This window comes from Sciurus carolinensis, chromosome 6, assembly GCF_902686445.1.
Source record: "Sciurus carolinensis chromosome 6, mSciCar1.2, whole genome shotgun sequence".
Classification (NCBI taxonomy): domain Eukaryota; kingdom Metazoa; phylum Chordata; class Mammalia; order Rodentia; family Sciuridae; genus Sciurus; species Sciurus carolinensis.
Window position 1 is genome coordinate 98,668,060 of NC_062218.1, and position 284,883 is coordinate 98,952,942.

The following is a 284,883-nucleotide window of genomic DNA, read 5'->3' on the forward strand; positions in this document are numbered from 1 at the left end:
AATTGGAAACAGATAGTGTCTGCTGTTTTCCTTTAAGTGCCAGACTCCAGAAAAATGTCTGCCAAATATCCACATTTGAATGACCAAAATTTGGCTGTCAAACATACTCTCCGAAACGGTGTTCCATGAAAAAGTGACTAGTTCAGCTTGCAACCAAATTAGTTGTACAAGTGCTTTTCCCTGAGACATCCAATGTACTTTGATGTACAGGAGGAGTTCTGTGCATATTTCTCATTTCCTTAAAAATATTTAAACGACATATATTCAAGGGTTAAGTTTTAGTAAAATAAATTTTACTGCTTCACCAATAATTTTTTTTTTTTTTTTGTGGTGCTGGGAATTCAACCCAGGGCCTTGTACATGCAGAAAGCACTCTACCAACTGAGCTATATCCCCAGCCCGGATTTTATTTTTTTGGTGCTGATTGAACTCTGGACTCATATGCTAAGAATCTGCTTTACCACTGAGTACATCCTCAGTCCCAGGACTTCTTAGTAAAATTTGCTTCTCTTTCCCTTTTAAATACTTAATGAGAAAGAATACATTAATTGCTTGTAAAGTTTGATACCAATGCCTTAAATTAAGCTAAGGTACCCGCAATTTTTATTCCCCATTGTTTGTGTATCATTAGTGCAAAAGTCAACATGGTAAAAAGCAGTATTATAGATTGATAGTGAAAATTCATGGACTTCCTGAAAAGATCTTGAGGCTTCCAGGGGTGTATAGATAGATCATACTTTGAGAACTCTGGTGATATACCTATGTCGTATGTGTGTGTATGCTGAAGTATATATAAAATATTTCTCCTTAAGTTCACATTTCTCTGAGTTAAATGTAATTCCCTGGATTTGACCTTTAAAAAAGTACATTTTACATTTTATTTAATTAGCTTTTTCCTTCCTATTTTAATTTGTTGGAAGTGAAATAAAGTTTTTTTTGTTGTTGTTGTTGTTTTTGGGGTGCTGGGGATCGAACCCAGGGCCTTGTGCTTATAAGGCAAGCACTCTACCAACTGAGCTATCTCCCCAGCCCCGAAATAAAGTTTTTTTTTTTTTTTTTTTTTTTTTTTTGTATTGAGAATTGAAGCCAGGGATACTTAACCACTGAGCCACAGTCTCAGTCCTTTTTATATTTTATTTTGAAACAGGATCTCGATAACTTGCTTAGGGCCTTGCTGAATTGCTAAGGTTAGCTTTGAACTTGAAGCCCTCCTCTCTCAGTGTATCAAGCCAATGGGATTACAGGTTTGTGCCACCACACCCAGTGACAGCTCAATCTTGATTAAAAACATCACCAAATAATGGGCAGAAGCATTGGGGCAGTCTAGGACTTTTAATCAAACTCCAGAGGCCACAAATAGACCCATTTCTCAAATGTGTGTCCTATATAACAAATAGTGAAGCAATTTTCTTCAACTGACAAATCTTTACATCTACTAAATCTCTGCTGAAGTCCGGCCCTGGTAGGTTTTCCCCTCTTGCCACCAATGGCGCTAATGCCGGGAATAAAGTGACAAGTTCCAGGGTAGTCATGACCACATTTTTTTTATAGCTTCTGTGAATGTGTACTAGATTTAAATCTCAATTAGGTCTTCTATGGATGTTCTTTTGTGGCACTAGTAGACATAATACCACTTTTTTGGGGAAGAACACCTGGTAGGTGGTACTGTTACCTTGCTCTGTAGATAAATGCTGTGCTGCATCTTCTGATTTACGGTCCTGCATGGGGCGTGGCAAACTGAATTGAGTTCAGACATTCCAAAAGAGCCTCAGAGATCAGCCTATGGATGACTCAGTCTTTACTTATAAGTCAAAATGTAAGAAACTTCCAAACTATCCTCCAAAGTGGCTATACCATTTCATATACTCAAGAGCAAAGAACGAATGAGTTCTTGTTTTGCATTCTTGCCAGCTATTGATATTGTCAATTATTTGGATTTTAGCTATTCTAATAGATGGAATACATTTTAAAGAAGGGATCTTTAAGTGAGGTGTAGTGGAGCAAGCCTGTAATTCCAGCTACTTGGGAGGCTGAGGCAGGATGATAGTAAGTTCAAGGCCAGCCTCAGCAACTCAGCGAGAACCTCAGCAACTCTCTGTTTCAAAATTAAAAAGTAAAAAAGGCTGGGAATGCAGCTCAGTGGTAAAACACAAAGCACCTGTAGGGTCAATCTCCAGTACCCAACCTGCAAAAAAAAAAAAAAAAAAAAGAAGGAAAAGGAGAAGGAGGAGGGGAAGGCGGGGATGGGGAGAAGAAAAAAGAGAATCTTGATACATAATGCCACATTTCTCTTCAAAAAGTTTGTATTGATTTCTCTGGACTATGCATGCGTATGAATGTAGAGATAGTTTCCCTAGGTTTCCCAGGCTGGGGACTAAAAGCATGTGCCACTGTGCCCAGCTTTATCTTGTCAAACTTTTGTTCCCCTATTCCTTTGCTTCCCACATTTAATCAGGCACCAACTCAGCTGACTCTTTGTTTACTGACAGTTCCTTTTTCCCCATTCCGATTTCACTCCCTTAATCTAGGCCTTCATTACCCTACACCTGGACTAACAGCAACAGCAAGACTGCTTATTTCATGGACTCTAGTACCTCCTTGTTCTAATTCAATTTAATAGTGCAGCTAAAATAAACAAACATGTTATAGTCTTCCTTAACAATTTTTATCTTGATAGTTCATCCCCAAGGCCAAAACAAAAAACAAAAAAAAAATTTTTCTTGCTTTTCAAGAATCATAGTGAGTAGCCTAAATCTCTCATTCCAGTATTCAGTATCCTGAATATTGTATTTTAATATTTTTCTTACAGTATTTCTAGAATTAAATTTCTCTTTAATCGCCTTTCTGATATCTTTGTATTGACCAAGTCAGTCTTTTTACCTTCCTGACAAATAACTTGAGAATAGTCACTTCTTCATCATTATTTCCATCATTCCTTTCCATTTAGAATAATTTACATCTTGTTTCCCTCAGTCAGTGTATTAGTAAAAATGCTCATAATCCAAGCTTTTTCCTGAATAAACTCACTCCACTTTGATTGTCTTATACTCTATTTAATACTTCTTTATGAGCTTATTATCAAGACTGTTTTGAGATTGTCCTTCAGTTGTTTCAGACTCTATTTCTTTCTTTCCTTTCTGTCTTGCTAGATAAGTGCTCTCTACCAGTAAGCTACACAGCCCAGGCCCTGCTCTTCATTATTCCATGTGCATTTTGTCTACCTAATCATCAGTCAATAAGTACATGCATCAGAATAACAGGAAGGAAGTGCATTAAGTTCTACCTCTTTTATATTTTCTCTAAAGTACCTGGTACATTGTCATACATATAGCAAGAATTGAATAAATGTTGACTGAATGAACAATGAAAAATTACAAAATGTATATCTGAAATATTTTAAAATTTTATTATGCAAAAAATATGTTCACTGTAGAAACTAAAATGAAAAACCCAGAAGATACAAATATTCAAAAAGAGAAAAATCATTTATTATTATTATTATTATTATTATTTTGGTACCAGGGATTGACCCCAGGGCACTTAACCACTGAGCCACATCCCCAGCCCGTTTTATTTTTTATTTTGAGACAGGGTCTCACTAAGTCCTTTGAGCCTCACTAAATTGCGGAAGTTGATCTCAAACTTGTGATCCTCTGCCTCAGCCTCCTGAGTTGCTGGTATCGTAGGCATGCACCACCATGCCTGGAGAGAAAAAGAATTTTAAATCTCTGTAGAATTCTACTAATCAGAGATAATTGCTATTAGTAGCTTGGTTTTATGTGTGATCAACTATAATTTTTCTATACATGTATGGCATTTGATTTGAAGTGATAATTATGTTTTGTGATATGAACCACCCCTGAAGTTATATAAAGTGTACCTCTAAAGGCCAAATGGACACACAAATTTTGTCACTATGCAGAGTTGGTATTTCTGATTCCCAGTTCAGAAATCCTACCATCAAATCCTGCTTCTTCTGTAATCCTAATGCATATTCTCCTTGATAATGCTATCCTTTATCAAAACTCAAGTAGTAAGAAATCCTGACAGAAGCCCAAGAAAGAAGATGGATTTTAATTGTTCCCTCTTGGCTTCTTTGTTAAGAACCTCAATAATTCCACAAGAGATATTTATGTACACATTTTTAGAAATTAAAACAAAACCCTACCTGGGGCTGGGGATATAGCTCAGTTGGTAGAGTGCTTGCCTCGCAAGCACAAGGCCATGAGTTCAAATCCCCAGCACCACACAAAAACAAAACAAAACAAAAAAAAACCCTACCTATTCCTTGCTTCACTTTTTTTTTTTGGCAGTGGTGGGGATCAAACCCCAGTGTCTTGCACATGCTAGGCAAGTGTTCAACCACTGAGCTGCAACACAGCTCCCTTGCTTCATTTTCATTATGCAGGTAGCAAGGATAGAATGTGGGGTGGGCAAGTGGGCATTTTGTGTGTACACATATTTTGCCCCTTTTCAGGAAGGATGGGTTCTGTAGTAGACTTAATTCTAGGGAACTTTATAATTTAGTAGAATTTTCCTAGGCTGTGTGGTGGGGGTAGTTCAGTTGCAGGCATAATTCTTCTGTTTTCATATGCCTGCCTCACAGAGGTTGCTAGACATCTTTTACGTGTATTTAACTGTAACCCAAACAAATGGTAGTCTGGCTTTTCAAATAAACTAATATGTGCCTAGCACTTCTTGCATGATAGAGAGTGGGTTAGAAAGTTATGATATTGTAGCACTATTAATGCATATATGTGTGTGTGTGTGTGTATTCAATCGATAGAATACTAAGAAGTAGTGAACAAGAATGACAAAGCTCTTTATATACTAAAATGGAATATCTCCAGAATAAATGAAGTGAAAAAAAAGCAAGGAGCAGAAGCATGTTTGTAAGCTGCCATTTGTGTTAAAATGGGAAAAATAAATTGACATATGAAATTGCTCACCTATGTCTAAAAATCTCTAGAAAGATATTTCAAAAGTCTAATAAAATGAGAGAGGATCTGGGTAGTTAGTGGGCAAAGTAAAAGGATTCTTTACTTCATTATATTTTTTAATTCTTTTTGAAATTTGAACCATGTGACTGTATTAATCCAATGTATTGGATTTTTTTATTATGAAATTACATGGTCTAAGAAGCAAACAATATGATTGGAGAAACCCAGAAACAAGTTTTAAACTTAATGTTTCCAACTATTATAAGAGTAAGATATATTTGGTGGTAGTGAGGGATAACTCCACCTAAAAAGTTATGTCCTTTATAAGGACATAATTGAGAATATTTTCCTGATTAATGAAGTTTCTCTGCTTTTGCAAATACTATGGAATCAGCGTGATATAGTGGGAAGAGCATGGGTTTTGGGATCAGGTGAAAATAAACCCAAATTCTAGTCTTTCCATACACTGGCTTTATAGTGTTGGACAAATTATTTAACCTTTTTGAAGTTCCAACTTTATCATCTTCAAAATGATTGACATATGAATAGGATTATTACAAAGTTTTAATGACATAACATACAATAAGTGCAACGAATTTGTTGAGTTCTCCTTTCTTTATATAAACAGACTGAACTGAGTTGAAAGAACACAAAAATTAAATGTCTTGAGAAAATGCAGTTTGTATGTGAAAGAACTACATGTAGTTTAAGTCCCTGTATCTATGATTTAGTTCGTCAATCTCATATGAGGAATGAAGCCTCTTGTTACCTAAGAAGTTTTAAAAATCCTTGGGATATAGTTACCCTTTCCCTTCCCTGATTAAATAGAAGTGTGTGCTTTGAAACACATTACAAAATACCATAATACATCTTCCCATGAGCCAGGCAAAGTGGCAAGCACACCTGAAATTACAGAGACTCAGGAGATTAAGGTGGGAGGATTGCAAGTTCCAAGCCAGCCTGGGCAAATTGGTGAGACCCTGTCTCAAAATAAAATAATAGTAGTTTAAAGAGCTGGGGATATTGCTCAGGGGTAGAACACTTCCTGGGTTCTGAACAAAATTCCCACCTGTTTTCTGTGGGAAAACATTTTACTCTATTATTCATTTTTTGTGGTGCTAGGGACTGAACCCAGAGCATTGTTCATGCTAGGCAAGTGCTCTAACAGTAAGTAAGCTACACCCCCAGTCCCAAACCATTTGATTCTAATGCTCACTTTTAACATATATTTTTTTTAACTTTTTTTTTTGGTGGTACTGGATGTGGATTGAACCCAGGACCTCACATATGCTAGGTTAGCACTGCGCCTCTGAGCTATATCCCCAGTCTTTTTAATTTTTTATTTTGAGACATAGTATCCTTAAATTGCCCAGGCTGGCCTCTAACTTTTTCTTCTCTTGCCTCAGCCTCCCAAGTAGCTGGGATTACAGGCATGTACCACCAAACCTGGTTCTAACAAATTTATTTTAAAGGAGGATTTTGCAGTTGCCAGTGGCTCAGTCTTTGAAGAAAAAAAAAATCAATGTATTAATTTTTTTAATAGTAAAGATTATCTTTTTAATTTAATTGTTAAATTTTAATTGGTTATAAGTAAAGACTTTCTTAAGATAGAATATATCAAAACCAAGATTACCCAGTAAATCACATTAATACTTACCAATAATTTATATTGAATACATGGAGTGTGATTTTACACATTCACCAAAAACATGACTTGATACGGTAATTTCTTCAGTTTCACATTTTAAAAAATAAAACTATAGGAATACAATATATATGAAGCATTAAATCACAAAATATAGACTCTATATAGCAATCAACAAAATTGAGGAGATTGAGAGTTCCTACTTCTCATATTGTCAAACTGCTGATAAGTGTTTTGGGTAAAGGTCCAGGTTTATTACACTTACTTATTTATTCAAGGTACTGGGGATTGAACCCCTGGCGAGTGCTCTTCCACTTAGTTATACCCACAGTTGTTTTTAATTCGAGACAGGATCTCACTAAATTGCTGAGGTTGGCCTTGAACTTTCGATCCTCTGCTTCAGCCTCCTGAGTTCCTTGGGTCACAGGTGTGTGCCAGTGATCCTGGCAAGGTCCTAGTGAAATAAGGATTATTGCTCAATCATCTCTCTCTGACTGTACTCAGGGGTTGGTTGCTAGTCACTGAGAAGATAGTATATTTTTCTCTCTCAAATATAATGGATAAAATGCATATACTCAGTTTTCCTTTCCTTCTGTCCTTGAGATTCATTACATTTGTTTAAAGTATTTAATGAGTTTGCCCAGGGAGTTGCATCAGAAATTATTTTTGTATTAGTGGTAGGAATGACAAATAGTTCCTTTGTAATGTTGCTCCAGTCAATACCTGTTTTTGCCTAAGGATGTATCCATAACTATTCTGGATAATCCAGCTTTGAAGTGGGTTGGGCAGTGCTAGGTTTCTTTTGTTGTTGCTTAGTTTGGGCTGTGACCTAGTCACACATGCCTTGAAAACTTAAACAGCACTGAGGGTATGGGCTAATTAAGTTCACAAATACTAAAGACGGTGTACATGGCACTTACATAAAAATAGTCCTCTACTTATTTTCTAAAACTTATTTTTAACTAGAAAGTATATTTACTCAATATGTATATGGAAAACACTCCCCCCCTTTTTTTTTTTGCAAGTGAAATGTCGAAATGGGCGACTACCAAGTCAAAGAAATGTTAAGGTAGCATCAATTTTTAAAGTCATTTAAGAAATCATCATATTCTTTATAGAATTTTCAGATTTAAGTTTAAAGAAGGTGAAATATTAAAAACTGCACAACCAAGATAGGCAAATCTCTTAACGTTGTAAGGAGAAAATGACAAATCTTGTTTTTAGCCAAACTTTGCTATCATACGATCATTCTCTGGGTCAAAGGGCATTTGCCATATAAACTTCACCAAACTCATTTGTTGTGACACAGGAGTAGTTGGAATGTGAACATTTTTAAACTTTCTGTTTATTGATGAAGGAGATAGAGATAGGGAGAGTAGGGAGGCAAATAGACATCCTTAGTGGAGGAGGACCCTCTTAGTTAGCTTTGTTTTGCATCACAGAATCCGGTTAGAATTGGTTGGGCTGGCGGAAACCAGGACTGGCGGAGAACTCCTGAAGGAAGAAGGGGCAGTGAGTAACAAAATTAGTCTTTCCTTTAAAGTTTGGCACTTTAGGTCATCACTGAGTTTATTCACAACCATCACCAACAAGGCAAGTGCTGATAACACTTCCATTGTACATGGAGTAACATCAAACGCACTAAAGTCACCCAGCAAATAAGCGGCGGCACCAGAACTCGAAACTTCCCTGCAGTTCAGCCCTGAGGTTGGATTCCACGCGCTGCTCGCGGCATTGGCGGGACAGTTCCCGGTACTGAGGGATGGCGCTGTCCAGCCCCGCGGGCCCGCCGCCTTCCACAAGCAAGAGAACGCGGTCCCGCGGGGCGATCCCTCCTAAAGTCTGTAGAATCGCCGCGCCCAGCCACGTCCCAGCATGCAGGAGGGCCGGGTCCGCTTCTGGGCGGCCATCTGGAGCTGCTCCCCCGGTTCCCTCAGCTCCGCGCGCCGGGCTCAACTTGGAAAGGCGGGAGGTTCCATGCAGGATCCGCCCTGCCCTCTCCGCTCTCTGCCCCTGCTCCGGGTCCAAAGAGGCAGAGGCAGAAGCAGAAACAGAAGGGTTAGGCAGCCTCACCTGTCCCAGAGGTGGCGACTGCTCCAGTGACTGACGCTGCGGTCCTCCAACCAGGCAATGGCAGGAAGGTGGGGTCTCATGAGAACGATTGCTTCTTTCCTCCAATCCCGGTGCAGCTACTTTCCGGCCATAGTCTCAGCACCCGGCGGAGAGCGACAGGTGGGAGCTGCATTACCTCTGCGCTTCTTGCATGATTGACAGACGAGTTTCACCAAGCACAGGGTTAGGCCTACTCCAAATTTTATTAATTCTTGTAAGTCGTCACCTCAAGCCCTTATTTTAATCAGAAGTGGAAATTCCCCAGCCCTTTCCCGTCACCTCAGATGGAGGCGGGATGAATAGTACCCTCACCGGCCAATTGTACCGCGCGACGTCCTGTGACAAAGTGACCGACACTTTATGGCGCCAATGGAGTTTTCCATTGTTAGGGGTCACTATGACTGACCACAAGGCTAACTAATCCACTTTAAGGTCGTGACGCTACAGTCAGAGAGACTGGCCAATAGACACAGAAAAAGACCGGAAGTCGGCTCGTGGGGAGTAAGAGGCGGGTGTTCGCAACCGCCTAGGCCTGCGCGGGTCAACGCAGCTTGAGGGCCGCGAGCCAGCGAGCGGCGCGTGACGAAGAGCCTGAGCGACAGGTCACTTTGGCCAATGATCTGCAGCCGCCGGAGAGCTGCAGCCAGTGGCGGGTTGAGGGGGCGGGAGGCAGCAGGTTAGGCAGTGAGAAGTTAGTGGCGCTGCTGGGACGGGGGGAAGGAGACGCTTCTTCCTCCTGCTGCTCCTCTCCTTCCCGGGATCAGCGGCGGCGGTGGCCGCGAGTGACTCGGCAGCGTCTCCGGCTCCGCGTGCGAACCATGCTGACCGACGGCGGAGGCGGCGGCACCTCCTTTGAGGAGGACCTGGACTCTGTGGCTCCGCGATCCGCCCCAGCCGGGGCCTCGGAGCCGCCTCCGCCGGGAGGGGTCGGACTGGGGATCCGCACCGTGAGGCTCTTCGGGGAGGCCGGACCCGCGCCGGGAGTCGGTGGCGGCGGCAGCGGTGCGGGCGGAGGGGACGCGGCGCTGGATTTCAAGTTGGCGGCCGCCGTGCTGAGGACCGGAGGCGGAGGTGGTGCCTCTGGCAGCGATGAGGACGAAGTGTCTGAGGTACGGCTCCAGGACCCCCGCCTCCCACACAGCGTGAGGCATGAATTCTCTTTGGGTCCACCCTCCAGTTTCCCGGGTGCAGTCGTTCTCTGACAGCGGTCGGTTCTATGGCGGCGGTGGCAGCCATGCGGGCCTCGGGAGCTCTCGGCTTACTCTTCAGCTCGCGGCTGGAGCGGGACGGGTTCCCGTCAGCGTCCGTAGACCCACAATAGGGAGTCCTTTGGTCTCTGAGCTTCGCGCGGGAACAAGGACTCCTCAGGCTACCTCCCGCCCACCCCGCTTGGGAGACGGGGGAGGGCGGGGTCTTGCCGGAGTCCCTGCCCTTGGTACTGAGGGAGGCAGCTAACTCGCTCAAAGAGCTTTTCTACTATTCGCTGCTCCTCAAAGTTGAACTGTCCATTTATTTGCCTTCTACCTTACATATGCCCTACCTGCGTATTTTAAGTAGCGCTCTTATTTTCCTTGTTTAGTTTGAGACAGGTATTAAGTAATTCTCAGCTTTTAACCCCGAAAAATCACGTGACTCTTGCTCCTGGGACGTTTAGTGAAGTTAAACAGGAAAAGGAAGTTCCAGTGCATCTCTGAGCTTCGGAATAGCTGGATAGATGAATTCTGAGATTTTTAGACTGGGAGAAGGTGAGGTACCCCACGGACACGTTTTCTTTTGCAGTAAGGGAAATTTGTTACCAATTCCTTCATTTCTTTTAACTCTTATGTACACATTTTTAGATCTGAGCAGTCTAGGATGGTAGGTATCATCTTTTGGGATCTAGAGAAATACACACATGCACACTCTAGGGCAAACACATCACTCCTTACACAGAGTTTTCTGTTGACAGTGGCTTTGATATACTGTCCTGTGATGACCATTGTTTTAAGTACTCAGAGTGTTTCTTCCATAAATGTTCTAAGGTGCCTGGTTTATCCCTTTGTGACCAATTATTTTAACCTCTGATCTTGGTGTTAAAGTACAGGAATTTCTCTGTGTGTACTAATGATCCTTGCTCTTGCATTTGAGAGGAATAAGGAGAAATTGTGGGTTACAGAGTACAATTAGTGCACTGTCTTATTATCCTAAATTTGAGTAGGGCTTTCTTTAGATTAAAAACCTTAGTACATTCTGACCACAACATTTGCTTTGGGAAAACAAATATGCAGATTATAAAGGAAATAGTCCCTAGAATCTCTGTATCCCAATATAAGGGGAATAACTTCTAAGCCAATGTGAGAAAGGATTTTATTTGAACAGGCAGTTACAGGGGAGAGTCTCTGGAGCACCTCCATTTTTGGTCTTGTGGAAGGCTTTTATCCTTTTAGTGAAACTTGAGAGATGAACCTAGAGCTAGGAAATGAGGTGGGGGCCATCTTTAGACTCTAAAGAGTAGAGTTTATTTTTCTTTGAAACTTGTAACGAAGAATCTGAAAGGTTCACTTTGATCTAAATGATGGAAAGAGAGTCTCCTTGATTTTTCAGGACCATTTTTACATGATTGTCATGGGTAGGATGAAAGGTCACTCATTTGCTTTTATATAAGTAGTATTTAAATTTCTTCAGAGGTAGGTGCTAGTGAGCCTCCAAAGTCATAAATCTCTCTCTCTTCCTCTCTATATAATTTCATATGGAGTCACCATACCATGTGGTTAAAGCTATGGGCATAATCCACACCTTTTGTGTTTTTTTGAAGTTCTTTGTAGAAGTCACATATCTGTGGTTCCTACCCATTTAAGAAATGGCTAGTGGTAGAGGAACAACTTATTCTCCTTTTTACTTATATTTTCTGTGCCACAAAAGGACTTAGGTAGTAAGTGTGTATGTAGAACTCATTAGGATACTCACAGACTTTAGCCCAATCTGAGCTGATACTCATGTATGTGTAGATTCTTAATCTGTGAATAAAGAAAATTTTGTTTCTGTGCCCTGTTTCCCTCATGTCATGTAGAGAAGACATTCTTGGAATGTCTTGTCTCTGTTATCTAGTATAGTGTATGCTTTTGTGAATGTAATGACCTTTTTTTGCCTGAGCAAATTCCTTGCCTTTTCTGTGTTCTCTAATAAGAGGAGCTGTTTTCTTTGATATTATTGCTTTTGAATTTCCAGTGTGAAGAGATTGTAAATAATGTTCTTCAAAAAATACTCCCTTACTGGCATTTGATGAATAATACTAAAATCCTCATTTTCATCTTCCTAAATATTTTAGAACCATGTTCCTAGACATCCTAAAAGATGATGAATTGGAGTGTGGTTCAATAGTGAAGATTATTTTCTTTTTCAATAGGGCAGGACAAGGTGAGAAGAATTTGTTGAGGTACTGTGCCTTTTGTGTACAGAAGACTAGATACTCTGAGGACCTCTTTGTTTCTTTTATCAAGCCAAGAGCTGGGTACAAACAAACAAGCTGCTTTCCCTTGTTGGGCAGGTCAAAAGATCTTTTAGTTTGAGGAATGGACTCAGCTTTATTAGTAATTTTTTTATAGATATTGGAATTGTGCTATCTTAGGGAATGCCATCATCTGACCCTTTTTTTTTTTTTTTTTTTTGGTACTGGGAATTGAACCCAGGGGTGCTGAGCGGAATCCCCTGCCCTGTTTTAAAAAAAAAAAAAAAAAAAAAAAAAAAAAAAAATATATATATATATATATATATATGTATATATATATATATTTTATTAGTTCTTGATGAACCTTTATTTATTTATTTATTTATGGTGTTGAGAATTGAATCCAGTGCCTCACACATGCTAGGCAAGTTCTCTACCACTGAACTACAAACCCAGCCTGTTCTCACCCTTTTTTGTATTTTATTTTGAGACAGAGTCTTGCTAAGTTGCTTAGGGCTTTGCTAAGTTGCTGAGGCTGGCTTTGAATTTGCAGTCCTCCCATCTCAGCCTCCTAAGCTGCTGAGATTAGAGGTATGCACCACTGTGCCTGACTGGCCCTTATTTTTTTTTAAACATTGGGGTAAATATCTCTTCTATTTCTTTAGGCATACTGAGCATGTTCTTTAGCTAAGACCTTGAATAGAAGAGTCTATTGAAATGTACCAATGATTAATAATTGATGTCAGTTTAAAATTTTTTTAAAAACCAACTTTTTAATTGGAATGATACAGAGAAGGTTCACATGGCCCCTGTGTAAGGATGACACACAGATTTGGGAAATATTCCATATTTTTCTGGCACTAAAAAAAACAACAACAACAACAACAGTTTTTTAATGTTACTTTCAGAATCATAGTCTTTTTTTTTTTTAAGCAAGTTGAAAGAAAAAATTCCTAAAGAACAAATTGAGATTTATGATTTTTAATTTTCTGTCATAGAATATGTGAATATGACGTATTTATATATGTGTAAACTCTCCTTTTAAAATTATTATAAAACTAATGTAGTCTCTTGGCGAAAAGTTTAGTATATACATAGATATAACATGGAAAGTAAAAGTACTTCCTTCCCCATCAACCCTTTAAATCACTCTTGAGGTAACCAATATTAAAATTTTTCTTTCAGTAAATTTTCTAGGCTCATTTGTGTGTGTGTGTGTGTGTGTGTGTGTTTATATACATTCACTTTTGGGGTGGTACTGGGCGTATGCCTATGGGTGTTTTACCATTGAGCTATATCTCTAGCCCTTAAAATTTTTTTAAATTTTGAGACAAGATCTTGCTAAATTGCTGAGACTGGCTTTGAACTTGCAGTTCTTCTGCTTCAGCCTCCTGAATTGCCTTGATTATAGACATGTGCCACTGCTCCCAACTTCTACCGTAACTTTAAAGAGAGATATTACATTAGTAAGGATAGCTTTATATCTCATAGAGGTTTCTTTTTTCTTTCATTCTTTCTTGAGGAGAAAAAGTTTAGCTGACGCTCAAGGTTTCAGCAGTCTCAATCCATAGATGGCCAACTCCACTATGGTGGAAGGGTGTGGCAGAAGAATTTTTTTTTTTTCTTGAGACATGTACCAGAGATTGAATACATCCCTAAAATTAGAGGACAAACCTTGTAGAGATTTTTTTTTCTCTATTTACTTTTGAGTTAAAAGCATAGACTAATATAGAAATCCCATCCTGATTTTTCTCCAGTAGTAAGTCATCTGGGTCATCTCCTTTAGGGTTACTTAAGATCTCTAATGTAGAGTAGAATTTCTCAACAGCAGTATTGACATTTTGGCCAGATAATTCTTTGTTGTGAGGGGCTTTCCTGTGCTTTTGCAGCATCCCTGGCCTCTATCCACTAGATGCCAGTAGAACCCACCTAACTGTGATAGCCCAAAATTCTTCAGACATTGCCTTGTCTCCTAAAAGCAAAATCACCCTTAGTTGAGAACCCATTAGTTTAGAGGCCACTGTTGGCAGGGAGGGCAATTTTGTTTTGTATGTTCTATATTCAAACTTCAGGTAAACAAGGTGAATCACTGTTTTTAATAGCATCTTAGAGCTTATTAACTGAACAAGGGAGAAATAGAAAGAAGGTACTGAAAAGTTTCCAGTGAAACCAGCATGTACTGCTGTAAATTTCTATGGCAAATTTATTTTATTCATTTTGGGGACTGGGGTTATGGTTCAGTGGTGGAGCACTTGCCTAGCATGTGTGAGACACTGTATATGATCCTCAACACCACATAAAAATAAATAAATGAAATAATATCTAAACTAAATATTAAAAAATTTAAAAAATTTATCATTTTGGGGAATTTCACTTAAGATATATTATTTTCAAGTTCAGTTATTTTCCATGAAAATGAACTAAAAAAAAAAAAAAACCTGTTATGAGGACTTTAAGTTTGTTAAGGTAGAAAGGGTTTATTCCATAAGTTATCAATAGTAGTACATTATCATGAAATAGAATTTTGAATTTTAGTGGGCAAATTTTGGAGATATTGGCAATATTTATTAAAGAAAAAGTTACATATTGTTACTGTAACAATTTGTTATATAATACAAGAGTATCAGCCTTGTACCAGTTTCATTCTGTAAAACCTTAAGACTTTAGGTATAAACTGATAAGTTAATGATTATGGTTATATGAATTATGAATAATGGGTCAATGCAGAGTTGAGTAGTATGGGTGGAGGAAAACCTTATTGTGAAATTTGAAGTGTCAGGGGTTTTTTATTTTTGTTTTTTGTTATTGAATATATTTTGAATAGGTGGTTAATTGTTTAGCTCATAAATCAAAGTAATATAAGAGCAGATAAATGAAGTATTGATTCCATCCTTACTCTCACATGTCCTACACTGCCCTATACTGTCCTATACTTCCATTGTCTTATATATTCTTTCAGAATTTTTTAATGAAAAATACAGTTTTGTTTTGCGATTCTGGAGACTGAGCCCAAGGCCTCATACATGCTAGGCAAAGTCTCTTCTGCTGTGCTACACTTCCAGCCCCATGAGTATGTACTTTTATTTTTTCTGTTGTCACATAAAAGGTAAATATTCATGTGAGATTGTTTAAATGGCAAATTTGAGATAGATTTAAACTAACGGAAGGTTGGGGGTGTGATTCAGTAAAAAGCTGTTGCCTAGTATGTGAGAGGCCCTGGGTTCTATCGTTAGCACTGAAAAAAGAAAAAAATAGAAGTTTAAAGTGATAATCATATTATGCATGCAGCACTGAGATGAGTTTAAGCACATTCTCTTTATTTATTTTATTTATTTATTTTTATTTTTAAAAAAAATTTTTTAGTTATCAGTGGACCTTTATTTTATTTATTTTTATGTGGTGCCAAGAATCGAAACCAATGCCTCACACATACCAGGCAAGTACTCTACCACTGAGCAACAACTCCAGCCTTCTCTTTTTTTTTTTAATATATATTATTTTTAATATATATTATTTTATCTATTTATATGTGGTGCTGAGAATTGAACCCAGTGCCTCACACATGCTAGGCAAGCTCTCTGCCACTGAGCTACAACCCCAGCCCCAAGCACATTCTCTTGAGCCTGTCTGGTGGTAGTGGTAGTAGAGTGATGATGGACTAGATGAATTCTGCAAATCAATCTGGCTTTTTGATTCATTGATAGATAGTATTACTTTAAAGAAAAGGCAGTTTTTAAAAATATTGAAATATTGACCTGGAGTTGGCAAATGAAGAAAAAATAAAAGCCCTGCCTGTCTACCTTTTTTTTTTTTTTTTTTTGGCACCATGGATTGAACCTAGGGGCTCTTAACCACTGAGCCACATCCCCAGCCCTTTTTGTTTTATTTTGAGACAGGGTCTTGCTAAGTTGTTCACAATCTCACTAAGTTGCTGAAGTTGGCTTTGAATTCCTGATTCTCCTGCTTCATCCTCCAAGCTTCTGGGATTACAGTTGTGTGCCACCACACCCAGCTATTTATTTACCATCTCTTAGAACCAGAGTTGTAAGAAATATAATTGAACTGATTCAGTATGTCTTTCTTTTTGAATCTTGTTGATCATATCTCCCTCTCCTATTGCTTATCTATAGTGTCATGGAATCTTGGTGATAATCCTCTCAACTCATTTTAGGTAACTCCTACCATTTACTGAATGCTTACTATTGCCAGTGTTGTACTAAATACTTTTCTTATTTCACTTGTTTTAACACTCCTTTGAGGTATCATCTACATTTTTATAGCTGAATAAATGTAGGCTCAGAGAGATGAAATAATAAATCCAAAAAACAAAACAACGTTACCCAGCTAGTGAGTGGTAAAACTAGGATTAGAATCCAGTACTGAATTCAGAGCCCATGCTACTATTTTTGCTTCTTTAGAAAGAAATACGTAATGTTTTGGTTACCAAATGCTGTTTCTCCAATAAATTGTTGCTAAATACCTGTAGAAATTTTATTTGTTTTAGATCTAAAGTGAAATGAGGGAAATAAAGCCAATGTAGTAAATTTCTTATAAAGTGTTTTTTTTTTTTTCCTATTTCGAGATAATGTCCTTCCTACTTTTACAAAATGCATTTTGAAGATAGTAAATTCTATATGGTGTGTATTTGTTTTTGGCAGTGCTTGGGGGAACAACCCAGGGCTTCAGAGAATGCTAAGGGAAAGCTTACCATTGAATTATACTCCCAGTTCTACAAAATGAATTTTAAAAGTATCCATACTTGGACTGGGAGTTTAGCTCAGTGGTAGAGTACTTGTCTGGCATACAAAGAGACCCTGGGTTCCAAGTTGGAAACATTACGTCAGGACCTGGGTAAAGCCTCAAAAATGTAGAAGTCATTGAGCTAAGTGACTGGTCTAGGATCATTACACAACTTAAGGTATAGCAGGACTAGAAAAAAGAGATCATCTGACTCCCATTCTCTTGTCTTGCCATCTTTCTTCTGATGCATTGTACCAATGAATTTAATTTTAAGCAATGCCTATCTTGAAATAGCATTATAATCCATAGTTGACTTTGTTGGAGAAGTTTTTTAGGTTTTTTTTTGTTGTTGTTGTTCATACTGAGGTTTGAACCCCCAGGGTCACTCTGACACTGTGCTACACATTTCCAAATCTTTTTATTTTTTATTTTGAGGCAGGGTCTCACTAAGTTGCTTAGGCTGTCCTCACTTGGAATCCTACTGCCTCAGCCTTCAGTATAGCCAGGATTACAGATGTGTGCCTCCATATCCAGCTTGACAAGTTTTATATAGATCAGATTATTAAGGAGGTGTGTGTTTGAGTACCATTGAGTATAGGAGGAGGTAATTTTGCAATGAATTTACTTGAAAAGTTCAGGCCTTTCATATTAATTTTAAAAGGTTTAAGAAATAATTGAAATCACTGATAATAGAAAGACCTATCTCCAGCTTTGCATCTTAGAAACATTGGCTTTGCAATATTGTTATATTTTAGTAATTTTATAAAAATTAAAATATGTGTGTTATTCTGTTACTAATTGACAACAGTGCATGATTCCTGTAAGTGAAGATCAGTTGCCTTAAAAGGTGATTGGATTTTATCACTGCCAAGTTTACCTAAACCTGGAAGAAAGTAAACATTGTATATAAGTTTCTTTTTATTTGCTGGACTGAAATTTGGCAACTATTTATCAAAGAGTACATTTTACTCTTTTCCCTGCTATGCACCTGGTCTGTGCTCACAAAGTTACCACCTCACTGAATAGATGCTGTTTTCAGTAGTAGAAAGGGTGCTTTTAAAAATGTAGACATCCCATTATATCCTAATGATTTGATTCACTTTCATTAGTACACAATTTTGAAAAGAGAAAGACAAGGATACCCTTAGGGATGAACCCTTAGGACCAAAGATTTGAACAAGAGAGTAGTTTTATGAAGTTGCCAAGGTAAGTTTTTATTTTAAAATTGTGATAAAATAGCTATAATATAAAAAATTTACCATTTTATCTTTTAAAAAAATATTTTTAGTTGTAGATGAACACAATGCCTTTATCTTTATGTGGTGCTGAGGATTGAACTCAGTGCCCCCCATGGGCGAGGCAAGCACTCTAACACTGAGCTACAACCCCAGACCTACCATTTTATCTTTTTGTTTGTTTTTAATTTGTGGTTAAAAAATACATATTTAGGACTGGGCATGTGACTCAATGGTAGAGCACTAGCCTAGCATGTGTGAGGTACTGGGTTTGATTTTCAGCACTGCATATAAATAAATAAAATAAGATCCATTGACAACTAAAAAATATTTTTTCAGATGTTTATAGACTTTTATTTTTATTCATTTATTTATGTGCGGTACTGAGAATCGAACCCAGTGCCTCATACATGCTAGACTAGTGCACTACCACTGAGCCTCAATCCCAGCCCCTAAAAAAATTAAAAAAAATACATATGTATTTGTATATATAGCTATCTCTATATTTAGATAGATATCTATATATGGCATACATGCATATTATGCATATATGTGCACATATATATATACATATCCCATATATGTATAATGGTGTGTGTATTATACCTATACGTGTAGATATGTATGTATGTGGTATATATATATATCATTATACCTATATAGTGTATATTATGCTATTATACATGTTTATGTGTATAAACACACACCTTTTTAACCCTTTTAAGTGTATAGTTCATTGGCATTAAATATGTTGACATTATTGTGTGACCATCAACAACAGCCAACTCCAGAACTTACTTGTCTCCCCAAACTGAAACTCAGTACCCATTAGACAGTAATTTCTCATTCTTCCCACCCCCTACCTCCTGGCAATCTTTGTTTCTATATCGCTGAATTTGACTATCTTATCTACCTCATATGATTGGAATCATGCAGTATTTGTCTTGTGACTGGCTTTATTGACTTCATCCAAAGGTAACATCAGAATTTTATTCCTTTTAAGTAAATAATAAAATAATTTTCTATTGTGTGTGTATATAAATATTTTGTTTATTTGTTGATGAATGCTTGGATGGTTTCTATCTTTTGGCTATTGTAAATAGATATAAAAATATTTTTATGAATAGATATAAAAATATTTTTTTGAGACTCTGCACTTCATTCTTTTGCATATATAACCAGAAGTGTAGTTGCTGGATCAAATGGTAATTCTATTTTTAATTTTAATTAATGCCTTATTGTTTTCCATAGCAGCTATAGTATTTACATTGCTACTAGTAGTGTCCAGGGATTCCAATTTCTTCACATTCTAGCCAACACTTAACTTTCTGTTTTGTTGTTGTTGTTGTTGTTGTTGTTGTTGTTTTTGGTAATAACCATTCTAATGGGTAGGAAGTGGTATCTCTTTATGGTTTCAATTTGCGTTTCTCTCATGATTAGTGGTGTTAAATCTTTTCATTGCTTTTACTGACCATTATCTATCTTTGGAGAAATGTCCACTCAAATCTTCTGCACAGTTTAAAAAATTAATTTTTAAAAATTCTTTTTAGATGTACATGACAGTAGAGTATCTTTTGACATATTATACATATATGGTGTATAACTTCCCATTTTTGTGGTTGTACATGATGTGTAGTTACACTGGTTGTATATTCGTATATGAACATAGGAAAGTTATGTCCAATTCATTCTACTGTCTTTTCTATTCCTATCTCCTCTCCCTTCCCTTCCTTTCATTCCCCTTTGTCTAATCCAGTGAACTTCTATTATTCCTTCCCACTCTCTTTTGCACATTTTAAAATCAGGTTGTTCCATTGTTTAGTTGAAAGAATTCTTTAAATATTCTGCATCTTAACTATATCCTGCATATAAACTTCTTGCCAGATACATGATTTGCAAATATTTGCTCTCATTCTGTGAGTTGCCTTTTAATTCTGAGGATGTACCCTTTTCTGAACAAAAGTTTTAATTTTAGTGAAGTCTAATTTGTGTATTTTTTGTTGTTGTCTTTGCTTTTGGTATCACATCAATGAAGTCATTGCCAAATCCATCATGAAGATTTTTTCCAATGTTTTCTTCTAAGAGTTTTATAGTTCTAACTCTTAAATTTATACCTTTGATTCTTTTGAGTTAATTTTTTATATGTATAAGGTAGGGATCCAATTTCATGCTTTTGTGTGTGGATATCCAATTTTTCAAGCGCCATTTGTTGAAGTCTCATTTTCCCTACTGAATGGTGGTGGCATTTTTTCAAGAATCAGTTAACTAAAGCTGGACATGGAGACATAAACCTGTAATCCTGACTACCCTGGAGGCTGAAGCAGGAAGATGGCCAGTGTGAGGCCAGCCTGGGCAACTTAGCGAGATCCTGTCTCAAAAAAAAAAAAAAAAAAAAAAAAAAGTGGGAGGGCAGCTGGCAGTGCTGCTCAGTGGTAGAGCACCCCTGGATTTAATCACTAGTAAATCAGTTGACCAGGTATAGGAGGGTTTATTTCTGGGCTCTCTGATCTATTCCATTGGTCTGTACATTAGTCTTTCAGCTGATATCACACTAGTTTGATTACTTTTTTTTTTCTGACACAAACATAGAAAGCACTTTTTAGCATTAGAAACTTTAGTTTTATAATAAAATTTGAAACCAGGAAGTTTTTTTCAGTTTTGTTCTTTTTCTAGATTGTTTTGGCTATTCAGGGTCTCTTAAATTCCATGTGAATTTTAGGATAGTTCTTTCTATTTCTGAAAAATAAATGCCATTGGTATTTTTTTTTTTTTTTTTTTTGGGTGCTGGGGATCGAACTCAGGGCCTTGTGCTTACAAGGCAAGCACTCTACCAACTGAGCTATCTCCCCAGCCCTGCCATTGGTATTTAATGAGGATTGCATTGAACACATAGATTGATTTAAAGGAGAGCTTCTTAAAATACAAATCCTGTGTAATTGTTCATCACAATAGATATTAACAAATCAAAGGACTTGAGCTTGACAAGGATTAAAAAGCATTTATAGCAGAAACACAGTTGGAGCACTATCAGTGTTCTCTTTGTAGATGTTGAACCCAAATAACATAAGATGATTACTTTGAGTAGATGTTTTTGGAGTATAGTCCTTTTTTTCATGATTTCTCCTTATATTGACTAATTTGTGGTTGATTAGGATGCTTCACATATTGATTAAATGCTAGGAAGAATATTTTTTATCCTATATATGATTAGAAATGAGTTTACTTTTAGAAAAACTATCTTAGTGTGGCATTAAACCTATATAGATATGTAGTGTTTTCTTTTATTTTTTTTTTTGCCGTGCTGGGGATTGAACCCAGGGCTTTGTGCTTGCAAGGCAAGCACTCTACCGACTGAGCTATCTCCCTAGCCCCGTAGTGTTTTCTTTAATGATGTAGATTAAGAAGGTTTAGGCATTTTACAAAATCCTGTGTCAGTTGATTATACTTGAGTCTTAGACTTTTTTTTTTGGTACCAGGGATTGAACCCAATGGGCGCTTAACCACTGAGCCACATCCCCAGCCCTTTTTCAATATTTTATTTAGAGGAAGGGTCTTGCTGAGTTACTTAAGCGCCTTGCTAAGTTGCTGAGGCAGGCTTTGAATTTACAATCCTCCTGCCTTAGCCTCCGGAGCTGCAAGTATTATACGTTGAAAGGGCTTTACAGCTCTAATTAGCTTCTAATTGTGTTTTTTCTTTAAATGTTTTCTTCTGATACATCTCTATCTTTTTCTTCTTTTAAAAATTGTACAGTTGCTAACTTTAGTAACATTAAAAAAACTTTCTTTATCAAAGAACAAATCCAGAGAGGGACAGTAGTCCAAATTATGTTGGGTATATTCATATTTTCTCTGTTATTTATATTTTGATATAATTTCAAACTTACCGGAAAGTTTGCAAGAATAGTATAAGGAACTTTTCTTTTTTTTAAATTAAAAAAAATTTTTTTTGTAGTTGTAGACGGACAGCATGCTTTTATTTTATTTGTTCATTTTTATGTGTGCTGAGTATCAAACCCAGTGCCTCACACATGCTTGCCAAGCACTCTGCCACTGAGCTACAGCCCCAGCCCAGTTTAAGGAACTTTTGTCATACATCCTTTACCTAGATTCATCAATTATGTTCACTTTGTCTTATTTTCTCTTTTCATATATTATTTTCTAAACTGTTTGAAAGTAGGTTGCAGATACTAAATACTTCAGCATACATTCCCTAAGACCAAAGATGTTCTTTCACATAATCACAGTGCATTTATCAAAATATGAAACAACAAGTTTCTGAGGTAGTTTTCAACTTCTCAGTTTTTAAAATTGAAGTGTTTTACATATCATAGAATTTATAGTGTACAATGCATTGATTTTAAATATATTGATACAGTTTTGTGACCATCCCAACTATCTATTTAAAATGTTTTCATCATTCCAAAATTAGCAGTCATTTCTCACTCTCCTCTTTCTTTAGCTCCTGGTAATCATTAATCTACTCTTTATGGAATTGCCTTGTCTGGGCAGATAAACAAAATAATGCAATATGTGGTCTTTCTGTCATTATGGATTTGCCTATTCTTACATAAAAACAGTTGCGAGGCACAGTGTCGCACGCCTGTAATCCCAGCATTTTGGGAGGCTGAGGCAGGAGAATTCAAAGCCTGCCTCAGCAACTTAGCAAGGCCCTAAGCAACTCAGTGAGACCCTGTCTCAAAATAAAATATGAAAAAGGGCTGGGGATGTGGCTCAGTGCTTAAGTGCCCCTGAGTTCAATCCTTGGTACCAAAAAAATAAACAAATAAAATAAAATAGAAACAGAATAGTATAATATGTGGTATGTTGTATCTTTTCTTTCACTTAGCATAATGTTTGTACTTTTATCAGTACTTCATTGGAATAATTATTCATTTTGTGGATATACCATATTGTTTTCATTAGTTGATGATATTTGGGTTAATTCCATGTTCGGCTGTTATAATTAATGTTATGAATCTTTAAGTACTAGTTTTAGCATTTGCATATCTTCTCAGTTCCATTGGGTATGTGGAACTGGATTTACTCTGTCTTAGGGCAACTCCACATTTAACTTTCTGAGGAACTGCTGAGTTGGTTTTGTACAGCATCTGTACCATTTTACATTCCTACCTGCAATGTTTTCCTTTAAGTTTTGTGCCTTTAGCTCCTACATTAGTTTTTGATCTGTTTTGAGTTAATTTTTATGTAAGTTGTGAGGTAGAGGTCCAACTTCTTTTGAATCCGTGGATATGCAGTTATTACAGCACCATTTGCTGAAAAGACTTATATAAATTTTTCTTCATTGAATTGTCTTGGTATCCTGGTTAAAAATGAATTGACGGGCTGGGGAGATAGCTCAGCTGGTAGAATGCTTGCCTTACAAGCACAAGGCCCTGAGTTTGATCCCCAGTACCGCAAAAAAAAAAAAAAAAAAAAAAAAAAAAGAATGGACTGTGAGTTAATTTTTGGACTGTCTGCTGCATTCCATTGAACTATGTCGTATACCAGTTCTACACTATAGCTGTATGAAGTTTTAAAATTAGGAAATCTAAGTCCTCTGACTTTGTTCATTTGGAAGATTGTTTTGGTTATTTTGGTTATTGAATATGTTCATGTTTTCTTGATCTGTTCTTCAGAAGAGATGTAATAGAGAGTATTTAAATTGCTGGAGAGCTGGGCACAGGGGCAAGCCTATAATCCCACTGGCTTGGGAGGCTGAGGCAGGAGGATCATGAGTTCAAAACCAGCCTCAGCAAAAGCGAGGTGCTAAGCAATTCAGTGAGACCATGTCTCTAAATAAAATACATAATAGGGTTGGGGATGTGGTTTAGTGGTTGAGTGCCCTGGTACCCCAAAACAAAAACAAATTCAAATAAAATGCTGGAGAACCTGTGGTCACATTCAAAAGATTCCTTCCTCTCTACCAGTAACATTCTGGCTCATGAAATTTCTGCTTATGTGTGTATGCTAAAAGTAAATGGGGAAAATTTAAACTTGTGGTTTGCCAAGCTGCCAGAAGAGTAAGTTAATTCAGTATCAGTGATTAGTTTTTTTGTGCATCTCCTGTCCTCCTTACCCCCTGCCCCTGCAAAGCCTGAGTATGGCTATTTGAGAGAAGATAAAATCAAAAGAGCAGGAGATGGTTGCTTTGGATAGTTGTAGTCTGAGTGCATCTAATATGGAGTGATAAGTCTCCAAAAAGAATATGGACAGAATTTCTTTTTCTGGAATAATAAGGGGATGCATGGAATAAAATATAAAACATAGTAATTAGAGTTTTTGTATCTGGTATCTCATAACAACTGTTTACAAGGTATAAATTCAATATTTAGGTAACATACAATTTTCTTGGCACCCAAGTCACAAGTCACTCATCACTTGTGGGATTATATGACAAAAATAAATCTTGGATGTCACTGTTCAGATGATCCTAATTATGTTATATTACTAGTTATTTTGACTCTGTATTGAACAGCAGAAGTCTGTACTATAGTTTAGTATCTGTTTTACTTGGGACTTGACTGATAGGTTAACAAAGAAAAGTTTATCTATCTATCTATCTATCTATATATATATATACACACACACATATATATGTGTGTTTTAAAAAAATCTTTTTTTTAGTTGTTGATGGACCTTTATTTTTATTTATATATGGTTCTGAGAATCTAACACAGTGCCTCACACAAGCTAGGCAAGTGCTCTACTACTGAGCCATGACCCCAGCCCCAAGTTTATGTATTTTTTAATTTGAAGCTCTCATTTTTTAAGGCTGGGGCTCAACTGATGAACTTGACCTATTACTATCCCCACTAATAGAATTTGAAATAATAAGAATACAGTGTTATAGGTACTTACTGTTGTATGTTATCTCCTTGTTAATGATCTGTTGAAATTATTCACTCATTCTGTACAGAAGAAAATCTGTTTTTGGGGTGTGGGACCTATTTACAAACTTACATAATAGAATTGTGTCTTTGAGAGTTTAGAATCCATGGTAGTCTGTTTAAGGATTCTTATTGGCATTTTAGAGTGGATTTATTCATTCATAGTTATTTATTTGGACCTACTCTTTCTTCCTCCTCCTCCTCCTCCTCCTCCTCCTCCTCCTCCTCCTCCTCCTCCTTCTCCTCCTCTCTTCCTCTCTTCCTCTCTTCCTCTCTTCCTTTCTTCTTCTTCTTTTTTTTTTCTTGACCTGGGGATTGAACCCAGGGATGCTTTACCACTGAGCTACATCCCCAGTCCTTTTTATTTTTTATTTATAGACAGGGTCTAACTGAGTTGCTTAGGTCCTTGCTGAGTTGCTGACACTGGCCTCAAACTTAGCGATTCTTGCCTCAGCCTCCAGAGTTGTTGGAATTATAGGATGTGTACCACTGTGCCCTGCTAGAGCCTGCTGTTTATTTAAGCTGTATACTAGTTTTGGAATTATAAGGATGAAAAAAAAATGTGTGTCTTAACATGGTCTTTTCAGCAATGTGTGCAAAAACAGGGTTAATTATTTAAATTATGTTTGTCCTTCTGAGCTCTTTTTAGATATGAAATTATAGTTGAGTGTTCCAGGCATTGTATACTAATTGAATTATCTCTTTTAATTATTTTATGGTGGCATACTCCTGTAATCCCAGTGACACAAGAGACTGAGGCAGTAGGATTGGCAAGTTTGAGGCCAGCCTCAGAAATTTGGCAAAGCCCTAAGCAACTTAGTGAGGCCCTGTCTCAAAATAAAAAAGACTGGAGATGTAGTTCAGTGGGAAAGTGCCCTGGGTTCAATCCCAAGTACCCCAAAACAAATCTTTTTTTTCATTGTTCTGTGATACTCCAAGATAACAAATTCAGTGTATGGATCATTGTCCCACATTAGTGGGATGATTCTGTTAACCTGATTTAAAAATTTTTTTTATTTTTGGTAATGGGGCAGGGGGTTCTCTCCAAGTTGCCCAGGCTGACCTAGAACTCAGGATCATCCTGCCTTGGCTGAGATTACAGGCCTATGCCACCACACTCAGCTTTACCTCTTTGTAAAGGCCCTTGTTAAGAGTGTCTTACTTCAGGCAATGGATGGACTTTAAGTGGCAGGCTTAAAAGGGCAGTGATTTAAAATAAAAGCATAGTCTATCCGCATAAGATTGTCTTGTGCTCATATTTCAACAAAACCACAACTGCTACTTTATTATGTTCTATAACTCTCCAAGCATGTCCTGCTGTAGGGCCTTTGACATTTGCAGTTCCCTTTGTCAGGAGCATTCTCTTCTTAGTTATCCATGTGACTTTCCTCTGCCTTCTTTTAGCTGTCTTTTAAGAGGCTTTCCAACTACCTATTGAATGTATTTTCCATAAATGTCTCAGGCTTGTCAATTTAAAAACTGAATTCATCATTTCCTCCTCTCCCCCACCACCTTTGTAAGTAGCATGGTCCTAAAGGTAGTCATTCAAGTCAAAGTCTTCAGAGTTCACATCTGCTGCTTCTTATCACATCACACATATCTAAGTAGTCCCTTTCTTTATATCTGCACTGCTCCTGCTGTAAATCACTCACACTATTGGCAGTAATGCCTGGCTATCTCTACCTCCAAGCTTATACCTCTCCAGTTCTTTTTTCCTCTCCCTCACCCCCCCTTCCTTTCTTTTTTTCTTTTCTTTCTTTCTCTCCCTCCCTCCCTTCCTTCCTTCCTTCCTTCCTTTTTTCTTCCTTTCTCTCTCTACCTTTCTCTTTTTCTCTCTCTCGCCCTCTTTCTCTTTTTCTTTCTTTTCTCACTCTTTCTTTCCTCCCTCCCTCTCTCTCTCTCTCTCTTTCCTGAGAGTTGAACCCAGGGATGCTTAAGCACTGAGCCACATCCCCAGCATGGTTTTTTTTTTTTTTTTTTTGAGACAGTCTTACTAAGTTGCTTAGGTTCTACCTGAATTTCTTTTTTTTTTTTTAATTTTTATTTTTTTTATTGTAAACAAATGGGATACATGTTGTTTCTCTGTTTGTACATGGCGTAAAGGCATACCATTTGTGTAATCATAAATTTACATAGGGTAATGTTGTTTGATTCATTCTGTTATTTTTTTCCCTTCCCCCCCACCCCTCCCACCCCTCCTCTACCTGAATTTCTGAGACTGGCTTTGACCTTGTGATCCTCCTGCCTCAGACTCCTGAGTTACTGGGATTATAGGTGTGTGCCACCAGGCCTAGCTTCCAGCCACATCCCTAGCTCTTTTTTGTATTTATTTATAGGCAGGGTCTCACTGAGTTGCTGAGGACCTCACTAAGTTGCTGAAGCTGGCTTTGATCCTCCTGCCTCAGCCTTGTGAGCTGCTGGGATTACAGTCGTGTGCCACTGCACCCAGCTTTGCCTATTTATTTAAAAACTATTCGACTTTATGGATAAGGAAACCCGAAGCTTAAAGATACTATGTAATATACACAGTTGCACATTTAGTAATGATGGAACCAGGATTTGAATTCAGGTTTCTTTTTTATAACTTTTTTTTTTTTTTTTTTTTTTTTTTGAGGGGAGGGTCTCACTATGTTTCTCAGGCTGGTCTCAAACTTGTGGGTTCAACTGATCTTGCTGCCTCAGCCTCCCAAGTAACTAGGATTACTGGTGTGTGCTGTCATGCCTGGCTACAACCACTATCCTAACACTGCTGCTATCACTATTCGTACTTCTCTGTCCTTTTGGATATCTTTTTGTTCTGAGTTGTCATCTCTGATTACCTTCATCACTGATCCAGTTGGAATTAACCATTCCCTCCTCTGGGTACCTGTAGTTTGTATACAACTATCCTTTGTTGCATTTGTAATACTTCATTGCATTTATTTGATTATCTGTCTTCTCTTAATGAGCAGAAATCAGCTTTTATTTATTTTTGTGTTCTCAGCATATAGTAAAAAATCCGGCACATGGTTTGGCTTAGTAAGTGTTGAATAAATGTATGTGTAGTACTTAAACATGCTCAAGTTACTGGTTAGCCTGAGGCAATTATAATGTAGTCTACAGTATTTTTTTTTTATTGTAAACAAATCGAATACATGTTGTTTCTCTGTTTGTACATGGAGTAAAGGCATACCATTTGTGTAATCATAAATTTACATAGGGTAATGTTGTTTGATTCATTCTGTTATTTTTTTCCCTTCCCCCCACCCCTCCCACCCCTCTTTTCCCTCTATACAGTCCTTCCTTCCTCCATTCTTGCCACCCTCCTTAACCCTAACCCTAAACCTAACCCTAACCCTAACACTAACCCCTCCCACCCCGCATTATGTGTCATCATCCGCTTATCAGCGAGATCATTCGTCCTTTGGTTTTTTGAGATTGGCTTATCTCACTTAGCATGATATTCTCCAATTTCATCCATTTGCCTGCAAATGCCATAATTTTATCATTCTTTATGGCGGAGTAATATTCCGTATGCCACAGTTTCTTTATCCATTCATCAATCGAAGGACATCTAGGTTGGTTCCAAGTCTACAGTATTTTTATGGAGTGCAAAGTAAAAGATGATGCGATCTTAGGCAGAAGACCTTAATAATAATAGTAGTAGTAGTAGTAATATTAATGGTTATAATAACTAATATTTGCTGAGCAATTACCATGTGTTAGTCACTGTAGTGCAGTTTTGGAGGTGTAATTGTGTTTAATCATTACCACTGGTTCAATTTTAAATGTATTATCTTACTTAATCATCAATAACCCTGTGATGTAACTACTGCTATCATTACAACTAAGGAAAATGAAGCTACAAATCAGCCAATATCACACTGTGAGTAGTGGGCTCATATTATAATAGTCTTTGTTCTTAATCATTATGCTCTCTTCCCCATATTGGTATTAATTGGAGGCATAGGGTGTTTGAGACTTTTTTTAACTTACTAAAATTGCGTGTTTCTTTGGACCATTCAATGCTTATTTTCGATTTAGGTAAATAAGCAGAAGTCAGGACTTCTAACCCCAACCTTACCATTTATTATGATATAGAAAATATAGAGTAAAATTTCTTCTTTCAACATTAAAATTTCCTTCATGAGGGGCCAGGGTTATAGCTCAGTGGTACTGCACTTGCCTAGCATGTGTGAGGTACTGGGTTCAATCCTCAGTACCACATTTAAAAAAATAAGTAAATAAAATAAAGGTATTAAAAAAAAAGATTTCCTTCATAGCATGAAATTGACCTAGATGCCCAAACAGATTAAAGGATAAAGAAGATATGGTATATATACACAAGGGAGTATTACTTAGCCATAAAGAAGAATGAACTGCCGTTTGTAGGAAAATAGATAGAATTAGATTGGAATTTAATATTCCATATTAAGTGAAATAAGCAGACCCAGAAAGACAAATATTGCGTGTTTTCTCTAACGTGGAGATTTAAAACAATTTAAAAAAAAAAGATCTGGAAGTAGTAGGACTATTAGGGAAGGGGAATGAGACCAGGAAGAGAGGGTAGAAGGGAGTAGACATGATCAAAGCATGATATATGCATGTATGGAAACACCACAGTGAAACAATATGTTTTAGAAGTTAATCTAAAAAATGTAAAAATGAATGAATCTTAATGTAATCTGTGACCATTGATTAGTAATAATGTTTCAACATTGGCTCATCAGTTATTAAATGTGCCATACCAAGGCAAGATGTTAATAATAGGGGAAACTGTAGGGGAGGAAAAGGAGGTATATAAGAACTTACTGTATTTTCCACTAAATTTTTCTGTAAACCTAAAACTGCTCTAAAAAAATAAAGCCTATTTAATTTTTAAAAATTAAAAAAAATTTTCCTTGGCCTTGATTGCCAGGTACTTTGTTCCTTGTGACTGATTTTTTTTTGTGGGGGGTGGTATTGGGAATTGAACCCATGGGTGCTCTACCACTAAGCTATACATCCATTTATTTTTATTTTTTATTTTGAGATGATTTCTTGTTAAATTGTTCAGACTGTCCTCAAACTTGTGATCCTCCTGCTTTTTAGCCTCCTGAGGAGCTGGGATTATAGGTGAATGCCTGGTTCTTTGTGACTTTTCTAATAAGTATTTGAGTAGTATTCTTTTTTTTTTTTTTAAAAACCTATTGTAGCCCAAGTGATTTGTTGTATGTGAACTGGTTAGAAGCAATATAGCTGTAGCTGTGAGGAATTACTAGATAAAAACATTATATGACCCTTTAAGAATCCCCTGATAGATGAGTTAGTGGGCCTAATAATCTATTACATTTAATTTAAAGTTTTTTTATCCTGACATTACTATTGTTGTTAATCCATGACCATAGGACAGCTGTAGATTCTTTGCTTACTTTGTTGGTTAGTATTTTTGGTTTAGTTGTTTAGAACATTTACTTAATGTGGTGTGGTGAAAAGGTTGTGCTTTGCAGTCTGAAACACATGACTTTTTTTTTTTTTTTTAAAGTGAATATAGTATAGAATGTATTTAACATTCAAACTTCATTAAGCCATGTGCAATATGGCAGTTTTACTGGGGGTTTCACCCTGCCTAAGATATGATTGCTTGCTGGGGATTAGCACAGGATTCAGTTCACACTTAGCACTAATTAAATATTTTATTGAATAAATATAATACCAAACAAAATACATTCAAATGCTTTCTAAAAAAAGTTAATTTTAAAGGCCTTTCTATTCAGGCTAATTACAAACACAATAAAGGCGGATATGCTAGTTTAACATAATTGACCGATTTTATACAGCATTTATATCTTTTATTCCACTAGTATATTATTAAATGATAGAGAACATCTAATAAAACCATTTCTACAGAACTAGGAAATACATTTTTAAGAAATATTTTACAGACCCCATCTTTTATACCCACCCCAACAGTCTAACTCTAAAGAGGATAAGCCAATGACTTTCCTTACAAGAGCTTATGACTAATGTTGCTTTGCTATTGAAATCTGTATTTCTGATCAGTCATTAGCATCGAGACAAGATTCAGATATTCCCACAGAAGCACAATGAACACTGTGATTCAGCAATAGCAAGCACTGCATTCAAGTCTGTCTCATCCTAGGAATTAAATAAGGTCAGCCACATTCATGGACTTTTCCTATACTGAAGTATTGTAGAAAGTTTCAGTGTCACTAATAATCCTCTTGTCTTCTTCAGTAACAAAGTTTATAACCACACCTTACCTCACCAATTGACCCCGTCTGCCAATTCTGTGAACATAGTTTTAATGATTGGTATGTAGGTCATAGTTTATAACCAAAGACACTGTTGTACATCAATCCCATGAGCCATCAAGTCAGTAGTGACCAGAACTTGGCTTGACCCTGATCGGAATTCTCTCATAATAACATCTTTCTCTTTCTGGTCCATGTCACCATGCAGAGCAGAAACTCTGAAGTCCCTGGCATGTATTTTCTCTGTGAATCAGTCCACTTTGTGCCTTGTATTGAGAAAAAATAACAGCCTATGTAATGGTCAGTGTCTCATGCAAGTCGCAAAGTATGTCTAGCTTCCAGTTCTCTCTCTCAACTTTAATGTAAAATTGTTTGATTCCTCCAAGGGTCAATTTTTCCTTCTTTACCAGAGTTCGAATTGGATCTCATAAATTTCTTGGTCACTTCAAACACATCAGTTGGCATTGTGGCAGAAAGCCACACAACCTGAATACTTGTATTTAATTTTTGGAAAATCTTGTAGATTTGATAAGCCTCAGCTCAACATTTCATGTTTTTTCCAAAACAAACATTTTGATCCATTTTGGAGAAAGATATCTTCCGTTTAACATATCAAACAGTCTCCCTTGTGTACCAACAACAATATGTGGTGCTTTAGCCTTCAGTTTTTACATTTCATTTTGAACATTCGTTCCTCCAGTGCAGGCATAACAAGGTGCTCCCACAGTCTCCAAGTGCCAGAATCACCTTTTGGATCTGTTGAGCCATTTCTCTGTTGGGGACCAAATACTAGTGCTTGGGTCTCCTTGAATTCAATCTCCAACTGTTGCAGGATGAAAATAGCAAATGTGATGACTGACTTGCCAGTACCTGATTGAGCTTGAGCAATCACATCATTCCCTTTCATACAGGGAATAATAGCTCTCTGCTGAATAGCTGAAGGCTTCTCAAAACCATAAGCATAGATGCCCTGAAGAAGACTCCTTTAAATTCATATCATCAGAGTTATCAACAATCTCATTCCAGTTGCTCTCGATGACACATTGGGGTCCATTCCCTCTGGGCCTCCATGTTCTCTGCTGTTACAATCTGCGGAGTCACCAGACATGATCCAAAGAACCACTTAGTGCCCAACTGAAAAGCTGAAACACATGACTTTAAATCCCTGCATGGTTTTGAGATCTTAGGCAAGTTACTTAATTTTTCTGAGTTTTAGCTAGTTAAAATGAAGATCATTTAATTTACTCTACGGAATAGTTAAGACAATTGAATAGATGGAAAACAGATGCACATGAAGTATTTTATTAATGGTAGCATATTTTAAAAAAAATTTTTTTTTAGTTGACAATGTACTTTTTTGTTGTTGTTTATTTATATGCAGTGCTGAGAATCAAACCCAGTGCCTCACACACGCTAGGCAAGTACTCTGCCACTGAGGCACAACCTCATCCTCATATTTTTTTTAATTTTAATTTTAATTTTTTAGTTATAGATGGCTACAATACCTTTATTTTATTTAATTATTTTTATGTGGTGTTGAGGATCAAACCCAGTGCCTTGCACATGCTAGGCAAGTGTTTCACCACTGAGCTACAACCCTAGCCCTTATAGCCTACTTTTTTAAAAGAAGACAGTGGTAGTTATTTTTAAAAGAAGACCTTTATCCCATCTTTAATTAGAGACTTCAGAAGACATTAGATTCTGTATTTAAACTCTACTTTAGAAATTAACATTTTGTGGTAGAACAAAGTGGAGTTAGTTTTCTTCAACTTTAACTTACAGTTAGAAAAAGCATGATAGCTCTTTCTTATCATGCATAAAGATAAAAAATTTCAGAAATCCCTCAATACCATTTGTGTGTAGGTATTTGTTGTTTGTAATTCAGAATGGCATTACTCAGGAAAAAAAGGCCATGATAGAGGGGCTAAGAGTGCCCTCTAGGCAGGTTCTTATGGTCTCTGGATAGCTCTTAGAGGAGACCCTCTTATGAAAAGGCCTCATCCTTGAAGTGTTAACAGCATGCTCCACGCTGATGGTGCAGGGTTCAGGGACCAGCTTCTGAGTCTTGCAGTCTCTGGGTCATCTTTACCTTTCTTAGCTTCTTTTGTAATTCTGACTGCTACCACCACCTCCTTTGACTTCTGTTAAGAGATTATTATGGTGCTGTTGTATGAGCAAAACTGAGTGAGGAATCATCCAGAGGTATGTGTTATCTGTTAAGGTTGAAAATTAATTTCTTTTCGTTGGTCCTAACAATGATACAGCACTCCTGGTTCACAGAGACACTGTAGATATTCTTAGGAGAGGTTTTGAATCTGCCACTGGAAACTTACCTTGTCCTTGCCCATGGTAATAGAATTGGCATTGTTTTCCTTGCTTAGTTTGGGCCCCAGGCTCCTTGCTTCTGGGGCTACTAGCACTTCCATTTCAAGCTGCCACTGGCCCAAGGCTCCCAGGACACTTTTCACACAGCTATTTCAAAAGTAGTTCACTCATTCTTTGGCCATTTCCTTCCTATCTGGGAACAAATAGTACACCTGTCTTCTCTAGTCCTGCAGAAGTGCAGTCTTCTTGGCTGTCCTCAGATGCTCCAACTAGCTGATTACTGCCATCTCCCCTCTAACCCAGCAGTGCGTCAAGTTCCTGTTTTTTGAGAAGAGTGGATTGTGGATCTGAAATTTAGAATACAGTTTTCCATGTAGAATGAAACTTGAAAAGCTTTTATGTTAATGAATACATCCTTTTCTTTGTAATATTTCATGATGATGTTGCTGCTGACTTTTTTGATCTTTTCTATAGATATATATTTTTAAATACGGAACATCTCATGGATTTGCGGGTCATCCTTGCACAAGGGACATGCTAATCTTCTCTGTATCGTTCCAATTTTAGTATATGTGCTGCTGAAGTACATGTTTGGTTTTGAATTACAAATGTATTGCTTTCTGCAAGTGGATCTTGGGGCATGTTTGTGAAGGATGTTTCTGTTGAAACTTTGGACTAATGTTTTTTGCAAAAAGGAATTGCATGGGACTGGGGTTGGGGTTCAGTGGTAGAGTGCTTGCCTAGCATGTGTGAAGCACTGAGTTCTATTCTCAGCACTACATATAAATAAATGAGTAAAATATAAGGACTGTCAACTTCTAAAAAAAAGGAATTGCTATGTCCTTCACTATTTAATTACCTCTTGGAACACTGGCCTATCCTTTTTACTGTTTTGAACAGAAATTAATAGTAAATCACCAGTACTCTAAAATTGGTGTAAACACTGATTCTGACTTAAAGAGCTTCTTTTGGATGGGCAATGGTAAGACATATTGGCCTATTCAAATATAAACTAGATAGAAAGAAAATTAACAGGGATATATTTTTAGATGTTTAAAATATTTTATTTACCTTCCCATTTTAAATTTATTAGGAGAAGTTCTTTTTTATTTTTTGGGGGGAGTACTGGGGATTGAACTCAGGAGCCCTTGACCCCTGAGCCACATCCCCAGCCCTATTTTGCATTTTATTTAGAGACAGAGTTGCTTTGTGCCTGGCTTTTTTGCTGAGGCTAGCTTTGAACTTGCAATCCTCCTGCCTCAGCCTCCCAAGCTGCTAGGATTAGAGGTGTGCACTGTTGTCCCTGGTGGGAAGTTCATTTTTGAAGGTTCGTGAGAAGAGAGGTAGTGTGTAACAAAGATTTAGTCGTTCCTTGGACTTTTTAATAGCTCCAGTTGGAATCTGTGGCAGTGAAGGTCATGCTGCTTTTTGTGTGTGTGCGTGTCCTGGGCATTAAAACCAAGGCTTTGCACATGCTAGGCAAGTGTTCCACCATTAAGCTATACACCCAGCTAATTGTGATAGTTATTCTTTAAAAAAATTGTTTTGGTAGTTCTATTGTATTTGTTTATTTTTATGTGACATCTCACATGTGCTAGGCAAACACTCTGTCACTGAGCTACAGCCCCAGTCCTGTGATAGTTATTATTAAAGATTTCCAGAAATGAAGTTTGTGGCTACTAATATTCAAGTTCCTAACTCAAAATGGAAATTTATTGAACATGTAAAAAGTTTCAGAATCCATTTGTCTATTAAAAGAGAATCTGTGGAAACCAATGTATTTTTGACATGTTTGAGAACTGAGGTGATATCTTTATTTGTTCTTTGTATGGTATGACCTCATGATTTGAGAATCATGTTTTGTATAGAATGCTCTTTTTTACTAACTTATTTTCTCTGTTAGCTAGCAATTACTACTTCTAGAAATAATAATCTAAGAGAAGGTAACAATTGGTTAGTGATTCAAGTAATACAAGATTTTATTATTTTACTGTTATAAGACTTAAACCATAGTGGTATTATTGAAAGTTTTAATTATACTACTGCTTACTTAATAGAAATGGTTATCAAGTGGAAGTGCAGTTTGGTCAAATCATAGCTAGATTAATAAATGATTTTCTAACTGAATTTTGCTCAGGGTAACAGATTTAGTTTTTCTTAGGTGATAGTAACTGAGACTGTTTAATCTCCCTTGGTAACTGTTGCCATCCAGTGGTCATTTCTGAAATATCAAATGGAATAAAAATGGGGCAAAATAGTTTTCTCTCTCTACCCATCTTTCCCTGTGCTTATTTAGTTGAAGCTAAAACAAAACTCCTTTTTGTGAAAAAGAGAGGAAGAAAAAGACTTTTGAGGAGGAAGACAACGTTTTTGGCAGGTGGCATTTCAGGAGAGATAATCTACAAGGGAAAAATAAGTAATTTTGGGTGGACCATAATTTCTTTCTACTCTTTTTCCTTTACCTTTTATTCTTACACCTAATCAAAGGTAAGAGGAACAATTCTGTGATGTTTAGAACTTGAAATAAACTCTCTTGCTATTGGCAAAAACAGTATTATTATAGGTGGATATATTTACTAACTACTGAATATAGCTACTGGAGAGACAGGAGCTATGTAATGGTGTCATTAGGCAGTAAGCATGTTGCTGTGCTCCTTTAGCTGTATATAAAAAACTGACACTTTTATATTCATTTGTAGATGAAGACTAATTTAATTAGGCATACCGTTTTTTGACATAGACTTTATTATTAGAGACTTTTTTGTACTGTATTACCAGGATTTTTAAAAATGTTTTTATTAGTGCATTTTTAGTTATACATAATAGTGGGGTTCATTTTGACATAATCACACATGCATGGAATATAGTTTGTTCTATTTTAGTCCCCACTGCTTTTCCTTTTCTTCCCCCCCAATTCCCTTTCCTCTACTCGTTGATCTTCCATTTATTTATTTATTTTCATTTTAAAAAAATTGATGCTTTAGATACATAAAGGTGGAATTCAGTGTGGTATATTCATGTATGTACATAGCATAATTTAGTCAATTTCATTCTGCATTTCCTACCTCTTCTGTCCCTCCTGCCTTCCCCTCAATTGCCTTCTTCTATTCCACTGATACTCCCTCTATTTTTGTGGGATCCACTCCTACCCCTTTATTACTTAATTTGCTCTAGCTTCTGCATACAAGAGAAAACACTGGACCCTTGACTTTCTGAATCTGGCTTATTTCACTTAGCATGATGTTTTCCAGTTCTATTCATTTACTAGCAAACTTCATAATTTCATTCTTTATGGCTGAGTAAAACTCCTCATGTATATATATCACATTTTATTAATTTTTTTCCCTTTTTTGCAGTATTATGAATTGAACCCAGGGCCTCATGCATGCTAGGCAAGCACTCTACCATTGAGCCACATCCCTAGTTCTTAATTCATTGTTGACAGGTACCTGGGCTGGTTTCATAACTTGGTTATTGTGAATTGTGCTGCTATAAACATTGATTGTGCCTATATCACTATAGTACACTGATTTCAGTTCTGGAAAAATACGGAAGCTTGTGATAGCTGGGTCATGTGCTCGGTTTTTTTTGAGGAATCTCTATATTGCTTTCTGAAATGATTGTACTAATTTGCAGCACCCCCTCCCCAACAATGTATGCGTGTACCTTTTCCCCCATATACTAACCAGTATTTATTATTATTTGTATTCTTGATGATCGCCATTCTAATTGGAGTGAGGTAAAATTTCAATGTAGTTTTGATTTGCATTTTCTTGATTGCCAGGAATGTTAAACATTTTCTCATATATTTGTTGGCCATTTGTATTTCTTCTTTTGAGAAGTGTTTAATTATTTTGCCCATTTATCAATTGTTTTGGGTACCAGGGATTGAAATCAGGAGCGCTAGACCACTGAGCTACACCCCCAGTCCCATTTTGTATTTTATTTAGAGACAGGGTCTCACTCAGTTGCTTAGTGCCTCTCTTTTGCTGAGGGTGGCTTTGAACTTGAGATCTCCTGTCTCAGCCTCCTGAACCACTGGGATTACAGGTGTGTACTGCCGCGCCCAGCTGGTTATTTGTTTTTATGGTGTTAACTTTTTTGAGTTCTTAATATATTCTGGATATTAATCCTGTTAGAGGAGCAGCTGGCAAAGATATTCTCCCATTCTGTAGGTTCTCTCTTCATACTCTTAATCTTTTCCTTTGTTGTGCAGTAGCTTTTTAATTTGCTGTTGTCCCACTTACTGATTTTTTTCTTTTATTTCTTGATCTTCTGGGTTCTCGATAAGGAATAGGTACCTGTGCCAATTATGTTAGAGTGTTGACCCTATGTTTTCTTCTGGCAGTTGCAAAATTTCTGGTCTCATTCCTAGGCCTTTGATACACTTTGGTTTTTTGTTTTTGGTTTTGGTTTTTTTTTTTCTTTCAATTTTAAATTTTTTTTTTAGTTGTAGATGGACACACCCTCTATTTATTTATTTATTTTTATGTGGTGCTGAGGCTCAAACCCAGTGTCTCACACATGCAAGGCAAATACTCTACCACTGAACTACCCAGCCCCTTTGATACACTTTGATTTGACTTATGCAGGGTGAGAGAAAGGGATCGAGTTTCATTCTTCTAGATATGGATGCTCAGTTTTCTTAGCATCATTTGTTAAAAAGGCCATCTTTTATCTTACATATTTTTGGCACTTTTGTCAAGTATCAGATGACTGTAACTATGTGAGTTTATATTTGTGTCTTCTATTTCATTGGTCTTCATGTCTATTTTGATGCCAATATCATTCTGTTTTTGTTATTCTAGCTCATTAGTGTATAATCTGAGATCCTGTATTGTGAAACCTCCAGCATCACTGTTCTTGCTCAGGATTTCTTTGGGTGTTCTGGGTCTTTTATTCTTCCAAATGAATTTTAGGACTTTTTTTGTAGTTCTGTGAAGAAGTAATTGGTATTTTGATGAGGATTTCATTGAATGTGTGTAACATTAGGTGACATGGCCATCTTGACAATATTAATTCTGCCTATCTAGGAATGTTGGAGGTCTTTGCATCTTCTAAGTTCTTCAATTTCTTTCTTTAGTGTTCTGTAGTTTTCATTGTACAGATGTTTTACCTCCTTGGTTAGATTTATTCTCAAGTATTTTATTTTTTGAGGTTGTTGTAAATGGCATAGTTTTCCTGATTTCTTTCCCAGTAGATTCATTATTGGAGTATAGGAAAGCTGTTGATTAGGAGTGTTGACCTTGTATCCTGCTACTTTGCTGAATTTATCAGCGCTAGAAATCTTCTGGTGGAGATTTTAGGTCTTCTAGCCTATAAGATGTCATCAGCTCATCAGCAAATAGATAACTTCTTTTCCTATTTTTATCCCTTTAATTTCCTTCTCTTGCTTTGGCTATATTTTCAAGAACTATATTCAATAGGAGTGGTATCATCAAACTTTTATGATATATACACAGAATTGTAGCTGTAAATGGATTCCACATTGATTGACCGGACATTTCGAAGTAATACTTTGGCAAACTGAATTACAAGAGTATATTTCAGCAAGTTCAGTAGGTAAGATACTTATGAACATTGAAAAACAATCCCCCAAATATTTCTAAAGTAATAAAGATAACTGGATATTTTGTCCTTTTATTGATTCCATAATGAAACAGGTTTACTTTTAAAACCCGAGAGAGGTAGGGAAAGTAAATAGAATTGAATGCTGTGCTTGGAATACTGAATTGCCATTTATGTATATTGTTATGCATAACTTTAACTCATTCTGGGATTCTTCCCACAAGTGTTGTGTATATTTATTTATTTTTATTTAAAATTGTTTTGGAACTGGGAATTGAACCCAGGGGTGTTCTACCACTGAGCTGCACTCCCAACCCTTTTTAATTTTTTAAATTTTGAAGCAGGGTCTTAACTAATAAGTTGCTTAGGGCCTTGTTATGTTGCTGAGACTGGCCTCAAACTTGGAATCCTCCTGTCTCAGCTTCCTGAATTGCTGGGATTACAGGCATGTGCCACTGTGCCCCGCTTGTCATGGTTTTTGAGGAAGAAATCGAATGTCATAAAGGTTGAATGATATGTCTGAAGTTAAAAATGGTGCCTGATGGAACTGGTATTTGAACCTAATTCTACTGCTCTCTAATGTAATATTCTTTCCATTATGCCTTATTGTCTGATTAAAATGTGAATTTACCTGTATTTTAAGACATAGAAGAATTAAACTTAGTGAATTATTTTATGTATTGTGTTTTTCAAAGAGAAGTTATAAGCCTTCTAAAGACAAGGACTGTATCTGTGTTTTGTTTTTCTTTTGAACTTGGTTCTTCCCAAATACTTAGAAATGTGCTTAGAAACCAAATTCTTATAGTCCTGACAGCCAGAAGGACATTGCTGCTGGTTGTTTGTCTTTTTAGCTTTAGGAGTCAGATGGGTAATGAACAATATGTTACCCTTCACATTTTTTATTCAAATCTATCTGAATTTGTTCATTTGTGAATTTGAATTTGTGAATAGTTATATCCTAGATGCACTATGTCTTTTTTTAAAAAAGAAATTGTGATATAAGTCACATTCCTAAAATTTAGCATTTTAAAGTTATATTGCAGTGGTTTTTAGTATAATCATAGGTCTGTATGGATTTGCCTTTGCTGGTCATTTCATATAAATTGATTCATATTATGTGTGAAATCTATGTCTGACTTCTTTCACTAAATATAGTATTTTCAAGATTTCATTCACCTTATGACATGTATTAGTATTTAGTCTTTTTTATATCTGGATAATATTCCACTGTATGGATATACCATATTTTCTTTATCCATTTATCTGATGATGGAAATTTGTCCCCCCCCTCACTTATTTGCTATTATGAATAATGTAGCTGTGAACATTTGTGTATAAGTGTTGAATATTGTGTTTTCATTTCTATTAGGTATATATGTAAAAGTGGAATAACTAGTGATATGTTAATTCTGTGTTTAACTTTTGAGCTGTCACACTTCTACAGTGGCTGCACCATTTACGTTTCTATAGCAATGCATTAAGAATCTTACATTGTTTGAGAATAGATGGTTCATCACTTCTCAAATTCATCTCCTATCCCGCTTTTTATTTCATTCCCTTCCTCTATCCAAAACACTTTTACTCTCCTGCCTTCCTCCACCCTTTTGCCTAATCATCTATTGAAATTCTATGCATCCTTCAAACCCTAGTTCAAATACTGCAAAGTCCTCACAGATTACTACAACTGGAAGTGATTTCTTGCTCCTTAATGCATATGGTTGTACCATGTATTTTTCTTTGAGACCTTTCATAGTGATTGGAGCCTTTATTTCTTCTACCACATTTTTGTATTCTCATGGTGCTTTGTTTATAGCAGGTCCCTGGTAAATGTTGGGAAAATGAATGAGAGAGAACTAGAAATCTGTAACTTAGAATTTTAAAATATTACATAAACATATAAAATTTATAAAATAGAAATGTTAACATATAACTTTTTTAAGAAACATTCTAGAATGTTCCCATTGGAATGGTGGTTTTATTTATGCTCGCAACTGGTAGTTATGTATATCTGCAAATACAATTTCTCAGATTTGCAACAAGCTCTTAGTATAAGCAGCTTTCAAGTCTGTTATTTAATATATCTATTGGCATGAACTATGATGTTATTTTTATATGTAATTAAATGTTAAAGAAAGTATGTTGCAGTATTTTACATGGCTTAGTGTATCACTACTAATGAAATGAAATATATCTAAATCATTTTAACTTTACTGTGTTTATTAGGGTATCTTTATTTGATGCCTAATGCAAAATTTGATTATCAACTAGCTAAATATGCCAAATAATGAATTCCAAATATTGTGGTCCTTTGTAAAATGTATGAAATAGAATATTTCAGTGGTAAGAGCTTGGGAGACTCCACCCATGGGCCTGGGTTTTGAAACCTGATTTTGTTATTTATTAGCTGTGTGTCCTGGAAGAAGTACTCAATCTTTCTGTTTCTTTTTAAAAAATATGTTACAAATATTTTAACCTACTTGGCTATGCATATTCATCTATTATAGACATGTAAGTATACAGATCTGTACCCAAGAGTATAAACATAACATTTTCTTAATATTTTCCTGTGCCATTTAATATGCTTCAAAATCTGTGTGTGTGTGTGTGTGTTTTAGTGGTGGTACTAAAGATTGAACCCAAAGGTACTCTACTATTGAACTAAATTCCCTGTCCCTGTTTTTTTGTTTTGTTTTGTTTTGTTTTTTTGAGACAGGGTATTGCTAAATTGCTGAAACTGGCCTTAAATTTGTAATCCTCCTGCCTCAGCTTGCTGAGTAGCTGGGATTATAGACGTGCACAACTGTGCTCTGCTCAAAAATATTGTTTTTAATGGGTACAAAATCATGCATCATGTGAATGTGTGAAATGTATCTAGCAAATTCTTTATTGTAGTTATTTTTCTCATTTTTGGAATTTTAATTTTTGTTACAGTAAACGTCCTTGCTCATTAACTTTTTTTTTTTTTTTTTTTTTTTTTTTTTGCGGTGCTGGGGATGCTCATTAACTTTTGTCTGACTTTTTTTTTTTTTTAAGTTACTTAAAAAAACAACTTTATTGTATTTATTTTTATGTGGTGCTGAGGATTGAACCCAGTGCCTCACATGTGCTGGACAACAACCCCAGTCTGTCAGATAATTTTTAAAAAATGGATTCCTTAAAATGAAATTACTGAGCCAAATGGCATGAGTTTGTTCTTTTTTTGTTTTTGTTTTTTGGTACTGGAGATTGAATGCAGGGATGCTTTACTATTAAGTTATACCCCAATCCTTTTTAGTTTATTTATCTATTTATTTATTTTTTACTTTTTTTTATTGTAAACAAATGGGATACATGTTGTTTCTCTGTTTGTACATGGAGTAAAGGCATACCATTTGTGTAATTATAAATTTACATAGGGTAATGTTAGTTGATTCATTTTTAGTTTATTTTGAGAGAGGGTCTTACTAAGTTGCTCAGGGTCTGGCGAAGTTGCTAAAGTTGGCCTTGAATTTGCTGTCCTCTTGCCGTCCTGAGTTGCTGGAATTACAGTGCCCAGCAAGGGCATGAGTTTTAAAACACTTTGTTAACAAATTTTCAAACTGCTTACCAGGGAGGTTGTGCATATTTTATGAAAATTCATTTGGAATTAACTTATTTTGTACGTTGATTTTTGCTTATACCTTTCATTCATTTCAGCAAGTATATTTTGAATCCTACTATGTACCAGGTATTCTTAGTCCCAGAGGATAGAACAGTGAACAAATAGGTATTATTTCTAACCTCATGGAGTTTTCCTATCTTTAGGTCTCCAGATGTTTGGTAGTGTGTTTAAGTCTTTTATTTCAGAGTTAGAATTGAGTAAATTATTTAGTAGAGAGGAAAACTATATCTTAATGACCTATCTGTGCTATCAGTTTTTAAAATAAATCTATCTGGTGCTGTATACATCTTCCTAGGGGTTATGTTCATGTATTTATTTCAGTAAAAATAATGCTTAGGTATAGAAGATACACTGCTCTCCAGAAAACTTTAATCTACTATGTCTGGGTTTACCTGTTATCATGTTTGAAAATTATTTGATAGTCAGAATGCTTCCTTAAAGTTCATTACCATAACCCCATGTTTCTAAAATTACTGGTTATATTTAAATTCCAAATAAGAAGTCATATTACCTTATAGTTATTCTAATCATGTTGTTAATCATCTCTTGGATTTTGCATCTTCAATAGGTCGAATCATTTATTTTGGACCAAGAAGACTTGGATAACCCAGTGCTTAAAACAACATCAGAAATCTTCTTGTCAAGTACTACAGAAGGAGCAGACTTACGCACTGTGGATCCAGAGACACAGGCACGACTAGAAGCATTGCTAGAAGCAGCAGGTACTTTTTTTTGCTTGCTTGCTTTATTTTCATCTCTTTAAAATCTAGATCTCTCTATAAAGTTGTATAAGATTATCCTCAAATTATGTAACATTATACAAAATTTGCAGTCTTTGTAAAATTTATTTTATTTTTTATTTCCTAAAGAAAATGTTCATATTTCATATTTTAAAAAATTTTTGGTTGAAGACAATGAGTGATTTCCAGACTCAACTGTAGATTTTTTTTTTTTTTTTTTTTTTTAATTTGGTACTAGGGATTGAACCAAGGGGCGCTTAACCACTGAGCCACATTCCTCAGCCCTTTTTTTAATTTTTAATTTTTAGACAGGATCTCATTAAGTTGTTTGGGGCCTTGCTAAGTTGCTGAGGCTGGCCTTGAACTTTTGATCCTCCTGACTCAGCCACTCGAGTACCTGAGATTATAGTTGTGTACCACCGTGCCTGACTCAACTATAGTATTGTTAAGGTAGTAAAAATAATTAATTATCAGGGGAGTCTTACCTATTATATTATAGAATAAAAATATGTGAGATAAATTTATTTCATCAAATTCTGACTTTTTTATCTTAACTGATTAGGGAACTCTGCATATTGATTACTTATTCATTTAATCTATGTATAACTTAATTAAAAATATCTCTTTTTATTTAATAGATTTTTAAAAAATGTTTTGTTTTAGTTGTAGGTAGACACAACATCTTTATTTTTATGTGGTGCTGAGGATCAAACCTAGGACCTCAGGCTTGCTAGGCAAGAGCTCTACCACTGAGCCACAACCCTACCCCTTTAATAGACATTTTTAAAAAATATTTTTTAGTTGTCAATGGAAATTTATTTATTTATTTATGTGTGGTGCTGAGAATCAAATCCAGCACCTCATACATGCTAGGCAAGGGATCTACCACTGAGCCACAATCCCAGTCCTTAATAGAGATTTAAAAAAATTTTTAGTTGTAGATGGGCACCATACCTTTATTTTATTTATTTATTTTTATGTGATGCTGAGGATGGAACCCAGTGCCTCACATGTACTAGTCAGGTGCTCTACTAGTGAGCTACAACCCCAGTGCCTACTTAATAGGCATTTAAATAAAACATTGAACACAAACTTGGACTAAAGCATATCAGAGTATGTTAATTATTTGTTCTGAAGTATCATAAAAAAAAATTCGTGATAAAAGCATACATTCTCAAAATAGTACATATTATTTTACATTGTATAATCTGCTCATTATTCATTATACAAAGTTTTTGTTGCATTGTAACAAAAGCCATTTATTTCTTCTAAAAGCAAAGGTGAAAGTTAAAATTTTATAATCTCTGAATATGACCTTTTTGCAATATGTTCACTTCGTATAGCACTCCCTTAATTTGTTTAATACTATTGTGCAGTTTTATTTAGAATAAGAATTTCATTTTGATGAAGAATTTATAACATTAAAAAAAGTGCCTAGAAACTTATTAGGGTGTCATATTTTTGCCTTATCCTATAGTAAAGCTATTTATGTGGAATATTCAAGGTTTAAGAATGTATAGAACATTTAATTCAGCTTCTAAATACTTTAATAAATTTGAAAGACATTCAGAAAGAACGTAGCAGCCTTTAACATAATAAGAAGAAAAACTTGCATTTCATCAGTTAATGACTAGGGGAAAAGTAAAACATAAAGGAAATTCAGCATTTTTATATTGTTCTTGGAAACAAGTAGATATTGCATTAGGAATATATTTACTTAGTATCTTGAAACTCTTTAAACTGTTCTGTTGTGGAAAAGAAGAGTGGCATAAAAGCATATAGTATAGTTTGTAGCAGGTTGACTTTTGAACTGATAGAAACTTAAAATTAGATGGAATAAAATATTTTAGAAGAAAAAAATATTTAAGTATTCAGCAAACACTGGTAATTAAAAAGAAAAAAAAGTTTAAAGATGAATTACATTGCATGTCCCTCCTAGTCTGGATCTCTTGTGAATCTCCTAGTTAAGATTTATGAATATATTGTATTAGATCTGAAATGACATTGTCATGCTACATTTAATTAATTAATTTATTTTTCTGTGTTTTAGAACCTCACATTTGTTTTGTTTAGATAAGAGAGAAATATGGAAAGGTGTTTCTCTTCTGCAGGTCTTGTCTGGACCAATTTTCTGTTCCTTGCCAAGCCCGCATTTATGATTGATAGTACATATTACCTTCTGGTTTAGGCTGAAATTCACTCATGTTGTGAGAATTATTCTGTAACCCCCCAATTAAGGATTTCAAACTCATATCTTTTTCTTATGTATACTTCATGATTCTCATTCAGAGTTTTTTAGGTTCATTAGCATTCTTCCTCCCTTTTTCTTTGGTTCATAATGAGTCTGGCATAAATAGCAAGATACCTTAGGGTGACTTGTTTTTTATATCTATATTATGAAAGAGAAAGTAAACCTTGAAAATAATGTTTATTTTTCAGGAAGCATCAAAAATGATTGAATGTAAAAATTTTTTTAAACACAATTTAAACTATTGACATTGATGAATATGATGTTGTATCCAGAGAAACTCAAATATATTTTAAAATAGTATGCCTCTAAGACCTATGCAAGACAGTATTTAAATTTTCTTTTTTATTTTGTGTGTGTGTGTGTGTGTATGTGTGTGTGTGTGTGTGTGTGCGTGTGGTGAGGGGTGTTAGGAATAAATCCAGGGCCTCCACTCATGCTAGGCAAGTGCTATATCACTGAACTACATAACCGAAGCCTTTAAGACAGTTTTTTTTTTTTTAGGGAAACATTTTATAATTTATATATAAAATCTCAGTAAGAAACCTTGTAAAATTACAGAAATATCCACCTTACATTGAGCCAAAAAACAAAACAAAAAAACACAAACCCACATACACTGAATGTGAATTTTAATTATAAAACAAGAATATGAACAAAACCTTTTAAAGTAATCTCAATTATTTGGCAACTTATCACATCATTGCAAGAGACAAATTTGACCTTAAGAAAAGTTTATGAAAAACTTAAATTGGAAAGTTTGTTTATATGGAAGTTAAAACATGTTTAAAAAAGAACCTGGCAATAAAACCAGTTTCTATCCTGAAATAATTTTATATAAAACAACATAAAATTCTGAAGCTGAATAGACAGGAGTGACCTAATATTCAATGCGTTTCTCTTCACTGAAAAAGATATGGAAAGAATTTGGGTAGAAGCTTCGCAACAGCGGGAAGAGAGGAATGGACACCTGCAGAGGAGCCCCACTGTGGGAGGTGGCATGTCACTTTACCTGATCCAGGCTCTCTACCATCAGCGGGGCTTGTGGTAAAGTCACAGATGCAAATATAATCTAAAAACGAGTTACGTTCTTAAAAACAGTCACGACTGTGAACAGAATAGCAATGGAGACCCTTCTTCAGCTCAACTACTTTACTTGGATACATGCAAGAGTGTCTGTGTTTCCAGCCAGGTCATGTTCAGATAGTAAGACAGTTGTTTAGTGAACACTTTTTTGTGTGCATCAGTATTTTAATTTGCTTTTTGGAAATTGTGTGGAGCCTATAGCATTTAAGAGGAACTTAAAATTATGAGATCATGCTAAACCTTACCAACCCTTCTTAATGAAGATAGCTGGGTTTTTGTTTGTTTTTGTGGTGTTGAGGAATTGAACACAGGTCCTTGCACATGCTAGTCAGGTGCTCTACCTTTGAGATCCATAGCCCATGAAAAAAATTCTGGTCACTATTTTAACCTAAAACAGAACTGAGAATACTCTTTTCTTCAACATTGAGATTCTTAGAAAAAATTAAGAATTAACACCATGTCGAGAAGAACTTTAATTACATTCATATTTCGATCTGTCTTTGCTCCAGATACTGTTAAATATTTTGATATGTAAGCATTTATAAAGTGCTAAACAAATCTGTTATTTTTTTTTAAAAAGAACTTTAAAAACTTAAATTTTACATGCGTGTTATAATATTGCTAAAGCAGTATGAAATTATAATTATAATTTCACAACATCATATCCATCAATGTCAATAGTTTAAATTATAATATTATAATTATAATATTGCTAAAGCAGTATGAAACTTACTAAGTAGATAATAAAGCCTTTTCATTGTCTGTCAAGGGTGTATATATACTTCCTCACTTTTCCCCTTGTGGTAATATAACTACATGTAGATGTTTAAACATACAAAATTTTAAAAAATCAAAATAAGAGGTCAGGTGTGGTATACACACCTGTAATCCCAACTACTCAGGTGGCTGAGGCAGAGTATCATGGGTTGGAGGCCAGCTTCAGCATCTTAGGGAGATCCTATTTCAAAATAAAAAAAAAAAAGTGGGAATATAGCTCAGTGGTAAAGTGCCTCTGGGTTCAATTCTCTGTAGGAAAAAAAAAAAAAAGGCAGGATCATACTATATATAACATAACTTTTTTTTTTTAAATTGTGACTATTCTTCCATGATAGTTCATGTTAATCTTTCTCCTCCTTTTAGTGGATGAGACAATATTCAGTTGCTTGGATGCACCATAATTAATTTTACAATTCCTTATTGAGGGGTATTTGGCTTATATCCAATTTTTTAGTACCAGAAATACTACTGTGGTTTATGTTCTTATATATTAGTAGCTTTTTTTAGAGTTTCTCTACTCTGTGGGACAGATTTTTGGGAAGTGCTATTTGCATTTAAATTTTTCATAACTGGCATCAAATGTGTCCCTCTCATTTATACCAGTATACATTTCTATCAATAGTTTTGAGAGGACCTCATATGTCAGACCTTTTTTTTTTTTGTCAATTTCATACATGAAACATGATCTTACCACTTTAGTTTGCATTAATTTTATATTAGTAAATTTTATGATATTATTTATAAATATATAAATTCATTGGCTATTGCATACATGGGTTTTACATTTTTTTTTTTTGTCTTAGATTTATTTATGGTGTCTATAAGGGTACACTTAATTTAAATTGTTACTCTAGAAGGTGGTTCTAAGTGGATATTTGACCAGAGGAAGAAAATGTTAGGTTGTTTGTTACAATGAATTATAGAGTATCTCCTTCATTAATACCAAAAATACCATAGACTGTGTACTTTGAAATTTTATTTATTTGATACAATAAGCATCCTGTTAAGTTTCATTTGGAGTTAGGTAGAAGACAAATTAGTAAGTGCATTGTGAAGATGGAAATGCTAAAATTTGGGTGGTTATATCATAGTTTTGACATTAATGGCAGATTGACTAGTAGCCCTATCTATAGGGCTGTGTCATTTCCTTGCTCTAGAATATGGTGTTTTGAAATGTAATTATAATTTGCACTTTCATGCCTTTTCTTCCCTTGTACTACCTGATTGATGCACGTGAAGGAATTGGCAAATTGTCAACTGCTGATGGTAAAGCTTTTGCAGATCCTGAGGTACTCCGGAGACTGACATCCTCAGTTAGTTGTGCTTTGGATGAAGCTGCTGCTGCACTGACACGGATGAGAGCAGAAAACAGCCACAATGCAGGACAAGTGGACACGTATGTGTTTAATGTCGTATATTAGATATTCTTGAGTGGATTTAGCCAATTTTGGTTAAATGTATCTTTTGGAAGAGCTTATAAATATTAGCCAAATAGATATCAGAATGGATATTACATTTTAATTGAATATATAAATGTATGTATATTATGTAGATATAAATAAATTTGACCTTTTATTCTTGCATCCAACTCTTATTCATTGAACATTTATGTGGAATTTATGCTATACTAGAGTATATAAGAAATCCAAACTAAATTTAGTAAGACCCTATCTCAAAAAAAAAAAAAAAAAAAAAAAAGGCTGGGGATGTGGATCAGTTCAATCCCTGGTACCGGAAAAAGAAAAAGAAATCCAAACTAAATAAGGCCTGGTTTCTACTCAAGAAGTTACTTCTAGAGGTTATAGTAATGAACTCTAAACTGGCTGCTAGACTAGTAATAAATGAAGTGGGTTACTATTGCTGTAGTCTAGTTGTTTGCTACTCAGATATGGTCCATGGATTATCTGTATCAGCATCACATCAGAGCTTGTTAAAAAATGCAGAATCTTGGGCCCTACCCAGATGTACTGAATCAGAACCGGCATTTTTTTTTTTTTTTTTTTTTTTTTTTTCTTTTTGTGGTACTAGGGATTGAACTCACCAGGTGCACTGTACCATAGAGCTAAATGCCCCCCTTTCTTATCTTTCGTTTTTGAGACAGGGTTCTACTAAGTTGCTAAGGATGGCCTCAAACTTGTGATCCTCTTACCTTAGCTTCCCGAGTGTCAGGATTACAGGAATTTACCACCATGCCCACCAGAATCTATGGTTTTTTTTCTCCCTAGTCATTCTCTAGTAGTTCTCCCCTCCTCTCTTCTCCTGCAGAATCTACATTTTAACAAGAAATGTGGGTGATTTTATGTACATTAAAATTTAAGATTCACAGATGTGGTTAGTCATTTTACAGTAAAATTATTTTCTTAGATTTTCACCTTCACTGTTACCAAATAAGATTTTAAGCAATAGGAGTGTATACCAAAATGGAAATCATTTGAAGCATCTAATGCTTCAAAAGACTTTATTTAAATATCTTGCAATATGTTAGAAGACTTTTAATGATAAACATTGTTATTTTCAAATTCACTTTTTGACTTTGTTGACATGAATAATTAGAGTTGCAGACAGGATGTTCAGCAAATAAGATGTTCCTACAATTTATTTTTTCTCTTTCTATAGTAACATTTTTGTATGTGTGTCTCTATACTTAATGTAATTTATTATCATAGGATCCTGAGTCTTCTTTATCAGGTAATTGTTGAATGGTTTTGTTTTCAGTCGCAGTCTAGCAGAAGCTTGTTCAGATGGAGATGTGAATGCTGTTCGTAAATTGCTAGATGAAGGCAGAAGTGTAAATGAACATACAGAAGAAGGAGAAAGCCTGCTGTGTTTGGCTTGTTCAGCAGGGTATTATGAATTAGCACAAGTAAGCCAAAATAATCTTTAGTAATTAAAATTGTAGAAAGGTTGACGTTTTATATATTTTTATTACTTATAATTCAAGACCAGAGTCCCTCTTTTCCTCTTCCCTTTTGGCAATAGGCAAAATACAAATTTACACAATTCGTTTTGTTACCTGTACATGCAACTGGGCGTGGTTCATTTTTCTGCCACTTTCTCAAAACTAGTTCTAATGAATAAGAAACTGATAGGAATCATAATCATATTTTAAACTTTTCTTTAGAAACAATATGCAGATAAAATAGGAAGTAGTGCTTTATTTCCTTTGCATTCAGATTATCCCAATTCTTTTAGTGTTTTTCTTTCAGTGTTAGAGCAATATTGGGAAATAGTTGTATTTTTATCAGTTAGTTTATATCTTGTGAGTATAGTTTTACTGCTCTCTTCCTAGAAAATCTGAAACATAACACAACTTTTTTTTTGTAGTGGAGTACCGGGGATTGAACCCAGGAGCGCCTAACCATTGGACCATATCCCCAGCCCTTTTTAGTATTTTATTTAGAGACAGGTCTTGCTGAGTTGCTTAGGGCCTTGCTAAGTTGCTGAGGCTTGCTTTGAACTGGTGATCTTTCTGCCTCAGCCTCGAGAACCGCTGGGATTACAGGCATGTGCCACTGTGCCCAGCTGTATAACACAACTATTTTGACCGTTACACTCACATTTTATAATAGGACGGCTAATGAGATCTTACTTTATTTAAAGGCTACTATATACTGTTATTATAAGATCTGACCTGGCATTATGAACAGTAAAAATTTGTATGTTTTCCCAAAAAGTGATTACTTTTGATTTTTCCTCATCCCTCCTCTAAAAGTATTCTTGTATTCTCTAGATTCAGTGTTTTCTAGAAATACTATTAATAGTAAGAATTGATAATTTCTTTCTGTGTATGTGTTTTAAAGGTATTGCTGGCTATGCATGCTAATGTTGAAGATCGAGGGAATAAAGGAGATATAACTCCCTTGATGGCAGCTTCCAGTGGAGGTTATTTAGATATTGTGAAATTATTACTCCTCCATGATGCAGATGTCAACTCCCAGTCTGCAACAGGTATGCAGAGAATGATAATGTTTGTTGATAAAATTGATGCAATTAATATATAAATATAAATTGATGCAATTAATTATAACCTGAGATACAAATATGATTCCTGGGGAAAACCAATGTAAATCCTATAGAAAAAAAATCTTAGCTTTTCTGTAGAATCTCTGAGGAAAATATAGATTAATTTGATATTGTCCAGTCTTTAAAACAAACGTATTTTATTTGGTCAAGATTAATGGTTTTTCTGCTGTAGTTTCTTTTTTTGCCACAATGAATGTATAAGGAGGCACAATTATGAAGTATATCTCTTGTAATTCCTCATCTCATTTAATACAACATCCTTGATTTTAGATTATAGATTAACCTAAGAATGTTTACCCTATAAGGTTTTTCATGTGAACTGTGCTGAAAACATTTTCTAATAAGATATTCTTGTGTATCATAAAAGCTACCCTAGTATGGACTACTCTTTTAGTTATCTACATGTCACAGACTCATAGCTATCACCAATCTTTGTCATACATCTTGAGTTATAGATGTAGATTTGATAATGAGTTTCCTTGGATTTAATTTATGTGCTAGTGAGGTAACCATGTATTACTTCAGTTTTGAAAAAAATTTCAGAAAAATTTAAGTAATAAATGCATATGTTTTCCATCATTAAGTAAAAGTTAAATGTATCTTAAATTATTCTTAAAATGAGTAAGACCCCCCATAAGGAATTATTGACCTTTCTCTTGACCACTTTGTCTTTATTGTAGTAATATTAACATGCATAATTTCTGAGAAGGCTGAGCAATTGAATTCTGAACAGATGGAAAAGTGTTTCTTTTGAAGGAGTTATGCCGAGGGGGATATATATACCTACCTGTCTTGCTAGGTTGTGTTGCAAAAGTAGGTTAAAGATAATTGTTAGAAGGAAAGTATGCTGGGGCTGGGGATATATAGCACAGTGGGTAGAGTGCTTGCCTTGCAAGCATAAGGCCCTGGGTTCAATCCCCAGAACCGCAAAAAAAAAAAAGAGGAAAGTATGCCTAAAACAATGAATTGTCTTATGTTGCACGTTAGAGTACTGCAACAGCAATACATAAGGGGCTTCTCAAGAAAACCTGGAGGTTGAGCGCTCAGATGTTGTGGGAAGAGTGGAAATTAGGAAAACAGAATATACCCAGAGTTTAATGGAAATCCAATCATATAATTGCTCAGAAAAAGCAATTCAGTTGCTACCTAACACTGCCTGCATAGGGATAGCTCAATTCATGGAAATTGAAACAGTTTGTTATAACAGAATCTCCGTGCATGGTGGAAGCACCATATCTGCAGAGCAAGGTGGGAATGAGGAGGGGAGATGATAGGCAAAGTTAAATTGAAATGAAAGTTTGTCTGTAAAGACAAAGGAGAAGTTAAAGAACATTAAGAAATACATATGCATAGAAAGACGATGTTGAGTTTTTCTAAGTTATAATATTGAAAGAAAAATAATAATTGTGAGTGATACATTAGAATATTTTATGAGACCGATGAGTTACCTATTGTGCTGAGGAAACTTGTAGAATATTTTAGGTAAAGAAATGTTGAAAGCAGCTTTTTAAGATGACATTTGAAGTATTTGAAAAGTTGAGGAAGTATTTGAAAAGAAGCAAAATGGACTGTTCATAATAAGCCCTTTCCAGAATATATTTTTGTTGTTCTGCAACTATTTAACATATAAAGAAAGTTTAAAAAAATTCCGTTTTTAAAAGGCATATATTTGTTATTTAAGAATAACACAGACTTATTTAAAGCTTGCCAAATATTTTTCAGTATTTTATTTAATTTGATGAAAATGCATTTGTTTATTTGCTATTCTGCACTTGGCCAATTGAAGATTCATTAATATAATCTCTGTTTTCATTAAGGTTACCAAATAGAGACAATACTAAGAAATAAATATACAATAACACAGTTTTTCAACAGAATATTAAGTATTTCAGTGCTATGACAATAATGTAAATGGCTAAAAAAAAATATTGCTATTGATACTGCTGTTCCTACTACTACCCACCACCATTACTACTACCTACCAAGTTAGCCCCGATGTTTCCCTATATTTTTTTCATTTTTATATGAAATTTTAAGAATGGGATTAGAATGCTAGTCTGACAAAGTCAAACTATTTTGCCTTCCATTTACTTCAGCTGATTAACTTGGTGAATACTGTGGTTGAACCCTTGAAAATGACCCCTTGTATTAACTAAATTTAGAAATCTCTCTCACATTTACCTTAAGAAAATGCATTTTAGACAGTGTTGGTAAACAGATTCATTTACTTAATTTTTTATCTGATTATAAAAGTAACATATGCTCATTATGGAAACACCAAAGCTAGGTGTGGTGGCACATGCCTGTAAACCCAGTTACTTAGGAGGCTAAGGCAGGAGGATTACACGTTCAAGGCCAATCTGGGCAACTTAGCAAGATCCTGCCCCAAAATAAAATAGAAAGAGCTGGGATGTAGCTCAGTGGTAGAGCACTTGCCTAGCATGTGTGAGATCCTGGGTTCAATCTCCAGTAACTGCCAAAAAAAATTTGAGAAATGTTGAAAAGTAGAAAACATCAAGGAGTATTCTCACATAATCTTTGTGACACAGAAATCACCACTATTACCATGTTCCTTTCAATATTTTTAATGTAAAAAAGTACATAGTTGAAATCATAACCCTATGTGCAGTTTGTTTGACTTATTTTTTAAATTTTTCTTTACAAACATATTTAAGGTTTGTGTAATACTCCATTGTGTTGCTGTGACAACGCCCTCCCCCTTTTTTTTCCTTTTTTGCAGTGGGGCATTCATTGGTTGCTGAACCATAGCAAAAGATTTAAAATTAAGATAAAATAAAATAAAAATATTTGATTCTGGTTATCAACATCATGCTATGCACATACTCCTTTGAAGAAATATACAGAGAGGTTGTTGCCATCAAGGAAATTTTAAATTTCTTCTTGAGGATTCTCAAAGGTCATTTAATTCATTGGGTTTTAAGTTGTTTTCAGCCCCAAACCCTAACTTTAAACAAAATAGTATATTGAAACACAGATATAATAGTACACAGATAAAAAGGGGGTTCTAAAATAGGTATAGATTGGCAGGGTCCTGGGGTTGTAGCTCAGTGGTAGAGTGCTTGCCTAGCACTTGTGAGGCACTGGGTTCAATCCTCAGCACCACATTAAAAATAACAAATAAAATAAGGGTATTGTTTTCATTTATAACTGAAAATATTTAAAAAAATAAAGTAGGTATAGATGGGGACTTAAATTCCTGATCTCTGACCCTCCCTATCTCCTTCCATGGTCTTTGAGGAACCTGGAGGGAATAGGGATTCTTAAGTTATTTGGAACACATTTGGAAAATCACTGAATTGTTCCAGCATCTTTATTTTTTAAAAAGGAGGTGCAACATTTTGAGAGAAGAAGGGCTTTCTCGAGGTTGAGTTCACTTTTTTTTTTTTTTTTTTTTAAGCTCAAAGGGGTATACTGTAGAAGGAAAGGGTATGGTGAAGCAGACAGTAAGCATACACCTCCCCCCTGCCACTTTTGGTATGGGGATTGAACCCAGGGATGCTTAACCACTGAGCCACATTCCCAGCCCTTTTTTTAATATTTTATTTAAGACAGGGTCTCACTAAGTTGCTTAGGGTCTCGCTCGCTAAGTTGCTGAAGCTGGCTTTCAACTCTTGATCCTCTTGCCTCAACCTCCTGAGCCGCTGGGATTATGGGTGTGTGGCACTGTGCCTGGCAAGCATACACTTATGATAGGCTCCTCTCTACACCTCCAGTTGGTCAATGGAATACTGTCCTTGACCACGTACCCCTCCTTATTTCCATTGATAACTTTAACTCATACTTCTTTGGAAAAATAGATTTCAGAAGGAAATTACTTCATCTTCACATCAGGAAATTTATAATCAGGCTCAGTTTTTAATTAATTAATTCATTTTGTCCAACAAACTATACCTACTGCCTGCATGTTGGAATCACTTAGGGAAATTGTTAAAAACACAGGTTCCCAAGAGTGTTCTTTCCAGACTCCAGAGGAGTCACACTGTAGGGAGAGATCAGGGCTTAAAACCTTACCTCTACACTTTAGCTCTATTAGGGGATATGATAACCATTCTAGTCAACCTGCTTTTACTTAAACTTTGTTTGATACTAGATATCCTTTCTCTTATATAGGAATCCTACCCATCTTTTCAGGTCTAATACAAATGTAGCTGTTTCTTCTTTGGATAAATAAAAACCTAACAAAAAAACTCCATAGTTTTATTGAGATAAAATTCACTTGTATAAGGGTACAATAATTTTTAGATTTCTAGAGTTGCTCCATCATCAATACAATCTAATTCTAGAATATTTTTCTATCACCACAAAAAGATTCCTATGCCCATTTTCAGTAGTTTCAGACTTAGCTACCACTTGTCTGTTTTCTGACTATAGATGTTTTATATCTTTCCTAGGCATTTTTCTATTGTCCAGACATTTTATAATATATGGTCTTTTGCTTTTTTTGTGGTGGTGGTGGTGGTAATGAGGATTGAACCCAGGGATGTTCTATTAGAACTGTATTGCCAGACCTTATTATTTTAATTTGAGGTAGAGTCTTTTTTTTTTTTTTTTCCCTTTTTTCTTTGTACCAAGAATTGAACCCAGGGGCATTTATCCACCAAGTCACATCCCCAGCCCTTTTTTATGTTTTTTTTTTTTTTTTTTTTTTTTTTTTGAGACGGGGTCTTGCTAAGTTGCTGATATCGGCTTTAAACTTACGATCCTCTTGCCTCAGCCTCCTGAGTCACCAGGATTACAGGCATGCACCACCACTCCCAACTGTATTGGACCTTTAGGAGCATCTTTTAACTAGGAGAAAATTAATATAATTATCTAATCAGTGACAACAACAATAACAAAAGAACTTGAGATGGTAGTTGTAGTGTTTTATGCAAGGGAATTAAAGAGGCATGACTGATTATAATTATCTTTTGTGTCACAGTTTCATATTTCTTTTTGTTCTTTGTTAGGAAATACTGCACTAACTTATGCCTGTGCTGGAGGATTTGTTGACATTGTGAAAGTGCTACTTAATGAAGGTGCGAATATAGAAGATCATAATGAAAATGGACATACCCCTTTAATGGAAGCAGCCAGTGCAGGTCATGTGGAAGTTGCAAGAGTCCTTCTAGATCATGGTGCAGGCATCAACACTCATTCTAATGAATTCAAAGAAAGTGCTCTTACACTTGCATGCTACAAAGGTACTCTCTCTATATATATGAATAGTTATAATTTTTATGACAGCTTTGAATAGCAAGTATTGAGTATTTGAGTTAACTTTTGTTTTTCCTGTGTTATAAATTATATAGTTTATAAGAGATTATATAGAAAGCCCACTTTTAGCCTGTATTTTCTGTAGTATAGTTTCCCAGTGTATGTTTCTTTTATTTTAATTTAAATTTATTCAGGTAGCTATGAAGTCAATCAAATCACTTAGGACAGAGTTAGAGGGTTTCCATTATTTAATAACTTTTGTTTAACATGATTTTTCCCCACCTTCATTTAAAAAATAATATGCACACAAAAATACTAATACATACTTGATACAGAAAACCTGAAAAATATGATAAAGCCCAAAGAAATTTTTAAATGACATACAAGGCCATCATCTAAAGGTTAAAAAACTTGTAAACAATATTTTAATGGTGTACTTCCAGTGTATTTTTAAGTATGTTTATAAAGAAACACACTTATGTATTAATTATACACTGACACTATAGGGTGCTTATTTTATTTAGCAGGATATCATAAACATTTCCCCATCTCAGTAAATGTTCTTACATTACAACTCTTGATGATCACATAGAATTTTATGAGTAGATGTAATTGCATATATCACAAACCCAAATTAAATGATTTGAACAAAAGAAAAGTCCAAGTCCAAGAGTATGTTGTCTACAGCTAATATGGCAGTTCATTTGTCATCATGATAGAATTCTATTTTTATATCATTCTAATACATGAATTCTGTCCTCAAAGTTACTTATAAGCCAAGATGGGAGTTAGGGCCCCAACAATCCATAGTCTAGGAAGGATAAAGAGGTTGTAAGCTTCCTTTAAGGAATCTTTTAAGAAATTTTGCCTTATAACTCCCACTTATATATCCTTGGCTAAACATTGCTGCAAGTGAGGCTGGAAAATGTAGTCTTTTCAGTATTTAGGCATGTTGTCACCCAGATAAAATCAGAGTTCTGTTATTAAGAAAGAATAAGAGAATGGATATTGGATAGGGAACTAGCAGTCTCTGCCAAAGACATCAAATGGATACACCATAATTGCCTATTGTTGGACACTTGAATTGTTCCCAGTTTTTCACTATTATTAAAAACACTGTGATAACATCCTTGTACAGACATTTTTGCCTAATCTCTGGTTATTTCCTTAGGATAAATTCCTGGAAGTGGAATTGCTGGGTCAAAGGGTATGGACATTTTTAAGGCTTTTGATACATATTGCCAAATTGCCTTCTAGAAAGGTTGAACCAATTTACACTCCCACCAGTGTTTGAGAGTGCCCTTTATCCCACCCTACACCCTCACCAACACTGGGTATTATTCTTTTTAATATTTGCCATTTTGATAGTTAAAAAGTGGTGTCTCATTTTAGTGTGTATTTCTTTAATAGGAAGGTTTAATATCTTTTTCATCAGTTGAATATTCATTTGTATTTGTTTTTTGAATTACCATTTCATAAACTTCACCCATTTTTCTATTGGAGTGTTTGTCTTTTTCTTATTAACTACTAAGGTTTTTTATATATTAAATGTATCAAGAAGATTGGAATTATTTTAAATGAAGTTTTCTATGCCTGCTTATTACCATAGTGAGTTAATGGTTATTGTGAAGCTGTGTTTTTAGAAAATGTGATCCAAAGATACTTTACCTGGCTTTCTATTTGATTGTGTTGTTTGATTTGATAACTAGTTCTACAGAGATTAAATTAAGGAATAAGCATTATTGCTTTACTTAACTAGAATTGTGTGCTTTGGACCAATTGTGTCTTTAAAATCAAGATGATAGGACCTTGATGAGAGCCTGCTTATTTTTTTGAGTTTGCTTTGTAGAATTGTCATTGATTTATTTATTGAATTCAAAATAAGTTGTCATGAATTGTGTGTAGACATATGAAAGAAAAAGATTCTTCATTTTAATACTTACATATTCAATTGACAGCCAATTCTTAAAATTTTTTTAAGGCCATTTGGATATGGTTCGTTTTCTACTTGAAGCTGGTGCAGATCAAGAGCATAAAACGGATGAGATGCACACTGCCTTAATGGAGGCTTGCATGGTAATTTTAATTGCACTCACTTAAAATTTAATGAGAAGAAAAGACTCACATGTTTTTAAGTCTGAAAATTATTAATTAATGTTTGGTTTGTATAATTTCTTAATCTAATTCTCAGTTAAACACAGTTAATGCTTGAATATCTTTGTTTTTGGAAGAAGACAGTAATATGTAATCCTAAAGTAAAGTATTTGACTTTAGAGATATTGATAAAACTAATTTTGGAGAGAGTAGACATATTTCTAATGTTTTTATAGCTTCATATTAAAACCTTATAAAGCAGACTGGCCTCAAAATATTCTTCTAATATTTTAAGTGTACTCTGGTTAGTCCATATAACCTAAAACCCTTAATTGTTTCTTTTGAGGATAAAAATATGGAATTATATTTTTAATCCAAACATTTTGTCAAAGAGAATAATCACTTTAATTCTGCCAATCCAGAAACCATTTTTCTTCTTCTCTAAGTACATAGATATTATATACATATATGTCTATAAAGAGTACATCAGAGACATTCAGAGCATTCTAAGAAGTTTGAAGGCAGCCTTAATGGTGAGAAAATGACTTTGGAAAGTTTTAGATATGTTTAAGTAAACTTTTCATTAACTTTGTTAATTCTTAATTTGTTGACTGTTGCTGTGACAAAGCACTCAAAATATAATGTGTTAATATAGCAGGCACTTATTAATCTCCCATATTTCTGGGTTGATTGAGTAGTTCTGTTGATCTCTCAATAGGGAGAGTTTCTTATGTAGCTGCCATCAGATAGTAACTGAGTGGAATTTCTTTCTTTCTTTCTTTTTTTTTTTTTTTGTGGTGCTGGGGATTAAACCCAGGGCCTTGTGCTTGCAAGGCAAGCACTCTACCAACTGAGCTATATCCCCAGCCCCTGAATGGAATTTCTAAGATGACATAACTCATTTGTCTGGCACCTTGATGGGGTTAGCTGAAAGGCTGAGATCTCTCTCGCCATGGGTAGTCTTTCCATGTGACTTTCTTGGACTTCCTTACCAAAAGCTGAATTCTGAGGATTTGCATTTCAAGAGGCAGAAAACTGGCCCAGAATCATTTCCACCAGCGTATTCATGGGGCAGCACAGATGCAAGCAAGGGAGATGGGCATAAAGTTCATTGCTTGATAAGGTGGTGTAACAAAAGAATTTGCAGGCATCTTTGCACAACTCCTAAGAAATTTTGTTATTTTTCTTAATCGAAAAAGTTCCCAAGCCACATCTGTATTGCTGTATTTCCAAATAGAGCCCTGTGTCCTATTCTACCAAAGATAGAGATTTCAAGGTAATCAGTAGAGAACAGTGTGGAAGAAAAAAATCTGAATTAATAATCTGTACAATAGATTATTAGCAATTGGAAGATTTAATATATTTGCTTTAATGATTCTGATTGCAGAATAAACCAGGAATTTAGTTTTAGAAAGTACTTTCTTAAACTCTTAGAAATGATGAATATACTATAATATGTTTAAGTTAGGTATAACTTATATACAGTATACTGCCAAATCTTGTATATGACTTGATATATTTATATACCCTTGTAACAACTGATTAAGATGTAGCACTCCAGAAGGCTCACTTATGCCCCTCTTTAAGAGTTACCACTTTTGTATCTTCTGTCATCATAAACTAGTTTTCCTGTTTTTGAAGCTCATATAAATGATATAATACAATAAGTATTCTTTTGTGTCTGACTAATTTTGCTCCATTTCACTATAGTTTGCTTTTTCATTTTTGTTTAGTATTCCATTGCATGAGTATACCATTATTTTTTTCTGTCTGCTATGATGGACATTTGACTATTAAGATTAAAGCTGCTGTGAATTTTCTTGTATGTCTTTTGATTGACAATAGTGATAGTTTCTATTGGGTATATGTCTAGAAGTAAAATCTCTAGAAGGGAAGATTTTGATTATTAATCTCTTTTTCATTGGTGTATTCAGGTTTTGTATTTTTTCTTAAGTCAGTTTTACTAGTTTATATTTCTAGGAATTTGTCCATTTCATCCAGGTTATGAAATATTTTGGCATATAGTTCATAGTATTTTTTTATAATACCTTTTATTTCTGTATTAATGTTCTTTTTTTTTCATTTCTGGTTTTAGTACTTTTGAATCTTCTCTTTTTTTTTGTCAGTCTAACTCTAAGGTTTATCAACTTTGGGTTTTACAATTGTTTCTTTATTTTTCTATACTCTTGTTTCATTTAATTCTACTCTATATTACTTCTTCTTCTTTCTTTGAGTTTATTTTGCTATTCCTTTTCTATCTTTTGAGACGGGACCTTAGATTATTGATTTATTTCCTTTTCTAATCTGATGCTTAAATGTTGTAAATTTACTTCTCAGCAGTATTTAAACTGAGCCCTACAAAATTTGATATGTTGTATTTTCACTTTCATTCAATCTTTTTTAATTTCACTTGAGACTTCCTCTTTGACTCATGGATTATTTTGATTAATTTCCAAATGTTTGAAGATTTTCCTGTAAGCTTTCTGTTAATGATTTCTAGTTTGATTCCATAGTTATCACTTTGTGCACAGAAAGATAATACACTTTATATGATTTCAGTTCTTCAAAGTATTAAGGCTTATTTCATGACTGGGAGATGGTTATCTACTTGGTGGCATTTGAAAAGAATGAGTATTCTTCTATTGTTGGGCAGAGTATATTTTGTCAATTAGATCTGTTGATTGATGGTAAACTACTAATTTATCCTTTCTGATTTTCCTTCTAGTTGTTCTAATAATTGTTGAGAGAGAGATTGAAATCTTCGGCTATACTTGTGGTTTTGTCTGTTTCTTCTTCAGTGTCTTGACATTTTTATCACATTTCACATTTTAGAATTTTGTCATTTAGTTCATACACAAACTTTTAGAAGTACTATGTCTGTTGTGGAGGTGGTATTGACTTTTTTTTTTGGAGGGGGGGGCAGAGGCCAGAGATTGAACTCAGAGGCACTCAACCCCTGAGCCCCACATCCCTAGCCCTATGTTGTATTTTTTTTTTTTTTTTTTTTTTTTTTTAGAGGCAGGGTCTCACTTGAGTTGCTTAGCCCCTTGCTTTTGCTGAGGCTGCCTTTGAACTCTCAATCCTCCTGCCTCAGCCTCCCAAGCCACTGGATTATAGGTGTGTGCTGTTGTGTCTTGCTACTGACCTTTTTTTTTTTTTTTGCGGTGCTGGGGATCGAACCCAGGGCCCTGTGCTTATGAGACAAGCACTTTACCAACTGAGCTATCTCCCCAGCTCTGACCTTTTTGTTATTGTAGAAAGTCTCTGTTTCTGGTTATTTTCATTGCTCTAAGGTGTCTTGTTTAATATTAATATAACTATTACTGTTCTACTTTGATAATGCTTGCCTATAAATGTTTTATTCTTTCAACCTGCCTATGTCATAATTTTGAAGTGTAAATGTCTTATGGGTTGCATGTATTTGGATCATGTTTTATAATCCACTTTGTCAAACTGTTTTTAATTGGATTATTTAACCCATTTACATTTAATATAATTATTGATATGGTGTTTTCTGTGTCAAAATTTATTTTTTCATCCTTTTTCTCCATTTATTTCTTTTATTTTAACATATCATTAATAGTGGTTTTAGGATCTCTTTCTGCTGACTCCTATATTTGGTTGATTCCTGGGATTTGCTTTTATTGGTTATTTTATATCTTGATTATAAGTCACTTTTTTCTGGTCTCTTAATTTATCTGATAATTTTTTTATTGTAAGCCATACATTGTGGGTGATACCTTTTAGAGGCTCTGGATTATACTATCCTCCTTTTAATACTGATAAAATTTGTTCTAGCAGCCAGTTAAGTTGTCAGTGGATCACTTTGATCCTGAAGAGGCTTGATTTTGCCTTACTTCTACAGTATAATGCCTAGTTCTTGGGAATGACCTACCATCTCAACTGAAAGTCGGGATATTTACCACAGTGGCTCCATTTTGATTGAGCCGGAACTCCCAAAGTCTCCAGGCTCTCAGCAGCTGTTTTCTGCTAGGCATCCTGAAGTCTCATCTTTGGCCAGCTCAACCCAGGAGTTGCCCAAGTATATAAAGAACTTGTGTATGTGTGTTGTGTATAAGTACATGGTGCTGTGTATTGAACCAGGGACCTTGCATATGCTGGGCAAGTGCTCTACTATTGAGTTATACCCTCAGCCTGTGAAGAGAGTTTTATATAAATTTTTGGGAGTCCTCTGTTTTCTTTTTCTCTAGTAACCTGCCCCATTTTCCAAGTCCTAACTATCGTAGTTACCTTTTATTCTGATCTTTATTCCTTTTACCCAAATTTTCATTCTGTTTAGGCCAGTTTGGAATATACACTGGGAAAAAGCTGGAATGAATGTAGGCTTCATCTCATGTGCTCCTTTCTTTCATAGCCCTAGCTTGATTGCTGTCCAGTTTCTCTGAACAGTTGCTGTTAAACACCTGTGCACATGCTTGCACACACATGCTTATATGCACCTAGCTACTGTATCTCTTCCCCGTTTTTTTGGTACTGGGATTGAACCCAGGCATGCTTTACCACTGAGCCACAATCCCAATCCTTTAAAAAATTTTTTTTATTTCGAGACAGGGTCTCACTAAGTTGCTGAGGCTGAACTTGAACTTGCGATCCTTGTGCCTTAGCTTCCCAGGTCTCTGGGGTTGTAGGTATGGGCAATAGTATCTGGCTTCCCCACAGCTTTTAAAATTGTTCATGATGGGACAGTAAGTCCAATTCCACTTTTTCATGACTAAGACAAAAGTCTTAGAATTTTAAAAAAGAATAACTTTTTAAATTAATTTTTTAAATTGTAGATGGACACAATACCTGTATTTTATTTCTTTTTATGTGGTGCTGAGGATCAAATCCAGGGCTTCCACATGCTAGGCAAGCACTCTACCACTGAGCTACAACCCCAGCCCAAGAACAACTTTTAATGCTGATATTAGGCCTCTAAGATTTTTCTTATTTATTAATTTTTAATTTTTTTCTTTGACAGAAATAATATTATTCATTAATATCAGAGAGTACCTAGTACAGTTTCTCTCTTATGTGTGAACCCAAGATATGTGAACAGAAAATAGTCTTCAAAATACATGTAAATTCAAGTAAAACAACTTTTTGAGAACCTAGAGGGTCTGGGTACCATAGCAACTTCCTGATGTGTAGGCACTTACAAATCCTTATTTCCTTTTCAATTCAAAATGTATTTCTTTTTTTTTTAATTTTTTTTTGTTGTAGATGGACACAATACCCATATATTATAGATTTATTTTTTTATGTGGTGCTGAGGATCAAACCCAGAACCTCACATGTGCTAAGCAAGTATTTATCACTGAGCCACAACCCCAGCCCCTAAAATGTGTTTCAAATATCAGAAAACTCAGTATATGAGATAATAATTTGATTAAAATTACTTTATTTTACATACATTTAAAGTATTAGTAAAGCTAAAATTTTAATGTAAAGACATCTGTTTTTGGCATTGCATCAAAACTGGTTTAAGTTGGGCTAGTCAATTAATATATAATGAAACACTTGATAAATACTGAAATTAATCATTTAATTAAGGTTTCTTTAATTAGTTCTATAATACAAGAGCTGCTCAGCCTTGTAAAATATTATTTTTGTACTCAGCATGTGCTTTTCTTTTTTAATTAAAAAAATTTTTTTTAGTTGTTGATGGACATTTAATTTTTAGTTTATTCATACTTAGCTGTGCTAAGACTTGAACCAAGTGTCTCGCACATGGTAGGCAAATGCTGTACCACTGAACTACATCCCAGCCCTAGCATGTGCTTTTTGTTAGTAATATTCTGGTTATTTTTAAAATAGAGAACAACACAGCATCTAACTTTATAGTCTCACAAGAAGCATTAAATTCTACATAAATTTTAAAGTCAAAAATTTAAAACTCAAGACTGAGGGGATAACTCAGTGAGTTTGATAAAGTGCAGTCTTAGTATACACAGTCCCTGAATTCAATCCCCAACACAAAAGGTGGGGGGAAAAAAAAAGAAAGAAAGAAAAGAAATAGATTTTGAAATTTGTTAAAGAAGGATATTTATGGTGATAAAGAGACAGAATGTATGCCTTCCTTGAGACTGTTTTACTGTTAATTGCCTTACAATCTATGCAGATAGATTCATGCTAAAATCATTTACAAATAAGATATTTTTATATCTTTGTAAAATTCTTTGCCTCATTGCAACAAGCTATTGTGATAAGGAAAATATGAGATAGAATCAATCCACAGTAGCTTATCAAAGTGACATAATCCCCAGTGTTAACTTTACTGAGTTTGTTGTGTTATTTTTTTTGCCAAGCCTTTGTTTCTAAAATAGATCTAATGTAGTCACAACAAGTGAACATGACACCCTTTGCGTTTGAGGGTTAGCAATATTTGACCTGGCAGTTGTATAAATAATTATTTTGAGGTTCTGTTAACTATGGATTTAACAGTTTCTTAAACTTCAAAAAATGTGGAAATTAAAAATATTTAGGATTGTGATTGTATGTTCCCAAGTCTGATTTCTTCTAGAAACAATTTTGGCTGACTCAAAATTAAGGTAAAATAATTTAAACATTATTTTAAAATATATTAATGAACTTTTCATAAGGCTTAGGTGGTATGCTATCTAAGCTAATTCTTCTCATCTTCCTTTCTGTCTTCATTCTGTTGCTTCTCTTCTCCCACTTAAAAAAAACTCAAAATAAAAAAAAAAAAATTCTTGTTTTACCCTGAAAATCTGCAGGATGGCCATGTAGAGGTGGCACGTTTGCTTTTGGATAGCGGTGCTCAAGTGAACATGCCTGCAGATTCATTCGAGTCTCCATTGACGTTAGCAGCCTGTGGAGGTCATGTTGAATTGGCAGCTCTACTTATTGAAAGGGGAGCAAATCTTGAAGAAGTTAATGATGAAGGATACACTCCTTTAATGGAAGCTGCTCGGGAAGGACATGAAGAGATGGTGGCACTACTCTTAGCACAAGGTAAAGCAGTTGTATTGCTTAAAAAAGAATTTAAAACTGGGTATGGTGATACATGCCTATGGTCCTGGCTACTAGAGAGGCTGAGGTGAAAGGACTGTTTGAGCCCACTGAGTTTGAGACCAGCCTGGGAAACACTGGAAGATTTGGTATTATTATTATTTTTTTTTTGGGTGGGGGAAATGGGGATTGAACTCAGGGTTCAGCCATTGAGCCACATCCCCAGCCCTTTTTTAAATTTTTTTTAGAGACAGGGTCTCTCTGAGTTGCTTAGCACCTCGCTAAGTTGCTAAGGCTGGCTTTGAACTCACGATCCTCCTGCCTCAGCCTCCTGAGTTTCTGGGATTACAGGTGTGGACCACCACACCTGGCTAAGACTGGGTCTTTAAAAATATATATATACTGGGTGAGGTGGTACAAACCTGTAATCCCAGAAGGATTACAAATTTGTGGCCAACCTCAGCAACTTAGCGAAACTCTGTCTCAAAATAAAAAGGGTTGGTGTGTGTATCTCAGTGGTGAAGTGCTCCTGGTCTAAATCCCTAGTACCTTCCCCTTTTTCCACAAAAAAAGAGTTTTGTATCAGTAAAGTTTACTACGACTAGACTATTGGTTTTTTCCATTGATAATAAATTCTCAGCATCCTGGAAAGAACCACAAAGCAGAGAAGACAAGAGTTTATAAAGTTGATTATTGCAACTGAGTAATATTTTTATCAGTTCTATTGCATTTAATTTTATCTATTTTTATGTTTTCTTAGGAGCAAATATAAATGCCCAAACAGAAGAAACCCAAGAAACTGCTCTTACCTTGGCCTGCTGTGGAGGATTTTCTGAAGTTGCAGATTTTCTCATTAAGGCAGGGGCAGATATTGAACTTGGCTGCTCCACACCTCTGATGGAGGCTTCTCAGGAGGGACACCTGGAACTGGTTAAATATTTGCTGGCTGCTGGTATGTGGTTTTAAAAATGCCTATGCCACAAAAAAGACAAATATAAATAATAATTCACTTATGTGTAGAATATAAACAGTTGAACAGTTAGAATCACTTTTTTATATGATCACTACCTAAAATTTGTTTTCCCAGATGTGAGTGTGATTTATTTACATGAAGTTCTTCTTATAGTTTAACACTAAAGAAAAGTGCAGTAGGTTTTTAATGCATCGCCTATACAATTAAAAGGAACTTTAAACCTTTTTGTTATGGTATTTTTCAAATATACAGAGAATATAGTATAATGAACTCTAAGAACCCATCACCCAGTTTTAAGTGGTTGAATATTTAATTTTAATTCATGACCAATCTTATTTTATTTCTACACCTTCCATATTATTTATTTTTTGTACTGGGGATTAAAATCAGGAGTGCTCTTATGTCAGAGCTATATCCCTATCCCTTTTTAATTAATTAATCAACCCAAGGCTTGTATGTTCTAGGCAAGTGCTGTACCACTGAGTTACATCCCCAGTCTCCCAACCCCTTTTAATTTTTGTTTTGTGACAGAATCTTGCTAAGTTACTGAGACTTCACCTTGAATTTGGAATTCTTCTGCCTTAGCCTCCCAGTCGCTGGGATTAGAGGCATGTGCCACTATGCCTAGCACCCCCATTTGTTTTTATTTAAGAATAAACATTGTTTACTTTTTAAAATTTGAGTATATTTTAAAATTTGTTTTTGTTAAATTATCAATAAGTATATCAATGTTTCTGTAAAAGATAATTTTAAAACATAGCCATAATACCATTTTCCTACCTAAAATTTTTAGTATTTTCTTAGCAGATATCTAAGTACTTTTCATATTTCTGTGATAGTTTGTAAATGTCTATGTATATGTTTAATGATGTATTTAATCAGGTATCAAATAAGATTCACACAGGCTGGGATTTAGCTTAGTGGTAGCGCACTTGCCTAGCATGAGTGAGGCCCTAGGTTTGATCCCCAGAACTGTAAAAAGCAAAATAGGGTGGGAGGGAGGCAAGAATGGAGGAAGGAAGGACTTTATAGAGGGAAAAGAAGGATGGGAGAGGTGGGGGGAAGGAAAAATAACAGAATGAATCAAACATTATTACTCTATGTAAATGTATGATTACACAAGTGGTACGTCTCTACTTCATGTACAACCAGAGAAACAAGTTGTATCCTATTTGTTTACAATTAAAAAAAAAAAAAAAAAGATTCACACAGACACTATAAATAAATTTACTTCCTAAGTCTCTCTTAATCTGTAGGCCCCCTTTCATTTTTCTTTTTTTTTTCCTTGTAATGTTTTGTTTGAAGAAATAGGATATTTATCCTTCAGGCTTCCCAAAGTGGATTTTGCTCATTATATTTCCATGATTTTATTTGTTTTTCTATCCCTTGGGTTTTCATGAATTTATAGTTAAATTTAGATACTTGGTTATATTTAGGTTTGAAATTTTTTTTTTTCTTTTTTATGGGAAGACTTCACAGGTGGCATTTATGTAGTTTTTTTCAGGAGGGAATAAATGTCAGTTGTCTCTCTTTGTGATATTAGTAGCCATTGATCACCATTGCTTAGATTTCTTAATACATTAGGATTGCAAAGTGGCGATATTCTAAATTCTATTATATTTTTATTTGAACATCATTTTGAACTTTTAGATTTAAACATATGTTGGCTTTTATTCCACCACAATTACCATTCTTTTTTGATACAAAAACTGTCAAAAAATAGAATGATTTGAATATCATTTGTCAATAAGTTTAGCCCCTAAATCTTTTTTGTATGACCTCATTAGAGTCTCTGATAGTTTTTTTACTTTCTAATGTGGCAAGGTGTTCCAGGCTCATCTTGTACAGTTCCTGCTGTGATTTTATTTAGTGAAAATGGTACCTAGAGACCATAATCAAAGCTTGAAATACTGATTCTGCTTGATTTATCATTGTCCCTAGGCCTTTTCAATTGGTCAGAGATAGGAAATGTTATTTTTCTTATAGATAGAAAATATGTTGTGAGCCAGGCATGGTGGTGCATGCCTGTAATCCCAGTGACTCAGGAGGCTGAACAAGAGATTACAAGTTTGAGAACAGCTTCATCAACTTAGTGAGACTCTATCTCAAAATGAAAAACTAAAGGACTGGGAATATGACTTAGCGTTAGAGCGCCCCTGAGTTCCATACTCAGCACCAAATAAAATAAATAAATAAATATTTTATATCAAAACTTCCAGTTCAGAATCACAGGGTTTTTATTTAACCTCAACAGTTATATCTGTATATTATCTTTATGGTTTTTTGTTTGTTTTGTTTTTGTGGTACTTGGGGTTAAACCCAGGGCCTCAATCATACTAGGTTAGCGCTCTCACTGAGCCATATTTTATCTGGCAGTGGCTCAGGAGGCAGAGGCAGGAGGATTACAAATTCAAAGCTGGCCTCAGCAATTTAGTGAGACCCTGTCTCAAAATAAATAGAAAAGGGCTGGGGATGTGACTCAGTGGTTAAGTGCCTCTGAATTTAGTCCCTGGTACCAAGAGAAAGAAAGAAAGAACTGGACACATCTATAATCCTAGCAACTCAGGAGACTGAGGCAAGAGGATCAAGAGTTCAAATCCAGCCTCAGCAACTTGGTGAGGCCCTAACCTACTCAGTGAGACCCTGTCTCTTATAAAATATAAAAAAGGGCTGGAGATGTGGCTCAGATGCATGCCTGGGTTTACTACCTGATAGGAAAGAAAGGAAGGAAGGAGGGAGAGAGGGAAAGAGAGAGAGAGAGAGAGAGAAACAGAGAGAAAGAAAGAAACTGATCCATATTCCCAGCCCTATTTCTTAATATTTTATTTTGAGACAGGGTCTTGCCTAAGTTGCTAAGGCTTAAATGTGAACTTGAAAGCCTCCTGCTTCCGCCTCCCTCATTGCTGGGATTCTAGGGGTGCACCTCCATGACTGGCACTGTTTTTTCCTAACTATGCCAAAAATTGGGGGGTTTTACCACTTATTTACTAATTTTTACTATTACTTATTTTACTATGATATCTATAGAATCATCTTAGAATACAAAGCAACACTGCCACTATGATTTCCAAAAATGGTTTCTTTATTTTTGCAGCTCTTTTATTTCTTAGGTATGTCTTATTTCTTTTTCTTTCTTTCTCTCTTTCTTTCTTTCTTTCTTTTTTTTTTTTTTTTTTTTTTTCTGTTTTTAATTTGTGGTGCTGGTAATTGAACCCCAGAACCTCATGTATATAGGCAAGCACTCCATCACTAATCTACATCCCTAGCTTTTCAAGTATATCTTGTTAGGGATGGGTGTATAGGCAAATTTCTGAGTTTTAAAATCATTTGATTTCATTCTTTTCTGTGTGGGTAAAATAATAATGTTTTCACATTTTGAATTCTGCAGTTTCACCAGATTGTAAAATTGAACTAATTTTGTAGTTCACAAAATAAATGCATGATTTTTGTTTGCTAGGTGCTAATGTGCATGCTACAACAGCAACAGGAGACACAGCCCTAACTTATGCTTGTGAAAACGGACATACAGACGTTGCAGATGTTTTACTTCAAGCAGGAGCTGATTTAGTAAGATATTTTTAATTTCAAATATTTTTGCATGAATCTTAATATTTATGTTTAATAGTTAGAAAACACTAGTAAATATCAATAGTTTGTATACTTTGTATAAAATAACTTGTAGGAGCTGGGGTTGTGGCTCAGTGGTAGCGCACTTGCCTAGCATTTGTGAGGCCCACAGCACCACATAAATAATAAAATAAAGGTATTGATTGTGTCCACCTACAACTAAAAAATATATAATAAATAAAATAAAATAACTTTTTAAAAAACTTGGTTACTTATAATTGTTGCGTGTATTAAATATATTTTAAAATACATTTAAAGTGTTTAATAGGCTGTACTGTTTCTTTTCTTAGGTAAAATTGTAGTTCCTTCTTATATCCTGCTTCCCACTTGATGTTTCTGTACTTTTTAAACTGCCCTTTATTAGACATGTCTTAAATTCAATAATATGTTCACAAAATAGAATAACATGTCAAATCACTTCAGGTGATTTGTTTCTCTGATTAGACATTTAAAAACAAAGGTATTTTGTCCATTATCCTTCTAACGTTATTAAAACATTCCATTTCACTGGTCTAGTATTTTCTGTTTAGCCTTTAAAAGTTTCAAATTAGATGGAAGGTTCAGATATGTAATAATCCTTAGAATTGCAGAAAATTGTAAATAATAGTCAGTAATTGTAATACTTATAAGGTTCATGTTTCTTGCTGAAATCTGTGCTTTGACTTATTTTGTGAGGGTGTTTTAAGAATTTCCTCCCAGAATTCTTATATATTTCTTAAAAAAAACTTAAACCCTTAAGCAACTCAGTGAGACCCTGTCTCTCCAAATAAAATACAAAAAAAGAGCTGAGGTTCAGTGGTTGGGTGTCCCTGGGTTCAATCCCGAGTACCCTCCTTGCCCACCACCTCAAAAAAAAAAAAAAAAAAAAAAAACCAAAAAGCTGCATGACACGTACACAGCTATAAAATATGGAAAATTAACTTTAGTAGTTTTAGTTATTCAAAAACAAACAGAACTGCAAGACAAAACAACAAACTGTTGTTTTTTAAATCATATCCTATAATAAACATCACATAGTTACCTGAGAATATTGTTGGAAAATAATTGACTAAAATAAATGTATAATGTAATTATGCTATTATCAGTTGTGCTAGTACTATGTATTACAATGATAAAAGTATCATTTACTCTTGTTAATCAGTATCTGGGCTATCGGTAAAATTTCTGAGATGTACTTTTTGGTATGAGAAGTATAAAAGAGTAGCCAGGCGTGGGGTGCACACCTGTAATCCCAGTGACTCAGGAGGTCTTAGACAAGAGGATTGCTAGTTCAAAGCCAGCCTTAGCAAGGGTGAGGCACTATGCAACTTAGCGAGACCCTGTCTCTAAATAAAATACAAAATAGGTCTGGGGATGTGGCTCAGTGATTGAGTGCCCGAGTCAGTCCCTGGGTCACCTCCCACCCCAGCCAAAAAAAAAAAACAGAGTAGATCTGAATCTTCTGGCTTCTGTCTTTTTACCTTTTTTTAGAGTTGCTTTGGGTCATCTATAGAAATGAGGAATTAAAGTATTTTGTCATTTGAAATAGATAGGATGGAGCATAATAAAGTTTAGATACTACAGCCAAAGTTTACTACTTTCATCCTCTGAATTATTACCTAGATTCTCTCTTCTTCCATTTTTCTGTAACAGAGTCATTGTATTAACCTGTTTATTGAGAGTTCCAAATATATTAAGTAGGAAAAAGAAGAACTGTCTGTTAAATGTGCTTTAATATACAGCAACTTTTACTCTGACTTAAAAATCTGTTATGAAATTTTTTAAATGTTTTATTTTTTGTCTTTTAATCTTCAGGACTTAGTGTTTATGATTTGTCTTTTTAGAAAAATTGCATTAACTGAATAGATATAACTATTTGAATTTACCGTATTTATTTAAATTCAAAATACAGTATCAAGAAAGGGGGCTTGGGGCTTGGAGCTGTAGCTCAGTGGTGGAGCACTTATGCCTCATGTGTGAGGTACTGGATTTGATCCTTAGAACCACATAAAAATAAGCAAATAAAATGAAGGTATCGTGTCCCTCTACAACTAAAAAATATCTAAAAAAAAATAAAAACGGGCTCAGATAAATACACGTCTTAAATATTAAGCACAAAGGTAGTATTACTGTTCTAACTTAATTGTTTATTTTTCTATTTTACAATTATTTTTGCATTCATATTGACAGGTAATTATAGAATAATAAAGTTGTTTTCTGTTTTTTTCTCTGTGTTCTATCATAGGCTTTTCCATATCGATATAGTCTGCATTTTATGACTTTTGCATGATTGTATTGATGAAGTATTCTTCATCAGGTTGATGAACTATAATCATTCACTTAATTATTGAACTTTTGACTTGCTTTTTGTTTTTCACTATTTATAAATGCTGTTAGATTGAACAAATTCATGTGCATAGCTTTTTTCCTTTTTCTTCTTTTGCATTATTTTATAATTGAGTTTGACTTTCGAAAATATATTGCCTATTCATTGCTTTTACTATCTGTGGAGTTGTCTCTCACTTTTAACATTAAACTTTTCCTGTTAATAAAAATGAGAAATTGTTCTTTAGTATAAGGAAGTATCATTTTGATATTTAAAACCTGTAAATGAGTTTTACAATTTTAAGCTTTACAGGTGACCAGAGGAAAGAAAAAGATCTAGTCAAAATAAGGAAGCATTTGGGGCTGGGTTTATCTCAGTGGCAGAGTCACCAGTCTAGCACGCACAAGGCTTTGGGTTTGGTGCCCCGAACTGCAAAAATAAATGATTGATTCCTATTTTTTTATATATTCTACACCAGAATTCATTAGCATATTAATTATGATTTAAAAATATTTTAATGCAACAATTTTGATTTTTAGTGTTATTTCCTGAGATGAAAGTGAGAAGTTTTCAGACTTTATTCTAAATGTGTAATAGGCATCATTTAGAACTTAAGTTTTAACAGAAGTCTTGAGGGCTGGGCTTGTAGCTCAGTGGTACAGAGCTTGCCTAGCATGTGTGAGGCACTGGGTTTGATTCTCAGCACCACATATAAATATACGAAAAATCAAGGTCCATCTACAACTAAAATGTATTTTTTTAAAAAGTTTTGAAGTTTTCTTATTTATTGCTTTAAAATAATTTACAGCCAGAACTGATGGCATACTTGACCTTTTTTAGTAGATCTTTAAAATATGTGCATGTTCTAGTTGTGTTAGAACATTAAGACAAAATATTTGAAACTTCATTTTTTTTTTCCTGGTTCTAAAAATATTTTTAATTTCTGGTCAGAAGAACATTGAATATCTGTATACTTAGAGAATACAGATTGTATTCATATAGACATATAGCTTGTCTTATTAATAAGTGCATAAATTTGAATTGTAACCCATTCTTTAAAACTTTTGGACTAGTTTAGTATTCTTGAATAGGTCACTTTAAATGTTCTTTTTGAATATAAAAATGTTAAATAAGAGGTTGTCATTATTTGTAGAGTTATTTTAATATTCTCCCTCTTCAGCATGTAGAATCATTTTAATTATTCTATAAGCATAGTGTTTACCTTATACATACTTGGAGAACCTCAGACAAATGACTAAATCCATATCTTCCTGCTATGTGAATCTCTTGTTACTATGTTAGTGGGAATCATTGTTATATATTGATTTAAAGTTTAGTACTTTATGCATTTTCTTTGTCTGCATGGCATCTCTGTTTATTTGGTTTGATTTATTTTTAGTATTTGTTGTGTTACAGGTATAAAATGGTAGAAACCCATTATAAGAAAATTTTATTTAAAACATTAGCATTCTGTAGTGCACAGATTCTTTAAAAAAATTTTTTTTAAGCATTTGAAAATCACAGTCTTGCTGCTCTGGGATTTTTCTTACTGTCTTTATAAAATTATATCTGAGCTATTTGACCAGAAACAACCAATAAACACCTTTTAGAAACTGAAGTTGACCAGTTCTCAGAGTCTTTGAGCCACTGCTTTGGTATCCTGTTATCATTCCAGGCGGTTTTCCTCAACTTTTGGTCTTTAGAACAGAAAACAGAATGTTAATATTTCCTACTATTTTCATCCTTTTAGCTTACTAAAGTCAAAGCACATATGACTTGACTTCTTTTTCCATAGTCCTTAGCTCCTCTTCATGATTAATTCTCAAGTTCAAGGTGGATAACTTGTATAGTTAACTGTTTAACAATATAATTTGGGGCGCTGGGGATATAGCTCAGTTGGTAGAGTGCTTGCCTCGCATGCACAAGGCCCTGGATTCAATCCCCAGTACCAAAAAAAAAACCACAAAAACCCAAAACATAAAACAATATAATTTGGATTGTGAAGCACTACTCTCCTTTTTTTTTTTTTTCTTACTTACTTTAATTTTGTTGTGCTTTGAAGTCAGTGTTTTCTAGGCTTCTAAGCCTAGCCATTTTATTGTTATAGTCCTGATTCTTAATAATGAAAGATAACTGCATCAAGTCAAAGTTTCCAAATTCCCTAGTGAACAGTCACTTAATGTGTAGGTGGCAACACTATATTGGCTAACATCTTAGAGGTTTTTTGATTTGGTATTTGTATTTTCTAAACTATTTGTGAGGATGATAGGGTCTTTTTCTTCATAGCATGTTAATTTTCATACGTGTTAGATGGAAGAAATGTTTGTCATTTGTAGAATTTACTTCACATGAATTTGTCAACAAAGCTAAGTTGGAATGGGAGAAAGAACAATATGCAAATTGGCTAAATAAGTATTCCTTTCTTGTCCTAGCTCTTTGACCTATCTTCTTTTTCTAAAAGAGGTATACCATGATATAATGATAAGTAGGTTCTGAACTTAAGGAATATTTCTCATAGAAAACAACTAACATAGGTATTAGAGAAGGTAAATACATTCTAGTTAAGTTCATATAAAGAGATTCTGTGATCCAACTTAGCATTATAGGCCTACAGTGCTATCTAAAAACATCTACTAAAAAGGAAGAAATGTCTATGGAAGGTATTCTGTAACTTGTACCTGAATAGAGGCCTTATGAATGACAAAGGCTACATTTAGTTGTTTAGAAAGTATTAATTCTGGGGCTGGGGATATAGCTCATTTGGCAGAGTGCTTGCCTTACATGCACAAGACCCTGGGTTTAATCCCAGCACCACACACACAAAAAGAAAGTATTAATGCCACTGTACATTAAAAGAGGGCCCTAAATTTTCATCATTGCCATCAAACTACTGGTCTATAATCAAACACTTACTTGCCTCACTGTTCTCATCTGTAAAATGAAATTTAATAGGAGTTAGAAGGAAGAGAATAGAGTGTAATAGAAAGTGCCTTTTCCAGTGCTGAGAGATATAAAATTTGGATTCTTACTTTGATTCTTTTAGGTGTCCCTGGGCAAATCACTAAACTGCTTTTATTCCTCATCCTTTTCTCTCTTTTCTTTTTTAAATGAGGGTTTTTTAACCCAATGATCTTTAATAACCTGGCTGAAGAAATCTAATTTTATGATTTTTAAAGAACATGTTAACTCAACTCCCTTGTGGAGATAGGTTAGATGGTCTTGAGTGCTTTTATACACCAAGGATACATCAAGTGCAGTTGAAATCCTTGAAGAAAATGAATTTTTAATGTATAATTATTTACTAATATTGGTGATAAATAGTACATAAATTATTCTCTTAAAACTCTTTGTATATGCTATGCATCATCAGTTACTCCGAACACTTTGTTTTGAGGGATTACTTAACAATGAATAGGTGGCGGATTTAGTGCATTCTAAAATAGTCTGCAGGTTATTTTAATAGATGAAAGATATTGATCTCTTAATTATACAATTGATTTACTATCTATTTCAATAAAGAATAATCTGGCATTATAATATTAAATCATTATCTTTTCCATCCTAAGTGTTTTTTCTCTCATTGTTTTATCCTACTTAAATATTATTGAAGAAGTGGGAAGATTTCCTTTGACATTGAATTTTAGTTCGTTATAAATATAACCTGTCTATTATTTTTGTCATTATTCAGTTAAAAACTTACTCTTCCAACTTATTTTTAAATCTCTCATATTATTATTTCGTTCAGTTATTTGTTTAAAGAGTTCATGTTCTCTCTAACTTATTAGGTAGCATAAGAGAATATTGAACTAAAATTTTATTCAGTTTCTCTTTTTGTAGGGAATTCTTGATAAATTCCATTGTGGATACCCTGTGCTTATTATTTGTTTGAATGGGACTTGCTTTTCACTGAAAATAATATGGGCAGGGAGAGGAAGTGAGCCTTGAGAGTCAGTGTCTTCAAATCACGTAATTGTCTTAGAATACTTTCTTATTGAATCTATATCATAGGAGCATATATTCCCTAGGGTAAATATATCATTTAGGTAGGAGATTGAAGTCATTTGGAGGTAAAGTCTTCTATAGGCCACATTTCTTTTAATTTTTAAAAATTTGTTCTAATTAAGTTTTACATGACAGTAGAATGCACTATGATACATAATACATAAATGGAATATAATTTCTCATTCTTCTGGTTGTACATGATGTAGAATCCCACCAGTTGTGTAGTCATATATGTACACAGGGTAATAATGTCTGATTCATTCTACTATGCTTCCTATCCTCATACCCCCTCCCCTCCTTTCATTCCCTTCTACCTAATCTAAAGTAACTGTTCTTCCCTAGCACTGCCCCAACTCCTTACTGTGAGTTAGCATCCACATATCAGAAAACAGTCAACCTTTGGGTATTTTGGGATTGATTTATTTTGCTAGCGTGATATTCTCCAGCTCCATCCATTTACCAGCAAATGCCATATTTTTTTTTATTCCATTGTGCATATATACCACATTTTCTTTATCCATTCTTCTGTTTAAGGTTGGCCACATTTCTTAATTTGAAGACTTTACTGATTCCATTCAATGAGTGAGAAGCTTGCTACCATTTCCTCAGTTTTATATGTCACATTATTAGGTAGTTTCTGTCAGGACTTGAGAGCTAGAGAAAAGGGAGATATTTCATCTCTCAAATTCTTTGAAGGTTCTTTTTAGTTGTTTAAAGGCAAGTACTAAGTACATTTATAATGGGGGGGGTAAAGCTTAACTAATGATCTTATAATATTTTCCTTACTGTTTTCCCCCACTTTTGGCATTTCCAAATTTTTTTTTTTTTTTTTTTTTTTGCGGTACTGGGGATCGAACTCAGGGCCTTGTGCTTGTGAGGCAAGCACTCTACCAGCTGAGCTACCTCCCCAGCCCTCAAATTTTTGATTTCTTTATTTTCCTTGGTTATTTTTAAATGTCACTCTTGCTTTTGTGCCTTTAGTTGCATTTTTGACAAAGGCATGAGTGCAAATAATTCAACAGAATTACTGTTTTATATAGATGGTTTATATTGAAGTTTTATTGGAAGAAAATCTCATTATCTTATCCTTTAAAAAATCATACTCCGCTCATGAGATTATAGTCTCTACAGATGAGGATCTGTTTAGTTGAAGATCCTGAGGTAACAAAGCCCAGCACCTGAATTACCAGTCACAAGGTCTTCATGGCCAAATGTGATTTTCGTTTTTGGAATAAGTTCCGTGAGTTCTTCTTTTTCCTTTCACAGGACAAGCAGGAGGACATGAAGACTTTTTTGGAGGGCATAGATCCGGCCAAGCATCAGGTGAGGGTGGCCTTTGATGCTTGTAAGCTACTATATAAAGAGTAGATGCCGTAGGTAACCAAGACTTTGGATATCTGAATTCCAGCCAAGAAGTTCAGGACCCTGCTGGGTGACAAAGTTCTCTTCAATTAGAAAAGATTATGACATCCCAGTAAAAAGATTTGTACTACCAGTAGTTTGTATCCCTAGTACACTTCCTATTTAGTATTTCTTTAAAATTCTTAAGCAAAATTAGATTTTCTTATTCAGGTAGTTAATTTGCATTTTTCCTCATTGGGAGAATTAGGATACCCCAGAGAGAAAGTCTCAGTTATAAAGTCCTTTACTAACTCCTTCATCAAAAATCTGAAACTCTGATAAATGGCGATATATTGAATTTTTACTAATCCTGAAATAAACAAAGAAACTAATAAACAATTAGTTTAGTGAAAAATTTCCTGTTGTTCATGCCTTGATTTCTCTAAACTAAAGTTAAAATTTTTTTCTTAAAATTATCTCATTCTGAAATTGATTTTTAAAGTGGTGAATACTTATTCATAACAAGTATTTCTTGATAGGCGTGATGACTCATGCCTAATCCCAACAGCTAGGGAGGGGCTAAGGCAGGAAGATCGCAGGTTTCAGCAACTTAGTGAGGCTGTAAGCAACCTAGTGAGCCTGTCTCAAAATTAAAAATAATAAGGACTGGGGATGTGACTCAGTGGTTAAGTGCTCCTGGGTTCAATCCCTGTACAAAAAAAAAAGCATTTCTTTCCTTTTGAAAAAAAGGTGAAATTTGTGCCTTCTGGTTTAAAAAAAATCAAACAAATTTAATATTCATTGTAGTCAAGAGAGATTTGTTTAAACTCAGGAGTAGTTCTTAACTTTTAAATTAGGGATAAACTGTGACTGGATCAGAAATAACTTAGGCCAGGCTAAAACAAATTTCTTAGTACCACACTACTCTGTTTTTTATTTTTTTATTTTTTAGATGTTGATAGACTTCTATTTTATTCATTTACTTATATGTGGTGCTGAGAATCCCAGTGCCTCACATATGCTAGGCAAGCGCTCTACCACTGAGCCACAACCCCAGCCCCCAAACTACTCTTAATTAGAATGCATAATCAGAGTATATCTTCATTATTGGCTTATTGAATGAAAGGATGCTATTCTATTTTGAACTTAGGTAACTTTATTTCACAAAATATTTTTAAAAGTTTTTAAAAGTGAATTTTGACTCAGTCTAATATTACACTCCTAACAAATGAATGAAAAGCCAAGTGCTATTTTATATACAGTTCTTCCTCCCTGGATTTGTTAAAGGAAATATGATTATAAATCATTCATTCATATTCTGGAACTCTGTCTCTGTTTCTCTTTCTCACTGTAAGTCCTAAAACTTTATATGATGTTTTTTAAAAATGAGGTTTGTGGCCCCGCTTTTAGACCTTCAGATTCAGTAGATCTAATATGGCCAGTCTTCATTTTAACTGATATCCCAGGAGATTCTGATATTCCTCACTTTGAGACACTGCTGCAGTCTGTACAGATGATTCTGCGTCAGTGTTGATTTCTGTTCTTTTTCCATCTTTATAATTGATCATTCTTTCTCCATCCAAAATAAATACTTAGTTTTTCTCTTAGTTACTTGCATTTTTTAGAAACTGAACTAAATACAAATCTTAGGGTGGTGCCTCTTAATCTTTTTGCCATCTTAGTTTTCCTGAGGGATTTGAATCTGATCAATAACAGTAGATCACAAAATTAGTGGTTAATATATAGTGGTGGATTGAAAGAATAAATCTCCCCACGAGAAAACATCAGAATCCTCTGGTACATACATGACATAAAATAGTCTCTCCCCTTTCCTATTATTCTGGTATTCTCCTTAGAGAATGTTCTCCCTTCAGCTGCAAAAGATACTGCCTGTGTGATATAGTTACATACATAATATATGTTTTGGGTTCCTTGAGGCTATGGTTTTAGAAAATAAATTTAATTTAAAATTTAATTTTGTGATCTAAAGCCAAGCATGAAAAAGTTCCACCCTTTTTTTTATACTGCTCATTCATCAGAACCAGAACATTGCAATATATTTTTCATGAGTAAGTTTTTAGGGAGCTTATGTACTCTAATTATCCACTAATCAGTATATTTCAGACAGGTGACTAGCTTACTTTAATAAACTTTAAGTATGTCCACTTACTTTTTTAATGTTAACTTTTTATTAAGGAATAACATGCATATTTCTTTTTAAAATTTTATCACAAAAAATAAAATAAAATTTTACTACTCAAAACTGGGACATTATTATCAATTTTTTTTTCATCTAAAGTATCTAAAATACACAAAACTCATAATACGGTTTGTTGGCTTTTCATTTGTTTGTTTTTAAAGGACAACTTCTCTCTAGGGTTTTGTGTATTGAACAAGTCCTTTTCAGCTATCAGAAGGTTATTTAAATATAAGTACAAATGACTACCAGTCAAGAAAGTAAAGCTAGTATTAATGTGTTTGGAAACCTCTCTACTCTGTGTAATAGAAATCTCTCAGGTATATAGAAATGATAAATAAAATATGGGAGAAAAACACATTTAAAAATATATAGCTTTGCTCATAAACAAGATTAAAGATCTCCATCCACTAGAAACGAAGCAAAGATCCACATCTGAAGCTATAGTCCCAAGGAGAATTAAGGCTTAAAAATTGGGCAGGAGGGGCTGGGATTTCAACCGTGTACATCTCACATGTGGCAGACCAGTAGATCTTAGTATACTTATTAAGGAAGGAACTGGGACTTACTTTTCACCTGTGAACCAAGATGGAGAAAAGCCCCAAGCAACTACCCAAAGCTATTGTTACAGAGGTAAGAAGCAAAGACAACAATGTGACTAAAACCTTGGGAGGACATCGTTCTTTGACTTAGGGAACAGAATTGAAATAACTCCATGGACCAAAAAAACTTTAAGATGCCAATGAAAGGTCTACTTCTGAAGTGGATTCTAAGAGCCAGACCAAGACAACTTTTAAACCATCCGAGGAGAAGGAATATGTTTGCGGATGAAAAACAAAACAAAGTACCTCCTGTACAAAGTGAATGTTCTCAAGAAAATTACAAAGCTTAAGAACAAATCTGTGTTGAGAAAAGTAGTCAAAATGCTAGCAGGCAGACAAAAAGCCCCAAAAGAGAATATACACTCAAGGAAATTATAATAAAAGACTATTTAGTTTTGATAGTTTTAAACATGCTGTCTTATAACCACAAAACAACATGAGATAGTAAAACAAAAGCTGATAATGAGTTGAGAATGAGAGTTTATGCAACAAAACAATGGTTAAGTTTGGGGGAGGGGAGAACATGAATATATATGATAAACAGTATATTATACACAGTTGAATAAATTGGTAAATGAATTAGTAAATCAAATGATAAAAGAAGAAATAACACAATATTGGGATTTAGTCAACTTTTTCACTGCTGTGACCAAAAGACCTGACAAGAAAAATTTTAGGAGGCAAAGTTTATTTGGGACTCACGGTTTCAGATCTTATTCTATAGATGACCACTCCCTTGCTCGTGGCCTGATGTGAGGCAGAACATCACAGTGGAACGAGTGTGGCAGAGGAATGCAGCTCAGGACATGGCAATCAGGCAGCAGAGAGAACTCTTGTTCACCAGGGACAAACTGAATACTCCAGAGGCACACCCCCAATGATTCCCTGCCTCCACACCCTACCTACCCGTAGTTACCACCCAGTTAATCCCTATCAAGGTTTAACTTGATAGGATTAGGTCAAAACTCATAACCCAGTCATTTCACCTCTAAGTCTTCCTTCAATGTCACACATGAGCTTTTGGGGAATACCTCACATCTAAAACATAACAAGCACAAAGATAAAGAGATGGAATATATGAAAGAGAAAATATGAAAAATAATGAGAAAGGAAGTATAGATTTAGAAACTGTACCATACATCTATTTGGAGTTCCTACAGAAAAGGATAGAAATGGAGAGTCAGTGTTTGAAGAGATAATGATGGAGAATTTTGTGGAATTGAAGCCATACATGAATTCTTTATTAAAAATTATATTGATTGCTAAGAAGAACAAATAAGACTTTAGAATTTTAAGAATAAAGAAAAATATCTTAAAAGCTATGGGGGGTGGAGGAGGGGGTACATTATCTACAAAGCAACAACCATAAAATTTTTGAAATTCTCATCAACAATAATAAATCAAGAAGACAAATGGGGAGTAATGTCCTCAAAATACCAAGATAAATAACACAATATAGAATTCTATACTCAACTACTATTCCAGAGAAGGAAAAATGAGCATTCAGATCTACAAAGAATAAAAGACATTTACCACCATCAGACCCTTGCCAAAGAACTACTAAAAGATATGTACATCAATAATCATACTGAGTCCTGGAGGAAGGCGTGGGATGCAAGAAGCTACGGTAAGCAAAGAAATTGGTTTTAAAAAATTATAAATATAAATTTTTTAGTTTAAAAATTTGAATTTGTTTAAAACCAAAGTAGTGTTGAAATTCTAGACAATAACATGAATTTAGAAGAATGTGTTAGAAGGTTAAAATCTATACTACTACTTTTGCTGTTCAGAAGGATAAAATATTGAATAACCTTTAAAGTTTTTTTAGAAAAATGTATCGGTAATCAGAACAAATACAAAACCATTGAACTCCATTATTAAAGAGTAGAATTTTGAATTACATTTAAAATTAAAAATCCAGCAAATGATGTTTGCAGGAGACAAACCTAAAGCAAAATGATAGGGAGGGTTGACAAAGTATTAGAAAAATTATGTGAGGCAATATTAATATGAGACAAAATGGAATTTTAAGCCAAAAACACTTAACTGCAAAATTGAAGGGAAAACAATGAGAATACATCTGTAGTGGTAGAATTTTTTTTTTCACACTTCTCTCTGAAACTGATGATAGATCAAACAGATAAAACAGTTAAAAATATAAAAATCAAGTTACTTGTAGAGAGCTAGCCTTCTGATTCCAACAAATATACTGTATATTCTTTTATTATACCTGGAACATTTATAAAAATTGTCCATGTTTCAGTCCACAAAAAGAAGTCATAAGAAACCCCTTATTCCTTATATGTATTCTCTGATTTCTCTCTTTTATTTATTTATTTATTTATTTATTTATTTATTATTGTACACAAATGGGATACATGTTTCTCTGTTTGTACATGGCGTAAAGGCATACCATTTGTGTAATCATAAATTTACATAGGGTAATGTTTGATTCATTCTGTTATTTTTTTCCCTTCCCCCCACCCCTCCCACCCCTGATTTCTCTTTCTTTAAAATTAAGAGTCAGGGGTTGGGGATGTAGCTTAATGATAGACTGCTTGCCTAGCATGTTCAAGGTCTTGGGTTTAATCTCTAGCACCTCAGATTAATTAATTAAGTTAAAAGTCAACAATAATATATGTTTAAAAATAACATACATTTAGAAACTAGAAAAAAAAGTTGTGGTGGCACATGTCTGTAATCCCTGCAGCTCTGGAGGCAGAAGCAGGAGGATCCAAGTTCAAGGCCAAGGCCCTGTCTCAAAACAAAAAAGGGTTGGGATGTAACTCAGTGGGTTCAATCCCCAGTTTAGAAAAAAGAAAGAATCTCAATAAAAATTATGCTGTTCCAAAGGAATTACCATAAAAACACTACATATCAAAATTTGGGGTGGAGAGAATAGAGCTAAAGGAACCTTTAGAAGGAAAATTAGAGCTTTACACATACATATTTACTAAAATGAAAAAACAAAAGTAAATGAAGCTATTAAAAGAACAATAGCACAAAGAAGGAAAGAAATAGCAAATATAAAAGCAAAAGTTAATATAATAGGAAACAATCAAAAAGGATTAAAAATTACAAAATAGGGACAGAGAGCAAAATTAAAAGCTGGTATTTTTCAAAAGACTACCGATATGGCAAAAAGCAAGCCAGACCTTTTTTTTTTTTTTTTTTTTTTTTCTTTTTTTAAAGGCAGAAAGGCACAGATAAACAATAGAAACTTAATGCTGGGGATGTAGCTCACTGGTAGAGAACTTGCCTAGCATGTATGAGGTCCTGGGTTCAATCCCCAGTACTGTAAAAACCAAACAATAGAAACTATTTGATACAGTGGAGATCTTAAAAATTCATAGTATAATAATGAACAATCAATAAATTTGAATACTCAGATGAAATTAATACAGTTTTTTTCTATAAATGTATAAATTAGCAAAATTGACTCCACAATAGAGAAATCTCAGTGAAACAATAACCATTATACAAATCGGATCAGTAAGTTTTAAATTACATATCTAATGAAGATAAGAGTACCAGATGGATTTACAAATAAATTTTGCCAAATGGACAAGGAATAGATTATTTTTTATATTGTTCTAGCTATTCCCAAGAGCAGAAAAAGAAACATTAAATTACATAATATCTAAGTTTGTAACCTGAGAAAATAATTTTCTGTATTTATGAAGGAAAAAGTTAGAAATAACATATCCTAAAATTTTATTAGTCTTGAACAAATAGTATCTCTACAAATTTAACATTCGTAATTAGTATAAAGAACTTTGATTCCTGTTTTTAAAGGGTTTAATGATCAGATATTTGGGAGGCAGTTTGTTTTATGTTATGGGATATATGTTATTAAATTAAAAGTTTTTTGTGGGCTGGGGATATAGTTCAGTTGGTAGAGTGTTTGCCTTGCAAGCACAAGGCCCTGGGTTCAATCCCCAGTACCGCAAAAAAAAAAAAAAAAAAGTTTTTTTTTATGCTGGGGATTGAATCCAGGGCTCCACACATACTAAATATACACTGCACCACTGAGATGTACCCCCAGTTCTATTATTAATTTCAGAACATAAAATGTTATAAGTACATTATAAAGTTGTAACATTGTTTTTTCAATCATTTTTTCAAACATATTATTCAAAATCAAAGGAATAAATGTGTACTTATAGGGAGGAAAATAAAATAGCTTATCAAACCTTTTTTTTCTGGAATTTTATTAGCAAGTTGAATTTTAAAATTTATCTTGTGAGAATCCAGGAACTATACATTCTGATGTTTTGTCCCTTAATAGCTATGGTAATATTTTTAAATGTTAACAGTTATTTTTAAACAGTTATATTAACAGTTATTTTTAAAAACTTAAATTCTCAAGTGGGGCTTCAAAACCTTCAGTCTTTGCTGTTACTCTTGAGACCTAGTTAGGCTGATGATGGGTATTATTGCTAGGTTTAGAAGGAGAAAAATGGAAAGCGAAGAAAAGTGACATTAATGTTGCCTGCCCATGTTCTAGTAATGATGTGTTATCAAATGCAAATAATCAATATCTTACTTTCAAGTTAGCTACTAGTCTTAATTTTTTTGTTTAGCTTTTCTTTCTTATTTACCTAGTAGAAATAAAAACTTAAGACTTTTGTATGATAAGAAGGAGGATTTGAGAGGTCATTTATGCCTAGGTTCCTGCTTGGTAAGTAATATTCAGTCACTTTATTGATTTAGGCATTAATTGTACAATGGTGAGCAAAATATGGACATGATTGCAGTTCTTATAGAGGTTATAGTTTAGTGGAGGAATTATTTAAACATACATTCTAGTATACAAGACTACAATTCGTGAAAGAGAGATTCATATGGTTGCAAGTCAAAATCAGCAAGTGTGATCTATCTAGTCAGGAAGTTAAAGGAAGTTTTCCTTTAGGAAATAACACTTGACTTGAGATGTGTGGGATGAAAAGGAGTTTACTGGAGATGCGGTATAGAGAGACAAACATGTACATAAAGGCCCTGAGGCAGGAGGGGAAATTAATTGTTAAAAGGGCAGTTTGTTTTCAGGATTTGGTTTGTTGTAATGATAGTTCAGAAATTAGTTCGATGGGAAAACTGGATAAATAACTTATGTATGTCTTTCTAAGATCTTCATGGCGTATGTTTTGTTTGGTTTGAAGTAAATTGCCAGAATGTTAGATTTACTTTCAAGTTCAAAATCCATTCTGAAGCCAGATTGTTTTGGTATTCTGTTGTTATTCAATCTTTTGTAACTTAGAGTTCTTAGAGGTTTTTTCTAACCAACATGCTTAAAAAGTCAAAGAATAAACTAATTTTTAGAGGTTGAGTGATTCGGCACAATCGAGATTAAGAAAACAAAAATTCACCTCTTTTAGAATGGAATTCCAGTCACTATAATCCGATTTTAAGTTTTCCATTGGATTGATAATCTACTCTTTACTTCTTATTGTTAGTTTGCCTGAATTATTCAGATATAGTTTTGCAAATACACTAAATTGTATTCTACTGGCAGAGTGCCTGTTTTTAAGTTTGTATGGTAACTAAAGGATTTTCTGAGTTAATTTAGAAGAACAGCTGAATAAAGCCTTATGAAATCACTTTGTCAAGTTTTTCTTAGTAACAAAACAGAATCAAAACAAAAATTCATGTATGCAATTCATTTGCATACATAATTAAAAGGGGGTAGGTGAAAAAAGTTTTGATAGAAGTAAAAGTATCAACTACATTTCAATACTTAGGTAAATGTAATAAGGGTTTACAATTCTCTTAGCAGACAGTACTGTTCATCATACAAACAAGCTCCTTTTAGTGCCTTTTAATATGAGGTCTGATTAGAAACTTTATCATTCATTCTTCTTGCTGGCAAACTTCCTTGGAAGAATAATGATCTTTTTTTCTGTTATAAATTTGTATCTTTTGTCTTTGACTATTCAAGTAATTAAATTCTACTCTATAAAAAAATTTGCCCTTTGATATGTTTTCTTTTGTTTCCCTTTTTTCCTAATATACCATAATGTTTTTATTTAGGGATTTGTTATCATACTTTAATAGAGCCCTTCATAGCTTCTGATAAAAGATCAAGACCCTTCCAATCACCTTAGGACTAAGGTTTCTTTTTCACAGTTCAGACAAATTGTTAGAAAATTATCTTCTTAAATTTAGAATTAGAAAAAGGCAGTTATTTCTCTTGGAGACCAAACAAAACATTAATATTATCTTAAATGATTATTGTTTAATGTACAAAACTGAACTTGTCCATAAAAAGTTACACCATCTCATGTGGACTGAAATTTATAGGAAAAATTGAGGTAGGTAGTTTAAGTGGCTACATTAAGTAAGTATTAAATCCTCATTATTTCTCATATCATTAGTACTAAGTGCTTTAAGTAGATGTTTAATTAGTTGGCACTGATGGATTCTTTTTCTTTTTCTTTAACCAGGAGCATGAATCTGAAGGTGGAAGAACACCTTTGATGAAAGCTGCAAGAGCTGGTCATTTGTGCACTGTGCAGTTTCTCATTAGCAAAGGTAAAAAAAAAAAAAAGTGCATTTCCAAGAAACTATAATTTCTGAAAAAAAATTCTTAAGCAATTGCAATTTATGTTAAAGCTACTTTACTTACAGTACAAATATTGTACCTTAGTCTTTTGTTGGTATATTTTATTTAGTAAGCACAGAGTTGTGAGGTGCTTACTGGCAGTTTTCTTTATTACTTTTGAATTTTAACATTTTTACCAGCCAAATGGTTTATGGTTGCTTCCCCAAATTGGAAAAGCCAAATGTAAATGCCTAGTTTTACTTATGTAGATGTTCACCATTTAATGACAAGACAGTTCTGCTGGAGATGGAGTTGGAGAATAGAGAGAAACTCTGCTCTGGTAATTTTTTTGTGTGTGTGTAACAGTTGAATTATCAGAATCTATATGGGTCTTAATTATTTTTTGAGGAGGTTTTGTTATGTTGCCTGGGCTAGCCTTGAACCCTTAGACTTAAGCAATTCTGCCTCAGTCTCTGACTAACTGAGACTATAGGAAAACGTCCTCATTCTCAGCTATTTTTTATTTTAATATTCTTCTAGAAATTGTTATTTGTAGATATATTTATTTAAGAAGGTTGTTCAACTGATGAATTAGTTCAAGACTGCTTTTAGAAAAGTGAAATACTGCCAAACCCTGTGTTAGGTTGAACCATACTGAATTTATCATTTTCTAAATAAGTTGCTGGTGTCAGCAATTTTATTTGATTCAGCCTCTTTTATAGTATCAGAGGTACTGTGGCATCTGATGAAAGATCCTAGGAGAAAGTGCTGAAATACAGGTGGTGTCGTATTATTAAAATAAAAATTTTGTACCTGTATTTTAATAGAATTCTATATTTTTGACATTAAAAATTCAGTTAGTCTCATTTTAAATTTACTTGTTTTCTTTTTTTCGGGGGTTACCAGAGATTGAACTCAGGTGCACTGGACCACTGAGCCACATTCCCAGCCCAATTTTGTATTTTATTTAGAGACAGGGTCTCAGTGAGTTGCTTAGTGCCTCACTTTTGCTGAAATTGGCTTTGAACTCGAGCAGTCCTCCTGACTCAGCCTCCCGAGCCTCTGGAATTACAAGCGTGCATCATCATGCTACTTACTTTCTTTAATTGAATAAAACCAGGTTTATTTTCTTCATATAACATTTTTGTTGCCAAATAAGACATATTTTTGCATTGTGTTCTGAGGCATCATCTGAAAAAACTACCTCAGCCACATAGAAGTAATAAATAGATGACTAACTTTTAGGGTTCTCTTATTATTTACTAAAGAGGACATCTTTTCATGTCCACCAACTCTGCTTGTCAGGAATTGGAACACATTGATTTGTAGCTTTTGTAGGCTGTAAAAGCTGCTGAACAGTACCACCATCTAAATTTATTATTTAAACAAACTTTTTAAAAATTTTCATTTCAGTAATGTAAGGAAATATTCATTGATGTGTCTTATCTTTCTCAAAGTATTTTTATGCAATTTGGAATTATATTAGGTTGAATATTTTCTGAAAATTAAATAAATAAATAAAAACATTAGTTTTACACACTGACCTATTTTCCTCTTACATAAGTGTCTGGAATTAAAGAATGAATATTTCTGTAGCCTTACCTTTATAGTTGAGACCTTTTAGGATTATAAAAAATAGTTGAAATAAAAACTAGATCCTTTTCCAGGGTCAAAAATAATTTATCAAAAGAGAGGCCAAGAAAAGATTTTGCATTTAATATGCTTTCTTCAAATCATATTGTACAAAGCTATTGAACAACTTACAAAGCAGTCTTTCAGGTAATACATTTGAATAATCTTCTGTTCTCTCTCCATATCCTAGTCATTCTGGCTTTTAACTGCACAATATTAAAATTATATTTCGTTTAAAATATTTTTTACAAAATCTATTTTCTCTACTTTGAAACCTGGCTATATTGCCACTTTCTAAAAGTAGATCAAAATTGTCTTTAAAACAATTTGAGATTTACATAGTGGTATTATTTGATGCTTACGTTAACCTATATATATTTATTAATCTTAGTCTTCTAGATTTTCCATTTTAAAAGTGATATTGAATGAACGAACTACAGCTACGCGCAACTATATGGATGAATCTCACAAATATAATATTGAGCGAAGGAAGCCAGACACAAAAGAGTACATTGTATGATTCCATTCATATAAAATTGAAAAGCTAAAACCAGTTTGGAAGTCAGGGTAGTAGTTACTATTGGGGGTGGTGGGTAGTGACTGAAAGGGGGCACAAGATCGGGCTTCTGGTATGTGGATAATGTTCTGTTTCTTGATCTGGGTGTTGGTTACACAGGTGTGTTCACTTTGTGAAAAATTTGCACACTGTACACTTACAATTTGCATAATTTTTTTGTATCTGTGTTATACTTCAAAAAAGATATTTAAAATGATATTGTCTGTAAACTGGTTTGATTTCAGTCTTTGCTAAGAGTGTTATTTTTCTTTGAAGGTGCCAATGTGAATAGGGCTACAGCCAATAATGATCATACAGTAGTGTCGCTGGCATGTGCAGGAGGCCACCTGGCAGTTGTTGAGCTACTTTTGGCTCATGGGGCTGACCCTACTCATCGACTCAAGGTATTCTACTTAAAAATAAGTAAATAAATAATATAATTATAAAAATTTGTTTGCTCTCTTAATGCTAAATATTTATTATTATTTAAATGAGATTTGATTTTGTATGAGTTGTATCAATCTGATTATAAGAAATTTACAAAGAATTAATTATGGTGTCAATTTTTTCTTAGGATGGCTCAACAATGCTTATTGAGGCAGCAAAGGGTGGCCATACTAATGTCGTTTCTTATCTATTGGATTACCCTAATAATGTTCTGTCAGTTCCTACAACAGATGTGTCTCATCTTACCCCACCTTCTCAAGATCAATCTCAGGTAAAGTAAAATAGACCTTATTTGTTAATAAAAATGTTGTTTAAAGTTATTAACTTTTTTGTTTAAAAATTAGTTTCATCAAAGTTGTATTTGCTTCAAAGGTACATGGAAATCTTTTTGTCTTATTTACTGAAAACAGTGGGTTAAAAAATGACATAATATCAAACATAAGTATTCTAAGTTATTATTTTACCACAACTAGTTTTTTTGTTTGTGGTGTTGTTCTTGGTGTTACTGGGGATTGAACCAGGGCTTTGCACATGCTTGGCAAGTGCTGTAACACTGAGCTATCTCCCCAACCCTTTTTGTTTGTTATAATGAATACATTGAATATAATCTTGAACCATGGAAAAACTTTTCCCTTAATACCTCTCAAGACAGTATCATAAAGATAGTGATTTTTGTCAATAGGAAGGTATAGTTAGCTATTATATATGCACAAAAATGTCATTAAAATAAATGTTAAAGCTACTTAAAAGTATAGAAAAATATAGAGTATACTGAGCATATTAAGATTATTGAAAGCCTTAATTATTTTCTACAAAGTTATCCTGAGAATTGTTAGCAATTCAGTGACTATGTTTAATTTTTATTTTATCTTTTGAGTCATATAAAATTTGAATAAGGGTAAATTGGCCAGTGAATACTGTGTGACTTGTATTGTTGGCTCTAATTGGGACTAACAAGACTCTATTCAGCAAAAGAATAATATTAATTTCATTTAGATTAAAAAATTTACTATTTGCAAATTTTCCATGTAATAATCTCAAAAATTATTCATTGGTGAAGATGTTTTTAAAAGTTCTAAAACTAAAGTGAATTTGGTGGTATATAAGAAATCGAAAACACTATCTCTGTTTTATTTATGGGTCTTTGTTTCATTCTTTGATCTGAGACGATTTTTTTTCTGAGTTGTCTCTTTAGGTTCCACGTGTACCAATGCATACGCTTGCCATGGTTGTACCTCCCCAGGAACCTGACAGAACTTCTCAGGAGAACTCTCCTGCCCTTTTAGGAGTACAGAAAGGTTAGTTGTTGATTATTTGCTTTAAAATTGGTGTTTTCATCTAATTAATATATCTAAAACTGTAAGTTTAATGGTACGTGGTTACTGTGTACCTGTGGTTAATTTGAGGTAGATGATTCTGAAATGCAGATAATTCTCTTACACACTGTTGAAAATAGAAAAGAAAGAAGTGCTAGGAAAAAATGAATGTTTTCCTGTTAACAGTACTGCTAGATGTAATTTTCAGCTGGTACAGATGAAAATACTTAGGAAACAAACCAAGTTTTTGATTGTTAGCTAGAAAAATTTATTAGGTATTCATTTTTCACTTACAGTTTTAGTTAAACAATAGTATAATAATAAGAATAAATATGTTTGCTGTCTAGTTAAATATTCGTAGCAACTAATAAGTGAGAAGTTTAAGAATTACATTCAGTTTTAGATATGTAATGCAGGAATATAGTAGGTCTATATGTGAACCTGGCCAAATAGCTATCAAAATGTATATAAATGAGATTCAAATGACTAAGAAAGAGAGTGCACCATGTAAAGGACTCAAGTTTATGAGCTCTGATAATATTCTTTCTTTCATTTGTGAATACAATATACCTTACCTGCACTTGATAATATATAGTGTTCTAATATCTGAGTTCTCTGAAATAAAAGAAATAGGTAATTAGTAGAATTAAAAAAAAAAAAAAAAAAATCTACATCCTAGGGCTGGGGATGTAGCTTGCCTAGCATGTGCAAGGCCCTGAGTTTGATCCCCCAGTACTGCCCACTTCCCAGAAAAATCCTAACATAAAAAATGTATGGGGGCTGAGGTTATAGCTCAGTGGTAGAGTGCTTGCCTAGCACAGGTGAGATATTGGGTTCAATCCTCAGCACCACATAAAATAAATAAAGTTTAAAAAAATTATGAACATTGTTCATTTAGTATGTGACAAATTCTAGACTATTGAAATCACAATGAAATGTCTAAGTGTATATTACTATCTTTAATTCTGTGATGTAGGAAACGTTGGTTAGGAACGATTGCTATAGCAGCAGGGGGTTGTTTTTTGTTTTTTCAAATTATGCCAGTTCAGTAACTTTCAAGTGTTGAAGGCCTTCACAAAGGATTACTTAATTTTTAAACTGTTAATTTCAGAGATGAAATATCTGTAGTCTCTCTGATTTAAACTAATTCTAACAGTTTTTCTCTGGGTACTACGGTATTAGCTGTTCAAAGTTTTCCTTCCTTCCTTCTTTTTTTTTTTTTTTTTTTTTTGGAACTCCCAGGTTCATGCAGTCCTCCTGCCTCAACCTCCTGAGTGCTGAACCATAGGTGCAAACCAGCTTTTCCTGTTATTTTTAATCTTACCAATTAAAAAGCAAATTAGACATGTATTTGTTAAGGAATTTGAACATCATAACCAGCTTACAGCCTTTAGTAAAATATTTAAAGCTAATTGCTTCTGTTTTGTTTTTTATCTTTTGTTTGGCTAAACTGTATAGAGGAATATAGTAACTTTGACTTGGGAAATTCAGTAATAAATAAGAACTCATTAAAAAAGTTTAACATAGATCCATAAAACAATCAAGAAATAAACTAGACAGAACCAAAAAATAAACTAGTGCAGAGAGAAAATAAAACATAAAATATAGATTTAATATGTAAGTAAACTAAAATATTTGGGTTGTGACTTTTAAGTAGATCTCAAGCGAGTTGTTATGTTTTTTGCTTACTGAGCTATTATCTTCTTACTTTCTTCACTTTTATGTTTTAGTACTTACAGAATAGTATAAAAATAAACTAACCTACTAAGGAATCTTTCATTTTACTGAATTATTAGAGAAGGAAAAAATTAACATTCATATCTGAACCCTTGGACATTTCTGATGTGAGCAACTTAACAGTTATTTATATAGCATCAAAATTGTGATAAGGCATTGTGTTGAGATGTCATGTTAGCATGAATCATGCACATCATAGAATATATGATACTATAAATTAGAGACAAATTCAGTTGATGATGAAAAAGCACATACTGAATTGTCAGGATAGATAGAGAAGTCTGTTTTAAACAAAGAAATTGGACTGGGATGTAGCTCAGCAGCAAAGCATTTGCCTTGCATTCGCAAAGCCCTAGGTTCGATCCTGCCCATTTAAAAAAGACAAAAATCAAAAAACAAAGATATTATTAATTTTTTTCTACTTAAAGCTACTTTCTATTCTTAAAGTTTCTCTTTTATGTCTCTAAAAAAGTTCCTCTGAACAATGGAATTACTGTTTGACCCTTTTGTTATTTGTCTCTGCTAAGTCTGTATATTAATTCTGTATAGTACATATTATTAGGGGTGGATAAAGAGTTCTCATTCTCTAGTAAATCTCTTCCTTTTCTAGCAGTCATCTTTTTATGTTCTTTTAACATTTTACTCCTCTATTTTTAATAATTTTTTATTTATATTCGTGCCATTTAAAAAATGTACACATACCCTTAAATCTTACCCAGGTGTTTAATATGTCCTACCCAGATATTCTTTTCTTTCATGCCCTGTGTATACCATGTTGTCCTGGCTATATCCATCTTGATCATATCTGTCTGCTATTGGTTTTCAAGGATTCAAAATTCTAGGTGGTATCTAACCAAGAGGCCTCAGAATCATCTCTATGAACAAATATGAAATTAAGTGAGTGACATGCTTAGTTTTCTAGCATTCTTTAGCTGTTAACTGTAGATATAAGTAATTCAGGTAGGAAAGGATATATAAGTAATATAAAACCTTTGCCTTTCCAAAATCAGTTTTGTAAATAAATTTGATTGCAGACACTTGCATCTAACTTACTTGTTTTAATTGGTCCTGCAGAGATTCTAAAGAGAAGACTCATTTTGATCTTCTGCAAATTGTATAACATAGAACTAAACTGTTACAGAGCATTTATAATGATGTTGGGTTTGGGGATGTAGTTCAGTGGTAGACCACTTGCCTAGCATGCGTAGGCCCTGGATTCAATTGCCGGTACCCGCCAAAACAAACAAACAAACAAACAAACATATCTTTTCTTTGTGCCTCAAGCCCTCTTGAGAAGTAATCTCTTTTCTCTAAACTCCTATAATACTTTATTAGATCTTTGTTCTGGCTCTAGTCACTCCTGCTCACTCTCTTCCCCCTTTGGACATTAAGTGTAGCAGGTTGAGTTAATCATACTTAATTCCTGGTGCTTTGTCATTATGGCTTCTTTCTTATTTTATTGATTCTTTTTTTCTCAGTCATATTTCCCTGTCCCTATGGGCAGTCATTCTATGGTGTTTGATATACATATTCTTTGTTCTTAGAAAATGTTTATTACTTTGTATTTTTTATTTATATAAATTATATTGTACTGTAGATCCCATTTTGTTTACTTTTTTCACCTAACACTGTTTTTAAGTTCTTTCCTCTAGATTATTTATACCTGCAGTATTGTGCTTCACTCTATATCTTCCATTTTACCTGTTCTTTTTCCCAGTGATGGGTACCACATTGCCTGTAATTCCACACCACCACAAATAATGCTGTAATGAAAATCCTTGTACTGTCCCTTTATGAACCTTTGTGAGAATTTCTTTGGGATATTATCTCCCCTCTTAGACTGTAAGCTCCTAAAGGGCAGGGTTTATATTACTCATCTTTGTATAGTCCAGCATCCCTTGCTTGTGCTAGGTATTTACATATTTGCTTAATAAATTAATGAATACCAGGCTAAAGACATAGATTATGCTGAAAGCAGAAGAAAATTATTAAGGATTTTAAAGAAGAGACTGTGATTAAAAAGGGTGTTTAAAAAGAAGTAAGAAGCAGTATTACAGAATAGTAGGAAAGAGATTAAAAATGAAAGTTGCTTCATGAAGTAGGTGACTTGAAGTTCTCATATTATATCAAATCTAATTATATAGAAAAATTATATATTCAGTGAATGAAGTTGAATGTTCCTCTGTAAATTTTACTATTTTTCTAGTCAGTTTTCATTATGTAATCACGTTTATGTGAATTTATATATGCCCAAAATTAATAATGCCTTTTTACATATAATTGCTTTTAATAAAAGGAGAAAGAATAAATCTGTTATCACATAAAATGGTTTATATTTGGACACTCTTAAGAGATTCCTGTGTTAATGATGTATGATACACCCTATTACTTCGGGAAATTTTGAGACAAATATTTGGACATAAAGGAAAATGAGACCATAGGCCAGTGACTTTAATTTTTGACCATGACCAAAATAAGAAATACTTTATTTTGAAATCCAGGATGTACCAGGTATGGTGGTGCATGCCTGTAATCCCAGTTACTCAGGAGGCTGAGGCAGGAGGACTGCTTGAGCACATTATTTTGAGCAGTCTGGGCAACATAGTGAGACCCTTGTCTCAGAAAAAGAAAGAACACAACATACATTTATTAGATAATATGTACTGTACATTTGATGGATCTGTGTCATTTTTAATTCTACTTCATCAACCCTATTTTCTGTGGAAGACCAATCAGGAATACTGTTTATCACGTAGTAGGGTGCTATATGATATTAGAAAGCAAGAGAACTGCACAATAAGGTTTAGCATCAATTAGACAAAACCAAGTAAGGAAATACAAAACCAAGTCTACATGTATCTGTAGACTTTTGGTCATTATTTTTCTGTTGCACAGTGTACTAATTACTTTAGATTTTAAAATGATAGAATTAAGTTCAGTAGTAAACTAAATTTTAATAAGGGCATGTCCACCTCATTTCCTTTGTACCCATAGAAAAATAAAGGCCATGTTTAAACTGCCTCTATATCATGATTTCTGCTGTAAACTTTTTCTAGTTTTGTTACCATAGAAAAAGTGAGAGGCAAAAGAAGTAGAATAGAAACCAAATTTTAAAAAAGATGAGGTGGTGGCTTAACCTATATTTCTAAATTGTACTTTCTGGTATACTCCATGATACCAATGAATAGATTTACTTGTTTGTATCTGGTAGTAGGAGATGCTTGAAGAGATGGAACTCTTTAATTTTTCTGATGCCCTGTAATACTGCCTACAACCTATTTAAAATTTTTGTTATTAAATGAACCCTTGTTACAGTATATGCCCAATATTTGGTGTTGCTTTAGCTCCTGGGAATAATTAGATTAACATTATCTTTTTTTATCAACCTGGTTTAGTCTTGATGTTGTAGCCTGTATTAGTGCTTTGATATGTAGTTAGAAAATTATACTAACTAGTTATGAACATTCATCCATTGACTATTTGGGGAGTTGCTTTTTGTGCATTGCTTTGACTATCTTAAATTTTTTATGCTACATAAGTTTTTGGTTTGTAGTCTTTTTATTCAGTTAAATAAGTAACTCTTAGTAATTTGTGCTCCAGGCTTCTTGCGTATATTCATTAATAAAATAGTGTTCTTCCTGTTAGTTGCTGTTCTCAAAATTCTAGTCTTTTTGTGGGGGGCAGTAGCAGTAACTGGGGATTGAACTCAGGGGCACTCAACCACTGAACCACATCCCTAACCCTATTTTGTATTTTATTTAGAGACAGGGTCTCACTGAGTTGCTTAGCGCCTCGCTGTTGCTGAGGCTGACTTTGAATTCAAGATCCTCCTGTCTCAGTCTCCCAAGTCACTGGGATTACAGGCATTCATCACCAAGGCCTTATTTAGCCTTATTTTTGATCACCTTACTATTTATATAAAGATTTTAAATCAGTGATTGTCCAATGTAGTCACAAATACAGTTATCATTCTGGTTAGTGTTAATCCTCAATACAAATTACATAGTAGCTATACAAGGTTACTTTGAAATTAAAGAATGTTTAAAAGAGAATTCATCCTTAACTGGGCTTGGTGGTGCATGCCTGTAATCCCAGTGACTCAGGAGACTAAATGGGAGGATCACAAGTTCAAAGCCAACCTCAGCAACCTAGGCCCTAAGCAACTTAATGAGACCCTGCCTGAAAATAAAAACAGAAAGAGTTGGGGATGTGACTTGGTAGTTAAGCACCCCTGAGTTCAATTCCTGATACAAAAAAAAAAAAAAAAAATTTTATTAAAAAACGAAAAATTTCCTTTCTGTGCTAGTGGATTTATACATTGCCATTTGTAACATTTAACCTTCATTTTTTTAGTTGTAGGTTATAATTAAATACTTTAAATAACACATGAAAATATGGGCTCCTAAAAGGTCTTTTGGAAATAGTAATAAAATTGTCTGAAATCTAATGACTTTTACTCTGAAAGAGTAAAATCTTTCTGCACCACTTTGCTCAGATTGAAATAAAAAATTGAACATAGACAATATGCTTTGCCAAAGTTTATTTTTAAGGATAAGTAAACCTTCAAAAGTGATAATAGTAATATTGGAACTGTGGTTTTCTTACTGTTGTAAAGACAGTGTCTAATGGGGAAAACTTAAGATTCTATCAGTCAGTAATAATACAGGTTGCATGTCTGAGCCAATTCTAGCATTAGTAGATAAATCTGATTATTTTCCTTTGGTGTTTTTGTCACCCTCTTGCAATTTATAGCATTTTAACCTCTAATGAGTAAGTATTTTTCCTCTTGGACTTGAATCATTTTTAATACATTGGATGGAGTTTTTTGGTAATTCTTATATTACTTATGGTATTAACATACATTAACTGTGCTCTAAAAGAATAGACAAGTTTTTTGTTTTGTTTTGTTTTAAAGAGACGGGGTCTCAGTGAGTTGTTTAGGGCCTCGCTAAGTTGCTGAGGCCAGCTTTGAACTCAAGATCCTCCTGCCTCAGCCTCCTAAGTCACTGGGATTATAGGCGGGCGCCACCACACCTGACATGAGTTTTTTTTTAACCCAATTTTTTGTTTGTTTTTTTCCTCTTGGTGGTATTAGCAATTGAACCTAAGGGTGTTCTGCCTCTGAATTACATCCCCAGTCCTTTTTATTTTTCATTTTGAGACAGGGTCTGACTCAGTTACCAAAGCCAGCCTTGAATTTGCCATCCTGATTCAGCCTCCTGAGTCACTAGGATTACAATCATGCACTACTGTGCCCAGCACCCTGTTCTTCTTTATAAACAGCTTTATTGTTGTTTAATTTACATATCATGAAATTCACTCATTTTAAATGTACAATGCAATGAGTTTTTTAGTAAATTTACCAAATTGTATGACCATCAGAACCATCTAATTTTAGAAAATTCTGTCACCCCCAAAAGATCTCTTGTACTGTTTGCAGTTGAGCCCCATTCTCATTGCTGTAACCCCAGGCAGCTACTCTTCTTTTTATCTCTATATATTTGCCTTTTCTTTATATATTTGATGTAAATGGAATTGTACAATGTGAAGGTTTTTTTGTGCCTGGCTTCTTTCATTTAGTGTACTGTTTTTGAGGTTCATCCATGTTGTAGAATGCATTAGCAATTTGTTTATTTTTGTTGTTGAATAGTCCTACTTCCTCCTAATCATGATTAATCCCTGAATTTGCCTCAGAGTAATCCATTAAAAAGTACATTTCCTTCATTTCATGTCCAGATGTAAGACTATTAATAATAATGTTTATTTTTCTGCTGACTTGATACATGAGAGTAATAAGTATAATACCTTAAAATAGCATATATTTCCATTGTTTTGATAAGAATGAGTAATCCTATTTGGGAAGTCTGATTTTCTCCTAAGAACATTCATTGTTTCTCTTGTAGATGAATTTTACTTGAAGAGTTTATTTAAATGTAGGATATTGTAAGATATAAGTTTAATATAGTATTCAGGTATGAAGTGTTAAAGACATTTAAGGGAGAATTTTAGAGAGATATTTTGAAAACTAATTTCACATTATATTTTAATAAAAGAAGAGAAATATTTTGACAGCTTGAAAAACACGTTTCCCTGCTTTTAATTCGTAGGTTTTGGTTTCTTGTGATAACCTTTAGTTGCACAGTTATTGCTAAAAGAAAAATTTTTGTAAATGGACATTTAAGCTATCATTAACATTATTATCCTCAACATTGTTTAGATTCTGCTTTACATTTGGTGTTCTTTTAAAAGTCCAATCTGGTCAGTAAATTTTAAGATTCTTTCCTCTTTATTTTCCTTTCCTCCTTGCCCCAGTCCTAATTTCCTAAATATTCCTAATCCTAAAGAGATTTTTTTTAATTCGCATTTTTTCACTTGTCAACATCCCAGTTTATACTGCATGAAACAAATGAAATAGTTTAGGCTTTAATCTACCTAACACTGGTGTTACTCTTTAAACATTTATCCCATGCAGCCTTAGTTACAATGGTTTTGGGAGGGAGGACCACATATGGGGGGGAGGGGGGGCTGATTTTTTTTTTTCTTTTTCTTTTTTTTTCTTTTTCTTTTTCTTTTTCTTTTTTTTTTTTTTTAGCATGGCACTTTTTCAAACATTTTTCATGTGCTTAGGTACATCCAAGCAGAAGTCCAGTTCCCTGCAGGTAGCAGATCAGGACCTACTGCCACCTTTTCACCCATACCAGCCTTTGGAGTGCATAGTAGAGGAGACTGAAGGCAAGCTGAATGAACTGGGACAAAGAATTAGTGCTATTGAAAAAGCACAGCTTAAGTCATTGGAGTTAATTCAAGGTGAACCTCTGAACAAAGATAAGATAGAAGAACTTAAAAAGAACAGAGAAGAGCAAGTCCAGAAGAAGAAGAAAATACTGAAAGAACTGCAGAAAGTGGAAAGGCAGTTGCAGATGAAAACACAACAGCAATTTACCAAAGAATACTTGGAAACCAAAGGTCAGAAAGACACAGTGTCTCTACACCAGCAGTGCTCTCATAGAGGAGTCTTCCCAGAAGGGGAAGGAGATGGTAGTCTCCCAGAGGATCACTTTTCAGAATTACCTCAGGTTGACACAATCTTATTTAAAGATAATGATGTTGATGATGAGCAACAGTCTCCACCACCGGCAGAACAAATTGATTTTGTCCCAGTCCAGCCTTTATCATCTTCAGAGTGTAACTTTTCCAGTGACTTAGGTTCTAATGGGACAAATTCTCTTGAACTTCAGAAAGTATCAGGTAATCAGCAGATTGTAGGACAGCCTCAGATTGCTATTACTGGACATGATCAGGGGCTATTAGTTCAAGAACCAGATGGACTAATGGTTGCAACTCCAGCCCAGACGCTTACCGACACTCTTGATGACCTGATAGCAGGTGGGTTAAGATATATATCTGTAATAATTTCTCTTTAATCTGTGTGCTCAGCTTCTTTGCACGCCCCTACAAAAACACAGATTTTGTATACTTTTCCATTATTATAGCTATCTTTGTAAAATTACTCATTTCTTGAGGTATTCTGGAAGTGAATTTAATTAACTAAGCTAAACAGCACTAGCACATAAAGTGTGTTTGTTTGCCCCCCTTTTTTTGTCATGTTTCAAAGGCAAAGAAATAAAGTTGCCATAAACCTTTATTTTAGATATTTGTTATCAAAGCCACCCTATGTTGTGCGTTGGGTAGATGCTCTCACAGTAAAATTTCTTTGTACACTGCAGAGGTATTAACATAAGATTATATGTTAAGTTTCCTGTTGGTGATTTTCATGTTTGGAAATCATACTTAGAATCACACTGCTTTTTAAAATTTATAATTTTATTACATCAATTTAACTATTTCAATTTAATGGAATGTTTGGAGAAAACTAAGCATTCCATGTTACGGTATTTGTGGTTAGAAGATAAAAATACATTTAAATTATCACCACTCAATGGTTTGTGATTGGAATTTTTCATTAACTCTTGATGAAAGCATACAGACACACCAAATACAAAGACGTACACACATACACATACAAGAAAGCCCTAATAATCTTAAAGTATATATTTTTGTTTATTGTTGTGTGGAAAATTACATCTAGATATGAAATGAGGTGCACAAGTTTACTTTCCCTTTCATTGTCCTTGCAGCAGTGGGAAAACAATGCAATTAATCATTTACCTTCCTAAAGATGGCTGGTGAATGTATCACCTCCATGAAAGCCCAGTTCAGAAATGCAGCCAGAATGGCTGTTGACAGTGGATGAAGACCAAGAACTAAGATGTAGCTGGAGTGATATTCAAAGGCAGGCCAGTCCTCTGTCTCTTGATTGCAACATTTTTTTCCTTACTGTTGTCTGTTTCCTCTTGTCATATTCTCCTTCCCTCCCCCAATCCCAATTATGCTATCCCAGTTTCCTTTCTTCTTTTGTGAGCCTGTAGTCTTCCTAATCTTTACTGAGTCTTTAAAACTGTGGAATAAGATGACTTAAATCAAAATCTTTATTGGGCATGTATATGACTTGGTTATAGAATTGTGACATTGCCTTTGAAACTTCTGTAACTAGCATTATAATGTTCCTAATTAAGTACTCAATTATAGTTTTGAAACCCATATTTCTGACTAGTACAGTTAAAACTTTTTTTTTTAATAATAATTATAGAAACAGCTGTAAAGGGATCTTGTAGGAGTTAACTTTATGGTAATATTTACAAATGGTTCTTTAGGGAAAATGTGTTTATTTCACTTAAGTATTTGTTAAATGGAAGTGGTCCTTTACGAAATTCACATAAAACTTGAAAAAAATTAGCTTAGAAAACATTGTTTAATTATAATGTTAATATGAGCTAATAACATTTAATTTCAATAAGTTTTAACTTTTAAATCACTTCAAAAATTATCTTCTTGTAAAAATTTCCCTTTTTATGAAGGGTATTGGTTTTGGAATATGTGGCAGTAACTACATTTCTTTGTTCAAGATGTTCACCTGTCTCACTTAAAATTTTAAAATATTATTTTTTTCCAAGAGTAAGTTTCTCTTAATTGGAGGTAAAAGAAATCAGCCAACGTTAATACCTAATTCTACAATTGTAAAATACATTGGTATTTTGGTAGGGCAGAAGAGTAGGTCACAGGTTTAATTAATTTTACCTAAGTTAAATTTAGTACTCATCCTTGATAAGGAGAAAATAATCTATATCTTAAAGGTTTACTTTAGAAAATATCTGTATATAATAGCAGTAAATTTAACTCATTAATTTATTTGGTGGTGCTGAGAAATGTATCCAGGGCCTCACATGCTGAGCAGATGCTTTATTACTGAACAACATCCCCACCCTCAAATTGCACTCTGTAAACAGGAATGTTTTTTTCTTATCGCTGTTCTACTCAAAGATACGTTGCATGATAATAAGTTGGTTTTATATGTAACATTAATGTTGTGACTTAATTAGCTGATTAACCTTTTAGTTGGTAGTTTTATATGTGTTGTAGCTGATGGGAGTACTAGACAAAATATACTTAAACTCTTTAAGAATGTGGTTTTTCAAGTCCTTTTCTTCTGAAAGTGAATGTTAGGGTTTTGGCAGTTATAATAGCAAGTGATTCTGAAAAGTTCACACATCTAGAAATTTAAGGCAATTTAAAGAGTTAAAATAGTTTTCGCTCATCAGCAACTGTAGAAACATTTAGTAAAAATTTAATTCCTATATAAAGAAGATTGTTTTAAAATAAAGTAATAGCAGTTTATTTAATTTATTGAGCATTTATCATGTACCACACTCTGTGCTAAATGCTTTATATTACATTATATCATTGGCTATTTACCATTACCTTATAAAATAGATCCTTTTGCTACCTTTGTTTTTCTGTTGAAAAACTGAAACTTAGGAAAACTAAGTTGCTAGTAAATTCAAACTCAGTTCAGCCAGGTTTAAGAACCTTAGATCTAATATGCATATATCTGATTCAACTTAGTTCTAAATTTATCTTAAAGATATTACTATTTTGTAGGCTTCTAAATTCTGTTAAATAACATCATTTCCCTAATTTTTGTAGTAAGATTTGATATACATGTAAATATTAATATAGTTTTGTGATGTTTTAGGTTCTTGTTAACTATTATTGGCACTTTTAATATATTTCAATTTTAAAGACTCTTGCTTTAAGTAGCCCAGTGGTAATCAATGTAGATTTAATAATAAAAAGGTAATTAGGAAATGCTCTTATTTTGAGAGGACTTAATTATTAAATGGCTTTAATAATTTCCTCTCATCAATGTTAATATTTTATTTTTAGGATTTTTATTTAAATGCAACTGTTTAAGAAAGCAATAAATTTCCTAAAACCTCACAATATATTTTATGTACAGCTAGTATCCATGAGTTTTTTTCCATAGTATGATATATTATCTTTCGTACCACCTACAAAACTGTTTCTCTTCAATTTTACAGTCAGGTTAGAATACTACACACAGTTCTTATATCACCCTGTCTTAGAATAGTTTATAAGTTTAATTTGAATTATATGTTGATCTCTTTGTAGTGGTCTGTCTTAGTAATTTTCAGAGGTATTTTGTTCAGAGGTAGGAAATGTTTGGGAATTTATGAAAATGTCATGGTCCTGGTGTAATGTTCTCATAATACAACCTTTATTCCATATGTACCTTTTAAATCTCTTGCTATTTCCTTATTTTAAATAAGTTATTTTCATAACATTTCATTTGTAATTAATCATTAAAATCACTTTCTATAAATGTTTCTGATTGTCATTATTACAAGGAGAAAAATATTTCTAGTTAATGTAGTACAGAAATATAAAATAACTGATGTAACAATACATTTTTGGTAACAGCTGTTAAATACACAAAAATATTTTTTAAAAGTTAACTGTGAAGAAGTCTTTCATATACTGTACCACTCTAATCAAAACTATTAAAATTTTTAAAATATCTGCTTTTCATAATTAAAAATGAATAAAAATGATAGAAAAGTAATTTATTAAGATTTGTCAATAATTATAAGACTAACCACTCTTAAAGTCTATTAGTAAAGTACTATATATCAGTCTCCTGCATTGTTTTTTTTTTTTTTTTTCTTTTTTTTTTTTTTTTTAAGCTGTTTTCCAAACAGTTATTTCGAGGGGGTACAACAGGACACTATCTTTTAATTCATTGATGACAAATGTTGAAAGCTCTGTCTGCATTGTGTATATTTTTATAGGTGAAACAAACATATAATAATCATTCTTATTTGTAACTAGATAGTTGAGTTAATGTTATTTATGTGCTGACAGAAGTTGAAATTTATATTGCTGAGATGGTTTTATATATTGATGGGGATGAGGAAGTGATAGCTCATGTGGAAACATCTGGACATCTCAAATTTTGCTAAGTTATTTAAACTAGTAAACAACTGAGTATTTCAGACTTGTGAACAGTGTCCTTGATTGGGATCCAGTCATGTAAAAATTTTAGAGAGAGAATATTTTCCAACACTTGAAATGCTTGTATTTTCCTTCAAGTCTTATGTGTTTTTGACTGACTTTCAATCTGAGTGCAATTAGAAGATTATTGTGGTCACCGAAGCTTTTATTTTTTACTGTTATTAATGATTGTTTTTCTTTCTTGAGTAAATAATGCTTTTATTTTTTCATACAGTGAATAATAATACTTAAGTCTTGTAAAATATATGATAATTACATTTATTGAGCACTCACATATGCCAAGCATTGTTAAATACTTTATCTTATGGACTACTTACATATCTGAGATGGGCCCTCTATCCCCCTCTGTGGGTCAAACTCTGTGTCCTTTGAAACATAAGAAGTAATCAGAGATAAAAGAAATAGTTTTCAATTAATTCAGTTTTCAAACACCAAATTTTGAGATCCCAAATACAAAGTTCCATTGTCCGTTTTAAAAATATTTTCACTTTAAAACATTGATTTATTTCAGAAAATTTAAAAAAAATATTGAATTTTAAAATGTATATTCCTTGCAATTTATGTGGAAAATATTTTAACTTGTTCCCTTCCTCTTCTTCCTCTACCCGCCTCCCCCAACCTTTTTTTTTTTTTTTTTTGCATTGTCCAGAGGGTATTTTTGTCTAATTATCTTTTAAAAACTAAGATATGAAACTCTTCTTTTTAAAAAAAAATCTTTGAAACAATATTCTCCCTAATGACAATGTGAAAAGCTACTATTTATTTAATATGCATGAAATAATTAGGTACCATGTTAAGCATTTTACCTGTATTATTTCAAATGGTTTTTTCAAGAACCTTTCAAGGCAAAGGTCCTGTTATTTTCCCCATTGAACATATAAGGAAAATTGAGGCTCAAACAAGGGCAGTTACTTGCTTAAGTTCAGAAAGTCAGTGGTTCTTCTGATTCCAAAATTATGATTTAACTACTCCATTATATCCCTGCCTTGGAAATTTCTTTTTTTTGGTGGTGGTGGTGGTGGTTTTCTATGTACAAATTACCTTACTCTCTTAAATGGAATTTAGCAATATGACTATTGTTTTTCAGCTGTCAGTAGCAGAGTACCCACTGGTTCGAATGGTTCCTCTCAGACCACAGAATGTCTTACACCCGAACCCTGTTCACAGACTCCAAGCAATATGGTTTCACAGTCTATGCCCCCTGTGTATCCTTCGGTTGACATTGATGCACATGTGAGTAAATCGATTTATTTAAACTTATTTTGCACATTCTAATATTCTTTAGAAAGAAAAATTATCATGGTACATTCATAATGAAAAGAAATATTTTCTCTTCACTTGATAACCTTATTTTTTACTTCTAGACTGAGAGCAATCATGACACAGCATTAACACTAGCTTGTGCTGGTGGTCACGAAGAACTTGTATCTGTACTTATTGCACGAGATGCTAAAATTGAGCACAGAGACAAAAAAGGTAGGAAATGTCAGTCACATAAAATCTGAGTATGGTTACATCAGAAAATAGTTGTAGCTTTTTTCACTGTCAATAAGTAGTTCCTGGGGCTAGTGCTGTAGCTCAGTGGCAGAGTACTCGTCTAGCATGTGTGAGGTACTGAGTTTGATAAAATAAACATAAAATAAAGGCATGCTGTCCATCTACAATTACAAAAAAAATTTTTTTAAATAAGTAGTTCCTACACTCTCTCAGTGATGAGTAAATAATATCTATATTCATTAATCTGCAGAGCCATGTAATTCTTTTAAAAAAATCAAAAGTTAGAGATTATCAGCAAAGGTGGGCAAGTTGTGGTTGCAGGATTGGGAGTGTGGCTCACCAGTAGAGCTCTTGCTTAGCATGTTCAAGGCCCTGGATTCCCTCATCAGCAACGCTGGGGGAAAAAAGACTGGGAGTGGTGGCCTACAACTGTAATACAAGCTACTCGGTGGACTGAATCAGGCATATCACAAGTTTGAGGCCACTCTGTCTCAAGTTAAAAAATAAAGAGGGCTGGGGTTGTAGCTTAGGGGTCCTGTGGAGGGGTGGGGGAGTTGTGCTTGCCTTTCTCCTTACTATTTTCCCAAAATAATTTTGTACAGAAGGATCAAAGTTCATTATGAGTACAAACTTAAGTTTTTAATTGACTTAGCTTTTTTGGCAGGTGTCTTATGGATTTTTGTCATTTAAAAATTTTATGCTGGGGCTGGGGAGATAGCTCAGTCGGTAGAGTGCTTGCCTTGTAAGCACAAGGCCCTGAGTTTGATCCCCAGCACCCAAAAAAAAAAAAAAAATTTTTTTTATGCTAAATGGTTACTAGTGTATGTCCTAATACTTTTTCTTAGATTAAAGTAATATAGAATTGATGACAGTTGCTTTAAAATAAATTAAAACTCACTAATTTGCTAGCTTTTTATTTTCTGATTTAGGTTTCACACCACTGATCCTAGCAGCTACAGCAGGGCATGTTGGAGTTGTTGAAATCCTCTTGGATAAAGGTGGAGATATAGAAGCACAGTCTGAACGAACTAAGGATACTCCACTTTCCTTGGCATGTTCTGGTGGCCGTCAGGAGGTATGTTAACATTAATTTTCATTTTGTAAACATTTTGCTTTTATTTTTAAATATGTACGTGATTAGTATTTTAGCTACATGAATAGAACGTGCATGTGTTTTGACATGTTCCATATACTTTCCCAGGAGTAGGATTCTTTTAAGTTAAATGGCCATATAGTTAATACCCTTTTAAGGAATCTGTTTGTGTTAGTCAACTTTTCATGGCTCTGACCAAAATACTTGACAGGAACAACTTAAAGAAGGAAAAGTTATTTTGGCTCACAATTTTAGATGTTTCAGTCTGTGGTCTCCCCTATCTCCAAGGCAGAATCATCTTAGTGGAACTATGTGACAGAAGAAAGCTGATCAGTATTGGTAACCAGGAAGCAGAGAGAGAGAAAGGGAGAGAGAAAGGGGCCACGGGGCACACCTCCAGTGACCTATTTACTCCAAGCATGCCCTACCTGCCCAATAGTTCATTCAGCTGTCAATGGATTAATACATTCATGAGGTCAGAACCATCATGATCAATCATTTCCCAAAAGCCCTACCACTGTACACTGCTTCAGTAGAAGGACCAAGCCATACATGATCTGTAGGAACATTCCAGATCCAGACCCCAAAACTACTTATTGCCCTTAAGGCTAAATAAAAGTTCTCTTTATTTTTACATTTATTGTGGTTTAATGAATCACAGTTCTGAACACATGAAATGCACATTCATTGCTCAAAAATTGACAAATGACCATCTTGTTATTTCAGTATAATTGGGATTTCAAAGGTCTGATTTCCCTGATATGAAATTGAATCCATTTCTCTAGTGCTAGTATCTTAATATTTAGGATCTAAGTTTTAATATTTAGAACCGGATGAAATATAATTAAAATGTTAGGTATTTAGACAAGTAGTAGGTCCTATTTCTTTGTACTTTCTTCATTATAAGTTTAGCCCTTAGGGTAAACTGAATATCTCTGTTCATATTTTGCTTTGTAGGTGGTAGACTTATTGCTGGCTCGTGGTGCCAATAAAGAGCATAGGAACGTGTCTGATTATACACCATTGAGTCTAGCTGCATCTGGAGGATATGTTAATATCATTAAGATTCTTCTTAATGCTGGGGCAGAAATTAATTCAAGGTATCACCTGTTCATTAATTTTATCACTTATGATTAATTTGGAGTTAAGTGTCTTTCCCTAAATATCTAGACAGATACCATTTTAAATTAAGATAGTACTAAAGTTGTAAAGTCAGAAATTATTACTACAATGTGCTTGTAAGTAATCTCAGCTTATTTCAGTAATATGGCTTCTTTTAAAAGAGGTCTCCTTTCAATAAGTACTTTACTATGTATAATAGAAAATTTGTAAACCCTAAGTAGGAATTGTGTTTTAAATTGTGAGATTTTCCTATTCCTTATTAAATAATTAAATGTCTAAATAATTAAAGTCTATTCATCATTGTTAGAAACTTGTCTTTTTACTGAAACATTTTTATCTTTAATGCTTTTTTAAAACATAGGCAACATATTTTAATTTTCTGAGCACATTTTCCCCTTAGGACTGGGAGTAAACTAGGTATTTCTCCCCTGATGTTGGCTGCAATGAATGGACATGTTCCTGCAGTGAAACTGCTGCTTGATATGGGGTCAGACATTAATGCTCAAATAGAGACCAATCGGAACACAGCTCTCACCCTGGCCTGTTTCCAGGGCCGAGCAGAAGTAGTGAGTTTGCTTCTGGACCGCAAAGCCAATGTTGAACATAGGGCAAAGGTAAACATTTTATCATTTGCAAACTACTTCAGATATATTTATATACTCAGATTGACTATAGTATTTTAAATTCATAAGTTAAAACTGATGCCTCAGTGCTGGTTTTAGAAGTTATATCATATTCATTGTTGATAACTATTTATTATGAACCATAAGGAAAACAGAATCAATATTTTTCCTAACTTTTTCCTTATGTGCCTTTTTATTCTTATTGCAGTTTGCAACCTTTGAATTTAATAAGATTATTTTATATTTAGTACTTTAATGTAGATTTTTAATTAACTCCTTTTAATGAGGTATGTGCTTATTATTGGTAAAAACCCAAGCAAAAAAGTTAGTTAATAAGTTATAAAATTAGGACAGCTAAAATCTACTTTGACCATAGAAGATTCTTACAGTTTTATATTTGGCATTTAGAAAATAGGAGTTAGCATTTCAGTAATTTGAATTCGAAAGGTTTGAATGGAAATTTCCTATTTTCTCCCTTAACTCCATCCATTAGTTTTATATATATATATATATATATATATATATATATATATATATTTTTTTTTTTTTTTTTTTTTTTTTTTTTTTTTGCAGTGCTGGGGATTGAACCCAGGGCCTTGTGCTTGTGAGGCAAGCACTCTGTCAACTGAGCTATATCCCCAGCCCCATTAGTTATATTTCTTTTCTTTTTTTTTTTTTTTTTTTTTTTTTTTTTTTTTCTCTTTATTTTTTGTACTCTGACACTTTTATTTTATTTTGCCCTTTTTATTTTATTTTGAGATATGGTCTTGCTAAGTTGCTTAGGCCAGCTGTGAACTTGTGATCCTCCTGCCTTCGCTTCATAAGAAGTTGGGATTGCAGGGGTGAACAAACAGCACCCAGTTTCCCTCTGACTTTTAATCACACACAGAGAAATGAGCCTTTCCTATGATCTGGTTTTGTCTTTTTCTGTTACATTTGTGGCCCACTAATCTATTAAAAGTCCTAGGGAAATCCATATTATTTTGAGAATGGAAGTAGGAAATGTCTTTCAACAAAAATGTCAGAGATTAGTGTACAAAAGGTACATTTGCAAAAAAATGTGTTAGTTGAGATTTTAATCTATTTATGTCTTAATATCTCTTCATTTTACAAAGTAATTATTATTTAATGGGTAGATTTATAATAGTATGGAAGTTACAAAATTGTTTCTTTTTCCATAAAGTAATAGTTTATAAAGTGAATTCATTCTGGCATGTCTAATTTAATCTAACAGACAGACTGTTGCTTAACTCTTAAAAGAAATCTGAATCATTTTTTATGCAACTGGGGATTGAACCCAGACTTTGTGCATGCCAGACAAGCACTCTACCAACTGAGCTATATCCCCAGCCCAGAATCTTCTTAAAAGACAATTGCTTTAGTCTTTTTAAGAAATCACATAATTTAATTGCATAATTCATTGACTTTAACAGACTGGTCTTACCCCCTTGATGGAAGCTGCTTCTGGAGGATATGCAGAGGTTGGAAGAGTTCTCCTTGATAAAGGAGCAGATGTCAATGCCCCTCCTGTGCCTTCCTCAAGAGATACTGCTTTAACAATAGCAGCAGACAAAGGTCACTACAAATTTTGTGAGCTCCTAATTAACAGGTGAGTAATTTTCTATTAAAAAAATATTTAAAAACACACACACATATATATATATATTCATTTTTTAACCCATATATGTATATGCATATATGTGTATGTATGTACACACAGACACACACACACACACACACATTTATTATTTTCCCTATCTGGGCACAGTGGCACATTCCTATAATCCCAGTGACTCAAGGAGGCTGAGGCAGAAGGATTGTAAGTTCAAGGCCAGCCTGGCAACTTAGTGAGAAACTAAGCAACTTAATGAGATCCTGTCTCTAAATAAATTACAAAAAAGGGCTGGGGATGTGGCTCAGTTGTTAAGTATCCCTGGGTTCAATCCCTGGTACCAAAAAAAAAAAAAATTAAATAAAAATTTAAAAAGGGGGGCAGGGAATGTAGCTCAGTGGCAGAGTACCTGCCATGCAAGGTTCTTGGTTTGATTCTCCATACCAACAAAACAAAAAACACCCAACTTCCCATGGTCTTTTTTTTTTTTTTTTTTTTTTTTTGGGGGGGGGGGTGCTGGGGATCGAACCCAGGGCCTCGTGCTTACAAGGCAAGCACTCTACTGACTGAGCTATCTCCCCAGCCCCGGTCTCTTTCATTTTTAAAGTAAATAAAATTCTATTACTTTACTAACATTTTAATGTACACATTATTTGCAGGTTATTTTTTAGAAGATAATGAAAGATGGTAGGGTAAACTAGAAAAATAGCCTCTTCCTATAGGAAACAAACTACATTAACATTTTTGTTTATAGGGGAGCCCATATTGATGTTCGAAACAAGAAGGGAAATACACCACTTTGGCTGGCATCCAATGGTGGTCATTTTGATGTAGTGCAATTGTTAGTACAAGCAGGTGCTGATGTGGATGCAGCAGATAACCGGAAAATCACACCCCTTATGTCAGCATTTCGCAAGGTAATTTGATACTGGCGGGGGGATAAAATTAAGTTAATTTTAAACCAATTTTAAGTTGAAATCATGGAGAATAATGAATTGATCTTGGTGAATCAATTATATTTCCATACAAAAATCACCAGTCTTTCCATTCTTTTGCAGCCAAACCTAAGAACTATAGGGTAGTTCACTGTAGGAAGCTTTCTTGTTAAATAACTTATTTTCTTGACTGTTTCTGTTAAGGTGCACATAAACTATGAGATTTAAAGAAAACTATTATATGCAGGTGGATATTTTCTCTACCTGAGGAGGAACTAAAAGGAGTGACCTTTCATAAAAACTTAAACCTCTCATATAAATTACTCATTGTTGTGATATATTTTTAAAATCCAGCTGGGTGCAATGGTACATGCCTGTAATCCCAGGGACTTGGAAGGCTGAGGCAGGAGAACTCCAAGTTGAAGACCAGCCTCAGAATTTAGCAAGGCTCTAAGCAAATTAGTGAGTCATTATCTCAAAATTAAAAAAGGACTGAGGGTATAGCTTAGTGGCAGAGCCACCTCTGTGTTCAAATTCTGGTAGGTTAAGTATGTATGTTTGTATGTGTGTATAAATAAATAAATAAATATCTGTCCCATTACAGTTAAATGATAAACTATAAACTACTTAATGTGGCCTATAAAGCCCTCATAATTTGGTTCATGTTAACCTCCCCAGATGATCATTCATACTACCTTCCCCTTTTGCTTACATAGACAGTAGCACTGTCACTACCTAAGGATATTTTGCTCATTGATTTTCTTTTCCTGGAATGTTCTTTATTGCTTTTCACCTGGCTTACCTCTCTACTCATCCTTTAGCTCCCATTTTAAATATCACTTCTCAAATTTTTTCCCTAATACCCAATTTGAAGAAGGTTTCTCTTTGTAGTTCAATCCCAATCCTTATCCCAACTTGTAATTACATATTTACAACATGTTTATCCTTTTAATACCTGTTTTGTCTGGAAGATCCATGAGGACTGAGAGTTGTGGCTGTCTTTTCACCACTTTTTATTCCCACTTGTTTAGCACAGTGCCTGACACAAACTAGGTAATCATGGCTTTTGAAGAACAACAGTATAAGTTTTAAAAGAAAATCTTGCTGGGCACTGTGGGGCATGTCTGTAATCCCAGTGGCTCAAGAGGCTGAGGCAGGAGGATCAGCAAAAGTGAGGCCAAGCAACTCAGTGCGAGTGCTAAGCAACTCAGTGAGAACCTGTCTCTAAATAAAATACAAAATAGGGCTGGGGATGTGTTTCAGTGGTCATGTGTCCCTGAGTTCAATCCCGGGTATATATGTATGTAAGTATAATTTAAATATAATAAAATGCATGGATCTTAAGGTGCATAGTTTGGTGACATTTTATAAATGCATATACCTATGATACCCAAACCTCCATAAAGGTATCAAATAATTTTGTAACCCTAGATGTTTCCCACATGCCTGTTTTCATCAATTTCCTGTCTCAGAGGCAAACACTTTAAATTTTTTTTTTTTTTTTTTTTTTTTGTCTGCATCAGACTAATTCTTAGTTTCGTTTGTTTGTTATTTCCACAGTCCCACAGTGCTGGGGACTCGAACCCGGGCCTCCAGCATGAAAGGCAGACACTCTACTAGGTGGGCTATATGGCCTGCACTGCAGACTAATTCTTGAGGATGTTTTAGAACATTGTTAGGAAGGGAAACTGTACAAGCTTGGTTCTATTAAAATAGATATACTTAAAACTTATTACAGATCAGTTGGGCATGCCACACACATGTAATCTCAGTGACTTAAACTGGCAGGAGGATCATAAGTTCAAGGACAACCTGGGTAACTTAGTGAGACCATGTCTTAAAATAAGAAGGGCTAGGGATATAACTCCATGGTAGAGTGTTTCCCTGGTAAACATGAGGTTCAGTCCCTAGCACAGCAAAAAAAAAAAGAAAGATAGAAAGGAAGGAAGAAAGATTTTATTTTAGATCTTTTAGTCCCTGGTAATGGCACTTAGAAAGTGTTTTTTATCTAGGTTCAAGTTATAGGGCTCCAAAAAATTTTGATAGTCACCTTGTTTAGAAAGGTGGAACCAAAATAATGCTTTGTAATCTGAAAATCTTGACTCCCTTTTACACTGAGATTCATTTTACATTGTCAATTTTTTTGTTGATAAATTTATTCTAGGAAGTACTGTTTTCAACAAATTTTTCTACTTTCTATTGGTTGTTGATTAAATTAAAAAGAAATGTCTTTTGGTCTGTGGCATATATTCCTAAGTATGTTTTACTTATCTAGACATCTTTTAAGTTGTTATGCATAATTTCAAAAGATTTGTGTGTGTGTGTGTGTGTTTTTTGTGTGCTTCTTACAGGGTCATGTAAAAGTTGTTCAGTATTTGGTGAAAGAAGTCAATCAGTTCCCTTCTGATATAGAATGCATGAGATATATAGCAACAATTACAGATAAGGTAAGTTTACTATGCTATTGAAGCACATTTTGGTTCTTTGCAGAATTATATGTCAAGATGTGCAATTAAGAACTTATTTTTTCCACTTGCAAAGTAGCAAAGTAGATGGGTACCATAATTTTTATAAGCTATGTTATTTCCTTCTTACTATGGATGCTAATTGTAGTGACTATGGTTAAGGCTTATTACTAAACTATTAGGCTGATTAAAAGGTTCTCTAATGACTCAGTTGGTAGAGTGCTTGCTTACGTGCACAAGGCCCTAGATTCAATCCACAGCACCACAAAAAATGGGGGGAGCGGTTTCTGAGAACCTACAGATTTTTTAGGAAAAGCACCTTAGTTTGATTAAAGTTTGATACAGAGCTAGACTCAGGATAGCTTAATTTGGCTTAACAAATTTTCAATTTGAGCTTTAACTTCTAGATTTTAGTGTGCTCATTTGCCCACAGTTATTTGACCTCTATATGTTACATGTTTCTATATTTATATAATTCCATTTTCTACTGTAGGAACTATTGAAAAAGTGTCACCAGTGTGTTGAGACAATTGTGAAGGCTAAAGACCAGCAGGCTGCAGAAGCAAATAAGAATGCAAGTATTCTTTTAAAGGAACTTGATTTGGAAAAGGTGAGTGGGAAAAATAATTTTCCTTATTAGTAATTGTTCAGAATTAGGTAGACTGTCACCTGTATGACCAATAATCTTTAAAATGTGATTCAGAGGAAATTGTTAATAGATTCTCAAACCACCATCGATTTTTTGAATTCTAACTATCATTTGAATACTTTGAGGAACTGGTACTGTAGCTCAGTGGTAGAGTGCTTGCCTCGAGTGTGTGAGTTACTGGGTTCGATCCTCAGCACCACATAAAATTGAATAAATAAAGATATTGTGTCCACATACAACTAAAAAAACTTTAAACAATATTAAAAAAAAATGCTTTGAGACCATATAAATAAAGGATTCAATTTTGAACAAGATTACCAGTTTATCAAATGACATTACTACCTAAGTGACTTTAACATTAGTCTGGGAAGAAATTTAGAAAGCAATTGGAAATCATATTTATTGTAAGATTTGGGCTATAAGTTTATTAGATTCCCCTATTAAAGAGTAAGTGTCTAGGATCCTAGGACCGTGGGTACAAGGAAAAAAGATTGTCCCCCCCAGCCAAAAAAAAAAAAAAAAGATTGCCATTCTGAGGCTCAATCAGCTTGTTTGAAAAATGAGGCTGTTGATGTTGATTCCAGAAGTTACAGTAAAAGAATATCAGGAATTGTGTAGAGTCATTCTAGGAATGCAAGAGAAGCTTATCTTGAAGATATTTTGTTGATGGTTATATGAAGAAAAGGAGTATCATTTTAAAAGAGGCTAAAATTTTGATATCAGTTCTTAAAAAAGAAAAAAAAAACCTGATCCAGATAGGGTGATGAACACTATAATCTCAGATTCTCAGGAGGCTGAGGAAGAGAATCACTAGTTCCAGACCAGCCTTGGCAATTTAACAAGACTTTGTCTCAAAACAAAAATATGAAGAGAGCTGGGGATATAACTCAGTGTAGAACACTTCTGGGTTTGTTTGTCTTTTTATTTGTTCTAATTAGTTATACATGACAGTAGAATCTTTTTTGACACAGCATACATAAATGGAATATAATTTCTCATTCGTCTGGTTGTGCATGATCTAGAGTTACACAGGTCATGTAATCATATATGCACATAGGTCACTCCTGGTTTTAATCCCCAGTACCACAAAACAAAAAAAGAGAGAAAAGATGTTCACATGACTAGACAATTTACAGAAAAAAAATCTAAATGTCCACTAAATAGAGGAAGATTGTTCAACTTCATTAATAAAGAATTGCATAATAAAAGTGTGGCTTAAATTTTTGGCTTTTAGCAAAGCTTAAAATTAAAAGATTTGTTGTATCGAGAATAGTGGTATGTAGAAATTAGCACTTCATATAGTTTTTGATGTGTTGTCTAAATTATGTAACTATTAATGGAGGTACTTTGACAAATCAATGAATAAAAAAGTGTACATATGTTTACTTCACCTATTCCAGTTTTAGAAATTTTTCCTAAGGTATATAGATGCTCAAGGATATTCATTGTCATGTTGATATTATTAGGGGGGAAAACTGTAAACCTTAAAGTCTTATCAGTAGGAAACTAAACAAATTTTAGTACTTCTGTGATAAACTTGATTATAGTTTAAAGTCAGAAAGAAAAATAATTTATACTCATCTTATTTTTTAATGTGTGTATTTATTTTTTGTGCTTGTAATTCATCACAGTTTCTTTCACATGCCAGGCAAGTACTCTACCACTGAGCTATATCCCCATATTATATATTCATTTTCAAATAAAGTTTGAAATTAGATGACTAATAAGGTTCCTTTCATATCTCTAATTTTTTCTTTTTATGTAACTACCCAGGGATATAGTTAGCAATTCCCTACATAGCCAGATTGCTCTTATGCCAAAAGAGTGATGAAATCAGGGCTGGGATTGTGGCTCAGTGGTAGACCACTTGCCTAGCATATGTGAAACATTGGGTTCATTTCTCAACACCACATATAAATAAATGAATAAAATAAAGATCCATCAACATCTAAAAAAATTTTTTTAAAAAAAGTGATGAAACCACTTTTAGCTGAATATATAATCTCTTCATTTTTTTTATTTTTTCTTCTTCTTTTTTTTTTTTTTTTTTTTTTTTAGTTATAGATGGACATAGTACCTTTATTTTTATTTATCTTTTCATGTGGTGCTGAGGATCAAACTCAGGGCCTTACACATGCTAGGCAAGCGCTTTTCCACTGATCCACAACCCCAGCCAACCCCTTTCTTTTTCACACTGGAGGTTGAAAAACTTTCTATAAAATGCCAAATAGGAAATATTTTAGAATGTACATGTGATTTCTGTAATAATAACTCAACTTTGCTACTATAGCATGAAAGCAACTATAAATAATTGGTAAATGAGTGTGGTGGGGCTGAGGTTTGTTTCAATGTTAAGCTCTTGCCTAGCATGTTTAGGCACTGGGTTTGATTCTCATCACTGCATATAAATAAATAAAAAATAAAGGTCCGTCAACTAAAAAACTATTTTAAAAAAATGAGTGTGGTTGTATTTCAAGTTCTACTTCAACTGTGGACATTGAAATTTGAATTTTGTATTATTTTCACATGAAAGGTTAAGATTTATATTTTTCAACTATTTAAAATTGTGAAAACCAATCTTAGCTTTCATACCATATAAAAACAGGCAGCAGACTGGATATGTCACAGTCAGTAGTTTGCCCCCCACCCTGATTTAGATAAATAAAAATTTCAAATAGTCAGTTTGGCCTCAGAATGCTAAATTATGGTTTGAAGGGAAATGCTTTTCTTAATTACCACAAGAAGAACTGGACTCCATGTACATATTCTTATTATGAGCCTTTTTGTAAAGTTTCCATAGAAATAGGGGTAACAATGTATTTTTTACTTCTTCAGACTTTCATTATGTTCTTAGGCAACCTGTTAACTCTATACTCTTTTCGTGGGGCAGGTAATATATATATTAAAAGTATTAAAAGTATATAAAATATATATACGTTAAAAGTAGATGTTTGTGGTGCATGCCTGTAATTTCAGCCGCTCAGGAGGCTGAGGATCCCAAGTTCAGAGTCAGCCTCAGCAAAAGGAAGGCACAAAGCAACTCAGTGAGACCCTGTCTCTAAATAAAATACAATATAGGGCTGAGGTTGTGGCTCAGTGGTTGAGTGCCACTGAGTTCAATCCCCAGTACCCAAAAAAAAAAAAAAAAAAAAAAGATATTTGCAAAACCTTTGTCTTTTCATTAGTGGGTTATAAGATGTCATTATATATTTTGGATACATATACCTTACATGTAAGATTTGTAGAAAAACATTTTTTTAGAGACAAGGTCTCACTAAGTTCCTTGGGACCTTGCTGAGGCTGGCTTTGAATTTGCGATCCTCCTGCTTCAGCCTCCTGAGCCACTGGGATTACAGGTATGTGTGTGCCCCTGCACCCAGTCCTTTTACTTTCTTGATGGTTCTTCTGAAGCACAAAAGTTTTTAATTTTGGTGATGTCATTTGTTTTTTCTTTTGCATTTATAAATGTGTTTTGAAACACGTCCATGGGAAGCCTTGTGTATCATGAACAAAAATGTCACTTCATTCTTTAAATTATTGCATTAATGTTAAGATGATACACTGGCTTTATTTGCAGTCAAGAGAAGAGAGCAGAAAGCAGGCTCTAGCAGCTAAAAGAGAAAAAAGAAAAGAAAAGAGAAAAAAGAAAAAAGAGGAGCAGAAAAGGAAACAGGAAGAAGATGAGGAAAACAAACCTAAGGAGAATTCAGAACTACCAGAAGATGAGGATGAAGAGGAGAATGATGAAGATGGTAAGAAATGACTCATTTTTTTAATGATAAAATTTTTTTTAATCAGTCTCATTATGAGTTTCTTTTGCTTCTAGTTAATGTCAGTTACTTTAATTTGATATTGATAATTGACTTTTATAGTAAATAAGTTTAATGTTTTACACTGTAGATTGAGCAAGCACATAATTTGAAGAAGTTCAGTTGTAATTTGTCACCTTGTAAAACATTTTGTACATATTAAAAGCAATACAATAAGAGATTTAACAGCTTTTCTTCAGATTTTTCTCTACCTCTAACTTCCCTGATTAAAAATTAGGAAGAGAGGTTCCTGAATAAATTCTTAGCCCAGATTTAGGCTTGAAGCTTTAAAGGGCAGACATGTCAGTAGAACCAGGGTTCATTACTCTCAGAGTTGTTTATGGTGCAGACGTCTGGTCATAGTTGTAGTAGGCAAATCATTTTGCTTTACTGGAATTCTAATTCTAAAAATAATATTTTTAAAATGTTCTGAATTTAAACTAATAAGTGGTTTGTGATTAGTTCATAAGATTAGCACTTTATATCTTAATAATGTTAATGGAGTATATATATTTATACCAACTTAGACATCCAGTTATAATTATGTATATTCTAATGACAGCAAAGATTTCTTTATTTATTAGTGAATACTGGTGAAAAGAAAATATAACCTAATGGACTGAATTATTTAGTAATTATTTGTCACAATTTGCTTTGAGATCTGTGACCCCCAATATGATTTTTATCCTTTTTTATAATTTCAGTGGAGCAGGAAGTTCCCATAGAACCTCCTAGTGCAACCACCACCACTACAATTGGAATTTCTGCAACATCTACCACATTCACAAATGTGTTTGGGAAAAAAAGAGCCAATGTGGTCACAACTCCCAGCACCAATCGGAAGAATAAGAAGAATAAAACAAAAGAGACCCCTCCCACAGCACATTTAATTTTGCCAGAACAACATATATCTTTAGCACAACAAAAGGCAGATAAAAATAAAATAAATGGAGAGCCTAGAGGTGGAGGTGCAGGTGGGAATAGTGATTCGGATAACTTGGACAGTACAGACTGCAACAGCGAGAGTAGTAGTGGTGGTAAAAGCCAAGAGTTAAATTTCACTATGGATGTGAACTCCAGTAGTGATAGGAGGTACCCGTCACTGCTCCTCAATTCCCAAGAAGAGAAGATAATTACTACTGCCTCCAAAACTCAAACACGGTAAATTTTTCTGATTTACTAACTCTACATTCATCTTTCCTTTTTCAGGCTTGGCACAAGAATTCAAAGTATGTTACCCAAGCACAAGTTGTGTTAAACAATTTAAGTCTACTGTATTACCTTCTCTTTAGTATTCAAAACTAAAATTTACCTCTGTCCTCTTAATCATGTGCTAGTTAAGATTGTAAACCTGGCTTGGTGATGAACACTTGTAATCCCAGCCCCTTGGGAGGCTGAGGCAGGAGGATTGCAAGTTCAAGTTCAGCCTGGGCAACTTAGTGAGACCCTGTCTCAGAATTAAAAAAAAAAAAAAATTTAAAGAGCAGGGTATATAGCTCAGTGGTAGAGCATCCCTGGGTTCAATCCCCTGCACCATATATTCATATAAACATTTAAAATAAGTAAGACTGTTAGAAACTTTTATAAGATTCATAATCTGCCTTGATTTATTTAACTGTCATTTTTATTGATTTTGGTCTAACTTTTGACTTCTGAATCCATTTTTATATTAAAACAGATGATGGATTCTATGCTGTATTTCTGACTTGATTACTTGATGTGCCAAACTTAAAATCAAATATTTGAGCATAACTTCATCTATAAAGGAGTAATCTCTTGAACTTCTACCTTAAAATTTATCTTTTCTTGAACTTGATATTTCTCCCTCTTCAGACTTGAAGGTGAAGCAAATTCTAATTCCTTGTCAACAAGCTACAAGTCAGTGTCATTGCCATTAAGCTCTCCAAACATAAAGCTGAATCTCACTAGTCCTAAAAGGGGTCAAAAAAGAGAAGAAGGGTGGAAAGAAGTTGTGCGAAGGTAAATAGGATTAATCCCATCTTTTTAACTCTCATAAATCATATAGGTTCTCCTTTTCATGCAAGATGGTTATCTAATTAATGAATAATTTGAATGTGACCATTATCATAAACTACAGTGCCATACTAAATCCAGAATGTGCTAAAGCAAAATCAGAAGCAATACATAAATTTGTTTTGTATTTTATGTAGCACTACAAATGTTGGCTCTTTTGGATAACTTATGAGTTGCTCTTTATGTAGATTGAATGTGAGACTTTTATTTTTTTTGCTATATATGTGAGTTGTTGATATTGGTTTAAAATGAATAAGGTAACAATGTTCAGTATGGAATTTGGTATGCATTATTTTATTTTAGATAGGGCCAACACATGGTACTTGCAGTTTAGTTGATGTGATATTTTGAGCTGATTTGAGTGCTTGGATTATGAGTGAGTTAAATATAATTTGTTTTAAATGTTTTAAAATGTTTTAACTTGCCTAAATTAAATTCAATATAAGAGAGACCATTTCTACAATAAAAAATTACAATAATGTCCTCTTTTAGACTTTGAGAAATATTATTGTATAAATGTCCATCAACTCACTTGCTGAGATGTCTTTTTTAATAAAGATGTTTAGTTTCATAAGCTCATGAATAGTCCTCATTTTGTAGGTCAAAGAAATTGTCTGTTCCAGCCTCAGTGGTGTCCAGAATAATGGGAAGAGGAGGATGCAACATCACTGCAATACAAGATGTTACTGGTGCCCACATTGATGTGGATAAACAAAAAGATAAGAATGGCGAGAGAATGATAACAATAAGGTAATTGTGAAGAATTTATATTACTACTTCTGGGTGGAATTTTATAAGAAGCATGCTTTTGTTAGGTATAATACAATTAAGAATTTTATTTAGTGGTTAAGAATACCTGGGTTTTTTTTATGATTTTGGTCTTGTTTTTGTTTTTGTTTTTTCCCCCCCAGGGGTGGTACAGAATCAACAAGATATGCAGTTCAGCTTATCAATGCACTTATACAAGATCCTGCTAAGGAACTGGAAGATTTAATTCCTAAAAATCATATCAGAACACCAGCCAGCACCAAATCCATTCATGCAAACTTCTCATCTGGAGTAGGCACCACAGCAGCTTCCAGCAAAAATGCATTTCCATTGGGTGCTCCAACTCTTGTAACTTCACAGGCAACAACATTATCTACGTTCCAGCCCGCTAATAAACTTAATAAGACCGTACCAACAAATGTACGTTCTTCTTTCCCAGTTTCTCTTCCCTTAGCTTATCCTCACCCTCATTTTGCCCTGCTGGCTGCTCAAACTATGCAACAGATTCGACACCCTCGCCTACCTATGGCCCAGTTTGGAGGAACCTTCTCACCTTCTCCTAATACTTGGGGACCATTTCCAGTAAGACCTGTGAATCCTGGCAATACAAATAGCTCTCCAAAGCATAACAATACAACCCGTGTACCAAACCAGAATGGAACTGTTTTACCATCAGAGTCTCCTGGATTAGCTACTGCCACTTGTCCTATCACTGTCTCTTCTGTAGTTGCTGCTAGTCAGCAGCTATGTGTGACTAATACCCGGACTCCTTCATCAGTCAGAAAGCAGTTGTTTGCCTGTGTGCCTAAGACGAGTCCTCCAGCAACAGTGATTTCTTCTGTGACAAGCACTTGTAGTTCCCTGCCTTCTGTCTCCTCTGCACCTATCACTAGTGGGCAAGTTCCCACCACATTTCTGCCTGCAACTACTCCCCAAGCACAGCTTTCTTCACAAAAGATGGAGTCTTTCTCTGCCATGCCACCTCCCAAAGAAAAAATGTCCACACCAGACCAACCCATGACAAACTTATGTACCCCATCTCCAACTGCAAATAGTTGCAGTAGCTCTGCCAGCAACACCCCAGGAGCTCCAGAAACTCATCCATCCAGTTGTCCTACTCCTCCCTCCAATAACACAGAGGAGGAGGTACAGCCATCCAGTGTGTCTGATTCTTTAAGTCCTTTGTCAATGCCTTTTGCCTCTAACACAGAACCTGCTCCATTGACTTTGGCATCACCCAGATTGGTTGCTGCTGATAATCAGGATACCAGTAATTTACCTCAGTTAGCTGTACCAGCACCTCGAGTTTCTCATCGAACACAGCCCAGAGGTTCTTTTTACTCAGTGGTACCAAATGCAGCCATACACCAGGATCCCCAGTCTATTTTTGTTACAAATCCAGTTCCTTTAACACCACCTCAAGGCCCCCCAGCTGCAGTGCAACTTTCTTCAGCTGTGAACATTATGAATGGTTCTCAGATGCACATAAATACAGCAAACAAGTCTTTGCAACCTACATTTGGCCCAGCTACACTTTTTAATCATTTCAGTAGCCTTTTTGACAGCAGTCAGGTGCCACCTAATCAGGGTTGGGGAGATGGACCTCTGTCCTCACGAGTTGCTGCAGATGCCTCTTTCACTGTTCAGTCAGCATTCCTGGGTAACTCTGTACTTGGACACTTGGAAAATGTGCACCCTGACAACTCCAAGGCACCAGGCTTCAGATCACCTTCCCAGCGAGTTTCTACTAGTCCAGTTGGTAAGTTATTAAGTATTGGTTGACCTTAAATTGGAGGCTGTCACAGCCTAAAATCTTATTCCAAGATAATAATAAAGCATTTTGTATCTAATGTTGCATGACCTTAAAGAAATGAGAGTGTGTAATAATCAGCAGAGAACTGATTAAATGGACAAAAAAGTAGCTATAGGTAAATCACTTACATATAATAAGCTAGATCTTTTCCTCAGAACAGGAAGTAATACCTTGTATAGCTCATTTTCTTAGAATTGATATCAAATTATATTAATAAAAATGATTCATGGTATACCTCAAGGATTCCAAGTGTATAGACTTTAAAAATCACAGTGATTGTATTAGATTTTAAAAATTGGAGTTACAAAAGTGTTTAGGTACCAGTCTATAATCTACATTATTTAATGGTACTATGTATTATTTATATTATGCAGCCATTTGAAGAGATCCATTCAGCCATTTATGGGCTCTTTTTTTTTTTTTTTTTTTTTTTGGTGCTGGGGATCGAACCCAAGGCCTTGTGCTTGCAAGGCAAGCACTCTACCAACTGAGCTATCTCCCCAGCCCCCATGGGCTCTTATTTTTAAAAGAAACTTACACTATTGATTTCTTAGCATTATAAGAAAGATATAGATTTGAATCCATTATTGGCTTGGAGTAATTTGGAAAAACAAAATCTGCTTTTCAAATTTTAAGAGCCAAATTTTATTCTAATCTGTGCTGTTCAAAAAAGTAAATTTGAAATGTAGCTCACCCAGAATTGGGGGTATTTTCACTTAGCATATCTCTTCCAGTTGGAAAACTGCATGCAATTTTTTTTTTTTTGTAAACAAATGGTATACATGTTGTTTCTCTGTTTGTACATGGCATAAAGGCATACCATTTGTATAATCATAAATTTACATAGGGTAATGTTGTTTGATTCATTCTGTTGTTTTTTCCCTTCCCCCCCACCCCTCCCACCCCCCTTTTCCCTCTATACAGTCCTTCCTTCCTCCATTCTTGCCCCCCTCCCTAACCCTAACTCTAACCCTAACACTAACCCCTCCCACCCTCCATTATGTGTCATCATCCACTTATCATTCGTCCTTTGGTTTCTTGAGATTGGCTTATCTCACTTAGCATGATATTCTCTAATTTCATCCATTTGCCTGCAAATGCCATAATTTTATCATTCTTTATGGCTGAGTAATATTTCATTGTGTATATATACCACAGTTTCTTTATCCATTCATCAGTTGAAGGACATCTAGGTTGGTTCCACAATCTGGCTATTGTGAACTGAGCAGCTATGAACATTGATGTGGCTGTATCTCTGTAATATGCTGATTTTAAGTCCTTTGGGTATAGGCCAAGGAGTGGGTAGCTGGGTCAAATGGTAGTTCCATTCCAAGTTTTCTAAGGAGTCTCCACACTGCTTTCCAGAGTGGCTGCACTAATTTGCAGCCCCACCAGCAATGTATGAGTGTACCTTTCTCCCCACATCCTCGCCAACACCTGTTGTTGCTTGTATTCTTGATAATCGCCATTCTAATTGGGGTGAGATGGAATCTTAGGGTGGTTTTGATTTGCATTTCTCTTATTACTAGAGATGTTGAACATTTTTCCATATGTTTGTTGATTGCTTGTAGATCTTCTTCTGTGAAGTGTCTATTCATTTCCTTAGCCCATTTGTCGATTGGATTATTTGCATTCTTGGTGTAGAGTTTTTTGAGTTCTTTATAGATTCTGGAGATTAGTGCTCTATCTGAAGTATGATTGGCAAAGATTTTCTCCCACTCTGTAGGCTCTTTCTTCGCATTGCTGATAGTTTCCTTTGCTGAGAGAAAGCTTTTTAGTTTGAATCTATCCCAGTTATTGATTCTTGCTTTTATTTCTTGTGCTATGGGAGTCCTGTTGAGGAAGTCTGGTCCTAAGCCGACATGTTGAAGCTCTGGACCTACTTTTTCTTCTATAAGATGCAAGGTCTCTGGTCTGATTCCGAGGTCCTTAATCCATTTTGAGTTTAGTTTCGTGCATGCTATCTTTTTGTTTGTTATAAACTGGTAATCTATGTTTTTTAAAATTGTGAGTTATGGATATGGCATAGCCTTAACCTTCATTTCACATATGTTTCATTTACTTGTATTTTCAGGAACACAATTGTTTCTTGTCTTTGAAGCAGAAACATAAGTCTCCCCAAGACCAACTATGATCTCCTTTATTCGTTTTTTTCTCTAAATAGGCATCAGTTGTAACTGTTCATTTTGGGAAACTAGTAGAGATTTTCAGAAGTCAAAAGGGTAAAAAAATTGCTCATTGTCAGTGCTCAAGCTGTGATAGAAAGTAGTATTCTTAAACTGGGTGTGGTGATGCACAGCTGTAGTCCTAGCTACAGATGAGACTGAGGTGGAAGGATAAAGAGCATGAGGCGAGCCTGGGACAGCATAGTGAGACCCCTTCTCAAAAAATAAATAGGGGTGGGGTTGTGGCTTAGTGGTAGAGCACTTGCCTAGCATGTGTGAGGCACTGGGTTCGATCCTCAGCACTACATAAAAGTAAATAAATAAATAAAATAAAGGTATTGTGTCCATCTACAACTAAAGATACTTTTAAATAAATAAAGGGACTATTCATCTGTGATCTTCCTTCTGGGGCCCAGGATTAATAAGCTTGTCCTCATATTCTTTGGTTTTTATTTGTTTTCAGTACTGAGGATTTAATCCAGGAGCACCACTGGGCTATATTCCCAGCCCTTTTTTAATTTTTATTTTGAGACAGGGTCTTGCTAAGTTGCTGGGGCTGGCCTCAAACTTGTGATCAATCCTCTTACCTCAGCCTCCTGAGTTACTGGATTATCGGTGTGTACCACCATGCCCTCCCTGCTTGATCTCAAATCTTAACTGCCTGTGTGGTTGCTTTTATTCATGATCATCTTCCCTGAGTATAGCTTACCCTCTTAGTTTTCAGGTAAGAAGTAGTAATACTTTAAGAAGATGGGGAAGAATGTGGAGAAATTAAAATATCATATGGCTGCTGGCAGGAATGTAGGATGGGGCAGCTACTTTGGTCAAAGAATTTAAGGACTCATTAAAAAGGAAATATGCTGGGCACAGTAGTATACACCTGTAATCCCAGAGGTTCAGGAGGCTGAGGCAAGAGGATCACAAGTTCAAAGTCAGCCTCAGCAACTTAGTGAGATTCTGTCTCAAAGAATTAAAAAAGGGCTGGGGATGTGACTCAGTGGTAAAGCACCTCTGGGTTCAATCCCCAGTACACCCCCAAAAAAGTCATACATACATAGGAGTGGAAATAGTGGATTATAATAAAAGATATGAGGGCTGGGGATATAGCTCAGTCGGTAGAGTGCTTGCCTTGCAAGCACAAGGCCCTGGGTTCAGTCCCCAGTACCGCAAAAAAAAAAAAATAATAATAATAATAATAATAAATAAATAAATAAATAAAAGATATGATCCAATAATTCCACTCCTGTATCTTCTACACAAGAGAAGACATGTCTGTACAAAAACTAGTACACAAATGTTCATAGCAGCATTATTCATAATAGCCAAGAAGTAGAGACCCAGAATCCATAACTGATGAAATGTGATATATCTATATAACAATATTTTCTTAATTTGACAATAAAATATGAAGTACTGATTCATGCTGTAACTTTGAAACATTTTTGCTAAGAGAAAGAAGACAGTTTTTTGCTAAGTGAAAGAAACTAGTTACAAAAGACCAAATATTGTATGATGCCATTTATATGATAAATCCAGAATAAGCAAGTCTGTGTAGATAGAAGGTAGTTATTGGTTGCTTAGAATTGAGGATATGGGGACTGGGCATGGTAGTGCACATCTATAATCCCAGTGACTCGGAGACTGAGACGGGAGGATTACAAGTTCAAGGCCAGGCTGGCAATTTAGTGAGAACCTGTCTCAAGATGAAAAGGACTAGGGATATATCTCAGTGGTAGAGTAGCCCTGGGTTCAATCCCCAGAACTGCAAAAAATACAAAACAAAAAAAGAAGTGGGGACATGGGGATGAGAGGGACTGGTGAGTGACAGGCTGATGGGTATGGAGTGTCTTTTAAGGGAGACAGAAATATTCTAAAATTATTTTTTATGTGATGCTGAGGATCAAACCCAGTGCTTCACATGTGCTAGGCGAGTGTTTTACCACTGAGCCACAACCTCAGCCCTGAATCATTTTATACTTCAAATGGGTGAATTATATGGTATGTGAATTACATCTGAAAGTTGTTTTTTTAATGATAGGGAAATTAAATTGTTTTGAAAAGCAGAACTTCCTGAGAGAAGTTTTGACAAATTTTAATTTTAATTTTCCTGAAATTAACATCTGTAATCCTTTCTCAGATCTTTGTCCCTTTTCCCTAATAAATTCCAAAATTACCCTTAGGTTAGTAGTATGCTTTTCTTCCTTGTGAAGAAGGAAAATTGGTATATTTTGTTATTTATCTTCTATAGGAAATAACTATAATTTTATAAACAAAATACTGTTACTTTGAGGTTTTCCACAACAGGGAACGCAGATGATTTTGATTGGTACCACTTGGTCTCCATAGGTTCTCATTACATGTCCCTTTTGGTGACTACAAGTTTTAAGATTTATCCAGAACATTAATTTAGGTGACTTTTATTCTTAAACATTGGGTTCAGTTTCCTATATTTAGAACTATTAGATGATATTCTTCTAATTGAAAGAAAAAAATAGGTTAGGCCATATAGTATCTACAAAAGTAGGTTCTTTTTGCTGTGATCTACAAAAATTAAGCCACATACTTTCTTCTTTAAAAAATTAAAATAAGTAACCTTGGACTTTTCATTTTAAAGCCTAAGCTAATTGGATATCTTATACCTGTTTTATTTCAGGATTACCATCCATTGACCCATCAGGCAGCTCCCCATCTTCCTCTTCTGCTCCTCTGACAAGTTTTTCCGGCATACCAGCAACAAGGGTTTTCCTGCAAGGCCCAGCTCCTGTTGGGACTCCTAGTTTCAACAGACAACATTTTTCACCCCATCCGTGGACAAGCACCTCAAACTCATGTAGGAATCATTGAGGAACTCTTTCCAAAGAATCTTAAATAAGTTATTAAGCCATTTATTTCAGGATATATTATGTTTTAAATTTAGTAAAATAAACAGTATGCAGATACCCAAAGTTTGTCTTGTAGTCACATCAAAAAATTGTCAGGCATTTATAGGATAGTAAACTTGAGAAGGGTCAAGCTATTCTTATTCAAGAAGAGGTAATACATAGCTAGGTACAGAGGTCCATGCCTATAATCCCAGCTACTCAGGAAACAGAAGAATCTTGAGTTCAAGGCCAGCCTGGGAAATTTAGCAAGACCCTATCTCAAAATAAAAAATAAAAAAGACTGTGTTGTAGCTCATGGTAGTGTATCCCTGGATTTAATTCCCAATAATCACAAATTAAAAAATAAAAAGGACTGGGGGAATAGCTCAGTGGTAGAGCACCCCTGGGCTCAGCTCAATCCCTAGTATTGAATAAAACGACCCTGTGGGAGCAGTAAAATAATTTCTCAAATCTTGAAACTGATTTATGCAAATGGTCAGTTTGATTTTCTTTCTTTAATGAGTATTGGGAGGTAATTAATATTGGCCTTTTTGACAAGGAAAATTACCTAAATTACCTGAGCCCAATTAAGAAATGAAGCTGTCAATCAAATCCTACAATGCTGTCAGTCAAATCCTACAAATGCTAACATTTAGTCTTTCTTCCTTATGGAAAAAAAGGGCTATAGAAAGAGAAAAAGGGAAAGAACTAGAAATATAGAGGTGTTTTTCAGATAATAAACTAGATACTGTACAAACATTGCCATATTTGAATTAATTTAAAATGTAACTTTTAAGAACATTATTTAGAACTAGAATAAATTAATCCTTTCTACCCTTGTTTAATTCAACGAGGAAATTTTTTTAGGCTATTTGTTTACTTTTCTTATAGGCAGAAATAGTCCAGGATAATGTTTTGAAATTGTATATTCTCATTTTGAATCTTATAAAATGAAATTTTTCTTTACAGAACCTATGTTGTGGAATAGATCTTTCCAACAAGGTTTCTCATATTCCTATAGTTTTTATATGTAATAAAACAATAGAGAAATATTTTGCCACCAGGTGACTCTCCTATTCCATCTGTTTCTTCGGGATCATCTTCACCTCTTTCAGCCACTTCTGCCCCACCAACATTGGGCCAACCAAAAGGAGGCAGTACCAGTCAAGATCGAAAGATACCTCCCCCTATTGGAACAGAGAGACTGGCCCGAATACGGCAAGGAGGGTCTGTTGCACAAGCTCCTGTGGGAACCAGTTTTGTCGCTCCTGTTGGACACAGTGGAATCTGGTCATTTGGTGTCAATGCTGTGTCAGGTATTTACCTTACTCTCTTTCTCTGCAGGGATAGCTTAAGTAAGTTGTCTGAGTTTGCCATTGAAACTTAGTTCCTTAAAAAACAAAAGAACTTAGTTCCTGTGCTTAGCAAACAGGGATGGGTGTTTACACCTGTAAGGAATTCAGTCTAGTTTCAGAGTCTGGAATGTTACAGTTGGTTAACATATAGAGTTGATTAAAAAATAAAAGATTCAAAGCATGCTTTGTTTGCCACTCAAGTTTTCCAGGGTAGAATGGGATAATCACTTGAGGTATTTCAGAGAGTATAAGGTATTTGGGGTATTCAGAGGACTTCATCCAGTGTCTGGGAACTTGGTGGGGTTGTTTTTGTTTTTGTGTGTGTGTGTGTGTGTGTGTGTGTTTGGCTTGCAGGACAGTGATGGAATGTTTCGTGAACACTTCAGTGAAATTAATTTTGGTATGAAGAAAGAATAAAGTGATAATGTTTTATTGTTTTATGCGAATAAATACCAAACCTTCCTTTCAATTCTTCTTTTCAGAAGGCTTATCAGGTTGGTCGCAGTCTGTGATAGGGAACCATCCAATGCATCAACAATTATCAGACCCAAGCACATTCTCCCAGCACCAACCAATGGAGAGAGATGATTCTGGAATGGTAGCCCCCTCTAACATTTTTCATCAGCCTATGGCAAGCGGTTTTGTGGATTTTTCTAAAGTGAGTGGACAAACATCATTGTAATTTGATAATTTGCCAGCCAGTGTAGTCACATGTTAAGGAGTAGTTTGTATTGAAATAAGTCTCTCTTTTGTTTCCATGCTTGCCAGATCTTTTGTTCAATTTCAGTAGTGGGTGATGTGTCTACACTGTCCTCAAACACCTGAGGGTTTTGAGTTTTTCTGCTTTTTGTTCTACCACAACTTAGAAAGAGGCTTCCACATCTCTAAAAAGCTGGCTGTGACCTCTTCAATGCTTTCTTGTTTGCTCTTACAGCTTCCTGGCTACTATAAAGCCAGATTATAGCTATAAACATTCATGTAGCTTTACCGTTTTCTTTCTAGTACACTCCTATTTATGAAACTAAGATAGGAGAAAGTTGAAGGTATTATGTTTTCACATATAATACCGGAAATTTCCTGATGATTTCATATTATCTTTAGTTTTTTCTTTCTTACTGAAAAATGTTGCAGATGCAGATAAACACTTTCTTGTTTGTCAATACTGTACCACGCTGTACTTACAGAATCCTCCACAGTTCTCTGAAGGGTATTTAGAGAGGTCTAAGCTTGTATTATGGAATTATTATGTGTAATCAATTTGCAAGTGAACCTTTTTTTCCTGCTGTTTTAGGGTCTGCCAATTTCCATGTATGGAGGCACCATAATACCCTCTCATCCTCAGCTTGCTGATGTTCCTGGAGGTCCATTGTTTAATGGGCTTCACAACCCAGATCCTGCTTGGAACCCTATGATAAAAGTTATCCAAAATTCAGCTGAATGCACTGATGCCCAACAGGTAAAATGGGCTTAATGCTCTTTCATTTTTCAGATTTGTCATGTCACTCAACTAAGCTGTGCATAGTACAAGTTCTGAGAGTCAAAAGTTATGACTGAACACCTTGACCTGAATTAAGTTTTTTCAATATCAAGATGATGCTACCATTTTATTTCATGTATGCGTATTCTTCCTAGGCAAAAACAGTGAATTGCCATTGCATTTTTATATTCGTTTTGTAAATGTCTAAATATTCCTAATTAGAAATTCCAATTTTTCCTCCCCCTTTTCAGATTTGGCCTGGCACGTGGGCACCTCATATTGGAAACATGCATCTCAAATATGTCAACTAAGTTAGAAGGTCTTTACTCTTTAGCCTTGTTTGAGAAATCTATGACCTTGGAAGAACCCTGGGGAACTTTTTTTTTTTTTCTTTTTTTTAATGTGCCTAACTAAGAAATTTTCTCTGAGGCTTTATCAATGGAAATTTGATTTCCCATTGTATAAGAACAAATTGATTTCCTATCCACCTGATTATGTTCTCTGGTTAGTTTAGCCATTTTCAACTTAAGATCAGATGAACTTAGTGCTTTTGGCTAAACATCCCGAATGCTACTTGTATGCAGAAGAGAATTAGATGATTACATGTTTCAACCTTTTAGGGTGGTAAATACATGTATAATTGTTTACATACTGGAAAGGAAAAAGTTGAGTAAATTTCTTGTCATATAGTGGCTCTACTTAATGTAGCCTGTATTAATGTGAAATATTTACCAGAATATTCAATAAAAAGATGAACAGTGTTTAGAAGTGGGGTGTGATCCTTTCAGTGGTCATGGAGGTATTGCCCAATCTACAATCATACTGAACCAGATTATTAACATTATGTACCATGTTTCTCACATTTTACACTTTAGAGTTTGTTCCTAGACTTCCTTGAAAAAGCACTTTTAAGACTTATCTATTTATTACGTTAAATATTCCTGTTCCCTTGTTGTCTTCCACATCATTTTACTTGTGAGAAAATTCAAGCCCTGGCAGTGTATCTTCTCTGACTTTAGCACATAGGCCACTGATAAGTTTCACTCTTTTTTATGGATCATGAATATGTCAATAAGAACTTCTGGATTTAAATCAGTTAACAATGAACAAGTTTAGGCACACCCAAATCATCAACTTGAGGGTTTTTTTTGTGCTTCCTGACTCTTATTAATCTAAAAGCTATAATTGGTTATGGGCGTTTTAAATTCTATTTGGGTTGTGACAACTCCTGTTACTCTGTTGTATTGTTGAATCAGCTAAGTAATGTTTATAAATATGTGACTCATTCTGAGTTTAGTTCCATGGACCCAAGTATGAAGAGTCAGTATGTTTTAACAAATTAAACACAGAAACACTGGAATGGGTTGGGCAAACCAAAGGGTATGCCAAGAAGCTGGTGCAATAGAGAAGCAAAAATGATCTCACTGAAAAGTATAATCATCAATCTGTTTATGTTTTAATGTAGTTGAATCTCTTCATCTTATGTATAAGCAACATTAAAAAGAAAGTAAGAAAATGTTTGGGGTGGGCAGAGAAAGCAAGAGAGGATGTACAAAAAAAGAGGAGTAACTAGGGGGAAAACTGTACAAGCAGCACTTTTCTGCTCTCATAACAGGAATTCTTAATCTTCTCTGCCCAGGTCCTAAAGCCAGCACCAGATCAGATATACCATGTTTGTTCCATGTTAGACATAAGCTGTTCTTTTGTCTTCCAAATCATCTTATGTAAGAGAAAGATTACTAAGGTCATTTCTTATTTTCTATTTTTAATGGATTTTGAAAGTTATCACATCAAAGTTATTGCTTTTGTAGTGGTTGATAACCACATCAAATATTATCAAGAGGCCCCCTAACCCTGGGGCGGGGGCCGTGGTTAGATCACCTGCATAATCACCTAAAATCAGTAAAATGAATGAAACTAAGTACTCTTGATGAAATATGTGCTAGTGAGAGATAATATTAAGTAAATTATTCAGTGGGGCAAAAAGGTGAGTTTGGTTCTATTGTAACTATAATATATTTGAATTGTCTGAGGAACCCTTAAATCTGCACTGAGAATACAACACAATGAGAAACTTTATCTCTAGTCAGGAATTAGAACCCATAAAGAGAAAGGAGGGAGGAAACCCTCCAAGAATTAGGAAGAAACAGGAATTGTACAGTGGAAGTAGTTTCTTAGAAACTACTTCTCTCTTATCAGCCCTGCCTTCCTTTCTTTCTATTTGGATCCTGGTAGCCTACTCCCAACCCCATTTCGCCTGCTATAATCTGTTCTTCCTCTGCCTGCCTCTTCCTGGCATTACTTTACTGCTATTTTACCAACCTGAACATTGGATAAAACCTAGCTCAGGTAAGAACTTGATTACTTTCAAAATATACAAGGGATATGGGGGGAGGCAGTATGGGGTACGGTGGAACAAGAGTCAGAAGCCTAAATTCTATTTTCATTTCTGCCACTTGAATCTCTGTGACTTTCAGCATGTCATTTTACCTTTCTGGGCTTCACTTTCATCATCTGAAAATGAAACTGAACTTAAATGAAACTTAAAAAGAGTCCTCTAGTTCTAACATAAATTTTCTCATTTTTCTTGTGAATGAGATTATACAGTCTGGGAGTACTGAAAACTATTAAAATATTTATAGTACTGAAGTTTGGTTCTGACGTCAAAAGAAAAGCCTGCTATTCTGGGGTTAAATATTGATTTTTGAGATTTTAGTGAAAGAAGAAGAAAACCTTGCACATCCGTATTAAGCCCTCAAGTTATTAAGAAACATCCTGCTAAGGCACAAGTCAAACTTCATGAGAGTAACAGCTCTTTCACGGACTAAAACTATATCATTAAGGTTTCCAGACCCACTTATTTCAAAGAGTGTTCAGTATAATAAAATTCCTCCATCAATAAAATTATTGATGTTGTAAGACCCTTTAAACTTATTATGGCTACAGTGTGCTGACTTGCCCTTTTATAGGCCAGTCTGCTTTCTTCAGTCCCTGCTCTCAAAGGGGAAATCCCATCACCTCAGCTAACCAGACCAAAGAAGAGAGTTGGACAGCCAATGGTGGCCTCTCCTAACCAGAGGTAAGAAATTTCAGGACTTGGAATTATAGTATCCATCTTCTTATGTAGATTCTGACCAAATCCTCTTCCCAATCTCAAAACTAGTGCACAAAGGGACTAGTGCACTAATCCTTAGTTAGAGTGAGCTTGTAGAAGGAGAAAAGCTGCTCATGATAGTTTCATGCCAAGCAGAGAGGAGTATTTGGTATACATGATTATATCCCACTGTTGAAGACCTTTGGACTACACTGTAAACCCAGGAAGAGGCAAACAAGCCTGTAGGAAAACAACTTCTGAACATCTTGTTCTCTGACTAACAAGAAGAACTTTCACCGAGAAGTATGACTGGTCGTGATGTCTTCCTGGTGGACCCTGTCCTGGAGTGAAGGGCTCTGATAATGCTGTACTTTTAATTCACTTTTAGTGATTTGTCCTTTTCCAACAGGCAGGTTCCTTCACCTTCACTCTCTTCTAATAGAAAAGGAGTGAGAAAAAGGTGGTTTTAAGTTTAGAACTCTTTGTGTTAAGACCACTTCCAATAAAGGGCATGAGCCTGGCTTCAAGACCTAATTTGAAAAGCAAGATCATAAATTATCTGATTGCATACCTATCTTTTCCTTTATTTTTTTAACAGTGCTAGTGATCTAAAGCAGGGCCTCACACATACTAAAAGTGCATCTTGATGGTATTGGTGTGGCTCCAAGCAATTTGCCTAGTGGTAGAGACCTGGTATTTTCTGATAGGTTTAATGGGATCCCAGGAGTGGGGCCTGGGCATAAGTATTTTTTAAGCTTCCATATCTAGTGAGTAATTAGTGTTAACTCTCTGATTTAAACTCTTGTTCCTTCATCCAGGTTGCATGGATGATGAACCTGGCTTTCTCTCTAAAGCCAACAACCTTTTTTCTAGTTCTTCGATCCTTACAGCACCCACTGTCTCCATAATGTTAGCGCCATGCTGATAACTAGTAATAACTGCTGCTGTTGTTTTGTAGTAGGGATTTTTAGAAGGAAGAATTCACTTATACATGGATCCTTCTTGAAAACCTCTCCTAGATCTGTTTCTGACTGCTCTTTCAGGGTCTGTTTTGGTGAATCCCCTTCCTTAAATGTTGATGTGCTTAGGGGCTCATCTTACACTGTATCTTCTCCCAAGATGATCTCCTCTCATACTCTTAGATTTCATTCCACTCAAAATATGAAGCACTAGCCTGAGTTCTCCCTGTGAACTTCAGACCAGTATATCTAGCTCCTTATTGTACTTCACGTGGGCATTCCACAAACTATTCATTCCCCAATATGAGATATGCCCCTTGTCTTGTTTTCCCTATTATATTAGCTTTCTAGCTACCAAGGCTGTCAAACCAGAAGATTGGGAAGTATCCTGGCTTATCTTCATTTCCTTCATCCCACCCTTAATCAATCACCTTGTCCTTTCTCCTCTTTGTATTTGAATCTTATGTTTATCTTGATCCCTGTAGCCACTGCCCTTTTGCCCACCAACTTTCACTATGCTAGACTCCCCACCTTCAATCTCATGATCCTTTACCCCATGCCTCTCCCATCAGACTTATTTCCTCACCTTGCTTAAAAGCTGATTCATCAGATGACTTTCTATAATTTGTTCCCAAGTCTTACTCTCCAACACTGTTAATGTACTTAATTTAGGTGTGCACCACTTTGTAAGATGCTTCAAAACCTCTGTTGGAACAATTAATTACATACCCTTGCTGCCTGAAATGTGATTCTGAGAGTCTACAGCAGCTGTATTACCTGTGATCATATTTAAAATCCAGAATCTCACTCCAGTTCCTACTATATTAGAATTCTCATTAAGATCTTCTGGTGATTTATATGAACATTAAAGTTTGAGAAGCACTTATTTATAAAATATTTTTTTAAAATGAGGGGCAAAATTAAAGCTAGGGGAAATTCTAATGAAGCCACAGCTGAGGTAATACTGGTATATGCATGTGCTCAGGTGCTGTACTTAATTTTGGGAGGTAGTGGGAGCAGGGCTGATTTTGAGGAAGTCAAACAGAACAACTGAATGAAGTTGACATTTTTTGTGTCTGTAGACACTAGACTTAGTACTTAACTCTCCCACCACCTCTCTCTGGCCTGTTATATCACTATACCTCCATTAAAAAAAAAAAACAAAAAACATTATTTCCCCAAGATTAGACACTCCCACTGACCTTCCTTTCCAGGAAGCTAAAAGCCCAGGCCTCCCTTCTTGATTTCTCAAACTGCAGTCTCCCTCTGTTCCTCAGGGCCCACTCATCCTTTAATTAGCCCAGATATCATTTCTTCAGAAAGCTCCCGGGCCTTCCTGCCTTGGTCAAGATCATCAAGGCATTTTCACCCTGTACAGCAATTGTTTATTTATTCCCCACCCACCCCCTGCTGGGAATCAAACCCAGGGTCTCCAATGCTAATCAATCGCTCTACTACTTAGCTAAGCCCCCAGTCTCAGTGTACTGTTTACAGCAAGCAGTACACAGCTGTGTTGAAGGGCCCAGACTCTGGAGTCACATACACTTAGGTCTGAATCCTAATTTTCCGTCCAACAAGATGTTACTTTGAAACAGACTTGACTTTCTGGGCTTATTTGCCTCATTGTAAAATATGGCTAATAATAGTGCTTTACTGTTCAAAACTTATGAGAATAGTTCTGCTGTACCTCATCTGTCCCAGGAGCCCAGGTGTAAGCAGTAAACAGCTGCGCTGTTACAGTGTTCAGAGGGAGGTTGGCAAGTGTTGCACCAGGTGGATCTGGAAGTTTGTGCAGTCATAGATCCTCTCCAACCTTCAAGGAGCCAGGTTGCTCCCTAGCCAGTAGGCGGCGCCGTCAGGTTGAATGACAGCAGTGGCCCGCCCCGGGCGTGACGTCGTCCTAGTGTTGTTGCCTGCGGACGCACGTGGTCAACTAAGTCCGCCTCAGATTCAGCAGTATTCCGCGTCCACACCACCAGCCGGTTGCCTTCCAGCACTTCTTGTCTGCTATGTCCACGTCCACGAGCTGCCCGATTCCCAGGGGCCGGGAACAGCTGCCCGACTGCTACAGCACCACGCCAGGGGGCACGCTATACGCCACAACCCCGGGAGGTCAGCGGGCCGCGCCGGGGTCCTCAGAGTGCGGGCAAACCAGCGCGTGCGTGCTGTTGCGGGCGCGAGTGGGAAGGTGTGGCCCTTAGACTTATCCGCAGGCCCCTCTGCAGATTGTAGGTTTGCGAGAGGGTGTTTGAAACCGAAACTTAAGTGTCCCAAAATCTGGAAGTGGCTGAACAGCGCCTTAAATCCAGTTTCCGGTGACTCTGGGTTGATTTCTCACAGTGGCCTGTTTTTCTGGGGGTCTTCCGTATGCTCTTACTTTTGCAAATTAGCTTCCTGGGAGTAGGAGCCTAGGTCCCAGGGGAAGGCAGCCTGAGCAGGAAGCACCAAATCTTGGTTAGAGCTGTGGGGGTAGGTGTTCAGGTATCTGCAGCTGGCTGTGGGGTTGGGTCAGCAGCCTAGGAACTTGAGCGGCTGGGTTCCCGCCTCAGGGATTCCTGCCCAGGTGAGATAAAGGGGGAGGGGCGCGAACAAGGCAGCTCCCTTTAAGGACACCATGCTCGCCAGTTTCCCTTGAGCTAGTATTGAGACTTCTAGGACTTGAGAGTGGTCAGGATAAGAACAGTGTGTCTGTGTTCCACAAGGAAAGCAGGTATCTGGAGGAACACAGCTTCTCTTTGTGGGAGGTGAGCGAGCGCCCCCTTCACAGCTGCTGTTTGGCTTTTTAATCTGAGGGTGAAGTTACACCCCACCTTGTAAACCAAACCAAGAAAGTGCCAGAGCTGAGTAGCAGTCTCTGAGCTCAAAGTTTGGTGCTCTTTTTAAGAGCCAAGACCTGAAACTTACCCAAACCTAAGTCCCCTGGTTTAGCTGGGATGCCCAGTTGCTTTGTGGTTCTTAGACACATCTTGGTTAGGTCTGGTGGTCTTCCAGTGCAGTGAAGCCCTGTCAGAGATCCTAGTTAGTCTGCACAGCAGATATTCTACACAAAGGGAAATGTGACAGTCCTTAAAAGGCCTATGCCGGGGACCCTAATCACCTTTGAACCCAAGTTCCTGGCTCTTAACCTCAGCCTCTACCCCTTAACAGGCACCAGGATCATCTACGACCGAAAGTTCCTGCTGGAGTGCAAGAACTCACCCATTGCTCGGACACCCCCCGGCTGCCTCCCTCAGATTCCCGGGGTCACAACTCCTCCAGCCCTACCCTCCAAACTGGAGTTGCTGAAGGAGCAGAAGGAGACAGAGGAAGAGATACCCGGTAAGGAAAGCATCTAAAATTAGGAAATGCCTCATCCTTTGAGTTCAGATGCCTCTGTGAAGTAGAGTGGGGTTCAATTCCAAGAGGGGCTTCCGCGCTGGCCACAGGCCTACAGACCCTCAGACCAGCAACTAGCCCTGCTTTTTCTTTCTCCAGATGACGCACAATTTGAAATGGACTTCTAATCCAGTGCAGATGACCCCACGTGTGGAGTTATAGAGGGATCCCTCATGCCGTTGTTGCCACCACCTCTTTCTGGGATATCCAAAGGACAGCTAGCCTCATCTAATCTGGAAATGAGTGACTTGTTGGTTGAGGGCCTCCTTTAGTTCTGGGGCAGCTAGACCAGGGATAGGAGTGGGCAACTTGCCAGGCCCTTAGATCTATTTTTTCTTTGGTCTATAGGTATTCCTCCCAATCCTCAGCCCTCTATGCTCAGGGTTAGGACTGGAGGACAGAGTATGTCACCTTCTAGCTGCTTAGTAAACATTTAAAGAAATGTTTTGGCTCCAGTCTTCTCCTCAATGGTGATCTTCTCATCTCAGCCACACAGCTGAGGGCCCTAACAGGGTGGTTGAAAGGCCCAGGTCTGTTCCCAGCTCCCCCTTGGCCAACTTCCAGCAGCCTGGGGCAGACCATAGGAGTCACCAAAACATAAACAGCAATAGCCTGGCCCTTGCCAAGGGATGTTCCTGTCTTTCCAGGAAGCAGTCTTCCTGGAACTGGGCCTCCCCACCAACCCCTCCCCTATCCATTCCTTAGCAGCACTCCTAGATGAGGTGATGTCACAGCCTGTAGCCAAATCCCTTGTTTCCCCTTGTCTTTGCTGTCTCCTACTTGTGTACTAATCCCCATTCCAATACTGAAAACTTTATACCTTTCTTTCTCATAGCTCAATATCACCAAGGACTTCTCTAGTCCCTTCCATGAGCTCTATTGTTTACCCAGGTTTAGAAGAAACCTTAATGGTCCACACTGAAGCTCAAAATGAGGTAGGAGCTTACCTGATGAGTCAAAAGTAATAATTCCAAATCTCAGTAATTTGGTCATCTCCTTCATTTTCTATAGCAAAAACCATACTTTCTGGTTCTAATCTCTAGCATCTGTATACTTTAAAGATGGGAGGTATATAAGGGAGTCTTCTTTTGAAAGAAAAACATACCCATGCTATGCTATTTTAATCTATCCTCATTTTGAAATGAACTCATTCAAAGACCAGGACTGCTCCGCAAGGAATGGACTTTTCAATCTAACTTTTTGGTAAAAGTGGCAAGTAGCAATCTGGTCATGCCCAGCTAGGTCTTTCATGATGTGTGGAGGAAGGAGAATATAGTTTGTAGGTGTGCAAGGAGTGGGGCAGTCAATGACAGCAGTGGGGACCAGTTTGACATATGAAGGGCTCATCTCTTCCCACCCAGTGCCCACCACTGAGATGTTTTTATTGAAATGCATGTGTTATGGGTTAACAAGTGACCTTCCTATATCCCAGATTGGATCTTGGGTCTGTTCCAATGGGACAGTCTCCCTGGTGGTAAAAGGGAGTCAAGTGAGAGAAGGCCTCCCACACCAAAGCATAGGTGAGTCTGGGGAATCCCCAGAATTATGGAGCCTCTTGAGAGACTGGTATAGTTTGATTCTCCTCAGCAGCTGCTGCAGATTTCTCTTCATTGGCATCCCCCTCTGAAGACAGACTCCTCTTTTCCGCAATTAATCTTTTAACTCCTACCATCCACTGACTGACCTCAGTCACGTGGTCAACCATGAGGGAGCGGTGAATGTCATCTGCTACATCCCACCGGTGGCTTGAAAGCTCTGAGGAGAGACAGAGCTTGAGCAAGCAAACTGCTAAAAAAGAACATTCATGCCTCCCATCCCAGATTGTAAAACCTTAGCACTTGTTCCAGCTTAATCAACCATGGCAGGGCAAGAGATTTAGGCTATACCAGGAAGCTGCCCATACCTTGCACCAGTAGTGCCATCCTCTTCTTTACAGGCACTGACAACTTCCCTCCAGCCCACTGTTCCTGAAGTAGTGTCAGGCGTCGATTGATGTCATCACATACCTGCTTCTGAGAGACAAACCCCCTCCAACTCAAGTGTTGCCAGCCCAGTGGGGAGAGGGGAAGGCAGCATCTTATAGGAATGTACCTGCTATCTCTGGCCCAGGACATTTTGTCTTTTTAGAGTTCTGGTTCTTTACCCAAAGGTTAGAGACCCTCACTGAAAACCTGTTGAGGCCTATGGATCATCTCCCAAGAAAAAGTGCATGTGTGGCTAGAATTTAAAAATTTCAGGGGCCTCTCAGACCCTCAGAAGTTCATCTTGTAAGGTTAATTTACAAAAAAATGAAACTTAAGAGCCAAATAGATGAAATTACTGTTACTTCCACTTTCCTTGCCCCCTTGCCTCCAGAGAGCTTAGGAAACACCATAGATAGAAGGTGATTTCCTCTCTCCTACTGAGCACAAAACCAGCAGGGTACGCTCTGAATGGCCTGGAGGCACAGAAAATCAAGCTGTTATTTTTCACTAATGGAAATTTAATTCAACTCATTCTACTGCTGACTTCTGAAATCACCCTCCTGAAATCCTGTGTTCATTTGTCTGGGAAGACCTTCACGAACTCTGAAAGGATTAAGATTGCCCATAGGGTCAGAAGGTCTACTGTTGGGAGCAATATTTGCATCAATCTATGGATAGGAGTCCTCTACCACCCCCTGGAGGGCCAGGGCTTACCCTCATGTGGCCACGGCAATCCTCCAATGCCTGTTCCAAAGGTCTCAGCACATCCTCCATCAGAGCCTCAGACTCGATGACTGGGAAACTTGTGGGCTCCACATTGGAGACAGGACAACTCCCCACAGAAGGGGGCCCAGGGGCCTTACTTGAAGGAGGCGGAGGCCCCATTGGAGGTGGCCCAGGAGAAGTCTCTGAGGTGGAGACTGAAAAGGTAAAGCAGTATCAAGTAGCATGGCTCAAACAGGTAAAGAAGCTCAACTCTTTAGTCATCCTGTAAGCAGGGCTATGCTGGGACAACTCATCCACTTAAAAATGTATGTGAGGTACCTACTACATGCAGACAATGTGCTAGGTGCCAAAGAGAGTAAACCAGACAAATTAGGTTCCTGCCCTCAGAGAACTTAAATTCTAGAGGAGTTGGGGACACGAGAAAATTGCCAAATTACTGTTTTATGCTATAAAGAAAGAAAATGTATTATGTGATAAAGGGATATAGAAAGACCTACCTAAGGTGTATGAGTATAGGTACAGCTGCTAGATTTGTGTGTAGCAAAAAGTACTCACAGTTAACAGGTTTTATTAAGTTGAGAACTAATGGATACATTAGATGCAGCTATGAAGAATTAAATGAGTAGTAGGTGGAGATAAGGGCAGTGCTCAAGAGGCAGGAAGAGACTTTTTCTGGGGGGGGGGCAGGGATACTGGGGATTGAACCAAAGGGTGCTTCAATGTGGCTAAGCCATATCCCTAGTCCTTTAGTTTTTTATTTTGAGACAGAGTCTCACTAAGTTGCTGAGGCTGACCTTAAACTTGCAATCCTCCTGCCTCAGCCACCTGAGTTGCTGGGATTACAGGCGTGCCGCCACCCAGCTTCCCAAGACTGTTATTAACACTGAAGAAAGCAGTATGAGCCATCACTGGAAGTCCAGATCCTGCAGGGCCTTGGAATTTGGTCTTGAGCCAGACAGTCCTAGGAAGCCACTGCAGGTTTATAGGAAGAGAAAGTAATGTGGCCAGACTTATTTTTTAAGATGCATATGCTCCATGAAAAATTGATGAGAATGGATCGAGAATAGAACCAGGCACAGCAGTTGGTTAATGGAGTAGTCCAATTAAGAGAATGCCTAGCATGACTAGGGTGAAAGAGCAGATGAGGGGGGGGGGGGGAGCATGGTCTGAGATTTAATTAGGAGGAGGCAGCAACAGGATTTGGTTAAAATAGTTGAGGGAGGAATTAAGATGACTTGGTTTCTGACCAGTAACTAAGAAATACTAGAGGAAGAAAGTCAAGAACTTAAGTTTCAGGCATTAGCATCTATAAGGATGATTAATGCATCTAATAATCTGACCTGTTACTTGACTCCTGCACCTCTAGTGGTCATTTTGTTCCACCCTTTTATTCCCCAATTCTTCATCCACAACACTGTATCATCTCCAAACTCTGATTGCCCCTTCTACCCTTCCAGCTCAACTACTTGGATTTCATGGTGCATTAAAGCTACTCCCTTATAAACACTGTTCCCTCCTCTTTCTCTTCCTATTGTTCCATTTTACACAGTAGTCGCAGTTGGTAGGAAAAACAGAACCATGCTGATGAATTATAATTAAATACTTTTCATGGCCAAGTACCAAACACTGCCTGGACACATCTCTTCTAAACTTTTCTACTGTGGTCACTCTTCTCTTTTTTTCCTTACTGTCTCACCACCTCTGATCCTGCCTCATGTTTCATTGAGAAAATACAGGTCATCAAACATGAACTCCATCTACATCTGTGCCCATCTACCAGCTCATCTAGATCTGTGCCCACTCTCCTTCCTCCTGTAATAAATGAAAGGTTCTGTTCCTAACAAAAGCCATCTCCAGCTGTTACCTCTTTTCTTCTGCACCATCAGTTCTGGTTCTCAATCAGCATACAAACATATAGTGTATACTATCAAAAACAATCCTCCCTTCACATTATTCCATTTTCTAATACTGCCCCATTTCTCAGCTATGCTTCACAGAATTTGTGGGTGAACTGTCTATAGTTACTCTGTATTTTTTATATTCTCTTCTCAGCCCTTTCCAGCTGAGTTTGTTTTCACCACTCCACAGAGACTGCTCTTGGTCAGGTCAGCGGTGATTGCAGTGTTTGTCAGATATAGAGGCCCCCTGTCTCTTGACCATTGTAGCATTCTGCACTGTTGATTCTTGATTTTATTCTCTCCTGTTCTTCTTTGGCCATTTCTTAATCTTTGCTGATCCCTTCTCTACAAAACCTTGAAATGCTAGAAAGTCCAGGGCACTGTGTTGGATCTTCTTAGGCCTCTATCCACATTCTCTCTCTATGTCATCTTATTCAAGCCATGACATCAAATACCATCCATATATTTGGTGATTAATTCTCTAATTCTGGCCTAGACTTCTCCCAAAGGTAGCAACAGCCCACACTTAAATATGGCCCAAATTGAAAGCTTGCTTTTCCTCTCCCCACAAAACCTCTATCCTCCAATCTTCCCATATTAGATTTAAAAAAAAAAATATATATATATATATATATATATTGATTCCTTTTCTATTTATTCTTTTTCCACAATATATCCTATGTCCACCTAATTCCTACCACCCCCACTACTCCTATCCTTGTCAAATCATTAAATCTTGCCTGTATTACCATAAGCTTCTTGGTTTGTTGTTCATTTCTTCTCTAAAATTTTTTCCACAGCAGACACAGTGATCTTTTAAAGATGTAACTCAATTAGTGGTTCCCATCTGAACACAACAGAATTCATGCTACTGGCACCTACTGAGTAGAGATCAAGGATGCTACTGAAGAACCTACAATGCAAAAGGCAGTATCCAACAAATAACCTGACCCAAAATCAGTAATGCCATGGTTAAGAAACCCTGCCTTATATCACTCCTTTGCAGTGAAAAGGGTGTAAAGGATGGAGGGATGCTAAAAGAAATGAACTGGAGCCCATTTTGCAAGTGATTGCCCGCTTCCTGGCCTGGGAAAATTTTAGGGAGGAAAAAGAGCCCCCCTCAACTTTGAACTTTCCAATAGCTTCTAACTCTACAGATTAAAATGCAAACTCCTTTCCATGGCAAAAGTCACTATGCTCTAACCACTCTTGTTTCCTTCAGTCTCCAAACTTGTTCTTATCTCAGGACCTTTGCACTAGCTTTCAAGTGTTCTTGCACCGGATCACTGAGTGGCTGACTTTTCATCACTAGATTTCAACTTAAAATGTCAGCCCCTCAGATGCCAGAAACTATCACATCACTCTATTTCTCTACAGAGCCTTTACCACTACTTAAGCTATAGCCAAAGCTAGGTAGTTAACCTCTTTTTAACTGCTGTTTAGTTTGTTGCCCTCAAATACTATCTCTTAGCGTGTACATAGTAAATAATAAGTAGACAGATGAATAACACGTCAAGTCTCAGATGTCTACTATATACCCAAGTGAAGATGTAAAAGAGCCAAACGGATGTACCACTATGGAGTTCTAAGAAGACTAGACTGGAAACAATTTGAGAATAAGCTGAATGAGATCACCTAGGATCAAAGTACAGAGTCTTTTAAAATAAACATTTATTGATCTAAGAGGCAGAGAGGGAGGCTCAAAAAGCACCTGCCCTGGGTCCTTTACCGGGATCCCAGTCTCCTTGTGGAGTCCTCAGAAGGAAAACAGATTTTTGGGTCACTCTTATCCCTGCACCGCCCATTCTCTGCGGGTTTCCGCGCACAGGGCCCCCCACGCACCTCTGGGGGATCCATCCTGCGGGGCGGCGACCCTCTTAGTGAGCGGCGTGCGCTTGGGTCCGCCAGTCTGGGTCTGTAGCCCGTATGAGAACTGCGGCGGGTCGTTCCAGCCGCGCTCCTTGTTGCCTGTGGAGGCGAGGGAATGTGTAAAGTGAGAGCCGGACTCCACCGGAAGGTTTCACCGGGGCTTGGGAAAATAGAGAGGTCCGCACCCGGCGCCCCTAGCAGCGCTCACCCGGCTTCACGTACAGCTCCGCCATCTCCACTTCCGCACTGCCAGCGAGGCAGCGCGTCATTTCCGGAGCGGCAGATCACGTGGGCTAGCTGAACAGTGTGCCGGGCGGCGCAGGCTGCTTGGAGGACTTGTTTCCACCGTTCTTCTCAACTGCCGAGAGCCGCCGCGGGGACCCTGCGCCAACTCCCTAAGGGACTCGAAACCTCCTGCTACATATCCATCGGGACCCTAGTCACAAGGCACCAAACGAGGCTGTTTTTCCAAGGACGTGGCGCTCTAGGGAGCCCTAGTCTCTCCCAACTACCCTCAGGAGCAAGTTCAAACCACCAGAAGTTCCTGCCCCGCGCGTACCCCTTCAGTGATCTAGCCAGTTCATCTTCAGAGCCTCACCTCTGGTCCAGTGCCCTACACAATGACCACATTCATTTTCTCTAGGCTCACTACTTAGTACTCATCTTCCTTCAGCACTCAGCTTAAATCAACTCTTCAGAAATCTTCTGTAACACGTCAGGCCAGGTTAAGTGTCTCACCATAGCTACCACGATACTCTTTTGACATTTCCTAGTTGTACTACGTAACATCTTCTATTTTGTTTGATTAGTTTGTTTCCCCTAGAAGTCTCAGAAGGACTCTGACTAGTACGTCCCCAGCGCCTAGCTTAAGTATCTAGCACAAAGACCTTAAAAATGCTTGTTGCATGAATGAAGCCAGATGTCCATTACATCCATGCCCTCATGTGACTACAGGCAGCCAACACCAAGCACAGACACGCTCACCTCACACAGGTTGTTAGCCCCCAACCCTGTCCCAGGTCCAATATACTCACACCTAGTGAGGTCACTGAGGGATTTTTATTTGCACTTATTTTTCTATAAAGTGTTGCTGAGGTAGAACCAACTGCCCAGGGCTGGACAGGGTCAAGGAACACAAGGATCCAAGGTAAGGGGAACCAGGGGCCTAAGTTGTAGTGCAGGGCCTCTCAGTCATCCATATAAACAATAGGTTGGGCAATAAATAGAGGGTAAGCAAGGATCACCGACAGGCAGAAAGGTGAGAGGTTGCAGGCCCCTGGGGCATGAAGGGATACAGATTTGGGCATGAATCCAGAGCCTCCTTCCTCAGCCCCCTAAGATCAATTTAGGGCATATGGAGCAGAGAGGGTTTCAGCCGGAAGGCATCAAGAAAAGAGAAGACACCCCGCTTTCGAGGGGCTGCCCCTGTACCCCCAACCCCTCCTTTGAGTGGGGGCAGAGGCAGGGGACCTCCTGGGGCATCCATGGAGCTGGTCCGCTTGAGCCGCAGGCGCGCACGGGCCTGGGCACCCCAGGCCTTGCCTCGAGCTGCAGAGGCCACAAGACACTTCTGGTATTGAACCTAGGGAAAAGGGTAATGTGAGGATCCAGCTACTCTGCCCCTGGACTCCCTGAAAGCTTCTGCAGGGCAGAAAACTGGGCAAGGCTTCTGTCTGATACAAGGCTGGTAGTTAGCATATCTGCAGTTCCTATAATACTCCAAAGTAGTTCAATAGCAAAAACATAAAACTTGACATTTACTGAGCAATTAAGGAAGGCTGGACACTGGTAAGTGCTTGGTATAATAATATAACTTAATCCAGCTATTTATGAGGTGTTATCCCCATTTTCCAAATGAGGAAGTTAAGATTCAGAAAGAGTAGATGACTTACTCAAGGTCATACAGTCAGAAAATGGTAGAATTGCATTCAAACCTAGTTCTGACTCTATAGCCTGTACTCTTAACCAAACCTACCTCTAGGCTGCCTCTGGTCTACCTCTCACTGTTGTGGATCAGTCCCTGGCAAAGCAGATTCTCTAATCAAAGGGAGGGTCTACAATCCCAATCCATTCCCAGTATAACTGCCCCAATCATCTCTCATTTGAACCATTCAAAGAGGGTCCTAATTAGCCTTCCTGCCTCCTCTGTATTCTCTAAATCTTTTACCCATACTGTAGCTTAAGAGGTCACCCAAACCACAAAACAAACTTAACTGTCTAGCTCAAAATCCTTCAACGGTTCCTAGTACCTCTGGATAAAATAAGCTCATCACCCTGATCCATGAGGTCCTCCATGACCTGATTTCTGCCCTCATCTCTCACTATACTTTCCTTCAAATGCCACATACACTTTCAGTTACTCTAATCCACTAACATCTCTCTCACCTTTTCCTGTCCCACTCCCCTTCACCTAACTTCCTTTTAGGTCATGTCAATTTTCTCGCCTGAAGGAAATATCCTCTTATCATCTCATGTTATATAGCCCCTTTCTAAGGTGTTTCTTTTCTATCCTAAGTATTCTGTAAAGGTAAAAGTGTACCCTCTATATTGCTGAATTACCAGGGTCAAATATGGTGCCTATGTCCTGTAAGGCGCTCAACATTTATTGAATAAGTAAGTTAACTGAATTAGTGGAATTAAAGCACATTTGAATGCCTACAGGTGCCAAGAAATAACCTAAATGGGACAAAGAGAAAAGACAATGCCAAACCTATATAGCAGAGTCCCTACAAAAACTCCAGCTACATGCTGAAATTTTACATGTGAACCCTGTGCCAGACTTCTCATAATTTAAGAAATGCAGGTATAGTAATTACTATGTCAAAATCTTCTAGCCTTTAAGTATTGCCAACTAATCAAAACTTACTAAAAATAGCACAAGAGCTAAAATACTTATGAACCAGTCATCCCTGAGATCACTGGTTGTGATCTAAGGAGAGGCTGCCAATCTTGAGCCTAGCCCATGGTATACAGCAGCTATAGGACAATCCCACCCGTGAATTCCAACCCCTAACTCACCATACAGGCAGCCTGCACAGCTTCAGAGAGTCCCCCAGCATGAGGCTGGCACCAGAAGGCTGCACACTGGAAGCTCTGACGGCCAAGGTCGGCGATGAGGCCAAAGGTGTGTGGGTCATGGCCAACACCAATAAAGGTCACAAGGCGCACAGGGCACTGCCACAGTGGCTCCTCCTCTGCACTGGCCTCTGCCTGTCCATACCAGGCCTGGTCATCAGAGGATCAAGCATTGGCCAGACCTACTAAGCTCTTCTAGCAGACCTCCTCAGCATCCCTGCTCAACCCTCCACAGCCCCCCACTTCACCCTCTTCTGATACCTGAATAGAATGTGCAGTCATGAGAGAATCAGACACACTGAGCATGGCAGGAACCCAGGTGTTCCGGTCCCCCCGGGCAGTGAGGGTACCAATGGCCTCGTTCAGCACATCCATTCCTGGGGGGAACATGCCCACTGTGGTGTCTCCCAGTTATAAAGAAATAAAGGGTCTGCAGAGAGTATCTAGGCCCCTCTCACTGACTTGGGATTCAGAGAGATAAGAAGATAGCTGGAGCTAGGATTAGAACTTTTGAGTTGGGAAGGCTGGTACATCCCAAGCTATGTAAGGCCATGGGAGGTCTTCAAGAAGTGGCAGTAGACCCCACCTCACCCACCTTCCCCTTGCCTATGCATCCCAACCCATCCAGCCTCTTCAGTTCTCACCCATGGCTTTGGTGACTGGCAGGGTCCCCATGTACAGTGCCTCATACTTCTGAGCAGCCTGGCTCACAGCATCCAGTAGTTCCGCTGAAATGTACACATAAAGTTGGCATAGGAACCCTCCATTACCCCATCCTACCCTTCTGAATAGGCCAGGACCCAGGACAGACCTATTGCCAATAAAAGAAAGTCCATGGATGTTCGTCCATTTTAGGGCTTGGGATTCCTGGGGCCAGGCACCCCAGAAATCCCGTATCTCTGGAGCAATGCTAAATGACCAAGAACCTCCCCAACTCCCAAACAACCTGATGCTGCAATATAGCAACCCTTTCCCTGTACCTTGCCGTGGCAGGTCTTCAGGGGAGATGGGGTCTGGGGAACAGCAAACAGAATCACCACTGACCCCTACTCGCTCTGACAAGATCTAAAATACAATGCAAACAGCATGAGACATGGAAAAAGGGGAATTTGGGTGAGGGGGTCAATAACACCCTGCCCCAACTATCTTGGAAACTTTAACCCTAGCTCCAAACCACATGTCCTGCCCCAACCCTTGGCCCTTACCTGGGCACAGAGCCCATGTAGGGCACTTGCAATAGCTTTGGCAGGGACGTCACAGCGAAACACATGGCACTTGAGCATACAGCTGTCTTTGTCACCCGCCACAAAAGCAAAGTCCCTGGCAAGAGCAGAGATGAAGCTGGGGTAGAGCTGGTTAGGGGGCAGGGGCCTATAGTATCTACAGAGGCTTTTAAAATCAGTCTAGGAATGCAATGGAGATGGAATAAGGAGGTTAGGGCTGGGGCTCAGGGTACCTGGATGTCACATACCTGTCACTGTTCCAGAAGCATGTGGGAGCACAGGAGAGAATCAGCCCAGCCTCTAAGGCTCTCCCCTATCTGTCCCTGCTGAGCTGGGCCCACCCTCCCAAACCAGGGCTGAACCAGGCAGGGGAGGCAGTGCTGGGCCCATGTCAGAGGATCTGTGTCCAGGGGTTCAAGTACCAGGGATCAGCATCAGTGGGGATCACAGCCTGCAGGGGGGAGGGAGAAGCAGCTCTCGCTTGGGGAGATGCAGAAGTCCTCACCGGCCCTTGGAGCTGCCCACGCCCCACACACGGATGTGCACCAGAGGCTGGCAGTGGATCAGACTCTGGTCCAGTGGATTCACTAGGCTCATGGCATCCTTCTTCAGGATCATAAGCATGTTCTGGCCCTGCCAAGGACAGTCAGCCCAAAGGTTAGACAAAAGTGGTTGCCATGGGAAGCAGGTAACTCAGGGACAACTACCTGTGCTAGGTCATAGACTGAACCCATTGGGCAGCCAGACAACTCACCTCACCCCAGGCACCATCTGGGGGCTGGCTACGGTTGCGGGTCTGAGCCAGCTGCTGGATACAATTATTGACTGCAATACTGCTCTTCCCTGGTGCCAGATCTTCTTCTGGCACCTCCACCCAGCCCAGAGAGCGGACTGCAAAGCACTGACAAGTTGGAGGAAGGGATGGGAGTGAGCAGGGGTGGAGTTGGGTGGCAGGTACCACAGCCTCCACATGTACAAACCCTCTGGTAGTCTCTCCCTTCGCCCTTTATCACCTCTGCTCAGTCCAATTCCACCCCTGATCTTTCACTAAAGATCTTCTAATGCCTTAGGTTGACCCTGGGGCCCAAGTCACTACCTTAGTCCCTGGCTCCAGGCTCTGAATGTAGGATTCCTCACCATACCAGGTCAGAGAGTTACTGGAAAAGAACACAGCTGATTAAGAGAACCACGCTTCCTACAATAGGGGCAATGGTAAGGCCCAGGCTACTTGATCAGCACAGGATTTTGTACAAGATCCAGAATACGGCATCACAAATATAAAACCCCAAGTGTGTTAAGACCCAGGATATATTAACATAAAATGTACTTTAGAATTTGAGAGAGAATTCAGAACACAAGACCCAGAAAGGACATAGAAAAAAAGTCACAAACATGGGGCAGTGTATGTAGAGCGTGAACCAGAGCCCCTCACCAGGACAAGAAATCCTTGAAAACAAAGCCCAAAGACAATAGCCAAGGAAGGTCTAAGACATGATAGGTCAGGACGTAGAATATGGAAAAGAACATGTAACTAATGACAAGAACTTAGATCAAGGGCCAAAACTCAAAATACTGATAGTCAAGAACATGGGGCTGTACTGTGCCCAAGAACGCAGAACAGGGCCCCAAAAGGTAGTCCAGAGCCTGAGCTGGAAAACAGATTGTGGGTCCAGCTGTATTTCTGAGTGCTCCCAAGCCTTTCATTTTGCTTGGGCCATCCCAGTTACCTCCGGTTCAGTGAGCTCTCCAGGCTGGAAAAGGATCTCCCCTTAGGGGGCCGCAGTCCCCAAATCTTCTCTGTTTCCTGTAAAGTGGGGGGTTAGTCAGTCAGTATAACAGCAGGCCTGGGACCGCACATGGCCTCAGGCCCCCTCCTCACACCTACCGTGCCTGGATCCTCTGCATCTCCTATTTCCCAGGTTGGGCGCTGCCACTGGGTGCTACCGCTGGGTACATGCCAATAATAAGTACCTGCAGCATCACGGATTTTCCTCCAGCCTGGGGGCAAGCCTGGCTCCCCCTCCAGATTCTGGTCTCCCCACAAGTCATCTATAGAAAAAAGAGATTGGAAGTAGGATACATATTATGCATGAGTTCAGAATAACACCTTGTCATAATCCTCCCTCCCTTTGTCCCATAAGGGACAGCCTGTAGGTGGTAACTCCATGCTCCCCAATCTTAAGATCACATGTAAAGATCAGGGTTCATTTGTCTCCCGGTCTTCAAACCAAGCCATACCCACAACCCACCCCCGTATTTGACCCTTTCTCACTCCCTAGTCTCCCCCCTCAGCTCCCGATTCTCCCACGAGGCCCCTCCGTGCACACCGTCGCAATTGACCAGAATGATAGCCAGCATGTAATCCTTGCCCAGCATAGCCCCTCCGAGTCCCCGCCGGCTTTAGCCGGCCTGCTCTCTCAGCCCAGCGCGACCTCGGAAGAGCTGTGCCGAAAAGCCCAGCTTCCCTACGCCGGAGAACGCCAGGCCAGCTGGCGCCGCAAACACGCGGGGCGGGGGCTGAGTAGCACCGCCTTCTAGGAGGTGGTATCTAGATCCCGAGTGGGTGCGTGTTTCCGTGCGTGGGTCCAAAGGAGGCGCACAGACGTCAGCCAACTCGCTGACACCACCAAGCAACTATGAGCTCATCAAGAGAGTGGAAGACTGGCGAGGTGAACGTGCACCGCGCGCACTCGCGCATGAGTGAGATCATCGCGCGCGGGCCGTACGCGCGCGCACACACAACCTGGGTTGCGGCGGTACGGGTCACGTGGAAGTATATGTGAAAAGTAGACTGTCAACTCCGCGGCGAAGAAAACACCCCACCCTTTCCAGAAATGCCCCGGAAGTACCTTCGCCTTCAGTAAAGATGGCCGTAGGCCTTGACATAAGGGAGGCGGGGCTGCGCCTGCGCAACAAGTTCGGCGGGGAAGATGGCGGATGACAAGGTGAGTGAATGTGGGGGTGATCCTCTTCTGAAGATTGTCTTCAGACTCCATCGCCTCTGTAATTTTGGGAAGAGGCGGCACTGGAACGTTCCAGAGATGGTGGTGCCCCTTGTTTTCCCTGTTACTCTTGTCGACTACTAAGGTCGACAGGGACGGGTGGCTTGGGGGTAGTTTTAGGCGAGACGGGCGGAGCCGGGGATCCCCCAGGAGTCCCCTCCCGAGGACCATCACGATGCTTCGTTACTAGCACACACTCAAACACATTGATTCTAGAACGCCTCTCATTCTGCCTCATTCCCTAGCCCCCAAAATTTCCCTTCCAGAGACAGTGTTTCCAATCCACACAAACACACCACCCTCAAACACGTTCTTGTGCACATAATTAATTTCATACTTACATGTGAACAGAATCGCTCATTTGTTCATACTCTTGCCGACATTCATTACCTCTCATATCCAATTACTCCATTCAGTTTGAGATGGCCTCGAAAACAAAGGGATACAGCCCAGGCAGAAATCCGGTTTACCCTCAAATTGCCCAGGGAACTGCTTCAAGCTATTACATTCTCCATTTGGAAGTCCAGCATCACACACACATTCACCAGGTGCCTGCCAGTCCCACTGTCAGGAATTGGAACACAGCAGACAAGATGTACTGACGACCACTTTTGGGGAGCTCATGGTTCAGTCAGTAGTACTTTGCTAATAGACCTAATTGAAGGTCCTCTAACCTATTTGAAGGTTCTTCCTGTCTTACCCACACACTGCTTGCCGTATAAGATTCCTGTAGGGATTATTACAAGTTACTGATACTGATTACATCTGTCACTGCCTCCATGACCCCCATGTGAATTCAGTGCTTTTCTTCCTTTACCACTGCCATCTCAGAAAGGTTTTATAGAAAGAGAGTTCTCTAGCTTACCCCATTTCCGCCATGTCCCCAGTTTCTGATAGAATTGAGAGCAGGGAATGGGGCTGAGTCAGTCTACTGGAGCCAGCCTCTCCCTTGTCCTAGGATTCTCTGCCCAAGCTTAAGGACCTGGCATTTCTCAAGAACCAGCTGGAGCGCCTGCAACAGCGCGTGGAAGACGAAGTCAACAGTGGTGTGGGCCAGGTAGGGGCTGTTCTCCTGCCTCTCACCTTAAGCTTCATTGTCCAGTTTTCTCTTGAGAAGGTTGAATGGGTGGCAGAGATTTATTCAGTAAATCGTTATTGAGGGCCTGTTCTCAGCCCCCCGCCCCAAGGAAAGCTTCCCTAAGAAAATAGCACTTGACCTGAGATCTTAAGTAAGGGTTAACTAAATGAAGCAAAGAGGAATGAAAATTCCAAGCATATGCAGAGAAGTATTATGTACAAGAGGGGGAAAGGAGGTCAGTTTGGCTGCAGTAGGAGAAACATGCTAAAATATTGAAGCTGGAGAAACAGCAGGGCTCAGACTGCGAAGGGGCATCTCTGACTTTTTGGCAGTAAGATTCTGTGGTTGGAGTTTTCTGGCTTCAGTATTCTGAGATTGTGTGATCAGGACTCCAGAGTTCTTTTTTTTTTTTTTTTTTTTTTTTTTTTTTTAAAAGATCTAGAACTTTGAGAAAAATCTTTGAAGAAAACACCACAGCTGTTCAGATTGAGCCTCACTTGAGTAGTTCCTGCAGAGAGAAGAGGGGAGCCTGCCTGACTTTCCTTCTTTATTTTTCTCTGCAGGATGGTTCGCTTTTGTCCTCCCCATTCCTCAAAGGATTCCTGGCCGGCTACGTGGTGGCCAAACTGAGGGCATCGGCAGTACTGGGCTTTGCAGTTGGCACCTGCACTGGCATCTATGCAGCTCAGGCATATGCTGTACCCAACGTGGAGAAGACACTGAGGGACTACTTTCGGTCACTGCGCAAGGGGCCTGACTAGCTCTAGAGCCCATGGGGGAAGCAGGATGAACAGCTGGGGCCTACAGGTGGAGGCCTTTCGAACACAGACATTCTTATCTGACTTCCCCAGCTGTCATCCATTTGCTGTCTCCACCTGTCCTGCCACCTTTATCTTAACTTCTCTTCCTGCAGAGGGTGCACAGTGGTTTGTCAGCCTGTACCCTGGACTCCTTCCCTCCCCAGCCTCACGGGACTGGCCCCAAGACCATGCTTCACTAGCCCCTTCCTTTTCCAGCCCTAATTGTGGAGTGTGCAGATGACTCTGATCCTCAGTATTCTCTCTGGTGATGTACCACAGCTCCTCCCTCCTGGGAGCTGGCTCCATAACCTGATCTCCCTTAAACGCGTCCCAGTTCCCCTGCCCCTTGCTAGTTACACAGGCCACCAGGATCTGGTGAGGGCATGAGTGTAGAGGAAGGTGGTATGCCAGGCCTGGGCCGACCCAGGCAGGCCCGCTGGACCCTGATGCTCCTCCTGTCCACTGCCATGTATGGTGCCCATGCCCCACTGTTGGCGCTGTGCCATGTGGATGGCCGAGTGCCTTTTCGGCCCTCCTCAGCTGTGCTGCTCACTGAGCTGACCAAGCTACTATTGTGCGCCTTCTCCCTTCTCGTGGGCTGGCAAGCATGGCCCCGAGGGGCCCCACCCTGGCGCCAGGCTGCGCCTTTTGCACTCTCTGCCCTGCTCTATGGCGCCAACAACAACCTGGTGATCTATCTACAGCGTTACATGGACCCCAGTACCTACCAGGTGCTGAGCAATCTCAAGATTGGAAGCACAGCCCTGTTCTACTGCCTCTGCCTCCGGCACCGTCTCTCTGCACGCCAGGGTTTGGCACTGCTGCTGCTCATGGCTGCAGGGGCCTGCTATGCAGCAGGTGGCCTTCAGGACCCTGGGAACACCCTTCCTGGGCCTCCAGCAGCTGCTGCCAGCTCCATGCCCCTGCATATCACTCCACTGGGACTGCTGCTGCTCATCCTGTACTGTCTCATCTCAGGCTTGTCATCTGTGTACACAGAACTGCTCATGAAGCGACAGCGTCTGCCCCTGGCACTTCAAAATCTTTTCCTCTATACTTTTGGTGTGCTCCTGAACCTTGGTCTGCATGCAGGCGGTGGTCCTGGCCCAGGCCTCCTGGAGGGTTTCTCAGGATGGGCAGCACTTGTGGTGCTGAGCCAGGCACTAAATGGACTGCTCATGTCAGCTGTCATGAAGCACGGCAGCAGCATCACACGCCTCTTCGTTGTGTCCTGCTCATTGGTGGTCAATGCCATGCTTTCAGCAGCTCTGCTACGGCTGCAACTTACAGCTACCTTCTTCCTGGCCACACTGCTCATCGGCCTGGCTGTGCGCCTATACTATGGTAGCCACTAGCCCCTGGCCACCTCACTTGCTTCTGACCCTGTCAATCGGGTACCACCACCAGAGTCACCTCTCAGACCTCTCCCTTCCCTCCCCTCAGCAGCTGTGATAAGTGCCTTGTGAGAAAAGCTGGAGAAGGGAGAGCAGTCACATTAGTCTTGAGGTGGTGGATGAAGGAGGCTCCCAGGAGACATGAAGAGTAGATTTGGTTAAGGAAATTTAATCCCCACCCCCACCCCCAAGTTATTCCAGACTAAAGAATTGGGAGCATCAGTAGTTAGACCTGAGAAATAGCTCTATTCCTGATGGGGAAGTCTTGCCCCATCTTCCATAAACACAAAGTGGGATATGGGTGACAGGTGACTTTCCTTGCCTACTGTGGTCACCCCAGTAGACCCACTGCCCCAAGCCTGGTGTTGCTCCAGGCCAGTGTTGACACATGACTTCTTCACAAGGGACACTCACATCCCTCAGTCATGCAGGAAGACCCAGTTGCTACAAATTATACAGCTGTCACCCAGGCCACTCTGCCAAGGTCCCTCAGCTCCAGCATTGCCTAGGGATATGTCCTCTGCTCCCTCCACAGTGCTGCTTCCCTCACCCAGCCTTTGTTCTGGAAAACCCAGAGAGGGTTGGGGCTTGACTCATCTCAGGGAATGTTGCCCCTGGATCCTGGCTTAAGCCTATATCCCCAACCCCTCTGCTCACCCACAGGCCCTATTGAAGCCCATTGCCACCTCTAAGGCTCTTAGGAGGTAGCGTCTTTCCCATTCTGGGTTCTACTCCTGCCTAGTTGTGTCCCAGCTCCCAACAACCTGGGAAAGCTCTGCATAGAGTGACCCTGGGACCAGGTACAGAAACTTCTATAGCTAAATCAATGTCTCTTTAGCTGCATAAGCAATAAGGTCTTAATAAAGTGTTCTAGGATGTAGTATACTTCCTACAAACAATATTGTCTTGTGTCTTCTATGCTACACAGTTCCTCTCAAACATAATTGTTCCCCTTGGTCTCATTAGTATCTTAATTCTGGAGTAACTTCTAGACTAGGAGGAAAAGTGTTTTTCTCCAAGCTGTTGCACTTGAACCCTGGGGAATGTGGAGAGTCTTGGAAATAGGAGGTACTGAGCCCAGCAGGACAAGCTAAACTAGTCTGGGAAACTTAAGACCACTAATGGTTTTATGTTTTTTATTAGTGCATTATAATTATTCATTAATAGGATCTGTTATGCCATATTCATACATGCATATAATAATTTGTTCAACTTGATTCCTCAGTACCTTCCCTTTCCTTCTCCCTCTGATCTCCTTGCTCTACTGTTTTTGTTTGTTTGTTTGTTTTTTTAATGCAACTATTGTGGGGGTTTTTTGTTCTTTTTGTTTTGTTTTTTGGTACTAGAGATTTAACCCAGGGACACTTTTACCACCGACCTACATCCCCAGCCCTTTTTTATTTTTTACTTTGAGACAGGGTCTAAGTTACTGGGGCTGGCCTCTAATTTGTGATCCTCCTGTTTCAGACTCCCAAATTGCCACCACACCCAGCACTAATGTCCTTGAAGAGTTCCTGATCATCAGGTTTCACCTGAAGGTAGGGATCCAGTCTGACTGCCCCTACCTAGACTGCACCCTGCTGAAGCTGCTGGTTCTGAACTTGGAGCTCCTGGTTTTGTGAGGCCAGGTCAATGGTGTCTTGCAGGACACCAGCCAGCAGGCTGCGGTGATGGTGCTCTGTGGTCATGGCGTGCTCCTCCCTCAGCCTCTGCCAGGCTCGAAATACCTGTGACCAGATTCAGAAATGCCTGTCAGCCTGCCAACCTTGCTACCAGCAGGCTCAAGGCCTGCTGTCTGTCTCCACTAACCTGCAATATGTGGCATGTCTGTGCTCTGGTGGCCTGCACATACAGGTCATAGAAGGCTGCCAAGTCTTCCTCTGCGATGTCCCGTTCTGCCTGCAGGGCCTCCACCTGAAGTCTCAGTACTCTCAGCTCCTGGTGCCATCTCTGCCTCTCCTCACAGGTCTTCAGAGATAATTCATACCCTTTGTTGAGCACCACTGATTGCTGGACTCTGTGTCAAACACTCCTCATGTGTATTATCTAATTTTGTCCAGTAACAACTTTACGGGATAGTTACAATTTTTCAGATAAAAAAACAGTGTATCAGGGAAGTGTCTTAACTTATCCAAATTCCCATGGCTAATGAGGGACAGAGCTGAGATGGCATCTACCTTTCAACAGTTCCTTGTCTTCCTTAGAGTGAAATCCAAACTCAGAGATGTGGTGTACCATCTCATTAGCCTTACCTCTTGACTATACACTTTCTGGGCTCCAGACAGGACAACTTGTGGTTCTCAGAGCCCATTTTGCTATTGCTTTGTGCTAGCCCTTTGCTCATACAGTTTGTCCTCTCTGAGAACTTGTTCATACCCCAACCACCTCCACCACATAAAAACAAAGTTTTGTTTTTTTATTTGGCCAAACGAGTTATATTTACTGAGTACCTCTGTGATAAGCACTAACTGCCTTTGTGGAATTGAGTCTAGTGAATTCTCTTGGTGATTTCTGTTTGTCCTCTAAGTCTCAGGTTAGATGCCATCTCCTCTGATCCACTCCAGTCTGGGTGAAGTATAGCTTTTTGTTCTCACTTATTCCCCCATGATAGCATGCAGCACTAAGAATTGCCTTCTGTATCCCTCACAAGACTAAGAGGGTAAGACTAAGTTGTGATTGATAAAGGACACCAGCTCCCAGTACAGTGGCTGGGCCAATTGGAAGGAACCTCAAGAGCCCTCCTCACCTCCTCTTCAGTCACCAGGTCTTTGACGTGTTCACCTGCCACCTCCTCCTGTTTCAAATGCTTTAGCTCCTCTTGGATCCAAATTTGGTGCTGCTCTCTCAATCTCTGCCTCCGAGCTTGAGCCAGGAGCAACTGCAGAGTCACATTTGGGGCCTGTTGGGACAAGATGGTATCAGTCTAGGCTTAGCCAGAAGCCAGGACCTAACTGGTCTGGAAGAGCCTGTAACCTAGGAAGAGACTCAGGAGGCCACGGGTAGAGGGAGAAGATACTGACTCTGCTAATAGTCACCATAGAAGCTCTAAAAATCTCATACCCATAATCTAACCAACTAAGAAAAAAGCTCCTCCCTATGCTTTAGGGATCCAGGAGCCTTTCAGGTTTTTTATTTGTCAGAAGCTCCATATTTCTTCCTGTTGTCAGGAAGTGTAAGTAGGAAGCAGATTAGCTGAGCTCTGGTACCGCCTCACACTCCCAACAGTTTCCAGTTGTTCCCAGGATACACAGGTATTAACTGCTGCTCAGCATCCCTGAGAGGATGCTTTTGGTGGAGACCAGGTCCTAGAGATGATGTTCTTTCTGCCACTACAGGAAAATATAATTAGTTATACAAAAGATGTAGACCCTTCCCCAGCTACCCGTCAAGTACCAGATCTTCCTAGGACTACCTCTCAAGGCCTGAGCTATGGCTTGCTACTGAATATATCACCTGCAGAGAAGAAATTTGGAATGACAATTCCTCATCATTCCTCCAAGGATAGTATAGTTTAAGCTTGGGGCTTTGAAATCAAACAGATCAGGGACCCAGCCCTGCCTTTTCTTAGGTCTATGATCTCAGGCAGGTGACTAGCCTTTTTATTTATTGATTGATTTTTGGTACTGGAGATTGAACTCAAAGGCACTCAACCACTGAGTCACATCCCTAGACCTATTTTGTATTTTATTTAGAGACAGGGTCTCACTGAGTTGCTTAGGGCCTCGGGTTTTTTTGTTTGTTTTGTTTTGTTTTTGTTTTGTTGTTGTTTTTTCTTTTTGTGCCTTGCTTTTGCTGAGGCTGGCTTTGAACTTGTGATCCTCCTGCCTCAGCCTCCTGAGCCGCTATGATTACAGATGTGGGCCACTGCACCCAGCATGGTAACTAGCCTTTTGAGTCTCCATGTTCTTCATAAAATAGAGTGGATAAAAGTTGTAGAGAGCATGAAATGAGGTAATGTAGCAAGGCACTGAGCAGTCAGACACTTGGTCAATAACTGGAAACTAACATGCCTAATTCCCCAGACCCAATATTGTAAAAACAGGTTGTAAGTATGTAATAATGAAAAGGAAAGAAAAGGACCAGGATAAGCAGGGTTTGAACTACCCTGCAGCAAATCATGGAAGGCAGCGCCCCCTTCAGTACAAGAAAGGCCATGCCATCGAGGTTGCAAGACCCAGATTAGAAGTCTAAGGACTTTTGCTCCTCTGCTGCCTCTGATTGGCCCTGGGCTACTCACATCTCTTATCTCAGTTTTCTCACCTGACAAGTGTTAATAATGCTGTCTTCCTTGCTTACAATACTTCGGTGGCTCATCTTTGATGTTTAAGACAGAGTCCAAATATCTCAATCGATTACCAAAGCCTTGTGTAACCTGGCCCTACTTCTCTAGCTAGTCCTTCTCTCCCAAATCTCTAACACAAACTCTATTCTCCAGAGAAATGAGCTGTTTGCGGTTCTCCAGAGACATCGAGCATTTGCTTACCTCTCAATCTCTGCCTGTCATTCTCTGTCTAGCGTGTTCTTCATTCATCTTTGCTAACCTCAGGAATCACTTTCTCCATGAAGTCTTCCTTCCCTCCCTTGCTCAGCCTAACTCAGATGCTCCATAGAACTTTGTGTTTATAAGCCTTGCAGAGCACTGATCATGGTATAATTGTTTCTTCCAACAGATTGTAAACTCCACAAGGACAGGGAATTCCTAAGGCTGACATAGCCCTGTGCCCAGCACATAGTAAATGGTCAATAAATATTTGGAAACTGAAAAATAAATGAATAAACAAAATGCCCTGTGAAAATACAGCAAAGAAAGACATAAATGGAGCTCCCAAGAGGCTGGAGGAAAAGACATACCTGTGGTTCTGAGAACCCTACAGCCTCAGCTCTGGCCCCTTTGGGTGTCTGTCTTCTTGGGCACTGGCTCCATGCTTTTATCACCTATAGAAAAGGGGTTCAGAGTGGGCACTGGCCATAGCTGGTCTAGATGCCCCCAGGCTTCACTTTGCTCACCTGTAGCTCGCGCAGTGCCCTGCCTAGCTGGCTAAGCCCACTGTCCGTCAAGGTGTCCCCAAAGAGGTTTAAACGCAGGGTCTTCAGGTTAGCCCGTCGGGCCCGGGCCTCTGCTACTGAATCCCACCAAGTGGGTCTCACCTCTTTCATCTGCATCCTCCTCCCTGATGCCCCTATCAGAGCAGCCTGGAGCAAACGCAGGCAGCTGCCTAGTAAGGGGAAACTCAGAGTCAATTACTCCTTCCTGTAGACTCCAGAGCACACTATTTAATTGTAATACTTCAAATTTCTATTAAGAGTACTCTTCTTCAAAATATCTAACCACTATTAGACTTCCACATGTGCTTGATGGATGACTCTGTGCTAAGACTGTTCATAGATTACCTCTTTTTATCCACCGCAACTCTAATCAACCCTGCCTCCCCCCATGTTCTCCAGATGAGAGAACTGAAGCTGAGAGAGGTCAAGCAACTTCTTGGTGAGTGGCAGAGCAGAAAATCAAGCCCAGTTTTGTCTGACACTAAAGCCTGTGCCCTTGGTCATGACATCATACTGGCGGATAGATAGATAAACACGTCTGACTGGTTGCAGTAGCGCATGCCTGTGATCCCAGTGGCTCAGGAGGCTAAGGCAAGGAGGTTTGAGAGTCCAAAACCAGCCTCAGCAACGGCAAGGTGCTAAGCAACTCAGTGAAGCCCTGTCTCTAAAAAAAATACAAAAAAGGGCTGGGGATGTGGCTTAGTGGTCTCAGTGGTCAAGTGCCTCTGAGTTTAATCCCCAGTACCCAAAAACAAAACAAACAAACAAAAAAAAAACAAATGTCTGACCCTCACTGCTTTATCCTTGAGGGTGTCAACTGCCACAAGTTATCTTCCCCATTCCACAGGCATAGAAGGAAGCATAGAAGGAAGTCTCAGAATCTGCTCATCAGATGAAAGTGTGTTTGTTGATTTTAGAGACAGAGTGTCAGACTTTTTTTTTTTTAACCCTTAGGAAAATTTCAAACGTACACACAGTGTAGGAAATCCATTTATCTATCACCCATCTTGAACTATTATCAACTCATGGCTCTTTTTTATGTGATATTGGGAAGGATTGAACCCAGAGGTGCTTTACCACTGAGCTACATCCCTAGCCCTTTTAAAATTATTTTTGAGACAGGATATTGCTAGTTGCTCAGGCTGGCTTCCAACTTGCCATCCTCCTGCCTCAGCCTCCTGAGTCTCCTGCATTACAGGTACATGCCACAATGGCCAGATAGTTGATGAGTATGTGAAAATAAGTAAGTTATTTTCCCTTTCTGGTCCTCTATTTCCTCATCTACAAAATACACCTGCCTCCATTTACTCTTTTGTAAATAAGATTTGCCTCAGGGAGTTGTGGTAAGAATTGAAGGTATTAAAATGCTTGGTAAGCTGTTGAAGGCCTCCAAGGTGGTCTTTTACTATGGTCTTTACCCTTGCCTCTCCAAATTTTGGCACCCTAGCCACAATGGCACCTTCCTAAATGCTGGTCCTCCCAGAGGATAAAGGTCTCTTTCTGGGCAGGAATTGGGCAGAGGTTAGTTGGCTGATAGGATGATGTAGGCCTAACTCCAGATTCCAGAGCTTCCCGAAGAACCCCACACCCTTGCCCCAGCCACCTTGGGGGTCCAGGCGAATAAGCAGTCCACTGTAGTTGTTTCCTTCCAGGAGCCATGAGACAATCCAGGGCAAAGAGCCCTCCACCTTCTCACCAACAGCCTCACCAGCTAATACCTGCAGCAAGGGGCAATCTCTGCCAGAAGGAAAGAAGAAGGAAGATGTACACTTGTGGATGGGGAAAGAAAATGGACAAATCACACACTGATAAAAAAAGATTGACTATTTCCATCAACTTTTGCCAACCACCAGACATATTTGCAACCTGGAACTGGAATGGATATATGGATGTAATGTCTGCAAAACAGGTGTCTAGTGAAACACCTGCCAACCTTAGCCATTATCCAACTCATGTGAAGTTCACAAAATGAGCACTTGAAGAAGCAGCAGTGGCAACTAAAAATAGAGACATCTTTGCAACCAACTCAGGGAGAGTTCTATCTCTGATTTTTGGCAAAAAAAGATGACTGATGTCATCTTGCTGTCAGTCAAAAGTTAAGAGGTGGACCTGGGCAGGACTCTCTGGAAACTTCCTGGGATCTCCAATAAAACCGGAGTGGATGGAATATTGTTTGGGGTTTCTTTCCATGATGATGGCTAAGCCAGAGTGACTATGAAGTGACCCCTGTTCTCAGATGGAGTATGCGTTTCAAAATGGCATTACCTCTGTCAAGTTCTTCCTGACAGAGCTTTCAATACCCCACTTTTAATAATTGGCAGAACAACTAGACAAAAGTTCAGTAAGGAATAAGAAGACTTGAACAACATGATAACCAATTAGACCTAACAAATATACAGAATACCTTAAAATAACAGATAATACATTCTTCAAAGTGTACATGGAACATTCTCCAGGACAGACTATATTAGGCTACAAAACAAGTGTCAATACTTTCTTAAAATAATATAAAGCAGCTTCTCTGATCACAAAGGAATGGGCTAGAAATGAATAACAGAAGGGAAACTGGAAAATTCACAAATATGTACAAATTAAAGAAATTATAAGAAAAATTAGAAAATACTTTTAGAAGAATGAAAATACAAACACACACAACAAAACTTACCAGATGTAGCACAAACAGAGTCCAGAGGAAAAATTGTAGTTGTAAATGCCTGAGTTTAAAAGGAATAACTTAACTGGATACTTAAAGGAACTAGGAATAGGATAATAAAACTAAACCCAAAGTGAACAGAAGAAGGAAGTAATATTAGAGCAGAAATAAATGAAAAAGATAGTTATATAAAATGATAGAAAATCTTATCAAAATTGATTCTTTTAAAAGAGTTTAAAAATTGACAAGCCTTTAGTTCGACTGCCTAAGAAAAGAAGAGTCACTTACTGAAGTCAGAAATGAAAGTATGGGTGTTACTACCAACTTTACATAAATAAAAAAGATGTTAAGAGAATACTACAAGTAATTGTACACCAACAAATTAAAGAACCTAGATGGAATGAACAAATCCTTGGAACACACAAATGAACAAAAGTGACTCAAGAAGAAATAGAAACTGCAAATAGAACTGTAACAAGCTAAGATATGGAATCAGTAATCAACAACAAAAACCTCAGGTTCAAATGGCTTCACTGGTAAATTCTAGCAAGCAATTAGGGAAGAAGTAACACCAGTGTTTTAGTTATTTTTTTCATTGTTGCGACCAAAAGACCTGACAAGAACAATTTTAGAGGAGGAAAAGTTTATTTGGTGCTCTTGGTTTCAGAGATCTCAGTCCATAGACAGCCTGCTCCTTTGCTCTGTGCCCTAAGTGAGATAGAACATCATGGCAGAAGAGTGTGGTAGAAGAAAGCAGCTCAAGACATCACACCAGGAAGCAGAGAGAGATTTCCATTCAGCCAGGACAAAATATATACCCCAAAAGCATGTCCCCAGGGACCCACCTTCTCCAACCATACTCTACATGCCTAGAGTTACCACCCAGTTAATACCTATCAGGGGATTGATGCACTAATTAAATTAAAACTCTCATAACCCCATCATTTCACCTGTGAACTTTCTTGTATTGTACCACACATGAACTTTTGGGGGACACCTCATATCTAAATCACAACAACCAGTCATTCTCAAACTGCACCAAAAAATAGGAGAAGGAGAAGGAAGGAGAACTTACTAATCTATCCTATGACACCAATGATATTCTGATACCAAAAACTAGACAAAGACAACACAAGAAAATTCTGAACTGATGTCTTCTATGAAAACAGATAAGAGAAACCTCAATAAAATACTAGCAAATGTAACTCATCACATATTAGGATTATACATCATGACCAAGTGAGATTTATCCCACGAATGCAAGGAAGATTCAACATATGAAAATCAATCAATATAATATGCCACATTAATAGAATGGAGAAAATCACAACATCACTTCAACTTTTTTTTTTTTTTTTTGGTACTGGGGATTGAATCCAGGGGTGCTTTACCACTGAGGTTCTTGCAAAGTTGCTGAGACTGGCCTTGAACTTATCCTCCTACCTCAGCCTCCTGAATCTCTGGAATTATAAGTATTTCACAGTGTCTGGCAAGATCTGTTTATCAATTGATTAAAAAAAAGTCTTATGCAGTATCTAAAACCCTTTCATGATAAAAAATATTTGACAAAGTAATCCTAACTACTCAGGAGGCTGAGACAGGAGGATCCCAAGTTCAAGGACAGCCTGGGCAATTTAGGGAGACCCTGTCTCAAATTAAAATAAAAAGGGCTAGGGATGTAGCTCAGTGTTAAAGCACCCCTGGATTCAATCCCCAGTACCACAAGTAAAACAACAAAAGCAAAAACAAAAACAAAAAAAATCAACAAAACAAGAATAAAAGGGAAATTTCACAACATTATAAAAGGCATATGTGTTCAATGCAATTCCAATTAAAATCCCAATGATGTACCTTACAGAAATAGAGCAAGCAATTATGAAATTCATCTGGAAGAATAAAAAACCCAGAATAGCTAAAGCAATCCTTGGCAGAAAGAGTGAAGCAAGGGGTATCGCAATACCAGATCTTCAACTCTACTACAAAGCAATAGTAACAAAAACGGCATGGTATTGGTACCAAAATAGAAAGGTGGATCAATGGTACAGAATAGAGGACACGGACACAAACCCAAATAAATACAATTTTCTCATACTAGACAAAGGGGCCAAAAATATGCAATGGAGAAAAGATAGCCTGTTCAACAAATGGTGCTGGGAGAATTGGAAATCCATATGCAACAGAATGAAACTAAACCCATATCTCTCACCATGCACGAAACTAAACTCAAAATGGATTAAGGATCTCAGAATCAGACCAGAGACCTTGCATCTTATAGAAGAAAAAGTAGGTCCAGAGCTTCAACATGTCGGCTTAGGACCAGACTTCCTCAACAGGACTCCCATAGCACAAGAAATAAAAGCAAGAATTAATAACTGGGATAGATTCAAACTAAAAAGCTTTCTCTCAGCAAAGGAAACTATCAGCAATGCAAAGAAAGAGCCTACAGAGTGGGAGAAAATCTTTGCCAATCATACTTCAGATAGAGCGCTAATCTCCAGAATCTATAAAGAACTCAAAAAACTCTACACCAAGAATGTAAATAATCCAACTGACAAATGGGCTAAGGAAATGAATAGACACTTCACAGAAGAAGATCTACAAGCAATCAACAAACATATGGAAAAATGTTCAACATCTCTAGTAATAAGAGAAATGCAAATCAAAACCACCCTAAGATTCCATCTCACCCCAATTAGAATGGCGATTATCAAGAATACAAGCAACAACAGGTGTTGGCGAGGATGTGGGGAGAAAGGTACACTCTTACATTGCTGGTGGGGCTGCAAATTAGTGCAGCCACTCTGGAAAGCAGTGTGGAGATTCCTTAGAAAACTTGGAATGGAAACACCATTTGACCCAGCTATCCCACTCCTTGGCCTATACCCAAAGGACTTAAAATCAGCATATTACAGAGATACAGCCACATCAATGTTCATAGCTGCTCAGTTCACAATAGCCAGATTGTGGAACCAACCTAGATGTCCTTCAATTGATGAATGGATAAAGAAAATGTGGTATATATATACAATGGAATATTACTCAGCCATAAAGAACGATAAAATTATGGCATTTGCAGGCAAATGGATGAAACTGGAGAATATCATGCTAAGTGAGATAAGCCAATCTCAAAAAACCAAAGGAAGAATGATATCGCTAATAAGTGGATGATGACACATAATGGGGGGTGGGAAGGGTTAGTGTTGGGGTTGGAGTTGCGTTTAGGGAGGGGGGCAGGAATGGAGGAAGGAAGGACTGTATAGATGGAGGGGAAGGGTGGGAGGGGTGGGGGGGAAGGGAAAAAACAACAGAATGAATCAAACAACATTACCCTATGTAAATTTATGATTACACAAATGGTATGCCTTTATGCCATGTACAGACAGAGAAACAACATGTATCCCATTTGTTTACAATAAAAAAAAATGTAATTCACCAAATCAACAAACTGAAAAAAAAAAAGGCATATGTGCAAAACCCACAGTTTAACATTATATGCAATGATGAAAGTCCAATATCTTTCCCCTTAGAAAATAATAGAAAGATGGCTACTATTGCCTCTACTACTTAATATTATATTGGAAACTCTAGCCAGAGCATTAGGCAAGAAAAATAAAACTAATCAAAATAGAAAAGAACAAACTAAAGCTATCTCTCTATTTGCATATATGATTTTATACATATAAGTGAGATCCTAAAGAATCCACATGTTTTAAAAAAACTATTAGAGCTACTAAACAAATTCAGCAAAGAAGTAGGCTACAAAATCAACACAGGACAAAAATCAGGTATATTTCTATATACTTGCATTGAACGATCCAAAAAGAAAATTAAGAAAACAATTCAATTTACAATAACATTGAAACTATCATTAGTCATTAAGGAAATACAAATCAAAACCACAATTAGATAACATTTTACAACCACTAAGGTGGCCACTATCAGAAAAAAATAAAAATGTTGGTGAGGATGTGGAGAAATTGCAGTCTTCATATATTTGGTGGTGGAAATATAGAATGGTGCATTGTTGTGGAAAACGGTGTGGTGGTTCTTCAATAAGTTAAACAGAATTGCCACATGACCCATCTATTCCACTCCTGAGTACACAGTCAATAAAATTGAAAAGAAGTATTCAATACTTATATGTAAATACCAGTATTCAGAATAGCCAAATGGTTGAGAAACCCAAATACTCATCAACTGATATACCAAAAATGTGGTATAGTCATACAATGGAAACATATTTGACCATGAAAAGGAATGATATGCTGATATATACTACAGCATGATGAACCTTGAAAACATTATTCTAAGTGAAGGAAGTCAGACATAAAAAGTCACACATTGCATGATTCCATTTGTATGAAAACATTCACATTAGATAAATCCACTGAGAAACGAATTTATGTTTAGCAGGGGTTGGGATAAATGTCACCAAATTGCACATTATATCATGGTTATAGTTAACTTTATGTTATGTGACTTTTATCTCAATAATTATAGACAAAGATTAAAATCAAGTTACCAGGTCTGGGATTATAGCTCAGTGGTAGAGCACTTGCCTAGCACATGTGAGGCACTGGGTTTGATTCTCAGCACCACATAAATAAATAAATTTATTTTATAAATAAATAAAATAAAGGTACTGTGTCCACCTACAACTAAAAAAAAATGGTTTAAAAAATTGAGTTACCAGATGATCCCCTTACAATATCATTTCCTGCTATATGTCTAGGAGAATTGAAAACGTAAAAAAAAAAAACCTTGTATGGGAATGTTCATAGCATTATTGTAATGTAAACAGCTCAAATGTCCATCCAGGGATAAATGAATAAACAAAAGATGGTATATTCATATACCATTATATTTATTATATTTATTTTATTTGTCAATAAAAATAAAGTTTGAATCTTGAAAATGTTATCCTACATGAAAAGTTGAAAGAAAGACTTTGGAACAGTCTGGAATTTAGGGTGCTTTATTACTCCATTTTTCTTTTAGGCACTTCTGAATTTGGCCATGTTTCCATGATATTACAAATTGTTCGTTTGAAATGATTATTTTCCTATCACTACTCAATGCTATCATTATTTTCAAACACTGAGAAAAAGGTACAAAATGGGGCATGAAGATATGGTAACCTTGGAATTTTCCAATCTTTTTTTTGGACATTTAGGTTCTTTCCAAGTTTGCAGTCTAATCAGAAGAAAAATAATTCAAATTGCAAAAATTAAAAAGAAATAGAAAGGCCAGACATGGTGGCACATTCATGTAATCCCAGAAATTCAGGAGGCTGAGGCAGGAGCCAACCTCAACAATTTAGTGAGACCCTGTCTTAAAATTAAAAAGTGGTGCACCTATCAGTATTTGAAAATACTGTGATTGGAAAAATCTATTTTTATTTAGAGATTCTACAAATTCTCTACCTCGCAGTTGCTCTTGACCATGTCATTTGCCAACGAAGGGTCTTAGCCTGGGCTCTAGGGGAACCTTACTGTCAGAGCTGAGGAAAAAAAGGAGAAGCTGCCTTGGGCATTCACATCCATGTTCAGCTCCCCACCTCACCTCCCAAAGCAGTCAGAGGCCCTCTCACACTTACGGGGTCCCTGGGAGCTGCAAGATCCTCAAAGCACCTCGCCACACACCCTGGGTCCCAGGCCCCTCAGGAGGTTCAAGCCCAGAGCAGAACATGGTGACAGTGAGCAGAGAGCAGGCCCTGTGGGGGAGAGGATAGGCTCAAGTCAAAGGCCGTGGGGATGAGGGGCGATTGGTGCCCTCCTGTCCTCACCTGCCTTCAGCCCCTGCCGCCTGCAAGTACAGCTCTGAGGCAGCTCTCCCATCAGACACCTCCACTTCACTGGCATGTTCCACCACCCTGGAGGAAGGGGAAGTTGAGTCAGTTCCTAAGATGATCTTATTTATCTCCTGTGAGCCAGGCAGGGTGGTGCACACCTGTAATCCCAGAGACCCAGAAGGTTGAGGCAGGAGAGTCTCAAGTTTGAGGCTAGCCTCAGCAACTTCTTTTTCCTCCTGTGGTTTGCCCAGTGAAGGAAACAGGATAATTGGGATTCCCCTCATTTCACAGATGAAGAGGTTCAGTAAGCTGCTCAAAATTACCCACTGTGACAATGGACTGAGTTGAGCTATAAGGATGGAGAATAGAGTTGAAATGGTGTAAGTTGAAGAACTACAATTGGGGTGGGAGTAGTAAGAGATATGAGTATATGGGATGAGGGTGCAAGGGTGGGAGGGGGTCCTGGGAGAAGACCCTGGTCCTGTAAACAGGACTTCAAGCTCAGAGCTTCCCTCCTATGGGATGACAGTGGGTAGAAATCTCCAAAGACTTGACCTGGGACTATTAACCCTGCCTTAAGACAAGCACACTCAGACCCCACTGGGCCCTGAACACTCACAAGCCCAGAGGAGCCACATCCAGCACTGACAGGTCCTCCACTCCTGGAGAAAGCAGGTCCTGGATCCTTCCACTGGAACTGATCTGAGTCATACAAGCACACAAACTGAACCTTTCCTTCTTTAGGGCCCTGTGTGCTAAGCATTGTGCATGAATTTAGTTATTTCACTGTCAGGGGAAGTGAGAACCCACAGAGACAATCTTACTCTGGTGAGTCTCAGAGTGGGACTAGACCCAAGTTCTTCTGGCTCCCCACAAACCTCAGGCCCTTTCTACAATGTCACATGGCCCTGGCTCCCCAAGTCCCAATCCCACCTCCTCAACCCCCAAGAATTTCACCTGCACCAGGCTGAGAGTACTAAGCACATGATCAGAATGGTGGAGGGACAGAGCTTCCTCAAACAGCACCTGCAGCAACTAAAGGGAGAAAGGGATCCAGTGAGAACTGAGAAAGCATGAATCAGTCCTTCAACATTTCGTGAGGGTGAGATCTATGCCAGGACCTATCTGGGTACTGGGCACATGGTGTCCAGAATAGAAATGGTCCTAACCCTCATGTTCACAGTGAGCCAGAATGAGTAGACATGAGTAAACATTTTTAGTGGGATCTGTTGCTTGCTGGCACAAGAGCCATGACAAGGTTCTGAGGCAGATGTTTTGATTTGGGGAAATTTTGATGAAGCCCCCACAACAAAGTTTTCAAGTTTAGTATCATTTTTAGTATAACCAAGAACTATGAAAGGTAGACCTCCTGGATATTTGATCTTCACATACTACCCCTCAGACTCTCATCCCATCTTCACCAGTCTCCCACTTTTTCAAACCTCTCAATAGTTGCATAAACTGACCATGGCAAAATGTACTACTTGGACCATAGTCCCCAAGACGGTACACCTAGTCCAGCTGGGAAGATAGGCAGAGTCTCTGAACCTCATGAGGCCTGTACCCTGGTGTTCCTTACCTGGGGCACAAATCGAGGTGCCTCTGTCTCCCTGCCCTGGAGCAGCAGAGCTACACTGTACCCTTGGCCCACAGAAGCCAGTGTGGATTGGACGCGTGCCAGCAGCTCCTGTTCTGCCTCCTGCAGGAAAACAGGCTTATTCCCCCTGTCTCAGGGGCCATATCCCAGCCTTCCCTGAGCAAAGGGTTGGGGAGCAGATGACACTCCAGGACCCAAGCCCTGAGAGCTTCTGTCATCTTCCATTGCCCACTCAGACTCCCCTACCTGTGCAGCAGCAGGGCCCAGGACTCTGTCAAAGGTGAAGCATTGTTCCTATGGGAAGGACTGGGGTCAGTAGTGTCATTCCCATCTTCCCCTATACCCACTTACCCCACCTGGTTTACCTGAGTCTCCAGGGTCTCGGGCTGAAGCAGTCGAAGGCTCTTGGGCCCCTCCAGAAGGATTTTAGGGCTGTGGGTCTCCTTGGGGCCTGAGAAAGGTGGACTTCCTGTTCACTCTCATGAGAGAAATGGAGCTCCAGGACTCCTCAGTCTTGCCTTCAACCCATGCCTCAGTTTCTCAACCTAAGTTGTTCTGGCCCTTCCTCTTCCAAGAAGTCCCAGGGCTATACTCCTAAATACAAACTTGGGGGGCTTCTTACCTGATTCCCTCTCCGGCTCCACTTCAACCACCACAGTCAGCATGGTAAGTAGATTGAGAGACACGGTGTGGGTCCCTCGAGAAGGCAGAGCTTCCTGGTCCACACAGCCCCTATGCTCACCACCTCTGCAGACTCCAAGACTCCAGGCCTCTCAGATTTCCCTTAATAATTCATGTCCTTCATGAGAAGGCCTGGATACCTAAACTACCAAGACAAGTGACACTCTCTTCTGAGGAAACATTTCCTGAATTTTCTTTCTTTATTTAATGAAAACTTTCAAACATACATAACAGTGAAGAGAATAGTATGATGAATTTCCAGGTGTCCAGCTTCAGCAATTATAAATGACAGTCTTATTTCTTCAATTCCCCTCCCCATCCCCAATGGATTATTTTGAAGTAGTTCCCAGACATCCCACTATTTTATCAACTATTTCTAAACATTATTTAATAACAGTTCTTAAGATATAATTCATATGCCATACAATTTACCCATTTAAAATATAATTCAGTGGGTTTTTGTTGTTGTTGTTTTGTTTTTTGTGGTGCTGGGAATTGAACTCAGGGCCTCACAGGTGCTAGGTAAGCACTTTTACCACTGAGCCACATCCCAGTCCTAATTCAGTGGTTTTTAGTATATTCATAGGTATGTGCAACTACCACCACAGTTAATTTTAGAATATTTCCATCCTGTCATTAAATTTTTTTTGATTCCCTTTAGCTATCAGCTCCCTAACCCCACCCATCCCAAACTGCAACCCTGAGCAACCATTTATCTACTTTCTTTCTCTATAGATTTGCCTGTTAGACATTTCATATAATTGGAATTACACACTGTAATTTTTGTGTCTGACTTCTTTCACTTAACATAATGTTTTCAATGTTCATTCATGTTGTAGCATGGATAAATATTTCCCTTCTTATGGTTGAATAATATTCCATATAGATTTCTGTCACCAATTACCTAAATGGGGCTAAATTTCACATTAAAGGGTATGGTTTTCTGCAATATTCTGCTCACTTCAGACACCATTCTCAATCTCAGGGTTCCCTAAACCTTTTTCACTCCAACCACCTGCCTGCACTTCTGGGCGTTTCCATTACTCCCTCAGGTTTGATTCACAGGAACAACTCACAGAACTCAGGAATGCACTGTGTTTTTTGCCTAACACCAATTGCCTGACACGAACTGGGTATTCAATTTATTTCTGACATGAACTACCTGGAGTTGATGTCAGATCTCACAAGTTAAAATGCAAATTTCTCAATAAAACTAACCTTAGATGCCACCCAAAAGTGGGATTCCCAGGCTATCCAAATTTCTGTCTGAGTTGGCTAAAAATTTAGCAGTTCCCACAACCTCACCTCAGGTTTAATAATTCACTAGAGGGTCTGGAAGTATAGCTCAATGGTAGAGCATGTGTTTAGCATGTGCAAATTCTGAACACTGATAATATTAATAATTCACTAGAATGACTCACAGAACTCAGAAAACTGCTCTCCTTACTCTTGCCTTTTTATTATAAAGGATATAAATGGATAGTCAGAGGAAGAGGTACATAGGGCAAGATCCAGAAGAGTCCTGGCTACGGAAGTCTCTTATCCCTATACAGTCACCTTCCAGGTTCATCAATGTGCTCACTGCCAGGAAGCTCGCTAGGCTCATTGTCTAGTTTTTACTGAGGTTTCATTATGCAGGCATGATTGATCATTGTCCATGTGACTGAACTAGACTCCAGATCCCCTCTTCTCCCCGGGGGCGGGGGAGGGCTGACAATTCCAGCCTTCTAGTAACATGGTTGGATTTCTGGTATTCTGCCTTTTCTATCCTGCAGCTATACAGAAGCCCATTAGGAATCATCACGCAGGACAGAAAGGTGGTCTTGGACTAACTCAGTTGTCCCCTCTTCCTTGCTTATAGTTTTAAAAAATAACTGCAAAATGTGCTGGGAATGCAGCATCCTGTGATAGGAAGGACTTACTTGAACAACATGGGCTCTGTTCCAGTTCCTCCTAGAAATAGGATATTTTTCAATGCTTTATCCCAGCAAGCCTGGTTTCCCTGGGGTATGAAACCCGGAGCATTGCTCTACAGGGTTCCTCAGTTGTGCTGCAAGTGGGGTATGCACAGAAAAGATTCCATCCACCTGGGTAGCTTTCCTGGGCCTTGGGGGACTGGCTAACAATTAATTCTTAGCTTTTGTTGTCCCTTGAGGCTTATCTCTAAGTAAGTTGTGTACAGGTATTCTGTCTCACCAGATTCAGAAAAGTTGGTAACTAGTAAATAGTGAACCTGCTTTGCAACTTTATTAGTCTAACAGAGAGACTCCTATCACTCATGAATTCCAAAGTATTTTGAAACTCTATGCCATGAAATGGGGAAAAAGGTCAGACATATTCTTTATCATATCACTGTCCAGTCCATGGTCTTTCAGCAAAAGGAACTTACCTGTCTGATAATCTACATTTGGTGTAGTATTGATATAGCAGATACAGCAGATGTACCAACATGCATATGCCCAATGTGCAAAACCAAATGTTTGGAGGTATCAGTGTCGGGTAGGGATAGGATTTGAAATCAATTTTCCAACACCAGTTGACTATCAGTTCAGTATGATGGCCACTCCAATTTTTATGATTCTATTCAATCTTATGAGGTTCCAAAAGCAGGAGTGATCTCAGCAACATCTGGCTTTACCCTTTCAGACATCTGGTATGACAATATCACCTTTTTCTCTGGGATTCTTTTGAAGGATTAGAATAATAAATTTCTCTAACTGTATAACTCTATTCATTCATTTGCCATCAGCTATTGTTCTTCCTTCTCTCCATTTATATCCAAACTTTCCTACTTTTGGAAGATATGTAGGTCTGGCCACTGTGCTGGTGCAGACTACTGGCAACAAGTGTCTCCCCTTCAGTCCACTCCTATTCATATAGAGTAGGGTATATAGATACAAAACTGGTGGGCAGTCTTAACCACTGGCCAGTACAGCAGCATTTATTGTCAACTCAAGTAGTTTACAGATGGGCTGAAGGCATAACATGCCCCCTTAGGCCCTTAGGAATTCTGATAGAAATATTTAAAGATACAGTTACAGTTTCTTGTTTGGGAATCATCCTTGCTCCTGGCACTTACAGATTCATCTCTGGTCCTGGAATCTTTGCATCTCATGGGAAAAAAGAAAATTGAGGTGATATAGGTAAGAATCCCATAGTCATGCCAGCATTCTCCTTCACTTTTCTAGGGGATCTGAAATGAAGATCCCCTAGAAAAGTGAAGGAATCTGTCCAGTGGGGACTCTCCTTTGCCATGCCCCCATGCTGAATGTGAGCGTACACTCTAATGAACTCATTTAAACAAGTACTTCATGACTTCATTTCCCTCCCCTCATTTTAGACAACAAATGTTTCAATTATTTGTTCCAATTCTCTATTAAGCCAGGATAATGATAATATGAGGATAATATGCAGCACAATATGTCTATTTGATATGATATCTCTTTGCCCACTGTTAGTTGCTATGGGCTATAAAATTTGATTCTTGGTCTGAAGAAATGTAACTCGGTGGTCCAAATTGATACAGTACCTTTCTTTCAATCATTTAATAGTATTTTGAGCATTTGCATCTACCACTGAGTATGCAAAATCTAGCCAGAGTAAGTAACTATTCCTGTCAGGACCCACTTGCCAGGTATATGTGGGGACTTCCCTCTGGGGACTCTGCTCCAAAAGTATCTGCAGTCTCTGTCTCTGTCTCTGTCTCTCTCTCTCAGACAAAACAGTTCTTGCTGGCATTTTGTACCTTGGCGGGTGCAAGAAAAATATGTCTAGGTCTTTACATTGCTGTAGTACCCTACACTCTCGCATTTCATGGACTCAGGTGAATATGCTGGGAAATTCTCTTCGAGCCCTGAAAGGCTGTTCTACTGAACATCAACATGTTCTACTTTAATGTATCCCTCAAATCCTCATAGTGACTTCCATAGAGGCATCCCTTTAATAGGCCAGTTTTCCATTGCCTTTCTTCCTGACCATTTAACTAAGCCATTGTTCACCACCCATGAGTGAGTAAAAATCCAATGTAGGAGCAAACTACATGCAGTTCAATCCACTAAACTAATTTGACTTTACCATTTTTTTTTTTTTTGGTACCAGGGATTGAACTTAACCACTCAGCCACATCCCCAGTCCTTTTTTAAAATATATATTTTTTTAGTTGCAGATGGACACAATACCTTTATTTTACTCATTTATTTTCATGTGGTGCTGAGGATCAAACCCAGTGCCTCTCACATGCGAGGCAAGCACTCTACCACTGAGCCATAGCCCCAGTCCCCCAGTTCTTTCTTTTTAAATTTAATTTTTAAAAATTTTAAATTTTTTATTCTTAAAAATAAGTATCTTTACAGGCTGATCTCAAACTGACAACCTCTGAATTCAGGATGAACACGCTAACCGTCACACCATGGCAACTCTCCTTTTTAATATTTTATTTAGCAATAGGGTCACTGAGTTCCTTAAGGCCTCACTAAGTTGCTGAAGCTGGCTTTGAACTTGTGATCCTGCTGCCTCAACCTTCGAAGATGCTGGGATTACAGGCATATACCACTGCAATTGGCTGTTTTGACCTTTTAAAATCAGTGGTAGCCTCCCAAATATGATGTTGTATGTCCAACTTGGAACTTCTATTATAAACCAAGAAACTCTTTGCTGGTCAATAGAAAGCTGTTCACTGTTCAGGTGGTGAAGGAATCTGGAAGCCTCCAAGTTGGTTCTCAAGTCATTTTTAGAGGGGAAAAAAGTCTATCTTCTTGGAAATATGGTGAGTATAGTATCTCCTTGCAGTCTTCCAGTAGCGTATTCCTGCACAATCCAATTTCATGTGTTATGCCTTTAACTCTTACTACATACTGTTTTTTCCCCATTCCCTTGTCAGTCAGTCTAGTGTTCTTTGTTGTTTCAGCACGTGACTCTTCCTTTTGAAATGGCTCCAAAGCTAGTGGCTGTACCTCAGGTCATCCAGAATCTAAACAGCCCATGGTCTTTCCCACTCATTCCTTTAGTAGAAACCTGAGAATAGAGATGGTCTGGCCAGAATATCATCTTGATTTTCTTTCACTGTCATGTTAGCTATAACATGAGTAACAAGAACAAAGGGATTGTATATTTAGCTTTTATCTTGTTAGTTTATTTATATTTTTCTTATGCATCCAGTTACCCAATTCCCCATGAGTTAGATTAGTCATCTCTAAATTCCATTGGTAACTTTTACCTCTAGAATTTGTTCACAGTACTGCTGCTGTTGCATATGATTGGTAACCATGTGGTTATCCACCCAGGAATCAAAGTTTCTCATTCTCCTCTTTCATTCATTCTTCTTCACAAACTGCATACAATAATCCTCCACCCCCACTCTGATACACAGTTGTCCTGTCTAAGATTCAGATACCCAAGGTCAACTGTGACTAGGAAATAGTAAATGGAAAATTCCAGAAATAAGCAATTCATAGGTTTTAAATTGCACATTGTTCTGGGTAGTGTGATGAAATCTAGTACCACCTCATTCTCTCCTATTCAGGATGTGAATCATTCCTTTGTTTGGCATATTCATTCTTATGAAAACTACTGCCTGTTAGTCAGTAGCCATCTTGGTTATCAGATCCAAAGTCATGGTATCATGATGGTTGTGTTTAAGTACTGCATAGTATAATCATTCTATTATGTTTTTTTTTAAATTGTAGATGGACGCTTTTATTTTATTTATTTATTTTTGTGTGCTGAGGATTGAACCCAGTGCCTCACACATTATAGCAAGCACTCTATCACAGAGCTACAACCCCAGCCACCATTCTATTTGATTATGTTATTGTTGTTAATCTCTTACTGTCCCTAGTTTATAAATTAAATTTTATCATAGGTATGTAGAGGAAAAAATACTATCATCAATAGGGTTCAGTACTATCTGCCATTTCAGGCATCTACTGGAGGTCTTGGAAAATATGCCCCAAAGATGAAGGGGTATTGCTGTGCACAGTGGCACATACCTGTAATCCTAGTGACATGGGATGCTGAGGTAGGAGGATCATAAATTCTAGATCAGCCTCAGCAACTTAGTGAGATCCTGTCTCAAAATGAAAAATGAAAAGGGCCAGGGATATAGCTCACTGGTAAAGCACCCCAGGACCCAAAAATATATATATATATGAATATATATAGATGTGTGTGTATATAAGGAAGAACTACTTAATGTATTTCAATGAATCAGGTTGTTCAAGAAAATTCCACTTCTTCTATTTAAGACTGGTCTTACTGCACAGTTACAATCTTGAGGGTTCTCAGGACATCTTTACTTCTGATCAGCAGGTACAAATTTGGAAGTTCCTACAACCTCCTTAAGTCAATAATTTACTAAAATAATTCTCAAAACTTAACAAGGTACTGTATTTACTATTACAGTTTTATTGTAGGAAAGGATACAACCAGAGGTAAAAATGTACCTCCTAGAGACCGGGGACAATTGCTGGCCAGATTCTTTGTTACAAATGAATGGATTTCACTTGATGAACATTTGGGTTGACTTCACCTTTTGACCATTATGAATAATGCTGCTGTAAGCTTTGTGTAAAAGTTTTTGCATTGATGAATGTTTTCATTTCTCTTAGACTTAGGAAAGAAATTTCTGGGTCATATGGTAACCATGTGTTCAACTTTTTCTCTTTTCAAAAGAAGACATTGTTTTTTGGAAGGAAACCAGGGAGTTACTACAAATTAGATTCAGATGTGAAAAGTAAGTAGGACAATGAAAGAATTGTTTTTCATCTTGGGACAGCCCCAAAACAGCATATGTAACAAGATTGTCTTCTATAGATATTATTAACTCTCATAATTTATAAACATTAAATTTTTTTTTAGCTGATGGCACACACGTGTAATTTCAGCAGCTCCAGAGGCTGAGACAGGGGGATCACTGGTTCAAAACCAGCCTCAGCAATTTAGCAAGGCCCTAAGGAACTCAGTGAGACCCTGTGTCTAAATAAAATACAAAAAAGGGCTGGGGATGTGGCTCAGTGGTTAAATGCTCTTGGGTTCAGTCCCCAGTATCCCCTGACCCATAATAAAATTTTTGTGCTTATAAGGACAAGTGTGAATGTGCTTCTAAGGTGAATTTTTGTCATGACAGATAAAAACTAATTTTTGGTCTTTGAAAAAGTTGAAGTTTTTGAAATACAACAAATCTTTATTAAACCGGGGTACTTACAGAACAAGTTAATACTTGGTTTCGTTCAATAAAGGGCAAGAAGCACATTTTCAAAATTCTTATGGCTGTGCATGGTGGCACATACCTGTTATCCCAGTGACTTGGGATGCTGAGACAGGAGGATAGCAAGTTCAAAGTCAGCCTCTGCAATTTAGCAAGGCCCTAAGCAACTTAGCAAGACCCTGTCTCAAAATAAAAAATAAAAAAGGCTGGGGATGTGGTTCAGTGGTTAAGCATCCCTGGGTTCAATCTCTGGTACCCCCAAAAAAATAATCCTTATTTATTATAGTTTATTAGTATACTTTACTGTCCTAAAAATTATGTCATCTTAAATGATTTAGCATCTTGAAATTTCTTACTATTGTCATTCTTCCATAAATATCCATGATGAGGTACTCAAGTCGATACTAGAATCTGAACTGACCATACATTGACATTAAGCATTCATAAAAAACTGCTTTGTTGATTAAAATCTGACCAGAGTTCTAATAGTCACTTTCCTCTTACTGCCAAAAATGGATTGCAATAAAATCCCCCAAAAGTTTGGATGGCTGCCTATTTAAAAAGTAAATGTTTAAAACAACAGAATTTTTTTTTTTTTTTGCAGTGCTGGGGATTGAACCCAGGGCCTTGAGCTTGACTCTATGAACTGAGCTATATCCCCAGTCGATATTAACATATTAACTATTCAGTCCTGTCTTTTTTTTCTTACTGCAGTTTTCTTTACATGCTTATTGGTTATTTTGTTTGTTGATATTTTTATATTTCTAGAACTTGGCATCATCCTAGTAGGACCAAAATAAAACTTCACTGAAAGGGCCTAAAGAGTTTATTACAGACTTTTCTGTCAGGAATAGTGGTGGCATGCCTATAATCCCAGTGATTTGGGAGGCTGAGACAGGAGGATCATAATTTCAAGGGCAGCCTCGGCAATATAGTGAGACCCTCAGCAACTTAGTGATACCTCCTCTCAAAATAAATAATAAAAAGGACTAGGACTGTAGAGCAGCCCTGCATTCAATCCCCAGTAAAAAAAAAAAAAAAAAAAAAAAAAAAAAAAAAAAAAGAGAGACTCTCCCTTAACCACCCTCTTAACATCAGTTAGTATCTCTGAATTTTTAATCTCAGATATCGATTATGGTCATGTGTGTGCATGTGTTATGTGATATATATAATATATTATATATATGCACATATATATAACATATAAAGTGGTTGCAAACAAGAATTGAAAATGCCAGCACTAAAGTCTGCTTGTTTGTGACCTCTGAACTAAGAGATATGCTAGTGTCACTCAGTTCCATCACTAAGAGCTCTATGGCCTTGGGCAAGTTACTTAACTTTCTATTTGTTTTTGTTTTTCCCTATGTCTTTAAAATGGGAATGGTGGTGATGATAATGCTACCTTCTATATAAGGGTGATATAAAGCAGTGTTTCTCAGAGTGTGTTCCCTGTGCCAGGAGCTAAGCATCTCCGAGGAATGGGATTAAAAGTAAATTTAAGACCTTACCCTTATCTTATTGAAAGGAGCAGACTTGTATGTCTGACGAATAAATGGCAAGCCCCTAGTGGACAGCAAGCCAAAAAGACATAAGTGTCAGGACAGCGCTGCACCAGGGAGATAAGACACCATCTGGACCAGAATTGGAAACAAGCCAAGAAAAAGGATATATAAACTCACCTCTCAGACAGCTCCTCGACTCAGTCCAGATCTCCTGACGAATCCAAGTCAGCCAGGTTCGTGGGCCCCACCGATCATCCGTGGACACTGCCGAGACTGCGCTGCTCTGACGGCTTCACGACCTGCGGGGCCTGCCTGTCCTCGATCCTCGGACCATCGAGGAGAAAGTTCCGAGACCAGCCGTCACCTTCTCTCCAACTAAGATATGTGGGAACCGACAAGACAGAGAGGACTTTGGACTATTTAATTGAGGTGTGTTTATTTGCCATACGATTTGCTTTAAGTGTGATATGAGGAATATTAAGGTTTGTGTTATCCCGAGTGTATCAAATAAAGCCAACTTGTTTGGAAACAAATCCTAGTCACTCGTCTCTCTGCCGCTCGCGACACTTATTGAATCAGAAACCCTCATTTCTGTCTTTTAAGACTTCCGTGTAATTCTCAGGGAGCCTCAATTTTGAGAGACATGATTAAAAGTAAGAAAATTTATTATAAGCATAAAACAGTGTAAGGCACATAGTAAGCAGTACATCAATGAATATTTTAAAAACAAGTGCAAGAGAATATCGCCAAGATACAGCAAGCACTCTACCAACTGAGCTATATCCCCAGCCCCAGAGGATTTAATTTGGGCAAAAAGAAGTTGCTCATGCTGTTCCTCCTAGAAATAAATCCTGCTTGAGTCCTCCTCCATAGGCATTAACAAGGCCTTCCAAATCCCTCAGCAGCAGGTCCTGCCTTCCTTTCCTGCTGTTTTAATTCTCTGTGTGCCTCGTGATTCTTTTCTCACACGTTCAAGACTGCCCATTCTGTTCCCTCTGTACAAAAATATCACTGACTCCTTTTCTCCCTTTTTAAAAAGAACCCCCTTTCTCTCACTTCTTACATTTGCAATCTCTGAATTTTCACCTTTCAAAGCCCAGTTGCAATTTCAGTGTCACCTTCTCGGTGATGATTCAATATTCACCCAGAGTTGGCTATTTCCAGGATTCAACATCTTCCTACACATCCCACTTATAGCACTTAAAGAGGTTTGTAACTCTTTACAGTTTCATATTCTTCCTTTGGGTTTTTAAAAATCGTGGTGAAATGCACACTACATGTAATTAACCCCTTTAAAGTGCATCATTCAGAGGCGTTCGGTGTCTTCACACTGTTGTGCAACCATCACTTCCCTCTGATTTCAAGACTTTTTCATCACCCTGAAAACATACTCCAGACCCATTAAGTAATCATTTCTACTTCCCCTTCTCCCTCCTTTTGGCAACAACTATATCGACTTCCTGTATCTATAAATTTGCCTATTCTGGATATATTATATGAAAGAAATCAAATGATTTCTTCAGCTTCTGGATTATTTCACTTAGCATAAATATTTTTTAGCCCCTTCCCATAAATGATTTATTACTTTCCAAAGAAAATAAGATAACAGATTTGGTCCTAGAGATCTGTTACACTGAATAGAGCTAGTTTTTTCTTCCTCATCCTAGGGCCTTCAGATCATGACTGCAAAGCTGATGATCACCGTTTGATATGATTAAAGGTGGCTAATTTATAAAGTGCTAAACTGATTATGGCAGGCTCCAGCTTCAACTCTTTCAGTTGCCCTGCATTGTCCTCAGGCAAGTTCAAATTCATTAGCAGGATTCTGCTTGATTCAGCTCTTCCTGCCTCTTCAACTCGTCTTAGGTCCTCCCAAGGGCCCTATTGAGTGACTGCTGTTTTCTCCTCTTATACTCTTGCATGGACTGTAACTCAGCCTGAATCAACCATCCCGTTTCCCCATCCCTTGTCACTCACTTTTTTTCCCACATTTTACCCACATTTTTTATTGATGCACAATAGTTGTACATATTGATGGGATTTGCTGTTACACATTCAAACAGGCACACAATATAACAATATAATTTGACCAATATCACTTCCCAGTACTTTCCTCCTCCCCCCCTGCCTCAGCATAAACATTTGAGGTCTAACCAAGTGGTGGCATATATCAACACTTTGTTACATTTTTGACCAATAATATTCCACCATATGTATCTACCGCAGTTTATTTATCCATCATTCATTGACGGACATTTGTGTTGTTTTCACCTTTTGGTTGTTACGAATAATGCTTGTATAAATATTTATGTATATTTTGTGTATAAATATATTATGTGGATATATGTTTTTATTCCTTTTGTTTTTAATAACAAAAATGAAACCGATTGATGTGTTTAACTTTTTGAGGATTGCCAAATTGTTTCCAGAATGACTGTATCATTTTGCATTCCCACCAGCAAAGCATGAGGCTTCCTATTTCTCCACATTCTTACTAACGTTAGTTATTTTCTTTTCTTAAAAACTTATTATAGCTAAGAGAGTATGATGTGTTATCTCATTGTGTTTTTGATTTGTATTTCCTTAATGACCAATGATGTTAAACATCTTTTCTTTGGGTTTTGTCCATTTTTATAGTTTCTTGGAGAAACATACATTCAAGTCTTTTTTTTCCATTTGAAAAATTGGATTGTCTTTCGTTGTTGAGTTGTAAGAGCTCTTTATATGTATTTATGCTTATGTCTTATCAGACTTACGGTTTTCCTAATTTTCTCTTATTCTATAAATTGTCTTTTCACTTTCTCAATAGTGTGTCATTTAATGTACCAGAGTTTTTAGTTTTTATGAACTCCAGTTTATCTATTTTTTTGTTGTTCCTCATGTCTTTGGTGTTATATCTAACAGCACATTGCCAAATCATAGGTCATGAAGATAAATCCATGTGTTTTCCTAATAATTTTTGAATTAATTTTGTTATATGGAGAGAGGTAGGGGTTTATCAATCTTTTGCATGTCATTAGCTACCTGTCCAACACTATTTGCTGTTTCTTTTTCCATTAAACGATCTTGACACTCCTATTAAAAATCAGTTGATGAGCCAGGTGTGAGATTACATGTGTGTAATCTCAGCAATTTAGGAGGCTAAGGCAGGAGGATCACGACTTCAAAGACAGCCTCAGTGAATAAGCAGGGCCCTAAGTAAATTAGCAAGACCCTGTCTCAAAAATAAAAAAAAAAAATTTAAAAAACTGGGGGTGTGACTCAGTGGTTAAGCACCACTGGGTTCAATTCCCAGTACCCCACCAAAAAATCAGTTGACTGTAGATGTTTGGGTTGTTTTTACTCAATTCTACTCAATCCTTCTGCATGTTTATCCCTATGCCCACACCACACTGTTTAATAGTTTTTTTGCTTTTTTTGGGGGGGGAGTGGGGGACTAGAGATTGAACCCAGGGGTTCTTTATCACTGAGCTACATCCCTAATAGATTTCTTTTTTTTTTTTAAATTTTGAGACCTCATCAAATTGCTGAGGCTCTCATTAAATTGCTGAGGTTGGTCTGGAATTCACAATCTTCCTGCCTCAGCCTCCCAATTCACTGTTGCACTAAGTTTTGAAATCAGGAAGTATGAGTTCTCCAACTTCATTTTTCTTTTTCTTTTTTTTTTTTACTATAAAATCTACTTTATTTTAAAAAAGATTTTATAAGTCTGTCAACCTCAAACATACATAGGTGAGTTATTATTTATTCCTCTCATCAGATGAGGATCAATGCCTCAGTCCTGTGAGGAAAAAATATATAAGTAAAAAATATATCTTTTTCACAAATAAGTATCCCTTATTTTTCTCAGTTTAGTTCTGAAATTTTCTCTTTATAAATACTTTAACACAGCTGCTAGTGATAGTACTGTTGTGCAGCTGCATATGGCTATAATTTTACAAAGTCTGCTTCACTTTTCTAGCCCTCCACGGTCTAAATCTTATAAATGGAGAAATAAAGGTTAACTGGGGTGCCAGAAAAGTCCACTGAATGCATCCTGTAGTGCTCTGTGACAAGCAAAAGAAGAAGTATAGCCTCCAGCAAGGTCCTGTGGAGAAGCAGCTCTGACATGGCTTAAATACCCAAGTCTTCCCAGCATCTCAAGCTCGGGAACTTTTAGTCCACATGTCTCTATTTGCAGCGGTTGGTATTCATAGAGAGCTTCTTCAAGCTTGTGAACAGGTGCCAATGAAATATGTTGACCCATTTTGATGCCTGTAGAAAATGTCACTGGTTTTATAGGTTTTGGTTTCTCAAGTTGCATTTCCAATTGGGTGGATCTATCTTTATGCTGAGCCAAAAGCAGAGCTACAGGGAGATCAGAACTCTCCAGTTCATCTAAAAAAGCCTGCTTATTTTTCCTTTTTAGAATCTGCTGCAGTTGTTCTTCTTTTTGTATAGTCTTCTTTGTTCATTTTCCTGCCGTTCTACCTCTAAAGCTTCCTCCAGTTCTTCCTGTTCCCGAGTCAGTTTTAACTTATTTTTCTGAATGATATCTTTGTTCTCCTTCTGGTATAGCTCCATTTTCTTTTTGGTGTTGTCCAAATCCACATTATTGGTCAAGTTGAAAACAATTTCCTCCACTTCTTCTAGGAAATCATTATATTCTCTTAGACTAGGAAAATCTTCTTCCCTTTTATTGTATATCTTTAGCACTTTCTTCCGGATCTCAACCTCCTTGTCAACAGTGGGATCTTCAAAGAGCTGTACCCTGAAGTTGCTCTTCCGAAGTGGAGTGCCACACTCAGGACAGTTTCCAGCTCCTCTCACAAACAGTAAACCCACACAACTTTCACAGAGAGTGTGTCCGCACACGTTCACCATCAGCTTCAGGGAGGGGTTCCGGTATTTGGTGGTCTTACACCAAGGGCAGCCCTGTTCATCCATGGTGTCTCCTCTAACTACTGACTCTTGTGACTCTGCTTCAGGTATCACCTCCAAGGACCCCCAAGACCCGTCGCCAAGTGGGTCCTACCAACAGGCCCATTTTTCTTTTTTGATATCGTTTTGCCTATTCAGGACCCCTTGTGATTCCACATAAATTTGAGAATTGACTTCTCAATAGCTGAAAAAAAGGTTCCTGGACTTTCGACAGGAATTGCATTGACTTGTACATTGCTTTGAGGAATAGTGCCATCCTAAAAATATTAGGTCTTCCAATCCATGAACAAGGAATGTCTTTCCATTTACGTAGGTCTCCTTTAATTTCTTTCAGCAATGTTTTCTAGTTTTTGTAAAAGTCCTTTATTTTCTTGGTGATTTTATTCTAAGGTATTTTATTCCTTTGGATGCCATTGTAAATAAAATTGTTTTATTGATTTATTAATTTTTTTTCTGGATTTTGTATTACTGTTGCATCAAAAACACACTAATTTTTGTGTATTGTTCTTGTAACCTGAGACTGATTAATTCATTTAATATCTCTATTAGGGTTTAAAAAATTTTTTTTTAGTTGTAGATGGACACAATACCTTTACTTTATTTATTTTTATTCGGTTCTGAGGATCAAACCCAGTGCCTCACACATGCTAGGCAAGCACTCTACCAATGAGCCACAATCGCAATCCCTCTAATAGGGTTTTGAGTGTGTGAATTCTGTGGGATTTTCTATATATAGATTGTGTCATCTTTTTTTTTTTTCAAATTTGGATGCCTTTTATTTCTTTTTATTGCCTAATTGCTCTGGTTAAGACTTCCAGTAAAGTAGTAATAGGAGTGCTAAACATGGCTCCTTTGATTTTTTCTAATCTTAGAGGGAAAACTTTCATTCTTTCACCATTCAGTCATGTTAGATATGCGTTTTCATAAGTGCCCTTTATTGTGTTAAGGAAATTCCTCTCCATTCCAATTTTGTTGAGTGTTTTTATTGTGAAAAGATGTCGAATTTGGTCAAATTGTTTTTCTCCCTCTATTTAGATAATCATGTGTTTTCCCCCTTTGTTCTATTGATGTGGTATATTACATTGATTGCTTGTGTTATAATTATTATTATTTGGTACTAGGGCTTGAACCCAGGGGCACTTTAGCACTGAGCTACATTTCCAATCCTTTTTATTTTTATTTTGAGACAAGGTCTCACTAAGTTGCTAAAGTCCTCTCTAAAGTCACTGAGACTGGCCTTAAACTTGCAATCCTCCTGCCACAGCCTCCCAAGTTGCTGGGATTGCAGGTATGTTTCACTGTGTGCCCAGCTTGCCTATTTTTAACCAAACTTTCATTTCTGGGATAAATCCAACTTGATCATGGTGTATAAATCCTTTTAATGTGCTTTTGGATTCAGTTTGCTAGTATTTGTTAAGAATCTTTGCATTCATGTGTATAATAATCTGTAGTTTTCTTTACTTGTGGTGTGTTTTCCTGTCATTGGGATCAAAGTAAAGCTGGCCCACAGAACATGTTGGGAAATGTTTCCTCTTCTGTTTTTTGAAATGTTAATTCTATTTACATTAATAAATTAATTAATTTATTAATGGTGTTAATTTCTATTTAATATTTGGAAGAATTCACCAGTAAGGTTGTCTGGTTCTGAACTTTTCTCTATTGTGAAATTTTTGGTTAGTGATTTAATTTCTTATTATGGATATGTTGAGATTTTCTATTTTTTGAAGCAGTTTTGAAAATATATGTGTTCTAGGAACTTGTCCATTTTATCTACATTATCTAGTTTGTTGGTATACAATGTTCAAAGTATTTCTTTTAATACTTTTAATTAGTGTAAGTTCCCTTTTAATTACTGTAAGGACTTTAGTCAAAATTCTTTTAATTACCGATTTTGGTTATTTACTTAATTGATTCCTTCCTTTCTTTCTTTTGTCTAAATCTGCCTAAACGTCTGTCAATTTTGTTGACCTTTTCAATGAAGCATTGTTTGGTTTCTTTCTATTCCTTATATCATTTATCTCTGTTCTATTTCTTATTATTTTCTTGCTTCTTCTGGCTTTGGGCTCAGTTTGCTTTTCTTTTTCTAGTTCCTTAAAGTATAAAGTTGGGTTATTTTTTTGAGAATTTTTATCTTACTTTTTATTATGGTAAACTATATACTATAAATGTTGCCATTTTCACCATGTTCAAGTGTACAGTAAAGTCGCCTTGCTATCCTTCACATGTTGTGCAATCGTCGTCACCATGTTTTTCATCACTGCAAACAAAACTCTGCACTCATTTAGCAATAATTCTGGCATCTGCCCTCCCTTTAGACTCTGGTAACCTTTAATTTATTTAAGACTCTGGTAACCTTTAATTTATTTTACCTTTAATTTATTTAATATAATTGGAATCATATCATATCTGTTCTTTGTGTTTGGCATATTTCATTTTGCATAATGTTTTCAAGGTTTATCTGTGTAGCATGTAAAAGTACTTCATTACTTTCAATGACTGCATAACATTCCTCTGTATGTGTATACCAATTTTTTGCACATATATTAAACTTTTGATGGACTTTTTGGACATTCACCTTTTGGCTATTGTGAATAGTGCGGATGTAAACATTTTGGTACAAAATCTTGTTTAAATACTCCTTTGCAATTATTTTGGATATATAGATAGGAGTAGTATTGTTGGATCATATGATAATTAACTATGTTTAGCTTATTGATGAACCACTATGTAGATTCATTTCTATATTTTAAAAGTTTTATAATTTCAGGTTCTTATATTTAGGTCATCAGTATATTTTAACTTAATTTTTTATATGATCTAAAGTAAAGGTCCAGCTTCATACATCTGTATATGTGTCACCAGGTTATTAGTTGAAGAAAACTAAAGTTTCTAATGTTTCTTCACTTAATGTTCTTGACACCCTTGTCAAAATCAGTTGTGCAATGAGGTTTATTTCTGAATTCTGGCTTCTATTACTGTAATCCCATTGGTGGCACTTTCCTGTAATCCCAGTGACTCCGGAGGCTGAGGTAGGAGGATGGTAAATTCTGAGGCCAGCCTTTGCAACTCAGTGAGGGCCTCCACAACTTAGGGAAACCCTGTGTCAAAATAAAAAAATAAAAATGGCTGCTGATGTGGCTCAGTGGTAAAGTGCTCCTGGGTTCAATCCCTGGTATTAAAAAAAGAAAAAAGGAAAAGAAATCAACTGCTTAGGTTCATACAAGAATTTCACTGAATTTATAGATAAATTAGGGGAGAATTGACAGATTAACAATATTAAGATTTATGGTTTGTTATTCATTTTCTCAGATCTTCAATTCCTTTCAACAGAAGTTTGTAATTCTAAGAGTACAAGTTCAGCTCTTATTTGGTGTTTTAGTCAGTTTTTTCACTGCTGTGACTAAAAAATCTGACCAGAACAATTTTAGGGAAGAAAAGTTTATTTGAGGGCTCACAGTTTCAGAGATCTCGGTTTAGAGAAGGTCGGCTCCATTCTTTAAGGTTCCAGGTGAGGCAGAACCTCATGGCAGAAGAGTATGACAGAAGGAAGCAGCTCACATGGTGATCAGAAAGCAGAGAGAAAGGTCTTCACTTCTCAGATACAAATATATAGCTTGAAGTCATGCTCCCAACTCCCACCTCCTGCAGTCACACCCTACCACTTCAGTTACCACTCAATTAATCCCTATTAGGGATTAATTCACTGACTGGATTAAGACTCTTACAATCCCATCATTTCTCCTCTGAACCTTCTTGCATTGTCTCACATGTGAGTTTTTGGGGGACACTTCACATTCAAACCATAACATTTGGCCATATTTATTCCTATGTATTTTATCCCTTTTGCTGCTACCGTAATGAAATTTTTAAAAATTTAATTTTCAGAAGAGTCATCACAAGAGTACTGATATACAATAGATTTTTGTATATTGAACTTGTATCTTGCAAACTTGCTGAACTTGTTGAACTAATATATTTTAGTGAATCCTTAGAATTTTAATATATATCACCATATCATGTATAAATTCAAACTATTTTACTTCTAGTTTTTTTTTAATCTATATGCCACTTATTTCTTTTTCTTGCTTAATTTTCATCTGAATCCCTAGTTAATTTTGAATAAAGGTGGTGAAAACATCCATCCTTGTTTTGGTGCTGACCTTAGGTAAAAAACATCTAGTCTTTCATTGTTAAGTGTATTCTCAGTGGATATTTTTTTACAGATGTCCTTTATCATGCAAGAGAGTTCCATGCTTTCCTTTCGTTGAGTGTTTTTTCATAAAAGGTGTTGAATTTTATCAAATGCTTCTTCTGCATCTATTTAGATAAATCATGTCACTTTCATTTGTTATTGTTTCGATGTGGTGCATTATATTGATTTTCAGATGTTAGGCCAATTTTTCTTTCCTGGGATAAATCCCAATTTATCATGATGTGTAACTGTTTTTATAAGTTGCTGGATTTTGTTTCCTTTTATTTGTTGAGAATTCCTGTGTCCATATTCATAGGGATATCGCTCCATAATTTTTTTCCTTATGATGTATTTATCAAGTACTTTTTCTTAAACATGATTATGATATCACACTTATTATACACATTACCTTTAAAAATTAACAATTTAGAGTCTTTTTTTTTTTTTTTTTTTTGGTGGTGCTGGGGATTTGAACCCAGGGCCTTGAACACGCGAGGCAAGGCAAGCACTCTACCAACTGAGCTATATCCCCAGCCCCTAAAAATGAACAATTTAAAAATACAGGGCTGGGGTTGTGGCTCAGTGGTAGAGCGCTTGCCTAGCATGTGTATGGCATTGGGCTTGGTTCTCAGCACCACATATAAAAATAAATAGAATGAAGGTGTGTCAGCAACTAAAAAAAATATTTTAAAAAATATTCACAAAGATTCAAGTCGGTGTTCAAATCTTCTCCACTGCATATCATTTTTTAAAGTGACCTCCGGTAAGCTGAAGAATGATGGGACTCTGATCATTTGAAAAAGTGAGGGGAGGGTTTGTGTTGGACAAGAGAAGTCTGGAAAAGAAAGAGCAAAAAAAATAATTTTTTGAAAGCAAAAACTTTCTGTAATCAAGGAAAAGAACTTGTATATGTTTGATTTCAGATAACAAGCAGAAACAAAAAAGGAAGATACAGGGAAACAGATTTTGACTCAAAAAAGGAAGTCCACATTTTACCCTTTCAGCATAAAATCTATCACACCACACCAAACATCTGACCACAAAGTGCCCAAGTGGAAAAGGGGACCTTGCTTCTCTCAGTTCGTCTTCCTGTCCTTGCTTCATCTCCTTCCTTCTGTAGGGTACATTATTCAGCATGATTTTATCATTTTAAATTATGCAATCTTTGGGCCTCACTGGGGATGCTCTGTGCCCCCATCCTGATATTGGATGAATGAATCCTGTTACTACCCTACTGGATGCTGTCGGGGGAAAAAAAATGTATAACATACCTTGAGATTGGAACCATGACACATCATTTCTATTCTCCAAATCCATTGAGGGAAAACCTTTTTGTGTGACCTTGGTGTAGTAACATGCTTTTCAGTATTTTTTCTCTCTCCTCGTGGCAGCAGTGCCCAACCCTAAGTCCACTCCTCTTATTTAATTAATCATTCAATAAAGATTGATGGAATACCTGCCATGATTTATGGAAGCACTACTTTGTGAACTGAAGACAAGTGACACAGTCCCTGATCTCATGGAGATTTGTTTTCCACAGTGGTACCAATTTACATTCCCACGTGTACCCACGGATTTTAATGTCTCTACATCTTTGCCAAAGTTTATTGTTTTTTTTTTTTCAATAGTAGTCATTAATAAGTGTAAGGTGGTATCTTCTTGTAGGTTTTTTGTTTTCATCTTTGTTTTTATGATATGTGGTCTTGTTATGTTGCCCAGGCTGGAGTGCAATGGCTTTTCACAGGTGCTATCCCACTACTGATACTTAGTAGAGTCCTGATTGGTGTAGTGTACCACAGTCCCAAACTCCTGGACCCAATCTATCCTCCTGCTTCAGCCTCAATACAGTTTTGATTGGCATTTTCTTAATGATTAGTGATGTCGAGCATCTTTTTATGTGCTTATTTGGAACATACATATTTCCTTTGGAGAAATGTCTATTCAAGTCTTTTGCCCATTTTTGAAATGGGTTATTTGTTTTTCTGTTGTTGAGTTTTAGGAGCTCTTTCTTTATTCTGGGCATGAATCCCTTATCAGATGTATGATTCACAAATATGTTTTCTCATTCTATATGTTGCCTTTTTACTCTGTTGGTGGTATCTTTTGATGCACAAATTTCTAAGTTTTTCTTGAAATCCAGTTTGCCTATTTTTTCTTTTATTTGCTGTGCCTTTGGTTCAGGAAATCACTGCCAAATCTAACACCATAAAGTTTTTGCCCCATATTTTATTCTAAGAGTTTGATGCTTTAGAGCTTACATTTAAGTTTTTAATAATTTTGAGCTAGTTTGGGTATTCATTCTTATTATGGTTTGGATATGAGTTATCCCCCCAGAGCTCATGTGATTGACACTGCAGGAATGTTCTGAGGCAAATGATTAGATTAGGAGAGCTATAATCTAATTGGTGGATTAATTTATTTGGTGGATTAATAATTTGAAAGAACTACTTACTGAGTGGTAACTGTAGCAGGTAGGATGTTGCTAGAGGATGTAGGTCACTGGGGGCATGCCTTTGTCCCTGCACTTTGATCTCTCTCTGTTTCCTGGTTGCCATGAGTTATAAAGTGTCATTCCTCCACCACACCCTTCTGCCATGATTTTCTGCCTCATCTCAGGCCCAGAGCAGTAGATCATAGACTGAACCTCTGAAACCATGCACCCCAAATAAACTTTTCCTCTTCCAAGTTGTTCTTGTCAGGTAACTTGGTCACAGTACAAAAACTGACAAACACAATTGTTTTGTACATGGGTATTCAATATCCTCAGCACCATTTGGTAAAAGAACTGTCTTTTCTTCATTAAACAATCTTGATGCCCTTGTCAAAAATTATTTGATTATAGATGCAGTTTATTTCTGGAATCTATTCCATTGTCTAGATGTCTGTCCTTATGACAGTACCATAGATTTGTAGTAATTTTTGAAATCTGAAAGTTTAAGTCCTCCAGCTTTGTTATTCTTTTTCCATATTGTCTTGCATGAGGCCCTGAGTTTGATCACAAGCAGTGCAAAAAGGGGAGGCACTGTAGTTTGCTGATTTTAGGTTCTTTGGGTATAAACCGAGGAGTGGGATAACTGGGTCAAAAGGTGGGTCCATTCCAAGTTTTCTTAGGATTCTCCATACTGCTTTCCAGAGTGGCTGCACCAATTTGCAACTCCACCAGCAATGTAAAAGTGTGCCTGCATTTGCAAATAAATGGATGGAATTGGAGAATATCATGCTAAGTGAAATAAACCAAGCCCAAAAAACCAAAGGCTGAATGTTTTCCCTGATAAGTGGAGGATGATATATAATGGGGTGGGGGTGGGGAATGAGAGAATAATGGGGGAACTTTAGAATATGTAGAAGAAAATGAGAGGGAGGGGGGTATGAAAAAGGGTGGAATGAGACAGACATCATTGCCCTATGTACATGTATGATTACACAAATGGTATGAATCTGCATTGTGTACAGCCATAGAAACTAAATTATGTACCCCATTTGTGTACAATGAATCAAAATGCAGTCTGTAAAAAATTAAAAACTAAATAAAAAAAAAAGGGGGGAGGCACTGGAGTGTAGCTCATGGTGGGATGTTTGCCTAGTGTGTGCAAGGATCTGGGTTCAATCCCCAGCAAAACACACACACACACACACACACACACACACACATTTTTCTTGGCCTTTGTACTTCTTGTAATGCAGTAATAACAAGGGCTGAAGATCATATTGATGGAAGCTGTAGATATTAATTCATTCAAGTGCCCATACTAAGTCCTGGAAATACAAGAGGAGTAAAGTAATAGCAACTTGCCTTGGACCATATTTTGAGGAGCATTCTTTTTTATTTTTTGGACCTTTATTTATTTATTTATATGTGGTGCTGAGAATCAAACCCAGTGTCTCACATGTGCCAGGCAAGTGCTCTATCACTAAGCCAAAACCCCTGTGTAGCATTCTTTTACAAGGCCTTACATGACCTGGTCCCTGCTATCTCTCTGACCTTATCTCTTACCCATCCCCAACTTTGATTATGTCACTGCAGCCACACTGGTATTCTTGCTGTTTCCTTTAACATCCCAAAGATCTCAGGATCTTTGCATTTTGAATTTTTTCTGCCTGAATGATATTCCCCATGTTATCCTTAAGTTTCACTTCCAGTTCACCCAGATTTCTGTTTAAATATTCCTTATCAGAAAGGACTTCCCTGAAAATCCACTGGTAGACAATTCAGGCTATCACAAAATACCATAGACTGGGTAACTTAAACTACAGGTATTTATTTTCTCAGTTCAGGAGACTAGAAATCCAAAATCAAGGGCCAACATTGTTGGTTTATGGTGAGGACTTGCTTCCTGCCTTGTAGATGGTCACCTCACTATGTCCTCACATGATCTTTTCTTGGTGCATATATGGGGAAAGAGAGAGGGAGCGTGTACCCTGTGTGTTTCTTCTTATAAGGGCATATTCTGCCAACAGGGTCCACCTTTAGGATTAACCTAATTACCTCCTTGGAAGCCCCATCTCCAAATACTGCCAGTCTGGGGGTTAAGGCTTGAACATATGAATTTTGCAGGAACATAAACATTCAGTCTATAATACCCACCATACAACTAGAATCGGAACTCCACATGAGAAGGAACATCTGCTTTATTCCTACTATATTCCCAGGGTTTAGCATAGTGCCTGACACATAAAGGGCACTGAATAAATAAACATTTCCAGATTCCATCAAAATGATCTCCAGTCCTACCTAAGCAGGTGCAATTCCCAGTTATGATTATCTGCTTTCAGATTTCTGAGCCTTAGAACAAGCTGCCTATTTTTGCCTTGGAAGTTCTTCTTGAGGAAGTGATAGTCATGTCACCAAAAACAAACAAACAAACAAAAAAACATATTACATGTTTTATCTTCCTCAAATCCTTCCTAAACCACCTCTTCTTATGGAGATGATTCCTCCTTCTCCTTGAATTACAACTAACTTATGTGTTTGCCTCCCTTACTGGGTTGAGAAAATTCCCTGAAGGCATATGTGTTTCTAGTTGGTCTGTATACCAAGGTTTAACATAGGGCCTGAAGTGGAACAGGGGCTCTGTAACTATTTGAGTATGATCAGAGCTATTCAAATGTAAAAAATGTCTTGGGATGATTAACTCTTATACTAGAAATTTTCCAGTAGGCAGGTAGATGGTCCTTGAGGACACTCGAGTAGGTTTCCAGCAAATTTTGCTGTATTTTGCTATCCTTTGAGTCTAGTTCTTCTGACCTCTACAACTTTCCCACCAGTGCTAATCTTCCCATTCTCATCTATGAGGTTCTGGACACTGGTCTAACGCAGGCAGGAGCACTGGACTGTATGTCTCCCCATCCCTGTACCTTACCCTCCCTCCAGTATGTATTAACTCTTTGATAGATGTCACTGCCTCGTCCTTGTAATGAGAAAGGAATTCAAAAGGAACAGACCTTTTTGATGGCTGACATTCTAGGTCTCTGAGTTCATGTGGTTTAGAGGGTATATCCTGTTTATTCGGAAGTTGTGAAGGATCTGATAACTAACCCCTAAACAGGTTATCCACATAGATACCAACAGAACAGATCTCTGGTTCAGAGATAGATTGTATCTCGTATCCATGTTTCCCTGTTTACTCCTTACTCATGTATATCTAAGAAGGACAAATTTTTTAAAAAAGGAAAATATATTACCCCTTACTTGGGGAGTGACATAGTGAAGACTACTATACCTGTGGGGACAAAGGAGTTTTACACCATGGAGAGAACCCCTGCAATGATGAAATTCAGAGTTTATATAGGACAGGAACGCACTTACGCACTTCTGCCCCTCTATTGGGGAATTAGTGAGGAAGCAAGCGAGAGAAGCAAATGACTGTTTGTTTGTTTTGGTACTGGGGCTCTTAACTTCTGAGCCACATCTCCAGCCCTTTCTATTTTTTATTTTGAGACAGGGTCTCACTAAGTTGCTTAGGGTCTTGCTAACTTGCTGAGGCTGGCTTTGAACTTGTGATTCTTTGCCTCAGCCTCCTGAGTTCCTGAGACTACAGGCCTTTTCCACCCTGCCCAGCTGACTCTGAATTTTATCACCTTTGATTTTTGGACAGTGCATGGAAAAGGAAACATCCTGTATCTTCCACGGTATGTTTACCATCAAACATCAATTAACCCAAGTGCCAGTAATCTGCTCAGAAAGTCCTGACTACACAAGCTTTCACTATTTCTCCCACACTGCCCTAGCCAGGCAACATTTTGCTGTCCTTTCTGCCCCTGAAGTTCTTTTCTTGGGAGGGTAGGCCAGGCTTCTAGGGGGGTTAGGATGAAGAAAAGGTATGATGGATTCTGCATTCAGCCCTGAGCCCAGCACATAGCAGACACCCAGTAAAAGGTCTGATGAGTGAATTACATTGGTCCATTCTTTAAGATTTTAATGAAGGTGAGGCAGAGGGTTGGTTGGTCAAGAAATGCTGAGTGATCCTCCTGATGGGGCTCCCCTAAGTCAGGGCAATCTAAGCCTATTGATTATTTTGTCTGGGGCCTTAGGCAAAGCTCCTAGCCCCTTGGAGCAGAGCCAGTGTTCCTGACATTCCCACCGCCAAAGGTGAATGCGCACAGGCTGGGACCACGCCAGAGGGGACAGTGCTCCTGGGGTTGGAGTTTCCCGAGACTAGGAAGGGATTTCCGTCCAGTGATAGGTTACCCACCTTGGGCAACTCGTCTGGACGCGGCTCCCTATTCAGCCGGTTGCAGCTGAGATTGAGCATGCTGAGCTTGGCCGGCAGTCCCTTAGGCACTTGCTCCAGCCCAGCAAATGACAGATCTAGGGCGTTTAGCGCGCTAGGCCAGACACATCCAGGATTTGCGGGTTTTGCAGTAGCGAGCATTGAGTTGTGGCTGAGGTCTAGGCGGTGCGGCTGCACACCAGCAGTAGCCAGAGCAGAGCACACGTCGTTGGGCGTTTGTATTCCGGCGTTGCGTAGCGCTAGATCCTGGAGGGCCGGGAACTTGTGCGGACAGAGGGCTGCAATCAGTCCGCGTTTGCCCAGTCCAGGATTGTCAGACAGGTCTAGGGTCGTAAGAGCCGAGAAAGTGAGGATCTGGTCGCAAGAAAAATCAAGCGAGTGTGCTTGGGCAATATTCAATACCTTGAGGCCCGGCTTGAGCCAGCGCTGCAGTTCTACGAGCCAGGCACCTCCTGTTGTCCATGACACATTGCGAAGGCGCAAGGCGGAAAGCCCTAGCACTGGGCCTCCTCCAGGAAGCGGCGGCGTGGTGCCTGTTACTTCTAGATCCTCTAGTGTTAGTTCCTTGAGGCGGGAATACCCTAGCACACGCAGGGAGCCGAACAGCAGTACGGCAGGAACCCGAGCAGCTCCAATCGTGAGTCGCCGCAAACGTAGAGCCTTGACCATGTCAATGTACTGCCGCGGGTCTGCGTCGATGTCCACACGCTTCAGAAAATGTTCCAGGTTGCGGCCGCCGCCACGGATCTCCACATTGACCGCACTTACACACTGGAAGGCGCTGGACCAGTCGGGTTGCGGATCCGAAAAGTTGCAGGCGCAGTGGATATCGTCACCGTCCAACTCGCAGGGCTCTGTCGTGGCTGCAGAGATATCCAGCAGCGGCAGTAGCAAGAGCAACCACCAGGGCAAGCCGTCCTGGAGAGACAGCAAAGGTCAGGGAGGTCCCAGTTAGTCCCTGGATTCCTCAAGTGCCCTCAGCTCAACCCCAAGACCGTAAACTCACCATAGTTGTTAAGTCCTGAAAGCCTCTATGACCCGAGTGGGCTCTGGTAATGGCTTTGGCTGCCTTTCTGTACAACAGCACTCTCCGGATTAGAATCTCATGCTCTTGTCTTTTCTGCTTGGCAGTCCCAAGAGTTTGGGCAATCCTGTGATGTCACTCTATTTCCTCCTCTGTGAACTCTGGTCATTCCCCACATCTGTTCCTGCCAAAAGCCCTACACACTTCCCTTCTAGGAAATATTGCAGTGAAGGTTGTTGCAGGGAGAGGGGCTGAAATAGGAAGAATTCTTGAGGGTATTTAGGTACTTAGTGTCAGGCAAGGTCAGAATGACTCAGGCGTTCCAGGCTTGTCTGGAGGGTATGGGGAAGGAATGATCCCCAGTGCCTAAAGTCTTGAGCCAGCACTCTGACTTCCCTGTGTAGATCGCAGGGACTCAGTAAAATTGGGTTTCTTCACTTTTCTCTGGTCTTGATTATTATTATCTTCTGGTCATACAAATTTAAACCCATGATTTTCCTCAGATATTTAACTGTGGAAGAGATTGTGAACTTCATCTATTGTCTCAAGAGGGTAGAATTAGAGAGAAGGAAGTTGTTCTGAAGAACAGCTCCTCTTCTTCCCCCCTTATTTATTCCTTTGTTTAATAATTTTTTTTTTTTTTTTTTTTTTTTTTTTTTTTTTTTTTTTTTTTGTGGTGCTGGGGATCGAACCCAGGAACCCAGGGCCTTGTGCTTTCAAGGCAAGCACTCTACCGACTGAGCTATCTCTCCAGCCCTAATAACTTTCTTAAAAGTAGAGGTGTCTGGAGGCTGGAGTTGTAGCTCCAGCACGTGTGAGGCACTGGGTTCGATCCTCAGCACCACTTAAAATAAATAAATAAAATAAAGGTATTGTGTCCATCTACAAAGAAAAAAAAAATTAGAGGTGTCTATGTCAGGTGCAAGATGCCTCAGGAATTTAGTGTGACCCTCAGCAACTTAGAAAAACCCTGTCTCAAAATAAAAAGAGCTGGGCATGTAGCTCAGTGGTAAGGTGCCCTGGGTTCAACCCCCAGTACTTAAAATAAAACAAAACAAAACAAACAAAACCCACAAACCAACCAACCAACCAACAAACAAACAAAAAAAAAACACAGGTGTTTAACAGAGACACATTGACCTAGTCACTCCATCATTTATTTACAGTACTCATTTCCTGTCCTGAAATTGGAAAGCAAGATATTTTAAATGTAAATTTCCTGTAGTGTCCTCCAGGTGCTCCCACTTTTTCTCTTGTCCTAACCAAGAAATACCAAGTGTTTTGATGGTTCTGTGACCTGACCAACTGCATGCTTTCCCCTGAAGGCTTGAACCCAAGCCAGGGCCTTCAATATTCCCAGAAACTAGTAAAGGTATTTAGGTAAAAAACACTGAAAGAAACTAGCCTAGACCGTAAGCCAAATTCCTTAAATCCTCATATAAACCCCATACCCTGATTTCCTTGTTATGATCATACGTAGGTAGAACATCTTTCTCTTGTAGTTCGTAATTAGGACACAGCAGTGGCGGGGACCATTTCTGCCATGCTGCTTGACAAGGTCCGAGCCTGAGGAAGGGCTTGGCAAGGCCACCATTCCAGGAAACTGCCGCTGTCATCCCTCCTGGGAATTGGGTGTTTTCTTGTAATCATACTTATAACTATGCAACTGTAAATCATATTCCCTGGATAGTTGTAATAAGAATTTAACCTCAGTGAGTCTGCGGAGTTTGGAGGAGGATGAAGAATGCTGTAAAAAATGTACTATATTACACATAAGTTTGAAAGTACAGAGTTTGAGGAGTTCTTCAGAAAACTACAGTTACAAGAATTGCTTGCTCCTATGCTGACCACACCTGCTCCGGTTAATGCTTTACCAGCAAAATAGCCTGACAAACAAAACAGGAGACTTCTTGTCCCCACAGTGCAAGGACCGCCCTACTTAGCTTACAGGATTGGGGTATATTTGTGGTATTCACCTAGAGGGAAACAAGCAAATAATCCCACAGATCCACCTCTTCCCTATACAGGAATATACAGTGAAAACAAATAATTAATATTAATGGTAAATGAACTAATGTCGAACATTATTATTTGTCCTTCCCTCAAAGGCTTGGATGTCAAGGGCCACCCTGGAAATGTAGGACTAAAGAACAAAGAAATGGCATAAGCAAACAACTAGAAAAATATTAAGATCAAATGCCCTCATCTCATGTTAACTGGTTAAGTAGTCTTTGCTGGCTTAGGTCTCACATATGTATCACAATAGGTAGAGAATGAATCAATGACATAAAGAATAAAAGGATAAAATTAAGTACTCACACTGATTGTTTGGCAGTAAATAACCTAACTTAGTCTTAACTGAGCTTGTTTAGGTAATAGAGTAGACCTTTAAGGTTAAATCAAAAACATAATAATATGAGCTAAAGATTAAGCGCATGCTTTGCTAAGCAGTTCGGTAAATTTAGCTTAAAACAAAAAAGAGTCATTATACTGACATTAGGTCTGACACCAAAGGGAATACAAAGGCCAGTAGGATGAAAAGAGGAAAATATCTTTCACTGTAATATGCTTATGTGAGTAACTTTAATATAGAAAGTTGACCTTAATGTACCCGCTCTGTGTTAGATACCTGCTGGAAAGTGTGGTTAATGACAAATCTTGTGGTAATTTCTCTATAACTTGTATCTTGTTTAATCCTGCTTTACTTAATAGTATAAAAGAAGAGCTAAAATAATCTGAGCAGCACTTACTTCAAGTTGCTCCAGGGGTTCCAGTTGATCCTCTGTGCTGACTCCACCCATCCTTCCAGGAACCTGCGAGTTGCTGGGGCTGGCTCCTGGCAAGGCAGCCCACTCAGTAGGCAAGTCCCCTAATAAATGCCTTGGATTGATCACCCTAGCACCTAGCGATTTCATTGTAACTAGCCTCATTTCCAAAGATTTGGAGTACTCCCTTGTGGATCTCCTATTGCATTTGGGGGGCAACTTCAGCCTCTCATTCAGTCAAGAAGAAACATTTCCCATTTGTAACTTACTGTTCCCTGCCCTCCTTCCAGGGCAATTTGTGTGTCCTAGAAGGAAGGGCTGGAAGTATATTGAATGGGGATTAATTAGTAAATCACCTTTTTGCCAAGGAAAAAAAATGCCAGACAAAAAAACAAGGGTCCCATAAGGTAGCAGTACTGGCTAAGCACTTATGATAGCCCTTACTGGTTCATATTTCTAGACTTGTAGGGAAATAGCTACTTGAAAATCTTTACAATTCACATTTACTTTTTTTGGTATCAGGGGCTCACTAAGTTGCTGAGGCTTTGATCTTCCTTCCTCAGCTTCCTGAATCACTGGGACTCAGGCATGCGCCATCCCATCTGCCTCTCACACTTGCATTTTAATTGAGGAGTAGCTGTACATCTACCTCCAACCCAAACAGGGAGGCTTCAGACCACACTGCTCCTATGTATCCTGTTGGGCATATGCTGACATCCTGAGCCATGTTCTAAGGCTAGGTTAAGTCACTGCATCCCTGGGGACCAAAAAGTGAGTACAGCTCATTGTTAAATACAATGACCCAGAAGTCAGCAGCTAGGTCTGTCGCTGAGGTTGTGAGATTTGGCCAAGTTTCTAGGCCTCATATTTCTGGGATTCTTCTTTGTAAAATGGAGATAACAATATTATCTTTCTGTAAATGAAGTCCCTTAATTAAATTCAAGAGAAGAAAGTTGACTTGAGGAAAAATTCTCTTTCCTTACTTGTATCTTTGCCTAAGTAATAGTTTTCTAAAGATTAGAGGCTTCTAATAAAAATTCTTAAGTGCCATCAGGATCTACTTGGAGCTGTGAATAGGGTTAGATAATGTCAAGACACTTACAACTTGGTGACAGCTGTGAAAAGGGTTATGGTGAAGTACCTAACAGGGGCACTGGTCCAGTGGTCGAATAGATGACATTGGAATTGAGATCTGGAGGATGATGTTAAGGGAAGCATACTGGTAGAGGGCAGAAAACATTTGCAAAAGCCTGGGGCAGGGGACAGCAGGGCGCATTCAAGGGACAAAGAGAAGATCTCAGAAGAGGTGAGTACGGTAAAGTGCTCTTATAATTCAACTGGAGAGGAAAGCAGGAATTAGACAATACAGGGCTTAGGCCGCAGTTTGGATTTTGAGCGTGAGGAACACGGTTTTTGTTTTCCACCTGTTTCAGCACTTGCCTGGTAGAGTAGTGGAGCTCAAGATTTGGTGAATTATTTTACCCTAAAAATAATGGGAACTCCCTTTTATGAAGAGAACTGAAATAATTACATTTTTCGCATCTGTAAAATGGGGATAAAGGTCATTGCTGCAAGCATTGTGAGGTAATGCGCATTAAGCGTTTAGGCGGCGCCCATCAGTAGGAGCAGAGTTATTGGTTAAACGGTATCACGACTCTTCCTAGACCTTGGGTTGTTCTGAATGGCCGTCTAGAAGTGTGTTGGGCTTGGGTAGTGTTGCCAAGTGCACGGTGACACTGCTGGTTTAGGGAGGCCGAGGTGGGGATGAGTTACTCCTAGAATTGCTGAGAGCAGGTCCGTCCTCGCTTGGCATTCCCACCCGGCCCCGCCCTGTCACTAGACTTGGCCCCTCCCCCTGCTCCGCGCTGCGGCTGCGCTGTTGGTGCCATTTTCTACCGCGGGCTATTGCTGTGTCGCGGTCCCTGAGCTTCTTGTGAACATTCCCCAGCTCCACCATGTGGAGCCGATACCCCCGCCGCTCCGGGTTGGTGGCTTGTGGGGTGGAAGAGCTACGCCGCCGCCGGCGGGAGCGGGAGGCAGGTGCGGGCTGGCGAGGAAGCACCGGGGTGGGAGGGTGGCGGTCCGAAATGGGGGGAGGCGATCCTCGGCTATGAGCCGCGGGTTCTGGGTCCTCGTCGCCCCTCACGCACTGAGCCGCTTGTATTCCCAGCACTGCGGAAGGCGCGGAGGGAGCAGCAACTGGTCAGCAAGAGGCTGCTAAGAGAAGAAGCTCCGGAGGAAGCCAGAGGGGAATGTGTGGCGGCGGTTCTGGGAGAAGCCGAGGTGAGCGGGCTGGCAGGACAGGGTTCGCGCTGCAGTCCCTTGCAGGTGGACGCCAAACCCCGGCGAGTGTTGGAGGTCTGCCTGCCTTATACCTGAACGCTATCCACTCTACATCTCCATCTAGTGGGTCAAACCAGAAATAGGGGAATCACCCTGCACCATAAATTGTCCCTCCTCTCTACATCAACCCATTGTCAAGTCCTAGCCGTTTTTACCTCTTAAAGAGCTCTGGAGTTTTTACATACCTCGCCATCGCATTTATCACCACCTTCTTTGAATATTACAGCAGCCTCCTAAAAGCTTCTACATTTGCCACCCTAAGTGCATCTTTTAAAAACAGAGATCAGAATCCTTCCTGTGACCCGAAAAGCCCAGCATGATCTAACCTCTGCCTACCTCCAGCCTTATCAGCTTATTCATCCCAACTACGGTCCCCTTTTCGTTTCCTGGAACAATATACCAATTCCTTTCCTGCTTCAAGAACTTCGTATCTGCTGTATCTAAAATGGGTCCCTTTTGGTGTTCTGTTTTGGCAACTTTTTTTTTGTTTTGTTTTTTCAAAATATTAATCATTATCTAATTTGCATGTTTATTGCCTCTCCAAGTAGACTCTAAATCCACAAGATCCTAAACCCTATCTTATATGCCATCATTGAAAACCCAGATGGCAGACAAGTGTTTTGGCATGCCTGATTTCCCAGTGACTTAGGAGGCTGAGGCAGGAGGATCACAAGTTCAAGGCTGGCCTTGGCAACTTAGACCCTATCTCAAAAATAAATAAAAAGGGCTGGAGATGTAGCCTAGTAGAGTGTCTCTGGCTTCAATCCCCAGTACTGGAGGGAAAAAAGAAAAAACTCAAATGACTCTACAATATATGAAATATTGATGTCCAGTATTTATTGAATGAATAAATGAAATACATTCAGCAAGCATTAGAGTATGCCTTGTGTTTGTATTGCCCTTGCTTACATAGATAGTTAACAAAGCAATTAACACCTAGGCTATACTGCTTATTCATTGTGTGCTTACTTTATGCCAGGACAAGGTAGTAGGCATTGAGGTACACAAAGATGAAAAGTTCTTTTCTTTGAAGTGCTCACAGAACATTGAAGGAGACAGTTGTGATACCACCTATCATAATGGAAGGAGGCTCAAGAGAAACTCTTCAGTCTGTGGAAGGAAGCCAGAAAGAGCCAACTTCCCTGAGGCAGTGATAAGCATGAATCTGAAGGGAGTGGGAATCTGGAGAGAGCACTCCAGGCAGAGGGAATAGATGTGCAAAAGCTTGGAAGCATTAAAACAAATACCAGGTGTTCCTGGGATGTAGGTTGGGTGGGGAGAATGGCTGGAGGGGTAGGTTTTGTTAGGCTGAGGGGTTTGAATGTTACATTGAAATAACCTTGTGAGAAGGCAGACTAGATGCTGTCATTCTCATTTTTCAGGTGAGGAATCTGAGGTTCAGGTCCCTTGTAGGGTATGTGGCAGGGTGAGTACTGTTTTTGGTGGTGCTGGGGATCGAACCCAGGGCCTTGTGCTTGCAAGGCAAGCACTCTACCAACTGAGCTATCTCCCTAGGCCCTGGATCTCAGCTCTTTATTCCCTGCCTGTGTGCTCCCTTGCAAGATTGGTGTGTATTAGCTATGTTAGTATTAATGACAAGCTTTAGGGATGGTGTCATATTAAAGGCCTCACAGGTGAAGTGGGCAGAGAGGATCTCAGGACTTGCTTCCTGGCTGTTGTGTGTTCTCTTTTTGTTCTGGGCTTCAGGTCCAGCAGTTCTTGCGGCTAGCTCAGAGGGGTACAGAGGAAAAGGAGAGAGAAAAGGCTCTGGTCAGTCTTCGTCAAGGCTTACAGCACCCTGAGACGCAACAAATCTTCATCAGGTCCGTGCAGGTGATACAGGTCAGCTGGGGCTCTGAGGGGACAGACATTGTAAAGGGAATGGAGCACATGTTTAACAGGTCTCTGGTGTTCACTCATGTAGGCTGGAGGGCAGCATGCGGACCTTGGTTGGGCTCCTGACCAGCAACAGAGCCCTGCTGCAGCTTGAGGCAGCTCGGTGCCTGCATGAGCTTTCTCATTCTGAGCAGTCTGCGGTGGCTGAGGCCTGCCTGCCAGCTACTTCCTACCTTCTCACCTACCTTTCCGGTCACAGCTCAGACTTCATAGTAAGCCCTGTACTCTCCTACCTTGCTCTGAGCTTACAATTTAAAATTGTGCTTTTGGGGCCAGGCATGGCGGCACACACCTGTAATCCCAGCAACTCAGGAGGTCACAGCAGAAGGATTGCAGGTTCGAGGCCAGCTTCAAGCAACATAATGAGATCCTAAGCAACTAGTGAGACCCTGTCTCAGGGATGTGGCTCAGTGATTTGAGTGCCTGGGTTCAATCCCTGGTACCAAAAACAAATAAATTGTGTCTTTTGGGTCCAATTTGAGCTGGGATGTAGGAGAAAGGGGGGGGGGACAAAAACAAGAAGAACCCCCGCTTCCCCTGATGCCCACAGCAACATGTATACCCATCATTTACCTACCTTTGTAAGCTTTAAGAACCAGACTGTTCCATCTTTCTCATCCATCCCTGGCTTGGCATGAGATGAATGCAGCCCTGTGCTTTTGTTGACTGCTCTCAGGAGCTGTGTCTGTATACACTGGGGAATCTGATCGTGGAGAGTGAGGTTGTGAGACGGCAGCTCCTGCCACAGGGCATTGTTCCAGCCTTGGCTGCCTGCATCCAGGTTAGTGTCTTTTTTTTTTTCTTCCCTGGGCAAGCCTCCTGTCACTGCTCTTTGCATGCTTCATTGGCTTTGGTTGGGTAGCTCCAGCCTCTGCTCGGTGAAGGGGCTGAGTCTCAGGATACCTTATGACCCAGCTTCCAGAGACAGATTTTACTGTCTACTTCTAGTCCCCCCACGTGGCTGTGCTGGAAGCCCTTGGATATGCCTTGTCCCAGCTTCTGCAGGCTAAGGAAGCTCCAGAGAAGATCATTCCGTGAGTAAAATTATGTCTCTGCTTGTGTAGCCAGAGTTGATGTTCTTGGTAGTATAACCCATGGATGATCATATCTGATTTTCAAAACTGTCGCAAGTTTTAACTTTTCTGTGTCTGACTAGGAAGAGCCTTGGGTTTGGACACTTTGCCTCTTGCTAAAAGGATTTGGGAAGAACCGTTGGCATCTTATGATTCCTACTCACAGCTCTTCTGTTGGCAGCTCTATCCTGGACTCCCTCCTTCCCCAGCACATGCTGCGACTGATGCAACCTGGCCCAAAGCTGAACCCTGGGGTTGCTGTGGAGTTTGCCTGGTGCCTTCACTACATCATCTGTAGGTAACACAGGCCAATTGGGAAAATGCCAGAATTCCAGGGAATGGGCTCCCTTCCATGATACTTAAGCCTTTGAACTTCAGGTTTTAGAATTGCTGTAATGAGTTTTCATCCTTCTGTGGTCCTCTCTTTTGCCCAGGAGACCCACAGACCTAGGCTGTTTCCCAGTTTAAAGGTGGGATTACCTGGATAGTGACTGCTTGCTTCCTGTTGCGCAGCCAGGTCAATAATACCCTGCTCATCACCCATGGGGCTCTGTCTACTCTGGGGATGCTGTTGTTGGACTTGGCTGGGGCTGTCCAGAGAACAGAGGAGGCAGGACTGGAGCTGGTAGGTTAAAAGAACAGGTAGAGAGTTGGAGCTGTAGCTCAATGATACTACACTTGCCTAGCATGTGCAAGGCCCTATGTTATATCCCCAGTGAACAAAACCCAAGAATAGTGTGGTAGACATTTTCATATTCTTTTCTTCTTGTGCTCGGATAACCCCTTCCTCCTCAAACCTGACCTTCAACTTGTCTTTGCAGCTCGCATGCCCTGTGCTCCGGTGTCTAAGCAACCTGCTGACAGAGGTGGCAGTAGAGGCTATGGGAGGGCAGATGCAACTCAAAGATGAACGTATTGTGGCAGCGTTATTTATCCTCTTCCAGTTCTTCCTTCAGAAACAGCCCAGTCTGCTTCCGGAGGGCCTATGGCTCCTCAATAATCTCACTGGTATGTGCCACAATCTTCCCAGGCCTGGAACTTTATTTTTTTATGGTAATAGGGATTGAATCCAGGGCCTTGCATGTGCTAGACAAGCACTCTACCACTGAGCTACACCCCCAGTCCCTATTTTAAAATTTTACTTTTCATTTATTTAATTTTTAAGAATTTTTTTAGTCGTCAGTGGATCTTTTTATTTTATTTATTTATTTGTGGTGCTGAGGATAGAACCCAGTGCCTCACACATGCCAGGCAAGTGCTGTACCACTGAGCCACAACTCTAGCCCTCATTTATTTTATCACCACCAAAATGTGTATTAAAACCAATGCAGGAGCCGGGTATGGTGGCACACACTTGTCATTCCAGTGGCTTGGGAGTTGAGACAGGAGGATGGCAAGTTCAAATCCAGCTTCAGTCACTTAGACCCTGTCTCAAAATAAAAAAATAAAAAAGGCTGGGGAAGTGACTCAGTGGCTAAGCACCCTGGGTTTAATCCCTGGTACCAAAAAAACAAATAAAAAAACAAAGCAGAAACAACCAAAGCAGGAGGGAACAGAGCTGTTAGGAAGCCAAATGCTGATGAGAGGATGGGGCAACTGGGTGAGGTGGCGCATACCTTTGATCCCAGTGGCTCAGGAGGCTGAGGCAGGAGGATCATGAGTTCAAAGCCAGCCTCAGCAAAAGCGAGGTACTAAGCAATTCAGTGAGACCCTATCTCTAAATAAAATACAAATTTGGGCTGGGGATGTGGCACAGTAGTCAAGTGCCCCTGAGGTCAATCCCCTGTACCCCCCCAAAAAAGAGAATGGGGCAGAGCATTGTGGGGCTGGGCATTTTCAAATATAAGAGGGGCCCCTGCAGTCTGGGCTGGGGGATACCCTTTACCTACCCCTCCTGCCCACTGTCAGTGAAGATCTGCACTTAGCCTCTCCCACTTCATAATCATCTTGCAGGGATCCTGAAATGACTGCCTGGAGAGGGTCCACCCCTTTACCTACCATGACTGTCAGGCATTCTTCCTTTCCAATTTTCCCAGTAAATAAATTGTCCCAGTTTGTTCGTGGTGGGTTGAAAGAATAGTTCAGAAATCCCTGTCCTTGCAGGTATAGGGAAGTGAGATATCAGCCTCATACCCCTTTCATCCTTCACTTGTTTCCCAGGATTAGCAAAGAGGCCTCAAATAGTAAATAAGGCTCTATTAAGGCTTCAGTCAGAAACACTTTTAAAACAGAAGCACTCTCACTGTCCTTCAAACCCAGCCAGGCCTCTGTCTGATCTAGTCAGTATACAGGATTGTGGGGAGAAGTGGTTACCCTGTCCTCATGAGCAAGGAGACAAAGTGCAGTTAAAACCCCTTACCATGTGCACACATGGACTTAAGTACACACGGTGACAGAATGGGGTGTGTCTGTAATACACACAGATTTGCTCATGTTAATTTCCTTCTATATACACGTATGCTTACACACCATACTCCAAGTACACATCTGTGGGGTGTTGGGTATGCACATAAACACATCAAAAATAAGGAATCCTCTTCCTGACTCATTCAGTCTCCTGCTCATATCCCAACTCCAGAGCCAGAAACCCTATGGGATAGAGGGGGTATAAATTAAACTTTCAGTCAGGTCAGGAGAAGGGGGCTGCAGGATGAAGACATGGTAGGCATCTCAGTGAGACCCTGGCTTTTCTAAGCCCTTTCAGAAATTCAGGGGCTCAGGTTCCCAGTCATAGGTTTCTGTAACCCTTGCCTTCCTGGGGAGATGAGAGTGGTAGTCTGGTAGGACCTTGTGATGAGGAGCAACAGCTGTTGAATTCAAAGGACGTCAAATTCCTGTACACGCTCCAGGAGTGAGTTGGCACCATCATCAGGGATAGGTATTCCTTATCCAGGAGACCCTTGAGATCACTTATCTGGAGCAGCACTTCTTCAGACTGAGTAAGGCTTAGACCTTTAGACATAAGGAATACTTCCTCATGGCCCAGGTTAAGTGGATAGGATTTGGGGGAACAGTGGTTCAGGCCCAAGTTTAAGGTGTTTCATACTGACATTTTCCCTTACAGCAAACAGTCCTACTTTGTGTACCTCCTTGCTCTCCTTGGATCTGATTGAGCCCCTTTTGCAGCTGTTGCCACTATCTAATGTGGTTAGTGTACTGGTATGTATTTGGGTTATGAGTCTAAGACCTGCTGGTCAAATTATAAACAAAAACAATCCTGAACCCTCAGAAGGGGTAGCTGAGAGCTGACAGGTGGTGTGGTGTGATTTCAGAGGTAGACCAGTTTAGGTAAGTTCCCAAATTGGATTAATGCACTTTCCCACCTTATGCTTCAGTCTCACTTATACTGGGGTAATAGTACCTTGTGGGGATTACAGTATATGTATATGAAAGAACCAGGCACAGTGCCTAGGTATGTGGTCAGCACCATGTATATTCTAAGATCTTTGGTTTTCATCTTTTTGGGGACTGAATACATGTCTCTCCACAGGTGCTCACAGTTCTTTGCAATGTTGCAGAGAAGGGTCCAGCTTACTGCCGGCAGCTGTGGCCAGGACCCCTGCTCTCCTGCTTGCTGAAAACACTGGCCCTCTCTGATACGGAAGTAGTAGGCCAAAGTTTGGAGCTGCTGCAGCTGCTTTTCCTGTATCAGCCAGAGGTAGATTTCTGGCCCTGGGCTCTGAAAGTCTCCCTAGCTCAGAAACCTCTTGTCTCACCATAGTTCCTTTACCTTATAGTCCTAATTATAGTTGCTTTTCTGGGTTGGGCTAGCCCATTGTGAGCTGCAAGTTAGAACTCATCATCTGTTGGCAGTGCACCCTCTTCCAAGAAGTGGAACCCATGAGGTTTAGGGCATAGGAATTCAGGTGTTTATTTTTATTTTTTTTCCCTGCCCCCAGGCTGTCCAGGCCTTCCTGCAGCAATCAGGGCTGCAGGCTCTGGAAAGGCATCAGGAGGAGGCCCAGCTTCAGGATCGGGTGCATGCTCTCCAGCAGATAGCTCTTCATGGCTGACCTGGCTTCTCAATGTCACACATTATCCTGCCCGCCAAGCATCTTTTCTCATTTTCTTTTAGGGGTAAACAATGGGGTCTTTGGGGTATTAGGATCATCATGAGGTCTCACGCTCTTTGCTCCTGCACCTAAGCCAAGATCTTTGGAGCCCAGTTGCTCCTGTTTTTACCCAGCACTGCCCAGAGGGGACTCTCTGGCCCATTTATTCTGGGGGCCCTGGAGCACTCCTCTCCCTGCCCCCTCTTTTGAGATGGGGTCTTATTGTGTTTCCCAGCCTGGTCTCAAATTCCAAGTGCTCCTCCTGCTTCACCCAAATAGCTGGATTAGAGATGTGTGCCACTGCACCTGGCTCAGCTGGTGGCTTTTGATAAGAATAAAGCTTTATTTTTATATTAAACTGCTTTGCCTCAGTGGTTGTGCAATAACGGGTATAAGGTAAAATAAAAACAAGAACAGTCTGAGGCAGCATTTTACAGCACAAGCTTTATAAGAAACGGGGAACACATTTTTGCACATTCAGTCCAACAGAGTTCAGACTCTGGCGCTCTTGCTCATACACTTCTGTAGAGACTTCAAGCTTTGCCACTTAGCACATTCTCCAGGGCTCTGGTTACCTGATCAGCACTGAAATTGTTCAAAGAGACATTCTTCTCTTGCCCAAATGCTGAGGGGAAGAGAGAAAGAGGTGGAGGTGGCTAGTATGTACCATGCAGAGTGGGACTACCAAGGTGGATTTGGTATGTATAGAATTAATCCAGTGAATTTCTAGCATAACATATGGCATGATACACTGAAGTTACTTATGTTTGTCTCCCTTTTTAGTCTACTGCTTTAGCAGGATATAATTACACCCTATGATTAAAATGCTACCATTCAGTAGTATAAATATTTACTGCATGCTTACTGTGTTTCAGACAACATGGTAAGAAATTTCTGGACTGTAATAAAGTAGTGTGAACTGGAATAAAGTAGCATGACTAAAGGGGCTGAGGTAATGTTACACAACTGGTCAGGGAATGCCTTTTTGAGGCGGTAATTTATATTCGACCTACAATAACAACAACCTGAATAGTAAGAAGAAACCAGCCATGGAAGTCTGGGAGAGGTGCAGTCTAGAAAAATGGGGGCAAATATAAGGGCTCAACCCTGTTATATATTAGCTGCATAATTTTAGGTATGTTCCATAAAGTGATTGTTTTCTAATTTCTGCAATGAGGAAAAAAAGGAATTAACGCCCTCAAATGATTCATGAAGATTAAACGAGTTAGGCAGGTAAGCACTCTGCACAGCCTCTTAAAACTAAGTGATCAACATTACTGAGATCTTCACACAGTTGGGATCCTCACTGGTCACAAGTAATTTGGAAGAACCTACGTCGAGGCTAACTAGCAAGTCTAACAAGCCCATTATAACTACAAAACTCCCGGTCCCTAGGCGGGACCCGGGTAGCCCCCATAGAGATGTTGTAAGCGTTATATAACCCTGCAAATGTTAATTTCTTCATTGGCAATAGCAGACTCAAGTTGGAATTCTACCCTTTCCACATGTTTTTGCGTGACCTTGGACAGCCCCTTTGCTCGAACCTGGTACCTACACCGGGGTCCCACATTCCCAGCGACCCGTACTCACCGTAGCGGGCCCAGAGCTTGGGCTGCACATCGGAGCATTCCCGGATTAGAATGGGCAGACCGGGGTTCGCCTTCTTCAGTGTCACATAGTGTTTCTCGATGAAGTCCCTACGGGGCCGGAGAGAGCGCCGCGCGTGCTGGGGCACTAGCTTCCCCACACGCCCGGGAGGTCGAGGTCATGACCCCGGCGTCCCGGAGCCCTCCCGCCTCACCACGCTGCGCCTCACCTGACGCCCTGGCTGCCGGGCGAGCGCTGGCATAAGTGGATGCGAATCTCACGCAGGCCCAGCTTTACCCCAACTGCTCCACCGGCCGCGACCGCTGCCATCTTAGCTAGTACTCAAGCTCCCAATCTCAGGCCTCCCAGCCAATTCTCCAGTCGGACCAATAGCGGATGCGCAACCTCCGCCATTGATTGGATAATGCGAGAAGGCGGGGTAAGTTTTAGCCAGTGACACAAAAAAGCACTGTAGACGGCAGTGAAGTTTTCCTATTTCTGTGCGTGCAGGCGTCGAGCCGTGCGAGAGGGAGGAGGCGGAAGGGCTGGGAACGCAAAGCACTGTGGTCGAGTTCCGGGGTGCACTGTGGGAAGAGGCCTGTCGCTCCTGTTTTGTTGTCCGTTTTGTTCTTGGGGACTCGGCGCTTGCTGGCGTTGAAAGACCGCGGTCGAAATGCCAGAACGAGATAGTAAGGCCGTGGCCCTCTGGTCTTTCTTTCTGGCGTCACTAGGGGAACTTGGCGCGTTGATTTTGCTACTAAGTCGGGAGAGGCCGGTTGGCCCTAAGAGAGGCCAGGCAGTTCCTGACTTCCAGACTGCCCCCAGGCTCCACTACTGCCTTAGTATCAGTGAATCCACCGCCCTCTCCACCGTCATCTGCGTACTTAACTGGATTAGTGGGTTGCAGCGATTCAGCTTTTTTTTTCCTAGTTGCTTTTTCTTTGGTGGGTGGGGAGGGGGTGTCGCTGTGTTGTCTAAGCTGCCCTTAAAACTCAATCTTTCTTCCTCAGGCTCCCAAGTTGCACGGAAAACAGGCATGCGCCGGATCTTTCATGTAGTTACTTTAGTTTTGATCTTGGGGAAAGTCTTTGCTAATCCTCTAGCGCAGGTTTAGGAGACCCTCCTTTGCTCTCGTAGCTCCTTGTATTTTCCCATTTCAGCACCTATTACATTGTATTATCACTGTCACTCTTGCCTTTCTTCTGTATTGTTCACTACTCTAATTCCAAGTTTTTGCACAGGACCTGATATTCAAGAGACTGATTAATGTCAATTCTTTTTGTTAGGTGAGCCGTTCTCCAACCCTTTGGCCCCAGATGGCCATGATGTGGATGATCCTCACTCCTTCCACCAGTGAGTATGTTGCCCTGGGACCAAGGAAACAAACAGCAGTGAGTAGGAGTGGTGATGGTGAAAGAATTGTGAATATCTTTTCAGCAAGGATGGTCAAAAATTGCATAACTTGGCCCATTATCTCTGTAAGCCTTGAATGTATCAGGCCCACTGAATAAGAGTATTAGAGGGGTAATTTTGTCAGAGAAGTTTCTAGTTTTTGAAATATATTGTTTTATTATACATTACATAGGAATTAATTCTTCTGTACAGAGTTAGAAGATTAGAAATAAGGCTAAAGTTGTCTTTTATAACCTCCCCAATTCAAGCCCATTTCTTAGAGGTAACCACTGTTAGGTATAAAGCAACCTTTCTCTCCCGCTAATTTTTCTGGGAGTTATTGAACCAAAACTGCCCCCTTACATCTAACTAACAACCACTGTTCTCTTTTCAGTGTGTACCTTTCCCTCCTATTCTTTTTAAGTACATTTGTACATATACTTAAATACCTGATGAAAAATTTTCATTGTTTTGCAATGATAAAATATTTTGCTAGTTAAAATATCTAAAATAAGGTGGTATACTGTAGCTATCATTTTGCAATTTTTTTTTTTTATTAAAACCCCACTTAATATCTTGGAGATTATTTTCACAACAGTGATAAGAATTTCCTCCTTGACCAAACTTTAGTCAAGTTCCAAGAGTCCTGTTTTTTGTTTTTGTTTTTTGTTTTTTTTTTTGCTGTGCTGGGGATCAAACCCAGGGCTTTGTGCTTGCAAGGCAAGCACTCTACCGATTGAGCTATCTCCCCAGCCCAAGAGTCCTGTTTTTGACTGGACCTTTTCCTTGACTTGCTGAGCTCAATTTTAGTGAAGAATTGTCCTTCCCTCCCCCATACCTAACCAAGATCTATTAGTAATTTTCTATAAATCCCCACTTCTGTATTAGAGTTGAAGAACGGAGTCACCAGGACAAGGAATAGCCCTAGTCAGAAGCGGACTCAAAGGAGTCTCTCTCTAGTTTGGTCAAGGAGGGAATTCTTGTCAGTATGTCAGTTAAATGATCTCTTTTTACTGTCAGTGCTGTATGTCCCACATTTAGGAAACACCATCGTAGTTTATTTAGTTACTCTGCAGTTAATGGACATTAGGTTGTTTCCAACCTTGTAATATTTTCAATTGAACCTCTTTTTTTTTTTTTTTTTTTAAAGTTGTCAATGAATCTTTTATTTTATTTATTTATATGTTGTACAGAGTCTCGAACCCAGGGTCTCACATATGCCAGGCAAGAGCTCTACCACTGGAGCCACAACTCAAGCCCTGAACTTCCTTTATAGGGTTTCTTATATACATATGACTCATTGACTGGGTTAAATATAGATAAATGGGAGTTTCTGATTCATATGATCCTTACACTTAAATTTTAATAAATACCGCCAAATTACCTTCCAAATTGGTTATACTGATTTATGTTCCTGTCAGCAGTATATGAGAATATACACTTCCCAAATTCTCACTCATACTTGATTTATCAAACTTTTTAGTAGTCAACTTTAATGTGTTGAAAGTGGCATGTCTCTGTTTCAGTTCATATTTCCCTGGTTTCTAATAAAGATAACTTTTTTTCATGTTCCTTTTACATTTCCTATTGAGTGCTATTTTTAAAAACTTCCCTATTATTTTAGGTCAAAACTTACCAATGAAGACTTCAGGAAACTTCTTATGACCCCAAGGGCTGCACCTACCTCTGCACCACCTTCTAAGTCACGTCACCATGAGTAAGTCTTCAGGTGATCTAGTCTGTCTCCATTTCCTCCCTATCCCTTTCTACTGATCCAGAATTCCTTAGGAGCTGGAAAGCCAATCCTTTTTTAAAACCTGTGGTTCCGATTTTCTTGGAAGATTGAAGCTCCAGTGATGACTGGGATGTTCAGGGTATATTCCATGGACTACTTATATTAATAGTCATTACTGGCGCAAATGTATGTGTTTATGGGTCTGTTGCAGCCCACAGACTCAAGACTTTCTGGGGGCTGATGCTTGGGGCTATATAATTTTAATAGTCCTTTAGATCTTCATGATGCTTTTTAAAATTTGGAAACTGTTTATGTATAAGTATTAATGTGGATCTCTGCCTGATTGAAACTGTCACTTTGGCCAGAATTCTAGACCAGCTTTTCTTCAGTCCTTAAGACTACTTCTTGGGATTTCTGGGGCAATATTTTACTTACAGTGAATTTCTTGTCTTTTCTAGGATGCCAAGGGAGTACAATGAGGATGAAGACCCTGCTGCACGAAGGAGAAAAAAGAAAAGGTGAAGGGGGTATAAAGAGGTGTTGGGTTTTAAGGTGGACAGTGTTTGAGGAAACCAAGTAGAGACTGGATTTTCCTTCATTGTCTTAGGTTCTCTGTTTTCTAAATGGAGAGGAGTGATAACTTTAAGATTGATGGTGTAGGGCTTTGGAGTCAGCCTATATATATATATTTTGTAGTTGTCAGTGGACTTTTTATTTTATTCATTTATACACAGTGCTGAGAATGATTGAACCCAATGCCTCACACATACTAGGCAAGCACTCTACCACTGAGTTACAGCCCCAGCCCCCTGCCTATATTTTCATCTTATCTTTATCAGTTTCCAGCCAGATAGCCTTGGGTACTTTGTTTAACCTGTAATCCACTCATTAAATCTTGGCTATTATCATTATGGATTTTTTTTTTCCAGTGGCAGTGGTATTGAGCCCAGGGGTGCTCTATACAGCCCTTTGTATTTTTTATTCTGAGACAGGTTCTCACTAATTTGCCCAACCTATTGTTGGGCTTTTGATCTTCCTATCTCAGCTTCCAGAGATTCTGGAGTCTCATGATATTACTATCATCATAATTATTATTTATGTGATATTAAACTTTCCGGACCTGTTACTTTGCTTCATTTTTCTTCTGGGGTGGACAACAAGGAATGAGATATTTTTAGCTAAAATTGAAAAGGTGCTAAAACTTCAGGGAATTTTTTTTTTTTTTTAAACATATTTCATATGGAAGAGTCTCTCATACCCACAGAGGTATATCAAAGTTTTTTAGTGATGGTTGGAGTGTCAAGATGGCATTGGAACAGTATGTCTATGAACTGGAAGAAGCCCTAATTCTTATGTTGAAGACTTATTAAGGAGTGGCTGGCAATTCTATCAGGATGTATATATTTTTTATCATGGAGAGCTGGATGAAGAGGTAGGGAAACAGACAGAGGTGGTTCTGAAGACCTTGAGATAGTAGCTTACATACCTGGCTTTCTCTGGTTACAGTTATTATGCCAAGTTACGCCAACAAGAAATTGAGAGGGAAAGAGAACTAGCAGAGAAGTACCGGGACCGGGCCAAAGAAAGGAGAGATGGTGTGAACAAAGATTATGAGGAAACAGAACTAATTAGCACCACAGCTAACTACAGAGCTGTGGGCCCCACTGCTGAAGCGTGAGTACCAAGAGGACCAAGGGGCATGCTTCCTTTAGCATCTTTGTCATATAAGCACAGTATGAACGCTTCCTCATACTAAATTTTGCTCTGGAGCTCATACTAAGCCATTTTAAGAGACTCTTGTTACCCACCAAGGACTCTTCTGATGGGGTCTTTCTTGTTTTGCAGGGACAAATCAGCTGCAGAGAAGAGAAGACAGTTGATCCAGGAATCCAAATTCTTGGGTGGTGACATGGAACACACCCATTTGGTGAAAGGCTTGGATTTTGCTCTGCTTCAAAAGGTGAGTTTTGGTTTGCAGGTGGGCAGTAATACTAAAGTGTCAGATGTTCTTGTGTGGACCTTGGTGAGGTGAGGAAGGGGACACTTGGTAGTCCAGACCATATAGTTGGGAAGGGCAAAATGTGGCCCCTCTATAGGACTAATTGTTACTAAGCCATTGAGTATCAGCCTAAAATTTATTTCCTTGGGGAAGCTTTACTTGATCATCTGGGTATCCCTCCTACTCCTCACCTCCCTTGCCCTACACCCTTGCATTATCCTTCTACTTCAAATAACAGTTATTGTACTTCATTGAAATTGCTTAATTTGTCTATCCATCCTTCTATTAGCTCCATTAGACTAAGTACAATATCTGTCTTATTTAATATTGTGTTCCTGTTTCTGGCCACAGTGTGGTATAGTGGATATTCAGTAAATGTATGTAAAGTGAATATTATCTAATCCTAGATTTCCTCTTAGGTACGAGCCGAGATTGCCAGCAAAGAGAAAGAAGAAGAGGAACTAATGGAAAAGCCCCAGAAGGAAACCAAGTAAGGGAAGGCTTGAGAGTTTAGAATACTGGATCCTAAAATAGAAGTACATTTACCCAAAGGAAAAAAAAATTTTTTTTTTGTCTTTTCAGGAAAGATGAGGATCCTGAAAACAAAATTGAATTTAAAACACGTCTGGGTGAGTACAGGTTTCTATACTAGTGATGGGCATTCTCTGTGAATTGTAGGGAATTTAATGCTCTCAGCAAGATATGCTTCGTTTTCCCTCAATCTCCTCATTTTGCTTCCAAATTAGCTAGTTCCCATGAAATATTCTTTTTTTTTTTTTTTTTTGAGTGTGTCATTATTTTTTTTTTTTTTTATTATTGTATACAAATGGGATACATGTTGTTTCTCTATTTGTACATGGAGTCAAGGCATACCATTTGTGTAATCATAAATTTACATAGGGCAATGATGTTTGATTCATTCTTTTTTTTCCCTCCCCCCCCACCCCTCCCACCCCTCTTTTCCCTCTATACAGTCCTTTCCTTCATTCTTACCACCCTCCTTATCCCTAACCCTAAACCTAACCCTAACCCTAACCCCAACCCCTCCCACCCCCCATTATATGTCCTCATCCGCTTATCAGTGAGATCATTCATCCTTTAGTTTTTTGAGATTGGCTTATCTCACTTAGCATGATATTTTCCAATTTCATCCATTTGCCTGCAGATGCTCCCATGAAATATTCTAATAGAACTCAGACCTGGATCTAGTTATTTCACCCTTATACCTTCTCAGTTAGATTGGAAGTTATTTCATGTTGGGACTTATGCATTTAAGAATGTAGCATGGAGTTGGGTTGTGGCTGGGTGGTAGAGTACTTGCCTAGTGTGCATATGCATGAGGTCATCTGTTCCATCCTTTCCAGAAAAAGGAAGAGGACTGTGGTTGTGGCTCAGTGGTAGAGCACTTGCCTAGCATGGGTGAGGCACTGGGTTTGATTCTCAGCACCACATTAAAAAATAAATAAGGATATTGTGTCCATTTGCAGCTTAAAAAAGAAGAAAGCATGGTTAGTAAACAAAAGCTTAGAATATGGAGTCAGTGTCCTGGCTTTGAGTCCTCATGATGAAATCACATTAAGTATGCGATTTTTAGGCAACTGATTTCACTTCCTGTTTGTTCACATGTGAAAGTTAATTTAATGTGTACCTCATGGGATTATTGTATGGATGAAGAAAAATGAAATGTATAGCAAGCATACTTGTAATATTGAGCATGTAGTGTAGCTATTTTTTCCATAATTGTAAGTACTACCTTAAACCTCATCCTTCTTTCTTGCAGCATCTAACACAATGTGGGCAGATAGTGCCCTTGAGAAGGCAATGTAGAAGAGTGAATGGGAACCCAGGCTTTGGAGTTAGGCCACCTGGGTCCTGTTCTTTGCTCTGTTACTTGGTAACTGTATGACTTTAGGTGAATCAGTTAAATTTTCAGCCTTGTTAGGGAATGATAATGCCCATCTTCCAGAGCTTTTGTGAGAGACTTAAGGAAGCAAAGTGTGCATTGCACTTAGCATAGCTCCTGACACAGCAAGCATTTAATAAATGACTGCTGTTATAATAGAAGGTTCTTATTGGCTACTTGCTACTTTTCCCCTCTGTGCAGGCCGCAATGTTTACCGTATGCTTTTCAAGAGCAAAGCATATGAACGGAATGAGCTATTTCTGCCAGGTCGTATGGCCTATGTGGTAGACCTGGATGATGAGTATGCTGACACGGATATCCCCACTACTCTTATCCGAAGCAAGGCTGATTGCCCCACTATGGAGGTGAGTAACTGAGTTCTAAGGGTCTGTCACGTAATCCTCAAATCTGGGAATCAGCCTCGCCTATGCTCTGTCCTTTGTTTAGCATATTACCTACTCCTTAAGCCCTCTTAAGTCTCAGTTGAATCCATTACTTTTCTTCATCTCCACCAGTAATAGTCCAGTCCAAACCACACTTTTGTAGAACTATTAAGAGAGGTTCCTTACTTTTTTTCCCCAATTCTACTTCCGTTCTGGTTTCCTTCCTATATATTACTTCTCTTTTTTTTTTTATTAATTTTTTAATTTGTTCTAATTTGTTGTATATGACAGTAGAATGCATTTATACATTTTGATAGATCATACATAAATGAGTGTAATCTCTCATTTTTATATTACTTTTTTATTAAGATGTAATTCACATACCATATAATTCATCCAAAAGAGTATAAAATTCAGTGATGTTCACTTAAGTTATATAACTGCCATAATTTTGGCATGTTTCCCTCCAGAAGGAAACCCTGTACTCTTTAGACATCCCTAGTCTCTCCATCCCAGCTTTCATTATGATTTTTACATATGGCCAAAGTGATTTTAAAATGTAAATTTTTATCTCACTATAGTTTAGAAGCTTTCTGTGGTTCCTTCTCAGGGTAAAGAGCAGAATCTTTACCATGGGCCCGTGAGCCTTTACAGCATTTGGCCTTTATAATCTCTTTTACCATGTTTCTCTATAATTCTTTAGTTATTTTGACTTTCTTGAATATTCTAGATCCAGGGCCTCTGTGCAAGTTGTTTCATCCATCTGGAATGTCTTGCCACATCTCTTTTTCTTGTCTTTAACTGGTTAACTATAACTCATCCTTTAATTTTTTAAGTGAGTAAATGTGTAAATAAAAGAGATTCCTGATGAGTGGAATAACATTCTTGCTGCTTGGGTTTACAGGCCCAGACGACACTGACCACAAATGACATTGTCATCAGCAAGCTTACCCAGATCCTTTCATACCTGAGGCAGGGTACCCGCAACAAGAAACTCAAGAAGAAGGATAAAGGTACCTAGAGGATTAGGGAGAGAAACCTTAACTCTGGAGGAACATTCAGGAATGGAACTTAGGTCTCCTGGAGCTTTTGTCTCCAGGACATTGGGAGACTCCCAGGGTGCAGATAAAAATGGGAGCAGTGGAGATTGGCAAGATGAGTATGTCCAGATTCTTTCTGCTTGACCCACTCAGAAAGCAGTGGTCAGGTTTGAAGCATGAGGAAGAGTGGGTAGCATTCATCCTAATTTTTTTTTTTTTTTTTTACTGGCAATTGAACTCAGGGGCATGTTACCATTGAGCTACATCCCTACCCCTTTTTATTATTTATTTATTTTTTGTGGTGCTGGGGATTGAACCCAGGGCCTTGTGCATGCAAGGCAAGCACTCTACCAACTGAGCTATATCCCCAGCTCCCCTTTTTATTTTTTGAGACAGGGTCTCGCTAAGTTGCCCAACCGGCCTTAAACTTGGAATTCTGCCTCACCTTTCTGAGTAGCTGGGATTATAGACATGCACTACTACACCTGGCTCTGTCCTACATTCTAAACAGAAGATGCTTGAAAGGGCATTTAGAACTGAAAAGGATGATGAAGCTAAGTGGGTATTAAGTAAGGATTGTGTTCCTGACTCCGATTTACATTGCAGGGAAGCTGGAAGAGAAGAAACCTCCTGAAGCTGACATGAAGTATGTATCTTAAACCTAACCTGAGGGACAGGGCCCTGTGTTTCTTGATTGGCATTTTGGGGAGTTGTTCGGTGGCACGATAAACTGGAGCAATGGCCAGGTTAAGTAGATGTGTATATGACTTTGACAGTTAGTGATCTCTGTTTTCCTAAGCATTTTTGAAGACATTGGGGACTATGTCCCCTCCACGACCAAGACACCTCGGGACAAGGAGAGGGAGAGATATCGGGAACGGGAGCGTGATCGGGAGAGAGACAGAGATCGGGACCGAGAAAGGGAACGAGAACGAGATCGGGAGCGCGAGCGAGAGCGGGACCGGGAGAGAGAGGAGGAAAAGAAGAGGCACAGCTACTTTGAGAAGCCAAAAGTAGATGATGAGGTGAGATATGGACTCTTGGTACCAAGTGATGGAGCTGCATCTCTCTGCCTATCCAGCCAGGTGTGGGACCCTCCTTTTATATAGGCACTTTGTGGCTCCACAACAGCACCTAGGTCAACTAATGGGTGGGTTACCTATTCTGGAAATGCAGACAAGGTGGGGCAGGGAATCAGTTTTGGAGTTGGGGGAGGGATGAGTGGGAATCTGTTAAAGTGACACTCACGTGAGTTTTTGTTTCCTTTCCAGCCAATGGATGTTGACAAAGGTGGGTCATATCCACAGCATCTCTTATTTCCTCTAACATCTCTACTTCCTCCTGGGCTGAGAGTCTGATGTAATGCTCAAAACTGGTGAGATTAGGAAACTTCCAGGTTCTGGCCTCTCATAAGAATTATGTCTTATTTCATGGAATAGGCAGGATGAGTCTGGAATTTTTCCTCATTTTCCTGGGCAATGGTAGGACATATTTGCTTTTAGATATAATTCTTCCAGCTCTGAGGTTTTAAGGAGGTGAGGCAGAAGTAGAATGTGCGGTGTTCTGGGTCTCCAACTGCCATCTTATCATAGACACTTATGAGTTGGAGTTTGGTTAAAATTTTGTTACATAAAATTCTGTGCTTTAAAAAGTTTTAATGAAGTCACAAGTTGGAAATGTGTTGATGTGTTATTGGAAAGTTTTTTTTTTTTTTTTTTTGGTGGGACTAGGGATTGATTGAATCCAGGGGTTGTTCACCTCTGAGCTATATCCTCAGGCCTTTTAATTTTGAGGCAGGGTCTTGCTGAGTTGCCAAGGCTGGGTTTGAACCTGTGAATCCCTTGTCTCAGCCTGCCAAGTTACTGGCATCATAGGTTTGTGTTACCACACCTGGCTTGTGAGATGGAGGTTGTGAGACTATCAGTTCAAAGTCTAAGCAGAGCTTTCTTTCTTCCAGGACCTGGGTCTGCCAAGGAGTTGATCAAGTCCATCAATGAAAAGTTTGCTGGGTCTTCTGGCTGGGAAGGCACAGAATCATATCCTTTATTTTAATGTTCCTGAGTTAGAGAGTTGTTCTGTTTTCAGTACAGTTCTGCCTGCCTCCCTGATCCCTCCTATCCCTACCTGCTTCCCTTATGCTGAATTTTGACAAGGATGAAACCATGCCTTGCACCTTAGAGGATCCATTCAAGCTCACAGTGTGCTTCTGAGAATTTTCATGTTGAGGTCTCCAGCCCTTGGTTCCTCTTGCTTGAAGCTTTTCTGCAAGAGGTGGATTTGCCTAGTTTATTCTTTAACATAACATATGCTGAAGAAACCAGAGGACAAAAAGCAGCTGGGCGATTTCTTTGGCATGTCCAACAGTTATGCAGAGTGCTACCCAGCCACGTATGTGGGGCCCTGTTAAGAAAGGGGGGGTGGGATGGATGACTGGAGAACAACTTGTGGGGTGAGGTAGAAATTTGATTTACTGAGATCCAAGGCTCCTTCTTACTTGGAAGAACTGTTAGGTTCTGAGTGAGGTGTGGAGGGGTGGCCTTTCCTGATGGATGGGTTTCTGGATGAAGTATGATCGTTGGGTCAGTAGCATCTGTTTAACTGCTGCTTCTCTTTAGGATGGATGACATGGCTGTGGATAGTGATGAGGAGGTGGATTATAGCAAAATGGATCAGGTATGAAGTACGAAGGATGTTTGGGACCTTTGGGTCATTACTCTTTAGCACATTTCCTTTTCCTTAGAGTTTGCACAAGATCAAGTGACATATGGCCAAAAGTCTATTCTTTTTTATTTCCTACAATAAAGTATCAGGCTTTGGTTCCTATCCTAGGCAGTAAGCAAGCATTAATATATAAATGCAATGGCCGAAGGAATTGCAGTTTTTAGAAAATAACTGAATTTTGTTATAGCCAGTTGGAAGTTTTCCTCTATCTTAAAAGTAATAATTTAAAAACAAAGTCACCATTAATTGTGGAGACATCTCATTTCCTTGTTTCCAGTGTACCTCAGTGATTTAAAAGTATGAATTAATCTACAATTATTTCATTCTGACGTTGCCAGAATTATTAGTTTTGTGACCTTCCCAAGTTCTTTTGCTCTTTGAAACTGCCTTAGTTTCTTATCTTTTTTTTAAACATAATGCCATCTTTTCTTAGCTTTTACCTTTATTTTATTTATTCATTTTTATGTGGTGCTGAGGATTGAACTCAGTGCCTGACACATGCTAGGCAAGCGCTCTACCACTGAACTACAACCCCAGCCCTAAAACTGCCTTAGTTTCTTTATCAAGAAAACAAAAATTAATTCCTTCATCACATTAAGATACATGTTTAGTGTTCAGAATAATATCTGATACACAGTGAGTAGAGAGACATTTATTATTTATTAGGGTAGGATTTATGAATGGTGGCACCTGGGATTGTAGGAGAGTCTGACTTTAATCAAGGACTAAAATTCTTTTTCTGTTTCCTTCTTCATCTGCTTATACTTTCCTACTATAGGGTAACAAAAAAGGGCCCTTAGGCCGCTGGGACTTTGATACCCAGGAAGAATACAGCGAGTATATGAATAACAAGGAAGCTTTGCCCAAGTGAGTTGGTACTAAGTATGGGTAGGGAGTGAGGAGAGGGGTATGGAACCTTGTTCCTGCTATCCAACCTCTAATGCCTTCTTATCCCAATGGATCTTTTCAGGGCTGCATTCCAGTACGGCATCAAGATGTCTGAAGGAAGGAAAACCAGGCGCTTCAAGGAGACCAATGACAAGGCAGAGCTTGATCGACAGTGGAAGAAGATTAGTGCAGTAAGTGGGATTGTCCCTCAGGTGGGAGTGTTTCAACTGGGAGAAGATACTGTCTCATAGATCCAAGAACAAGCAGGGGGTTGAAGAGCCATGTAAGTGAGAGGCAGGTTATTAGCCTTGAATCTCCAGTGAACTTAGTTGGCCGCATGACCATAGACTCACTGTTCTTTTTGCAGATCATTGAGAAGAGGAAGAAGATGGAAGCTGATGGGTGAGCAGCAGCATTCTTCCTTTGTGGGACCAGGTGGGAATTGTTCAGTGTATTCATCTTATACTGACCTATTTTTCCTTCCATTACAGGGTTGAAGTGAAAAGACCAAAATACTAATCTCCAGTTCTAACTGGAGAATCTTCATATGGATGTTATCCCTATTATTTTCTTTCTACAATTCCTAGGATGGTTGCAAGATGTCTTTTTGTGAATGTATATAAAATTTTATTGTGTAACCATTTGGTTCCATTAAAATTGGTTAACCTGCTATCTTCTCTGTGTTGAACATCTTTACTCTCGGACCCCCCAGGACACCAAGAAGGCTAGTTCTACTGGTTATATAAAATCATACCCAGAAAGTCATATCACTCCTTCCTGAGCTGTAGTTCTAGAATCCTAGATAGTAAGGATGATTATTAGCCAGAGGGCCCTGTGGAGAAGAGAAGAATATCTCTCACTGGATGGGCAAGAAGTAGAGGAATAGAAGTATGATTGGTCTCAAATATCAGATTTAGTTCTGTCTGGGAGGTTAGTCCCAGAGAAGAGATTCACAGGGGATTAAGATCATCAGGATGGGCTGCTTGATGTCAAAGCTATATGGGGCTGGGCTTTTGCTAGAGGCATCATGAAAATGGGAAGAAAAACCTTACAAGTCTTAGGGGTAAAACTTAGGGGAAGAAAAACTTTTCGTGAGTTTATGTCCTGGGAGTTTTAATAATGTGGAGTGAAAATGACTACCTCCTTGGCTGCAGAAATAAGCCTTAGGGGTAAAATTGATATACCCAGGTCTGCAGGTACAGAAATTCCTGTCATAGTGCAGAAGGTTTTGGTGCCCTTCATCACCATGAAAAGTTTGCCAATGTCTGGGGTGGGCCTACTGGCCTTTCTGCTCATTGCCAGCACTTTGGTGTGCTGGTTATCATTAAGGGTCATCCATTTCTTGATGCCAAACTGTCACTGCCTATCCTGAGCTCAAGGTGTGTGGGTTCACCACCTCCAAGGTAATCTCCAGTCACCTTAACCATTGCCTTTGATCATTTCACCTTGATGGAAAAGGGCACTTTGTTGTCTTGCAGTGCTGAGGATTGAATCCAGGGCTTCTTGCATGTTAGGCAAGTGCTCTACCACTGAGTCCTGGGAGAGGGCTTTTGAGGAAGCCAGTTGTGTCAATGGCATCTAAGAGGCTGAAATTGGGTCCTGTCTTCAACAGCACCTAGAATGACTAATTTCAGATAAATGACAGTTGAGGGCTTCAGTACTAATTAAGAAAAATGTCAGAGGCATGGCTCATTAAGACACTTGGAAGGGTGGTAAGAATAAGACCTGGGGGTTTACTGCCATTTTAAAATTCAGTTTCTTCAAGTACCTCCAACCTTAAGGAAGTGATCAAGGCTCTCTGGTTGGTGGGTGATAAGGACACTTTCCAATCACTCAGCAAATGGAACATATCTTCCCAAGTCTGTAACCTCATTAATTTCACCTCTTTTTAAGGTAATGGATGTCAGCATATAAAAACGTCTTAGTTATCAAAGAGATGTGAGCAGTTTCTCTTAAGCCACGGGGCACCTGCTCCTCATCTGCTCCACCATGCAGAGTGCTCCCATCACTATGACCTTTAGTAATAGGGTTATCCAGAGCATCAGTTGTGATGCCCATTTTTTTCTTCAGCAATTGCTCGATAACCTTGTTCTATCAGTCTGGCCAGCTGAGAGTCTGGAGTTAAACTGTAGGAAGGGTCACAGGTATTGTTCAGTTTTGTCTCTGTTTTGGTCAACTTTTTCCCTGCTGTGACGAAAGAACCTGGCCAGCACAATTGTAGAGGAGGAAACGTTTGAGGGCTCACGGTTTCAGAGCTCTTAGTTCATAGAAGGCTGGCTCCATTCCTCTGGGCTCCAGGTAGAATGACATCATGGCAGAAGTGTGGCAGAGGGAAGCAGTTCACAAGGAGATTGGAGGTGGTGGTGGTGGTAATGGGAGGAGGAGGAGAGGAGAGGGAGGTATCTTCACTTGACAGGTACAAATATTTACCCCAGAGTCACGCCCCAATTCCCACCTCCTCCAGCCACACTCAGTTAATTCCTATCAGGGGATTAGTTCACTAATTGGGTTGAGACTCTCACAGCCCAATCATACTCCTCTGAACCTTCTTGCACTGTTTCATACGTGAACTTTTGGGGGACACCTTACTTCCAAACCATAACAGGCTCGAATACGTTGGGCATAGATGGTTTGAAAGTATGCGCGGGTTGTCTCACTAATCCCTGTACGTCATCTTTGCATGGCTTTGGTTTTGTGGGCTTTTGCTGCTTCCTAAGCGCTTTGGCTGCTGCTTACCAAGGTCTTTGATTTCAACAAGCCACGAAAGACTGCTGTCTCTCTTCTATTTAAGAAGGAATTAAGTCCTCCTCCTAGTTACTTGAGTGGGCATCTATCAGTATGGGGGAGTATGAGGTGAGAGGACTTATCTGCAATTCCCAACTTTACATGAATTGACTGTCAGGGAGGTGAGTATCTATAGTCGCAGTCTAGCCAGCTCAAGCACAAGCCACAGCAGGATACAAATGGGGAGGAGCCGGCGGGCGCGGCCTCTGGGACCGGCACCACCCACACCCGTGGCCAGGTATACCCGCTGGAGCACTTCCGGCCCCGCCCCCTGACGGAAAGCGGCGTAGTAGGGCACAACTTCCGCATTGTGGCTACTTCGTCTATGGCCAGTCAGCCAACCAGAGGCCGCACGCGAAATCCTCCCGAGCATGGACAGCACGTGTGAGGAGAGGCCCGCAGAGGATGAGAGCGACGAGGAGAACCCTGATTCCACCGAATCCTCGGCCCGGATCCGGGACACCCCGGAAGATATCGTGCTGGAAGCGCCGGCCAGTGGGCTGGCCTTCCATCCGACCCGAGACCTGCTGGCGGCAGGGGACGTGGATGGGGACGTGTTCGTGTGAGTGAGGTGCAGGGCTAGGGGCGTGGTGGTCTCCGTTCCCAGGGATGGAGTTGGGACGAGGAAGGAGGAATGTTTCAGGGAGACACATTTTGCTGGAGTCTTCTGATCTCATTCATTCGTTAACATTTGACTCAAGTTACCACACAATCTGTTGAAAGAACTGAAAGAACAAAGCTGGAACGCCGTGACTTCAGCTCACTAGAACTGAGCAGAAAAAAACGGCGTACGAGACTGATATTTTCCACCGATTATATTGAGCCTGACAGATTTAACGGGCTTATTGCTTTTGCACCTCTAATTGATCTTTTAAAAACACATCTGATCACGTTACTCCCTTGATTAAAACACTTCAATGGTGTACTTTTAGAATTTAGAACAAACCTCTTAATCTGGCTTTCAAGGCCTTTTACGCCTGACCCCTGCCTGCTCTTTTTTGCTTTCTATGCTCATTCACCCGTACCTTCCTCAGTATCTTGAAACTTCAGCTCCTTTGTATATGCTATTCCTTATGCCTGGAAAATACTTTCCCCTCCCTTTTTACCTACTATTCCTGAGTTCTTAGCCTCTCTTCCCTCTTCCACCATTCCCCAGACTTAAAATTAGATACCTGCCAGACGCATAAACTTTATAATTCCTTGTAGCCATACATCTGCTGGTGTAGTTATTTGAATGTTTGTCTTCTTCACTAAGATTTTTAAAAATATTTTTGGCTTTGCTTCACAGTAATAATGCCGTTTATATTTATGTATAATGTATTCTGATAATTTCTGGTTTATCATTATTGCATGCACACAAAATGCTGATTGTAACTCACTAAAGGATTTTGACGAATTTGAAAAACACTGGTCTGGAGTGTAATATATAGTCTGTTTTGCTCTCCGTTTTCTCTTCTCTCGAGTTGAAGTTAGGTGTTCAGTACATGTTTGATTTTGACAAGAGATGTAGGCAGAAAGCAGTGGAAAGCCACTAAAGGTTTATAACCAAGAGAGTTGTGTTATGAAATTTACTTTAACCCCTCATTAGTTGTAAAGGTTTATAGTGGGTTAACTTCTGTATTTACATTTCTGAAAATGGGAACAACACTTACCTTGTAGAGGGGACAAATGTTCAGTATAGCCCCTGAGCAGTTCAACAAATATAGGCTCTTTTCTACTACTATCCATATTTACAATGCTAGATAACTTTGGAGGTGCTCTAGACCTCTACCTTTCTTTCCAGCTCTCACACCCCTCTTTGTCGTCAAGTTCTATTTATCCTCAGTTGCTACTTTCTGATGGGCCTCTGACTTCTCTTCCCATAACCATTCTGAAAAGGGTCCTTTTCCTGAGAGTAAAATCAGACTTCTTGGCCTGTGGGATCTCATTCAGCAATAATGAATGAGCCTTCCTCACTCCTTTTTATTTTTAAATTTGTTCTAAGTAGTTATACATGACAATAGAATGCATTTTTGACACGTTGTACACAAATGGAGCACAAGTTCTCCTTCCTCTGGCTGTACATGGTGCAGAATCACACGGGTAGTGTAATCATACATGTATATAGAGTAATAATGTCCGTCTCATTCCACTGCCCTTCCCATCCCCATCGCCCTCCTCACTCCTCTTTTTTTGGGTACCAAGGATTGAACTCAGGGGCAGTCAACCACTGAGGCACATCCCTAGCTCTTTTTTGTATTTTATATAGAGGCAGGGTCTCACGGAGTTTCTTAGGGCCTAAATTGCTGATGCTGCCTTTGAACTCACCATCCTCCTGCCTCAGCCTCCTTAGCCACTGGGATTACAGGTGTGCATTCACCAAGCCCAACTCCTCAATCCATATCTCTGCCCTAAAAGTACATCACCGTTTGCCTCTTCCGCCACATTTTTCTGACAGTTGTTTCTTATGATCCAACTCACATGTCATTACCATCACCTTGGCTTTCCAGGGCTCTTTTTGTTTGTTGTTGTGATCCTGGGGGTCCATATCATGGCCTTGCACATCTTAAGCATGCATTCTACTAATGAGCTATATTCCTGGCTCTCCAGGGCACTCTTCTCCTTTCCCAAGTATTCATTCAATCTTTGACTGTGTATTAAGGATCTTCATGTTAGGCACTGGGACAGAGAAAACAATAAGCAGACCCAGTTCTGTCCACCTGGAATTCACTGGCAATTTAGCATTTACGCATTTAGCCCTTTTTGAGAGATCTGCTGAGGCAAGCACTGGCATATTCCTTGCTTCAAGGACGAGTTTATAGGCTGGTACCTTTCTGCTTCACTTCTTTTTTTTTTTTTTGGGTGGGGGGGTGCACTTGGGTTGGACCCAGGGGTACTCGACCATTCAGCAACATTCCCAGTCTTTTTGTTTCTTCAGCTCCTGGGGACGTGGAGGGCATGGAACCTGATTTTCACCTTTCTTTCTGGAGATTGTCTTCTGTCATTGATTTAACAAGAAATTTTTGGGCCTCCGCCAGGCCTGGTGGCACATGCCTGTAATCCCAGTGACTTGGGAGGTTGAGGCAGGAGGATTGCAAGTTTAAAGCCAGCCTCAGCAACTTAGTGAGGCCTTAAGCAACTCAGGGAGATCTTGTCTCTAAATATTTTAAAAAGGGGTGGGACTATGGCTCAGTGCTTAAGTGCCTCTGGGTTCAATCCCCAGTAGCAAGAAAAAACAAAACAAAAAAACCCCAAAACATTCTGGGCCTCTATAGGGGTCCATACCCAATCTTTCCCAAGGATGGTTAAGAGAGACATGGTGGAGTGAAGTTACAAAGAAGTCCTGTGCAAATTTACTTTGAATTAATGTGTACTCATAAAAGCCTAACATTTGAAGCTCACTGAAAATGGACAAACAGGGTGGAGGTGTGCAAGTGAGAATGCTTAGGTAGTTGGGAAGGTTGGCCTACCTAATTGGTCTCTGCGCTCCGTGTATCCCAGGTATAGTCCTGGGGTCATTCACCTCCCTCCCTTCTTCCTAGCTTTTCCTACTCTTGCCAAGAGGGAGAAACCAAGGAACTGTGGTCCTCAGGCCACCATCTCAAGTCCTGCCGGGCTGTGGTCTTCTCTGAAGATGGTCAGAGTGAGTACTGGTAAAGGCAGCTGGTAATGTGGGAAGGAGGCAGTGAGCAGAATTGTGACCTGAGCATCTTTCCTCTCAGAACTTGTTACTGTCTCCAAGGACAAAGCCATTCATGTTCTAGATGTGGAACAGGGTCGACTGGAAAGACGCATTTCCAAGGCTCATGGGTAAGGGAGCCAATTCTATGTGCATTGAGGTGAGAGGTAAAGATCAGGAGGTCCCTATTAGGACAGAGATGTTCTAAGAAGTTTTGAATCTGTCTCTCCAGTGCCCCCATCAACAGTCTGCTGCTGGTGGATGAGAATGTTTTGGCCACTGGGGATGACACAGGTGGTATCCGGCTCTGGGACCAGCGGAAGGAGGGCCCCTTAATGGATATGCGGCAGCACGAGGAATACATTGCTGACATGGCCCTGGACCCAGCTAAGAAGCTGCTACTAACAGCCAGGTACAGCCTCAAAGTTGCCTCCTTACCCCTCCTGTCCCTGAGTCAGTCTTCCTCAAAGGGAACTTCTGGCTAAGCTTGCTGCTTTGCTCTCTGCAGTGGGGATGGCTGCCTTGGGGTCTTCAATATCAAGCGACGCCGGTTTGAGCTGCTCTCAGAGCCTCAGTCTGGGGACCTGACCTCCGTCACCCTCATGAAAGTATAGCTGGGAATGATGGGATGGGGTGTGTGTGTGTGTGTGTGTATGTGGCGCTGGATAGAGGCTTAGTTTGAGGTGACTTCACAGACATGGTTTGCCTTATTTCCTTTAGTATGGGAAGAAGGTGGCCTGTGGCTCTAGTGAAGGTACCATCTATCTCTTCAACTGGAATGGTTTTGGGGCTACAAGTGACCGCTTTGCCCTGAGAGCTGAGTCTATCGACTGTATGGTTCCAGTCACTGAGAGTCTGCTGTGTACTGGCTCCACTGATGGAATCATCAGGTGAGGGAAACCAGGACAGCCCTTGGGTCACAGAAAGGATGAGCCCAGCTAGCCAGTACCCAGCATTGTTTTTTCCCCTTCCAGGGCTGTGAACATCCTGCCAAATCGAGTGGTGGGCAGTGTGGGCCAGCATGCTGGGGAGCCTGTGGAAGAGCTGGCCGTTTCTCACTGTGGTCGCTTCCTAGCCAGTAGTGGCCATGACCAACACCTCAAGTTTTGGGACATGGCCCAGCTACGTGCTGTTGTGGTGGATGACTACCGTCGACGTAAGAAAAAAGGAGGCCCACTGCGTGCCCTGAGCAGCAAGGCTTGGAGCACTGATGACTTCTTTGCAGGGCTGAGGGAAGAGGAAGAGGATTCCAAGGTTCCAGAAGAGGACAGTGAAGATGACAGTGACTGAGAGGATGAGTGGAATCTCAGAGAGGATAGGTCTTTATGGAATAAAAGCCTCGCTTCCTGGAATGGATCTCTAGAGAGGATATGAATTTTCAAATTATTTTTGGTGCTGGGGATTGAACCTACTTAGCTACAATATGAAGCTATGTGCAGTGTAAGAAGCTGCATAGAGGCCCAGGACTCAAGGTACTGAAGCGGAGAAATACTTGCTCTATTGCAGCTGCTCACTGTTCCAGAATAAGACAAACCCTCAACTGTGGCAACACAGCACAGACACATGTGTATACTAACCAGGGGTTTAATATATATATATATACAACTAGCATAGAAAAATCTCAAAACCACACGTAAATCAAAACCAGAATGACAAGTGGTGGGAAGGGCAGAATTTGACCCTTTGGCTCATCCAATTCCCCAAATAAAAACAGAAATAAAGATTCATGCTAGACAGAGGTATGGTGTGTGCCACAGGGAAAGATCAAGGAAGAACAAAGGGTCAGGTCAGACCCGGGGCCCAGAGGGGGAAGCAAGATCCCTCACCACAAGTTAAACTAAACTTGAATAGCCCCCAGGTGTGACGGGGCTCTGTCCCAGCAGGGTGGCTGTCTCAGGCCTGAGGCAGGGCCTGTGCCCCCTCCCTCTTTTGGGATCAGATAGACTGCCCAGGCCTGCTGGGCTGAGGACAGACACAGACTCAAGCTGCCTGTGGAGAGGAAGGGGTCACTGCTTAACCACAGTACCTGCCTCAGCCCCAGCACACCACCAGAGGCTGGCCCCAGAATCACTCAGTGCCTCCAGCAGCCGTGCAGACACAGCATCTTTGGCCACCTCATGCCCATCCTGCCCATCTGGAGCTAGCACAACCCAGATGAGGCCACTGAAAGGCACTGGATGCCCAGGGATCACTACCTGGTACCAGAAGCGGTGCCAGCCAGCAGGTCCTGTGCCCAAACACTTGGTGAGGAATACTGGGCTGCCCAACTTCATTCTTTGGCAGAGTAGCTGCAAGGCAGCCCGAGCCCCTTGGAACCCTAGCTTGTCCCTGGCCAGGGCTAGTCGGCTGCCATCTGGCTGTAGGCACCGCATAGAGGGACCCATGAGCTGCTGGCGCAGTCGCTGCTTCAGGTCTGGCTTGAGCCACTCCACAGCCACCTGTTCCCCACAGAGGCGTGACTGCCCTGCAGGAAAAAGGCAAGAGATAAGGGCAGGAGGTCTAAGCCCTGGGCCCAAGTTCCCCAGACTCTGAGCCCTCTGGGGTTACATAGGCCTGTGTTTAATTTATAGCCACCTCACTTCCTGGCTGAGTAAGTTAAATAACTTTAGGCTTCACTGTGTAAAGGCAGTGTAACAACTGCTACCCTCTAAGAGTCCTTGGGAGTAGTCATTGCAGGTTTTATCTACTTCATAACCATCACAATAGCTAACCTTAGGGCTCCCCATTGTTACTTAATTCACAGACTAAGGAAGCACGTTCTATGGGAGATGAAAGATAGGTTCAGTTGGGCTCCCTTAGGCAAGTCAGTTTTTTCATTGAAATGTTAAAGATGAAGTCCAGGGATGGCGGGGGTGGGGGGGGTGTGCGGGGGGGGGGGGTGTTTAGTAAGTGGTAGAAGTGGTAGGTCACAAACTTACTCATGCTTGACCCTAAGATTTGGGGACTTTAACAGCTTCCCTGTAAATGCCTGGCAGAAAGTATTCGGCCCCAACCAGCTGCCTCCCCGGCAGCCTCCACCCCTACCTTCTACCAGGGCCTTTTTAGCCATAGCTGCGGCACGGTGCGAGCTGAACTTGAGCAGCGCGATCTGCGAGGGCGTCGGTCCAGGGCTGGGGAGCAGCAGTGCCTCCTGCAGGCCGGGACCCAGCGGCTGCAGCGCAAGCAAAAGCGCGTGGCGGTTCACGCCGGGCGGCAGCCCGTCCACGCTCAGCTCGCACTTCTCAGTGCTGCGGCATACCAGCAGCGGGCAGGAGGGCCGCAGCAGGTGGTTGTGCAGCGTGGCGATGGCGGCCTGGGCGCCGCGCCGCGAGCTGTAGCGGGCGTAGGCGAAGCCGCGGTTCAGGCCGCTGAAGGTCATCATCAGGCGGAACTCGTAGAGGCGGCCCACGCGCTGGAATAGTGGGATCAGCTGGTGCTCGTACACATCCTGGGGCAGCCTTCCAATAAAAACTTCTGACCCCGCCGGCGGCGGGCTTCCCACCCAGCCTGGGGAAGAAAGTGTAGAGGGGCATAGTCAGTAACTGGGATGGTTCCGATATTTGAGCCCAAGGAACCAGCAAGGGAGGGGACGATGCCACCGAACGAATGTCTATAAAATGGGAACGCCAGTACCCCACCTGCCCCGGTTGTTGGCATAAATTAGGTGACAGCAAACAATGGGATGGCACAGGGTACGTGCTACTCGACGGAGAGGGTGATCCGGGAGCTCTAGACAAATTTACTCATCTGCTTGCGAGTGTAAGTCCAGAGCCTCAGGGAAGGCCCTTCTTCAAAGGGGCCGTCGAGGCTGGCGCACTTCGCAGGCGTAGGGACTGGGATTACGTACCTGGGGGTGGCCCGCCGTACTTCCTCTGCCCATTCACCTGCACCAGGCGAATGCCCGTCTCTCTAACCCACGCCTCCAAGGCCGCCTTGTTCTCTGGATTCACTCTTTCACACCATTGCTGAGAGAGAAAAGGCAGGCTGAAATAGCCGATCGCCAAGTAGGTCCCCAACTTGCCTGTGATGTTGGGGACCCTGTGGCCAACCCCCTGTGCGGGTGGGGCTCATGGAACCCCTCCGTCGCCAATCACTCACCTCACACTCCCGTTTGGACTGCATGGCTCTATCCCAGGCCCGCTGTACCCTCTTTATAACTTCCTCCCCAGACAGCCTCTGGAATCTTCCCTACTCTCCACCCCCCAAGCTCTCATTGGCTCAGTGCGACCCCGCCCCCCGAGGGTGGAGGTATCCTCTGCACGTGCGCGCGGGCCCTCGGACACTGGTGGAAAATTAGAAACTCTGGCAAGCTCAGGCCTGCGTCCGGAGGAGTGGAGTCACTTGCAATGGGGAAGGTGGTGGGCACTGGAAGCAGAAACTTTAGAGGTGCCTTTCACCTTGGGTAATAGCTTGTTGGCAGTACTGTGTCTTTTTCCCATTTCCACCCCTGAATTGATCTGAATGGGTGGCTCTGGCTCTGATGGGGAAGGAAATGCTAGGCATTAATGACACAGACAGGGTCCAGTGGTTGAGGCATTTTATTAGACCTTTGGCGACTGGTTGTGGGGAGATGTCAACTGCATCTGGTATGGGACCCTGTGGTTGAGGCCATCTCAGACCCACCCAGGTAACTCAGGAAACAGACTGGACTAATCCCCAGGGCCTTCTATAAAAGTGGTGTAGTTCTTGGCTACTTTTGCTTCTGATAACTAGTAAGATAATCATAATACAAATAAAAAAAGTCTCTGTCCTGACCACTTTTCAGGTCTTCCTGCTGGAACTGGAGTGAGAAAAGCTGTTGAAGTACATAAGCAGTTTTGTTTTAGCCTCACACAGGGCACTTTCCTGATAGTTTTCTCAGTTCAGCAGATGCAAAGGGGCTGGCTTGTTCTCCTCCTGATCTCTTCCACAAGGTCTTCTCTTCTGACATCCACCTAGCCAGGACAGGAAAGATGGTGGTATGAGTATTTTCCACTCCATTGCTCCCTGAGTGCCTACTTCTAGTCATCAGATTTGGCTCAATGGGAGCAAGGACCCATTCAGACATCCTAAGGTAGTCAGTGTTTTTCAGGGAGACAGAAAGACACAGGGTGTATGTGGGGATTGGATATCTTATACTTCTATGACCATAGTATCAGGTTAGGTCCTTAATTAACTCTTTTTAAGAATTGGTACTATATGAATGCCAGGCTTTTGCTCAGACCTCAAATAGGCATGGGCCCATCAACATGGCTTACACTGCTCCTCCCTTAGCCTTCCGGACTTCCCCCTTACCTCTTCTCTGCTAGCCACTGAACGGAGCTTGATAACCCCTTCCTTGAGCTCCTGCTCCCCGATGATGGCCACCAGTGGGATGCCTGCTTCCTCACAGTACTGCAACTGATTTAGTAACTTTGGGTTCTTCTTGTAGAGCAGCTCAGCCTGCAAGGGACCAGGGCAGAAGATGAAGACTGGCTTCTACTATCTTTAGGGAAAAACTTCTGGGGGACCAAGCTGGCATTCTGCTCATAGTTCCACTTCAAGAAGTAATGGCAGAAGACCCTATGGATGAACTTCTACTTAGTGTGTGCCTACACTCCCAAGTTTGCTGCCACCCTGGAGCTTGCTCCCTGTACCTTGATCCCAGCATCCCACAGCTCTGAGACAAGCTTCAGTCTCTCCTCCAGTAGTTTCTTCTGTGCAGATGCCACAAGCACCTGTGTCTCTGTGGTCCGGACCTTCTCCTCTAAAGCCTGGTGAATGGGCAGATAGAAGTCAGAGAGCAGGGCTAACACTGTCAAGGAGCAAACAGGGAAGGCTCTACTCAGGATTCTGAGACACAAGGTCTGAGTCAGTGAGTTCCACCAGGGAAGGGTATCAGTGTTCTCACGTAGCACTCTGGCATAGGGTAGCTCTTCGAAGATAAGAGAAATAAACTTACATGTATGCCTTGCCAGAATAAATAATCTATCTTATTTAAATAAATATCCTATTTATAGTAACTTCAAGCTCATTTCTATCTAGTATTTTAAGGGTCCACAAGAATATTCACACAGAAGTACTACTATGAGCCCATCCAAAGCAAGCAAATCATCCCTGGCCTTCTAGTCCCTAATTTAACTATCTGTCCATTCAGGAGACTATGCCTCTAATACTTCAGTTCTAAGGCAGAACCCAAGGAGTGTGTGGATGGAGGACAAGAGTGAATGGTACTGGTGCTGCCCTTTGACTTTTTCTGGAACTACTTTTAAAGTTCTTACAATATTAGATGCCTACTAAAACAATAAACAACTCCAACTGGGAAACCTATGTCATGTCCACCCTGTAGGAGCATTGGGAAGATCACCAGAATATTCCTAAGGATGAAATGCAGCTAGTCATTTAAGAGCAGCAACACAAAAGGAGGGCTTGGGCTAGGGTTGTAGTTCAGTAGTAGAGCACTTGTCTAGCACAGGGGAGGCACTGGGTTTGGTTCTCAGCACTGTATAAAAAAATAAAATAAAGTTAAAAAAAAAAGAAAGGAAGGCTTGAGGCCATGAGGGGCTTCCTTGGTGTTACTCTAGGTGCTAGAGAGACAAGGCAGCCATCTTAAGTCTTAAGACACATGCTTCCCACTGAGAATGTTACAGAGTGGTAAGGAGCAAGACTTTGTAGTTGGCTACCTTTATTTAAATTCTGATTCTGCTACTTAGAAGTTTCATGACTTGGAGCAAATTATCAGTTTACCTACCTAAAAAAATGCAATAAAAATAGCTATGCTCAGCTTTGCCAGAATTATATTAGCTTAGGCATGAAAATCACCAAGCACTATGCCCACATATAACATTAAAATATTAAGTATCCTGTTATGAGGAAGAGTGGACTCTTGGATACACCATCCTAGACCAGCCTAGGTTCCTGACAGCCCTGAGAAGTAGGGGCCCACAGTACAGGATTTAGTGGAGAAAGATCAAAAATCCATAAAATGGGCCTATAATAGGGTGAGAATCTGTGAAGGCCAGCAATCATCTTTTCTGCATTTCTTGCTCACCTGGAGATCAAAGGTAGATTGGATGCCACCACCTTCCCAGACTGTCTTCTATCCACAACCGAGGACTTACCTCTAGTCTCTGCTCCACGATGGAGAAGATCCGTTCTACTCCAATGCTGAGCCCCACACATGGCACTCTGCGTCCTTTAGGGTCAAACATGCCCACTAGCCCATCGTAGCGCCCTCCAGCAGCTACACTGCCCACACCTAGAGGCTCTTCCCCTGCTCCGGTTGGGGTTTGTAGCAACACTGCCTCATAGATTACCCCAGTATAGTAGTCCAGCCCTCGAGCAAGGCTCAGGTCAAAGGAGATCTGTGGAGATAAGGATATGGTCAGTACCAGATTAGGATCAGGGACCTGAAGCCCTAGAGATCAGCCAGGGTTTCCATCCCCAAGTTGACTTACCTTGTCAGCAATGCCAAACAGAGTTAAGTACTCAAACAACAGCTTCAGGTCTCCTAGACCTTCCAAGGCCTGCTTGCTCTGGGATAGTTTAGGATCCTGGAGCAGCTGCTCCACCAGAGACACCCCACCTGGGGAGACAGATTCATGAACCTAATTGTCCAGCAGAGGAAAAAGGCTGTAGGTTCAACTTTCTGCCTGCATTGCAAGCACATGTGTACATTAGCACATGCACTCAGGATTGAGGGAAGTGAGATGGCTGATGGGGAGGCTGGGTTCTATTCCTCACCGTGTTGTTGGACGTAGTCCCCAATGTGGTCAGCTACTTCCGGTGCAAGGCCCTTCTCTCCTACCATCTCATTCTTCACTTCCTCCCAGGATACCTGGACAGATGGATATCAGTTATGGACCCCTGGGGCAGCTTCCCTACCTCAGCAAGTGTGGAACCTCCTGGGGAGGTAGTCTTAGAGCAGAAGCTGCTCTTCAATCTATATCCTGGGGCTAATCTTTCTTTGGTGGGCAAAGAGGCAGGTACTTACTTCTCCTAATCTTATTTTTCATTTCTCAAGGCAGAGTGGGATCTAGGAAAAGAGTCAGGTGCTTGGGTTGTTACCTTGTCCAGCTTGTCTACCGAGGAGCAGATGGTACGGAACTTGCTATCAGGAACACCACAGATGGCAAACATCCCATCGAGGATGCGCCGATCATTAACCTGCAGGGACCCAAAACATAATAAGGAGGGAGTATCTTTCTTTTATGTGACTCTCAATAACCTTAATCCCTGGGGCTACTGGTCCCTCTGCACGAGGACTTTCTCCTTTGAGAGGCAAGGCTCTACCTTGCCCTCCCAGCCCCGTTCAGCTCTGACCTTGACCAGGAAGTCGCCTATCTGAAGTGAACTCAGGATCTCACACATGATCTTCAGGCACTCTGCATCAGGGATCATGGGATCAAATTGCCCAGCAATGTCAAAATCCTGCAGGAAGAGGGGTACCTTTAAGTCCTCAGGGGAGCTGGGGAGATAGCTCAGTTGCAAGCATCCTATGGAGTGACTCCTGGAATCTCTCTCTATGAAGGCCTATTTTCACTTAAACACAGACCTTATTCATTTTCTACATGCCATCATCAGCTCAGAGGAAAATCCCAGTCATGGTTTCCTTTCTATCTACTGGGCTATTTTCCTTCATTATGTACGTCTTCATCATGTTTTCCCTTAATTCTTCCTACTGCTGTAGGGCAATTATTCAGCCTTAGTCCTTAACCATTTTTTCTATTCATCAGAAGCTCTGCCATGAGTCTAGATTATTTGATATCTCAAACTGAATTTCCTCATCCTCTGCTGTAATCTTATCACAGTGGTTTTATGTAAAAAGCACTAGACCAAGAGTTCTGGTCCTAACTTTGCCTTTCTTATCCCTATGATCTCTTCATCTGCTGAGTATTAAGGTTACTATATGTAAAATGGAGAAAATCTCTTCTCCCCTTCCCACAAGGCCATTGTGAAATCTACATAAGAATATCACAGAAACCTAAAAGCATTATTGAGACAAGCAGTTTGCTTAAGACACCACAGTATTCAACAGACTTTAGTGGCTTGAGGGAGAGCTTGAGTTACCCATGCTGCCCCACAATTTCCCAATACTTACACACTGGTAGAATTCTCGATATCGGCCTCGGGTCATGGCTGGGTTATCCCGCCGGTATACCTTAGCTATGTGATAGCGTTTAATATTTGTCAGTTTATTCATTGCCAAATACCGAGCAAAAGGAACCTGATGACAGAGAGTTAAGGAGAAAGTTCCTCCTATCACAGTTTGGAAGTTATCATCACCCTCAGAAGTTGGGGTCTAACCCTTCCCTGTAAATCACCACCCATAAGATTAAAAGCATTTCTGAACATCAGAAAGAATCAACAGTGCTACCCTAAGGAGCAGCTGACCCCTCAAAAAGATTAAGACTCCTTCCTCTTTGATGGTGTCTTTCCTGCACTAGGCTCACACAGCAGGGGGCTAAGCAGATTGGACACAGAGCAGAAAAAGGGCCCCATGGGGATCTCTTAACAGATGAGTCTCTTTGTAGCTTGAAGATAAAGGAGCTGTGCTGTTGGTCAATAAAAGAGAACTCTGTTTACTGCAAAGGGCAGGGGAGAGATATTCTGAAGTCAGGGGATTGTTGTAGAACTGGGATCTGGGCCTTGATATAAAGCTGAGGTCTCACTTGGGATTCAGATTTCTAAGGCTGTGCTCTTTAGTAGGGTCCCATTTCTGGTTTAGAGAAATAATCCCCTAATTGCCTGAGGCTTCATATTTAATCTTACCTAGGTCTGCTTGTCCCTAAACCTGAGGCTAGAAATAACCACAGCCTAGTGAGAATCAATCCATCCAAAGTCTCAAGAGATCAAGTTTAGAAAGATACAGTGAGATCATAACGAAGGGACAATAGCTCCCCACCCTGGTCCTTCAGGTCATAGATAAGCTTAGAGTCTTCTCCATATTTTCCTGTTAGTGTTTCCTGGAGAAAACATAAAGAAATATGGTCACAGTAATTTAAAAGAAAGTTTTGGAAACAAAAACCCACTATGCTAACATGACTAATTTCAACTTCTCTATATTCCCTCTGCTCTTTATTCCAATGTTTATATGTTTGGTGTAGTTAAAATCAAAAGAAAACACCAATTTTGTGTTGATTTTCCTGCTTATTACTTTTCCATTCTGTGATAGAGCTAAAGTAATAATTATTTTTATTCTGTGTGTGTGTGTGTGTGTGTGTGTGTGTGTGTGTGTGTGTGTGTGAGATACTGAGGATTGAACTCATGGCCTCATCATGCTAAGCAAGTGCTATACCATTGAACTACATTACAGTTCCCACTTTCCTTAAGATTTTGAGACAGGGTCTTGCTAAATTGCAGACACTGGCCTCAAACTTGAGATTTTCCTGCTCAGTTTCCTGATTTACTGTGATTGCAGGCATGCACCACTGTGCCTGGCCTAAATTATTATTTTTCTTGGTATTGGGAATTGAATCCAGGGGCACTTTACCACTGGGCTAAATCCCCAGACCTTTTTATTTTGAAACAAGATTTTGCTAAATTGCATAGGGCCTCACTAAATTGGTGAGGCTGTCATCAAACTTGTGATCCTCTTGCCTCTTCCTCCTGAGTCTCTGAGATTACAGGTACGTGCCACTGTTCCTGGCTTAATATATTTTTTAAAAAAGATGTATAATAGCCCGGTGAGAAGAATCTCTCTATTTACTTCCTCCCTATTGTTATCTTTTTAGATGTTTAGTTTATTCTTTTTTTTTTTTTTTTTTTTTGGTGGTATAGGGGTTTGATCCCAAGGGTCTCTACCATTAAGCAATTATTTATGTACTTTTATTATAAAACAGCAATCTCAAATAAAAGCTAAGTTGCTTAGGCTGGTCACAAATTTGCAATCCTTCTACCTTAGCTTCCCAAGTAGCTGAGATTGTAGGTGAGCACTGCACCCACCAGGTTATTCTAATTTTAAAAAATAGTTCCATAACATTTCAATGAGCATATTTGGATACACACCTTTTTCTGTTTTTGAATATTTTTCTCAAGGAAAAGCTTCTAGGAGGGGGTTATTAGACCAGCAAACCTAAGTGTTTCTATAATGCCTGAGAGCTAAACAATGTCAAAAGCCAAAACAGAATGTTTTAAGGATATTACAGCAGTCCTTAACTTGTGATGTATCCAACAGGTGACAACATATTTCACTTACCAGACTGCCAAAGATTTAAAAAGTCTGAAAATTCTCAGTGTGTTGAATCAAACACTCACATGCTGATTGGTGCTACTGGCTGAACTGTGAGTTCCCCTATTCATATGTTAAAGTCCTAACTTCTAATAACCTGAGAATGTGATTGTATTTGGGGATAGGGTCTTTAAAGAGGTAATTAAGCTGAAATGAAGTTGCTAGTGTAGGCTCTAATTCATTATAATTGGTATCCTTATCAGAAGAAGAAATTTGGACACAAAACAGTTGATGTGAAGACAAAGGAAGAAGATGGCCATCTATAAACCTTAGACAGAGACTTGGAATAGATTCTTCCTTCAAAGTCCTCAGAAGGAACCAACCTTGCCAACACCTTATCTCAGACCTCTGGTTTCCAGAACTGTAAAAAAATTAATTTCTGTTGTTTACAATACCCAGTCTATGGTACTTTATTATGGCAGCCCTAGCACATGAATACAGTTTGTAAAAATATAAATGGGTTCAATTTAAAAAAAAAAAATTATTTTTTGGTACTGGGGATTGAACCCAGGGGTACTCAACCACTAAGCCACATTCCAATCCTTTTTTGTATTTTATTTAGAGACAGGGTCTCACTGAGTTGTTTAGGGCTTTGCTAAGTTGCTGAGGCTGGCTTTGAACTTTTGATCCTCTTGTCTCAGCTTCTGGAGCTGCTGGGATTACAGGCGTGTGGCACCATGCCTGATGGGTTCAATCTTTTGATCTAGCAATTCCATTTATATGAATTCTCCCTGTATATAAATACTCATGAGTAGTAGACATTGCTCTTAAGCAATGAGTATACATCAGTGAACAAGTCTAAGGCAGTGAGAAGAAATAGATACTACATTATTCAAGGAAAGAAATTAACAGATAATTTCAGATAGTCATAGTTACTCTAAAAGACATCAAGTAGGTTGATATGATAGAGAGGGGTTACTGTAGAAAATTTGGAGAGGATTATTTGAGGGATGGCATCTTAGCTGAGATCTAAAACTAAAGCCTGCAATCTCTAATTTAATTAAATCTGAAACTAAAGTCATGCAAAGAGCTGGGGAAGAGAGTTTGGGAAAAGGGAAGAGCAAGAACAAATGTCCTGAGGTAGAAACACATTTAGTGCGTTTCAGGAAAAGAAAGAAGACCAGAATAGTATAATAGGCAAGGGGGAAAATAGCATGAGATAAAGTGGAAAAGGCAGTGGCCAGGTGATCTAGAGCCTTCTAAGCCCAAGTAAAGAGCCCAAATTGTATTTTAAGTGTAATGGGCATCACTGGGTTTGAAGCAGGAATTGATGCAATCTAGTTCTTTTTTTTTTTTTTTTTTTTTTGGTAACAGAGATTGAGCCCAGGAGTGCTTTACCACTGAGCTACATCCCCATCCCTTTTTATTTTTTGAGACAGGGTCTTGCTAAGGTGCATAGGGCCTCACTAAGTTGCTGAGGCTGGCTTTGAATTTGCAATCCTCTTGCCTCAGCCTCCCAAGTTGTTGGGGTAATCTGGTTTTTAATATCAAAGAACTAGAAACAACTGCAGGATCCATTGATAGGATACTGGTTGCATAGTTATGCCTCATATACACATGGTGTGCATCCCGACTAGAGATGGTATGGAATTCAGTGTAAATAGGAGCCAGAACAACTTATATTATGAAAAGCGTTAGGGAGGTCTGGGCAGCTGTATGGAGGCGGGACATCAGGCAGCCCCCACGCCAAAGAACAACCAATCCGACGCTGGCAGATAAACTCCGTCTTGCAACCGCCCATCAATCTACAGAGCTCCCCCAGTCAAATCCAGGGAGACACTAAACCCTCAAGCCTTCCCCCACCAATTCCAGACAATGAAGGCCCTGGACAGCCAGAGTCACCAGGCAGATTCCCGGACCCTCTACCCTGGTCTTCACCCTGGAGGACTGGTTAATTTTGCCCGAGAGCCAAACCCAATAAAGCCTTTTCTTGTTCAGTCGCTTTTGGTCTGACTCCTATCTGGTTATCCGCATCTGACCTTACAAAAAGCATATAGTTTCTCTTCACCCTTCTCTCACCTTTAGTTCAAACACAGGTGTATCAATTACTTCTGCACCATGGCGTTTGAAGCAGCGAATGATTACATCAAATACCTTCTCCCGAACTGCCATCTGCCGGGGACTGTAGTCTCTTGTGCCCTGAGTTAAAATCCACCAAAGAACCAGGAATGAGATTTAAAACAAAGAACAATAAGTTCTGGAAATATAAGTTCTGGAAATATAAAAGGATGCTCTCAACAATGAGAAAAGCAAATCATTCTCCAAATTTAAGATTTTCTTATAGGTCACTGAATTGTAAAATGAATACAAATAATTCCCTATTAATTTCTATACTCATTTGCTTATAGCCTTCTAAATTCCATTCCATTCCCATTTTAGTTTGTTTTTATTTTCTAGAATTCTTAGGTCATTTTTCTCTAAGCAGTTTTTCTAAAAATTCTGGGAATAATAAAATATTTCCTTGTCTAACAGAAAATACCACTTAACTCAATGTGGTTCAACAAGTTGAACCTTAACGTTTACAAACGGCCTTTCTTTCCCAACATAATTCTCCTGTAAATTCTAATTCATACTATCATTTGTTCTTTAATTTTTTTCTGATAGTAGTCCTAAGACACAGGCTAGGCAGATGAATTTTATAGATGAATTATAGGATGTTGTGAAGTTAAGTCATCACCTGAGGTCACTCAACAGATTTGTGGCAGGAGAACTCTTGTCAAAGGACCTCTTTACCAAAACAAAAATATTTAGTGAGAAGAGTGGCACTGAGTAATCTTTGCAATTCTTTAATGTATGGCTTAATAGAAGACAGCTAGATTCTCATATGTGCTTTTTGTATTTAATTCTGTCGTGATATTTTGTTTTGATCGAAGTCTATAAAGAAAATCTAACCTTACATAGATTTATAGTTATAAAAGAAGGAGTATTTTAGCAAACTTTTCAGCTAACTGTGGGTATTCTTTGATACTATACTAAAATTCAACAAGTGGTTGTTTCTTCAAGATTGGATGTAATGTGGAATCTGAAAGTTACATCAATGAATTTTTCATACTGTTACATTAGAATACATTAGCTTCACAGTTAAATAAGGTAACTGGAATAGTCAAATTGCAGAGACAGAAAATAGGATAGTGGTTACCAGATAGCAGAAGGGGCAGGTGGTGTGGGGAGTTATTGTTAACTGGGTACAGTTTCTATTAATGATGATGAAAAAGTTCAGAGATGGAAAATGGTAATGGTTATAAAACAATGTGAATGTACTTCATGCTACTGAGCTGTACACTTAAAAATTGTTAAGTAAATTTCATTATGTGTATTTTACCACAATAAAAACCAAACCCATTACTGTATCTTGTACTTTAAATAGATCTTCTACCCATGCGTGATTTTATAATATCATATATGGGTCATTTGCAAATACAATGACATCAGTTATACAGATATTTCAAATGTTGACACATTTCATTATAAAATATCAGACAATCATAGTTGTCAATTAACACCACAGATCTCACAAGACTGGGAAGATGCCAAGTTCATGGTAGAAAATACAAATTTTCCAAAATTCTAACTTTTACTGGAATCCCTGAATTTTATCACTGACAACAAATCACTACCATGTCTTCCTTAAATTGACAAGGCTAATTTTTTATAAAAACATCTGCTAAATATCAAAGTCTGAAAAGCCATAATTTATCTTTTTTTTTAATCTTTTTTTTTTTTTTTGCAGTGCTGGGGATTTGAACCCAGGGCCTTGTGCTTATGAGGCAAGCACTCTACCAACTGAGCTATATCCCCAGCCCTCATAATTTATCTTTTAGTTGTTCTTTTAAACTAAAAGGTATTCTATGAAAAATGTAACTAGTCTAGCTCAAAACTTGAACAATGGCTCAAATGTTTTCAACATTTTAGAATGAACTACAAGTGCTTTATGCATACTTCCCATTTCTTAACAGTGAATGTTAAAAAAGCATATTCAAGGGTTGAGATAAAATAAATTTAAAAATTTTTACTGCTTTATAAAGAACATTCTTGAGGGAAACTGAATTTTATTTCTTAACTGTGAGTACACTGAGGAAAGAACACACAGTTGGTCTTTCTGTATCCATAGGACCATAAATCCATATTGATAGATTTAACAAACTGGATTGAAAATATTTGTGGGAAAAACTGCATCTGTACTGAACATGTACAGCTTTTTCCCTTGTTATTATCCCTGAACAATATAAAATAATAACTATTATATAGTTTTTACATTAAGTACTATAAGTAATTTAGAGATGATTTAAAGTTTACAGGAGGATGTGCATAGTTTATATGCAAATGCTAATCACTTTATAGGAAGTACTTGAGCATCTGTGGATTTTGGTATCTGTAGGAGATCTTGGAACTGATCCCTGCAGTTACCAAGAGATGACTGTACTGGCTACTAGTATAATTTAGTGTCACTGTCTTGACTTATGCTAAGGGAGAAGTGCTACCCATCCAGTGCTTTTACACCTTCAGTGCAAATGTTAACAATGGAAAAACCAAATAACATTTTATTATCATAAAGACAGTTTTGACCATGAAGAATCCTTGAAAGGGCCTTGCCCCTACATTAGTGAATTATCTCTGGTATTAATATGAATTACACATTTAGAAATGTGTTTCAACAAAGTAAAGTGGAGCCCAGCATGGTGGCACATGCCTGTAATCCCAGTGGCACAGAAGCCTGAGTCAGGAGGATAGTGAGTTGAAAGCCAGCCTCAGCAATGGCGAGGTGCTAAGCAACTCAGTGAGACCCTGTCTCTAAATAAAATACAAAATAGGGCTAGGGCTGTGGCTCAGTGGTTGAGTCCCCCTGAGTTCAATTCTGGTATATAAAAAAAAAAACAAAAAAACAAAGTAAAGTGGAACCTCAAAGTAACCTCATTTTTTTTTTTTTTTGTACAAGGAATTGAACCCAGGGGGTGCTTAACCACCTCCTCAGTCCTTTTATATTTTATTTAGAAACAACGTTTTCCTGAAATTGCTTAGGACCTCACTATGTTGTGGAGGCTGGCTTTGAACTTGCGATCCTCCTGCCTCAGCCTCCTAGCCACTGGGATTACAGGCATGCGCCAAATCTTTTTCTTTTAACACTATACTATGGAAAATTTCAAAGACACCTTACAGAGAATAGTATTATAGATCACTATGTAGCTATTACCTAACTTCAACAACTGGTAATACCTGTTAGTTTTTTTTTTTTTTTTTTTTGCGGTGCTGGGGATCGAACCCAGGGCCCTGTGCTTGCAAGGCAAGCACTTTACAAACTGAGCTATCTCCCTAGCCCAATACCTGTTCTTATTTCATTTAAACCCTGACATCTTTATCCCAAAGTATTTTCAAAGTCTAGACATTCTATCGTTTCCATTCATAAATACTTCAGTATGATTCTCTAACACAATGATTTTAAGAAAACTCAAAACGCTACCTTTATTTTAATCACAAAACTACATAGCAACCCCTTAATATTATATAATATGAAGTCATGTTTAATTTCTTTTTATGATTGGCCTATTTGAATCAGCTTCTAAACAAAGTCTACATATTGTACCTGGTTGATAAGTCTGTTTATCCTCAACAGTTTTCTTTTTCTTTTTCTTTCTTTTTTTTTTTTTGTGGTGCTGGGGATTTAACCCAGAGTCTTATGAGTGCTAAGCACCAGCTCTTCCACTGAGCTACATCTCCAGCTCCTTTGTTTTTCTCTTCATTTACTTGTTGAGTAAATTGGATCATGTGTTCTAATATTTCTTTTTTCCACATTTTAAATTTGGTTAACAATACTCTCCATGTGTCATTGAACACCATCTTGGGTATTTCCTTTAAGCTAATCGTGTATAGGCCTGACTGGATTTAAGTTCAATTTCCCTTGGCAAGAATATTTCATAGTTAGTGCTATGTACTTCTTATTGCATCATATCAGCAGGACCATAATGTCTGACTGTTCTGCTTTTAGTGATGTTAGCACTGCCTGCTGAGTTTAGATAGGGATGGACTGGTCTATCATAAATTCTCCAGTAAATTTTACACTGTTCAGTAGTTTGAATCATTATTAATCATATTGCTTCCAGATTTTATATTCTTTAACCTTTGAAAAAGAGTATGTAGAAAGGAAAAGCTCAATGAATTTAGGAGCCCAAAGAATCTAACTTTAACACAAGGAAGATACATTATTTCCCTTCTCCCTTGAAATTTAATTCCAATTATTTTCCTTGAATATCTACTTATTTCTAGGCACCTAGTCTCAGTCTCTCAGGTAAGTAAACCACATGAATAACTACTAAAAGTCAGTGAGGTAACAGAGATTTGTATGAAGTTCCAAGAGAACTCAGAGGAAGGTGTACATAGTTCTGTTTACAGAAGTTACAGAAATTCGCATTTGAATTTGAGCTAAGAATCTTCCACTTTATTCCACTGTACTCTCCCTCTCTGGTTCTGGTCATGTAAGTCTGTTTTTGGTTCTTGGAAACTACCAAAGTTCTTTCCTGTCTCAGGGTTTCCACACTCAACTGGCCCTATTTCCTTACACTCTTCCCCTGGCCAGCTCCTATCCATTCAAGCCTCAATGTGGCTTTCTTAGATTCCCCAACTCTCCCTTATGTTTCTCACACAATTCTTGTTAATTTCTTTATATGACCCAACACATATCCATGTGTGGGATAATTTGTCCCAAATCTGTCTCTTTCAGAATATAAGCTCCATGAGGACAGGCTATATTGTTCGCCATGTTATATTAAGTGTTTTTTACAATGTTAAGGACATAGTACTCAATGAGTTATTTACTGAATTAAAGGAGTAGCAGCATCAGGTTGACTCCCCTGAGCACCCACCTGACTAGTTTTCTGTAATCATTTTGCCATCCCAGAATGAGTCAGGTAGAGTTCAATCCAGCCCAGTACCCAGAGCAACTAATGTTTCCTCTGCAATATTTCAGAGCCTCCTCAATGACCTGGTTTAGGGAAGCAAACATACTAGTGCCCTTGTAAATGGAATAGGAATCTCTCAGAGGTCCTATAGGAATCATATTACCTTGGGGGTTTTGAGCACAAATTTCTGTTTGCTTTCATCAGGACCCAGCTGTGCCTTCAGTTTTAGTAGTTTTGCCACCTCCTCTTCGATCTGTGGAGAGAAAAAGGCCGCCGGGCTATTCATCTGTCACTCCCCACCTCCCCCGCCATTCATTCGATATTCCTCCCTCATCAGGAACTGGGGCAGATACTCTCCTTAGATCTAGCCTGGCTTCTCTGGGGACCCATCCTGCCTACCTCTCTACCCAGTCCATCCTTTTCCCTAGCACTCCAGTCCTTTCCTCCACATGCCTATCCTCTGTATAGACCACCACGATTTTATGCCCTCCCTGGCTCTGCCTGGCCATTCCCCTGCCGCCTGGGTCTCACCTGCTCGGTGCTGGCCTTCTGCTGCTTGAGACCCCGCACGCGCTCTCCCTGAAGTCGCACCAGCTCCTCCAGCGCAGCTCGCTCGGCCATCCCAGCTACCAACCAGAGATGACTGAGGTCTAGACCAGCTTGAGTGGACTCGGCTTCAACCCGGACGACTTCCGGCTATCGAGTCACTGGCCCGCCTGCCTAGAGAGCCTCCACCGAGTACAAAATCCACTTCCGGGTTAGAGAGCCTGGGCGGACAGGATCTCAGTCAGCTTTCAGGACTAATTCGTACTTGGGTCTTTCTTGGGGTTCCTGCTTCGCTTCTCCAGCGCACTACGGGGGTCCCGCCTGACTTGTTCCCAGGCCTTTGGCTCCTCTTCCGGAAGGCCGGTGTCCTGCTGCACAATGCCCCAGCTCGGACTTCTGCCCAGGAGGACCTGGGCTGCGCTGCTCAGCCAGCTCCTGCGACCGCCCCACTCTGCGTGCATCCCTGCAGTCGGTTGTCATAGCCAGGTGAGCCGGACTGAGATAGCTTCGTCTGTCGGGGTTGGGTCTCCATGCATGACTCACGGCCTGTACTATATTATTACAATTTTTTTTTTATTGAGTGCTCACTATGTACTGATACAAAACTAAACATTTTAGATTGCTCTCCAATCTTGGGAGGTTGGGGTTTCTATTACATTTTACAGTTGAGGAAATGGAGGCTGCAAGGTTTAATACTATGTCTGCAGATATGTAGCAAGGATGTTATTTTAATACAGGTCCATGTTCCATTAACTGAAAATTTTGGAGTCAAACACAATTATATTATTAAGCAAAATATTGTGGGCATTGTCACCAAATGAGATGGCCAAAGACCATAAACAGATTAAGTTCACATTAGAGTTTCCTTTAAAATGAATTTCGGAAGAACGTTTTTCAATTTTCAGATGTTTTTGGAGTTTGATATTACAGATGAGGAATTGTGGACTTGAACTTGTACTTCTCTTTGGGGGAGAAACATGTAGCTACCAAAACATGAACTACTACACCCTCTATTTCTGGAAGGGCATACTGACATTCTGGTAATAAAGTCAATTGTTCTGTTTTGCCGTAGTTTGGAAAATTCTCTAATGTCCCCTTAGCAGATGCTCTGTACTATTATGAAAACAGAGCTCATTTTTAAAATTAATTTTCAGTCACACCATGTTACTAGCTTGAGTTTTTAAGTTGATCAGGAAATGCTTTCCTTTTCACTTCACAGGCTTGTTCTGGGTTCTTGGGCTGGTTCTGTCTTCAGGTACATTTTCCTTATCTCCAAGCCTGATAAACAATGCTATCTTATTAGGATTCTTATTTTTGCTGTTTGAGTAGGAACTGAAGACTGGAAGAGATCATATTAATTCCTTTTGTAGATGTTTGTTGGTGTAGTGGTGTTTTGTGCTTTCATTGTTTCAATTATTTAAACTTTTTCGGACACTTAAAAACTCAGATACAGTAAAGAAACTTGTGTGGTGAAGATGTGACCTCATATATTACATGCATATTGTAGATACAACGTAGATTCTTGAGGCTTCCTGCTGCTTAGGGTCAAGGGTCTTTGCAGGTTGGTTGTTCATAGGATCATTGATGTCACAGGTCTGATCAGTGTCCAGTGGAGCCACATCTCGTATTTCTTCTTCTTCCAGGTTGCAGAGGCAGTGTTAACATCCCATCTGAAACCACATCAAGAGAAACCAAATTTTATCATTAAGATACCAAAGGTAATGCCGTTTGCTCACTCTGTCCCATTAGAGTGCTTTGGAGGACTGACCTCTGCATTGTGTATCTCTCTGACCCCTTTTATATCCTTTTAAACTAATTTTTTTTTTTTTTTGTACCAGGGATTGAACCCAGGGGCACTTGACACTGAGCCACATCTCTAGTACTTTTTATTTTTCATTCTGAGACAGGGTCTCACTAACTTGTTTAGGTCCTTGCTAAGAGCTGAGACTGGCCTTAAACTTGTGAACCTCCTGCCTCAGCTTCCTGAGTTGCTGGGATTACAGGCATGTACCATCATGTCTGGCCTTTTAAGCTAAGTTAAAATAACACACACACACACACACACACACACACACACACAAACCTTTATGACTGGCCATGGTGGTGCATTCCCGTAATCTCACTCACTCAAGAGACTGAGGTAAGAGGATCACAATGTTGAGGCCAGCCTCAATGACTTAGTGAGGCCCTGTCTTTAAATAAAAATATAAAGAACTGGGGATGTAGCTCAGTGGTAAAGCTTTCCTGGGTTCAGTCACCAGTCAAAAAAATGAACAAAAAAGCCAAGAGGTCTTTAGTTTGATTCCCAGCATCACAAAACAAAAACAAAAACCCTATACTATTTTTGAGATATTAGGTGAGGATCAGAGTCAGAAAAAAATGGTAGCTCCAAACTTAGATTATAGGTATAGTTTAACTGTTTCTCTTAAATGGTCATTTAACAACATTTTTTGTTGTTGTTGTTTTGCTTGTACGTTGGCTGCTTTTGATTTCCAGGGCACCAGGGATCTTAGTCCTGAACAGATGGTTGTGAGGGAGAAAATTCTTGATATGGTCGTCAGCTGTTTTAAACGTCATGGAGCAAAGGGTTTGGATACCCCAGCATTTGAGTTAAAGGTAAGAGTAAAAGAAGGCCTAGAACCCCTTTTCTTTACCTACCTTCAGTGTCCCAAAGGGCTTCTCATCTGTGTTCTCTAGTCATTCTTTGAACTATGGCTCTATTTGACCCCTGTAGGAAACACTTACTGAGAAATATGAAGAGAATTCTGGGCTCATTTATGATCTGAAGGATCAAGGTGGAGAACTGCTGTCCCTTCGCTATGACCTTACTGTATCCTTCCGAGTACGCAGCCTGACCTCTGTCCAGATCCAGAGGGCTTTCTCTGACAAAAGGGAGGAGAGTGATTCTGGGACACTATAGCTCTATTGGCAATAGCCTTTACTTCTGGTTTCTCCCAGAAGGCACTTCTTCCAGCAGAGCCTGGGGTGGGAGCCCTGTCATTTAGTTTCATTGTGTATTAAAATTCCTTGGGGAAGCTTACTGAAACAACGATTCCAGAGATTCTCAATTCTGTAACTGCAGTGGGATTCAACAATTTGCATTCTAAACAGGTATCCTAGGTAATTAAAATACATGTGATCCTTGGCCTACACTTTTAGATAGAAGGGTTTCAAGTTGTAGGAAAATCCAGTTTCTGAAGCTTGACTGTTTTGAAATAGTAGTGTTTGGGAGGAAATGACTTAGGCCTGAATTTCTCTGCTTCTTCTCTCTGCTCAACTTCCAGTTTTTCTAAGTAAGATTCCTTCACTTGACACTGTTCAATATATTTTGAATGCCAGGCACTGCTACACTTTGGTGATAGTGGGAAATAAGACAGAGAAAGTCCTTGTTCTCAAACCTAATGGATAAGATCCAATCAATAGAGGACCAGTCCTCTCTAATGGGCCCACACTGTGAATGCAATATATTTCTTCCTTCATCTATTTATATGAGGTCCCCTTTGCTCGTTATTTGGCCATGAATAAATTGAAGAAGATGAAACGCTACCAAGTTGGAAAGGTGTGGCGGCGAGAGAGCCCAACGATAGTCCAAGGCCGCTACAGAGAGTTCTGCCAGTGTGTAAGTGACTTGATGGGGACAGTACAGCTTGATGGTTAACTTGAAAATTGACTGATCAGTGGAGTTGTTTTTTGTTTTTGTTTTTTCCCCTTTACTGTAGGATTTTGACATTGCTGGTCAGTTCGACCCAATGATCCCTGATGCAGAATGTTTGAAGATCATATGTGAAATCCTAAGTGGGTTGCAGCTAGGGGACTTTCTCATTAAGGTGAGACCAGGACTGAGGATTTGGGGAGATGTCTGGATTTGGCCCAATGATGTGTATATACATGTACTCTTCCTGTAAGTTTTTTTTTTTTTTTTTTTTTTTTTTCCCATTCCTGTTATGATTCAGGAGACTAGGGACAATCACTGTTTTAAGGGAAAGGGCCTTGACAAGGCAATATTGAATTCACAGGTCAATGATCGGCGGATTGTGGATGGAATGTTTGCTGTCTGTGGTGTTCCTGAAAGCAAGTTCCGTGCCATCTGTGCCTCGATGGACAAACTAGACAAGGTAATGAAGAAACCATGTTTCAGTAGACCCTATTTGGGTTTCTGCCATGTCCTCAAATTCATACCATTTGAAAAAAATAAGGAGATAGGAAGTGAATCTGGAAATGAGTTCTTGAAGATTTGAGGAAGGTAAGGAGATACTGTGAAGCAAGATCTAAGTTGTACTATACTGTGGGGATAGTGGCTGAATATCTTTATTTTAAACTGCCTCTGATTTGCTGAGTATACCATTAACTATGACATCTATATTAAATGAAAGCTATCCTTTTACAATTAGAGAAAGGATTTGGGGCTGAGCTAACATTTGGGTATTTATGCAGATGTCTTGGAGAGATGTGAGACATGAGATGGTGGCAAAGAAAGGCTTGTCTCCTGAGGTGGCTGATCGAATTGGGGAGTATGCCCAATGCCATGGTAAGAACCAGGGTTTTCAGAACTGTAGTAGAACCAGGCAGTTGATTACATGTGTTCAGTTTCCACCTCCAAATCAACTCCTTTTTGTAGATGTGTTAAGCATCAGATCCTGACCTGAATTTAATTTTCCTTTTACTTATTGTAAGTATGTTCTATCTTCAAATGGCAGAGGTAAAGGCAGAGGAGGAGGGTCTTATCATATTAAACCAGAACCTTCTCTTTCTCTTCCTCTTCCATCTTTAAAGAAAATGAGATTAGATAAATTTGGATGAAGCACATTAAACAGCATATACCTTATTGCTCCCTTCTTTTATTCCCAGGTGGAGTATCCCTGATAGAGCAAATGTTCCAGGATCCCAGACTATCTCAGAATAAGCAGGCCTTGGAAGGCCTGGGGGACCTGAAGCTGCTTTTTGAATACTTGACTTTATTTGGAATTGCTGAGAAGGTAAGCTGAGTTGGGAGTGGACCTCTTGCTGGGTTCTGGGATTGTGAGAGCCTGGTCTGGGATTGACTATGTAACCTTGTCCACACAGATTTGCTTTGACCTAAGCCTGGCTCGGGGCTTGGATTACTATACAGGAGTGATCTATGAAGCAGTACTGCTACAGACCCCAACTCAGACTGGAGAGGAAACCCTGAATGTGGGCAGTGTGGCAGCTGGTGGGCGCTATGATGAGCTGGTGGCCATGTTTGACCCCAAGGGCCACAAGGTGCCATGTGTAGGGCTGAGCATTGGAGTAGAGCGAATCTTCTCCATTGTGGAGCAGAGGATGAAGGTAGGTCCTAGGTAGGAGTGAGGTGGGGCTAGAGGTCTAAAAATCTGTTTTTGGTAGTACAGTTGGACTGCTTTTCTGACAATTGTTTTATCTTGGTTTTTGGAATTGCTGGTGTAGAGGATTTTTTATTAATTTTACTTCCTTCTCTTATCAGACTTCTTTTAAGAAGGTACGCACCACAGAGACCCAAGTGTTTGTGGCCACACCCCAGAAGAACTTTCTCCGAGAACGGTTGAAACTGATTGCAGAGCTTTGGAATGCTGGGATTAAGGTATAGTGGGGCTTATATCTGTGGCATTTAGGCACATGTGAAATTCAGGAGCAAGGCTTATTTTTACTTTATGCCTACATGGAACTCAAGACCTTTTCAGTATACCACTAGAGAGCCAACCACTTATTTCTGGCTTCATTGGAAATGTTATGTTTTTGGAGTTTGTGTTCTATGGTCACTCTTAAGTCCTTACTGTGTCTTGACCCTTTTCAGGCAGAGATGCTATACAAGAACAACCCTAAACTATTAACCCAACTGCACTATTGTGAGAACACAGGCATTCCATTTGTGGTCATTATTGGTGAGCAAGAACAGAAGGAAGGGGTCATCAAGCTCCGATCGGTGGCCAGCAGAAAGGAGGTGAGTGGGAGTAGGCAGAAATAGAAGGGATCAAGTGTTTCTACCTTTCCTAGATTCTTTAAGAAATATGTGTTTTCTGACTGAGGAAATAAATTCAGGGGTAGTTGTGTTAGGGTTTAATGAAGACCTACCCCAAACAACAGTTGTAGCCGGTGAATATTGACTCTGTGAGCAGAAGAGGGACAAATAAAATTCAAATTGGTGTTTTAAGACTAATCAACAAAATACATCAGATGTTTGAATCATTTTATTCTTGAGGCCATACCTTCTCTAGGTTAGCTTGAAGCCTTTACTACTCCTTACTGGTTGTGTAAATACTGGGAACTGATACAGAGTAAAATGAATCTGGAAAAACAATGGCTAAGAAGATAGTACCACTTTCTAGTTTGTCACTTGAGGGTTCTCTTATGTTTTAGGTTGCCATTAAACGGGAAAATCTTGTGGCTGAAATTCAGAAGCGACTGTCTGAGTCTTGATCCTTGCCTGATTGCCATCTGCTGCTCTTTATAGAAAAGTTTTCATCTAGGACTGAGTTCCTGATAGACTTCACAACAGCTGGCCAGGATGGGTGACAAGTGCTTTCTGCCTTTCTGAATACAAAACTATAGAAGGCCCTAAGGACTCCTGGGCTAGTATTGGCAGCTACTCTGCCTGGGATGTGAAAGAGATACTGTTGCTGTAAAGGCAAATTTAAAATGCCTCTGAGTACTACAAAGAGGTGCTAAAATGGTTGCTGTGAGTAAAGGTCTGAAAGAGTTGCCTCAGACTGAGGATTCTGAACCACTGAGATCAGCTGCCAGATACTTAGCTTTCCATTGTAGCCCTGGAACCAGATTCTGGGGAATTTGTCCAAAAGTCCTTGGCCTGTCCAGAGAGTTTTGGGAAGACAGCAAGGATGGACAGTGGCTATTTTCTGCTACATCTGAGGACAGAGCATGGTAGTATTTCTGGCCTATGCACTGATAACAGTAGCAGGATGGGACTGTCTGTTTAATAATCTTGAACATTGAACTTAATAGGTGAATTGACTATATGGAGATCTGATCTTTGGAGATTTTGGAGACCATTTTCTATGCCAGAATCACTGCTCTGACTATTCCACACAGTGCCACAAAGGCTGTTCTATAATTGTTTGGATAATATAGTAAATAAAATATTAAGTGTGATAGTTTGGGTAATTTATTATCGTGGGATTCATTTGCATAGGCTATAGAAAATGCTTGAGTGTACACTGGAGAATTCTGTGAGCTAGGAGTAACTTCCCTGGGGTGATACTTCTGCATTTAGTAATGGAAACTGCCACAATTTCCTCCTTCCTTTTCTCCCCACAATTTGGAGATACAGTTTGTCACTAAAAATCACCATATTGTGAGCTGTTTGCCAGAATGCTTCAGTTTAGGATGGTGCTGTTGATGACCTTTCTTTCCAAATCTGATCCTGTTGATTAAATTGTGCCCTCTGGACTGAATGGCTTTATTTGCCAATTGAAAGAAAACCGAGTTAACCAATGGGTAGGACCATTATTTCAAGAACAAGGGCTCAAGCGCAAAAAGAACTTTTTCCCCCTGTGCCTCAGGAAAGGTGGCAGCTGTTGCAAACATCCTTTTAACTTAAGACCATATCTCTAGTGCTTGCCAGTAAATGGAACGCCTAGACCCCCTAATTAGCACTTCAGCCTTTAAAAGGTTTAGAAACTCTTTGATAATACACTCATAGTTAGTTTGATTAGATCAGAAGACAATGTTTCCGAAACTAGGTTTCTTCCTTTGTAAAACAGACGAATTGAACTAATAATCCTTTGATGGTTGTTTTGAAAGCCTGAGCTAAGAGAACGTTTGCAGGCGCCCTTACTTCCGCGTTGCTTCATACTCTCATTACGCCTGCGCCATCTCCGTGGAGCAGAGGCGGGGCCGACAAGCGTGTTTTAGAAGCTCCCCAGTCCTTAGCGCGGTTTAGAACACGAGACTCTTCGCTTATTGGACGGCGATCTTGCTTTACGGCTCCAGGACGCTTTTTACGGCATTTTCCGGCTTTCCATTCACTTCGCTGTGAAGATGGCGTCGGGCAGCGGGGTAGGTGTTGTGTGTGAGGAGGAGGTTTGCGGGTAAGCGGGTATGTGCTTTCTCGTCGCTCATTAGAGACAGACAACGGCACCCGACTGGCTTCCCAACACCTTGGCAATCCCAGGGTCTGGGTTCGAGAACTCCCCTGTAAGGCTCAGGCGCAGAGACGGTGAACTCACGGAGGTCTCTCGGGTTGGGGTCCTGAGTCCATCTTAGCCTCCTAGTGCGGTCCAGAGAAACTTCGCGTTCGAAAAGTCCGGGGGTGACTCGGTGGCGAGAACACAGTCACCTCAGTTTCTTTAGGGATCCGGATACCATTAGCAACGGATCTTGAGCGCTTTTTTCCCCTACAGACAAAAAACTTGGACTTTCGCCGAAAGTGGGACAAAGATGAATACGAGAAGCTCGCCGAGAAGAGGCTCACGGAAGAGAGAGAAAAGAAGGATGGTGGGTGCCCACTTCAAGGGTTAAGGGTATCATAGAGGCGATGCAGTGACTGGAGAGTGGGTGGGAGTTGAAATGCACTGCTTTCTCACCCAGTGTCATCTCTGAAAGTGTGGCCTCCCTGGTCCTCGGTTTCTACATGTATAATAAAATGAGAGCGAGGAGGTTACTGAAGTGGGCTTGAGTTGCTTTTCAGCTCTTGTTATCTTCTGCTTCCTTGCCCTTCCTTTGCTTGTTCATTTAGTGCTTTCTTGAAGGACATAGAGGAGACTGGAATTTGCATTAGTAACAAAGAATAAGCTAAATGGAATATTTTATTGCTGTGCACTACTGCTGTCTTTTGAAATTTCGTAAGGGAGAGAAGAATATTCTTGACACAAACAAGACCCTCCCATATAGTTTTAGAAAAGCAGGGGTACCCACCAGGAACTTGTGATTGTTTCATATGGTACTTAGTGGGTGCCGTTTCTCAATGCCCGGTACAGTGTCAGGGAGTTGGTGCTCCTCTACTACTTCAGTTTCATTTTACAAAAAGAAGTGTCTTATTTTCTCATGTTTTCAAACATAGAGTCTTCTGCTTTACTTCCATACCACTTTGCCTACGTTAACCCTCTTTTGTTTTTTATGTAACACGTATATTAAAGAGTGCTTGGTGTACCTGTTAAATGACCAAGTATTTCCTAAATGTTAGATCTCCTTTTAAAAAATTTGATCCTGTCCTCAGAAAGTTCCTTTTTGTGTTGTGCTTAGGGTATCTGCCTAAAAGCACTACTGAGTGCCTTGCTTCTCTTTTGAAAAAGTAGCTTCCAGTGGAAATACAGAATTCCTCCCTTCAGTTTAATGAGTAGAAAACATGTTGCTTGTAGACTTGCTAGCTTGATTGGCTGATTGATACTGGGGATTGAGCCCAGGAGTACTTAACCACTGAACCACAACCCCAGCTCTTTTTAATGTTTCATTTAGAGACATTGTCTCGCAGAGTTGCTTAGGACCTTGCTGAGTTGCTGAGACAGGCTTTGAACTTGAGATCCTCCTGCCCTAAACCTTCCAAGCTGCTGGGATTACAAGCATGTGTTACTGTGTCTGGCAACTTGCTAGCTTCAAAGTGAAGACAAGCTGTGGAGAGTTGGGGATTGCTTATTTTTTTTTCTGTGTTCAGATTCTCATTTAGCTGCTGCTACCTGCCACTTGAGGTGCCTGTTTTTTCCCATCTTTCATGAATCAAAACAGAAATGAAAAGCTGGGCTCAGGGGCATATGCCTGAAATCTGAGCTACTGAGGAGCCTGAGGCAGGAGGATTGCAAGTTCTAGGCCAGCCTGGGCAACTGGCCAGACCCTGTTTCAAAATAAAAAATAAAAAGGGCTGGGGAGGGGGGCGGTGTGTGTGTGTGATAGAGTGCACCTGGGTTCAATCCTAGGTATCAAAAGAAAAGAAACAAAAAGAAATGCTCTCATTTCTTTTTGTTTTAGTAGTTCCCTGATATTTTGTTTTCTTTCTGGTTGAGGAACTATAATATTGAAGGGACTTTCTTTTCCATGTTTCAGGAAAACCAGTGCAGCCAGTCAAGAGGGAACTTCTGCGGCACAGGGACTACAAAGTGGACTTGGAATCTAAGCTTGGGAAGACAATTGTCATTACCAAGACCACCCCACAGTCTGAGATGGGAGGGTAAATAGTTTTTCATGGTTCTCTGAAGCAAAGAATGGGTCTAATAAACTACCTGTTGGTTTTAGAAAGTGTTGAGGAGGGTCCCTGGCCCCAGGAAACAACCATAATTGACCATAATTCCATCCTTTCTTGTGAACAAGTATTTTTCTTTCTCCCCAAGGTCTTCAGTTAACAATCTGTAGGAGGAATTGCTTTGTGAACTTCTCTGTATTAGCACTATGACTACTTGGGTGTTTTTCTTTGTTTACTAGGATCTCAAGTTTGTGGTCTCTAAGAGGAATTGCTTTGTGGGCTTCTTAATATTAGTACTGTAACTACTTCTTAATATCTTGCAAGGGATTATTTGTTCTGTTGGAAGAACTGGAGGAAGGAATTAGATTTTTAGGGGAAAATTAAATCGAGCTGGATTGGCACTGGGAGGCTGTTAATGGTGAAGAAAGGGTATTGAGGTTCTAGACTAGTTGCAAAGTCCATAGTCATTATAAATTGGTTGTTATGGAAGGTGTCTGGTTGTACATCTTCTTTTCAGACCAAGACTACAACCTGTAGGAAGTAGGGTTCCACAATAGGTTGTTACCCTTTTGTCACCCTACCACACTGCTCCTCTGTCCAGTTAGGATTTCCAGCAGAGGGTAGTATAGATACCAATTAGTGTCACTTCTCTAAGTTGTTTAGTAAACCCACTGATAACCTTTTAATCTGGATTATCTTTTGTTGTGTAAACTAACAAGTTAACTCAAAGTTTTGCAGCATAAAATAACAAGTAGCTCATAGTTGCTGTGGACAAGGAATCTGGGAATAGTTTACTCAGGTGGTTCTGGCTCAGGGACTCTCGTAAAGTTGCAGTCAAGGAATTGGCTTGGAGGATCTGCCTTCAAGCTCTCTCACATGCCTGTGATTTGGAGGCTAAAGTTGTTCACCCGTGGGCCTCTCAAAACAAAGCAACTGACTTGCCCAGAGCAAGTAATTCACACAAAGACAGAAGGCATGGTTTTTAATATCCTAATCTTAGAAGTGACATACCATCACTTTTGATATATTGTATTGGTATACAGATCAACCGTGGTACAGACTGAGAGAAGGAAACACGGTAGGAATACCAGAAGGGAGGGACTGTTTTGAAGGATGGCTACCGTGCTATCCTAAGAGTTAGTGCATAATGGAATTGAAGCCTTAAAACGTCTAAAAAGATTACATAAAAATTAGTTTCTTGCTGGGTGTGGTATGACATGCTTAATCCCAGCAATTTAGGAGATCGAGGCAGGAAGATTCCAAGTTTGAGGCCAACTTTAGCAACTTAGCAAGACCCTGTCTCAAAGAAAAAAAAAAAAAAAGACCTGAGATGTAGCTGAGTGATAAAGCACCCCTGAGTTCAATCAGCAGTACCCTCCTCCCCCTGAAATTGTAGTTTGTTTGGTTAAAACCAGATTTGACACATGTGCTATTTCTTCCCATCTGTCAGATATTACTGCAATGTCTGCGACTGTGTGGTAAAAGACTCTATCAACTTCCTGGATCACATTAATGGAAAGAAACGTAAGACTTGGAGGTAGTTTGTGAATGGGGCTGGGATTGGGTTTTGGAAGTGGGGTAGGGAAGGGTTATTTCTCTTGGGCCCTTTTTTTTTTTTTTTTTTTTTAAATACCCAGGGAACTATTCTAGTTGCTTTAGCACAGGCCATCCTTTATTTCCTTAGTTTAATATTTCTTGAGGCCATAAGGTGAGATATTGTTTTAAGTTCTTAATGAGCCCAAACATGGCCTTCTGGACCTAGGTGGTCCCACTGGTGCTTATCTGCTAAGTGAGGACAGTTGAAGGCTACCTGCATCTTGTTATCTAGTGATGCTGCTTCTGGGAACAGATGAGGACAAGAATTTTTCAGCCATAATTATTTTTGCTATATAATTATTCTATGTATTTTGCAAAAAGATGTTATTGTTATTTATTTTGTGGTGCTGGGGAATCACACCCAGGTCATTGCATATGCTAGGCAATTGTTCTACCACTGAGCTATACCCCTTACCCTGAAAAGATGTCTTTTTATTTTATTAATTTGTTCGAAATGATGTCTTTTTAAAAAAAATCCAGGACTTTTTGAGGGACTGAGGATATTGTAATGACCTTGCTTTATTCCCTGTTGTTACCACCCAGATCAGCGAAACCTGGGTATGTCTATGCGTGTGGAACGTTCCACCCTGGATCAGGTGAAGAAACGTTTTGAAGTCAACAAGAAGAAGATGGAAGAGAAGCAGAAAGATTATGATTTTGAGGAAAGGATGAAGGAGCTCAGAGAAGAGGTGAGACTCCTATCCCTGCGCCTCTTCAGCTTTCAGTTTTATCTTGTGACTCTCAGCTCCCTTCCCCATTCCATGCTTTCTCTTCCCTAGTTCTGTCCCTGAATTTCTGTGTACTAGGGGAAACCTTTATTGCCCTTGTTTGAGATGCTCATGAGCTAAAGGAAATGGTTCCAAACATAACTTTTTTTCCTAGACTGTTTGGGCCATTTTCCTAGACTGATTTGTCTAATTATTTTTTTCATTTAATTAAAAAAAAAAAAAAAAGTTTTTTAGAGCAATTTTAGGATCACGGCAAAATTGAGAGGAAGGTATAAAGACTTTCCATTTACCATCTGCCCTCGCTTCCCAAGTGCATAGCCTTCCCATATTCTTTTTTTAAACTGTAAAAGAGATTAGCTGAATGCACCTAGTTTCTGAGTGGTCCATGAATCCAGTCAGAATTGTTTCCTCCACTTATTGTGGAGGAAACTTGGGTGTGTTATATAACCTCCCTGTGACTCATTTTCCCCATATTAGAAATCTTAGTGTAATAATACATAAAGTACCCAGAAGAGTTCCTGGCATATGCTACATGTTTCAAAATGTTAAATGGTTTTGTACCTATAACTCTGTTAAGAACTAGAGATTGGGGGTGGGGTGGGCAGGAAACAACAATTAGAAATGAACTGGGGTATAGGATTAAAAGTTCCAGAGACTAAAGTTTTTCTTTCTTGTCCCTTAAAATATTTACTGTGGCTTTTACTCTGCCCTTCAAATTTTATTTTACTTTCCCCTAAAGATAGAAAGGAATCTTAAGGCTTCCATATCTTTTTTTTTTTTTTTTTTAATTCATTTTTATTGTAAACAAATGGGATACATCTTGTTTCTCTGTACGTGAAGTAGAGGCATACCATTTGTGTAATCATACATTTACCTAGGGTAATAGTTTTTGATTCATTCTCCTTTTTTTAATATAAATTTTGTAGTTGTAGATGGACACAATACCTTTATTTATTTTTATGTGGTGCTGAGGATTGAACTCAGTGCCTCCCATGTGCTAGGCGAGCACTCTACCATTGAGCTACAATCCCCAGCCTCTCCCATATTTCTTTTGACAACATTTGACTCAGGAGTCTGAACTTACTCTGAGTCATTTCTACCCTTGCCCCCCAGGAGGAAAAGGCTAAAGCATATAAGAAAGAGAAACAGAAGGAGAAGAAGAGGAGGGCCGAGGAAGACTTGACATTTGAAGAGGATGATGAGATGGCAGCTGTGATGGGCTTCTCTGGCTTTGGTTCCACCAAGAAGAGTTACTGAGGCTTTCTGTGCTTGGCCTAACTTTGGCCTATGCTGGACCTAACTGTGTGTGTTAGGGGGATCATTTCTTTTTGGGTACTAGGGAAAGTCCTTAAGAGTGTCAATGGGCAGGACTAAGGGGTGGGTGTTTGTGGCTTCCCTCTACCATGGGAGAGGGCATAGGATGCAGAGGTAATGCTGTGGCATATTCCTTTAGCTTCAGTATATCACTGGAGTCACAAGATCTTTGCCCATCTGAGTTCCCAATAAAGAAAGGCCCCTCCTTCTGAGACTGCTTTCCCCAAACTCGCTCTGCATCTTTCCCTCTTCATCTATCTGACCTCTTGTGTGAGCATCCTACTTTTATTCTATGTTCTGCCTTTGTTTAATTTTGACTTGTTCAACCTGCAACAGAAGGGTTCTCTGGGTCCCCATTTTCCAGCCGATGGCATAGTCTTGACCAGCCCTGCCTCCCATCCTGCCCTGTGGTTCTCTAGCCACCTCCTGTGCATGCATGTGTACTTCTGCCTGGGTCAATGGTATGTGTGGATTGTGTGCATGAATCTGTCACAAAGAGGGGAGCCTGAGCTAGAATCTCAGAGCCTTGCTGCCCTGGGGCCTGATGTTCTTGGTTTCCTTAGCGCATGTAACAGGAAATTAAATGGGATGAGTGTTTGGTGTGGTTTGTGTCTGGTGAGTTTTTTAACATTGTTCTTCAGATGTGGACTGTTCTACCTTCTCCAGTTTGTTTCATTTTACTGAAGATTTCTTTGTTTTTGTCTTCCTTGTGAGCAGGCTCTTGGAAGAACCTGTTTGATGCAAAAAAGAAAATGGAAAACAAAAAAACAACCAAAAACCAAAAAATACAACCAAGCAAACAAACTCACTGTGGGAGCCCTTGGGTCTCAGAGGTTATTCAACGTGTATAATAAATGGCATTGACTTGGGCCTGTTTCACATTTGGTGGGAACATTCCATATTCTTTCCTGTGTGTATATTTTTCCTTTCTGCAATGAGAATTTATTATAGGGCCTTATCTTTTCTCTTCATTTGACTTCTTTGTATTAAGTAAGGTTCCTTTAGCATGAGCTGTTTTCCTTTGATGAAGGATCTGTGTCCAGAGGAGTCTAGACAAAACTTCTTATAATTTCAGCCTTCTCTGATCTTGATCAGAAGTCAGGGTTGAACTTAACAATTTTTCTTATCTGCAGTTGGGCTAGGCACTGGGTTACTCAGTCTTGGCCCTATTGACATTTTGGGCCAGATAAGTCTTTGTTACAGGGGCTGTTCTGTGTATTGTAGAATGTTTAATAGCACCTATGGCCTTTACCTACTAAATGGCATAATACCACCTGTAGTTAGACAATTAAAAATGTCTGTGTGGTGTTAGGCAAATTGCCTCCTCCTAACCCCCACTGAGAACCACTGAGAAGAAGCTGCCTTCCCTACCAGGATCTAACCTGAGAATTAAATAGCAATGCAGACTGGCTCAAAACAAAAATCTGATTTGAATCAGGTACTGTGCCAGATCCAGTGATAAAGGGGAAAGAACAACAGTTATAACACACATAAAAGTACCTTGAAAGTACCTTTGCTGGTTCTGTATCCTAAAAAGGAGGATATATTTGTGCTAAGGCTACCACCTTTCTCTGCTCTTTCTAGCTCTTCACCTTTATGAAATAATCTGAACCACTCTGGGTCCTGCAAAGCACTGTACTCTTGGGCTTTTGTATAAAATGCCCTTGCTATTAAGCATGCCTTTTGCCTAATTCTGATACTGAATCTGGCCACTGAGAACAATTTGTCCACCTGTTGAGTCAAGACTGGGCTCGAAGTTTGATACAGTCTTAGTCAGTTGGGAGTAAGTAGGTGGTTGCTGTTCTTGTCAGGATTATGTACATTCCAGACCCTTGGGTAAAAGTCTATCCTCTGTCCTTTTCAAGGTCGGCTGGATGTTTCATTGATGGGAGTTTTTTCTATGGGTCAGTATTCATTCTTTTGGAAACCATCTAATTCAACTTAGCTTCAAATGATTTCCTTTCTAGTATGGTGGGATCTTCTGGTCATTTCTAATAAAAAACAATTGTGAATTCCAGGTTTTCTAAACCCTCTTGGGGCTGGTTAGTGATTTGAAATGCCCCTCTACCCCCATACTGGCAGTTGAACTCAGGGGTGGCTCTACTACTGAGCTACATCCCCAGTCCTTTTTATTTTGAGATGGGGTCTTGCTAAATTGTGAAGGCTGACCTTGAGCTTGGAATACTCTTGCCTCAACCTCTCGAGTAGCAGGGATTACAGACATGTGCTACCATGCCTGACTGAGTCTTAAAGGGACCTAGACAGATAAGGGCTTAAGGTGTTGGCTTAGAAAAGGGGAGGCAGGAGGTGCTATGAAAATTCAGGAACCAAGAATAACCCCAGATTATTCAGAAATCTCTGGAAGAGGAATTTATTTTTCAGAACTTTCTAAAATCCATGGCAACTGCATTCTAGTTGAATGTACCTGTAACTGGCTTAGATGTGTTCATTTGGTGAATGCTTAGGTGAGCAATCTTAGTTGCTGGTAGTGTCCTTTGTGGCAAAATACCAAGATCTCAGATGTCATGGAATTACATTCTGGTGAAATTGTTTAAAAGTGGTTAGGTAGCACTATGTAAACAGGTCAGAATAAGCTGGTGTGGATGGTGTGATCCCAGTGGCCAAGGGCATCAAGTTGATAGGATCTGAAGGATCTGCTTTTCCAGAAGGAAAGCATCACCCAGGGGACAAGATACCCTCCACTGAGTCCAGTGACCACGGCTCCTTCCCATCAGCTCTGCTTGTATTTGCACCTGTGAACTACCCCATCTTTGTGTGTTTCCATGCAGTAGTCGCAAATAACCTTACCTAGTCATAGCCTTGCAACCAGGAACCTTTCTCTTAGAGGTGACATTGCAAATGTCTGCTCTGATCCATATCATGACTTCTAACTCTCCGCAACAGCCTTCTCTACTTCTAAGCAGGTTCCACCAATTAATGTGTATCAAGTGTCAGGTGCATGGTAGATGTCCGTTTGGATTCTCCAAGAAGCAGATCTGGAGCAGGGATTTGATGCAAGCCATTGATTAAGATTATGAGAGTAGAGAATTGAGGCAGGAGGGTTAGATTACTTGAGTGGCTACCACGGTGAGCCTTATGCTGTGGAACTCCGCATAGAATGACGTAGAACACAGGTTTCAGAATTATCCTACCTGGAGGTGGGGAGGGTAAGGGAGCTGGAGTGGTTTTTACACTCCTAGAGTGGAGGGCTGCTGGAGCGGTTATTGTTTTCCTGGTATGTTTGGTAGAAGGAGAAGATAAACTTTCCTTCCACAGTTCTGGAAAAAGGGCTCTGAGGTATTTGGAAATTAGTAGGAAACCAATTAAATGGGAAGTCCCTAGGTGGGCACCAGTGGGTTGAACACAGGAATTTTAGGTGACTGTGCAGGAATCTCCTGGGTGACCTGGCCCGCTCCATGCTATTCACAGTCAATCCCTTGATTTTTTTTTTTTTTTTTTTTTTTTTTTTTTTTTTTTTTTTTTTTTTTTTTTTTTTTGGTACCAGGGATTAAATCCAGGGTGCTTAACCACTGAGCCACATCCCCAGTCCTTTTAATTTTTTGAGACAGTTTCCCTAAATTGCTGAAGCTGGCCTTGAACTTGCAGTCCTCCTTCCTCAACCTTACAAGCCACTGGGATTACAGGTGTGTGCCACCGTGTCTGGCTACCCTTCATGATTTGAACATGGCCAAGAGGTGGGCTGTTACCATCAGACAGCTAATCACAGGTTATGTGCAAATCTGGACAGGGCGGGGCTGTGTGCCTCATTAAGTTATGGATGCTCAGAGAGGATGATGCAGGGAGTAAGAAATTGAGTGATCTCTGCCCTCACTGAGCTGATCTGAGGGCATGACACTTCTAAGTGTGAGTGAATTTGCCTTGTTTTGTTTCCTTTACCAAGAATGCCTGTACATGCAAAAAAAAAAAAAAAAAAGCTTGAGGAACAAAAGATCTTTATGGCTTTAGGTGATTGTGGCTTCAGGCATTCTCTGGGCTTCTGGCATTTCTACCACAACCCCCTACAAAAATTGAAATGTACAAATTCTTCCAACATTTTTACTTATAACCACCTGTCTTCATATCTGTCATGCTTAGTGTGCATGAAATCCTGGGTTGGATCCCCAGCACTATAAATTCAAACAATCTACCTGTGCATGTGTACATATATGTACAAGGATGTTCACTGCAGCTTTATGATAGCAAAACATCTAAAACTAGTATATTTATACTTGAATATAATGCAGGCATTACAATATATGTGAATTAGGTTTCATGTACTGATAGGAAAGGTCCACAAGACATACTATTAAGTAAACAAAAAGAATACCCTACAAACTTGATTTTCAGTAAGTCAAAAAAAAAATTATATTGTGATCCTCAGCCCTTCAAAACAAAGCACTGTTGTGCAGCTAGGCATACAGATTGAGGAAAAGGATTGGGGGGATACACACTGAAATCTTCAACAGTGGCTAGCTGGAGAAAACTTGGAATTTTGGGTAATGTTAGCAGCTTATAGTGCAGGTAAAGGAATAAGTGTTCTTGTAGTTAAAATGATTTCAGACAACAGTAATAGAGGAAATGATACTAGAAGCATAGGGAGAGGCCTCGGGTTTTTCTGGTTTAAACAGCCAAGTTCACAGATGAGGCCTGAATTACAGTTTGCATCCTGAAAAGCTTCCATTTCCTCGAAAGAGTTGATTATCACAGTAATAAAAGTTGATTGAGAAATGAGTTTGCTGGGGGAGCAGAGAGACCACGAGGTGGTAGGAGAGGACAGGGAATAAGCCAGGACACTACTGTGGATGAGAGTTCACCAGAGGGTGACCTCAGTCCTCGCTGCCGCGCGTCGGGAGAAGAGCATTCTGGAGGTGGGAGCAGATTGGACAACGGAACGTCGCGTCATCCCGGAGCGCTTCTAGCCGGGTTCATTGTTTGTGACGCACATCTTTCTCAACAGTCAAGAAAATAAAATCAAAACCTAGCTTCCGGACTGGCTCTAGCTCAGCGGTTCCTTCTGCAATTCTAGCACAACCACTTCTGTGGTTCGAGACCCGCGGGCGCTCCCCAGTCCTTTTGCTGCCACCCCGACCTTCATTTTCCAAGTGACCAGCAGTGAAAGGAGTTTTAAGACGCCTCCTCTGCTTCCACTTCTTGGTAACCTGCTCTGGAGAGAGAGCTTTGAAGCCTCTTCTCTCCCCGGAGCTTCCGGAAGGACTGTTAACCGCGAAGTTCGGCAACCTTTCGGCGATAGAAGGAATCAGGGCTTTTTGGAGAACGGCGGATTCTAATGCTGGGGCAAGAAATGGAGAGATGAGCCCGGAGCATCTTGTAGTGCCGGAAAGTAAGGGAGTGCTTGCAACTCACCCCCCGCCCTCGTTAAGTGCCAACCAAGACTTAACTTTTGTAGTTTTGTAGTTACTAATATCTGCGTTTTTTTTCCAAATAATTACCATTGTACTTGTATCTTTTTAAATGTCCTTTTTGTCTGCCGCCGGAGTTTTTCTTTCAAAACTAGTTGATTTGCTAAGATATACTTCAGAATTGACCAGTCCAGATCAATTTTCGTAGGTTCATCGAAGACCTTTTGATTTGTACACTCAATTTTTATTTCCAGAAAGATTTCGTGTATTAATTACAGTTTTGGATATTACATCTGTTCCATTATTTTCTTTTTCAAAGACAGTAATACATGTTGGATTTTCTTTGCGCCTATACCACGTTTTCACTTAAGTTTTCTTACTGATTTCTTGATTTTTATTTTCTATAAAATAAAAAGGATATTTTAATTCCTTTCCCTAATGCTAATTTATTTTCTCAATAATTTTAATTATTTTCCCCTTTGGACATCTTATAAATTTAGTCGTTGTCTTCCTGATTTTATGAAATTTTTTTCTTTAATATCTCATGTTTTTTTCACCAATTCTGTTCTTATTCTTTTTGTTCTTTATGAATTTCAGAGTTACTTTAAGGATTCAGAATATTTTTTCACGCCACAAAGCACCTGTTTAAGGTTATTTTGCTTGGGGTGTTTTGTTTCAGTTTCTAATTTCATGGTTAGTTTTTTAATATCTATTTTCATTTTAAATTTTCTTCACTTAATATTGTGCCTGCCATTTTCTTGCATTTTGGCATGTTTTATTTACGTTTCAACAATTGTAAATGAGCCCGGAGTTTGAGTGTTTTACGATTGCCCTCTTGTGTTGGAAGAATAGAATGCACCCTTTCGCGGTCATACCTGGCCCTTTTTGGGGAGAGGTGGAGGAGTGAGCACAGGCTGTCTTCAATTTTGTGATTCTTTTTAATTTCTGCGGGATTCTTAATTTTTCTTGGTATTTTCTTCTTTCTCTTCACCACCAAGCACTCAAAGTGTCCTCCTTCACATCACTTCTTTTCTTTAGAAGTGGTGTCTTCCCAAGGTTGCCATTTCTTTTCTCAAGCACTGTTAAGTCCTTCTTTTAGAGTTCTCAGTTCCTTTCATCCACCAGGTCTCAGAGGTACTGACAGTATTTTTCCACTTAATATGAAATTGTCTTTTTATAGTAGTGGTTTTACTTGTCTTCTACCATTGCCAGGCCCCTGTTGCTTTCTAGTCTTTTCAACGTTTTTGGCTTCTGTTCTGTAATGTGGCTCTGTTGACTTGGGAGTGTATTTACCTGTATGTATATATGTAAAGTGAGGTTTATAGTTTTGTCTTCAAGTTATGGTGTAGATGTAATGGTTTTATTTGTTCTTCTTAACTTTGTGTGTGTTTCTTTTTAGATTTGACTAATATTTCAAAGATTCAAATTCAGGGGACTGGCATTCTTATGTAGAAATCTGGAATAAAACTCTTGTTTTTCTTTAAAATATTTTCATTATGTGAGCCAGGTGTGGTAGCACATGCCTGTAATCCTAGCAACTCGGGAGGCTGAAGCAGGAGGATGCAAGTTCAAGACCAACTTCGGCAACTTATCAGTGCCCTAAGCAACTTAGTGAGACCATGTCTCAAAAATAAGTAAACAAGTAAAAAGGGTTGGAGATATGACTCAGTGGTAAAGCACCTCCGGATTAAATCCCTGGTATTCCCCCCTGCCCCACAAAATTGATTATGGTAAACATACACACAAGATAAAATTCACCTCCATTTTCAGGTGTTCATTGGTGGTAGGTACATTCACTTTGTTGTGCAAACTTCACTACCATTCATGTCCAGAACTCTTCATTTTGCAAAACAGAAGCTCTATAATCATTAAATAGTAACTCCCCATCTCCCTCCTACCCTTAACCCTTAGCAACCACCATTATACTTTCTGTCTCTTTAAATTTGACTACTCTAGGTATCTCATAGAAGTAGAATCATACAATATTTGTCTCTTCTGTTATTATTGTTATTTTGTTTTTGGTAGTGTTGGGAATTGAACTCAGGGGTGCTCTACCACTGAGCTCCATCTCCAGCTCATTTTGTTTTTTATTTTGAGACAGGGTGTTGCCCAGTTGCCCAAGCTGACCTTAAACTTGCAATCCTCCTGCCTCAGCCTTCCCAGTCCATGTGTGCAGTGCTGTACAGGGATTGTGTTTTTGTGACTGGGTTATTTCACATGGTGTATTATCCTTAAGGTTTATCCATGCTGTAGTATATGTCAGAATTTCCTTTTCTTTGCAGTACTGGGAATAGAACTCAGGGGCACTTTACCCCTGAGCTAAACCTTTTGTCATCTTGCCTGGCTAAATTTTATTCCTTTTAGAAGGACTAAATAAACAAATATGGTGGTACATGCCTGTAATTCCAGGGGTCCAGAGACAGAGGCAGAAGGATCATAATTTCAAAACCAACTTAGGCCCTCAGCAACTTAGATCTGTCTTTAAAAAAAAAGGGGAGGGTTCTGCTGGGATGCAGCTCAGTGGTAGAACACTGGCCTAGCTAGCATGTGTGAGGCCTTGGGTTCAATCCCCAGTACCACACACATACACAAAGTCTGTAGATACTACATTTTGTTTATAACTATCTGTGGATGGACATTTGGGTGGGTTCCACCTTTTGGGTATTATGAATAGTACTGCTATGAACATGGGTGTACAGATAACTGAGTTTCTAATTCCAGTTATTTTGGATCTATACCTAGAAGTACAATTACTAGGTCATATGATAATTCAATTTTTAGTTACTTAAGGGACTGCCATACTGCTTTTCATCGTGGCTACATCATTTTATATTCCCAGCAATACTACAGAATGGTTCTAATTTCTCTACATCCTTGGTAATACTCATTATTTATTTATTTTTATATATATTATATATATGCAGATATATATTAATTATGGGTAGACACAATATATTTTTATGTGGTGCTGAGAATTGAACCCAGGCCTCATGTGTGCTAGGCACATGCTCTACCACTGAACCACAACCTCAGCCCAATACTTGTTGTTTTTAATGTGCTTTTTGTTTTTGACACTATTCTGAAATGTTGAAGTGGTCTTTTCTCCTGTGACACCTCTTTTTATTTTATTTTTTTCAGGGCTGGTGATAGAACCAGCTAATACCTTTTAGGCAAGCACTCTTCCATTGATTTAACTTCCAACCTAACTCAACCTAACTCATTTATTTTTTATTTTATTTTATTTTTATTTTCTAAAAATATTTTTAGTTGTACATGGACATAATACCTTTATTTTATTTATTTTTATGTGGTGCTGAGGATCAACCCCAGTGCCTCATGTGTACAAGGCAAGTGCTCCACTGCTGAGCTCCAGCTCCATCCAGCCCTAACTCATTTATTTTTACCCTTTCTTGTTCTTTGGTGTATTTAAATAAGTTTGCCTTTCAGCACTCCTGGAAAAGAAATAACCAGAGCCTCATGGATATTTGGAACTAAAATAAAATATCTACTGTTCATTTCATCAGAAGGAAAGGAGATAGCAATTAGAGAAATGAAAATTAAAAATACACTGAGATTTCATTTCATGCCAGTCAGAGTGGCAATTATCAAGAATACAAGTTGTAAGGCAACTTGGGACCCGGGCAATTCTAGCCGCCCCAGTGCGTGCTCCCGCTGAACTGCCACCGACTTGCTCGTCTCAGTTGTGGCTCACCAATAGCTCCCAGAAAAATGCACCACGGACACGAGGTCTCACTATGCGGACGACTAACACGTCCACTCCAGAGTGAAAAGTAAGGAAAAAAGAGAAGATGGCACGTGCGCTTCTCCTGGATATGGGAATCTCCTGAGCTGGAAGGAACCAGCAGCGGAGGAGAATACTTGCAAGCTGACTGATGAACCAATAGCTATCTAGCATGTTAGGACTTAACGTGGGAAGCAGGAAAATGGCGGCAGTGTAAGCCGGAAATTCCTGTAACGTAAGAGGCGGGCAGAGCGCAGATTGACAGGTGGTTGGGAGGTGGGGTATCGGCTTTATATTACACAAGTGACAATAAATGTTGGCGAGGATGTGGGGAAAAGGTACCCTCATACATTGCTGGTGGAATTGCAAATTGGTGCCACCACTTTGGAAAGCAGTATGGAGATTCCTCAGAAAACTTGGAATGGAACCACCATTTGACCGAGTTATTCCACTCCTCTGTCTATACCCAAAGGTCTTAAAGTCAGCATACTACAGTGATGTGGCCACATCCATGTTTACTGCAGCTCAATTCACAATAAACTATGAAACTAACCTAGGTGCCCCTCAACAGATGAATGGATAAAGAAAATGTGGTAAAGAAGAATGAAATTATGGCATTTGTCAGTAAATGGATGGAACTGGAGATGATTATGCTAAGTGAAATAAGTCAATACCAAAAAAACCAAAGGCCAAATGTTCTCTCTGTTATTCAGGTGCTATCACACAATAAGGGGCAGAGACAGGAAGAATAGAAATTCACTGGATTGGATAAAGGGAAATGAAGGGAAGGGAGGGGGATAGAAATAGAAAAGACAGTAGAATAAATTGGACATAACTTTCCTATGTTCATATATGAATGCACTCCACATGTACAACCACAAGAATGGGAAGTTATATTTCATGTGTGTATAAATTGTCAAAATACACTCCACTGTCACGTATATCTAAAAATAACACAAAAAAACTTAAAAAAGAAAGAAAGTAGAAGAGTAGAGCTGAAAACAATATGGAAACAATGACTGAAACTTCCCAATTTAGACAAGAGACATAAATCTTAAAGATTCAAGAAACTAAGCAAAGTTTAAACAGAAAAATCCCAAAGAAATCCATGGTAAACTTCTGAAAAACTAAAGACAATTAAAAATTCCTGAAGGCAGTAAGAGCAAAATAACAACACACACACAGAAAAAATTTAGAATCTCAGTGAATTTTTTCCCCCCAGAAACTGTGGATACTGGAAGGAAGTGGCACAATATCTTTCAGGTGTGAAAGGAAAAGAACTGGCAATCCAGAACACAGCCAAAATATTATTTAACAATGAAGGGAAGGGGTGGGAATAAAGAGGTTCTCAGGTGAAAGAAAACCGAGAGAATTTGCTGCCAGCAGAATGACTTTGTCAAAGAAATTGACAAAACAAGTAACTTTGGAATACCAGTAAATTAAAAAAAAAAAAAAAAAAAAAAACAAACCCAGTTAACTATGGATAAATAAAATAGGCTTTCCTTATATTGAGTTTCCTACATTGTGTTTGATGGTTGAAGAAAAAAATTACAGTCCTGTTCAATGTGATTCTAAATATAACTAGAGGAAATAGTTAAGACAACTACAATAAAAACTGGAGAGGATCAAGGGATTTAAAGGACACTGGTATGGTGATGCATGACTGTAATCCCAGGGGCTTGGGAGGCTGAGGCAGGAGGATCATGAGTTCAAAGCCAGCCTCAGCAAAAGTGAAACCCTAAGCAACTCAGTGAGACCCTGTCTCTAAATAAAATACAAAATAGGGTTTGGGATGTGGCTCAGTGGTCGAGTGCCCCTGAGTTCAATCCCCAGTACCCGCCCCCCAAAAAAGGGATTTAAAGGAAGATACATGCAAAAATGTCATAAATAAGTAAAAGTGGAATTTTAAAGACTACAGAAGTAACTTGAAGGCAAGAAGAATAAAACAGAGAAGTGAAAATCAGGACAAACAAAACAAAATGTCACATAGATTTGGTTCGGTAGCAATTCTGCTACTCTTCCCCTCTCTTGCTTTTGTTCTTCTCTATTTACCTGTTGATCATGAATGGCTGGGGATGTATCTTAGTCATACAGTGCTTGCCTGGTCCCCACCATTAAAAAGCAACAACAAAAAACACCCCCAAAAGATGCATTTCTTTATGTCTAAATATGTTTCTGAATTATATTCATCCTTTTTTGAATGACAGGGGGCTTCAGAGTTACTGTGAGGATTCTTCCAAGTTCTCTGTAACAGTTGTCTTTCAGTCTGACTCCAGAGTATAGCCTTTCTTGTGTTAATCACATTTAGCATTATCAAGAAATTTGTGAGTTATTCTCTCATTGCCAATTTGATATTTATTTTTGAAATGAAAATTTTTTTCTCATAAACTTTTGGTGAATATTGACCATTATACTCAGAAAATGTGCTATCCTTATTAATTTAACTATAGCTCTTCCTTCCTTCCCTTCCTTCCCTTCCTTCCCTTCCTTCCCTTTCTTCCCTTCCTTCCCTTCCTTCCCTTCCTTCCCTTTCTTCCCTTCCTTCCCTTCCTTCCTTCCTTCCTCGGCCTCCCCATCACCTGTCAATCTGCACTTCGCCCGCCTCTCTCCTTACAGGAATTTCCGGCTTCCCCACCACCTGTCAATCTGCGTTCCAGCTGCCTCTTCCCTTACAGGAATTTCCGGCCTCCCCATCACCTGTCAGTCTGCATTCTGCCCGCCTCTTACGTTAGAGGAATTTCCGGCTTACGGTGCCGCCATCTTGCTGCCTCCCACGTTGCGTTCTAACATGTTATTGGCCCATCAGTCAGTCTACAAGAATTCTCCTCCCAGCCCGCGAAATTCCAATATCTGGGAGAAGCCATGTGCCATGTTCTTTTTCTTCCCCCCCCCCCCCCCAGCGGACCTTATCCGTCCCCATAAAATAAAGTCTTTTGCATGAGTTCTCGTGTCTGCAGAGCGTTTTTCTGGGAGCTACTGGCAAGCCACAACTGAGCCAGTGACTCCTAACATGGAGAATGACACTTGTTACTTGGTTGGACATTTGTATATACACATGAATATATACATACACACACACACACATATTTAATTCTTAAACCAATTAAATATCTTGCTTTGCATTTATTTGGTTTGTTATATTTCTCTCGTTTCTTATGTCACCTGACAGTTTTTTTCTTTCTTGACATAGTTTTAAAATCATTTTAAAAAATTGTGGCAAAATTTATAACATAAAACTTACCATCTTAATGGGAGGTGGATATAACTCAGTGGTAGAGCATTTGCCTAGCATGTATGGGGTCCTGTATTCAATTCCCAGCACTGCAAACAAAATAAAACAAAAAACAAAAAAATTATCTTCTAACCATTTAAAAATCACAGTCTAATAGTGTTAAGTATATTCACATTGTTATACAACAGATCTCCAGAACCTTTTATCTTGTAAAACTAAAATTCTATACCCAATAAACAAGAACTTGGCTTACCCCCCACCCCAGCCCCTGGCAACCACAATTCTTTCTGTCTCCATGATTTATGACTATTTTTTTTTTTTTTTTTTTTTCGGTACTGGGAATCAAACCCAGGGCCATGTGCTTATGAGGCAAGCACACTACCAACTGAGCTATATCCCCAGCCCTGATTTTGACTACTTTTAAGTATCTCATATAAGTTTAATCATACAGTAACTTTTTATAGCTGATTTATTTTACTTAGTGTATTGTTTTAAGATTCATCCATGTCATAGCATGTACTGAAATTTTATTTTATGACTAAATGATATATTGCATGTATATGATACCTCTGGTTACCTTGATGAGTCCTGCTTGCTCAGATATTGAAGTATAACACCAGAGACTCAGAGGAAAGTGTAGAGTAGAAAGTAAGAAGTATTATTAAAGAAAAGTTCAACAGACTTCTCCCTTTATATAGGTTTTGTTCTCCTTCCTTCCCCCCTATTTCTTTCCTTCCTTCCTACAGGACTAGGCCCAGGAGATGCAGGTGGGATGGCAAAAAGGTGAGAAGCAGATGGGCAGGGGGGAAGGGCCAAATGGAGTGATTTAGGCAGGTAGGGGATCAGGGGGCATTAATTAGCAACTCCTTGCCTGCAATCTTTTGTAAAAGTATGGTAAGGGAAGATAAATTTGGTAATCAATGGACTCCAGAGGTCTTCAACATTCCATTCTCCCAGGGGCAGTCTCCAACTTTGTAGATGCAGATGGCCTCCATTTTCTCAATTTGACCAGATTCCCTATTCTACACTAAACTGCCTGTCCTCAATTCTGGCTTCATATATACATTTTATTTATCAATTCATGTTAATCCACTCATCTGTTGTTGGATGTCTGGGTGACCTTCATTTTTATTTATTTATTTATATTTGGTACAAGGGTCAACATTGAACCCAGGGGTCTTAACTACGAAGCAATATCCCCAGCCCTTTTTTATATTTTATTTAGAGACAGGGTCTTGCTGAGTTGCTTAGGGCCTTGCTGAATTGCTGAGGCTGGCTTTGAACTCAAAATTCTCCTTGCCTCAGCCTCTCCAGCCGCTGGGATTACAGGCGTGGGTTACCATGCCCTGCCTTTCATTCTTGACTATTAGGAATAATGCTACTATTGTTAAGGCACTATTCCAGTATCCCAAATAAAACTCCATGTCCTTCTAAAGTAAAAGATAAAGGATTTATTCTGGTCAGGGCCAGGGAAGCAGAAAACAAACAGTTCTGCAATCTCCGACACCCACACAGCCACTTAAAAACTGGAAAAACCACAAAGAAACCAGGAGAAAGGGGGTGACAGTTACAACCACAAGTTACATAAAACATTTTCTCAGAAATCTTAAGTACTTGTTCAGAAGGGCAAGCTTACATTCTATAATTGAAGGATTTTGTGGTCAGGGTTCAAGTCGGGGAGGGTGGAGGTGTTAGCTTCTATGCAAGTGGTCTCATGAAGAAAAGGGGGGCCAATTTTATACTGAAAGACCCTATGACCCCCTGTCCAAGGAAGAACTCACGTAGTCACTGGCTGCAAAAGCAAGAGGCAGTTTATTGTCACACAGGCGCCTGCGGGTGCTCAGCAAAAACCTCAGCCGGAGCTTCGGTGAACTGGCACACCGGGCTTTGGGGTACAGGTTTTTTATAGGGTAAAGGGGCAGGTTTTGTGCGCGTGGTAAGCAGCAGGTTTCTTATCTTCAGGTTACCTCCCTTTCCCGCTGAGACCGCTGCAGCCAACATTTCAATGCAGACTTCAGCAAGGCCAGGCAAGGGGGAGGGAGGATCACCCAGGACTTTTTAGCCCTTTTTCTTAGCAGCCCAGAAGTTTAAAACAGACACCCTTTCTTCTTTCTTTTTTCCTTATGCCTCGGGAAAAAGACACAATTGTTGCTTGGTATTTTATGGTTCCCACTTATCAGTTCCTGATTGTGCAAGCACTCCCTAGGACCCGATGATCTATGCTTTTCTCCAACCGCCCTATTCTTTTTCAATCTATTTATCTGTTTAAAGACCTCCGGGGAGGTTGTGCAGCCTCCCCTGTGTCATGGGTTTAAGACATGGAGCTGGGGCCTTTCAATACCAGTGAGACATTTGAACTAAATGGGGTCGGATTAGCTTAATTTTCAAATCAACCCATAACACTATGAACATGGGCATGCAAATATCTTTTTGATCCTGATTTCAGTTCTTTTTTTGTGGTCTGGGGATTGAACCCAGGGGCGCTGTAGCACTAAGTTACATTCTCAGTCCTTTTTATTTTTTATTTTGAGACAAATTCTCACTAAACTGCTGAGGCTGGCCTGGGACTTTCAACCCTCCTGCCTCAACCTCCTAAATTGCTGGGATTTACAGACACGTGCCAACATGCCTGGTCTGCTTTCTTCTTAATGTTTATTATTTTTGGTACTGGGGATTGACCCAGGGGTGCTTTACAACTGAGCTGCATCCCTAGTCCTTTTTATTTCTTATTGTGAGACAGGGTCTTGCTAAATTGCTGAGGCTAGCTTTTAACTTGTGATCCTCCTGCCTCAGTCTCTCTAAAAGCTGGGATTATAGGTGTGTGCCATCATGCTTGGCCTAGCCTGCTTTCAGTTCTTTTGGGTATATACTAAGATGTCAGGTCACATGGTAATTCTATTTTTAATTTTCTGAGGAATTTATAGTGACTGTATCTTTATATATTTCTACCAATGATGCATAATGTTTTAATTTCTTCACAACCTCACTTAGAGTTGTTTGTCCCTCTCTTCCTCCTTTCTTTTCTTCCTATTAGATCCTAATGTGGGTATAACATGATATTTGTCATCTTGCTTTGAATTTGTCTAATGATTAGTGATGCTGAGCACTTTTCACATGTTTGTTAACCATTCGTATATCATCTTTGGAGAAATGTCTATTCAAGTCCGTACCCACCACCGCCTTTTTAAAATTTTTTTGGTAAGAGGAATTGAACCCAGGGGTACCAATCCACTGAACCCCAGCCCCAGCCATTTTTATTTTTTATTTTATTTTATTTTGGTACCAGGGATTGAACCCTGGGACACCAATCCACTGAGCCCCAGCCCCAGTCATTTTTATTTTTTATTTTATTTTATTTATTTATTTTTTTGGTACCAGGGATTGAACTCAGGGGCACTCATCCACTGAGCCACATCCCCATCTCTATTTTGTATTTTATTTAGAGACAGGGTCTCACTGAGTTGCTTAGTGCCTCGCTTTTGCTGAGGCTGGCTTTGAACTCATGATCCTCCTGCCTCAGCCTCCCAAAGTGCTGGGATTATAGGCATGCATGATTGCACCTGGCCTCCTTTTAGTTTTTTGAGTCAGGTCTCACTAAGTTTCTTAGGACTTTGCTAAGTTGCTGAGGCTGCGTTTGAACTTGCAATTCTCCTGCCTCTGCCTCCCAAACCACTGGCTTTGCCCATTTTTAATTGGGTTATTTTTCTGTTATTCAATTATAGGAGTTTGTTATGTATTCTGGATATTAATATCTTATCAAGTGTATGATTCACAAATATTCTCTTTTACTATATAGTTTGCCTTTCCACTCTGTTGTGTTCTTTGATACAAGTTTTTAAGCTGGATATAGTCTCATTTCTGATTTTACATTCGTTGCCTGTTCTTTTGGCATCATATCTAAGAAATCATTACCAAATCCAATTTCATCAAGGTTTTCCTCTGTATTTTCTCTTAGGAGTTTTGTATATTTAGGTCTTTAATTCATTTTGCATTATTTTTTATATATGGTGTTAAGTAAGGATCCAACTTCATTCTTTTGCAAATAACATTTGTAGAAGAAATTATCCTTTTCTCATTGAGTGGTCTTAGAATTCTTGTTAAAGATCATTTTTTACATATACAAATTTATGGCCTATTTTATTCTATTGTCTTATATATGTCTGTTTTCATGCCACATTATTCTGATCACTGTAGCTTTGTAATATGTTTTGAAAACAGGAAGTGTGAGACTTCCAATTTTGTTGTTCTTTTTCAAGATTGTTTTGGCTATGCTGCATTCCTTGTGAGTTTTAGGACATAGATTTTTCTATGTCTGCAAAAAATGTCATTTGATTTTTTTTGGGGATACCAGGGATTGAACCCAGGGATGCTTAACCTCTGAGCCAAATCCCCAGTCTACACTTTTTTAAATAAAGAAAATAGATTTATTCAACTCACAGTTTTAAAATTTGTTCTAATAAGTTATAAATGACAATTGAATACATTTTGACACATCATACATAAATGGAGTATAACTTCTCATTGTTCTGGTTGTGCATGTAGGATTACACTTGTTGTGTAATGGAATTTTCCCTTAATTTCCTTTTTGAAATTGTGTATAAATGCAACTGATTTTTTTTTTTTTTGTACTAGGGATTGAACCCAGGGGCATTTAACTACTGAACCACATCCCTAGCCCTTTTTAAAATTATATTTAGAGACAGGGTCTTGCTGAGTTGCTTAGGGCCTTGCTAAGTTGCTGAGACTGCCTTTGAACTCACAATTGTCCTGTCTCAGCCTTCCAAACCACTGGGATAACAAGTGTATGCCACTGCACCCAGCTGCAATTGATTTTTTAACTTTACTGAATTAATTTATTAGATTTTTGGAGGAATCTTTAGAGTTTTATATTTATAAGACAATGTCATCTAAGAACAGAGATAACTTCACTTCTTCCTTTACAATTTGGAGTTTTAAAATTTATTTTTCTTAATTTGTCTGAGTAGAAATTCCAGTACCATTCTGAATAGAAGTGGTGAAAGTGGGTATCTTTGTCTTATTCCTGATCTTAGAAGAGAAGCTCTCAGTCTTTCATCATTGAGTATGATATTTTTCTGCCAGCTTTTCTCATATGGCTTTTATTATGTTGAGGTAGTTTTCTTCTATTTCTAGTTTTGTGGGGGGTTTTTCTTTATGAAAGGATTTATCATATGATTTTTCTGCATCAACTGAGATCATTGTGTAGTGGTTTTTGTTCTCTTAATGTGGTGAATTACATTAATTTATTTTTAAAAAAATATTTTTAGTTGTAGATGGACACAATGCCTCTATTTTATTCACTTATTTTCATGTGGTGCCGAGGATTGAATCCAGTGCCCGACACGTGCTAGGCAAGCACTCCACCACTGAGCCACAACCCCAGCCCCTTGATTTTTTAAATGTTGAATCATTCTTGCATTTCAGGAATAAAATAAACTTGATTATGGTATATAAACCTTTGAATATGCTGATGAATTCAGTTGCTAGTCTTTTGTTGGTTTGTCTTTGTTTCGTGGTGCTGTGGCAATGTTAGGCAAGTTTCTACCACTGAGCTATACCCCAGAACATTGTTGAGGATTTTGCATAAATGTTCATAAGGGCTCTTGATCTGTAAGTTTACTTTTGTAGTGTCCTTGTCTGGCTTTTTTTTTGGTCAGGAAAATGTTGACTTTATAGGATGAATTTGGAAGTGTTCCAAATTCCAATCCTCAATTTTTTTTGAGTGTCTGAGGATTGCTATTAGTTCTTCCTTAATTGCTTGGTAGAATTCTCCAGTGAAGCCGTCTTGGTCCTGGGTTTTTCTTTGTTGGAAAACTTTTGATTACTGATACGATCTCCTTGTTAGGTATAAGTTAAGATTTCCTGTTTTTTTAATGATTCAGTCTTGGTAAGTTGTTTCTAAGAATTTATTCTTTCCACTAGGCTATCCAATTCATTGGTAGATAATCATTTTAATTTATTTTTCTGATATTTTATATTTTGTTTAAAAAATGTTCACTGTGACTCACAGAATTGATTTCATGACTTACTAATGGGTCACACACATACAGTGAAATTGACACAGAGACATTTTGTGCCCTTTGCTGTGTTGGTGGCTTGAGTGGTAAAAGAAGCTAGCTGTTCTACTAGCTGTTGCTGTTTTGTGTAGGAACTTTTTTTTTTATGTGTGTGGTGCAGGGGATTGAACCCTGGGCTTTGGGCATGTGGGGTAAGCACTCTACCAACTGAGCTATATCCTCAACCCAATCTAGGAATTTTTGAAGTGGTAGGAATCATCTTACATTTTCATTCCTGATACTTTAAAAATTTATGAGTAAATTATAATTATATACATAATAGTAAGATTCATTACACACATTGTTTTAGTTAGCTTTTTCGCTGCTGTGACTAAAGGACCTGACTAGAACAATTTTAGAGGAGGAAAACTTTATTTGAGGGCTCATGGTTTCTGAGGTCTTAATCCATAGAAGGCCTGCTCCATTCCTCGTGGCTCAAGGTGTGGTAGAACATCATGGTAGAAGAGTGTGGCAGAGGGAAGCAGCTCACACTATGATCAGAAAGAGGAGAGAGAGAGAGAGAGAGAGAGAGAGAGAGAGAGAGAGAGAGAGAGAATATCTCTATTTGCCAGGTACAAATATATACCCCAAAGCCACACCCCAATTCCCACCTCCTCCAGCCACACCCTTCCAGCTTCAGTTACTACTCAGTTAATCCCTATCAAGGGATCAATTTATTGATTGGGTTAAGGCTATCATAATCCAATCATTTCTTCTCTGAACCCTTTTGCATTGTCTCACACATGGGCTTTTGGGGGACACCTCACATCCAAACCATAACACATATGCATAGAACACAATTTGATTGATCTCATTCTTCAGAACCTTTCCTTTCCCTGATTTTTCTGCTTCTTGTTCCCCTCATCTGCTTGTTCTACTCTACTGATCTTCCTTCTTTTATCATTGTTTAAATTAGTACGTTATAATTACATATAAGCAGGATTCATTCATACATGAACACACCATAATTTGGTAGATTTTGGTCCCCAGTACTTCCCTATACCCTCCTTTCCCTTCTCCCTCTTGATCCTCTTCCTCTACTCTTTTGGTTTCCTTTCTATAATTATGAGATCTCTCATTTTAAATTCCTTCTCCCCGTCTTTAACTTCTGCATATGAGAGAAAACAGTCTTTCTGAATCTGGATTATTTCATTTAGCATGAAGTTCTCCAATTCTATCCATTTATCAGCAAATGACATAATACCATTCTTACTTACTGATGAGTAAAACTCCATGCTGTACTGTGTTAGTCAGCTTTCCACTGCTGAGACCAAAATACATAACCAAAACAACTTAGAGGAGGAAATGTTTATTCTGAACCATGTTTTCAGAGTTTCAGCCTATGATTGACCAGCTCCATTGCTCTGGGCCCAAGGAGAGTCAGAGCTTCATGGCAGAAGGGCATTTTTCACCCCATGGTAGCCAGAAAGCAGAGAGAGCGTTACCACCTGGAGCAAAATATAAACTCCAAAGGCATGTCCTCAGTGACCTAAATTCCTGCAGTTATGCCCCACTAGCTTATAATTACCACTTAGTTATTTCATTCAAATTATTAATCCATCAAATATATCAAGCAAATGCACTGATTAGATTATAGCTTTCATAATCTAATCCTCTCACCTCTGAACATTCCCCGTTACAGGAGCTTTTGGGGTATATATATGTATACCATGACATGTATGTATATGGTATTTACTTTATCCATTCTATTGAAGAGCACCTTGGTTGGTTCCATAATTTGACTATTGTGAATTGCACTACTATAAATATTAGTGTGCATTAATCACTATAGTATGCTAATTTTAGTTCTTTTGAATCAATACCAAGATGTGGAATAACTGTGTCTTATGGTGGTTCCATTCCTAGTCTTTTGAGCAATCTCCATTCTGCTTTCCAAAGTGGTTATACTAATTTGCAGTCCCACAAATAATGTATAAGTTTGCCCTTTCTTCCACATCTTCCCCAGCATTTATTGTTATTTGTATTATTGATAATTGCCATTTTAAATGGAGCGAGATGAAATCTCTGTAGTTTTGATTTATATTTCCCTGATTGCTAAGGATGTTGAACATTTTTTCATATATTTGTTGGCCATTTGTAGTTCCTCTTTGGTGAAATACCTGTTTAATTCATTTGCCCATTTATTAAATTTTTTAGTGTTCCTTTTTTTAATATTAATGTCTTATCATAAGAGTAGCTGGCAAAGATTTTTCTCCCAATTCTGTAGGCTCTCTCTTCATGTTCTTAATTGTTTCCATTACTCAGCAGAAGTTTTTAAATTTGATACCATTCCATTTATTGACTTTTTTCTTATCTAATATTTTATTTTTAACTTTCATTTATTTATTTTTTTATCTTTTTTTGACAGTGATAAATATTTTTAAAAAATTTTTATACATATATATGGGGTAATATTGTCTGTTTCAATCTACCATTCTTCACATCCCCACTTACCCCATCTCTCTCCTCACTCCCCTCTCTGTACAATCCAAAGTTCCTTCATTCTTCCCTACACATACCCCACTGTGGAGCAGCATCTGCTTATCAGAGAAAACATTTGGCCTTTGTTTTTTTAGGGGGGGATTGGCTTATTTCACTTAGCATGATATTCTCCAGTTCCATCCATTTACCAGCAAATGCCATAATTTCATTCTTCTTTAAGGCTAATATTCCATTGTGTATATAGACCACATTTTCTTTATCCATTCATCTGTTCAAGGGCATCTAGGTTGGTTCCATAGTTTAACTATTGTGAATTGAGCTGCTATAAACATTGATGTGACTGTATCATTGTAGTATGCTGATTTTAAGTCCTTTGGGTATAAACCAAGGAGTGGGATGGCTGAGTCAAATGGTGGTTCCATTTCAAGTTTTCTTAGGAATCTCCATACTGCTTTCCAAGGTGGTTGCACTAATCTGCAGACCCGTCAACAATGTATGAGTGTACCTTTTTCCCCACAGCCTCACCAACACTTACTGTTGCTTGTATTTTTGATAATTGCCATTCTGACTGGAGTGAGATGAAATCTTAGAGCAGTTTTGATTTGTATTTTTTCTAATTGCAAGAGATGATGAACTTTAAATTTTTTTTTTATCAATTATATTTCTTCTGTGAAGTGTCCAATTCCTTAGTCCATTTATTGATTGGGTTATTTGTTTTTTTGGTGTTTTTTTGTGTTCTTTATATATCTTGGAGATTAGTGCTCTATCTGAGGTGCATGTGGTAAAGATTTTTTTCCCCTTCTATTGACTTTCTCTTCAAATTACTGATTGTTTCCTTTGCTGAGAAACTTTTTAGTTTGACTCCATCCCATTTATTGATTCTTAATTTTACTTCTTGTGCTTTAGGAGTCTTGTTACCGAAGTCAGGTCCCAAGCTGACATGTTGAAGATTTGGGCCTACTTTTTCTTCTGTTAGTTGCAAGGTCTGTGTTTTAGTGCCTGAGTCTTTGAGCCACTTTGAGTTGATTTTTGTGCAGTGTAAGAGAGGTTTAATTTCATTTCGTTATATATGGATTTCCAGTTTTCCCATCACCATTTGTTGATGGGCTGTCTTTCTCCAATGTATATTTTTGGCACCTTTGTCTAGTATGAGATAATCGTATTTATGTGGGTTCATCTCCATCTTCTGTTTTGTACCATTGGTCTACATGTCTATTTTGGTGCCAATACCCTTGCTGTTTTTTGTTAGTATTGCTCTGTAGTATAGTTTAAGGTCTGGTAGTGTGATGCCTTCTACTTCACTCTTCTTGCTAAGGATTACCTTGGCTATTTTGGCTCTCATTTTTCCAAATGAATTTCATGATTGATTTTTCTATTTGTATAAAGAATGTCATTGAGTTTTTTTTTTTTTGCAGTTCTGGGGATCGAACCCAGGGCCTTGTGCTTGCAAGGCAAGCACTCTACCGACTGAACTATCTCCCCAGCCCTAAGGTTTTAATAGGAATTTCATTGAATCTGTCACACACTTTTGGTAGTATGACCATTTTGACAATATTAATTCTGCCTATCCAGGAGCATGGGAGATTTTTCCATCTTCCAAGGTCTTCTTCAGTTTTTTTTCTTTTGTGTTCTGTAGTTTTCATTATAGAGGTCTTTCACCTCTTTTGTTAGATCGATTCCCAAGTATTTTGTTTTTGTTGAGGTTATTGTGAATGGAGTAGTTTTCCTAATTTCTCTTGCAGTGGACTTGTTGCTTATGTATAGAAATGCACTTGATTTATGGATATTAATTTTATATCCTCCTACTTTGATGAATTCGTTTATTAGTTCTAGAAGTTTTTCTGGTGAATTTTTTGAATCTTTTAAATATAGAATCATGTTATCGGCAAATAGTGATAGTTTGAGTTCTTCTTTTCCTATTTGTATCCCTTTAATTTCTTTTGTCTGTCTGATTGCTCTGGCTATGGTTTCAAGGATGATGTTGAATAGAAGTGGTGAAAGAGGGCATCTCTGTCTTGTTCCAGTTTTTAGGGGGAATGCTTTCAATTTTTCTCCATTTAGAATGATGTTGGCCATGAGATTAGCATAGCTAGCTTTTACAATGTTGAAGTATGTTCCTAGTTTTTCTAGTGTTTTGAACAAGAAGAGGTGCTGTATTTTGTCAAATGTTTTCTCTGCATCTACTGAGATAATCATATGATTCTTATTTTTAAGTCTATTGAAGTGATGTGTTATGTTTATTGATTTCTGTATGTTGAACCAATCTTGCATTCCAGGGATAAACCCCACTTGATCATGGTGTACTATCTTTTTAATATATTTTTTGTATGTGATTTGCCAGAATTTTATTGAGAATTTTTATGACTGTGTTCATGAGGGATATTGGTCTGAAGTTTTCCTTCCTTGATGTGTCTTTGTCTGGTTTTGGTATAAGGCTAATACTAGCCTCATAGTTTGGAAGGGTTCCCTCCTTTCCTATTTCATGGAATAATTTGAGGAATATTGGTGTTAATTCTTCTTTGAAGGTCTTATAGGCACTTGTTGATTCTTGTTTTTATTTCTTGTTCTCTAGGAGTTTTAATAAAGAAGCTGATGCCTGTGCCAATTTGTTGTAGTGTTGACCCTATGTTTTCTTCTAGCAGTTGAAAAGTTTCTGGTTTAATTCCTAGGTTTTTGATCACTTTGGGCTGATATTTGTGTAGGATGACAGAGATCTATCATTCTTCTACATATGGATATCCAGTTTTTCCATCTGT

The 284,883-nt window shown here is 38.7% G+C and overlaps 17 protein-coding genes, 1 long non-coding RNA gene, 4 other non-coding genes and 2 pseudogenes across 42 annotated transcripts; 11 read left to right on the forward strand and 13 right to left on the reverse strand.

Annotated features, from left to right (window-relative positions):
* Positions 1-954: 954 nt before the first annotated feature.
* On the reverse strand, positions 955-1,028 carry Trnai-uau (transfer RNA isoleucine (anticodon UAU)). The gene has a single exon. It is a non-coding gene; the product is annotated as a tRNA-Ile (tRNA).
* Positions 1,029-9,381: 8,353 nt separating this feature from the next.
* Ankhd1 (ankyrin repeat and KH domain containing 1) lies at positions 9,382-131,651 on the forward strand. 4 transcript variants are annotated; one of them, XM_047554710.1, is made up of 35 exons: positions 9,382-9,806; positions 43,321-43,474; positions 48,843-48,999; positions 50,319-50,466; positions 51,404-51,551; positions 56,597-56,830; positions 58,825-58,919; positions 65,675-65,912; positions 66,670-66,861; positions 70,340-70,449; positions 78,083-78,139; positions 87,397-87,484; positions 89,959-90,086; positions 90,257-90,400; positions 91,325-91,427; positions 99,810-100,568; positions 105,700-105,845; positions 105,977-106,088; positions 107,039-107,184; positions 108,160-108,302; positions 108,725-108,938; positions 110,381-110,556; positions 111,314-111,476; positions 113,846-113,941; positions 114,453-114,569; positions 118,186-118,360; positions 119,122-119,578; positions 120,251-120,397; positions 121,052-121,201; positions 121,363-122,978; positions 127,851-128,027; positions 129,123-129,374; positions 129,896-130,071; positions 130,705-130,869; positions 131,142-131,651. In XM_047554710.1, the coding sequence occupies exons 1-35, from the start codon at positions 9,516-9,518 to the stop codon at positions 131,199-131,201; spliced, it is 7,734 nt and encodes a 2,577-aa protein (XP_047410666.1). In that variant the 5' UTR covers positions 9,382-9,515; the 3' UTR covers positions 131,202-131,651. The 4 variants fall into 4 exon arrangements, with proteins under 4 accessions (XP_047410666.1, XP_047410668.1, XP_047410667.1 ...); XM_047554712.1 differs by lacking the exon at positions 78,083-78,139; XM_047554711.1 differs by lacking the exon at positions 78,083-78,139 and having other exon boundaries at positions 129,174-129,374.
* On the forward strand, positions 12,877-12,978 carry LOC124987688 (U6 spliceosomal RNA). Its single transcript, XR_007109220.1, has one exon. It is a non-coding gene; the product is annotated as a U6 spliceosomal RNA (small nuclear RNA).
* Positions 31,111-32,327, reverse strand: LOC124986294 (eukaryotic initiation factor 4A-II-like; annotated as a pseudogene).
* Positions 33,264-33,831, reverse strand: LOC124986902 (protein DPCD-like; annotated as a pseudogene).
* LOC124987792 (U6 spliceosomal RNA) lies at positions 34,029-34,131 on the reverse strand. The gene has a single exon (XR_007109302.1). It is a non-coding gene; the product is annotated as a U6 spliceosomal RNA (small nuclear RNA).
* On the forward strand, positions 84,833-84,906 carry Trnaa-ugc (transfer RNA alanine (anticodon UGC)). The gene has a single exon. It is a non-coding gene; the product is annotated as a tRNA-Ala (tRNA).
* Sra1 (steroid receptor RNA activator 1) lies at positions 131,246-145,160 on the reverse strand. Of its 2 annotated transcripts, XR_007109006.1 has the most exons (6): positions 144,984-145,160; positions 144,749-144,874; positions 140,997-141,202; positions 140,222-140,330; positions 137,848-140,073; positions 131,246-137,373 (listed from the first exon to the last, which is right to left on the reverse strand). XR_007109006.1 is itself a non-coding variant. In XM_047554725.1 (5 exons), exons 1-5 carry the CDS (start codon positions 145,042-145,044, stop codon positions 139,862-139,864), a joined length of 714 nt encoding a protein of 237 aa, XP_047410681.1. In that variant the 5' UTR covers positions 145,045-145,160; the 3' UTR covers positions 131,246-139,861. The 2 variants fall into 2 exon arrangements, 1 of the variants encoding a protein (XP_047410681.1); XM_047554725.1 differs by having other exon boundaries at positions 131,246-140,073.
* Positions 134,573-141,459, forward strand: Eif4ebp3 (eukaryotic translation initiation factor 4E binding protein 3). 2 transcript variants are annotated; one of them, XM_047554726.1, is made up of 3 exons: positions 134,573-137,131; positions 138,091-138,261; positions 138,418-141,459. In XM_047554726.1, exons 1-3 carry the CDS (start codon positions 136,953-136,955, stop codon positions 138,419-138,421), a joined length of 354 nt encoding a protein of 117 aa, XP_047410682.1. In that variant the 5' UTR covers positions 134,573-136,952; the 3' UTR covers positions 138,422-141,459. The 2 variants fall into 2 exon arrangements, with proteins under 2 accessions (XP_047410682.1, XP_047410683.1); XM_047554727.1 differs by having other exon boundaries at positions 134,691-137,055.
* A 655-nt stretch (positions 145,161-145,815) lies between the features above and the next one.
* Positions 145,816-151,915, reverse strand: Apbb3 (amyloid beta precursor protein binding family B member 3). 8 transcript variants are annotated; one of them, XM_047554722.1, is made up of 13 exons: positions 151,817-151,915; positions 151,045-151,122; positions 150,801-150,877; positions 150,170-150,230; positions 149,828-149,974; positions 149,579-149,706; positions 149,322-149,327; positions 149,056-149,170; positions 148,831-148,915; positions 148,495-148,578; positions 148,112-148,245; positions 147,794-148,000; positions 145,816-146,357 (listed from the first exon to the last, which is right to left on the reverse strand). In XM_047554722.1, exons 2-13 carry the CDS (start codon positions 151,120-151,122, stop codon positions 146,121-146,123), a joined length of 1,359 nt encoding a protein of 452 aa, XP_047410678.1. In that variant the 5' UTR covers positions 151,817-151,915; the 3' UTR covers positions 145,816-146,120. The 8 variants fall into 8 exon arrangements, with proteins under 8 accessions (XP_047410678.1, XP_047410677.1, XP_047410670.1 ...); XM_047554721.1 differs by lacking the exon at positions 151,817-151,915 and adding an exon at positions 151,401-151,771; XM_047554714.1 differs by lacking the exon at positions 151,817-151,915 and adding an exon at positions 151,401-151,770 and having other exon boundaries at positions 150,959-151,122.
* Positions 151,747-153,914, forward strand: Slc35a4 (solute carrier family 35 member A4). The gene is made up of 3 exons (XM_047554728.1): positions 151,747-152,018; positions 153,034-153,132; positions 153,717-153,914. Exons 1-3 carry the CDS (start codon positions 152,004-152,006, stop codon positions 153,912-153,914), a joined length of 312 nt encoding a protein of 103 aa, XP_047410684.1. The 5' UTR covers positions 151,747-152,003.
* On the reverse strand, positions 153,586-171,099 carry LOC124986362 (uncharacterized). The gene is given in 16 exon segments (XM_047554759.1): positions 153,586-153,661; positions 156,913-157,074; positions 157,157-157,315; positions 158,094-158,246; positions 158,597-158,676; positions 159,608-159,661; positions 160,195-160,282; positions 160,355-160,563; positions 161,997-162,130; positions 168,832-168,918; positions 169,457-169,539; positions 169,795-169,872; positions 170,417-170,536; positions 170,681-170,728; positions 170,800-170,885; positions 171,057-171,099. Coding segments are annotated over 15 exon segments (1,584 nt in total). The 3' UTR covers positions 153,586-153,661.
* Positions 154,335-155,558, forward strand: LOC124986295 (probable UDP-sugar transporter protein SLC35A4). Its single transcript, XM_047554723.1, has one exon. The coding sequence runs from the start codon at positions 154,337-154,339 to the stop codon at positions 155,306-155,308; it is 972 nt and encodes a 323-aa protein (XP_047410679.1). The 5' UTR covers positions 154,335-154,336; the 3' UTR covers positions 155,309-155,558.
* Positions 171,100-183,777: 12,678 nt separating the features above from the next.
* LOC124987415 (CDK-activating kinase assembly factor MAT1-like) lies at positions 183,778-184,789 on the reverse strand. Its single transcript, XM_047556641.1, is given in 2 exon segments — positions 183,778-184,261; positions 184,264-184,789. Coding segments are annotated over 2 exon segments (924 nt in total). The 5' UTR covers positions 184,748-184,789; the 3' UTR covers positions 183,778-183,821.
* A 7,707-nt stretch (positions 184,790-192,496) lies between these two features.
* On the reverse strand, positions 192,497-196,827 carry Cd14 (CD14 molecule). The gene is made up of 2 exons (XM_047555792.1): positions 196,671-196,827; positions 192,497-196,582 (listed from the first exon to the last, which is right to left on the reverse strand). The coding sequence occupies exons 1-2, from the start codon at positions 196,671-196,673 to the stop codon at positions 195,461-195,463; spliced, it is 1,125 nt and encodes a 374-aa protein (XP_047411748.1). The 5' UTR covers positions 196,674-196,827; the 3' UTR covers positions 192,497-195,460.
* Positions 196,828-201,343: 4,516 nt separating this feature from the next.
* Positions 201,344-209,175, forward strand: Tmco6 (transmembrane and coiled-coil domains 6). 6 transcript variants are annotated; one of them, XM_047555477.1, is made up of 12 exons: positions 201,344-201,493; positions 201,624-201,736; positions 203,504-203,619; positions 203,721-203,904; positions 204,369-204,473; positions 204,641-204,726; positions 204,947-205,063; positions 205,279-205,390; positions 205,587-205,773; positions 207,830-207,924; positions 208,256-208,423; positions 208,665-209,175. In XM_047555477.1, exons 1-12 carry the CDS (start codon positions 201,409-201,411, stop codon positions 208,776-208,778), a joined length of 1,482 nt encoding a protein of 493 aa, XP_047411433.1. In that variant the 5' UTR covers positions 201,344-201,408; the 3' UTR covers positions 208,779-209,175. The 6 variants fall into 6 exon arrangements, with proteins under 6 accessions (XP_047411433.1, XP_047411434.1, XP_047411435.1 ...); XM_047555478.1 differs by lacking the exon at positions 203,721-203,904 and having other exon boundaries at positions 203,504-203,638; XM_047555479.1 differs by lacking the exons at positions 203,504-203,619; positions 203,721-203,904.
* On the reverse strand, positions 202,616-205,899 carry LOC124986770 (uncharacterized). The gene is made up of 3 exons (XR_007109085.1): positions 205,246-205,899; positions 204,270-204,395; positions 202,616-203,651 (listed from the first exon to the last, which is right to left on the reverse strand). It is a non-coding gene; the product is annotated as an uncharacterized LOC124986770 (long non-coding RNA).
* A 67-nt stretch (positions 209,176-209,242) lies between the features above and the next one.
* Positions 209,243-210,917, reverse strand: Ndufa2 (NADH:ubiquinone oxidoreductase subunit A2). The gene is made up of 3 exons (XM_047555484.1): positions 210,634-210,917; positions 210,408-210,514; positions 209,243-209,442 (listed from the first exon to the last, which is right to left on the reverse strand). Exons 1-3 carry the CDS (start codon positions 210,732-210,734, stop codon positions 209,351-209,353), a joined length of 300 nt encoding a protein of 99 aa, XP_047411440.1. The 5' UTR covers positions 210,735-210,917; the 3' UTR covers positions 209,243-209,350.
* A 25-nt stretch (positions 210,918-210,942) lies between these two features.
* On the forward strand, positions 210,943-223,135 carry Ik (IK cytokine). The gene is made up of 20 exons (XM_047555476.1): positions 210,943-211,093; positions 211,691-211,757; positions 213,421-213,513; positions 213,990-214,049; positions 215,038-215,205; positions 215,377-215,491; positions 215,950-216,020; positions 216,113-216,159; positions 217,635-217,798; positions 218,721-218,829; positions 219,463-219,502; positions 219,656-219,881; positions 220,128-220,146; positions 220,814-220,892; positions 221,164-221,244; positions 221,472-221,529; positions 222,356-222,444; positions 222,548-222,656; positions 222,833-222,867; positions 222,957-223,135. The coding sequence occupies exons 1-20, from the start codon at positions 211,078-211,080 to the stop codon at positions 222,982-222,984; spliced, it is 1,674 nt and encodes a 557-aa protein (XP_047411432.1). The 5' UTR covers positions 210,943-211,077; the 3' UTR covers positions 222,985-223,135.
* A 2,404-nt stretch (positions 223,136-225,539) lies between these two features.
* On the forward strand, positions 225,540-230,516 carry Wdr55 (WD repeat domain 55). Its single transcript, XM_047554995.1, has 7 exons — positions 225,540-225,811; positions 228,771-228,871; positions 228,951-229,038; positions 229,140-229,319; positions 229,416-229,515; positions 229,628-229,797; positions 229,882-230,516. The coding sequence occupies exons 1-7, from the start codon at positions 225,621-225,623 to the stop codon at positions 230,195-230,197; spliced, it is 1,146 nt and encodes a 381-aa protein (XP_047410951.1). The 5' UTR covers positions 225,540-225,620; the 3' UTR covers positions 230,198-230,516.
* On the reverse strand, positions 230,476-233,279 carry Dnd1 (DND microRNA-mediated repression inhibitor 1). The gene is made up of 4 exons (XM_047554996.1): positions 232,985-233,279; positions 232,734-232,851; positions 231,932-232,393; positions 230,476-231,371 (listed from the first exon to the last, which is right to left on the reverse strand). Exons 1-4 carry the CDS (start codon positions 233,006-233,008, stop codon positions 230,914-230,916), a joined length of 1,062 nt encoding a protein of 353 aa, XP_047410952.1. The 5' UTR covers positions 233,009-233,279; the 3' UTR covers positions 230,476-230,913.
* A 129-nt stretch (positions 233,280-233,408) lies between these two features.
* Hars1 (histidyl-tRNA synthetase 1) lies at positions 233,409-247,675 on the reverse strand. Of its 2 annotated transcripts, XM_047554990.1 has the most exons (13): positions 247,499-247,674; positions 247,131-247,220; positions 242,094-242,213; positions 238,714-238,809; positions 237,945-238,070; positions 237,167-237,274; positions 236,912-237,010; positions 236,588-236,681; positions 236,302-236,429; positions 235,966-236,208; positions 234,502-234,618; positions 234,161-234,307; positions 233,409-233,820 (listed from the first exon to the last, which is right to left on the reverse strand). In XM_047554990.1, exons 1-13 carry the CDS (start codon positions 247,586-247,588, stop codon positions 233,749-233,751), a joined length of 1,530 nt encoding a protein of 509 aa, XP_047410946.1. In that variant the 5' UTR covers positions 247,589-247,674; the 3' UTR covers positions 233,409-233,748. The 2 variants fall into 2 exon arrangements, with proteins under 2 accessions (XP_047410946.1, XP_047410947.1); XM_047554991.1 differs by lacking the exon at positions 238,714-238,809 and having other exon boundaries at positions 247,499-247,675.
* A 38-nt stretch (positions 247,676-247,713) lies between these two features.
* On the forward strand, positions 247,714-255,523 carry Hars2 (histidyl-tRNA synthetase 2, mitochondrial). Of its 3 annotated transcripts, none has more exons than XM_047554992.1 (13): positions 247,714-247,999; positions 249,157-249,231; positions 250,010-250,129; positions 250,248-250,343; positions 251,004-251,132; positions 251,233-251,340; positions 251,530-251,628; positions 251,948-252,041; positions 252,362-252,489; positions 252,578-252,820; positions 252,975-253,091; positions 253,305-253,451; positions 253,868-255,523. In XM_047554992.1, exons 1-13 carry the CDS (start codon positions 247,892-247,894, stop codon positions 253,925-253,927), a joined length of 1,524 nt encoding a protein of 507 aa, XP_047410948.1. In that variant the 5' UTR covers positions 247,714-247,891; the 3' UTR covers positions 253,928-255,523. The 3 variants fall into 3 exon arrangements, with proteins under 3 accessions (XP_047410948.1, XP_047410949.1, XP_047410950.1); XM_047554993.1 differs by having other exon boundaries at positions 251,007-251,132; XM_047554994.1 differs by having other exon boundaries at positions 251,046-251,132.
* Zmat2 (zinc finger matrin-type 2) lies at positions 255,363-262,146 on the forward strand. The gene is made up of 6 exons (XM_047554998.1): positions 255,363-255,523; positions 255,868-255,961; positions 257,504-257,627; positions 259,090-259,163; positions 259,779-259,924; positions 261,077-262,146. Exons 1-6 carry the CDS (start codon positions 255,506-255,508, stop codon positions 261,218-261,220), a joined length of 600 nt encoding a protein of 199 aa, XP_047410954.1. The 5' UTR covers positions 255,363-255,505; the 3' UTR covers positions 261,221-262,146.
* Positions 262,147-284,883: the final 22,737 nt, after the last annotated feature.

Coding starts and splice junctions, on each gene's coding strand:
- Wdr55 (XM_047554995.1), top strand. CDS start 225,621: ATGGACAGCACGTGTGAGGAGAGGCCCGCAGAGGATGAGAGCGACGAG. Junction 225,812..228,770: donor GTGGATGGGGACGTGTTCGT/GTGAGTGAGGTG, acceptor CCTTCTTCCTAG/CTTTTCCTACTCTTGCCAAG. Junction 229,039..229,139: donor CGCATTTCCAAGGCTCATGG/GTAAGGGAGCCA, acceptor CTGTCTCTCCAG/TGCCCCCATCAACAGTCTGC.
- Apbb3 (XM_047554714.1), bottom strand. CDS start 151,449: ATGCTGGGCAAGGATTACATGCTGGCTATCATTCTGGTCAATTGCGAC. Junction 150,231..150,800: donor GAGAGCTCACTGAACCGGAG/GTAACTGGGATG, acceptor GTTCTTTTCCAG/TAACTCTCTGACCTGGTATG. Junction 148,579..148,830: donor TGAAGACCTGCCACGGCAAG/GTACAGGGAAAG, acceptor TGTACATTTCAG/CGGAACTACTGGATGCTGTG.
- LOC124986295 (XM_047554723.1), top strand. CDS start 154,337: ATGAGTGTAGAGGAAGGTGGTATGCCAGGCCTGGGCCGACCCAGGCAG.
- Zmat2 (XM_047554998.1), top strand. Junction 259,164..259,778: donor TCACATTAATGGAAAGAAAC/GTAAGACTTGGA, acceptor GTTACCACCCAG/ATCAGCGAAACCTGGGTATG. Junction 259,925..261,076: donor TGAAGGAGCTCAGAGAAGAG/GTGAGACTCCTA, acceptor CTTGCCCCCCAG/GAGGAAAAGGCTAAAGCATA.
- Hars1 (XM_047554990.1), bottom strand. CDS start 247,588: ATGGCCGAGCGAGCTGCGCTGGAGGAGCTGGTGCGACTTCAGGGAGAG. Junction 247,221..247,498: donor AGAAGGCCAGCACCGAGCAG/GTGAGACCCAGG, acceptor TTCTCTCCACAG/ATCGAAGAGGAGGTGGCAAA. Junction 234,308..234,501: donor TGTGGGATGCTGGGATCAAG/GTACAGGGAGCA, acceptor GGTCCCTTGCAG/GCTGAGCTGCTCTACAAGAA.
- Dnd1 (XM_047554996.1), bottom strand. CDS start 233,008: ATGCAGTCCAAACGGGAGTGTGAG. Junction 232,394..232,733: donor GTACGGCGGGCCACCCCCAG/GTACGTAATCCC, acceptor TTTCTTCCCCAG/GCTGGGTGGGAAGCCCGCCG. Junction 231,372..231,931: donor TAAAAAGGCCCTGGTAGAAG/GTAGGGGTGGAG, acceptor TTTTTCCTGCAG/GGCAGTCACGCCTCTGTGGG.
- Hars2 (XM_047554992.1), top strand. CDS start 247,892: ATGCCCCAGCTCGGACTTCTGCCCAGGAGGACCTGGGCTGCGCTGCTC. Junction 251,341..251,529: donor TAGGGGACTTTCTCATTAAG/GTGAGACCAGGA, acceptor TTGAATTCACAG/GTCAATGATCGGCGGATTGT. Junction 252,490..252,577: donor TATTTGGAATTGCTGAGAAG/GTAAGCTGAGTT, acceptor TTGTCCACACAG/ATTTGCTTTGACCTAAGCCT.
- Ndufa2 (XM_047555484.1), bottom strand. CDS start 210,734: ATGGCAGCGGTCGCGGCCGGTGGAGCAGTTGGGGTAAAGCTGGGCCTG. Junction 210,515..210,633: donor CCCGGCAGCCAGGGCGTCAG/GTGAGGCGCAGC, acceptor CCGGCCCCGTAG/GGACTTCATCGAGAAACACT. Junction 209,443..210,407: donor CAAGCTCTGGGCCCGCTACG/GTGAGTACGGGT, acceptor TCTTCCCCTCAG/CATTTGGGCAAGAGAAGAAT.
- Tmco6 (XM_047555477.1), top strand. CDS start 201,409: ATGTGGAGCCGATACCCCCGCCGCTCCGGGTTGGTGGCTTGTGGGGTG. Junction 203,620..203,720: donor ACGCAACAAATCTTCATCAG/GTCCGTGCAGGT, acceptor TCACTCATGTAG/GCTGGAGGGCAGCATGCGGA. Junction 205,064..205,278: donor CTTCACTACATCATCTGTAG/GTAACACAGGCC, acceptor CCTGTTGCGCAG/CCAGGTCAATAATACCCTGC.
- Eif4ebp3 (XM_047554726.1), top strand. CDS start 136,953: ATGTCCACGTCCACGAGCTGCCCGATTCCCAGGGGCCGGGAACAGCTG. Junction 137,132..138,090: donor TTGCGGGCGCGAGTGGGAAG/GTGTGGCCCTTA, acceptor ACCCCTTAACAG/GCACCAGGATCATCTACGAC.
- Sra1 (XM_047554725.1), bottom strand. CDS start 145,044: ATGACGCGCTGCCTCGCTGGCAGTGCGGAAGTGGAGATGGCGGAGCTG. Junction 144,875..144,983: donor GGAGCTGTACGTGAAGCCGG/GTGAGCGCTGCT, acceptor TCGCCTCCACAG/GCAACAAGGAGCGCGGCTGG. Junction 141,203..144,748: donor GCAGGATGGATCCCCCAGAG/GTGCGTGGGGGG, acceptor TTACCTTTTCAG/TCTCCACCTCAGAGACTTCT.
- Slc35a4 (XM_047554728.1), top strand. Junction 153,133..153,716: donor TCAACAGTGGTGTGGGCCAG/GTAGGGGCTGTT, acceptor TTTTCTCTGCAG/GATGGTTCGCTTTTGTCCTC.
- Ik (XM_047555476.1), top strand. Junction 219,503..219,655: donor CCTCCTGAAGCTGACATGAA/GTATGTATCTTA, acceptor TGTTTTCCTAAG/CATTTTTGAAGACATTGGGG. Junction 222,445..222,547: donor AACAAGGAAGCTTTGCCCAA/GTGAGTTGGTAC, acceptor GGATCTTTTCAG/GGCTGCATTCCAGTACGGCA.
- Ankhd1 (XM_047554710.1), top strand. CDS start 9,516: ATGCTGACCGACGGCGGAGGCGGCGGCACCTCCTTTGAGGAGGACCTG. Junction 56,831..58,824: donor TACACTTGCATGCTACAAAG/GTACTCTCTCTA, acceptor AATTTTTTTAAG/GCCATTTGGATATGGTTCGT. Junction 122,979..127,850: donor AGTTTCTACTAGTCCAGTTG/GTAAGTTATTAA, acceptor GTTTTATTTCAG/GATTACCATCCATTGACCCA.